The sequence below is a fragment of the Mobula birostris genome, chromosome 11 (assembly GCF_030028105.1).
Source record: "Mobula birostris isolate sMobBir1 chromosome 11, sMobBir1.hap1, whole genome shotgun sequence".
Taxonomy (NCBI): Eukaryota; Metazoa; Chordata; class Chondrichthyes; order Myliobatiformes; family Myliobatidae; genus Mobula; species Mobula birostris.
The window spans coordinates 16,678,714-16,933,048 of NC_092380.1; the positions used below are offsets into that span (position 1 = coordinate 16,678,714).

Genomic DNA, 254,335 nt, shown 5'->3' on the forward strand with positions numbered 1-254,335 from the left:
CCAGTTCATTGGCTATATTTAAAAGGGAGTTAGATATGGCCCTTGTGGCTGAAGGGATCGGGGGTATGGAGAGAAGGCAGGTACAGGGTTCTGAGTTGGATGATCAGCCATGATCATACTGAATGGCAGTGCAGGCTCGAAGGGCCGAATGGCCTACTCCTGCACCTATTTTCTATGTTTCTATGTTTCACATTTATCGTTAGCCAACATCATTACAGGAGAAAATCTCCATTGTTATACTGTTAGAATATTTAGAAGTGCAGATTATTCAGAAACAATTACTACTTTATCCAATGCGGCATTTGTGATGTAAAATGTATTTTCACTCTTTTCTGATACTGAGCAAAGCCCATTACAGTGACACAGCGGGAGCAGAACAGGGACATGAGGCCCTGACACAAGACTTGCTACAGCAGCTGATGATGGGGAGAGGCAGGATTAAAGTGAAGCAAGAGCTGAGATTTAACAAAGAGGAGAATGGTGTTACAACAGCTATGATATAAGGGGCTTGGTTATATTAGTGAACTAGTAAGGGACAGAGATAACTTTGCCTCCAACTTTCACCCTGCCCTCAAGTTTACCTGGTCCATTTCCGACACCTCCCTCCCCTTTCTAGATCTTTCTGTCTCTGTCTCTGGAGACAGTTTATCCACTGATCTCTACTATAAGCCTACTGACTCTCACAGCTATCTGGACTATTCCTCTTCTCACCCTGTCTCTTGCAAAAACGCCATTCCCTTCTCGCAATTCCTCCGTCTCCGCCGCATCTGCTCTCAGGATGAGGCTTTTCATTCTAGGACGAGGGAGATGTCTTCCTTTTTTTAAAGAAAGGGGCTTCCTTCCTCCACTATCAACTCTGCTCTTAAATGCATCTCCCCCATTTCACATACATCTGCTCTCACTCCATCCTCCCGCCACCCCACTAGGAATAGGGTTCCCCTGGTCCTCACCTACCAACCCACCAGCCTCCGGGTCCAACATATTATTCTCCGTAACTTCCGCCACCTCCAACGGGATCCCACCACTAAGCACATCTTTTCCTCCCCCACCTCTCTGCATTCCGCAGGGATCGCTCCCTACGCAACTCCCTTGTCCATTCGTCCCCCCCATCCCTCCCCACTGATCTCCCTCCTGGCACTTATCTGTGTAAGCGGAACAAGTGCTACACATGCCCTTACACTTCCTTCCTTACCACCATTCAGGGCCCCAAACAGTCCTTCCAGGTGAGGCAACACTTCACCAGTGAGTCGACTGGGGTGATATACTGCGTCCGGTGCTCCCGATGTGGCCTTTTATATATTGGCGAGACCTGACGCAGACTGGGAGACCGCTTTGCTGAACATCTACGCTCTGTCCGCCAGAGAAAGCAGGATCTCCCAGTGGCCACACATTTTAATTCCACATCCCATTCTGACATGTCTATCCACGGCCTCCTCTACTGTAAAGATGAAGCCACACTCAGGTTGGAGGAACAACACCTTATATTCCATCTGGGTAGCCTCCAACCTGATGGCATGAACATCGACTTCTCTAACTTCTGCTAATGCCCCACCTCCCCCTCTTACCCCATCTGTTACTTATTTTTATACACACATTCTTTCTCTCACTCTCCTTTTTCTCCCTCTGTCCCTTTGAATATACCCCTTGCCCAACCTCTGGGTCCCCCCCACCTTGTCTTTCTTCCCGGACCTCCTGTCCCGTGATCCTCTCGTATCCCTTTTGCCTATCACCTGTCCAGCTCTTGGCTCCATCCCTCCCCCTCCCCCTCCAACTTTCAAATCCCTTACTCACTCTTCCTTCAGTTAGTCCTGACGAAGGGTCTCGGCCTGAAACGTCGACTGCACCTCTTCCTAGAGATGCTGCCTGGCCTGCTGCGTTCACCAGCAACTTTTATGTGTTGCTTGAAGGGACAGAGATAGTTATTTTACTGAAATTAGATTATCCAGACAAATTCATTCATGCCACATTAACTTACCTCGTGCCCATTAGGTCGTTAAACCAACCTGCACAACCTAATTACTACCTTAGCACAGCAACATACCTCTAAATAGACCTGTATTGTTCTAATCCTGTTCTTTTGTGTAATTTATGTTTCCAGTGAATTTTGTGTCTCTAATGCTGTGTGTTTCTGCAGGTAAGTTTTTCGTTGCAGCTGTGCATACATACACTTGTGCATATGACAAGAAATTTGACTTTTGATACTTTGGCTTTGAAAGCAATCAGGATTCTAATCTGTTCCTGTGATACTGCTCCTTAGCCCAGTAAAGGAACTGCAAGAGAGTAGAGAAAAAGTCACTTTCATCCCGATGATAGGGGATCACTGGGTTAGGGCAGCATTAGGTTCTCAGTGAAGTCACAGGATTAAAGCAGGTCGTTTGCTTTCTCACATCCAATTGAAGAACTTCAGCATGTATATTGTATACATTTCTCTGACATTAAATTGAACCTTCTTTGTAAGATTAACTCTCGGATTTCACGTAGACAGCTCCCTAAAATCCCCCACTCATCTACACCCAATACCGTTTACAAGAAGTTACTTTTTCAGGTGTCCTCAACCTGGCTTTTGAGTGTTGCAATTGAGGAGTCAGCATAAAAGGCTGATTGCTGCCCAGTCCAAGGCTATACTTTCTAGTAATAGATTATCTGAACATTCTTTAATGGGCCTGTGACCTACTTCTGTCAACTGAACCTTGGGCTCTTGGCAATATGGTGCTATTGCACAACGATGCAGAGGGTGAAGAGTTGCATTAAACTGCTTGCACCAGGGTGGATAGCACATGATTACTTCAATTCATCTACACATCAGTCAAATCCGTTCATACACCAAATTTAAATTGGGATTATTCAGCACTGCCAACATCTTCGTATTGTTGTAGAGGGAAAGAAAGTCAGATATGGTTACATTTATCTTCTTCCCCCAGGACATTTTTTAGAGCCCTATCTAATTAAGGTTTGTTGCAAGTAAGTTTCACCAGTAGAGTGCTTGAGACAAGGGTAGCAGGGGCAATCCCTAATATTGAAATTGCAGCAAGATCATATAAAAATGGCTGACTTGTCCTTCAGCTTCATTCTATTGACATTAAGCAACTCATTTCACTCACTGATATAAACATTTAAGTTGCTGAAAATATTCACGGGTCAGGTAGTATTAAGAAACAGTGAACATTTCTGATCAAAGATTACTCACTTGGAACAATAATTCTCCAAAAATGTATCCGATATTTTCAGCATTTTATAGTTTTATTTCTGATTTTCAACAGCTGCAGTGCTTTGCTTTTGTCACATTTATTATCCCAAAGACAATTATTGCACATTTTGTTTTCATTCAACATTACGACGAGACATGTTGAACATTAGAATCAACAATCTTTAAAACAACATGAGTTACAGATGTGTTTGTTGAGTGACAGTACTGATCAGGATTAGTTTGGGTGCATTGATGTCCTCAGCAGCCTCACGGAGGTCCAGAAAGCTCAGTCATACAGCTTCCATGGCATCAGGCTCACTTCACTGATAGTTGACCAGGTGAGCTTGGGAAGGCTGGGGTTGGTGATTGGAATCAAGTTCAACAACCATCCAAGAATAAACCAAATATTCACAGTGCAGGATAACAAAATACCTAGGGTTGGTTTAATGGAACTCACTACATTAGTATTACTTAACAAGGATCTAAGAGGTGTTAAAACCATTACATCATCCCATTGTGAAGCTTTTGACTTGCAGGACCATTTTGGAGCCCAGAGGCAGCATTGAAATAAAAGTTTAGTACAATTTTCCCAGTAACATTCAGAGATCACAAGTTTTGGTGTTCCTAACCTGCAACAGTACCAAAAGCAGCCCACTCCCATCTACCAGACTCATCGCTTTACCCTGAGTATAAGGAACACGAGGCATGCATCAGCTGGGGGCTGCTTGGATGTTCGTGGATTGGAGTAGACAGGTTCATGAGATATGGCACACGGCAGAAAGGTCACACCTCTAAAAGGTCAAAACTGGACTACGTTGAAGAGCAACTCAATCTCCTCAATGATGCCATATTATTGTCAATTATGCTACTCCTACGCTCACCTATAGAATACCTCACAGGCAATATCTTTTTTGCCACCCCACCCCAGTTCACCCCTCCCCTCACTAGTACTGCTCTCCCCCTCACTGTTGGCATTCCATCTCTGTGTCGGCTACCACTCCAGCACTGGCACCAAACCAGATGAAGCAGATTCCAATCAAAAGAACCTTTCATTCTGCATCACACTGGAACACTATAATACTCCAAAGTCTATTAACTACAGTTAAAATGTCTCACACAGCAACAATTATAATTCCACTTCCCTCTTCCCAGTCAGCACAACAGTAGTGGAATTCATAATTCAGCAACCATGCCATTCAGATTAATTATTATGAAATAAGAACACACCATTTGCAAAGATAAAAACTGAATCTTCTCCATCTGAACTCTGCTGTCTGTGGTCTCTGCTTGGTGTTTTCCACCGCTCGTCACTCTCAGCCCAAGTTTGACTGAAGCAACATGATTCTCTGTGTTGTCCCGGCCCAGGGACAAGAAACCTGCGTGGGAATCTTCTGGGCAAGTGTTAGGTGAAGGACTGTTAGCAAAGAAAATGAAATTGTAGGTTCAGAAAGCAGGCTATTCATTGAAGACCAAGCTTTGGGGCAGGAGTGGAGTGAATTACAAGAATCTAAAGTTAGAACTCTTCAAAAAAACCTTTGGGGTGGGGAGAGCTGCTGACCTCTGGTTAAGTACTTTGGAAGTGGGGAGGAGGAAGGATAGAGAGTAACTGCCCGTGAATCAGAGGGATGAACCTCTGTGCATCAGACCGTCTGCCACAATAAAAATGATGAATGTGGCCTCCTGTGCTCACCATGCTAAAATAGCGGTACAATGTACGAGAGACTAACCCATCCAACCTCTACCACAACTACATCTTCCATACCCCTCAGCAGTCATTGATGATACAGCCTCATCCTTGAGTGACCAAGTATCTTCTCATCCCAAACATCTGCTCTTCATTAGAGAGCCTGATATCCGTACAGACAATCCTACAACCAACACACTTGTATAAGTAGAGGACAGGATCAGAAAATGTTAACTAGCAGGAAACAGGTGCATTTTTCTCCATGTCTCCATTCAGGGATCAGCAGGCAATAGCAGCCTAACACTAGTTAATTCACCTAACACTGTGGATTCCTGATGTGAATGACTGGGCATGTCAGAGGACGCTGCATTCATACACATGTACTCTTTAATAAAGCATGATTCTTTAATGCGGGAAAAGTGAAAATTTAAATAGATCAATTGGCACAGTGATCTCTGCGTTCTTATTTCACACAAGGACAAATACTCCTCTGTTCTGTCCGTTAACTGGGCTTGGTCACAATCAATAGGAGTGACGCACGGTTTCCGTCAAACGGTATTGACTGCAGTATTTTAATAACCTTCTTTTGCTGCTTAATCTCCACTGTCCCAAGGTCAATTGAGAAAAGGTCAGGCAGGTTCCAGAGTTACAAACGGGTGACTTCTGGCTGTTACATAACCTCAGTGGAACAGCACAGGGCTCGAGGTTACTGTGGATGTCTGCATGACTACTAGGAATTCTCTGGCTTGGTTGAAACGGTGTAAACTTCACTCTGCTATGAAGCCAGTTTTTTTTTAAAACCAAAGAAAAAGTATCACTGTTCACACTCAAAGGCTTCAAGCCTATTGAAGTCTCAGCACACAAAACTCCAGTGACATTGTCTCTTCTCTCCGTTATCCAAAGGTTCTTCCTTTAACTGTCCGGCTTTTCATGACTTGAGGCCCAACTTGGTCATCATCTGTTCATACACTGTCCAAGCCATGGCAGCCATGAGTGAGCGCCGCAATGAACGAGGGACGGCTCCTCGGAAAAATCCCACAACACCATGGTTCTGCGGGCGGAAGAGAGGAGTGTTAACATTTTGGCGCTGCGACCAAATCAAACCAACAATCCACCAAGAAGAAGCTCAAGCCTTAAATGTTCCCCATTCAGTATTGAGGGACTATTTTAATGTTCCACTAAAATGTCTCCCTCAACACACACATTTAATTCACCAAGTACTTTACTGCCTGTGTTCGTTCACAAGTACCCCTCTATCTGCTGATCTACAGTGGCATTCACTCTCCAGGTATCTACTTGTTGAAATTCTCGATATAGTTATCAAGTTCCTTCATAGCCTTACCCCAAACTAATCTCTGTAATATCCTCCAGCTCTATAACCTATCTATGATGCCTGCATTCCACCATGCAGCAATTCCATTACCTCACTGCCTGTATACAATACCTATAAAACGTATTCACCCCCCCCCTGTAAGTTTTCATGTTTTATTGCTCTACACCACTGAATTACAGTGGATTTAATTCGGCTTTTTGACACTGATCAACAGAAAAAGGCTCTTCGGTGTCAAAGTGAAAACAGATCTCTACAAAGTGATCTAAATTAATTACAAATACAAAACACAAAATAATTGATTGCATAAGTATTCACTCCCTTTAATATGACACATCAATTCTTCACTGACACAGCCAATTGGTTTTAGAAGTCATGTAATTAGTTAAATGGAGATCACCTGTGTGCAGTCAAGGTGTTTCAATTAATTGTAGTAAAAATACACCTGTATCTGGAAGGTCCAACTGCTGGAGAGTCAGTATCCTGGCAAAAACTACACCATGAAGGCAAAAGAACACTCCAAGCAACTCCGTGAAAAAGTTATTGAAAAACACAAGTTAGGAGATGGATACAAGAAAATGTCCAAGTCACTGTATATCCCTTGGAGCACATTTAAGTCAATCATCAATAAAAGAATATGGCACAGCTGTAAATTTGCCTAGAGCAGACAGTCCTCAAACACTGAGTGACTGTGCAAGAAGGGGACAAGTGAGGGAGGCCACCAAGACACCTGTGACAACTCTGGAGGAGTTACAAGCTTTAGTAGCTAAGATGGGAGACACTGCCCATACAACAATTGTTGCCTGGGTGCTTCTCCAGTTGCCACTGTTGAAAAAAACTCACATGAAATCTCGTCTAGAGTTTGCCAAAAGGCATGTGTGAGACTCTGAAGTCAGCTGGAAGAAGGTTCTATGGTTTGATGAAACCAAAATCGAGCTTTTCAGCCACCAGACAACATAAAAAAAACACACCATCCCTCCTGTGAAGCCTGGTGGTGGCTACATCATGCTATGGGGATGCTTCACTGCAGCAGGCCCTGGAAGGCTTGTGAAGGTAAAGGGTAAAATGAATGCAGCAAAATACAGGGAAACCCTGGAGGAAAACCTGGTGCAGTCTGCTTAACAACTATGACTTGAGAGAAGATCTGTTTTCCAGCAAGACAATAATCCCAAGCATAAAGCCAAAGCTACACTGGAATGGCTTAAAACGACAAAGGAAATGCCCTGGAGTGGCCAATCCAGGGTCAGGCCTCAATCTAATTGAGAATTTGTGTCTGGATTTGAAAGGGGCTGTTCACTCACGATCACCATGCAATCTGACAGAGCTTGAGCAGTTTTGTAAAGAAGAATGGGGAAAAATTACAGTGTCCAGATGTGCAAAGCTGATAGAGACCTATCCACACAGACTCAAGGCTGTAACTGCCGCCAAAGCTGCATTTACTAAATACTGACTTGAAGGGAATATATACTTATGCAATCAATTATTTTGTGTTTTCACTTTGACATGAAAGAGTCTTTTTCTGTTGATCAGTGTCAAAAAAAGTCAAATTAAATCCACTGCGTTTCAATGTTGTAAAACAATAAAACGTGAAAACTTCTGGGGGGGGGGTGAATAGTTTTTTTATAGGCACTGTACATAGTGGGCATTACGGTAACATTGTGGACAGCATAGTAGCATAGCAGTTACTGTAGCACTATTACAGCGCTAATGACCCAGTTTTAATTCTGCTGCTGTCTGTAAGGAGTTTGTACGTTCTCCCCGTGACTGCGTTAGAGTATCCGCCGGGTGCTCTGGTTTCCTCCCACATTCCAAAGACATACAGGTTAGTAGGTAAATTGATCACGTGGGAGTAATTGGGCTGTACGCGCTGGTTATGCTCGAAGGGCATGTTACCACTCTGTATCTCTCAATAAATATAATTTAAAATAAAATATACCTGTCCCAGCATCCCACTACTGACACACCCTGAAGCTTTAAGTTCTAAAATTCACTCATACTGTACAAAATCTTTCCACTATTTACAAAGTCAGTAGTGTGGTGGGATACTCACCACCTGCCTGGCTCAGTGCAACTTCAAAAATACTCATGAAAATCAGGGCAAAGCAACTGGGAAGCAATTCCTACATTTCCATGTCTCACCTCCAAGCTCTTCTCAAAATCACACTCTGTCCTCACTTGGAAATGTATGTCATTTTCTCTTCATTACAGCCAAGTCAAACTCGTAACTCCCAACTCCCAACTCATTAGCATCATGGGAGCGGAGATTGCAGTTGTTCAAGAAGGCAGCTATACCACCAAGGCGATCACAGACAATCTGCCTTCTCCAGTGAATCCACAATCCATGAAGGAATTAAGAATAAAACCACTGCACTTCTCAAACCACTGCCAGCTCCCATGTCATTTTCTCCTTTGGCTCCAGTACAGATGTTAGGGTGTTGAAAGGCATGTGTGACACTGGACAGAAGAGCATGCATTGGGATCTAATGGTATCACCTCAGAACCAGGTCTGCATACAGAATAGCTGAAGATGGGAAATGAAAATCTTTTTTTTAAAGCATTTTGAAGGTAAAGTGTTTGAAAATTCATCAGGAGCAGAGGAAGAAATGTTTGTGGCCAGGTGGCTGTACCTCAAAGATGAAAACGATGGTGTGTTTAACTCGCCGATACTTCTCGGGAGACAGCTGCATGTGTGTCTTTATGACGTCTGCTGGCTGTGTCACCAAAGAAGCCAAAATGCCTGCGAAGATGCCACAGCTGAAGTTGATCAGAGGGACAATCGGCGTCTCGTACCGGTCTGAATAATAAAAGGAAAATTAGATTTGACCATCCAAAGCACTTCAATCAATGACACTTAGCCCAGCCAAGTAACACATTCATAATCTCACTATCTCAATGAAACCAACATGTGTACAGTGCACAGTTACTGTCTACAGACCTTAATTCATTGTAGCTCGTTTCCCATTCTAATTACTTCTCTCTATTGTCATGGTCATAAACTAGGATGGTGCTCCTGCAGACCAACACATACATCTTACATCTCATGGCTTTATTGTGCAAGTACCAGCTCTTTGAGACTGCTAGTCAATTAAACCTTCTGGGCTTTCTCCATATCTCAGTTTGAAAGTTGGTACTGAATCAGTCTTCCATTGCATTCTAAGAGCACATGGCAAAAAGCTCAGCCTCTTCCAGCTCCCTCATGAGTGGCGGGATAAACTGTTCTGGTCTGGTTGTGTCGGACAGGAGGAGGCAATTGTGTAAGATCCTCTTGGGGTGTGCTTGCCCTAGGTTATGCCCCTTTGGAAGGCAGGATGTAGATAATATTATCTGAGTTAAAACTGGGGATTCATAAACCACAGAAGAGACTTCAGCATAGTACTGATACTCTAGTCCAAAACTGGGGGCACTATTGCAGTGTTGAAGGTGTAGTCTTTTAGACAGAGCCTGCCCAGTCCCCCAGATGAATTGCTGGTGCTGTGTGTTCAGAGACAAACAGTGATCAGAGCACCAGGGATGACTTGTCTAGAAGGTTCAATGGGGTCCTTTGGATTAACTCACCCAGCATTAGTTTAACATCTGTCAAAAGGTGACATTTGACAGGCTGGGAGCTATCTTCACCTGGGTAATGAGGAAAAGCCTCAACACACAGGAGAAGTCAACTTCTATATTTGTCCAAGATCCAATACCAAAAATGAGGAAGAAAACCTCTTGTTCTTTCAGATTACCAGGTTACTCTGGGGTGGGGGTGTGGGTGACAAGAGAAGGAAGTGGCCTGGAGGTGGATGGGATTGAATGGACAATGGAGTAGGTGTGAATGGAGTAGATGTGTGACAATGATGATGGTGATAACGTTAGCTTGTCTGTTCGATTCACGTAACCCTCCAGCTTCAAATTACTCTGCTCTCAGCTGGAATTAAATAGTTCTGACTCTACTGGTTCCTTGACAGATGTTCCTGAGAGTACAAAAGATCACCTCCTTGCAGATATTCAAATCTGATCAGTAATTTGTATAACAAGTGGAGCTGTTTGAGCTCCTCAATGTTTATCAGCCTGGCCTCAAGAACCATTAAAACAGGAAACTTCTCTCTACTCCAGGCAATTCTCACATTCTTCAAGAGGACTAGAAATCATTCACTCTTGAGATGTCTAAAGGAGGAAATAAATAGATAGACCTGATTTAACAGGGCCAGTTGCTTTGTTCCTTTTTAACATTTCCACCCGTACAATAGACATTGCCAATTACAATTACAGCATGCATTTAAGGTGAGTGGCATTAATTTCAAAGGAGATGCGAGGGGCAGGTTTTCGCTTTACTCAGAGAGTGGTGGGTGCCTGGATTGTGCTGCCTAGAGTGGGGGAAACATTAGAGACTTTTACGAGACGTAGGCACGTGAATGTGAGGAAAATAGAAGAAAATGAACATCGGGTAGCAGAAGAGATCAGTTCAGTTAGCCATTTGATTACTAATTTAAGCAAGACACACAAAATGCTGGAGGAACTCATTAAGTCAGGCAGTATCCAGGGAAAAGAGTAAACAGTTGATGTTTCGGGCCAAGACCCTTCATCAGGACCGGAAAAAAAGATGAGAAGTGAGAGCCGAATAATAACTATTTTAATTGGGTTGGCACAACATTGTGGGCCAAAGGGCCAATTCCTGTGTTGCACTATTCTATGTAGCTGTAATGGTCTTGGCTGTCTGGGCTTTCCTTGGCAAGAGGATATATAAAGTTGTGTTCCTATAATGTGGTGCTGAGGCTGTGATTAGGACTTATCCATGATTTTATTGAACAATAGAGCAGATTTGACGGGATAACTGGCCTCCTTCTGTTCCTGTAATTAAAATGTGACAAGTTGAGAAAGAAAATGCTTATGGACAAGCACTAACTCCATTTACTAGATCCCCATTTTGGAATGTTTGGGGTATAATGGAGAGCGTGGTCTTTGCCTTACCTTTGGTGCCAGGATATTGCAATGCAAAGCAGGCACAATGTAATCAATGTCTGTTATCAAACAACAGTCCCCCTCCCTCCCACCCTGGTATCTTGTATCAAACACCCACACGTACTTTCAGGCACTGCTTTCTTGGTCTGCGTGTAGAACATGAGGTAAATCCCGGAGAAGGGGGCATCACGGAGGAGTGTGGCTGTCAGTCCGCTAAACAGCGCCCGTGCACCCTCAGTCTTGTAGATATTTCTCAAAGCACTGAACACGCTTTCGTATCGAAACTTCCCGCTCTGCAGACACAGACACAAATTGTGAGGAATTGTCTTTTCCCATTTCCTGAGCTCCCATCTTCCTTCGTGTTCCAGATGCAGTTACACATCTTTGCGTGATTCCACCGCTGCCCTTTGGAACAACTGGCAAGATCTTTCACAAGTTATCACAATCTTACAGAGTCCCTCAAATCCTGATCAATTGGAAACATTTAGTAAGAGCCTCACTACAGAGACTTGGACACGTAATACACGCTCGGTGACAGTATTTTGATGGGAAAGGCAGTGTTCTTATTCAGGATGGTTTTAACGGCTCCACAGATCCTATCCAAAGAGCAGAAAGCTTCCTCGGCACCTTGATTCACACAAAATCCCCAATTGAGCTTTCGGCTCCTGCTGTGTACAATTTGGCTGCCAGCTTTATCTGTAAAACTACACATTACATTTCATTGGCTATAGGCTGTCTTGGGACATTCAGAAGCCACGAGACTCAGAATGTAAAGTTTTTGTTTTAAGCCGATTCCAGCAAAAGTAGCAGCCATATTGTCACTCAGGCAGCAAAAGACAACGTCAATCTCACCTTATTGAAGGAAGGAAGGTTAACCTGGAAAACCAGAAAGATGTCCTGCATTTCTTCAAAATGTGCTGGGGACTTCGAACGCTCCCAGTGACCAGGTCATGCAAGTGATGTGACGACCACAGCACACCACCCCCTGGAAAGGGACCCTACACAGACCCACACAAATGCCTCGTACTCCATTTGCTGTTGGTCTAGAAGTGGTAGGAGTGTGGGGTTTGGAAAAGAGACTGTCATTTGATTGCTGCCTTTTCTCTGTCCTACTGGTGCTGGAATCACAGGTGGAATCCCTACTCTCAATCTCCCAACTCTACACAACTTGCACTGAACCAGAACACAACTCGGGATGTGTGGGAGCAGGGAGCAAAGGACCTTGAAGAAGGCAGCAAGTGATACCGAAGACCTGAGTGTGCAGAGATTAGGAGATTGGGCTGAGGTAGAAGTTATTTGGAATAAATTTTCAGAGGGACTGGGAGACTGAAGGCAGTGTTTAAAAAAGGGCAGGAACTGATAAACTGATATATGAATGGAATAGTGTCTGGTATAGCCTTGGAAAGCAGTGTGAAACTTCACAGTTACTGCAATGGCCTAGAGCACCCAATCTGAGTAGAACTCAGTTACCAAACTCACTTCACATTGCAGTCCAACGACCACAAAGACAGAATTCCATTCCCTGCCTGAGCTGGAGTCAGTTTTTACCATATTCCAGATGAACACCAGTTCCTGCCTTTAATTACCCTGCTCCCAGTTTCCAGTTATCCTGTCATCCAGCATCAGCAGTGTAGTATTAAAACACTTGAGAAAACAGGAGCAGGAAGAGGTGACTCGGCCCATCAAGCCTGTCCCCTTCAATGTGATCATGGTTGATCTGCCCCAGACCTTATCTCCTCTTCTGTATCAGCTCCCTCCAGCCATCATGTCCCTGAGCCTTCAAAAATATACAAGCTTCCTCTTCAAATATTCCCAAAGATCCATCATCCGCAACATTCAGGGATAAAGAATTCCAGAGATCCACCACCCTCTGTGAGAATTTCCTTCATTCCTCGGTTATAAATGACTGCCCTAATTCTGTAACTAGGTCCCCTCATTCAAGATTCTGCCACAAGTGGAAACAACTTGACATCTACCCTGTCATGCCCCCCGAAGGATCTTGGTGTCTCAATAAGGTCACCCCTCGTTCTTCTCAACTCTGAAGACCCGAGGTAAAGGTCTGTTGGATACATATGGCCCTGGCCCACCCATCTGTGCCTGCCACATATCTACCAAACAGCCCTGAGACCCAACCAGCCACAAAACTCACCTCGTATCGAGTCTTCACCACGGTTACGGGCAACATGCAGATGCCCGCTACAGTGCGAGCGCTGGCACCTAAAGCCACCGACTCCAGCGCCGTTGGGCTCCTCTCGCTGGAGACGAAAAACAGTTTATAAGACACATGGGAGGAGCGTCACCCCCTCGCAGGATGGACAGCGGGGACCTAGTGCTCAGGGGCACAGCACTCTGGGAGCATGGGCACCCTATGCGCCCCTCCTTTCTGTGGTCTCACCACCCTGGCACCGTGATTCCATAAAATGACGAGGGCTATGGTGCCAATGAGCAAGAGGCAATTTCAATGCCCATTGCAGGCTGTGTATAGATTTTGCCCACGTTGTTCCCACCTCCTGTAACGTTCCAGGGAGTGACGCAGCTTCCTTCAATAAAATATTTCACTGATACATTCTGAATATAGTAGATGCAAGTCCAACATGTTAGAGGCACCATCAGAAGCTATACCTATCACTCTTCTGCACTTTCCCTCTTTCTCCCTGGCGCAGAAGTCCCATAAGACCATCGTCCCTCCCTGCTGGAGACATCACTTGATCAACTTTGAAAATCTCTGCCATCATCACTCTGCCCCAATCCCATCACAAGCACTGCAGACCCTTCCACCCCTTAAAGCTTTGCCGCACCATCAAACTCTCCCTGGGTCGATGCATCAGGGGTGAGCTTCTGTCAAACACATCCAGATAAAACACGGAATGAAAAGCAAAAAGAAAAATGCTGGAAATCTGAATTAAAAACAGAAAATCTTGGGAAACACTCAGCAGGTCAGCCAGCGTCTGGGGGGAGAGAAATTGTCAATGTTTCAGGCCTGATGAGAAGAATCAACTCAAAACATTAACTGTTTCTCTCCCCACAAATGTCACCGGACCTGCTGATTATTTCCAATATTTAATGTCTTTATTTCAGAAAAAGTATGGCTTGGATATAAGTAAAGTTCTCCTACACCATCCCTTAAAAGGCTCCCAGGCTTCTAAACCACATCACTTCCTGCACTGTCTTATCAAATACTCCCATGGCAGATACAACACCGGGTCACATATTTTCACATTCTCTCTCAGCACACACCCTACATGGATTATACTCTGAGAAAAGCTCCCATCAATGTGAATTAAGCATGAACTGACATGCAGAATAAAGCTCCCCTCCAGATTGCCCATTTTAAGTATTTGGCAGTCCCAGGGCAGACAAAGCACTGCTTTAAATGAAGAGTGACACTTTACACTATCCCATCAAACAATCTTTATGGTAGAAAGAGCACGGGTTGGACTATGGAGCGAAGCTCCCTCTGAACTGTCTCAGCCACCGAAGTGTTGACTGAAGCAGAACTTCACATTGCGCTCTTAAAGTCTGAAGAGACACTGGCTTCATCCTGGGTTAGATTTGAACTTCAGGCTCCAGAGGCAGAAGGTTAAGGTGGTAAAATCTGCTCAGCTCTCTGGCTCACCTGAAGAAGTGCTGCTTCGTGGAGTAGAGTGTGCTGAAGTAAATCCCCACACCGGGAATGCATCGGACAAATGACTGCAATGAGGAAGAGAAGGGAAAATCAATTCAGAGACTCACAGAAAACATGTAGAATAAAACACACAGCTTGTAAAACACAGCCACTACCTCCCCGGTCACTCTCCTTTACCCACACGTAGAGCTCTGGGTCAAATGTGGTGCTGGCACTACTTGGTGGTCACTGGGCAGAGATGGAGCTGCTTCCTCCTCAAGTGAAAGGTGATCATACTCATGTTTAACCCTGAACCTGTGTTGTTGCAAAGGACATTGTTAAAGGCAGGTTGGTTGTTCTTAGTGGCCCGAAGTGGAGAGACGAAGGTTAGATGCATGACGAAGAGAAATTCATAACTTTCCGCAGAGAGTCTTCTTCTTGCTCCTGTTTAGGGCAGCAATGAAGGTCCTCCATCTCTGGAGGTGTTCAGGGCTTCCTTCATCATGTCAGTAGCCTCCTCTCGGTTTTCACTGATGTCAGTCACGCAAGTCCTGAATGGGTGTAGGAATACCGTCATACTCAGATATAGAAGGAATCTCCATTGCTGTTTCCTGAACAATTTGGTTTTACCAGTCAGGGTTGTTAGCCCTGAGCTGAACCCCCAAACCTGGACGACCGGTAACCACTCTTAGTCTGTCCTCTACCCTTTGACCTGTTTGGCATGGGTGACCTTACCACTTTACCAAGAGCCAAAGCATAAAGCCCTGACTCCGGCCAGCACAGCTCTCCGGGTCACTGAGGCTCGTGAGCCTCCAAACCTTGTCAAGATCGTGGTCCTCTTGGAGGGCACAGAGTGCAAGGCATTAATTAGTGTCCAGTTGGAGAGCTCGCATGAGGGTCAGGGGGTCACATGGCCATCTTGCCTGATGCCACGTCTGCTTCAACTCCAGTACACAATCACCCCAACAGATCTTGAATACTTAGGAACAAGAGCCAACTATGGAACCCTTGGGCCTGCTCCGCCAAACAAGGAGATCATCACTGACCTGTATCTCAATTCTACCTGCTACAACTTTACAGATCCTCTGATACCCTTATTTAATCCCATTTCTGCTGGATGCTCACACTCAGTATCTTACCAAAGATGACCACTGTAGGCAGACAGGCCTCCTAAAAGTATTTAAAAGTATTGCTGGCTGCTCAACTGTAAACAGCCTCATCGGGAGTATCAACCTCTGCCCAGCCCAGAGGAAGGGCCAACAGGATCAGAATCAGAATCACGTTATTGCCAATAAGTGAAACCTACCAGAATTAATTGTGGTTCTGTGCCATGCATAAGACACAGGACAATGCCATAACATACAACACAACAGCAACCAATAATTTACCATAGTGCAAACAGCCATGAGCATTCAACAATTAGCACAAATATTTAAATGCAATTATTGACTATTACTAATCAATAATCAAATTTAAATAAGTGTGAATATATGAACAGACTAAATAATCATCAACAGAACAAGAAGAGCAGGGAAGACCGTTTAATGGCTGTTGTGTTGGGTATTATACCTGAGAGAGTTTTGTTGAGAAGCTGGATAGCTACAGGAAAGGAGCTTCAGAGGTGACGTGTAGTGCTGGTGGTGGTGGTAGACTTTAGAGTCTCTCTGATGCCAGTTTGATGAATAGGTGACTGATAAAGTGGGTCCTGTTCCTGGTCACTGTCATCTACCAGCCCTCAGCTTGGAGGTACTGAAGCCAGCTGATCCACTCCACATCCACCCATAGTGGGTGAGCACCAGGCACTGCACTTAAACCATGCGGTAAAACGCAAAGATCTAATCCGTCAATCACTTACCGGAGACACTCCTTTCCACAATCCAATAATTCGCTCAGTACGAATAACATTCAGTAAAATGGTGATCATTCCAACACGCCCAGACCTGATGATAAGATACAGAAAATGCTCTTAGCAAAATGTCACCAAGAATTAGTAACACAGGAAACACTGAAGGAACTCAGCAGCTCAGGCAGTATCTATGGAAGGGAGTGGACTGTAGAGCTATTCCAGAAATCTCAACTATCCATTTCCGTCCATAACTACTGAGTTTCTCAGCACTTTGTGTATTACTCCAGCTTTCCAGCATCTGCTGTCTCTTGTGTCTGTCACCAAAGATTAACCTGCAGTGATCTGCAACAGATATTAGCAGAGACTCACTCTTCTGTCCAGTGGAGAGGTTTATGGTTTTAAATTCCATTCCAAATCGAGCATCTACAAACTGCTGACATGACCATTCCTGGCATCAACACACCTTTAACAGTAAGGGCACTACAACCAAGCACTCAACGTTCACACACTGGCATTTCCCAATAAGGTTTACTGGCCTATCCTACTTTTGTTTCTTCACCATGACCAGCAAAGAAATGGCAATCAACCATGGGGTTTCTCATCTGAAGGAGAGTGGGGATTGGCTTTGTGTGAGGATATAAATAGTGAGCCGGACAGATCATATCCACTGAGCTTCAAATCAAAATTGAAAGTCCAGTCTCCAGTTAGTGACGAATCAAGCTCAAATTGATGTGGGACATCATCAGTCTTACTGCCCGCAACTTTTGTTACTGGCCTGCATCAAAATATCTGCATTCTAAGGCCATTCACACTTAGTACTATGCCCCCAGGCCCACTAAATGTGTTCCTCTCCTTGGTTAACTCTCTCACCCTTCCATGATGAACCCATGCCAAGACTGCCCACCACGGCTGTGAACTCCCGGTGCACACGTACCCACTCACTGAGCCTTGCACAGTTTGCAGGCGAGTCTTCACAAGGTCCAGGGGCTGGAAGAGCAGCGTCGAACAGGTCCCACTCAGAGATCCGCACATGAAGGCCTTCAGCACGGGGTGACACTGGCAAAGCAAGGCAAAACCAGAACATGAACAGAAAATACAGACAGTGAAAAATGTTATTAACTATAAAAAAAACTGGTTAGGCTACACTCGAGAGTATTGTGTGCAATTCTGGTCACGCCATTAGAGGAAAGATGTGGAAGCTTTGGAAAAGCTGCAGATGAGGTTCATCTGAATTAGAAGGTATGAACTAAACACAATGTTGGGATGTTTTCTCTGGGGCCTGGGAGGCCTGATAGATCTTTATAAGATCATTATAAACACAGATATGGTAGAGTGTCCCAGGGTTGACAGTTCAAATACTAGAAGACATGTATTTAAAGTGCGGGGGGAAATTTAAGGGAAATATGAGAGGCAAGTGTTTTTTTTTACATAGAGAGTGGTGGGTGCCAGGGAAAGCGGATACAATAATGGTGTTTAGGAGGCTGTTGCGTTTCGGACACATGAATAAGCAGGGAAGGGAGGGAGCACGTGCAAGCAGAAGAGAATTAGGTTAATCTGGAACTGTATTTTGCACAGACTTTTGAGACAAAGGGGCTTTATCTGTGCTCTACCACTTTATGTTCTGAGATGAACGGCACAACATACAGGTCCTTGTCGCTGATTCATCACTCTTTTTAAACACAAAAGAAGTACAACCGTTCAGAGTTCAGGAGCAGTGCATACGGAATTATGCAACGAACTGGCAATTTGGTCCACGTCCATGTTCACACTTCCTTCAATTTTCCTCACACTCTTTGCTTGGATCCACCAGCAGTGACTCTGGGGGCTCCATTAAGCCCTGGGTGAAGCACAAGTCACCAAAAATAAACACGTACTGGCCATACTGTAACAATGTTCCCAGGGCAGGGCTGCTGTTGACACTGTGAACAGTTCCCCTGCTGTGAGGGGGAGCTGGAGTCACATTCTGTATTCTGCTTGCACTGTCTGAAACTGCTGCACTCCCTCCCCGGGAGATGGGACAACCAGTGGGATTCTATAATAAAATCCATGAACTTCAGTTTCCTGTGAGTGGGGGGGGGGGGGGGGGGAAGCTGGAGGCATTTAAATACAGACTTCAGTTTGACGCCATTTCCAGTGCAGACACACCCAGCAATTATTTTTCACAACTCAAAAAAACAGCAGTGACTCAGCTGGTAGAGCTGCTGCCTGACAGAGGCTTGATGCTGACAGCGTGGAGTTTGTACGTTCTCCCTGTGTGGTTTGCATCAGGCGCTCTAGTTTTCTTCCACATCCCAGGTAAATATGATCATCGGCCCCTGTTTGCAGCCCGAGGCATACATCAGGAAACTTCAAATCTTAGTTTTTAAAATGTTCATTTTCATTTCCTCTTCAAAGCCTCCACATCCTTCCTATAGTACAACAAAGTGGTTCGCCTTGCAAGGTCGAACTCAAAGGTAGAGTACAGAGTTCTTAGCAGAGCGGAGAAGCAGAGGGACCTTGGGGGTCCCTCAAAGTTGCCACACAAATTGGTAGGGTATTTAAGAAGGCATTTGGTGCGTTGGTCTTTATTAGTCAAGGGACTGAGCTCAAGAACTGTGAGGTAATGTTGCAGCTCTATGAAACTCCGGTTAGACGACACTTAAAAACTGACACTATTTGGAATTCTGAGCAATCCTCTGCAAAGTTGTGTCCTCTACAATTCTTACTTCTCCCACCCACATTCCCCCTCACCTGGTATCACCTATCACTCGCACTCCTTCCACTCCCCCTACCTTCTTACTCCGGTTTCTGCCCCTTCCTTTCTAGTCCTCATTAAGGGCCTTGGCACAAAATGTGAACTGTTTACTCCCCCTTTGTAGGTGCTGCCTGAGCTCGCTGAATTGCTTCAGCATTCTGTGTGTTGCTGAAGATTTCCAACATCTGCAGAATCTCGTGTTTATAGTTAAGCAAACCCACAGGATTCTAAGATGACAGGGTGTTTTACAGCAAACAGAAAGTGAGTTCAGCCTCCTTGACACAGTTCACGACAATTAAACAAATCATCTGCACTGCAGCATGTGAACCAGAATGATCAGCCTGAGCAACACTTCGACACTTTAACATTACAGGTTGAGTCCGCCTTATCCGAAATTCCAAAATCCGAAGCTTTTTCTCAGTGCTGACATGATGGAAAATTCCACAAGGCACTGGGAAGGTTCCCAGGTGATACGTAGTTCTCTGTGCACCACAGGCCTTTCCAAGAAGTGACCTCACCCTGCATAAAGCAGAAAAACTAAGATCTCAATCGTGTAGTGAAAGAGTGGATTTGTCAGTGTCAGAGTGAACGTGCCGCTTAATGGTATGCTGATCATGAAACAAGCAAAGATCCATCACGACAAATTGAAAATTGAAGGTAATTGTGAACGTTCGGCAGGCTGGTTGCAGAAATTTAAGAAAAGGCACGGCATTAAATTTTTAAAGATTTGCGCTGATAAGGCATCTCCTGATAAGCTGCAGAGAAATTCAATGACGAGTTTGCTAAGATCGTCACTGATAAAAATCTAACACACTGAATGGATGCATCAGTACCTATGTGTGGTGACGAGGACTGCTTCCTGTTTAGCACATAAATTCGGTGCCGGAAATGATGGCAATCCCAAACTATCTCATTGTATTTCTCAAAATCCAAAACACTTCCAGCCCCAAGCATTTCGGACAAGGGGTACTCAACCTGTATTCACAATTCCACCCCTACCTTCCCCACCAGTATAAGCAATCTCACCCCACAGCTCAGTTTGGGACTTGTCAATGTTACAAGTTAAAATGGTGTGAAAAAAAAAACTTTCATGCATGAATTTTGATGGACGTGTGAACAAATAACAACACCCACAGTTACACACTAAGATAACACCCTTGAGTAGGTTGTTTTTTTATCACGTAGATGAGCCTCAGTTTATATCCCATGTGACAGAGAAATAGATTCGACAAGAAAATATTAACGAGGGCATAAGAAATAGAAGCTGAGTAGGCCATTCAGCCCCTCGAGCCTGCCCTGCCCTACTGCTAAACATCATCACTTAGCTAAGGGCAGCGCAGTAGTGTAGCAGCTTGCATAATTGCTTTCCCGACCCAGCGATCACTGGACTTCAATCCACGCCACGTTCCCCGTGACTGATGGGTTTCCACTGAGTGTCCCATGTTCCTCGCACTTTCCAAAGACGTATAGTTAGGGTCAGTGAGTTGTAGGCATGCTATGTTGGTGACAGAAACACAACCCTTGGACTGTGGCACATTGGCACAAACAGAACATCTCGCCTTTAACAGCCATTAAATGGAATCAGTATGAAGTCTCCACACCCCCCAGGGTAGAGGGGGCCTCAAAAGATTCACCACCCTCTGTGCTGAAACTGCTCCTGATTTCAGTCCTGAACAACCTACCGTTTCGAGACTGTGGCTCCTGGTCTTATCCCACAGGCTGGGGACACACTGTCCCTGCACCTGCCCCTGAGAGCCCACTGAAAGTTTTGTAAGTTTTAATGAAGTCTTCTCACATTCTCCTGAACTCCAGACAATACCAGGCCTCACCAACTCAATCCCTCATTCCACGACAGCCTGGCCAGGCATCAGCTGAATTTCTGCTTGGAAACATGATTTTGATACTTTATACCCCTAGATTTTATTTTTGAGACACATTCTGTATTTCTCAAGAATCGTCTGTTTTCAAGTTGGGAACAAAAACAGTTGATAGGTGGTTTATTAAGACATATCGGTACAAACTGATGATCAGCAAAATGTTTCCACTGTTACAGACACCGTTGTGCTGTGTCAGACTTCAAAGCTGCCCTGTCTCGACACAAACTGCTATGACTGTCTGAAACAAGACACTCAGCTTAATGTTGCCGATGGCCAATCACATAGCAAGGAATGGAGGGTGTGAAGGAGGCCTGTCTCGTCTGCGTGCGTGTGATAATGTAGTGCAGGGGAGAGGGAGAGAGGGGGAGGGAGAGAGGGGGAGGGAGAGAGGGGGAGGGAGAGAGGGGGAGGGAGAGAGGGGGAGGGAGAGAGGGGGAGGGAGAGAGGGGGAGGGAGAGAGAAGGAGAAGAAGAAGAAAGGGAGGGAGAGGGAGGCACCTGTCCTGAGTTGCTGATTCCCTCTCCTCCCTGCCTGGGCACTCAGGAGCCCTAGAGATAGTGCAACAGTGCACAATCTTCACTTATAGCCCAGACCAACACTCTCTGCTGCATTTGTCTGTAGAATCCCGGAATCAAAAGAACGGTCACAAGAAGCTCCCTCCTGTCTGTGTCCTTTCACAAACATCACCAGTAACATACAGTTCGAGAGAGGGGCAGGTGCAGGATACACAATCGGGGGTGTCAGGTCCAACCCTCAATCAACAAGGTGCATGCCAGCTGCCCTCAACCGGACCCAGAAGACATTCAGTCCATAGTCTTCCCATGCTCCAGGGATGAGAAGGGAAGGAGACCCCCTGCTCTTACCCTGATTGCTGTGGCCACTCTCCTTGACTGCTATTTGACTCCAGGGGCTACATTGGACCCAAAATGGCTCTCAGACTTGCTTCTTGCAACCGAGGACCATGGATCTCTGGGTAATACCCATAACTGTTCTGACCATTCAGGGTAAATGGATCCCATCTCTGCAGTCTGACCTTTGCTCATCTAACACAGACTGAGCCTTTAGTTTCCGTGCCGACTCCCAGAGCCTTATTGATGGAGCGTTACACAGCTCTGAGAGCCATCTTTCAGACAGGTCCTTGACTCAAAATTCTGCACGTTGTCTCAGGTTACTGTGCTCCTTGGAAAAACGGCTGGGGAGTAAATGTTTATTGCTAAAGATCTCTAAAGTAGATTAATTTGGCCATGATCAGACTGTTGTTTGGTCAAGAGCTGTTGCATTTCCTACACTATAATGAAGATGCCCAATTGTACTAATCCATTTTCCTGCAGTGAGCCCACGTCGCTGTTCCTTTTCTCCCCATGTACCTGTTCAGGTGGATTTTAAATGCTGTGATCATATCTGCCTCTGTCACCTTTTCAGCAGCTTGTTCCATACCTTGACCACCCTTTGTGCAGAACAATTTCCCATCAGACCTCCTTCAGAAGTTTATTTACTTGGGAGATACGACACAGAATAGGCCCTTCCAGTTTTTCGAGCTGCGCCACCCAGCAACCCGATTTAACCCCAACCTAATCACACGACAACTTACAACGACCTAAAACGGGAGCACCCGTTTCCTCTGCTCGCCTTAATCCCATGCCCTCTGGTTTTAGATTCCCCCACCCTTGAAAAAAGGCTGACTTTCCCCAATGGGGAATCTTGGCCCGAGATGAGGACTGTTTATTTCCCTCTATAGATGCTGCCTAACTTAACGAGTTCCTCCAGCATTTCACATGTGAAACTTGTATAATCATCATAATTTTGTAAATCGCTGTAACATCTTTGCTCAGCCCCCCATGCTCCAGTGAGAACAATCCCAGCCTATCTTTCCTGGTAACTACAGCCCTCCATTCCAGCCAACATTCTGGTGAGTCTCTTCTGCGCTCTATTTAACACTACCTTACCCCTCTGTACTGTGGTGGTCAGAACTGCACACAATACTCCATGTGGCCTAAGCAATGTCTTGTACAGCTGCAGCATGACGTGCGAAATCTTATCGTCAAGATCCCTGCATGCCCTTTTCCTTCCCTATCTGTCTGTCTTGCCACTTTCAGGGAGCTATGAACGTGCACCCGTGTACATTAACAGTTCTAAAGGCCCCTGCCACCCACTCGACACGCCCAGCCAGTATTAAGTTACCCAAAATTGGCTTACTTAGATTGGCTTCCATCTGCCATTTCTCCACCCTACTTTCCAGCCATGTCCCTCCGTATCGTTAGACAACCGTCCTCGCTATCTACAGCTCCACCAATCTTCCTGTTGTCAACAAACTTACTTATCAGACCATGGACACTCTCAAGTTAATGTAGCAAAGGTCACAGCACTGATCGGGGTGGTATACCCTAGAGCAGTACAATACTGTGAAAGGCCATTCGGCCCACTGTCTCTCACTAACCCCACCTGATTTCATTGTTCTTTAGGAGAATGGATTAGAAATCTCACTGGACAGGGTCAAAACCTTCTTAGAGCAAGGCTCAAAACAACTCAGAAAGTTGAAGTGTCTTTGTTTTTACCATATATTACTTTAAAAGAGGCATCTCAAAATATTCTAAGTAAACAACAAGAGGCTGCAAGGAAACTTACTTGGCCTTACAAGTTGTGAAAAGCATTATGAAACCACAAGTTGTGTTTTGTTTTCAGTAAACAAACATGACTTATCTTTCCCGTAAGTACCAAGGCAATGGTTGGGAAATGTATCAGCAGCTTTACCGCCCATAACCAGTTCCACTTTAGTACTGAGAAGCTAAGCTCTGCTTTGGAAACCTGACTCGCACAGACTCCACCCCCAGCCAGTTTCATCAGCCACGGCTGCTGGTTTTTTCTGTGTGAGTCAGCTCCGACAGAGTCCGCTCACCTAATGTGGTAGGTACCAGCAATCACAGAGACCATACCAGTAGGCTGCCTGGTCACCGCGCAAGGTTCCCAAAATTAATGGTCGGGATCCCTGGCATAAAAAAAAAGGTTGGGAACGCTGACATGGCCCCACGTTAAGGAAGTCTTCTTTACCAAACGCACTTAGCAAGAATCTCCCTTCTCCAGTGATTTTATGCTGGGAGGCTGAGGGATACAAAACCTGCCCAAAATAAAATTGCACTCAACAGATTTGTATTCCTTGAATTTACTCAGGTGTATGAATCCAGAACGAGGGGAAGGAGTGAGAAACTAATTTTGCTCCAAGGGATCTCTCTCCCTCGGTAAACTGCTGGTCAATTGGCGGAATCGTTGAGTCTTTGGTGGGTTTTAAGGACTGCAGTTAGTGTTGGGGAACAGACCAGGTGTAAGTTCTCCAAACTCCTGATAGCCTGATCTCCTCTGGCTATCAATATTCCCTTATCTCCTTGTTATAGAAAGTGCATTCACTTACCAGAAAAACCTCCATTTTTTCTTTCTTCCTCAGGATTCGATCCTGGATTAACGTCTTCAGCTCTTGAATCATTTAAACAGATAAGCAAAAAATTATAAAATCCTTCAAGTTAAATGTAGATTAACAGCAAAACTCCCTTTGCCAGCAGCTCAAGATAATCCCTGTTAGAATTTTCTATAAACTGGCAGAGGGCAATAGGTCCTGGCTATTATATTGTCACATGAGTCAGGAAGATAAAATTTAATTGAAGAGTAGTACAGGCGCAGAACTATTGGACCCATTTAAAAAATAAATCTCATTTCCCTCCTTCTGGGGGCTCCTGGGAGTTTGATCCAAACTGTGCATATTTTTAAATGCTTAAACATTAAAGCTGGGGCCACCGGGTGGTTTCAGTTACCTGATTATTTGGGCTTCCCGGTCCTGAGCTGGATTCGGTTGTTAAGTCAGCATCAGATCCCTGGATCTCAGATGGAATCAGGTCCCTGGTCCTGGATGGATCCCTGGATGACCCCGGGATGAATTGCTGCCTCCCTGATCCTTGGCTGGGGTCTGGTTCTCGGGCTCGGCGTGGCACCTTGAGTCTGGACACGCTCTTCGTCTGGGTTTCCCGGCTCCGGCTCTGCCGCCGCTGTTTCCCTGCGCCTCTCGCCCGATCCAAACCGGTTTCAGCTGCTTCTCCGCAGCTCGGCGCGCTTGTTGGACCGCGATGGGGGCGCCGCTCCGCCCCCTGCCGGCCACAGGCCGTCGCAGCCCCCCTGCCCGACGACATCCCAGCTCCCCCTGCCGGCCGCGAGTTGTAACAGCACGCTGCCCCACGAACCACCGTTTTCCCCCCACCGGCCATAAGCCTTCACAACACCCCGCCCTCGGACCAGATGCTCCCCCTACCAGCCGTGGGCTGTAATAGCAGTCTGCCCCCGACTACCTTCTCCCCATTTCTGCGGCCTGGGGGAGGTTGCAGTGTTTCACAGATTTACCAAATGTGAAAGGTCGCAGCCCCTGTCCTGATGAATAGTCACAGTCATAGTCATAGTCATAGTCATACTTTATTGATCCCGGGGGAAATTGGTTTTCATTACAGTTGCACCATAAATAATAAATAGTAATAGAACCATAAATAGTTAAATAGTAATATGTAAATTATGCCAGTAAATTATGAAATAAATCCAGGACCAGCCTATTGGCTCAGGGTGTCTGACCCTCCAAGGGAGGAGTTGTAAAGTTTGATGGCCACAGGCAGGAATGACTTCCTACGACATCCTGTGCTGCATCTCAGTGGGATGAGTCTCTGGCTGAATGTACTCCTGTGCCCACCCAGTACATTATGTAGTGGATGGGACACATTGACCAAGATGGCATGCAACTTAGACAGCATCCTCTTTTCAGACACCATCGTGAGAGAGTTCAGTTCCATCCCCACAACATCACTGGCCTTACGAATGAGTTTGTTTTTTGGGCTAATCTCCTTACGAAGGTATTTAGCCCAAAACGTCGACTGTTTGTTCCTCTTCATTGATGCTGCCTGACCTGCTGAGTTCTTCCTGCATTTTGTGTGTGTTGCTCAAGATTTCCTGCAACTGTAGAATCTCTTGTGTTTATGAATAGTTCGAAAACTTCCCATGCTCAGCTTTTCCCTTGGAATCTGGTGAACAATCTCAGTTGTTAACTGTTTCACTTTCTACAGATACTGAGTGCTTTCAGCATTTGTTTGTAATCACAGATTTCCAGCATTTGCAGTTTTATAATTCCCTGCTTTTTAGAAGCAAACTTGTCTCATTCTTCTAACCGCCGACATTTACGGGTCCAACCTGGTCAACTGCTTCTCATAAGATAACCCCCTGATCCAAGGAACCAACCTGGTGAGCCACCCCAAACTGCCACCAATGCAAGTTTATCTCCTGAAACAAAGATGAAGCAGTTTATCTTATTTTGTTGAGACTACATGCATCTGAAGTGCGTGACCCGTGTCCTCACATTTTTGTGCCTCTGGAGAGTTATGAGCCACAGAATACCCATCCTTTGATTTCCTCATCTGTGATCCTCAGGATGTTGACAATGGGGGAGTTGCGTGGCATTGGTGGTAGTGAGGACCGTGCTTCAAGCTGCGATGTTACCTGTTTACTCTGATGTCCAGGAGAGAGGTGCCAGAGTCGATGAGCTCCCCCAGAGGCAGTGTGGCATGGCATCCAAACTGCAGTCAGTGCTGCCCCCTAGAGTTCGCTCAGCAGAAGGCAAGCTGTATTACATTCAGCTGCAGATTTCTGCAACAGGGACTTTATTTTCTTGTGTGACTGGACTTTACAGATATCTTACATGTGCTCGGTGATGTGTGTTGGCCCCGGAGTAACACCGCTTCTTCTGACTGTACTCATGAGTATTCATAAACGCAAGAAAGTCTGCAGATGCTGGAAATCTGAGCAACACACACAAAATGCTGGAGGAACTCAGCAGGTCAGGCAGCACCCATGGAAATGGATAAACAGTCGACATTTTGGGCAAGAGACCCACTGAGAAGGAAGGGGGAAGATGCCAGAATAAAAAGGTGGGGGGGAGGAGGAGAAAGAGGCTTGCTAGAGGGTGATAGGTGAAGCCAGGTGGGTGAGAAAGGGGAAGGGCTGAGGAAGAAAGAATCTGATAGGAGAGGAAGGTACACTGTAGGAGAAGAGCAAGAGGGAGGGGACCCAGAGGAGAAGAGGCGAAAGGTCAGAGTCGGAACTTGCAGAAACTGGGGGTGGGGGTGGGGATGATTTGTTTACCAGAGCAGAATCGATGTGATCACGTTGGAGGGAACCCAAATGGAATATAAGGTGTTGCTCCTCCACCCTGAGGGTGGCCTCAGTGTGTATTCATGTATGTTTGGATGACAATTAAACTTGAACTGTGAATGATGGCGGTGCCACTGAGAGTCCAGGAAGGTAGCTGGACTCTTCCCTTGTGAAGATCCTCATCGCCTTACACTTAACGTGGCACGAACATTGCTCATCGTTCCTCAGCTCCTGTCTGAACAAATCTGAATTGGGGCCTCCATTTCATTACTTCGGGACTTGTAATCAAAGAATGAACCCTGCTACCTCTTGCGACCTTACAAAGGAACGAAGGCAGCTGAGGAACTATCTGAGGATCCTTTGGCTTTGGCCGTTTAGCAGAAAAGTGCACTATTCTGCAGCAATGCCTCAGGGCTGGGATGTTGGGCTCCAGCAACCACAGTCCTGTCCTTTGTGTGAGGGGTGACTGCATCCACGGAGATTCCTCTTCTGGAACAACCTAGTGATTCCGACTTAGTAAGAGTTCCCTGGTATCACACCCTGGCAACTGCTGCTCTGCCCATTCGAGCTCATTTAGCAGATAGCTTCGGCCACCTGTCTTCAGATCTGGATTGTGGATTTGATTTTAATGCAGCAATCGATTCACAGACCAGGCAAACCAGGAAACAGGTACCCAGCTGATTGTCTGCATAGTCCAATCAACGTTCCATTGCATGGATGTGACACTTGCTTTGGGAGTGATGGTGGGACGATTGTTAATATGGCTTTGTCTGAATCCTCCTGAATGTTCTTTGACCTTTAAAACATAAAATGTATGTAGCGCTGGGCAAAGCCAGACCTTTCCACCAAAAGCGTCTCCATACGATGCCTGCTGTATCTTATTTTGTTGAATAAAGAGGCTGCCTCAGATCTAGCAGTACTTTTCTCCAGTGACTTCATTCAGGAATCCTCCCTCATTTTTGAGTCCAGATGAAGGGTCTCGGCCTGAAGCGTTGACTATTTACCATTTTCCATAGATGCTGTCTGGTCTGCTGTGCATTTTGTGCTTGTTGGTCACTTCTAGAATTCTGGTTGTACAGTCACTTGACTGTAATGACTGTGGTGCTGAGAATTCTGAAGGAACACAAATTTATTATTGAGAACATACTTCTCACGGCATTTTGCTGCTGCTGCAAAGGAGACTCGTGGGTCATGGGACATGGGACTTTTGTGGATTGCAGAATGCATATCAATGCTAACCAGGGGTTCCCAACCCTTGTTATGCCATGGACCAATACCATTAGGCTCCAGGTTGGGAAACCCTGAGAATGAATTTAAAACACTGAGCATGACAGTTCATTCAGACTTCAGATTTAATATTAGATGGCTTGTTCAGACCCTGATTAAGCAAATCAAGTGTTTGAATTGACTGCAGGGTGAATAACAGATTGATTCTATTACAGACAAAACATCAACGGGAATCTTCACAATACTTTGCAAGTCAACTGCAAAAGTACATTCAGTGGCCATTTTACTCGGGATCTCCTGTACCCAGTCAAGTGGCCACTGAGTGTATGTTCATGGTCTTCTGGTTCTGTACCCATCCACTTCAAGGTTCGACGTGTTGTGCATTCTGAGATGCTCTTGTTATTTGAGTTACTGTCTCCTTCCTGTCAGCTTGAACCAGTCTGGCCATTCCCCCTGACCTCTCTCATTAGCAAAGTGTTTTCACCCACAGAACTGCCACTCACTCAACGTTTTTTGTTCCTCGCACCATTCTCTGTAAACTCTAGAGTTGACGCTCTTCTTTTGTTTCAAGGAGTTCTATCGGGTTTCTTAGTTTTGTGGCTGCCTGTAAGGAGACGAATCTCAAGGTTGTATAAAGTATACATACTTTGATAATAATTGTTCTTTGATTTTGACGGTTGTACATGAAAATCCCAGCAGATCAGCAGTTTCTGAGATACTCAAACCACCCAGTCTGGCATCAACAATCATTCCACTATCAAAATGATTTCTTCCCCCATTCTGATGTTTGGTCTGAACAACAACTGAGCCTCTTGACCATGCCTGCATGCTTTTGTGCATTGAATTGCCGGCATGTGATTGGCTGATTAGATATTTGCATTAACAAGCAGGTGCACCTAATAATGTGGCCAATGAATGCATTCATGCACACACACACACACACACACACACACACACACACATTCAACATGACGGCAGCTGCTCTTCCAGTTTGTTGATGCTCATTATCAGTTTACTCTGTAAACAGTAAACCTTTGATCAGTGTGATTCAGGAGATTCACAGAACAATAGCTGCTTTCTGCATTAACACACCCAAGATACTGTGCATGCTCAGGACCATACAGTTTCAAAGATTTTTCTTTAACAGGAAATATAGTAACACAACAAGAACACAACAACATCCATTGACAATCCCTTAATTAAATATCATTATCTCAGAAAATCCAACTACATTGAGTATTACAACACAAGTATTTCAGTCTATGATGTTGTGCTGACCTTTTAACCTGCTCTAAAATCAATCCAACCCTTTCCTTCTACATATTCATTTTTCTATCATCCATGTGTCTAGTTAAGAGCTTCTCACTTGCCTCTAATCTGGAGCAGTTGAGAAACTAGACTGAAAAATGGCAGATGGAAGTTAATGCTGAGAAGTGTGAGGTGTTACACTTTGGAAGGACAAATCAGGGTAGGGTCTGTACGGTGAGTGGTAGGGCACTAAGGAGTGTGGTAGAACAGAGGAACACAGATCCATAATTCCTTGAAAGTGGCATCACACATAGTAGGCAGCCATCAATCCCGGGGATCGTGGGTTTGCGCCTCTGGTGGACTGTGTCCTCTCCAGGGCAGGAAGATTTGAAGAACCGGCTGTTGTCCATGCTGCAGGCTCCCCCTCTCCACGTCACCGATGTAGTCCAAGGGAAGGGCAAGCGCTGATACAGCTTGGCACCAGTGTCGTCGCAGAGGTTTCCAGAGTGAAGCTGTAAACAACATCAAACTGCCTTAGGGACCCCGGCTCCGGATTTCTTCCTCGGGGTTTACTCCCAAAACATTTCCCATGGGCAGGTAAGGCCGCAAGGCAGCGGAGGTTTAAAATCAGAGTTTTCCTTCTCCCAGGCGGGCTGACGAGCCCCACCTGCCCGAAGCAACCGGTGTTGAGGCACCAGTGGTTCACCTTTGCCTCTTCTCTTGTCAGTAGAAACAGTTCCACTGGGCTTAGTAACCAAGCCACACTTGAATGCCAAGATTTGGACTTTGTTGTCAGAGACTGTTAGTGACGCACGCCATTTGGAGCACTTTATAGGTAGTGGGAGCTTATCCGCACTACCACCCCGGCTATGACAACTTTAGGAACCCATCACAAGTAGATGGGGTTGCAAAGAGATCTTTTGGCAGATGGGCCATAAATCAAAATATTGAGTGAAGGAGTTGGGATGTTGAAGCTGTATGAGATGTTGGTGAGGTCTAATTTGGGCTACTGTGTGCCGTTGTGCTCACCTACCTACAACACTTTACAGTACAGGCAACCGGGGTTCAATTCCCGCCGCTGCCTGTAAGGAGTTTGTACGTTCTCCACTTGACTGCGTGGGTTTCCTCCGGGTGCTCCAGTTTCCTCCCACGGTCCAAAGCGTACTGAGAAAACTGGACTCTCTGACGGTGGTGTCTGAAAAGAGGATGCTGTCCAAGTTGCATGCCATCTTGGACAATGTCTCCCATCCACTACATAATGGACTGGTTGGGCACAGGAGTACATTCAGCCAGAGACTCATTCCACCAAGATGCAACACAGAGCGTCATAGGAAGTCATTCCTGCCTGTGGCCATCAAACTTTACAACTCCTCCCTTGGAGGGTCAGACGCCCTGAGCCAATAGGCTGGTCCTGGACTTATTTCCTGGCATAATTTACATATTACTATTTAATTATTTATGGTTTTATTACTATTTGATTATTTATGGTGCAACTGTAACAAAAATCAATTTCTCCCGGGATCAATAAAGTATGACTATGACTATGACTACTATCACAAGTCCTAGTTACACGACTAGTGACAGGCAATCTCTGAAGAGCATTGATAATGGCTGGTGGTCACCCGACTTGCACACACCACCCGGAAGAAGGCAATGGCATGCCACTTCTGTAGAATTTGCCTAGAGAAATCATGCTCATAGACCATGATCACCCACGTCGTACAACACAGAACATAATGATGGTGATCACAGTACAGTGAACTATGTCATTTGTGCCAACAACTAGTACAGTCCGAGGGTGTGCTGGGGGCAGCCCACGCGTGTCGCCATACTTCTGGCTCCAACATAGCAAGTCCAAAACCTACTAAGTCTAACTCGCTCATCTTTGGAATGTGAGGTGGTGGGCGGGAGGAATCAGAGCACCCACAGGAAGCCCACACAGTCAGGGGGTGAACGTGAATGCTCCTTACAGACAGCAGAGAGAATTGAACCTCAAGCTTATCTCGGAGGATCTAACCTGGACCTAACATATCGATGCAGCCATAAAGAAGGCAAGACAGCGGCTGTATTTCATTAGGAGTTTGAGGAGATTTAGTATGTCACTGAAAACACTCTCAAATGTCTACGGATGTACCGGGGAGATCATTCTGATTGGCTGCATCACTGTCTGGTATGGGGAGGACGTGGGGTGATGGGGCTACTGCACGGGATCGAAGTAAGCTGCAGAGAGCTGTAAAGTTAGTCAGCTCCATTATGGGCACTGGCCTCCGTTAAATCTAGGACATCTTCAAGGAGCAGTGCCTCAGGAAGGCAGCGTCCATCACCAAGGACCCCCACCACCCCAGGACAAACCCTCTTCTCTCTGCTGCCATCAGGGAGGAGGTACAGGAGCCTGAAGGCACACACTCAGAGATTCAGGAACAGCTTCTTCCCCTCTGCCATCCCATTTCTGAATGGACATTGAACCCATGAACACTCCCTCATTTACCTTCACTGTATATATATTAAATATATACTTACTGTAATTCAGTTTCTCTCTCTCCAGTACTATATATTGCATTGTACTGCTGCCGCATGACAACAAATTTCAAGGCACATGCTGGTGATATTAAAGCTAATTCTGATTCCGTCACTGGCACTGTAAAACTTTATGCTGACCATTATCGCTTAAACAAACCTTAAGAATTTTTTATGCTTCAATGGGATCTCTAAATGTACTTAACAATGGACCATGCTTGATGGCGTGGCTGTTTGAATATGTGTAGTCATATGACAGACAGGAAGGTAAATTATTTCTCCAGTCAGAAAGATTGGAGCTGACACACACAGCTCTCAGAAACATCTGACCTCAGCTGTTTGGATCCTGCAGCTGGGAGACTAAAGTTCAAGGTGAATGCAAGTGTTTGACATTCATGCTTCTACTGTAAATGAACACTGAGCCAAAATTAACCTCCAGTACCATATCATCCTGACACAAAAAAAAATTATTGGAGGCCCTAAACGTCGACCATACTCCTTTCCATAGACGCTGCCTAGCCTGCTGAGTTCCTCCAGCATTTTGGGTGTGGGTGTGTTGCTTGGATTTCCAGCATCTGCAGATTTTCTCTTGTTTGTGATTAGAGGACATGCTTTCTTCTCATTGTTGCCATCAGGAAGGAGGTACAGAAACCGGAAGGCACACTCTCAACAATTCAGGAACAGCTTCTTTCCTTCTGCCATCCGATTTCTGAATAGACACTGAAACCAGGAACACGACCTCACTATTTTTTAATTTCTGTTTTTGCACTACTTATTTAATTTAACCTTTTTATATATATATATATATATATATAAATATACACACACACTTACTGTAATTCCGCTTTTTCTTCTATATTATCATGTACTGCATTGTACTGCTGTCGCAAAGTTAACAGAATTTCATGACATATGCTGGTGATATTAAAACTGATTGTGAACTCACATCTTAACCGAGGAACAGAAGTGAGTTTGTGCCTCACTTTGTGTTACAGTAAACACTCGGGTTTTAGACCACACACAACTGTTGGCTTGCCTGTTGCCTGGCAGCTGTCCAGTAGCTCTTAACTCCAGCTGATTGCTGCATGAACTGAGCTCAGGTTTTATTATTAATTCCTGCAGGTGGTTCTATCATTGTCAGGAGGGGGAGAAAGAGAAATTGCTCCTCTGTATATCCTACACACGTCCTTGACCAGTATCTGATTGCTGAAAGCAAACCTTTGGAAGATGTAAATTATCTGCTGTGCAGTTGTGTGGAGCAAAAAAAAAGGACGCTGATCTTGTGAGGCAATTGCATTTAGATTTAGTCAGATGTTACACCCAGCACTTTATGCAAACCACTGATGCTATAGAAAAGCCAAAAATGAATACATATTGAATCCCTTCCCAGTGAAACAGAGAAACCTTTGGTAATTCTCCACTGTAATTAAGGAGGTCTAATACAGCCATGGTTGTTCACCAGTGGTTGAACATGTACCTTCTTAAAACTCTGATTTCTTTGTACATGTCAGTCATTACCAAGGCTAACTGCAATGTTTTCCTTCCACTTCTCCCCCTACACAGGGCAGATCATGCAGCATCTGTGCAGGAAGAAGCAGAGTCAAATTTCGGATTCACAACCTCTCACGGGAAGGTCCGAGTTCTCATGAAAGGTAACGGAAATCAAACATCAGTTCTCTCTCCTGCTGCCCGAGCTGACGAGCATTTTCCTCGATTCCCATTTTCTTTCAGTGGTCCAGCATTTGTAGCTCTTTGCTTTTTGATTACAGGATGGTTCATTGCCATTGCTAACTTTAATCCCACAACGCTGCAAAGATGCACGTCAGTGTGTAAAACAACACACTGAAATCCATGAACCTTGCCCCAGTGCCAGGGTATGGCTACCTTTTACTGCAGAGGATAATGCAAGTTTGGGGGCAGAAATGCTCCAGAACTGTGAGCTGTTGGTCTCCCCTCTCACTGAGGCAGGAGCAACACCTTGTTCTCCCTCATTAGTGAGAGAGAGAGCCTGTGAGACGTCGAAGTGTTGGGGTGGACTGTAGTTTTTGATGGACTCCAGATCATGGTCTCATTGGGGGCTTTGCCTTAGCTTGCAGGGTGGGTGTAGATGTTTATGCTGGAGAAATGGAGGGGGGAATAATGCTTTTACTGCTGCTTGTGGGGTGCTAAAAAGCATTCTAGCTTTTTCTATCATTCTTTGGGGTTTAACTTGTTTCGTGGATGTCTGTGAAGAGTAAGAACTTCAGGTTGTATACTCTATACATTCTCTGATATTAAATTGAACCATTGATTCAGTGTCTACATTTGGCCGTGACTGTGGCAAAAAAGTCCCAAACACTAAATATGATGTAACGCCAATTCACCCCAATCAGATTTGATTATGGTTGGTTGCATCCTTATTTATTTGCAGTAAAAGAAATATATATTCTATGCAGTCCAGTTTCATGTCAGGCTAGTCACAAGTTTCTTTCATCTCAGTGAATCCAAGTTTTCTTAGATAATGTCACCTTCAATGACTAGCTGAAAAAGAATCAGTTCTACTGTGAACCACCCTACCATGGGTAAGGGACATGATGTACAACCAGATATTTGCTGAGAGATACGTAAATTTCTAACTTGTTTCTTAGCAACCACTTGCCCTATACCCATTTTCATCTGCTCCCTTATTTTACTCCCCAAAGTAAAGTTTCTAGTCCTGGAAATAAGATAGGTGATATCTGCATTTCATTAATCACTGTCAGCTTTCTTTAACAGTCCAATTTATAACGTGGGGGGAAAATGTGTCAAACGCTTGATCTCCAAAGCAAAAAGGAACTGCTGGAGGAGCAGCATCTGTCAGGGAAAGGGAATTGTCAGATCTTCATGTCAAGGCCCAGAACAGAAAGTGGAGCAGGCAGATGGGGGAGGGTGGAACAGGATTCAGTGGGTGATAGATGAACTTTCACCCCTCTGCAGTTCATCTAACACCTACTGTGCTATTGGCTCTTACACGGATGCTGCCGGACTCTCCAGCAACAAGTGAAAATCTGCAGATGCTAGAAATCCAAACAACGCACTCAAAATGCTGGAGCAACTCAGCAGGCCAGGCAGCATCTATGGAAAAGATTAAGCAGTCGACGCTTCAGGCCAAGACCCTTCATCAGGCTACTCCAGCAGTTTGTTTTTGTTCCACATTCTAGTCTCATGCACACACAGCGCTTGAAACCCAAATACCCTTCAAGGAAACTGTGCAATAATTGGGGAGGTGTCAAATTATTTCTAAACAAGAGGGCTGAAGAACATCTGTCTCCAAAGATAAATAACTGGCAAAAAAAAAGGGCCACATGATAGGCATTTCTGTTATGCAAAAGGTTCATTGCATATATGATAGCCTGGGGCATAATCCTACACAAAGAGACAGATAGAAATGAAAACCACCATGGCTTATTTCATCACCTCGTTAATCAGTCTGAGCTCAGTTGAAAAGCATCCTCACTGTAGTCAAATTTGTGTATAATTAACTAGGCTAATTCTCCAAAGTCAAAATAAATTATCAAAGTACATGTACTGTATGTTAACATATATACTACCCTGAGATTCATTTGCTTGCAGGAAAATAAACTACAATAGAATTGATGAAGAACTATACAAAGTCAAAGACTGATAAATAACCAATGTGCAAAAGAAAACAAACTGTGTAGATAATGAAAAATAATACTGAGAACATGAGTTGTAGAGTTCTTGAAAGTAAGCCTGCAGGTTGTGGAATCAGTTCAGATTTGAGATGAGTGAATTTATTCACACTGGTTCAGAAGCCTGATGGTTGTCGTTTCACAATCAGGTTTCAATATCACTGACATGTGTGTGAACTTTGTTGTTTTCTGGCAGCTGCAGTGTATAAAGATACCATAAATCACAAATTATAAATTAAATACATAGTACTAAAAGAGAGCTAAAATAGTGCCGGTAAGTAAACTGGGGTAGATCCAAGTTGCTTCTCAGACAGGAGTTGGTGTTTCATCGCCGACCTCTCAAAACACTTGATCAAAATGGACGTAAATCAAGGGTTCCCAACCTTTTTCTGCCATGGACCCCAGGTTGAGGTAAGTGCTAGTGGACATTAATTGAGGCAGGTTACCACATTCTTCCGAGGCACCAGTATAACTGAAGCCTGCTTGAAGCGGGTGGGTACCTCATACTGCTGAAGTGAGAAATTTAAGATATCGGTAAACTCTCCAGATCCGAATCAGCACCAAAAAAACACCCACATAAAATAAAGAACAATAATAATAAACTAAAAACATAAGATAGCTTATGTCCAAAAAAGTGACGCTAGGCAGAGGAGTGTTTGTACTTAAGGTGACTGGCAGACAGGAAATAATGTAGTGGTGTTTGGGGGTTTGGTTGGGTGGGTTAGTGACTGGAGGTGTTAATCAGCTTTACTGTTTGGAGAAAGTCACTGTTTTTGAGTCTGGTGGTCCTGATGTGGATGCTACGTAGCCTTCTCCCTGATGGGAGTGGGACAAACAGTCCATGAGGTGGGTGGAAATCCTCCATTATGTTACTGGACCTTTCTTTATATATGTCCTTGAGTTTAATGCTGATAAATGTGAGGTGCTACATTTTGGTAGGACTAATCAAAATAGGACATACATGGTAAATGGTAGGGCATTGAAGAATGCAGTAGAACAGAATGAGGAATCTAGGAATAATGGTGCATAGTTCCCTGAAGGTAGAATCTCATGTGGATAGGGTGGTGAAGAAAGCTTTTGGTATGCTGGCCTTTATAAATCAGAGCATTGAGTATAGGAGTTAGGATGTAATGTTGAAATTGTACAAGGCATTGGTGAGGCCAAATTTGGAGTATTGTGCACAGTTTTGGTCACCGAATTATAGGAAAGATGTCAACAAAATAGAGAGAGTACAGAGAAGATTTACTAGAATGTTACCTGGGTTACATCACCTAAGTTACAGAGAAAGGTTGAACAAGTTGGGTCTTTATTCTTTGGAACGTAGAAGGTTGAGGAGGGATTTGAGAGAGGTATTTAAAATTATGAGGGGGATAGATAGAGTTGATGTGGATAGGCTTTTTCCATTGAGAGTGGGGGAGATTCAAACAAAAGGACGTGAGTTGAGAGTTAAAGGGCAAAAGTTTAGGGGTAACATGAGGGGGAACTTCTTTAGTCAATGTGGTAGCTGTGTGGAATGAGCTTCCAGAAGTGGTTGAGGCAGGTTCGATGTTGTCATTTAAAGTTAAATTGGACAGCTATACGGACAGGAAAGGAATGGAGGGTTATGGGCTGAGTGCGGGTTGGTGGGACTAGGTGAGAGTAAGAGTTCGGCACGGACTAGAAGGGTCAAGATGGCCTGTTTCTATGCTGTAATTGTTATATGGTGGGTAGGTTGGTTCTGGTAAAGCACTAGGCAAGTGTGTCTACCTGTTGTAGTGCCAGTCCAGAAGAAGGGTCTTGGCCTGAAACATGATCTATGATCATGTTTGATGTGTTAAATGCCAATTTTAGTTTAATTTGGCAGGCCTCCTTGATCTCTGCAAGATGAGTGAAAAATACTGTACTTAGCTGTAGGTGCCTTGTTTGATACAGGCCAATTAATATACTGTGTATTGCTTATTTTTGGTGGATGCAGACAAGCTCACTTCATGGTCACATCAGTTTAAAACTATATCTTGAGCAGCTAGTTCCTCCATTGTAAACAACTTTCGGCCCACATTAACACACAAAATGCTGGAGGAACTCAGCAGTCCAGGCAGAATATATGGAAATGAATAAACAGTTGACATTTTGGGCTGAAACCCTTCTTTGGGACTGGAGGGTGGGGGAGATGTCAAAATGGGAGAAAGCCCACAATGTTGTGCGAACTTTTAACCTACTGTAAGATCAATCTAACTCTTCCCTCCTACATAACCCTCCATTTTTCTATCATCCATATGCCTAACAGTTTCTTAAATGTCCCTAAAATACCTCCACCACCACCCCTGGCAGGGCATTCCACGCTCACACCACTGTGTAAAGAACTTACCTTTGACACCCATCTACACTTTCCTCCAATCACCTTAAAAATTAAGCCCCTTGAATTAGTCATTTTCACCCTGCGATAAAGTCTCTGGCTTTATCCATCTATGTCTCTTATCATCTTATATACCTCTAAGTCACCTCTCATCCTCCTTCACTCCAAAGAGAAAATCTCCAGCTCACTCAATCCACCTTCATAAGATTTGCACTTGAATCCAGGCAGCATCCTGGTAAATCTGCTCTGCACCCTTGCTAAAGCTTCCACATCCTTACTATTATGAAGTGACCAGAACCTTCGTATACATCTTTTAATTTCAAGACTGTTAACAGCTTTTATTTTACATTTAAATATTTTTTTTAAGACTGGTTGGTTCTTGTCTGTATCAAACCCTGCTGCCGCTCCTCTGTAGTCTTTAAATGAAATCCCATGTCTGACAATTTCCAAACATGGACCACTTCACTTATCTTAGGAAGCATCTCTGAAAGGCAAACTTGTCATTAAGCAACCAGCAGAGTGCATGATGAATTAAAAGGGCACTTGTAACCCAGACCTGACATAAAATTATTGGGCTACAGTGATGGCTGCTTTATGCAATTCTTGACTCCTAACAACAGACATCTTAGGGCACCAGAAAGATCAGCAAGATCCTCCAAGTGTACTGTTGGTATAAACAACTAACACTGGTGTCTTCTCCCAAGCGAACATCTCCAACATTGATGTCCTGGATAATTTTGGTTGTTGAGCAGGCCTAACAATAGGACTCCTAGAAGAGTCACTCAATTCTGAGCTCTGTCACAGGAGGAGATTAGAAAGTGAAAGGTGGCAAATATACAAGAATATGTAAAGCCTCACCGAAAAACTGTATCATGCCCAGCAACCCCTGGCTTATGATTGTTTTAAGTGAAGGAGCAGCATTTGAGATAGCATTGAGAAGCCCAAACCCATGCACCAGGAGTATACAGATTTGTTTAAGGGCCAGCACCACCTTATAAATCATTCAACTGCCCATCTGCCCTGTTAAGGGCTTCCTGATTCCAGGTTAACTTCAGTCTCCCCAAACTGGAGTGGAAGCAAGTTATTCACAAGGTTGAGAGTACCGGCTAAGAAGGGTGTAGTGTTTAAATGTAACTTTAGGAACTGAGTAGAGCATGTGTTAGGACTTTGGATACAGCAGCATCTGGAAGAATGATGCAAGTTGAGAGTTTAACACCTTGAACAAAGAGTGTCTTATTGGTACTTCTACCTTTGCACCAGCTTGAAACAGCCACTGTACCGGCTTTTAAGCTTGTATTGTGGTGGCTTGAGGGAGTAGAAGGAAGGGGATTCAATGCAAGATAAAATAAGAACTCTTTTGATAAGGTAGTCATGATGGTAGAAGGTGGCTGAGGGGAATTTGTTGGTGAGCTTGTACGAAAAGGGGAAAAAAAGGTTCCTGGAAGCAGATGTTGATGGTTAAGGGAAATGTTGGGGGGAGGCATGATACTAATAAATACGGTCAATGTGTCTCTGATGGTAGAGCCCAAGGCATACAAGACATTGCGCCTACTAGTGTACAAGCTACAGACATGGTTGCATGCAAATACATTGAAAGGATATGTAATCCAGAGACCAGAAGAAACATATGCCAAATCTGTGGTCATATGGCTGACACTAGAAAGTAGGTGGAACTTGCAGGCATTTTAAAGTCAAGCATTGGAGAGATTGGAAGTGAGAGTTTGGACAGAAAGCTTTGATCCAGTCATGTATGTTTGAGTGAATGGTTTTATAGTTCAATAGCCATCAGGATGAAGTTACACTTGAAATGTGAGGCATGAAGAAGAGATGAATGGCCATAGAAATAATGATGACTGCAGTACAGATGATTTCTCTGTAGTTGAGTCACTTGAATACTACAGGTGAAGTCAGTGGGAAACCAGGTTACCCGAGTGCAAAAGGCAAGATGAGTGGGCACTAAAACTGTGAGGCCTGGCCGTGGATGTTATTGAGCCACTAAGCCCCAAAACGCCCATGATTACCCAATGCTACAAGTCTCAAAGGGTAGGGCATATTGTGTTAGGGCTGCAGAGCTTTGAGCCGACGAGGACTAGTTTCCATTTACCTTGAACATGAGGGAGCAAAGGCGTGGAATAGTCCCATTTCCAAGTCAGACGAGGACATACATTTAAGGATACTTTGGAGGAACTAGATGTAAACAAGCATTCTAACAGCACAGTCAATCTGTTGCTTGCCTTTAAAATTTAAGATACTTCAAGCTTTTTGACAAGTTTGGAGTTGGACACATCCACAGGAGAGACACTCCAAGTTTTGGGTATACAGCAGCAATAATGGCATGAATTGGATTATGTCACTCAGGTTGAGGAAGCACATTGCTGAAAGAGAATTGAGTAGTAAAGAGATCCAGGAGTCAGTTATGCTCCAGGATGCCTTTGTCCCATCTGAAGCCTTCAATTCCATTTGGAACCAGGAGGTTCACTGCACAATAAAGCATGGCACTTTATGTGCACAACTGGTAACCCAAGGCTAATAAGTAAAAAACACAAGAAATATGACTATTTCAAGCTACACAAAGCTGTAATCAAACCTGTAGAACAGCACAAGGTACACAAAAATGGAATTATTCTCGTAAACGTCCCCATGAAATAGCAATGCTAATAAACAAGATGAGCAAAAAACTTCCAATAAACTTTATTTGTAACATGTCTGTGGTAACATCTGCAAATGACTGTTACAATTCCATTTAGCGGCACTGGTGCGACACATGCTTAAGGCACTTTTATAAAAATATACGTGTTGTAAATTCAAATAGTTTCTATAGCAAGAAAAACAGAGCAACTGCTCATGTGAAACAAATGTTGCAGCATTTAGAATGGAGAGACATTTTTCACTCTTTCAGCCCAGTGTGTTAGGAATGTACAACATTAAAAACAAATCTCAAACTAAGGTCCCAACCTGAATAAAGGAGAATTTGTAGGATCTCCTGACACACCCAGTGTACATTGCACCCCTCACCAGATAGTGAATTTAAAACTGTGCAGTTTAAAAGGTTAGCACATTTTCCAGTTTTTTTTTTGAAATGTTTTTTTTAAATTGGAGCCCAAAGCTCAATAAAAGATCATGATTGGTCAGAGCAATTGGTTACATTACATATATAAAATGAGAATCTATTAGTGATTTTTTTTCTTGATTATATTTTCACGTTTAAATATATATTTGGTCCTTAACTGAATCACAGAAATGAAGTCATTTTACAAATCCAGTACAACTTTCAAAACAGTTCCCAATATTGTTATGAAGCAATACTCATAAGATTAAAAAATGAATATATATATCCATGCGTTTCCTTTCAACAGTCTTCTTAGATGTCAATGCACAAAATAACATCTTCAGAAGAGTTTCAGAACTAGCCAGGCTTGGCTGGTATCATCTGCAGTGTTAAGTGCTGCTTCTCTCAGTACCAGTACTGTACCCCATTTGTCCAGGGATCTGAAAAGAAATAGCTGTTCCAAGCAAAGCACTGCGCAAATAACTGACTTGGGTGGGAGTTGTAATGTTTTTATTCTGCTACGCAGGAAAGTGTGCCATGAGAACTGGCAGTACCAGTCAGAAGCTTACTTGTACAAAACCGGGAATTCCCATGAATGAAATTAACAGATTTCCAAATTAGATCACAGCCTAAAAACAATTATTGACAACAAAGAAAAAGGTGCACTGTCTTATTCTCTTCAATAAAAAAAATGGAATGCTTTCCTAAGGTATTAAAATAAAACAGGATTGTCACATTTACTGGAAATGGATGCTGGGAATGCACACTGGATTAGCTTCAGAGTAGCACAAAGAAACTGAACAGACAGGCTTCCAGTTAGGAGTGATTATTTTCTGTTGCTTCCTGAGGCAATTTACATAATTCAGAAAGAGAAACACATGAACTGAAATAAAATCCACTGAAATCTCTCAGGCAGTGATCAGCTAGCCTGCGGCAACTAGGGTAACTCCAGATTCCAGGCAGAAATGAATAATTTCTATTCTATTGTATAAAGAACTGCCACTGACACATCTGCAAGTGGATTTTCAATTCATCAATGGGATCATGAATACAATATTGATTGATGTCTCTGAGTTACTGAATTGTATAATATCTCTGTGAGCCCAGCCACACGGTTTAATAGGATTGTCAAAGGAAGAGTTGCTTCTATGCCTAGACACTAGTTTCAATAGCCATTGTCTAACAAAATGCTACATTCCTGAATCTGAATACTAAAAAGGCAACCCAAAGTTAGCCAAATTAAACAAAACACACTTAAAGCTAATGGAAAAAAAATTCCTCCACAAGTTCAACTCCAGGCCAAGCCAGAACACTAGCTGAGAAATGCAGAACCGCAATTTAAAAAACTGATCTACAAGAGGATTAAATCATAACTTTTCTTCAATGGGTTGTGCTGCTGAAGACATGAGCCTGTTCTTCCAGTTAACAGGTTTATGCACATCACAAAATTATTCAGAAAGAATTTACATAAAGCTGAGGGGAAAGGAGCAAGTGTGCCCTGATGTTATCAGCTGCAGCATAAAATACACAGTTATGCATTTTATAAAACCTTAATAATAATTGGCCCAATTATGGCTCTTATACTGCATATAGGTTCGTGTTTTGGCAAAGTTACTCTGCAGGTTTGGAATCTCCTGGATCAGTGCGACCTTCACCGTCATCATCTGAGATTTCATCCAGCTTCCTGCCCGTGCGGCGCACACCAAATGGTAATTCCCCGCGTCTACAAGGAAACAGATCAAACAAAATTTCAGAGTTTATACCAATTGATTTCAGAGATGGGGAATGGAAAATGGATTTTTAACAATCAGTTCTTTCACCTCCATGACAGTTAAGAGCACTCAACAAGAAACATTAAAGTATCCTTAGAACCAGCAAAATATTTTTACCTATAACATGGACTGAAGTCAAAAGCAGATTCTAAAAATACAATTGATTTGACTAACCTGTCTTCAATTATTTTCAAAATTCAAAGTTCAAAGTAAATTTATGATCAAAGTACAAATACGTCACCATATACAACCCTGAGATACATTTTTTGCAGGCATTCTCAGTAAATCCAAGAAACAGTAGAATCAGTGAAAGACCGCAGCTATCAGGTTGAACAAACATCTAATGTGCTTTTGTGACAAACGGTGCAAACAAAATAAAAATAAACAAACAAATATGGAGAACATGAGATGAAGAGTCCTTGAAAGTGAGTCCATAGGTGGTGGGTTCAGGATAAGATCTCAGAATTTTTAACACTGAGGAGTTAAAGTTGCTGACCCCCTCCGCCTCCGATTCCCCCAATGTGGACTGGCTTATAGACCTCATTTCCTCCTCTTGAAGTCAATAATCAGCTGCTTGGTCTTGCTGACATTGAGTGAGGGGCTGTTGCTGTTGTGGCAATACTCAGCCAGATTTTCAATCTTCCTCCAATATGGTCATTCATTACCACATTTGATTCAGCCAATGACAGTGGTGTTGTCAGCAAACTTGAATATGGTATTAGAGCTGTGTTTAGCATCACAGTCATAAATATAAATAAAGCAGAGCAGGGGTCTAAACACAGAGCCTTGTGGTGCACCTGTGCTGATGGAGATTATGGAGGAGATGCTGTTGTCAATCCAAAATGACTGCAGTCTGCAGGTGAGGAAATCGAAGATCTAATTGAACAAGGGGGTATTGAGGCCAAGGTCTTGAAGCTTTCTGATAAGCTTTGAGGGGATGATAGTTTCCATGTTTTCTTGCAGTTTATTAATTGTGGGATTTAGTGGGCTAAAAGCCTTATGATTTAGTTAATGTCAATTTAGCTTTAAATCTTGACTGTTCAATTAGATGACAATCATTTGGTACTTGAGCCCCACATATTCACTTCAATTTATCACCTTTTGATATGCAAATCTGACCATCTCCACCACTCACAGCCTTTGAACTGCCTGCCTACATTCTGAAAGTCAGCTGTCTTGCTGAAGGATCGCGGCCTGAAACATTGACTGTACTTTCCCAGATGTCGTCTGGTTTGCTGAACTCCCCCAGCATTTGTGTGTGTTGCTGCATTTCCAGCATCTCATGATTGCTTCAAAATTTTACTTAGGCATGGTCCAACTCTAAGACAGCACTTCATTATGGATCCCATCACTGGGATATAATCCCCTAATCCCTTAATTATTTTAATCATCTTTATTGGATCAGAGCCAACCAAGGCCATACAAGCCATATAAGCCATATTTATATAAATTGCACCCAAACTGGAGAGAGAATTCAATCCTGACCAAAACCAGTAAACCTTGTGGGTTTTATGAGAGAGGTTTGCTAACCCAATTCTCTCCATTTGGGAGTGCTTCAGTTTATCAAATACATAGACAGCCAATGAAATCCAGAAAGTCTTTATTCTGCAAACCACGACTTAATTCTCCTTTTTTTGAAATTATGTTGCATGGAGACTTAAAAGATGGTTTAAGAAACATAGTAAACAATGTCACTATAATGATGACTTGATTTCATGTATTCTTAAGAGTACCTTCTCAGTCTGGAGTTCCCCATCAGATTTATGTTACATTTCATAAATGTAATAATTACATTTATTAAACTTTGCGAGTTTTAAAATCTTCGCCCATTCCCAGTAATGTTTTATGATCTCCACAGTGAATTCTTTCTGGATAAAGCACCCTCTTACCTCAGCTTGCTCTTCAGCGTGCTGACCTCACGGGTCATTGCATCTGCAGTTTCAGTAGTATCCTCTAGCTCTCGCTGTAGTTTTCTGCGGGAAGCATTGGCACGCTGGGCTTCCTCTTCCGCCTCCTCCAGTTGCCGTTTCAGCTGCTTCACACGGGAATTGGCTTTCTCAACCTAGAAGATAAAGGTAACAAAATAATTGTTATTCCTGTACCCAACAATAGTTTTCCATAGTCTGGTTTACTTTCAAAAGAGACAATTAAACCTAGTTTAACAGGATGCAAATGAATGTATTATCCACTGCTTTTATTTTTTCGCCCAAGACATCATCACCAACATCTCAATCTTCAGCCTGCACCCACTAAATTTCTCAAAATCTTTCATAGCCCCTTTCTTTAAAATGCTCCTAAAAAGTCACTGCTTTGATAAAATTCCGGTCTTTACCTCAGCTTTGTGCATCAATTCGAGATTGCTTCATAAATGCCATTTACTTTTGGGTGGAGGTTAATGAGATTAGAGAAATAGAAAAATTTACATAGAAGCTTCCACAATCCAGAAGACTTCACAGCTCAGCATTTCTTTAACAGAAAATTATTGCAATGGAGGAGAAATGGTAGCAGAGTTTGCAGATAGTTGAGTGCTGATTTCACAAATGACACTAAGATAACGACCAAGTAAATTATTTCAGCAATAATGTTTGAAGGATAAACAGAAGTCATGTGAGTTTATTCACTTCAGTGACTAGACAGTGTCAGTTTAAAGTATCAGGTCTGTTTTCATTGAACTACCTTCCTGTGCCTGCTCTATCCTCACCAAAGTGAGACTGCTAAATGGTTGGCCCAAACATACAGGGTGCCTTTACTATTTACTACCCCCCCCCCACCCCACTAGGCCAATGGGTGAAATTTCCTTGAATTTTGTTGCCTTATTTGCCAACACTCATTTTATCAGGCTCACTCCATCTAATTTGTTCTGAGCTCATATTAAGGCAAGCCTTACTCCATTATAACTAAATTGCTGAATCATGTTAGCAAGTACAGTGGAGCTATGTGAATTTAGCAAACACGAGGAAATCTGCAGCTGCTGGAAATTCAAGCAACACACACAAAATGCTGGTGGAACGCAGCAGGCCAGGCAGCATCTATAGGAAAAAGTACAGATGACATTTTGGGCCAAGACCCTTCGTCAGAACTAACTGAAAGAAGAGATAGCAAGAGATTTGAAAGTGGGAGGGGGAGGGATAGAGCTAAGAGCCAGAAAGTTGATTGGCAAAAGGGATAGAAGGCTGGAGAAGGGAGAAGATCATGGGACAGGAGGCCTAGGGAGAAAGAAAGTGGGAGAGAGCACCAGAGGAAGATGGAGAGCAGGCAAGCAGTTATTGTGAGAGGGACACAGAGAAAAAAGAATAATAAATAATGGATGGGGTAAAAAGGGGAGGAGGGGCATTAACAGAAGTTAGAGAAATCAATGTTCATGCCATCAGGCTGGAGGCTACCCAGACAGAATACCTCCAAACTGATGGCACGAACACTGATTTCTCTAACTTCTGTTAATGCTCTCCCCCCTTCTTACCCCATCCTTTATTTATTTATTCCCCCCCCCTTTTTTCCCTCTTTTTCTCTCTGTGTCCCTCTCACAATAACTCCTTGCCTGCACTCCATCTTCCTCTGGTGCTCCCCTCCCCCTTTCCTTCTCCCTAGGCCTCCTGTCCCATGATCCTCTCATATCCCTTTTGCCAATCACCTGTCCAGCTCTTGGCTCCATCCCTCCCCCTCCTGTCTTCTCCTACCATTTCAGATCTCCCCCTCCCACTTTCAAATCTCTTACTATCTCTTCTTTCAGTTAGTCCTGACGAAGGGTCTCAGCCCGAAACGTCAACTCTACTTCTTCCTATAGATGCTGCCTGGCCTGCTCGTTCCACCAGCATTTTGTGTGTGTGTTGCTTGAATTTAGCAAAGATTAATTCAAACAAGAACTTGGCTTCAGTTCTTAATGTAATGTAAATAAGTTCAGGAAGCTTGCAATTAGCCTTCAGTTTTCCTTGTACACTGAAATAAAAGCAGAAGCTGCTCTGAAGACATATTGCATACGAAAGAGCCAAACATTAAAACAATGGGATTGTGTTAATGGACTTGCATCAAAGCAGGCAACATGGACATAGTTATTTGCACTATTGGGACTGAGTTCAAGCTAGCAGACCAGATGGATGTTGTCACTTAGCATATTAAACAATGTCGCAAATATATGAAATCAATAGCAAACAAGAGAAAATCTGCAGAAGGTGGAAATACAAACAATATGCACAAAATGTTGGAGGAACTCGGTAGGCCAGGCAGTATCTACGGAAAGAAGTACAAGCTGCTGGACCGAAGGGTCTCGGCCCAAAACATCAACTGTACTTTTTCCCCCCATAGATGCTGCCTAGCCTCCTGAGTTCCTCCAACATTTTGTGTATGTTGCTATGAAATCAATAGTTTTTCTGTACTCAGAAACAGCCCTGACATTAATTTTGGGCATCTGGAATTTCTGCCCTTGAAGTTTTAATAGACTTTGTGTGAATTACTTTGTGACAAAGGTATTTGATCATTCTGAGGTGTTTGTCAGTGTAGATATGTAATTCAAAGGAAGCATCATCAACCCAAAACACTGAAGGAAATGATATTGCATCTATTGAAACTGTACTGTATCAACTGTTACCTCTGATGTTAAGGGTATAAAAAATGTGATGTACTTTGGGCTTGTGAGCCTCTACCGAATGCCTGCTTGCTGTGCTGATAAAAACCTCTACAACAGACCATATAACCCTCTCCCGACTATATCATTAACACTTGCTTCTCCTTCGTTCCTGGCCCATATCCAAGTCACTTTTCATTCACACCCTTGGCCCTGGACACTAACACCTCATATGCAGCCTACTTTCCCTTTTTCCTCTCCAGAATATCTGAATGTGAAAAATGCATGAGATTCAGACCCTATGGCAATAAAATGGAAAACAATGCCATGAAAGTGATAATAGAAACTATCACACCTCATCCAATTCAACCCAATGGTTGCCTTTGACATCACTGGCTGCACACATCACCCAGCCAAGTACAATTACCTTTGCCCAGAGCCATCCTTGGTTAACAAATCAGTGTCAGTGTCTCACCTAAAACAGCTGTATCATCTTAAACTTTCACCTCAGAAGTTTGAAAACATTCTTCAAAGTCCAACAGAATTGGTTAAGCAGAAATGCCTTGCAAGTCCAAAGGCAGCATTAAACCAGAATGTTTTGCTGTCCCTGACCTGTACCTTAACTCCCACCCCTCTCCTCATTGCCAACTGTCTCAATGGAATAACCTTTAGTGACCAGGTGGCTTCTTGCATCTTTGCTGTGGCACTCCTGCTAATGACAATTAAGTTCCATGTGACAGAAACCAATACCCCACCCACAGGCAGCCACAATGGCTTTTCAATAATTCAGACCATCACTATCCTGGAGAGAGGAGACAAGGCAGAGTTATGCAATAGCCATCTTTGGAGGTTAACAACACATCTCTGCCATGAAGAGACTGAGGTGAACAAGTTCACTTGTACTCTGCTTAATAGGGACACTAAAATTTACAACTGACCTGGTCTTTGTATTGATCAGAATTGCGTCTTTCATCTTCGATCTGCAGCAAAGCTTCTTTCAGTTTCTTTTCTGAGCGACGCAGCAGTTTACTGGCAGCTTGTCTATCCCTGTTTGGACAAAATTACAATTGTTAATTTACAATTCGTGTTCATCCCAAACCCCACTCCCCAAACAAGGTGATTGCCCTACAAGATCAATAGATACCAACAACCCTTGCACTTCAAACAAGGATAATGCTTGCAAGTCCTGGCAACAAAAAAAGGCTACAGATTTTTGGAATGTAATAAGTAAACCCAGCTGATTTCTACCTAAGTGTGGAGTCACTGAAAATTCCCCAGAGTTACCGAAAAAAAATTACACTGGGGGCTGTACAGTCCCTTAAACCTGTTGCACATCCGATACGATAATCTGTGCTGCAATGCGTCAGATCCCATGGCTTATCTGACAGTTCCCTCAACTTCACTTCCTCAACTATCAACTCTCCTAAAATCAATCTCAACCCTCTTGAGCCACTGCTTTGAGTTCATTGACTCAGAACAATCAAAGGTGCACTGCCTGTTAATAATGTCTTTCTCACTCTTAGTAATGGCCAAATTCTAACCCAGCTATGTTAACTAATAGATATTAAACCAAGGACCTTTCTACACTACATGGATCTGCTCCCCAGTGACAGCACACAATTTTAGAATGCAATGGTGATTTCTGTCTATAACACCTTTAACAGAGAGAGCTCCAAACCCTGACTATTTTCTGGATGAAAAACTTCATCTCCAGTTTAATCTTTCTGGCTATTACTCTAAGTCATTGCCCTCTGATGTGGTTGCTTTTATATGTTATCTAGACTCCCTCAAATTTTATACACCTTAGTCAAATCTCACCTGAACCTCAATTTCAAATTAGAAGAGCCTATATTCCATTCTTTCCTTAGAGTCAGAGTACTACAGCACAGAAACTGGTCCTGCGGCCCACCTAGATTGTGCCCAACTGTTATTCATCCCATCTACTTGTGCCAAATTGTTTTTCTGCCTAGTCCCATCGACCCACACTTGGACCATAGCCCACCAATCCATGTATTTATCAAAACTTTAGTGTTACAACCACTTCCGCCGGCAGTTCACTTCACACGCGCACCACCCTCTGAATGAAGTAGTTCCCATTCAGTATTTCACCTTTCAACATTAACCTATGACCTCTAGTTCTAGTCTCACCCAAACTCAATGGAAAAAGCCCGCTTGTGATTACCCTGCTCATAATTTTGTACACTTCTATCAAAGCTTCATTCATTGTCCTATGCTCCAGGGAACAAAGTCCTAACCTATTCAACCTTTCTTACAGCAACTATTTTCCAATCCTGACACTGCTGAAAACCTCCTCTGCACACTCCAGACAATCACATCCTCTCTGTGAGATTGGTGATGAGAATTGTACACAGTGCTCAAGATGTGGTCTAACAAACATTGTATACAGCTCCAGCATAACCTCTCTGCTGTTACATTTTATGCTTTGAATAATGAAGGAAATAATCCCATAAAGTTTTTTTCAACCTACTGTACATGTTGACCAGTATTATGCTTATGAATTCGTGAGCATTTAGGCCAAGTTTATTTTACCATTGAATATCCTGTCTATCATATACTCCTTTACCTTGTTTCACTTGCCCAATTCACCATTTCAAACCTCTCTGGATTCAATTTCACCTTCCTTTTTTTGCTCAACATACCACACACCTAACATGAATGCAACTCGTGGTACTACCTCATTGCACTATTGTAATGAAATTGATTTAGATGGAAAGCATGCAAAACAATTTTTCACTGTACCTTGATACATGACAATAATAAATTCTCATCTTTCTGCATCTAAAGCTTTTCATTTTACTGCCAACTATCTGGCTAGTTCTTGTACCATCTGCAAGCTTTCATAATGCTTCCAATTTAAATCTTAACATTACAAAAAAGAGCAATGGACTAAGTATTAGTTCCCACCAACCACTACCATTAACTTCAGATCCAACCCACTTATTTATTCCCTTTGATCTTACAGGCATTTTTTCCTGACCAGTTTCCTATGTAGGACCTTGTCAAATGGCTTGCTGAAATTCACGTAGACTACATTTAACACACTACCCGCATAGACCCTTCTCGTTGGCTCTTAAAAAAATGCAATCATTAGTTAGATACAACATTCCCATAACAAATCTCTGCTAAATGTCCTCAATTAATTTATGTCAAGCACAATATTAGCAGTTGTGTTGATCACTGTTTCTTAATCCTTCTGAACTTCAAGAATGATGGTCAGAATCTCCACAATTCCCTTCTGTTTCCATTGACAGCCCATTTAATTGGGTCTGACGATTTATCCACCTTTACAAATGTTACAGCATCCAACAGTCCACTGGTCCTCCTTAACTACAATATTGCCATCATCCCCCTCTTACTGTTAAGATGGCTATACAATTTTCATTTATAACTCTATCTTCAATTTCCATATAGGTTATCTTAAAAGACCCTATAGGCCCAACTCATTCCCAAGTTATTCTCTTTGCAATTTTTCATATTGTCTCTGTATTTTCCCAATTTCTCTTTTAATTTCACTACATTTTCTATTTGCTAGGCTTTCTGGCATTTCAAGCAATTTTCTTTTATCCCATCCTACCCTCCTGCAACCTCTTTATTCAGAGGTTCGCGGTCTGACAGGACTCTTGCCCCTTTGTTACCTTGAAACTGCCGAATCTTGTTTTTTAGATGCTTCTTGCTGTAAGAATTCTGAAGTACAGAAATCGCTGTTTCTAGTCTACTTCTGCTAAATCAATTCTTGCCTTTAAAACCTTCACCCATTTCCACAACTATGTTAAACTTGCTCTACTACAATAAGATCAACATTTTCTCAACACCATCTTGTAGACTGAGGCTATCTGTAGTTGGACTAGATTATGGGCTTTACTTACCTTCAAATATTTCACTTACTTAAAAAAAAAGACATAATTTTTTGTACCTTGTTTCTGCATCAAGTTGTTCCTCTAACTGAGCGACCTTCGCCTCCAGTGCTGTAAGGTTTGCCTTGTACTTGGATCTGACAGCATTTTCCATCTCCTGCAACTTGGCTTTCAGCTCCTTGTTCTGACGATCAACTTGCTGGCGAGCATTTTCTGCCTTCTGGGCATTGCTGCGTTCAGCAGACAGATCTGCATTTAATTGATCAACCTGTTCAACAAATTAATAGGAGAATAAAATAATTTTAGCTTTAAGTACAGCTTCTTTGACTAACCTTCACAACAGAATTTGTGAACTATTTCCACAAATATATATCCATAGTATAGGGAAACTTCAACTACATTGTTTCAGTGCACCAGAATTTACAGGACACCACATCATCTAATTCTCAACAGAAGTCTTTATTATTTTAAAAAAATACAATGTTGCAAATTTTTTTAGCACTGAGTTTTACCGTGCCTGCTTGACTGTGCAATCCATACACAACTATAAGTGAAGTGCTACTCAGCATAAATAAATTTTTTACATTATTGAATTAAACTGAAGTTCAGACATTCTGGGAACTCATTGCAAGTTATGAGATAGAGTAAAATCAAGCACAATTCACAACTTTTGAAGAGAATGAATTTGCGATGGCACAGTGGCATATGGAAAGGTGCCTAACAGCTCCAGGGACCTGGCACTGTCTTGTGGAGATGACACCCCTTCCCTCCCCCACCCCTCGTGACTGCAGGGGTTTCCATCCAGACGTTCCAACTTCTTCCTTCGTCTCAGAAATAAGCTGCATTAAATTCCACACCCCACCCCCTGTGTGTAGGATCGGGTGGGGGGGGGGGTGGATGATGTGGGTGGGAATAGATGCTGGGAATGGGCAAAGAATAGAATTTATACAGCACTGGTTTAAAAAAAAAGTGCCTGATGTTCAGTATGGACTAGGTGGGCTGATAAGCCCGCTTCCAGACTATAACCAGAAGTCTATTATTATAGCAAATTTAATGTGGCGATACTTACTGATTATGTACATAACTACCTATGTATTAAAACCATGCCAAACATTCCTTGACTTATTCCCATATTATAATTAATCAAATTAAATAAATTTCTTATGGATTAAGCAAATGAGAGGTAATCTTCCATCACGTCTGATGAAAGAAATTTACGATTTTCAGCACTGAAAGCTTGACATGCACATTGGAATTCACATGCACATTGGAATTCACATCTAAGTGGCGAGGAGCTCACCTGCAGGTTGGCTTTCTTGAGTCTATCATTAGCCATTTCAACATTATTTTGCTCTTCTTCTACCTCCTCTTCCAGCTGAGCAATCCTGGCCTCAAGACGTCTTTTCTCATCCAGAGCAAAAGATCTAAATATTAAAAAAAAAACCCACGACTGGTTTAAAACAAGTCCTTCAAAAGTAAGTTTCCATGCTCAGTGAACAAACAGAAAATGTCCACCAGGTAAACCAAACTCATCATTTTCCTCACAAACTAACTCATGCTTAGTCCAGGACATCAATTTTCAATCCTGATCCTAGCTACCTGCATGGAACTTCTAATTTTTTGTGTTATGCAAGGATAAGTTGCAGTACTTAAGTGAATGCAATTACCTGTGCTTTTCTGCTCATGTGCTACATTTGCCTCACTGGCTTTCCATGACAGCCAAACAGCTAAAGACGAGAGTCTGCTGCCATTCAATGCTAAATTCCTTGATCAATGACACATAGATTAGCAAGGGTTCATTGCGAAATACAAGATGTTCAAACCACATACGAAATACACTAGCATCTGTATAATCAAGATTGCTAATAGAGGAAAACTTCAACAACCTGAAATAAAGTCTACATCTCCAGGTTCTACTTAGATCAAGACAGTATCTTGAAAGACTGCAGATTTACTAGTCCCAGAGGACACCATTATCCTATCTTTTAGAGTAATCATAGTTCTAACCCATCACTCAAAGCCACTCCTCTCTTTTCATCCTAATGAGAAAGTTACCAAGGAAATACCTAGTAAATACCACATGTATATTAAAAGGCATGGAGAAAATTCAAATTTGGTCTGAAAAGCAGAGAGTGATGGTTATGTCACACCAATAACTGGTAATGACCACTCTAAGAGAATTAAATTACCCTCTCCTTTTGAAGACGTCCTGATTACTGGAAATCTCACATTCAACACTCCAGTTGTTGAGGGAAGCTATTATAAGAAAATTAACTGGGGCAGTTAATTAACCACAGTAGTTGCAACAGAGTGTCAGTGAGGTAAGATCACTACCTAATTCTCCATTTGTTTAGCATCCAGTAAGCCAACTCAAGATTGTGATAATCTCCATTTGCTTAGTGGAATGCAGCTTTAACAAATTTAAGAAACCAGGTGAATGTGACTCCTATACCCTCCACTAGTGATGTTACTGCTCTGTATTTGAAAGCACCTACTAAATCCACACCCCAACCATCAAGAGCAAAAAAAAAGTATGTGGAAATGTTACCACCTGTTCCCCCAAGTAACAAACCATCTTGATGTGTAAGTATGAAGATTCCGGAACTCCCTACCATAAAAGGACTGAGTGAGTATCTTGCTAATATTTTCAAGAGCAATTAGAGAAAGAGGAATGAAAGTTGGCCGAGTCAGCGACACTAATTCTACAGAAAGAATAAAAGTAAAAGAGTAAAGCTTCATTTTAAAAAAGTGCATACCTTCCAGAACTGTTGCTTGCAATCTCTTCAGCTAGTTCATCTCTTTCCTGTTGTATCTGACGTTTGGCACGCTCAGCTGCAGCAAGCTCCTATTTAATTAAATCAAAAAATATTCTTCCTGTTAGCTAACATACAACTATTCATGTGACTTGCATAAATTTACATTTAAAATTAAGCTGAAATGCACATCATAAAGGTATCCTTCACAAGCAAGATTCATGTTTCCTTGTGGTGTACAGATTTTCTCAGTCTGTCAGCTCCAGCCACCACTATGGGCTTGCAATTAAGCTGAGGTATTCTTACACTGCATTTCACTGTACTATTTAATACACACACCAGGCATGATTTTATAAAGGCAAGGCACAATCTATTTGCACGAATAGTGCACCATGTAGAATATAAAGTGGGACAAACTAGTTTAGTAATCAAGTTAGAGTTCAGTTGAATGAAGTCTTTGATTTTTTTTCCTCATTAAAGATCTACTTAGTGATTTATGTTATATAAAAAATAGTATTTTTTATTATTATATGGTAGGAAACTGTCACAAGGTGTGAGCAGAATTATCTGCAGCTTAATGTGAAAAAGACTAAGGAGCTGGTGGTAGACCTGAGAAGAGCTAAGGTACCGGTGACCCCTATTTCCATCCAGGGGGTCAGTGTGGACATGGTGGAGGATTACAAATACCTGGGGATACGAATTGACAATAAACTGGACTGGTCAAAGAACACTGATGCTATCTACAAGAAGGGTCAGAGCTGTCTCTATTTCCTGAGGAGACTGAGGTCCTTTAACATCTGCCGGACAATGCTGAGGATGTTCTACGAGTCTGTGGTGGCCAGTGCTATCATGTTTGCTGTTGTGTGCTGGGACAGCAGGCTGAAGGTAGCAGACACCAACAGAATCAACAAACTCATTCGTAAGGCCAGTGATGTTGTGGGGATGGAACTGGACTCTCTCACGGTGGTGTCTGAAAAGAGGATGCTGTCTAAGTTGCATGCCATCTTGGTCAATGTCTCCCATCCACTACATTATGTACTGGGTGGGCACAGGAGTACATTCAGCCAGAGACTCATTCCACCGAGATGCAGCACAGAGCGTCATTGGAAGTCATTCCTGCCTGTGGCCATCAAACTTTACAACTCCTCCCCTGGAGGGTCAGACACCCTGAGCCAATAGGCTGGTCCTGGACTTATTTCATAATTTACTGGCATAACTTACATATTACTATTTAACTATTTATGGTTCTTTTATTATTTATGGTGCAACTGTAATGAAAACCAATTTCCCCCGGGATCAATAAAGTATGACTATGACTATGAAAAAAGACCTTCACAACATCTCAGATACAGGGGTGGCATAGTAGCATAGTGGTTAGCACAATACTATACAGTACCAGTAACCCAGATTTAACTTAAATAAAATTTAAATATGAAGTGAAATTTAAAAAATAAACAGAAAATGGGACTGCAGCATGGTAGTGTAGTGGTGAGCACAACACTTTACAGTACAGGCGACCCGGGTTCAGTTCCCCCTGGTGTAAGGAGTTTGTACGTTCTCCCTGTGACCACCTGGGTTTCTTCCCACAGTGGAAAGACGTAGTAGTTGATAGGTTAATTGGTTATTGTAAACTGTCCCATGATTAAGCTCGGGTTAAATTGGGGATTGCTGGGTGGCACGGCTTGAAGGGCTGGAAGGATCAATTCTGCACTGTATCTTAGTAAATAAAATAAATATTGCTTTGGTGACATAGTTGATTTTGCATCTTTGGACAGTATACCTGCATTATCACTTACATCACCAATTTTAATCTATTATGTCTGACTTGACCAGGCTCAACTTATCAAATTTCACAACCATCACCCATACTTTCATACTTCTAGATCCAAAGCACACCTGGCCTGCCTTGGTTATCCAAAGCCTAGCCCTAACACCACAGATGACTCAACCCATCGCCCCATACTTACTACCTAAGCTTAAGCCCTAATTACTGCAATTTAAAATCCTCACCATTTTCAGATTCCTCACTGCCTTGTCCATCTATCAGTGCCACGTACATCGGATTTAAACCCTCTCATATTGGCCCTCTCCCAAATCTAGCTTCCTTTGCATATCTAAATTTAATCTTGTCACTGGTAGCAATATGTTAAGCTGATGAAGACCTATAGCTCATGAATATTTCCTAAATCCCTCCAACATTCTTACAATAATGTTTGACCAAGCTTTTCTAATTGCTGTATTAAATTCACTTAAAATCCACAATACCCTCGTGAAACCGCATGGGGCTTTTTGCTACATAAATTCCTGCTACTTATAATTAGAAAATACATTTTCATATCATTTAACCCAATGACAGTGAAAATATTTACATTTTCAAAATTACAGATTAAACTTTGTTTAGATCATTCACTATTAAGCAGATTATCATTGTGTAGGCGTTTGGATATAAATCTATCTAGCTGCTAAGCAAATGTTGGCATTTCATGTATAAACAAAATACTGTCCTCACAGTAACTTTATGGTACATATACAAATGAATTCAATGCATTTCTGCACTAAATGTCAAGTAGACAGTTTTTGCATTTAGGGTGGGAAGGACAGTAAGTGAAGTTTACAGGTTTATTTGATGGAAAATAGCTGAGCACCTAGGCTCTGCCCGCCAGAAAAAGCAGGATCTCCCTGTAGCCACCCATTTCAATTCTACTTCCCATTCCAATATGTCAGTCCAGGGCCTCCTCTATTGCCACAATGAGGCCACATTCAGGTCGGAGGAGCAACACCTTACAGTATATTCTGCCTGGGTAGCCTCTAACCTAATGGCATGAATATCAATTTCTCAAACTTCCAGTAATTGCCACCCTTCACTATTCCCCATTCCTGTTTCCCCCTCTCACCATATCTCCTTACCTACCCATTACCTCCCTCTGGTGCTCCTCCCCCTTCCCTTTCTTCCATGGTCTTCTACCCTCTCCCATCAGATTCCCCCTCCTCCAGTCCTTTATCTCTTTCACCAGTCAACTTCCCAGCTCTTTATTTCAGCCCTTCCCTCATGCTGACTTCACTTACCACCTGCCATCTTGTACTTCTTCCTCCCCTCCCCCCACCTTCTTACTCTGACCTTTCCCCTTCCTTTCCAGTCCTGAAGAAGGGTCTTGGCCCAAAATGTAAACTATTTACTCTTTTCCATGGCACCTGGCCTGCTGAGTTTCTCCAGCATTTTGTGTGTGTTGTTTTGAATTATTTATTAGAATTCACAACGGGCCCAATCCAGGTAGTAAAGAGGAATACTGTGGCTTTCACGTTTCGATCAACATTAGTAAGGAACAATTGCTTAAGAACCAAACTATTGGATTCAATATCTGCCCATAGTATTTCATAAAATACCTTCTGTATTAATTTCAAGACTTATTTTTTGTCATACCTCCTGCAACTGAATCATTTCTGCCTCCAGTTGCTTCAGTTTCTTCTCAGTTTCTTTAGACTGGGTCAGAATGTCCTCTCGAGAGCTGCGAGCATCATCCAGTTCACGAAGGTAGTCTTTCAGCTGAGCCTGTATGTGGCAAAGGCAATACAAATAAATGTTCCAATGTTCAAGTGTGTGGGATATGTATAATACAACACTGGATCTGACAGATTAGAGTGAGTGTCTAAGCACTGCATTTAATCTTAACGTGCATGGAGCTCAATGTTCTTTTGAATTTAGCTGGTGGCTAAGCAACATCTTGGTTCCTAGTGTGCATAATGTTGAGTAGCATGAGAGATTCTAGCACCAATCATATGGGTGCCAGTACAGGGAGTGTGTAAAAATTAATGTAAGATACCTAAATGATACCCCATCAATGAATGAGAGGCTGATGAGAGCAATGTAACTTTTGCTGCAGCAGGGGTTTCTTAAAGCAAAAATAAATAGAACAGTATTACCATTTAGGAGTGGTTATGTTTTTCAGCTGGCACAACAGGAATGTGCTCTTTCTGTACCAATATTTAGTAGGAAATGAGAGGTTAAATATGTACCTTAAGCAAAGTTATTATTGTCACCTTTGGAGCTTACTAATACTAATAGATGGCATGTTGTCCAAGAGCAATGATAATTTGCCAATTAAAGAGTTTCAGGCAAGATCTTCCCAAGTCTCATTCTCTCTAATTATAGACCCTACATTTTAATTAGCAAGTTAATTAACAGGCATAACTGAGGCACTGATTCCTTCCCATCAAACAGAAAGCAGCTGGATTTTGTTTGATTGAAGAATTTGATAAATGACACAAAATACAATCTCTGCAGGTTATGCCTAAGTCTTCAAATATCAGTGCTAAATTAAGATACAATAATTTTTAGCTTGAGCATTCTTAACTAAATTAGTTTTTAAAACTGAAGCTGATTCAAATATCACCATCTGATCCAAACCATTGACTGAATCAGTCTCTAATTGAATTCTGTTGTGTACAAATTATCAGTGAAATATTAATTCAAACCTATGCTGCATTCTAAATACAGTGCGATTCTAGTTAATTGGGATAGTAGATTTTGGCCCAATTATGTAGTTGCCCCAATTAGCTGAATTTCATGGAAATATTAAAACTTTTAAATAAGACAAACTACCATTGAACTGAGTAACAAATTACACATTTAAATGGAAATACAGAACAAATTAGATCACCAGCAATACTACAGCCTGTACTACAGTACTATAAAACTGTAGCTCCTAACAGTTATTGACAGAGGAACTCATCCAGATAATGGACTACTTTCAATGATTACATCATACAATCTTCATTTTCATTGTAATATTCAAGATGATTGTCAATACCTTCAAATTTTTCATAGTTCCTAACTTGAAGCAGTGCAATCACTTAATTTCACTCCCAGCCGATTCTGGCATCTCTAACCCTGAATGCTTGAAACTATAGTGAGCAGAACAACTCCAAATTGTCTTTTGCATATTTCTCACCAATTATCAGTGGAAAAAAATCACTGCTTTTTGAAAATAAACACATGCAACTAATGCTATTTAAAATCTGTTCGATCTAAGCATGGTGTAGTCTCCAATGGTCACACAAGTGCACACGACTGACGCTAGACAGAAACTTCAGCAACAGTCTCCTGTCCCAATTAAGGGGTGTAGTGTCCCAAATAAAGAGAACCCTGGCTACTTTTATCGATTAGTTTTTGCTCTTTAAGAGTTGTCCCAAATAAGAGACTGTACATCTAAATGATAGCTGTCAGACATTGCTACATTATATCAAATTTGAATCAGCACTTGATTTTTACATCTAGCAAAGCACAAGGTTCCAGCTGTAGGAAATGGAATAAAGTTTGTATTTCCTTCAAATGCTCCATAAACGTCAGTAATCGGGCCTCAGGGACTTGCCTGAGTACTTTAGCCCATAATTCTTGTTATTGCTCACCTGCAGTTTGCGAAGTTGCTTTATGGCTTCATCACGGCTCTTGTTTGAAGCCTCAATTTGTCCCTCCAAATCCTTAAAATCCATCTCCAACTTTTTCTTGACAGTAACAGCCGAGGACCGTTGCTTTCGCTCATCTTCCAGTTCTGCCTCCATTTCACGAACCTGGAACATGGGAACAGCAATTAAAAATATTATTATTAAAACAGCATTAAAAGGTGTGTTGCAATCAAACCTAAATGGCTTTCTTTAAACTGACAGAAAGTTTCTCAAAATAACCAGAGTTGGCCCAAAAAACATGATACTTAAGAACTAGTTAGCACAATCACTTTCAATGCAGAAGATCTAATTGTCTGGCTGTTTCATTTGCCTTCCCTCACTGCTTACTCAAACACAAGTGTTGGCTAACCTTTCATCAACCATCATGGTATATGATGGGAGTTCTAGGTTTGAACTATTCATTACAGGATAGCCTGGGGCAGTTTTATAAATGTTCATAATTTTGTAAACTTGGTGTTGCTTTGTCCATTCCTCCCAGCAAAGCAAACCAGTTAACATGTTAATCCTTTACCGATAATTAGGATTCATGATGTTCAGTCCAATATATCGGTAAAATCATACTTGCCTGCTTAATCAGTTGTCTCCTCTTTTCTTCACTTTGTTCATCCTTGCCCAACAGGTCCCTATCAAACTGAGCCTTCGCGGCTTGCAGATTTACTTCCAGACGTAGCTTAGCATCTTCAGTGGCCTGGAGCTCATCCTCCAGCTCTTCCAACTGAGTCTTCATCTCTTCCACCTGCTGCTCCAGAGCACGTTTTGACTTTTCCAACTCATGTACCTGCAAACAAACCACAGTGCCGGTCAGCAATACTCACATCCTTTGAACACACCACTATGGCCAATTATCACTGAAATTGTCTCCACTACAGAGAACTAACGACTGAATTTATGGATCAGTATTCCAGCAAAGCATGGAGAAAAACATACTGCCCCCACCCCAAAAGAGAGTAAATTATCCAGTAGTTTTATACAGAGCATTAATTGATATATATTCAAATTGTTGATAAAGAACTTTGAGTAGGTTGGTAACTAAAAGCAGAATAAATTTTAGATTTGCACTAAACAAATGGATCTTGGTAGCAGCCATTGAACCACTGAAGTGCCACTGCTTAGCAAGCAATAGGCTGCAGGAATGCTGACCTTCATCCTTGTCAAGCAATTGCTGACAGAAATCGTGCATAAATACATAGTACAGGATGATCAGGCTTGCTTGTGAAGTCTTTAATAAACTGCCTGACATAAGGTATTGGAGGTCAGCTGAGCCACATCCACCAAAGAATGAGGAAAAGTAAAGGACAGTTGCAATTTACTACATGGGCCCACTACTTACATTCTTTCCTGCATCATCCTTGGAGCTGACAAGGTCTTCCATCTCTGCACGCAGCAGCTTATTCATTTTCTCCATCTCTTCCTTATGTTCCATTGCCTCCTCTAGGGCACGGGTCAGTGACAGAGCCTTAGTCTCCTTCTCGCGTGCTTCAGCCTGTGCACGATCCCGCTCCTCTGCGTTCTTTAAGGAAATGTTCTTTTCCTCAGCCAGCAACTAAAACAGTGTAAAAAAAAAAAAAAAATGACCTATTTAACAGTGATTTCACTAAAGCTCTGTTAAAGGATAATTGCAGTGCTCATGTAGTACCCGAGTATTTTTGGGTTAACCCAAATGTGAACAAATTTCAAGGTTTGGCAAACATGTTAAATGTAACTCACCAATTCTCAGCCCACCCACCCAACCCATTAAGCCTCTATGATGCAATAAATTTTTATTTTCTAGTAATTTAATTTACTGGTTTTGCTCTTAAAATTTGAACTAATTATTTTTGAATCCTCCATTTTCTCCTTAACCATTTAATGTTTTAGAATAAGTAGCAAGCTCTGAATGGTTTAAAATCAATTCATGTGCTTCGGATCTCTCACTCACCTGATCAAATTTCTTCTGTTTCTTTTCAAGATTGGAAACAATCTGCCGTTGGTGGTCCAGGCCCACAACTATATCATCCAACTCCTGCTGCAGACGGTTCTTAGTCTTTTCCAATTTATCATAGGCTGATGCTTTCTCTTCAAAGTGCTGAGTTAAGAGCTCAATGTCTTTCTGTAGCTTCTTCTTAGCTTCCTCTGCATATTCCAACGATGCCAAGCCGTCATCCTGGCGCTTCTTTGAGTCAGTCAACTAGAATTGTATTATACAAAAGACAATGAAAAGTCACATTCAACCCACTTATTTATGCATAAACAGGTAATTGTAGCACTTGACAGCAATGGTGTAGTGTGGCAACTTAAAATACACTGGGTGACATACATAGCCAAATTAGGTGACAAAAGCTGTGTATGTGAAAGGGAGCCAATCCTAATGCAGACCTAGATATAGTTCTTACTACCAAAAACCGTAACTTGTTAGCAAATGCAAAACTGAGAGTGCAGGGATTTTGTTAACTTTGTTAGTGGTGATTTTTGACCTCCCTGTATCCATGGAACTTTTAAAATTCACAGTAGGAGAAAATACAGTAGGAGAAATAATGAAAAACTATGCTAAGATTGACAAATATCTAATGTGCAAAAGACAAACTGGCAAATACAAAAATAAATAATTAAATAAAACATACTGAGGACAAGGTGTATAGTCCTTGAAAGTGAGTTCATAGTTGTGAAATCAATTCAGTGTTGAGATGAGTGAATTTATCTCAGGAACATATGGTAATAACTGTCTCTGAACCAGGGTGGTGTGGGACCCAAGGCTCATGTATCTCCTTCCAGATGGCAGCAGCGAGAAGAGAGCACAGCCTGGACAGCAGGGATCCTTGATGGTGGATGCTGCTTTCTTGTGGCATTCTAACTGGTTGCATCTGGAGGGGCCACTGCACAGGATCAGAAAAAGCTGCAGAAACTTCCAAGCTCAGCCAGCTCCATCACGGGCAATAGTCTCCCAGCATCTTCAAAAGATGATGCCTCAGAAAGGTGGTATCCATCATTAAGGACCTCCATCACCCAGAACATGCCCTCTTCTCATTGCTACCATTAAGGAGGTGGTACAGGAACCTGAAGGCACACACTCAACGTTTTAGGAATAGCTTCTTCTCCACCGACAGATTTCTGAATGGACAATGAACCAATGTACACAATCTCACTTTTTTTTTCTTTTTTGTTTCCTTGTTGCACTACATATTGAATTTTAAAAATTTTAATGTATTTCTCATTGTAATTTGTATATATTTTTTATTATGTTCTGCATGTTGGTGCGTGGCTAAGTGGTTAAGGCATCGGTCTAGTGATCTGAAGGTCGCTAGTTCGAGCCTCAGCTGAGGCAGCGTGTTGTGTCCTTGAGCAAGGCACTTAACCACACATTGCTCTGCGATGACACCGGTGCCAAGCTGTATCGGCCCTAGTGCCCTTCCCTTGGACAACATCGGTGGCGTGGAGAGCGGAGACTTGCAGCACGGGCAACTGCCAGTCTTCCATACAACCTTGCCCAGGCCTGCGCCCTGGAAACCTTCCAAGGCGCAAATCCATGGTCTCACGAGACTAATGGATGCCTATTACTGTCAATTTTCTGCTGCTGCAAAACAACATTTCACAATATTATTCCAGTGGTATTAAATCTAATTTTGATTCAGAGGATGCAGGTTTGGTGTTGTCAGAGTAGCAGAGGCAAGCAGCTATAGTGCAATTGGCACACTGCAGTCTGTGGTCACGATGAAGCACTGATGGAGGAAATGGATCATCAAGTGGGAGATAATGTGCCAAAAGAGTGGAAAAAAAACTGCAGCAGCATAACAGATACACATACAGTGGCTTGAAAAAGTATTCGGCCCCAAAACTACTTTTAAGTCTTCTAAATTTAAAATATATTGAAATAGGATTTTTGAGCTAATCTATAAAACATTGTGCGTCAAATCAAAAGGAGAATTCCAAAACCTGTCAACGATTTATTAAAAATTAAAAACCTAAATTGTGAGGCTGAAAAGCATTCATCCCCTTCGTAACTTTTCTACCTTACCAATTCATCCAATTTGTTGATGTAGAAAATTGGAGGGTCACCTGTTTCCAATGAATTCATAAGAATAAATACCCCCTTCTCTCTGGAAGGTCGAACAGTACGGTAGATTTTCAATAGACCAAATCAAAATGAAGACAAATGAGCATTCAAGGCATATCAGGGAAATGATAATAAAGCAGCACAGATCTGGGGAAGGGTACAAGACTATCTCAAAGGCACTGAACTTATCTCTGAGTTCAGTGCAGTCCATCATGAAAAAGTGGAAAAAATATTAAACTACCTCCACACTACCTAGATCAGGCCGCCTCTGTAAATTAGTTGCCGGAGAAGAATTGCATTTGTAAAATTGATTACTGTGATGCCAACAGTCACTTTGAGTGAGCTGCAGAAGTCAGTGGCTGCAACTGGAGATGAAGTTCATGGCTCCACAAACTAAGGCCTTGCACAAAAAACGGTATTTGTGGAAGAGTGGCAAGGAAGAAGCCCTGGCTTTAAAAAAAAGCCTATCCATGTCTGCAAAGACTTGCAAAGCGTCACTTAGAAGATACTGTAAAGACGTGGAGAAAGGTCTTGGGGTCAGATGAGACTAAAATTGAACTTTTTGGTCTCAACACTAAGCTGTACATGTGGCATAAATCTAATACTGCTCACCAGCCAAGTAACATCATCGCTACATAAAGTATGATGGAGGTAGCATCATGCTATCTGGATGCTTTTCAGCAGCAGGGACTGGAAATCTGGTCAGGGTTGATGGGAAGATGAATGCTGCTAAATACAGGAAGATCCTGGATAAAAACCAGGATCTTAGCCAGAAATCTTAAAACCGGGGAGGAAGTTCATCTTTCAGTAGGACAACAACCCAAAACGCACTGCCAGAGCAATATGAATTGGCTTGAAATGAAGAAATCTGATGTCCTCGAGTGATTCAGAGTCCTGACTTTAACCTGACTGAACATCTCTGACAAGACCTCAAAATTGCTGTCTCCTGTCAATCCCCAACTAACCTGACTCAGCTTGATCAATTTTGCTCCATCACATTGGGCAAAGCTAACGGAGTTTTATCCACAAAGACTACTGGCCGCAATAGCTGTGAGAGGTGACTCAACTAAGTACTGAGCAAAGGTGGGGTGAATACCTTTGAATGGCTGACATTTCAGGTTTTGAATTTTTAGTTTTTCATGCTTCAAAATTTTCCCTATTTTTTGAGAGTCTACTGTGAAAAAAGTGGGCATTTGATTCATAAATAAAAAATATCAGTTAAAATCAATCAACATCCCTGGTTGTAATATTCATTTTTGAACAAAGGATTGTGGGCGGAATACTTTGACAAGGCACTGTATAAGCAGCATTCACAAGAAAAGCAAATTAAACACAAACTGTAGTAATTAGGGTTGTGCCAGTTGTTTCAAAAACCAAATGGTTGAAAGGAAGTAGCTGTTTTTGAACCTTGTGGCGTGGGACTTCAGGCTTCTTTGTCTCCTGCCCAATGGAAGCTGCGAGAAGCTGGCATGGCCCAGATGGTGGTGATCTTTGATGATGGATGTGTCTCAAGGTAGCACCTCCTGTAGATACTACTGATGGTGGGTAGGGATGTACATGTAATGTATTGTGCTGAATCCATTACTCCCTGCAGCTTTTTACATTCCTAAGCATTTGAATAGTGTCAGATTTCTCCATGCTGTTGCAACTGTACTCCAGACAAATGGGTAGTAATCCTTCACAATCCTGTTATGTGCCTTCCAGACAGTGAAAAGTTTAAGATGCATGAAAGTTAATCAGTTGCTGTATGATACCAAGTTTTGGAAGTGACCTTGCAGCCATAGTATCTGTGGCTAGTCCAGCTGTTTTTTGTCCAAACTGACCCCAGGATGCTGATGTGGAGACCCTTGAAACCTCTACCATCAAGCATATCCGTGGGATAAGTGATCAAGTCCTAGTTTCAGACCTATTCAGGCCTCCTTAACCCTTTTTAGTACAAAGACAATTGTTTGGGTGCTACTTCATGCACATGCAGAAATTCAGAACTGCATTGCTATGGCTGTAGATTTTCATGTGGCAATAGATCAGCAGTCAAAATCCATTACAAGCCCAGGGACTCTCTCAGCCATCTCACCTATACTTCAACTCATTCTATCTCCTGGAGGGACTCAATTCCATTGTTTCAGTTACTTTGTTTTTGCTATATTGGTCTATATAGGTGTATTTGAAATGCCCACTGTTCTAAACTGTAGATTCCCCTCTAACCAAAGTTTAACAGTCCTTGACTGCATCTCGTTTCCTCTACCTTGGCTCAGGACAACAGACAACCTTTCCAAGTCAACACTAATTTTACTTGGTCAGCGTGGATGAGTTGGGTCGGGAGCCTGCTTCCATATTGTGCAACTGTTCATTTATTTATAGACACAGGATGGTATCAGGCCTTCCAACCCAACGAGCCCATACCACCCAATGACACCCATGTGACCTATTTAACAGTATGTCTTTGGAATATGGGAGGAAATTGGAGCACCCAGAGGAAACTCACATGGTCATGGAGTGAATGTACAAACTTCTTACAGAAAGTGATAGAACTGCACCTGGGTCTGTAACAGTGTTTCACTAACCACTATACTACCATGCGGTCCTTAGGGCTCAATCTACCGCAGATCACAATGGGGCTTCTATCTTACACACAAATACATTCCCTTTGTCCTTTCCATTCTCTTCCCATCCTCTCTGCAAATTTAAAACTAACCTGTTTCTTCCAGTTTTAACTAATGGTCTTTTGTTTTGCTTTCAGCTGATGCTACCTGACCTGCTGAGTGTTTCCAGCAAACTGTTTTATTTCACATTTCTAGCATCTACAGCTTTGATTTTTCATGCCTGAATATTGTCCAGATCCTGCTGGTTGCTGGCACAAACCGCATTTTCTGTTGAGGAATTGCAAACAGAATTGAATAGTGTGTATTCAGTAAATTATCCCTGCATTATAAAAGGTAGGTGCCATAAATGAGGTAATTGAAGATGAATGGATTTTGCACACTTGAGAAATTCTTTCAGTGAATTCCTGAATCTGATGACCATGTTCCAACTGAATAAAAATAACCCAGGTCCAGTTTACCACTTATAGTTTGGTCAATAAGGGGCAGAAGTACCATTTGAGGATACTGAAAGAATTTGAAATTACCACGCAGAGGCTGGAAAAGATTAATTACGGGAAAAATTGGATGGGCTTTTGATTACCTTTTTTTTTAACAACTAGAGGTTGAGGGAGAGATATAATTGAGCCCTACGGAACAAATATTGTATTTGCACAGTATTACATCTTGCCTGCAGAAAAGTTAGTAACAATGGGGCATAGACTTATTCTACCAATTATCTAAAAAGTTGAAAATAGTCTTCACTGAAGATGACAGGCACGTGAAGCACTTGCCGAAAATGGATAGAAAAGCCATCGCTCTCAATAAATTTAAAAAGTAGCTTGATGTACAAGAATGCAATGAACAGATTAAGACCCAAAATCTTGCACTAAATTTGAATCACATTTCCTTGAGTAAAAGTCTGTAAACCTTAAGTATGTCCATATGTCTGCTCACCTATCAAGGCTGCCATTGAGAGGCTTTACATAGTAAAAGAGCAACAGGAAACATACAAAGACAATTTTACCTGAGTCTGGAGGACAGAAATTTGTTTCTCCAAGTTTTTCTTTGCTTCTTCCTCCTCTTCCAACTGCTCATGAAGCCGACTATTCTCATCTTCCATGTGTCGCAGTTTGGTGCCAAATGCCAACTTCTGGCGAGTCTCTTCTTGAAGGAGCTCCTGCACAAGGGATGAGAAAATAGAAGGTATAACATTTGTGAAGTGGGACAAAAATATTTCCTGTTACTGGATACGCTAGAACCTGAAACACTCCTATTTCTCTGTGAGGGAAGCACCAGAGTCAAACAATGAAAATCTGATTATCAATGGGGTTTGTGATGCGCCACCAACTTGTAGAGTAGGCCATCTCCAAACACACATTACATTTTCAGTAAGGTTTCTACTTGCTGGCCCCCATTACTGTCTCCCTCTCTCTTCAACTAACCTTATTTCTAAAAATAACAACCTAACCCCCCCCCCCATTTAGCACCTTTGTATTTGTTAACTCCAGCTAAATACCCTCTCATGTAATTTCTCTCAAATGCGGAGTAATAGAAAACAGGAGGAATTAACATTTTTGCTTAGCTTGGTAGGCTTTTATTCAAAAGGTGCTATACAGATCAGAACTGGGATTTCAGCTTTGTACAAAGCTAATGACATGGATGATAAGGAGTGCAATGTACCAAGCTTACTAATGTATTAGCTGTTGTGAACTGAGAGGGTAGAACAGAGGGACCAAAACAGGTTATAGGCAAGAATGTCAAGTTATTCTCCTTAACACAAAGAATTACAAAAAGAGATTCTTGTTCCCCCACCTCAATGGAGAACAGTTAATGTGGACAAAATCAAACACTTAAGAAAATGATATCCTGGTCCTTACTGTTAATATATCTATGAACTTTAGTGAAAGACCAATTGAAAGTAAATCTGTTTCCTTTCCCCGACTTGTCTTACAAACTGTACCAATTTAAGTATATTCCTTAATTCCCTTAATATGTTTTGTTATATTCCTTAATTCCCTTAATATGTTTTGGATATTAAAGGATATGGAATTAGTATAGTAAAGTGGCACTGAGTAACAGATCAGCCATAACCTTACTGAGTGACACACCAGCCGCAGGGATCTAAATGACCAGCTACTGGTTCTATTTATCATGTGGTTACAAGCTTTTTAAAAACATAGCAGTAGTACCTTCTGATAATTAGAAAGCAGTTTATTTTAAAACGTGTAAATATCATTGAACTTTTTAAAAAATCATTAGCATCTCACCACTTAGAAATTAAAAGTAAAAGTAACTTCAAGCTTCAGGTTATTGAAGCAATTGTCAAAGTACGCCTGTGATGTAGACATTAACGAGAAAGGCATTTAACAATCTATTTCTACCTGCAATTTGAAATTACAGCTTGCTAGGTCACCTTAGAGCAGAAGCTCCCAACCTGGGGTCTACAACCCCTTCAGTTAATGGCATAAAAAATGTTGGGAACTCCTGCCTTAGAGGGTGGTTAAGTGTGGTTAGCGTCTTGAGATATTGGAGGATCTTAAGGCACATGCAAGTCAGACTAGGAAATAAAGACAATGGTGAACCATGAGTGTTTTTGTAATCATTATAGAGTGCCTGACAACTGAGCTGGGATTTGAACATTACTGGCCCAGATCTTTCGATATTAGTCCAGTAACAAATCACTATGCCGATAACCCCTATAGTTCTCAAACAGGAATAAAATAAAGAAATTCTCAGTAAACAATGTGCAATCCAATTTATCATGGATTAAAGTAGCTAAAGTATAGAGGTGAGGAGGAATTTCTTCAGCTAGAATGTGATAAATCTGTGGAATTCATTGCCACAACTGCCTGTGGAGGCCAAGTCATTGAGTATATTTTAAACAGTGGTTCATAGGTTCTTGATTATTAAGGATGTTAAAGGTTATGGGGAGAAGGCAGGAGAATGGGGTTACGAGGGAAAATAAATCACTGATTGAATGGCAGAGCAGATTTAAAGGACCAAATAGCCTAATTCTATGGAGCTCTTATTTTAAGATTCAATACCTTAGATTTATTTAGAAAAATAAAGAAACTTAAAAAAAAAAAGCACAAATCCGTTATAAATGTTACATACCTGGGCATCCTGCAGGTGGGATTCCACTGTGCTGTGGTCCTTAGTCAGTTTAATGACCTTACTTTCTGCTTGATTCATGAGGGTAGAAACGTTGTCTAATTCATTCTGCACAAAAAAGAATAAACTTTTCAATTACCAGGACTAAGGTCAAGTTATGTCAGCAAACCCCGGTCATGAATTAAGACACTGCTCCCCTCTCTGGTCACTTCCAGACTGGCAGTATCGATGAAACCTAAATGCCTTTATTACCCCCAAAACAAGAGCCTTGTTGATAACTTACTGCAACTGAGGCCGAAAGCAGCACCAGTTTTAAATAAAATTCAACTGTGACCACCTTTAAAATTTTGATAGCCCTTTAAAGCCTGTAAAATTATGGTTCTATTGATGAGTTCAAAAATACATTTTTTAAAAACAAGGAATAACCACAAAACACAAATAATAAACTAACAATTACTCTTTACTATAGCTTCCTGACCACTCAATTGGTTGGTGCTTGCACACATGGTTATATGGCTTTGAATTACAAACAACATCTCAAAGACTGAGAGCAACATCTAGCTTGTGCTTTTACCTGAAGCTTGCAGACTTTCTCACTGAGCTCTGCCCGAGTTCGATCAACATCTGTGTTTTTAACCTGCAGCTCCTGCAACACTGACTCCAGTTTCTTGCGTTTGTGCTCAGAATCTGCCTTGGCCTGCATCAGATTCTTCACCTCAATGCTCAATTCATTGCGTTCATTCTCCAAGCCTTGCTTAGCCTTTTCCACTCCAGATCTGAACTACAGGGAGAACAGATTCAGTCAGTTCAAGTTGTTAGAATCCAGTCTAAAGCAATTCAAAGTCACATCTATTACTTCTAGGCATATGTTAAATGATGCAGTACTTATGTTTTCAGTAATGAGATTACCTACAAATCTGGCAAATAGCACAAGAAATTCAATGCTTTGTAGCTCTGCTCGTCAAATCCTTTATCACCTAACTTCTGGGAGTATTGTGCATTTTCCATCACCATATGACATGTGGGTGATATTATAACAGACTTGCAGTCACAAGGTTTAATAAGATGGAACTTAGAAGATAAAATTAACCATGAGATATATTTTATTAATTATAAATAGGTTGAAATGTAGATATGGAGATGCAATGAAAATTCAAAAGCAGTGGTCATAAAAATTAATAAAGTCTATTGATAGAATTTCCTATAGCCAGTAACTAAACTGTAGATCCACCTGAGGAAGTGCCCGAAATATTTTAAGAAACAGGATGAGTACAGGGGGGGGGGGGGGAAGAAAAGCTACGGTGTTAAAACAGATTACATGGAATACAAGAAAACCCAAGGGGTGAACATCCATTTTAAGATTTTTTTTAAAAATCACTAGCATATTCAAGTCCCAAATAGGTTTCTGTATTTTTAGTGGACAATTTATGTACAACTAATGAGTGATTGTTTTAACTGCTTGGTAAATGGGAAAGGGGCAGGAGGGGTTTTAAATTCATTGCTCAAACAGAAGAAAACATCATTTTCAAAAAGGATGACAAATTCAAAATAAACATTGTCTGTCAAAAAACACAATCATTTTTTATTTTATAATTCACTATTCTCTGCTTTGACCTCCTGACAAAGTGTTTCGCCCCATGAACTGTTAGCAATTTCTTCCCCTCACACCCCACTAATGCTGCTTGACCTGCTGGGCTCGTTTGTTGCTCCATATTTTAGCATTTGCAATCTCTGGTGTTGTCAATTTTTGAAGACTGATTTCAGATGGACGTGAAGGTAGCACTTTCTCTCAGTAAATTAATTTCCCCCATCTTTTATTACAGGTTCATCAGCTTTACTCTTGATGCCAGCAGAGAAACTGACATACCCGTTTTGTCTGCTCCAGTTGCTCAGACAGATCTTCCACAATCTGGGAATGTTTCTGCCTCATTTCTTGAATCTGCATTTCATGAGTTTTAGCTTCATCTTCCAGAGCTCTCTTCATCTGGCTCACCTCTTGCTCACGCTTTGCTCTTTAAAGATTTTAAAAAGGGAGAAAAAAGGTCAACACTCAAGTGTAGAAAAGTAGTTACAAAAAATTATCAAGTTCATAGTACTGAGGGAGACACAAAATTTAATTAGTACCCCAATTACCAAGATCATCAAGCCCTTCTGCTGAAGCTTGGCAAACATGGCATAATCTGATAGTTTAATGCCATACAAAGTAATCACACATTTTTGGAGGTGCCATCTTTCAGATGACAAACTCAGTCCACTTGATGAACAAGATCTCCAAGCACCTTTCAAAAGGTAGGTGTTCTGGTCAGTGTTTTGCTCCCAAATGACAGGGAAATAAATATCAATGATGGAAAAATACATCACCATAGGCAAAGCAGTTGCTGGGTTTACCTGAACACTGATTTCACTTAATATGGTCAGCTCTGAAATATAACTAGCCTTAGGATTTAACAAAGCACTTCAAAATGCAAGTTTTTAAAAAAAATTTTAATGAGTTTCACTACAAGATGGCATTATTAACAAGTTTAAAGAATTTGTAGTGCATATTCACAATAACTAAAAAGAAATCTAATATTACTGAAACCTGACATTAGAAAGTGCTTGCTAAGTGTGACAACAAATAGACTTTGTCAGTTTACTTTTTCTTCAAAACATGTGGAAAACAGCCAATAGGAAAATAGGCACCTGTCCCTTAAATGAATTTCCAAAAGGAACTTTGTATCAATTATCAATACCAGCAGAGGCTGCAACTTGAAATTCTAAGCACATTGATCCTTGCAAATATACTCAGTCCCTTTGTGTGATTACCTGAGTTCCTGCTGGGCAGCTGTTGAATCAAGAGTATCTTCCAGCTCTGTTTTCAAAGCTTCTAGCTCCTCACCAAGATCTCTCTTCTGTTTGTCAGCCTTACTTCTGGCTGCCCTCTCAGACTCGAGATCCTCTTGCAGCTCACTAATATGAGATTCCAGCTCACGGATTTTCTTGAGGGCCGCATTCTTGTATGAAGATTCTTCTTCCATTCTTTAGAACACAATGAATCAAGGGGGGAAAGAAAATTCACACATTGATGTTTGCAGGAGAGATCAGCATTTATGCTAAGTTATTTTGCATTAGCTATAATGTAAATTGAAAAAATCAAATTGAAATACTGAAGTAAATATCAAACATTAAATCTATAACAGGAAAGGCCTCTAGAGGACCAAATGACCAATGCAAAGGCAAGGAACATAACTATTAAGGAGTATGTTTATCTTCTCCACTACACTCTTAGTACAATTTTACCTGGCCAGTGCAGCCTGAAGTTCGTCCTCCTTCTTGGCCAGCTGTGCTTTAAGCTCTGCAATCTGTTGTTGTAGCTCAGCAATCTGGTCGTGCAAATCTGATGAATCTCCCTCCAACTTTCGACGATTCTTCTCCAGTTCCTGTCGCTGTTTCTCCTCCCTCCTCAGACGATCTGTCAGGAAACAAGCAATGTAGGACTGTAGTTAATATACTGTTAAGACTGTTGGAAGCTCCAACCCTGTTCAGGATGGAAATGGCTATTGAATACAGGGAATTTGAAAGTCCACCATCCCCCATAATGGACCAATTATGCTCAAGTGAACTACCTAAATAAAATCTAATACATCAAGTTAGTGCACAGTACTGTCTTTTTACCTGAAAACCTATCCTTTCAAAAATAGAGTAATACTTTTGTTTAGCTGTATTCATGGGTATTCCTATATTGCTGAATGGCAATTAAACTTAAGCATAGAGGAAAAAGCATTTCTATAGACCATTCTCTCCCAGGATGCAAATATGATTCTCATAGGGGGAACAGCTGTAACCATAAACTCAGTCTCAATTTTTATACTTATAGCTTGAAATTGGTTCCAAATTTGTCCAGTTACCGCTAGCTTAAGGATAAATTGCTAATAGCCTCCTGCCTTACTCTGGTTCTACAAGTGATACTGCGAGCATAGAATCAGATTTGTCAGTACATTGGCTTTTACAACCAAGTGCATGTTCTTTAAGATGTACCTCAGGAGCAAAAAACTACCAAAGAATCCATGTTTAATCACTGAAATCCACTCATGGGCACTTTAGTACCTAGCATGGTTTAACTGTGATTTTGATTGAACACTCGATTCCTTAAGGTTGCTTTAGCTGGGAGTAATAGTGGAGATAAGCTCCCACTACCTATTAAATGCTCCCAACGGCGTGCATATCAAATAGCCTCTGACAACCGAGTCTATCTCCTGGCCTTCGCGTGCGGTTTAGCTACTAAGCCTGGTGGAACTGTTTCTACTGACAGGAGAAAGGGCAAATGCAGGTTACTGGCACCTTAAAACCATTCGCCTCGGACAAATGAAACTAGTCAAACGTGGTTATCAGCTTATCTAACAGAAGGAAAACTCTGACCTCAAACCTTTGCTGTCTTGCAGCTATACCCATGCACGGGGAAGGCTTCGGGAGTAAACCTTAAGGAAAATTCCAGAGCTGGAATCTCTAAGGCAATCCTATGTTGAGTTCAACACTGACCGCTAGTGCCGAACTGCATTGGTCTCTGCTGTTCCTTTGGGTTCATCAGCTGCCTGGAGAGGGGAAGCCCGCCTGCTACATGGGCAACAGCTTGCTTTTCATATTGTACTGACCTGCCTTGCGTATCATGTAGACAGTTGGGACAGAACATTCATGATTGACTCCGACCAACAGAGAGCCTCAGATTAAACACTCAGGTGATTAACCCTCCAAAATAGTCAAGAAAATCATTCAAGTTGAATAAACATTTAAATCAACCTCACCTTCAAGGTCTGAAATCATTGTTTCATGTTTAGCCTTGAGTTTTGCCAGGCTTTTCGACTTTTCTTCTTCTTCAGCAAGGTTGGTGGTAAACTCAGCTATTCTCTCTTCCATAAGTTTCTTTTCCTGCGTTTGCACACATCGCAAATAAACACATTGAGATGAAGAAACATTACTCCAGTATTTAAAAGGTTTTAATTTTAAATCAAACTATTCTGTACATCAAAAACTTATTGAACAGGATGTTAACCTTTAACAGTTTATTGTTTTGATCATCCAGAACCAGGATTTCATCGTCCATTTTCTTCAGCTTAGCTTCAGCAGTCACTTTCTCGAGCTGCAGTTTTTGCCTAGCTGCTTCTTCCTCTTCCAGTTGTTCCTCCAACTCCTAGAAATGGACGGGAATCAACATGAATTATCGCTAGTTGCCATTCTTTTAACATACAAAGTAACTGTCCTTAACACCGAACACGGGGATATTTAAATATTTTTAACTCACAAAATAAAATATGGAATAGGTGTTGAATGCAATTATAACACATTTTAAAATTTATCCTTCCAAAAGCATCAACTCTAAAATCTGACAAGAGCTTTCATGTCCAAGAAATCAAGGCACACATTTTCTACTCTCTACGTGCTTTGTGGGAATATGCAACCCTTTAACTTCAATGTTTAAAATGTGAAAAGGTTCTTCAATTTTTAAGCAGAGTACCAAACAACAAGTTCACCAGAATAGTCAGAACAGAGCTAGTTATAGTAGCCCCTAAATGCCATACTATGACTTGCACCCTCATGTTTGCAACTTCAGATTCAACTACTTTCTCTACACCTAATGTTATGCGATTTCTCTCCAATAATCACAATCAAATTGGATTTCCTGAAATAGCTTTTGTCTATAGGGATTGAAGGGGATTTTCTAGGTTCAATTCTTTTCTCTCTAATTTAGCCAAGTCTTGCACCTCTCCCAAGGCAGCATAGAATGAAGTCTGGCCCTATTAACTGATACCTGTGACTGAATTGTCAGCATATGTAATTCATCCATAGTTTGGTGATGAACTTCCTATTAGAACTAACACATGAAGTGTTTGCATTAATGAAATCATGTAGTTAATTTTCCACTGATAACAAAAAACAAGTTATCTCTGACCCTAGTTGACGTAGATGGTGCAAGATATATTGTACAAAGATTAAATTCATTATATATTACTGACATTTACAATACTACACAAGTTTCCTTTAACAACTGTCATTTTAAGGTCAAAAAAGATCTTAATTTCATCCTGAAAGTTTTCTTGGGTTACAAGGAGCTTGCGGTTTATTCTACTATTATTGCAGACCTTATCACTCAGCTTCTCCTACTATTGCAACAGAGAGAGATGTGCACTTTACCTGGATGTTTTGATGCATTTTTTTCTTTTCTGTGAGTAGCTGCTGGCAGCGCTCTTCCTCCTCTTCTACCCGCGCCTCTAGATCATGTAGGATCTCCTCTAGCTCCTGTTTCTTAGAAGCAAGTCGTGCCCGCATCTCCTCTGCCTCAGCACAGAGTTCAGTCTCAGCCTGCAGCTGCTCCTGCAGAGCAGACTTCTCAGCCAGTAACTGTGAGGCAATTAGCAAGTTTGTTAGCATCAACGGGCAAATTAAAATAACAAACTCCAACCGTTAGTCTATAGTTTGGTGATGAACCCGTCATTACAACTAATGCACAAAGTATTTGGATGAATGAAGTCATGCAATTCAGTTTCCACTGAAAATGAAAGTTATCTGATTCCAGTAGACATAAACGGTGCAAGATAACTTGTCTTGCACAAAGATTAAATTGATTATATATTGCTGAGGAAATTTGGGAAATATTGGGGATTGTAGGGTAGCTGGAAGGGGAATTTATTTCAAAATATTATACAATTCTTGTCATGGAGATGATTAATTCAAGTGGGTGCCCACTGGTCAGCAAAGACTTGAGCTGAATGGTTTGTTCCTATGCTGTATGACTATGATCATCTAATCTGCTCCAGTTAGCTCAACTGCAAGGACTGCTCCTAGTGTATACTATATGAGCATTTTGTTTTCTTGAATCAGCCCAAATGTGCCAATGAAATTGTTAATAAACTTATAGTATTGCTACTCCATGGTCATCAGATTCTGGGCATTTATCAGCTTGGTCTGAAGTCTGTCCGCTTTAATCCTCTTCACAGCCTGTGCCCAGTAGCTAATCTAGGGGTACTAAAGCTGCAGAGATCACCAGGGCTTTCCATCTAGAAGGGCATTTTATTTTCAATATGCACTTTTCAAAAACTTTCTAGTTTTATATTAAAACTTCTGTTATCAATAACTCATCACCAAAGTTGGGATATTTCAAGTCAATTTATCTTCAATGAATAAACCGTGCAGGTATACTTAAATTGCAATTGGTTTTGTAGAAACATGGAAATAGATAAACTGGTACAGACTATACAGACTAACTGGTACAATACTAAACCTGGGACTCATAATAAAAGCTGGACAAGGGAAAAAAGAATCATATAAACAATTCATTCCTAAATGATGAAAATAAACGATAACATTTCAGGTTCTATTTATAAACAGCCTTTTGTAATTATGAGTAGTTCCGATTATTCACACCATTTTAAAAATCAAAGCTACTAGATGCATTTAACTTCAGTCTGTATTTTAAGTACATCATAATCAACTAGCTATTAGAAACAGAATTTTGTTTTTAATCAAAGATATTTCACTAAGAAATTATTTCCTTCAGTGAACAGAACCGGATCCTTCTCAGTGGTGACACAAATACTATTATGTGATCCAATCAAATTTCATTGTGTTACTCCATGGATTATCATAGGTGATACATTCTCACCTGGGCTTGTTGCTCCTGTAGTTCAGTTAGCTTATTCTCTGCTTGCAGTTGCTTCTCCTTGGTTTTCTGCAACTCATCCTCCTTGGCAAACATTTCCTCTTCCTGTCGACTCACTTGTAGTAATGGTTTCACCTGTGTGCATTTGTAGTGCAAGTTAGATGAAAATTTACCAGGCAACTCTTAGCAATATGCAAAAGATGCTTGTATCTTTGTGTATGAAAGCATCAAAAATTTGATTTGAGGTTTTTGTGTGTTTTTTGGGGGCTAAGGTTCGGGGGGGGGGGGCGGAATTAAGAAAAAGAATTCTCATATTCTGCCCTTTCACATGGCAGCATAAAGCCATTAGTTCAATGATGGCAATACAGAGGTTTCACAAAAAGTCCCCCCTTTATGTTACAACATATTAATTTAAATGCCATTTTCTGAACAGAACTTGATATTTTAGTTCTTTCTATTATTTATCTGATAATTCTGTGCATTCCTCATCCTCAAGCACTTTTGCAATGTTTCTCATCTTTTCAGATAGAATAAGCCCAACTCTGAACATTTTTCATCAACTTGAACTATTTGCCATTTTTAATATATAAAGACCTCTAGCAATACACCACTTCATAGAATAGCTTGCTCACTACTTGCTCACTTTCAAATCAACTGAATCACCTCTTTATATTTTTGATTCCAAAGACACTAGTTCTAAATTTTCCAATAATTTCTGAAATGAAGTCCATCATCCCTAATGACATAGTAGTAAACCCTTTCCAAAGTACCTAAAGCTTTCGAAAATTATTTATAATGCTCCAGCTGAGATACAATCAACAGTTTAGCACAAATTCTAATTTGATTTATGTACATACCCATTAATATACATTTCATTAATAAACTTGGCATGCCTGTTTAGTATATGTGAACACCAATATCTTATCGCTTAACCACATACAAAAATCATACTATTCTTATATGGTCTTTTCATTATCAGGTCTTCTAAAAAACATAATTTCACATTGCTCTGCAATAAACTCAATTTACTCATTGTGTGCTACTGGGAACATTGGTAAAAGTTCTCCAGAGCTTGCTCCTGCAGTGTCCACATGTTAGGGGGATTGCTGCTTGAGGCTTTGTGGGAAACAAGCCTCTCCCTAATTAGGGTAGCATTTAATTACATGGAATAGGGGGGCAGCTGAGTGACACGTGCAACACTTGGAAATCCTTGAAATTTGCCAGCTTCAGACAACACAAGACCATAGCCCAAAAAAGAAATGACAATTGGTCAGTGGCACAAGTTGGAGCTTCTGGTGCTTCTGATTTAGAGATCATTAGCATAAAAGCTGCTGTGGTTACAAGGGAGAATCTTGCCTCCTTGTGATTGTGGAAAAGGACAAAGTTTATGTTAATACTTTTACGTAATGGAGGGCCTGAGTATTAACTATGTTTATTTTTTTTTATCTATGAGAAATCCATGCCACAGTGAATTTCATCTAGAAATTAAGTACCCTCGCAGAAATTTACAAAAAAGCTCACAAGTTTCAATTTGTTGTACAAGACATCATACTTGCCTTTGTAAACAGCCTCCACCACTGCCAGTTGCGTAGCTTCAGGTAAGCAGCACAATTCCTCTGAATTACCTTCATGGCATTCAGTTGCTGTTGACGTCTAGCAAAGGCCCTATAATAAGTGGCAACAGGAACAATGCCATTAAAAATAGCTTAGCACCAACTTGACCTTTTTAAATTGGCTGCATGAATCAAACACTAAAATACAGAATGAATTTTAAGCCTGTAAGCAAAATCTCAGATCGATTACTTGGGACAGAATCTCCAAGGAATGTGGGCTTTGATCAAATGACAAACCTTATGAGTTGGAATACACAATGGAAATCAGTTGACTAAAGCTTTGGAGTGCTGTTCTGGTAACATTCATGTAAACAGCATGCTCTACTTTCTTCAGAGCACAAATCGTCATTTACCAATTCAAGTGTCTAACTGCATCAAGCCATTTATTGACAACCCATGTAAACAGGAAAGGACATGATCAATAATACATCAAGTAAAATTATAAACCTAGATTGATAGCCACTTGGCAAATGATTGCCTGATTAACTTTTGGTTTGTAAAATGGAATCCAAGTCAAAAGAGAACCATATTTTTTAACATGACAGTATGGGGCTTGATGGATATAGACAGTACTAAGGCATGTACACATGAATGTACAACAAATTTCTATTTGTTCACTCGCAATTCAAAATAACATTCCAATAAACCAACTGGAACAGTGGGAAAAAATATATCACCACAGATCAGCGTGGGATGAACAGAGCTGATGATCACTTGGATAATCTGTACCAGCAAACACGTCCACTGAGTAGACTGGAAATTACTGAAGCTACAAGAGAACTTCACTCTCATTGTGGCAGATAATAATAAGTGGTTAATTTCATTAGATTACTATAAATCAGATTTACTTTTGTCAAACAAAGGGGCTAAGTTTCAAATTAAAAGAAAATGAACATCCTTTTAAAATGAAGGTTGTGGAGAAGTACAAAGCTTTCTTGTCTCTCAGTTACAAAATATTGGAAGAATTTAAAAATAAGGATCTTACTTTCTTGCCAAATAACCTCTACACAAAGCTTGGAATTCAATGATGACATCTGTGATCTTCAAGTCCCTTTCTTCCTCAAGGTGAGCTAACACACCAGCACGGAAGAACACCTTACTCTGTCCAATACGGTACAAGTTAGGATCCAATTCTAGAGCTTTGATCTGTAGGATAAAGTGTTTCCAGGAACAATTATTGAAGTAAATTGGTCTTTTCCAATGGATGAAGAGACAGAGCTGACAGATGCAGACACACATTAAGGGTATTAGCTAACACTCAAGACAGTTCTACTTTGAGTGGTTTACTACTACTTGTTTCTGACAGCTAACCACTAATGCCTAGCGTAAATGCTACATGAGAAAAAGACAAAAGCGAGTTGTGAAAGAAGGAAGGTATCATGCAAACTGAAAGGGGGCTAAGGAACACAAAAGAAATAAACTGTAGTTTTAAAGCAGGAGCTCCCATCCCAACCTGGGTCTACAGACCCCCTAGTTAATGATAGGGGTCTATGGTATAAAAAAGGTTGGGAAGCCCTGCTTTAGATTGTCACATTCATCAAAACAGATCTAGTTAGTTCTAGGCATTCTTCTAGGTTCACTTACCCACAAATTACTTTAAGTCAAACACACAAATCAACAAACTAATGATTGAAAAGCTAGTTAGGCTCTCCAATTAATGCATATTCTTCAGATAGTTAACTAGACATTGAAGGGTCATTTTTGTCAAGAAATCCAGCAGCTAGTTACACCCCCAAGTATTTGGAGGGGTGGAGCAAAGTTATGATGGCACTAAACGGCCAGGGCTTTGTTTGCATCTTCGGAAACAGCTCTACTCTATCTTTGATATCTATTTTTTTTCCTTTTTCAAGGTTCTTTTGAAGACCCTGACCTGGAGTTACACTCTGACTTCGGTTCTTCACGGGAATGGGACCCACTCTCAGGGCCTCACAACTGGCTGCTTTTTGATATCCCGAGGATGCAGCAAGGAAGACCAGTGCCCCTGACTGAAGCGTCACGGGAGCAGCTGGTTGGCTGCTGTGGGTTGTGTGTCCAGACAGCTGCACCTTTCTGGAGCCAACCCTCTGGGCACAGAACTCAGAAGAGGCGACGCAATAGACTTTAACATCATAAATCAGCGAGATATTTGTTACGTCTCCCCTCTTGCGTGAAACGGGGACACCCCTTATTAGGGAGAGAGCCTCTAGTATGTTGAATTACCAGTAGTTTTTGGGGTACTGCAAGTCTGTGGCTTTATTGATGCTTGCTGCACGCTTGAGTGCTCGGTGGAGGGCACTGATGCTTTCTTGCCGGTGCGGGTGGGGAGCTGGGAGGGGGGCTTTGGGGTTCTAATGTTTAACTGTCATTCATTCTTTGGGGCACTCCTTTATTTCGTGGTTGTTTGTGAAGAAAAAGAATTTCAGGATATTATATCGTATACATTTCTCTGACATTAAATGTACCTTTTGAAACCTATTGAAACAATATTAAGGCCACAATGTATAGCCATAAAATGTAAGTCGCAAGACTATTATAGAATAGAGCTATTTTCAACAACAGGACAGGCTTATCATTTATATGATTGATCCTGTAATCTATATAATTCTGATTCCACTGCTACCAACTCCCACCAGAAAAGGGAAGTGCATTGAAATAGCCCTTCAATTTTCAGTCACATTATATTATTTAAGGCAGTTTTGGAGATAGCCTAAAAGAACAACTACAAAACTTTCAGTTACAATGACATAATTCATGCACATCTATATCATACTAAGTAAATTTCAGGTATGAATAACAATTTGATCAAATATTTAAAAATTACGCTAGAATGGTTTCTAGATATAGCAACAACCTTAAAACTGCATACCATGAGTACACAAGCCTGTTTTCCATCCATGAAACCTTTGGGAATGGAATTAGGAGTAAGGATCTCATATCTGCAACAGAATTAAAAGTTAAAACAAAATTGACTAATTAATAGACAGCAGACATTACGAAATAACTTGAAGGTAATTTTACTGTATATTGGTTGCCTTAGTCAATAATGGCAACCAATAATGATTGATTGATGAGAATAATTTCTGAACTATTGGTGGAGGTCATCACTAGATTTGCCCATGTAATTAACACGGATTTACTTCTCTAAAACCCATGAACTCATCGGCAAATCTTAACCACGAATAAATCCATTTGCTCTGTAGTTTCACAGGCTAAACCAAACACAGACCAGCTCAAGAATCATACATCAGACAGTGAAGCATAAAAATAATTTGCAAGAATAGAATGATTTAATATAGCTAGTACAATGTGGGTAACAGTTAGCAGGCAGCAATTGTGCCTACCACTAGTTACGTGGCACAGGTGAAATATGATAATGAAGGATGTCATTCTAACTAGTTGTGATTTACAGTAAATGAGAAACCACAATTTTCAAAGCCATTTTTACATTGTCTTATAAATTCACATCAATCTTTACCTCTTTGAAAATGTTTTGCTTTACAAGTGCCTCAGGGAATTGAGCATGAATACATGCACATTCCTGTACACTGGTTAACAGAAATTCAGCACTGAAAAGGTCAATAAAATTACCTTTGACGGAACTCCTGGAAAACAATTCTGTTGGGAAATCCTTGTCTGCAAATACGAATACCCTCAAGGACACCATTACACCGGAGTTGCTCCAAAACAAGATGAGCTTCTAGTTTTCCAGACTATAAAATTATGGAATGACATTTTTTAAACTACACTCTTGACAAAGCCATAAAGTACAAGCTTTCTAAGAGCACATTAATTAACACTGATTTCTCAACTCTAAAAGCACTTTTCTCATTTTTTTCTTTGTCAATTCTTCACGTGCAAAATAGTCATCAATATCATAATAAAAAAATCTTAAAGCTGTGCCAAGTTCTCTTCAGTAAATGTTGGGAAGATAAAGACTAATTACATCCAGGGGTTCAGTGTGGACATGGTGGAGGATTACAAATACCTGGGGATATGAATTGACAATAAACTGGACTGGTCAAAGAAAACTGAGGCTGTCTACAAGAAGAGTCAGAGCCGTCTCTATTTCCTGAGGAGACTGAGGTCCTTAAACATCTGCCAGACGATGCTGAGGATGTTCTACGAGTCTGTGGTGGCCAGTGCTATCATGTTTGCTGTTGTGTGCTGGGGCAGCAGGCTGAGGGTAGCAGACACCCACAGAATCAACAAACTCATTCGTAAGGCCAGTGATGTTGTGGGGATGGAACTGGACTCTCTGGCAGTGGTGTCTGAAAAGAGGATGCTGTCCAAGTTGCATGCCATCTTGGACAATGTCTCCCATCCACTACATAATGTACTGGTTGGGCACAGGATACATTCAGCCGGAGACATTCCACCAAGATGCAACACAGAGTGTTATAGGAAGTCATTCCTGCCTGTGGCCATCAAACTTTACAACTCCTCCCTTGGAGGGTCAGACACCCTGAGCCAATAGGCTGGTCCTGGACTTATTTCCTGGCATAATTTACATATTACTATTTAATTATTTATGGTTTCATCACTATTTAATTAAGGTGCAACTGTAACAAAAACCAATTTCCCTCGGGATCAATAAAGTATAACTATGGCTATAATTAGGTTACAAGCATCGAGTGGTTTCTTACACTATGGTTGATTATTCTAAATTGTAGAAATTGATGGCAGTACTGCAGATATTCAGTTCACCTCACTTATCTTGAAAACCTATAATCATTTTTCAGAGCAACCAACTGCTTAAAAGTTTGTTACTACTACTTTACTTACAGGTTACACAAGGGCACAGTAATTAGTGCTGGGGCCTCAAGTACTGCTATATGCAACACACTAATTCACCTTATGGATTCCCCCTAGATGTTTTGGTTTCCTTGTAAATCCTAAATGTGTATACAATATAGATTACAGAGAGGTAAGTGGGGAAGTGGGCTTGATGGAATAGTTCTGAGAGGCAGCATAGAATCAATGGGCCAAATGGTATACTCCTATGAAATGAGAAATGAGATGAAAAATATTATTCCAGCTATTAATTTGAGGTGCATCTCGACATTAGGCCATATTAAGACTCAAAAATAGGACCAATATCCCACAGTCAATACTTTTGTAGATGCCATAATCAGAATCAATTCCTTCCATTTAACTCATCACATTAACTAAGATTTCTTTTCAAGGAGGGATATTTATAAGCTTGCCTCTGTTACATGTAAACTTTTTTTTTATTAACCGTAAGTGTCATTTAGGCGAGCGGATGATGTCATTATAACAAATGTGTGGAGGTTCTTTCTATTCGATTTGAGAGGTTTCTGGAAAAATTTGTCAGTTAAACGGATTCACTGGACCGTGACCTACCAGTGTGGGAGTGAATTGAGTTGAATGAGTTGAAGAGTTCACTACAGCAATGGGCAGTCCCAATATTTCTCCGTGTCGGAAGATTGTGATAATTTGCGGCACACAGTGCATATTGGATACATGACTATCACTTTGTATGATCCACACTTGAATTTTTGGAGTATTCCATGGTAACCACTTTTTGTTAACCTATATATGGATTCGGGTGTGTTACGTGGCGACCACTCCTTTTTAAGGAATATTCCATGACTGTCACCTTGTGATATCCCTACGTGAATTTTGGAACTAGGCGTCACCTTGTTATCCCTGCATGGACTCTAGTGATGACCACTCGACTTCTGGAATCTTCTGTGACTGTCACCTTGTGTCATCGTAATGCGAATTTATGAATCCTACCTCACAGACAACTGTACCTGTTTTTGTGGATTTCAGAACCTTCTGGATTGCCATCCTAGGACTCTGTTTAAATTGTCTATATTTTGGGTTGATTAAGACTTGGGAAGACCTGTTTCCAGACCTCCACAGTTTGAGAGCTGAGATGCAATGCACTGTTAATTTTTGGTTAGGGGCATAATTGTTTTAATTGACTATTAAATTGAAAATAGAGTTGCTTAAACATTAAAAATCTGTGCCTGTGGTCTATTGCTGCTGGCACGTAACACCTCATAAGTGATCAACTTAAATCATATTTCTTTGCACTGCTTCTAGTCATGATTGTTTCCTGTATCTTAGACAAATATAAATGTGTTTCTAAAACTGATCTCTCTAGAGCTCTGCTAATATCTATTAAAAATTGATACATTGGGTTGTCAGTTCATTACTGAACATATCCAACAGTCACTGAACTTTCACCAAAGCGGTACAGCACTCACCTTCTTCTCATGGTTAGGAATAATGCAGCGAACAAAATTTGGATTAGTATTCCTTAGAGTGGCCATTAGTTTTGAAAGCTGCTCTTTATAAAGTTGGCTGACAGTGCGGAACATGCCCCTTTTGGTCTTGAACACACCAGGTAATGCTGTATGGGACATCTCTACAACTTGGTCCAAACCAACAATGCGGTCCACTGAGAAAAGAATTGATACAAGCTGGTTAACTATGATAAAGCTACAAAAACTGAAGGGCAATAATCTGGAAGGAGCTAAGACTACATGATAAATTTCAGCAAGCAATACTAAAACAAAAAAAAAGGAAGAATTTTGATTAACCTACACGGGTGATATTCAAAGCCTTGGGAATAGATTTGAGTGAAGACAGAAAACCTCAAAAGTACATCAAGGCACTTTGCAGCCAATTTATTTTCTTAAACTGCAATTACTGTGGCAATGTAGGAAATGCAGCAGCCATTTTGCACCACACAAGCTCCAAAGACCCATAAAGACCAGATTATTTATTTAATCGTGAAATTGATAACAGGAATGAAAAGCCTGGAATAATGCCCTCTCTTTAAAATAATACCAAGGCCACACATCTAAGATGGCAGATAGGGCTAGATTTAGGATACAAGACATAAATTTTGAGTACATATTATTAAACCGGAAGTATTTAAATTCTTTCTGTTTTATAAAGACTTTCTCCCAACTTCAAAAAAAAGCAATAATTTTCCATCAAAAGCAACAGAAACTCATAAACTGTTGGATACTTTGGTAAGAGAACTTTATCCAGTTACAGATCAAGGAAAACTTTTGAAACTTAATTGGTGCCAAGAGTTGTTCAGGGGCAGCAAATAAACTTATCCTGCTACAACGGCATAAGAATACAGTGCAACATTACCAAAGCTGAAGATTAAAGTATATTACTTTATTTCAGAATCAAAAGCAGCCGGAAATGTTTAAAATATTTAATTCCAAAATTATTTAAGAAGCTCAAATTGCACTGTGAATGCCAAAAGGAATTACAAATTTAAAAGGTTAATTAAATGTTAGTTATGGAGAACAGGGACAAAAATCAACGTCGAGTAAAGAATTGCTTCGAACAAGATGTTCTCTACTGGACAGAGGTAATAAAGTACCTTCAATTAAAGCCAAATGAATACTCAAAAATAAGAAAATATTCAATATTGTGGTTTATTGATTAAATCAGCCTTTAACCTAAGCTATATTTGCTTTTGAGTTTTGAGAATCTCAACTTTAATCCCAATTATCATATTCAAAAGCACAAATCCACTTATGACATTTCCCCCATTGTCACTCTTCCTCAAATTACACCAATTCCATTTGAGGAAATGGAAACATTACATGTTTAATGGATATTTATGATGCAGTTATGTTTGGATCGAAATTATATTCTGCAGCCAGTTAAGCAGCAGACTATGGATGTTTGGTGCAGACAGAAATGCAAAAATATTCATTCACAATACCAATGTCTATCCAAAACATGCCTAAACAGACAATATTTTGGTCCAACATTGATCATGCAAAGTGTTCTTCATACACAAGGTTGAAATCCCATTCATGCATTTTGTTACAATCACAAATTTGTGTGGCAGATCAAATGCAGAACTTGTATTAAGCTTTTTTGCAAGCTGGTCCAAGTTACGTGAGAGAGTTTTGGTTCAGATACATCATGCAAATTTAGAGCACCAACAGCCAGAAGTGGTCAGAACAGTGCAAAACATTTTAATAAGATAGTTAAAATTTGAAACCAGTTTCAAATGGTGAATATTAAATCATCAAATGGCTAAGCAAAAGAAATTTATATGCAATAGATGTCAACTCTACTGGCATAGCTGTCATAGTATACATAATAAAAATTGAAGAGCAATTAAAAACAGTTTAAACACCCATGTAGGATAAACAATTAAACCACAGCTTTAATCTTCAGCTGTAATTTCTATGCAGTACTGGATACCCTATGCAACTTTAGACTGAACAATCAACAACATACATCTTAATTAACCTTAGAATCATCGAAGTTTATTTGATAAATATTACAACTATTGCCCACCAAAGGAACAATCAACAACATACATCCTAATTAACCTTAGAATCATTGAGGTTTGTTCGATAAATGTTATGACTATTGTCCACCAAAGGAAACTTTTTGAATGCAACTGCCATTGATGTTAAACGTGCAGGGAACTACAATGACTTAAAGATGATATGCAACTGTTTCTCTTCTCCCAACAGCTTTTTTTTCCCTTTAATTGGCTATTTCGTACAATCAGAGATTATGATAAATTCAAATATCCTTCAGATACAATGTTCCAGAGTCCAACAAGTCTCAGTAAAAATAATCCACACTCCCTTGAACAGTCTCCTGGTACAAATTGGAAATTTAGAATTCCGCTTAATTCAAATTCCCTATAATTTACAGAATATTAGTTTAATCTTTTGTGGTCAGGTGGGGACGCTGAGCTTTAAAAAGTCTTTGTCAGTTGATAGCATGAATGAGATGGAAAAAATTCCTCACTGGAAACATAAAAATTACAGCTGAAGTATTTTGCCATTAGGTTAAACTGACTAGATTTGGCAGCTATAAAGCAGACAAATGCTATGTGTGGAAAATTGAAAGTATATTTGAAAACTGATGAAATAGAGATTAAAAGTAATAATAATGTACAAATTGAAATGTATATATTTTAATAGGAATCTTCAACTGGTCTACAATATTAAGAAAATATTAAGAAAAAATATTAAGTTCACAGGGAGCTATTTTCTATTTTCATCTACAGTACCTTTCTTAAGATCCCACATACTCAGCGAATCCACAAGAAATACTAATTCAGTATATTATCTCCAATTTTCACTTCTGGCCCCATTAGCATTTTACTTGCACACAAGTTTAAAACTTTAAACTCTAAGAGGGCATTGTCCAAGCTGCAAGCTCTTTCTGGTAATTGCTGCATCAACTGCAAGCACAGGCATAGAGCAAAAGTGTTTAAACTTCAAAAATGCACCCTTCACAGTAGAACTTATGGTGGCTTCACGGGCAGGAACAAGTGAACTGCAATATTTACAACAGTCTTAAAATTAGAACAAGTTAAAAAGTTTTAAAATGTTAGTATTAACTATGTGAGTAACATAACATGCAATTGGAAACACATTTCATGCAACTATCTTAAATCAGAGGAAATAGGGTCATGCATTTGATTTCTACATTCTTAATGATAAGTTGAAACCTCAATTTCATTAAAAAAATACTGTTTGAAATGCTAAAGTGGGTTACCGAAGTGATCAGTCAATAAGGGAAAATGGGTTAATGCAGTGACTGTGTACTGAAGTAAAAGATCAGCCGCAATCTTTATTGAATGGCAAAGGAGAGAGACGGAAATGCCTGCTTCTACTTTTAAGTTCCCAGGTAAAGGCGCGAATATGGAAGACAGAAATGTCCAATATTGATTAGACATATTCTAAAGACTACATAAGCCAAGGATAATTAGCAAGAAAATTGCCTGGCAGTTTAAGGCCATCCCTCTTCCCTTCTTAGCAAAGAAACAGTAAATAGCATGGGAATGTGGAAAAAAAGGGTAAACATGCAGACAGGCATTTTTAAAATAAGTGGAAATCAGAATACAAATAATAATAGCCCTTAATTGTCTTGGAGAAAACTGCCAGGACGAGGGACACCAGATCTTTGGAGCAAGATTTGCACATTATAATTTACATCCAGAGAAACCCAATAGTTATATTTATGAGATCATTACATTATTGAATGCAGAATTCCTCACACTGAATGATATAAATATCAAGATTAATTTCAACTATTTTTCCACACAAGTGCATTTTGCTTACGTTGGTGGAACAATTTCACCACTGCAACACAAGATGAGGCACTGTTGAAATGGTTGAGTTGCATTAACCTAAAGCAGAAGGGAAAATAGAGAAAAAGCAAATGGAGGAAAAAATGAACAGACAAAAGCAGGTGATTCTCAGAAGCAACAAGATCACAGCCTTCTCTCACGTCACCTGGTTCTAGATGTAGAATAGGAAAGCGTGTATAGAAATAGGCTCTCTGAAAGCTTTTTATCTCTGCAATAGACACAGAGACATCAACAAGACAAATACAAGAATTGAGCCCTTAAAGAAATTACATTACCAATAAGAAACGCAAAGTACATAAGATTTAGTTTTTTTTTAAAACTACTTTGATACTTGTGAATAGTTTACTAATCACAACAATAGCTGCATCTTCAGGAATAGGAGCAGAGTATACTAGGGTTTCTTGAGGGTCATGAGCTATCAAGAGGTATTTCTTTTATTTAGAAAAGTTATGAAACAGTATTATCAAAGGCCTGTGAACAGATCACTGTCTATCTTCTGAGAAACAAAAGACTATCAGGGGGCTAGAAATGGAAGCAAAGATCTAATTGGCCCGAATAAATAGGGTAAATCTTATAGAAAATGGACAAAATCTATCATCTTGCAAGAAATTTAACATGACATTTTTCTACCATTGTAATTGATAAGAATTAAAATATAGGATAAAGTTCCAAATATGCCATAACAACCAGCAAACCTGAGAAATAAAGTCAGAGTATATAAATTCTGCAATATATGTTAGGACATGGACCTATCCTACTAAACTTAAAATTAACAAATGGTTATTTGTCATGTTCAGCCAAAAGGTGTTTATCAACCACTCCTTTAGGAATAGATTGCCCAAGGTAATATTCAGTTTCCTCATATATGCACATAAAACATTTGCTAGAGCTGGTTTGCTCATGAAAATTTGAAAAGCTCTACTAAGATGCTTTTGTATTCAGAGCCCTGTCCCCATGCTAGACCTCTGCAACTCTCATTATCAGACATACAAGAGAAATTTTAAGATCTTATGACTAGAAAAACTTGATTTTATTTCAGGAATGTTTCACTGTCAACCTGAGGATAGGAAACACGAGAAAAGGCCGTGTCCCTTGGAAAGAAAATTTATTGAAGGCAAGTTACAATGAAAAGAATAGAAATCTTTATTTCAGATTTAAACATACCATCCCTCCAAAGATCAGCAATAAACTTATCAGAAGACTGGTGCAGCAACGTGGCGATGTTATCATTTAGGGGGTCCATGTTCTTCATTAGCCATTCGTTTGCTTTGTAATCTACCTACATTGCAAAAAGATACCTTATATAAATACACATACGTAATACTGAAGTAAACCAACTATTGAACTACTTAAAAGTGCATATTGTAGCCTCATGCATTTATACAGCACAATAAGCATAGCGAAAGTTAAAATAATTCTCCAAAATGACAACTGAATGACAGGATTTTCTAATGTAAATAGTGTCACTGGTATCTTAAACCAATTAAAACAATCACGAGAAACAATGGCTCAGTTTACCTTCCCAGCATAATGCATAATGCAGAAATCAGCCTTGTCTTTTAGCTGTTTAGGTTTTTGGAACTTCGGGTGGGTCCCCTGCTCCTGTACTACCTTCTCAACAAATGTTTTGTCAGTTGCTTTGGGGAACCAGCACTCTTCATCAAGCAGAGCCAGGATGCCAGGAGGACTAGCCTGAAAAACAATACGATTGTAGAAAAAAATAAAACCAATATACTTCAATCAATATCTAGCAGGAAGTCAATTAACAAGAAAACAAATGACTCACAGATTTTTCAATTAGATCAATGCAAGGCTGTAAATCAAGGCCAAAATCAATGAAATTCCATTCAATTCCTTCTCGCTGGTATTCTTCTTGTTCCAGGATGAACATGGTGTGATTGAAGAGTTGTTGCAGCTTTTCATTTGTGTAATTGATGCACAATTGTTCAAAGGAGTTCAACTGCAAAAGTACAAAAATCATTAGCCAGAAGGGAGCAAGAGGAAGTTGTCAATGCAATACAACCTAAAGATAGTGTTGCACGTTCCTTTGGTAAATGATCACATAACATAGCAAGATCAGTTAAGTATTAAATTATTAACACACCATATAGTTTCTGAGTATATTTTGTTGTCTGGAGTTGGTTAATTCCAACCAGAACTATTGCATTCAGCCATTGACACTTGAAATCTCATATCATCATATACTTTATCCTAAACACAAATTTGCACTAACTGACAAATATCATTACAATCTGCCTCTAAGCACCGTCAGTGGTGCTTTACTTTTGCTGGGAATCCCCATTGGAAGAGACTATAGCATAAGCAGTGAATACATAAGGCCTTAAGTCATGGAGCAGAATTAAGCCATTCAGCCCATCGTATCTGTTCCGATATTTGATCCTGGCTGGTTTATTACATCACTGGCACGTGTCTGCCACTGGATTACCTCAAGATCTCCATCTGGATCATGCCATCTCCTTGCAGTTACCATTGGGCAGAAGATACACAAGCTTAAAGCCCCACAAAAATAGCTACTTCCCTTCAGCCTTTTGGTTTTTGAACTAACTGGCACAACCCTAATCAATATAGTTTAGTAACACCATGATTACTGATTTTTTTCGGCGCTAATTGTATTCTTTCATGTAAAAATTGTCTATAACCTGCATTTTAATTTATGTTTTTCCTGAGAATGCTGCCTTTATGATGCAATGTGCTTGTGACGCTGCTGCAGGGTTTCATTACACCCGTACAAACATGTACCTGCGCAAATTACAATAAACTCGACTATGGAACTGAAAGCACTGCAAATAAATTTTGGTTTACATGCAGCATTTTTTGCCTTCGTTGTAACATATCTAATAAAAATGAGAGAGACTTCACTTTGTAGGTGGGACTGTGCAAGGATGAGTTCCCAATGGAGGATCTTACTGGATCACGAAGTTACACTATGTTGTAGAAAGCAGTCCTCACAGATGCCCATTTTTGAACAGCTAGATCCAATATGATTAGCAGGGTGGCAATACCATAATGGAAGTACTCTTAGTATAAAGGTGGGATCTGCAGGAGAACTATTTGGTGATCACTTCTACCAACACCTACCAGCAGGAGATAAATTAATATCCTCAGGGCTCACCAAGATTGGTGAAACTACCAGCTAGTTTAGGCAAAAGTGACTGATGACTAGCCTAGAGTAAACACTATTTGGCAAAAATAATAAAATTTATTCATGGAATTCGTTTGGGGAGGGAAGTGACTTTTTCCTCAACTCTCGTTTCTCGATGCACATGCAGGTGACAGGGTTTTGCATTACAGAAAATTGTGAAAAGGACTGTTTTCACATTAAGGTAAAAAGCACTTTGTTCCATATCATGTCATAGCTGGAAATGGTTGAGTTTTGGAAGCTAATGCAAAATACAATCAAAAACATTACAAGTTCTACAAAAAAAAACAATTCTCTTAACTGCAAATAGCCCACCATTTCAGAGTTTTAAAGGACTTCGAAGAATACTTAAAAATCCATGTTACCAAAATCAGGTGGGTTGTCTGGGCACAAGAAGCTGTTTGTTGCCTGCAATGATCTTTACACCTATGCAACTAGCTTATGAACATTAATCCCTACCACCACCTACCTACTCCACTTTGCCATCCGAGATGTGGAACAACTGAGATATGCAATTACAGCAAGTCCTATGATTTATACCTAAGGGAAACTGCTGTATTTAGGTTGCTGGGACCAAACACCACAAGCACCCAAGCAACATAGTTGAGATGTAGATTTAAGACTGCCACATTGGATTTTTACTGCAATTGGCCTTATACGAGTTATCTACTCCCAACCTTGACAATTCTTGTATTTACCGAGCTTTACATATGCAGTGCCAAAATACCTCAAAGATCTCAAAGCCAGCAATATCCAGAATGCCCACAAAGGAAGCACCCTGTCTCTTGGTCCTGTCCAGAGCTTTATTAATGCGCATAACCAGCCAACGGAAGAGTCGCTCATAAGTGGCTTTAGCCAAAGCCTCAACAGCAAAATCAGCCTGCACACAAAAAAAAAGTCAGTTACTTATGTTTAAATACATGAGAATTGAGGAATATAGGGTAAGTAAAAGTAAAAGAAAGAAAATCAGCCACAATTTACGTTTTAACCAAAACACCCCAGGCAGGAGTGGAATGTGAAATTCCAAGACTGCTGAATCAGGATCATTCTTAAAAGTGAGGTGTCGATACCCAGCATAGGTAGCAACATTATTTGATCACGGATTATAAGCATAAGTCTACTCATTGAACAAAACCCAAGCTATCACATCAATATCTATTTCCATCAACACCAGATTTCTGATTTCAGCTGGTTTCTTTTCCATGTTAAATCAGTTTCAATTCTCCTGCCTTCCTCAGTATTGGTTGATAGATTGAAACCAATTGAGGAAATATGCTTCAAAAAGTGGAAGCCACCAAGAACACTTCAACATAATTCATCATGATGGACCTACTTAACAGTCTTTGAGATCTGTGGAGAATTTTAATGAATACAATTCTCTATTTAGTCACTTATGACAGAGTATATACAGTGAGGCAGGGGAATTATTTGGCCCCATAATTAAGTGAGCTAAATGCTTCCTCCCTCCCCCATGTTGCAACCATTCTGCAAGCAAACTCATGACCTAAGAAAGGTGATATGAAATTTCAGTCATCCAAAAGCTAATCAGCCAGAAACAGATTTCTTCCCCATCTTTTTTGTTCACAGAATAACTATTGTTTTCAGCACTGTTCAAACATAAAATTTGCACAAGCCAAGATAATCATTTTCTAAAAAATAAAATGCATCAAAAAAATAACTGGGGAATCCTTGTCTGTTCATTTACGTGGGAGGAAAATGCCTTTTTGGTTGTCTGCCAGCAGTCTCTAATAAAACACAGGATAGTTCAGATGGGTCCATAATTACTTATGAAGTACAACTGTAGCACTCATTTTAAGTGCTCTTTACTAAAAACAAACTGGCCATATCTAAAGCACCTTAAACTCGTGTTGCTCCTACTAGTAATTATCTCATGTCAGATATTCCCTCCCAAAATTCTGTCAAAGATATGCGAGTGTACATATTATTCTTACACTGATCAATTTTTTGCATACCTTGTTTCAACTTGTGTTAATGCAATGTTTCTGCTAATCAAGAGCCCAGATAAGAGCTATATTTATTCTGTTATAGAAGCATACAGGTAATGGTCCAACTGCATTCATTCTATTCATGTAAAATGAAAGACAACAATGAAACTCATGGTAGAATAACCTACCTGAATGTGTAATCTGAAAAGAGTGAACAATATTATTTAAGCGGCTTTGAAATTAACTACAAGTTGAATACCCCTACCTGTAATGCTTGGGGCTGGAAATGATCTGAATTTTTTTGGATTTTGGATTATATAATGAGATAGATTGGGATTGCCATCATTTCCAATTCTGAAATTGCAAGTGCTACTAGAAAGTAGTCTTTGTCTTACACTTGTTCATCAAACATATGTACTGATACAGCCATTCAGCATGTTAAATTTTCATCAATGACAAACTTGGCAAACTCAATGAATTTCCCTGCAGCTTCGTTATCAGCAGACAAATCTTTAAAAATGTAATGCCATGTCTTTTCTTAAATTTCAGCAACCAGCCTGCAATTTTCTGTTCTTTATGGTAGATTTTTACCTGTTTCACGATCAGCATACCATTAAGCGGCATATGTTCACTCTGAGGCCAAGAAATCCATTCTTTCAATACATAATCAAGATCTTCATTTTTCACTTTATGCGGTTTTTCAACATTGCATTGGCTACTGTTCATTACATGTGAGGACACTTTTCAGAATTGTCTGTGATGTGCAGAGAACATTCCCAGCACCACATGGAACTTTCCATTTGTCTTGTCAGTGCTCAAAAATAATTCAGATTTTGAAATTTCAAATAAGGGGTACTCAACCTGTATTTTTAAGCACTTTACTATTATGCTGACCTAACTTCAAAATAAAAAATCCATAGAAAACAAGAAAATACTCACTTGCTCTTTGGTCTGAGCTTTCTGGACAAAATCCCTACCAACTTTAATGCGGGGTGTGAGGATTGCCCTGCTGAAGTCAGTCACGTTGATTCCCAGCAGATGGCAGACTTTCTGGGCAGCTGTGAAGGAAACATTCCCAATTTAAACACCACTTTACTATGGTATTTTACTTTACTAGGAATCAAAGTAGAGCTAGAAGTACAAGTTGCTAATCTCAGAAGTATGGTATTATCAAGATTACCCATTTATACCCTTGTAACACTACTCAACTCCATCTCAAACAAGATCACTTCCTGATATGACTGCCAAAACTTCCTTGGATAACAATTTTCCAAGTCTCCAGAAACAAGGTAATTTAAATTGTTACTGTCCACAGCTTAAGATGCCATTTCACCCAACACTCATTGTTTGCCAATCTATACAGGCTCCTGTTTAAGTAATTGGCTACTTCCCTACTTACCATCTGATTTAGCCTCAAAACATCAGTTCTGCGATTCTGCAATCTTGGCCTCTAGCCCATCCCAAATTTTCCCGCTTTAACATTGGTAGATGTACTTCAGTTAGCAAAGCCACCAAAAACATTTTTACCCACAACTTCCCCATTCCTCCTTTAAGACACAGGTTCCTTTTCCAAACTACGTTTATCTACTCTAATACAGGTCGACCTTCACTAATCCGACCACCTATAATCTGGTTCCTTTGATAATCCGCACTGATTTCTTTTTTTTTTTGCGTGTGCCTGCGTGCGTGCGAGTCCGTGATGATGTCTTTTTCATGGCATTTTTACAAGGCGCGGAGCAAGAGAGAGACTGTGTGGCACACCACTCCTCACACAGACATTTTCGCAGTATTTTTCCCTTTTTAATTTACGAGGTCGAGTTGTGATCTTGACACTCAATCTGGCACGGATGGAAAGTGTACTCGGCAGCGGACGCGACTGGTTTCGAACACAGGAACCTTCGCTCCCGGGTCCGGCGCCAATGTCATTGCGCCACCAGCCGGCCCTTCTGCACTGATTTCAAATTTTCCACGCAACTGTAATTTCAAATTTTCCAGGCCACCGTACCAATCTGCTGCATATTGTTTTGGTTGTGCTAGATCTGTTCATGTGTTGGCGCACTCTTGTAAGCACAGACAGGCGATTCCTGCTTGTTTTCCTGCATTTATTAATATCATACGCTGGGTCGATCCGCCTTCTCGCCCGCCTGCCGGCAGTCGCACACTGCCCTCCGGCGTCACCCAGCCAGCGCTCCGTTCTCTTCTGCCTTTGACCTCAGATCAGACGTGGTCACCCGCTGAATTTAAGCATATTACTAAGCGGAGGAAAAGAAACTAACGAGGATCCCTCAGTAACTGCGAGTGAAGAGAGAAGAGCCCAGCGCCGAATCCCCGGCTACCTGGCCTCCTTTCTCAGACTTCTGCTTCTGACGACCCCACACTTGCAGACATGTAACTTTGCCTGAAGGTATATTAAACGTCTCACTTTAGAAGCGGAAGTGCTCAACTGTTCTGTGTAAGTTAATTCCTGTACATTTACCTGTACCCTTTATTTTATCTGTGCCTGTACAGTATATTAAAATTTCACTTACTACTCATTTAATATTTCTGTTTCATTATTATCTAACTTGTACTAGTTTACATGAATCACCTCTTTCTCTCTTATTAGGAGAGAGAGAGAGCCTGCAGCATGTCGAACTATCGGGTGAACAATGTAGTCTTTGGTGTAACCGCAAGTCTGTATCTTTGCTATCGCTTAGCTCACGCTTGAGTGCTGGTAGTGGGTGCGCTTTATTTCTTGCCGGCGGGGAGGGGGGCTTGTTGCTTGCTGCCGCTTATACGCAAGAGGGAGGGGAGCTGTGGGGGGGGAGCTTAGGGGTTCTAACATTTATCGTTCATACTTTGGGGCACTCTGATTTCGCAGATGGTTGCGAAGAAAAAGCATTTCAGGATGTATATTGTATACATTTCTCTGACATTAAATGAACTTTTGAATCCTTTGATATTTTAATAGTATGATGAGGTGGTTAGCTATTGCTTAATGTGATCCTTCTGTAATTTGGCATTTTCACTAATCCGGCACTCCTCAGGTCCCAATGGTGCCGGATTATAGAAGGTCGACCTGTTTTCTTGTGCTTTAGCAACCCTTTGATGCTGAGCATCTCGGTCAGTAAGCACAGGATTGTCAAATAAATGAAAGTTGGTATTAGTCAGAATAAGGGAAGCTTTAAATGAGCTAAACTTATGGAAAGTGAAAGTGGAGGTGAGTCAAAACCAGAAATTTCTCATCATGAATCTTCATTACCTCAGCCAAAAATTTAAAATTGCCTGAAGCAAATTTCCCCATGCTGATTGCTTTTGATTAATTGTTGCCTTTCTAAATGCTGTATTTTTCCTCGCTAAACAATGTCTAGAATAACAAGGTGTTCAGTACGTGCAATATTAAGGAAGCCAAATTAAGTCAGCTTTAGCTATAAACTGAACAATTACAGCAGTTTTAGAAGTACAACTGATCTTTGATAAGTTGGAAACTAGTGAGCCAACATCAATAAAAAAGCAAGCAAAGGCAAACATTATAAATAGCAATATAGTGATATGCACAGATAATGGCTTTGGTTTTCTGGACAGTTTAAAATGCAAGTGCTTTAAGTAGTGGAGACTACATCATTTAAGAGCGCACACTTCAGTCCAGAAAAAAACTTTCAGAATTGAAATACAGTCCTTGCAAACAGAATACTATGAACATACAAGTGAAGATGAGTTCAAAATCTACAAGTTTGTCTGTTAAGTGATCTACTTATTTATAGCATTAGCACAAGTTTCACTAGATCGCTGATCTATTCACCTGTATTATCAGGCATGGAAGCTTGGTCTGTATTGCGTTCTTTCTTGAAAACGATGTTCCCAAATTGAAGTACTGCAGAAACAACCTTTAGCATGGCTAGGAAGCGAAAGAGAAAGGAAAACCATTAAATATTTGAGGCATTTAAGATAGGAAAAGAGCTATCATCTAATGATCATTTGATTTATTCATTAATATGAGGGGGCATAGTTTTAAGGTGTTTGGAAGGAGGCACAAGGGGGATGTCAGCGGTTTTTCACACAGAGAGTGGTGGGTGCATGGAATGATGCACTGCCAGTGATGGTGGTAGAGGCAGATACCGTAGGGTCTTTCAAGAGACTCTCAGATAGGTACACGGAGCTTAAGAAAATAGAGGGCTAAGTGGTAGGGAAATTCTAGGCAGTTTCTAGAGTAGGTTACATGGTCGGCACAACATTGAGGGCCGAAGGGCCTGTAATGTGCTGTAGATTTCTATGTTCTATACATTAAAATATATGGCCTTGTGTTACATTCTCAAAAAAAGTTTACAAACTAGCAGGGATTAGAGAATGCACATTGCACCTATGCTGTCTGAAGAATAGCACTGACAGTCATGTTTTGAGTCACAATGGGCAAAATAAGTTGATCTTGCCAGACAACAGGAATTCTGCAGATGCTGGAAATTCAAGCAACACACATCAAAGTTGCTGGTGAACGCAGCAGGCCAAGCAGCATCTGTAGGAAGAGTCTCGGCCTGAAACGTCGACTGCACCTCTTCCTACAGATGCTGCTTGGCCTGCTGCGTTCACCAGCAACTTTGATGTGTGATCTTGCCAGAGTTGCCCACATCACCAGAATTTTAAAAAAATCTTTTTCACACATACTACAAATCCATTGGAAATTAGTTTGGCTACTCACTGCAAGAAGGGACTGCATTAAAGTGTTGCCGCCGTGAATCAAATCAATACACTTAATAGTATGGTTTTTTTACTACTTAATGCATACCAATCAGTTCATCATCAGATATTCCCATAATTCGGAAAGCCTCCATTGTCTCCTGAAACAATTCTTTGTCTTGTTGTCCAGGAATGGTAACGTGACCATTAGACATAAATCTGTAGTTATTGTAGCCCTCTAATAGCAGATCATCTGTAATCAAAAATATTTCACACATTAGTATTAAAAATGAAAAATTATATAACACTTGTCATGATCAAGAATTCCCTTGACACTTAACTAGCTTTGAAATCTCAGTCTCAGGATGGGGATAAGGCACTAAAGATTGAGAGAAGAACTACTTCACCAACAGTGTGGAGAACATGCAGAATTTTCTATCACAGAGGCAGGAAGGCAAGGTCATGATAGATTAGAGGTGATAGAAAACTTGTAAATGCAAAAGGCATCAAGGCATTTGAGTGCAAGCAGGAATATGATATTGATATAGAGGATCATATTGAATGCTAGAATAGTCTCAAAGGGCCCAATGGCTTAATTTTGCTCTGTTTTCTATGTTTCCACATATTTGCGACGCTGTGAAGACAATCTACTATATGCTTAGATTGATCTCTCAAATGCAAGCTGATCAAATTCATAACTAATGCCAAGGATTGAGGAAGCAGTTCAGCCATCTTAAAATGTTCTGGACAACCATTAGGTCCTTGAAAACTGACAAAACAAATGACTATGCCTACATATCTAGTTACAAAAGGAAAGCAACAAAGCAAATTGAGTATTACACTACAATTAATTTGGTACCACACTTGAGAAAATGTCATTCTCAAATTATATATTGCTCTGGTGATGGTACAGCATCAGAAATCTAACAGGTTACTTTGAAAAGGAAGTGAGAGAAGATCCTGAAATATACTGTACAAAGCGAGTTACAAATAAAATCAGGAATACTACTTCACATCTATAACCATCAGTAGACTAAAGTCACATATTTGAAATAGAAGCACACGATAAATACCAGGGTAACAACCTTTTCACACAATGATCAATGCATGGAATCAATTGGTGCTTAAGGGAGTGGAGGCAAAAACCAAGAGATCATGCAAGACTTGCTTAATGCCATGATGCTAGTTCTACTGATTGGATTAAGCAGGACTACACAACTTCTCATGAAAACAAATGCTACATACTTACTCTTCAAGTGTTCTCCAGCCCCGGAAAGAAGATAGTAAAAAATATGGAAAGTACGTTCATCTTTGGCTTGACGTATGGCACGAGACTTTTCCAACAAATCTGAAAGTTGCTAGTTAAAGGGACTCCACCATAAGTGTATTTTAAAATTTGAATAAGAACATCACCACTCGGTTGCTCACAGCTAATAGCTGTTAGGTAAAATAGACAACCATAGCAGGAGAGTTTCACTTGGAATAATCATTCAGACTTAGTTTACACAAATAGTACTGACCCCAAGAGTAATGCAGTTTCAAAATACTTGATAGTGTAACAAATGGTGCAAATAATAGATTTCAAGTGGATGGATGGATTTGTACATAACTTCTTGAAGCTGACGGGACGGCAAATAAATCAGTTAATAGGGCACGTGGGATGATAACAACATGGTAGCGTAGTGGTTAGCGCAACACTTTACAGGACAGGTGACCTGAGTTCAATTCTTGCTGATGCCTGTAACAAGTTTGTACACTCTCCCAGTTTCCTCCGGGTGCTCCAGTTTCTTCTCACAATCCAAAGACATGCCTGTTGGTAGGTTAACTGTACACTATAAATTGTTCCATGATTAGGCTAGGATTAAAAATTGGGGAATTCCTGGACAGCGTGTCTTAAAGGACCTATTCTGCACTGTATCTTAATAAGTTAAAAAAACTTTTTAAATATAAATAGAGGCATCCAGAACTAACCAAACAGAACAAATGTTCAGCCCTACTAACTTGCTGTTTCAAATCTCAACACCACACTTTGAGAAAAGGTGTTAAGTGAATAGAGGGCGCAGAAGAGATTGAATGAAACCAGAATGTTTCAGGATTACAATTACAAAAGGCAGAGAAACTTGGGGCATTCTCTTGTACTAAAGTAATGGGTAAATACTCAGAAGAGCCAACACACTCCTGACTTGAATCTACTACAAATCTCAAGTAAGGTGTGTGATGAAATACTGTCCATCTGCCTGGATGTGTGCAGCTTCAAGAACACTCAAGAAGCTTGACACCATACAGGACACAGCAGACCGCTTCATTGCCACCTCATTCACAGCCACTCACTCCACCAACAACACACAGATGGCATACTAGTTTGTACCATTGCAGACTAGGTCAAAACACTGAAACAATCTCTCTAAAAGCACAAGGAGTATAACTACACATCAATGATGACAGCAGTGCAAGACAACAGCTCTCCACTTTCTCAAAAACAATTAGGAACAAGCAATTAAATGCCTACACTGCCCACAAATGGAAAAAAAAATTGCAGTGATATGGGAAAAAATCCTTATAATTGGGGTCAACTACTTCAAAAGAGTTGCAAAACAAAGACATTCCTCAAATTTTCTAGCTTGGTTCACTCTACATTTGGTGTTCATTAGCACTGTGAAATTAAAAACTCACTGATCAAGACCATAAAACACAGGAGCAGAATTAGACCACTTGGCCTACTGAATCCACTTCGCCATTTCATCATGGCTGATGTTATCCCTCTCAACCCCATTTTTCTCCCTGCCTTCTCCCCATAATCTTTGATTCTCTGACCAATCAAGAACCTATCAACCTCTGCATTAAATATACTCAATGATTTGGCCAACATAGCCATCCACGGCAATGAATTCCACAGATTTACCACCATCTGAAATTCCTTCTCAACTCTATTCTAAGTGCACTTCCTTTTGTTAAGGCTGGTCCTCTGATCCTAGATGCACCCACTGTCTAGGCCTTTCAATAGGTTTCAAAGATATCTCCCTCATACATCTAAATACCAGCACAGCCCAGAGCCATCAAGCGCTCTTCGTACATTAATGCTTTTGTTCCCAGAATCATTCCCATGAACATCCTCTGGACCCTCTCTAATGCCAGCACAAATTTCATAGATAAAGGGTCCAAAACTGCTCACAATACTCAAGCCTCCTTACTCTTATCTTGTTAAGCAGCCTCAAATGCAGCACCTTGTTAAAGGCCTTCTGAACAACATCTACTGACTGTCTATCCTGTCTGTATTTCCTGAAAGAATTCCAACAGATTTGTCAGGCAAGATTTCCCCTTAAGAAACCCATGCTTACTTTATCATATCAACCCTCCCCCCGCCCCAAACAAATAAAATTTTTCTAGTAAAATAACTGCTTTAAATTTCAAAGAAAAACGTCTTCCCCTTTTGTTCTGGGAAACCAAATGTATAACTGGAGCCCTTAAAAGCTCAGACCCCATAATCAATATTTCAAAATTCTAGGGGCCGAAATCAAACATTGAAACCCCATACAAGCAAAGATATCCCAAATTTCAAAACACTAAATCTTGCTGCAGCTACGACGATTAATATATTAAATGGCCTATATTCGAGTTCGAGATAATTCTGCATTTCCATGACCTTTTTGTTTTTTTTACAGCCTTTCATTGTTGCAAAGGATACAAGTTTCAATATTGGCTCCAACAATGTAGCCATTTACATCAAAGTTGATTCGAATAAATTTTCCCTGAAAAAAAGGACATACAAAGTTAAACACCGAAAGAAAACACTTAAGAATACAGACTTTCAAGATTTAATGTTGTTTTCTTTGGCTCCATTTTCATTACAATATTTTTATAAGCAGATTTATAATAAAAGATTCTTAGGAAATAAAGCTACAAAACTAAGTAAAAATGCAAATTCAAACCTTTTTTGAAACTATGAGTGTGCCGATTTATTAACCTTAGACATTGTAATAATTGCTACTCACAAATCGAGAAGAGTTGTCATTTTTCACAGTTTTTGCATTACCAAAAGCTTCAAGGATAGGGTTCGCTTGGAGTAGTTGCTTCTCAAGCTCTCCCTGCAATCACAACACGACTCAGATTAGTTTTGGAGTATCTCTTTTACAAGCACAACTTCAGAGAAACACAGACTTTGAAGTATTGTTTACAGATGAACAACTCTGATGCAACAAGAAAGACCTTAGAAGTAATAGCTGACTGCTAAACAAGTATGTGCTTTTGGTCATTTTGAAAGGGCATGCAAACATTTAATTGGAACAATGAGCAGAAAGAATCTAGGACAGTTTGGAATTTTGGTTTATTAATAGATCAAAGACTTTACAAGCTAGATTTCAAAAAAGGGCTGAAGAACTGTTACAACAGTGTCATTACTGGACTTATTTTGCAGAGGGTGGAAAGGGAAGGGTTAGAGAGAAAGACAAAAGAGATGCAACTCAATGAAACTGGACAACATCTTGACTAACAGCTTTAAAAAGAAAGGTCCCCCCCTTTAAGCAGATGGCATTGAAACACAAGATAGAAGCAGGCACGATATACAAATATATAAATATCTACATGGAATTAGAAATGGTTGGAAGGTACTTCCTTGAAGCACTTGATGGGCATACACCAAAATTTATTCTATACCAGCAATGGAATTTCTACTTCCATTATTTATGTAGCGACTGGTTTAGAACCTCATGGCCATTATTTGTTATCACAAAGATAACAAATGTCTTTTTGTTTCTCTATAACTCCAAAGTCAGCACTTTAAACCATTCACTACAGACACAATTTACTGGTTGCTCATATCAGTTGCTTACTTAAAGCAAGAAAACATATGATTGACAAATACCACATTAACTCTGGGAATTTTCCAACTAATGTCCACATAAATTTCAGCTGACTCAGAATGCTGACCTAAAGCAATCCAGGAAATACAACTGGGAGCATCCAAGTTTGAGACTGATACACCAGCTACATAGATGTTCTTATATACCCAAAATTTAAGATTGGAAAAACAGTTGTGGTCATTTAATCCTCAGCCACAGAAAATGTACATAAACTTGATTCTGATTTAAGGCAGGAATCTTAGTGTGAGCCTTTACAAGAACACAAAATGGACCTGCATTCAGATAATTCACTCAAATTCTTTGAATAAAGGACCAAGAAAGAAATTCAGTTCCTAATTTGAGGTATGCCATACTTATTGTTAAAACACGTAATGAATTACACACTGATACACCAATTATTAATCAATTCCACCATTTATAACATTGTTAGAATAGGTCAGTAGCTTTCTTTAGCATTAGTGCTAAGTTAGGCAAGTAAGAAGCAAGACATGGAAACTTCAATCTAGTAGAGCTGTAAAGCAATCAAAAAGACATTAAGTCGTTTTAAAATGAACCGAATTTGGACAGTTGAAAATTTGACATTTCAAAATCACAATGCCGTTCTGTCAATTGAAAGTGTTGCTGCTGCAGTGACCTCTAGGATTTAGATATGAGGCAATTATTCAACAAACAGATTTACTCCACCCACTTTGGTGGCAATCTCAATTAGTGGTCAGCACACTATTGCAGCTCTACAATGCAATGGTGAGACTTCAATTTTACATAGAAAATATGCACAAAATTAATACAACACAATTAACAGGGGCACAAGCTTGCATTTTGAACAGTCATTTCACATCTGTGATTCAAGATAGGCGTTCATTATACGAACGACCCATCTTGATACACAGCGACACACAAAATTATATAATCTGCACAATTTATCACAAAAATAAAATTCTATGAGGAATTTCTAAAGCTTTATTTCCTATGAAATGTGTGGGGGGGGGGGTTTGTGGAATCCAGTGAAACAACAAAAACTTGCAAATGCAGGCATATTTGTTCTACTCCTGATTTGATGGTGATTAAATGGAACACTAACTGGAAGGTAACTGCTGAGGACATTTTTCATCAAGAAAACTGAAAAGGTAAGCTGGTCAAAATCAATTTGACTTTAAATTTGTTTTATTTAATGAAGTTTAAATTGGGAGATTTTAACTACTCATTTAATAATAAATTTATGAATGTGAAGAATTTATTTATATGTCAAAAAGGTGAGACAAAATACCCCCCTTTCCTGGCCAGAGAGACAAACCTAACTACAATTGCAAAAAGTAACAAATATTCTGGAGAGGAAATAACTTGGTCTTAAAAATATTCTCCAAAAAGTTCTATTTTCTATCAGCACAAATAAAACAAGTTATAAAATAAACTTGCATGGGGGGGGGGGAAGAGAAGAGAAGGAGACAATTTCCTAGTTGAATGCTTTGATTTTCTCCCTTTTCCAGGCTACAATAGTTTTGTTTATAAAAGTTTTGAAAACCTTAAATGTCAATGCACTTTGAACAGAAGAGCTCAGAATCATTTCTCAGACCGGAAAACGATTCTTTTAGGATAGGGAAACATCCCAAATTAGTTATTAAACATTCTGACATATGTAAACACCTCCAAATATAAACAGAACTTAAGAAACACTTACACCACCTTTACACCCAAAGCATGCAACATAAATAATATACAGATCTGAGCTGTAATTTGCTCCCAAACCCATCCAAGATAGACAATTGTCCAGAAAAATTTTAAATGATTTCCATTGCAGTGACAGGTAGAACAGAGACACCGAAGCTATTAAGCTAGACCAGGATTTACAATTAGACTATGCAAATCATAAATAGCAATTTTTAGCCCCAGTGCAATCAGCTTATTGCAAACCAATTTACATCACAATTTTGCTGCATTTGCTTAGACCCATTTCGTTAAAAGAAACTACTATTAAGCAAACACACAAAACTTTATCTCAGTTGTATCTTTGAATCCAAGAGTATGTTCAATCAAGGGGCAGTTGCACATCAAGAGTTAATTTCAATTGGCCAAAAGACAATTTCATAAACCAATTGAAGTAGCTTAGAAATTCCCCAAACAGCCAACAGATCTGTATATAAATGCATAAAGTGCAGAATATGCAAATCAAATTATAATAACCCACTCACGTATGCTAACACCGTAGACTGCTGCAAATGTTGAAGGGGGAAAGTATTATCAACTGCATGCAAAAAATATTTAAGAAATTTTCAAGAATTTATTTTGTTTAAGGGATTTAACAAACCAACAGGCATTTATGAAATGTTAAATGATAATTTAAATTCATAATTTCAATAAAATAAAACAGGAAGACTGATCACAATATTTAATGTACATTTTGAAATAAATGTCGTAAGGATTAAAATCATTACAACGACTAGATTTAACCAAATTATGAAAATTATTCAACTACATCCTAGATAAAAGACACTTACTTGTTCCTTTCTAGACTTATGTGAAGAAGCAACATGAGCCAAGTACTGAATCACTTTTTTGGTGTTTTCTGTCTTACCAGCACCAGATTCTCCTCTATAATAGAAAACATTTAATTTTAACAACTCCAGGGCTTCAATTTGTACATAAAAGCCAGACAGGAATTAAATAACTTTCAACAAAAACAAATACAATTGTGTTCAATGAAAAGCACATTTTTGAGCATTCCTATAATTTACCTGAGAAATATGAACAGTTTTTATACTATTTGCATAAGATTTTTAAAAAAGATTAACCACAAAATATTTGATTACCTGAAACATATTCACAGCCATGTACACTTGAAAATAAACTGATGCCGAACCATGCTTGGAGACTATCTGATCTAGATACCAATGGACAACAAAGTGGCACTGCAGGTCATGCAGCTATCTCAGCTCCAGCAATCCAGATTTCATCCCAGATTCAGGTGCACGTGGAGTTTGCTCATTCACCCTGCAAATGTACACGCTTCCCTCCATGCTCTAACATCCCAAGACCTGACGTCTGGTAGGGAAATTACCTCTCATGTAAGTGGATGATAGGAGAATCAGAGTGGAGTTGACTTGTATACGAGTGAGAATAGATTACTAGAAATAAGTGGGAGGAACGTAATATTCTGACACAGACAGAACAGAAAGTGGCCATTAAGCTCATTTCTAAATTGAAACAATTCACCATAGAAATTCAGCATCCTTCAGCTAGCTGGATTAATCACAATTGTTAAAAGCAAATATCAAGTCATCAGGAAAAAAAACATTCCCTCTGATTTCTTTGATGCAAGAAACTATGATGATCCACTCCTTTACTCACAAAATGGGCTTATAAGAATCATTATAAAGATGTCAGAACCAGCTGTGATCAGAATTACAATAGCTGCCGTAGTTTTAAAAGTTCCAAATCAAACAAGACCACCATCAACATTACTCTACTTGTGAAGTTACTAATGAACAACTAGTATCAATTGTAGTTTGATGAGATTTGACCCAGAGGTTCTACTATCAATGCCTGCTATTTCCTACAGTTTTAAATTTCTGGTCATCCTTACAAGATCATTTTCTCTTGTGGCTGACATAACCCCATCTTAAAATTTTCATTGAGTTTTTAGATAACAAGAACAGCCAGATGTGATGATGTGACAAAAGGTATCAATAATACAAATCATGAGCACCTTTTAAAAATTATCCACTGTTAGAGGAAAAAAAAAAGTACAAAAGTAACATAACTCTGAAATATGGCTTTTATACGAGGTGTCCTTAGAGATATAAAGGTTGTACATGTACATTTATTTATTTAACACACACACACAAAAGAGGGAAGAGAAACCCAATTTCATTTCCTGCAACGTGGAAAACTAGACAAAACAAACCATAACTGATGAACTCATTGTTGAAAAAATGTATCCAGCAAAGGAAACCAAACACTCACGTGCATAGGATTGACTGATCCTCACGATCTGAAATAAAGCAAATGAAATATTATAATGCATTGCTCAACTTTGTGACTGGTGCTTTCTCATTTTGTCACAGCTAGGTTGATATTGCTATTAAACATTTTCCCCAAGTCTTCCAAATGCAAAGAGGTGAATTATAATCAGCACGCAACACTTATCTCAACATGCTGTTACCAGAATCATATTTATTATTACCATTGTGTTGTGAAGTATGTTTTGCAGCAGCAGTACAGTGCAAAGACAAAAGTCTATAAATTTCAGAAAAAGTGCAATAAAGGAATAATGAGGTAGTGTTCATGGGGTTATTCAAAAATAGATTTTAACTTTCTCTTTCAGAGAAGAAAATCAACCCTATTACACACATACTATTTGCATAAATACAATTGTCTAACAAAAATGATATGAAAACTACCCAAAACCTAATGAGTGACAATGATTACATGGTATGTTACAGTAACTTCCAATGAACTTTTAAACAGTACATTTTATAAAAGCTGCATACCAACCTTTATTACCACAAATTGCCTAATACCTAATTCACTTCCTTAAAGAAACGCCATGGATACTGACACTGAGCCATTCGTTAAGTGCCATCCATTCTACTTACTGAGAGAGCTCCTTTATGATCCTGACTGCAGTTTACATACCACCAAGGCCAATGTTAATCATGACACTTTACGTTGTTTAGGGAAACAGCCAACCCCAAAGTATTTCAAATCATTGTCTGGAACTTCAATCAAGCTTGCCTGAAGAAATCTCTGCCTGATTATCATCAACAAATCACCTGCAGCACCAGGGGTCCCAACACATTCAACCACTGCTATACTGCTACACATTCCATCCCTAGATCGCATTTTGGGAAATCTGATCACCAGGCTATCCTTCTACCTGCATTCAGGCAGAGGTTAATGAGCAAGGCTCCAGAAATAAGGACATCACAGAGGTGATTGTGGGAGGCAGAGAAGCGGTTATGGAACTGCTTTGACTAAGTGGACTGGACTGGGTCATGTTCAAGAATCTGAATGAATATGTCACAGTTGTCACTGACTTTATAAAGTCAGGCATGGATGAATGAATCCCCAGAAAATTATTTACAGTCCTCCTCGACCAGAAGCCCCGGATGAAGTAAGATATCCGCAATCTGTTGAGGGCTAGATCAGTGGCGTTCAGGTCTGGTGAACAAGTAAAATACAAGAGGTCCAGGTATGACTTCCAGAAGGCCATTTCACATGCTAAGCAGCAATTCTCGATCAAACTGGCATCATAGAAGGATGTTCAACAGCTATAGCAGGGTTTGAATGCTTTCACCTCCTACAATGTAAAACCAAACGACATATGTGACAAGGTTTTGCTCTCAGATGAGCTCAATGCCTTTTATGCCTGCTTCCACTGAGAAAACACGAAGGCACTATCACAAACTCCCACAGCCTCCGATGACCCTGTGATTTCAGTCTCTGAGGGTGACGTGAGAGCATCTTTCAGGAGGGTGAACCCACAGAATGCATTTGTTGCAGAAAGGATACCTGGCTTAGTACTGAAGACCTGTGCTAATCAACTGGCTGGTGTGTTCACTGATATCCTTAACCTCTTGCTTCTGCAGTCTTTGGTATCCATCTGCTTCAAGCAGTCATCAATTATCCAGGTGCCTAAAAAAAAATCTGGTAACCTGCCTCAATGATAATTGTCCAGTAGCACTTTTATCCACTGTGATGAAGTTCTCTGAGAAGTTGGTGATGAAACATATCAACTCCTGCCTGAAAACTGACTTGGATCTGCTTCAATTTGCCTACCGTCACTACAGGGCCACAGCAGATGTATTTCATTGGCTCTTCACTCAACCCTGGAACATCTGGACAGCAAAGATGAATACATCAGGATGCTCTTCATTGACTACAGCTCTGTTTTCAATACTCACATCCCTTCATAATAAATCAATAAGCTCCAAGACCTCCTTATGCAACTGAATCCTCCATTTCCTCACTTGCAGACCCTAGTCAGTTCAGATTGGCAATAACATGTCCTTCACAATCACCATCAGCACAGATGCACCACAAGGCTGTGTGCTTAGCCTGCTTCCTGCTCATTGCCAGCAAGCCAAAGAGCTGATTTTTAACCTCAGGAGGAAGGGAAACCAAAGGACCACGATCCAGTTCTCATCAGGCAATCAGAGGTGGAGTGGGTCAGCAACCTTGAATTCCTTGGCTTGATCATTTCAGAAGGTCTGCCCTGGGTCCAACAAATGCAATTACAAAGAAGGCATGGCAGTTCTTCAATCAGGGGGGATAACTTCACTCATTCCAACACTGAACTGTCCCCACAACCTATGAACTCACTTTCAAGGACTCTTCATCCCAGGCTCTCGATGTTTATTGCTTATCTATTATTATTTTCTTTTTTTGTACTTGCACAGTTGGCTGTCTCTTGCAGATTGGTTGTTTGCCTGTCTTGTGCTGTGCACCTTTTCAATGATTCTATTGTGTTTCTTTGTATTTCTGCACATACTCACAAGGAAATGAATCTTAGGGCAGTCCATATGTACATTGATTTACTTTGAACTTTGATGGTTAGCAGGATGGATTGCATACTGATCATTCACAACATTTAAATGTCAAAGTATAAACAATGTGGCCAACAGAGTTTACTGGGGAGGGAGGGGGGATGCTGCAGAACAAATTGAGGTTATCTTTATTCCTTTCACTGCTGGATACAACCTACAGCCATTTGATGCATGGAACTGACAGGAGATCTAAAGATAAAAATGCTTCCTCAATTCAAAAGAAAATTTGATCAGCACAACATAAATATCTTGATGCCATATAGCTGAGTAAATATTCAATTTTAAGAATAAACATTTTATATGGGCTGCTAAATTTTGTAATTATATTCTGTTATTGATAAACATAATATTAACAGTTTTGTGAGTAATTCTACATCTCACGCATACCCATCAAAATTGAAAATTCACAGATGTCTCTTAGTGTATATTACCCTTTCCTACAGTGAAGTAAAAATAAACTAAACCAAAAACTGCTTTAATGCATTTATTAGAAATGAAAGAAATCTGGTCATTTTTAAGACACCAAATCTCTTCAAAACATTGAATAACACAAACATTTTACACTTATCCTGGCAAAGAACTCACTAAAGCTGCTTTTTGAAGCTCTCAGGAAAATCAAAATTCTCTTCACTTTTCCCAAACCTCCATATATTTGCGATATATCAAGTGCAAAACTAAAAAAAATACTGACCAGAAACCAGAAATTACACACAAAATCCAATATAAAATAATTAAATGGTAAATTATTAGAAATACTTATTTTGAATTATGATATTCAAAATTTAGCAAATTAAATAAACTCCAACAGACTGTGGACATGCAGTAAATGTACCAAACTTCAAAGTAAATTGCCATACCTTACAAAGCATATATGTCACCATAAACAACCCTGAGATTCTTGTTAAAACAAGAAATAATAGAATCAATGAAAGATCATATCCAACAGACAACACACATCAAAGTTGCTGGTGAACGCAGCAGGCCAGGCAGCATCTGTAGGAAGAGGTGCAGTCGACGTTTCAGGCCGAGACCCTTCGTCAGGACTCACAAAGGGTTCACCAGCAACTTTGATGTGTGTTGCTTGAATTTCCAGCATCTGCAGAATTCCTGTTGTTTACCATATCCAACAGGGTGGACAACAATTAAAAATAAAGAAATACAAGAGGAAAAAATAATAGCAGTGAGTGAGTAACGAGAATAATATGGAAGCCCTTGAAAGTGAGTCCAGTCCAGAGGGAACAGTTCAGTTAGGCAAGTGAAGTTACCCACTCTGGTTGAGGAGCTTGATTGTTAAGGGGTAGTAACTGTTTCTGAACCTGGTGGTGTGGGCCCTGGGGATGGATGCTGCTTTCCTGCAACAACACTCTGTGTGGATATGCTCAATGGTGGGGAGGCCTTTACCCATGATAGAATGGATTATATCCACTACTTTTGTAGGCTTTTCCCTACAAGGGCTTTGGCGTTTCCATACCAGGCTGCAATGCAATCAGTCAATATACAATATAATCTACACCACACATCTATAGAATTTTGTCAAAGTTTTAGATGACATGCTGAATCTGTGCATACTCCTAAGTGGAGGTGTAACTGTGCTTTCTTTGTAATGGCACTTATGTGGTGGACCCAGGACAAATCCTCTAAAATGATAACGCCAAGGAATTTAAAGCTGCTGACCCTCTTTACCACTACTCCCCTGATGAGGACTGGCTCATGGACTTCAGGTTTCCTCCTCCTGAAGTCAATAATCAGCCTTTTGGTTTGCTGACATTGAGTAAGAGATTATTGTGGCACTACTCAGCTAGATTTTCAAGCTCCCTCTTATGTGCCGATTTGTCATCACCTTTGATTCAGCCAATGACAGTGATATTGTCAGCAAATATAAATATGGCATTGAAGCTATTCTTAGCTTCACGGTCATAAGCATAAAGAAAGTAGAGCAGGGGGCTAAGCACACAGCATTCTGGTGCACCTGTGATTGTGGAGGAGATGTTGCCAATCTGAATTGACTGGGGTCTACAAGCGAGGAAATCGAGAATCCAGTTGCATAAGGAGGTATTGAGGCTGAGGGCCTGATTGAGTTAAGAGTCAATGAAGTGGCATCTGCTGTTGATCTGTTGTAATGGCAGGAAAATTAGAGCGAGATCCAAGTCAGTTTACAGGCAGGAGTTAATATGTTTCATCACCAACCTCTCAAAGTGCTTTGTCACAGTGGACCTAAGTGCTACTGAACAATAGCCAGTGAGGCAGGTTATGACTTCTTCTTGAGCACCAGTATAATTGAAGCCTGCTTGAAGCAGATGGGTACCTCAGATTGAGAGGTTAAAGATATCAGGGAACAGTCCAGCCAGTTGATCAGCACATATCTTCAGTGCTCTGCCAGGTATCCCATCTGGGTCAGATGCTTTCTGTGGGTTCATCCTCCTGAAAGATGCTCTCAAGTTGGCCTCAGAGACTAAAATCACAGGTTCATCAGGGACTGTGGGAGTTTTGTGAAAGCGCCTCCATGTTTGATGGTCAAAGCGAGCCATTTTGGTCACTCCCACACTCACTCACATAGCATTCTACTTCCAAAAGATGGAAGAACTACATAAGGGGCAAGTAACACAAGGTTAATTAAAACTTAATCTGAGACTGACAGATGATTAATGGTAGCATGATTATTGTTTAAAATTAGGAGGACTTAAGTTTAAGGAGCACGGGTGAGAGATTTGAGAGATTTGAGATATCAGAGGAGAAAATTTTTCCACATAGTAGTTTGTATCTGGAATGAGCTGCCAGAGCAGGTGATGCAGACAATGAAAGTTATAACATTCAAGAGACATCTTGACAGAGACTTAGATGAGAGGGACAGAGGGGGATATGCGTGAGATTAGTATTGACGGGCACAGCAGCTGCAGTCTCAGGAGACCCAACAAATTGCCTGCTACCTGATTGAATATTTTTTTGCTATTGACAATCATCATTTTGACTACTGGTCCTGAAGTTGGACACAAAGTCTCATAACAGAGTCAGTAATATAAACATTCTACTCAAATAGGCAAAATGTTGTGTAATTCCATCAAGGAGGAAGTTTCTATGAAACTATGGGGCTGTTACAACTAAATTCAGGAAGTTAATATTTAATTTTACTTTACTACAGATTCAAAGTCCACTTCTTTCTTTTAATTGAAATGGGAGAAGCAGCAATGATGTCACACTAAGGATGTGGTAAGAGTTAGTATCACGTGGAGAAACATCCAATCAGGGATATGGGATTCACAGTGAAGTTAATAATTGGCATTTTGAACTCCAAATAGCCATAATTAAAAATCTTTATAGTTAAAATTTTCAGGATAAATTCTTCTAGAGTAGAATCCATACACGATTTAGAAGTTCCCTTTTAGGCATCACCAAAATAAATAAACAGCAGCAAGCCTTGAGCTTATACTCCATTCAATTAACTCAGTGCTGCACAACTTTGTGTAAGGGCTTTGCTCACAAACAGAATCACTTCTGAGGGTGGCCCAAAAGAACTTTCAAGTGCAGACAGGAGACATTCTTACCCACTGTCATTAAAACCATAATCCCAACAGCTAACATCTCAATAAGCCTATCAACAGCAGTTGAGGGGTAAGGGATGCAGGATCATAGATCAACAGGGACCGATTGAAGCCACACACAGTGTGCTTGCCACCCATGAGAACGTTCAAACTCTCAAAAAGACAAAGCTTATCGTCAAACCCCGGGGCATATCCAAAAAGAAACAATATAGATTTAAGGATTTATATAGATTTAGGGATACAAGTAGCCATCTTTAAAAAAATCCTGTGTACGTGATATTGAAAGAAAAAATGAGAGGAAGAGGGTAAAATTAGGCACTGCAATCATACAAAGATTGAAATAGTGGAGCAGAACACTGACCTCAAAAATCTGTCCTGCCCTTCAATAATGGCTGATTTGACTGCAACATCCGCCTGCATTCTTAAACATAAAACATTACAGCACAGGAACAAGCTCTTTGGCCCACAATGTTGTGCTGAACCAATTAAATTAGCAATCAAATATCCAACTAAACTCTTTGCCTACACAACACCCACAGCCTTTTATCTTCTTCACATTCATGTGCTTATCTAAACGTCTCTCAGAAGTCCCTAATATAGCTGCCTCTACCAACATCTCGGGCAGCACATTTCAGGCACCCACAGCTTGGGATAAAAAAAACTTGTCCCTTACATCTCCTTTGAACCTCTCTTCCCCCCCCCCCCACCTTTCAACCTTGGGGGAGAAAGAAAGATACTGTCTACTCTATGCCTCTCACGATCTTATCTTATAAACCTCTATCAGGTCTCCCCACAGCCTCTGCCACTGCAGAGAAAACCACCCAAGTTTGTTCATCTTTCTTAAAATGGGGTGATCAGAACTATATGCAATACTTCAAATTTGGCCCAACTAGAGTTTTATAAAACTGCATTAAACTTCCATCTTCTCAACTAACCAGAATCTGTAGCTTCTAAAAATATAAAATGTTCAAATATTTTACTGCCGCTGCCTTTTGAGAAAGAAGTCCCAAAAAAAACCCCACCTCATATATATCTGAAAAGAGCAACACCTTCAGTTTTTAAAAAAATATTTCTTATTCTAGATTCTCCCATAAGGAAACTTCCTCTCTCCATATTCACCCTGTTAATATATCTGATACACATCATTCAAGATCCTTCCATATTGTTACAACAGCACATACAGTAACAAAAATATTAGCACAAGTCCCTGAAGCCTAGCCTGTCCAATTGTCTCTTGTAAGTCAGCAATTCCTGCATGTTTAATTTCTTTTAAGGTCCAACACTGCTCCAGATGTAACTGAAGTGTAACATCTGTATTGCATTCACCTCCCTTCCCAATGAATAGCCATGCTCAATTAGCTTTCCTAACAACTTGTACCTGCGTACTATCCTTTTACAAATCATGCACCCAGATCCCTCTGCAATCTCTCACCATTTAATACTTTGCTTTCATGTTTCTTGCAAAGAGTGATTTTTAAACATATTTAATTTGATAGTCCTTTGGCCACTCACTTAACCTATCAATTCTCCTTTGTAGCTTTCAGCTTCTTCACAACTTGCTGTCATACCCATTATCGTGTTCCAGCAAGTTTAGCAACCATACCTTAGATCCCTTCCCACAAGTCAATTCTATAATTTGTAAGAAACTTAAGTCATAGCACCACTCACAACAAGCTGGAGGAACTCAGCAGGTCAGGCAGCATCAGTGGAAATGATCAGTCAACGTTTCAGGCCGGAACCCTGATGAAGTTCTGGCCCGAAACATTGACTGATCACTTCCACGGATGCTGTCCAACCTGCTGAGTTCCTCCAGCTTGTTGTGAGTGTTGCTTTGACCCCAGCATCTGCAGAATATTTTGTATTTATAAATCATAGCACCAATTCCTATGGCACACCACTTATTTAATCCTAATTGAAAAAAGATCCACTTCTGGCTCCTACTTCCCATTGAGCCAGCCAACCTTTTAGCTAAATCTTACCTGTTGTTACCAACTATACCATGAATTTTGATTTTCCACAATGACTTTTAATGCAACACCATATCAAACAGTTAGGAAACCAAGCACAGGGCATTCACCAGTTCTTTATCCATAGCATTTTTTAAGGGACTACAATAGTTCAAGTTCAATTGTTATTCGACCTTTAAAATGTATACAGGTAAATGAAACAGCATCCCTCCAGTGTCAAAGTGCAAAACACAATACATAGCACAGTTACGAAAGCACATACAGTCATAAAAAATATTAGCACAAGTCCCTAACTGGCATGGCCTGAAGACTGATGGTGCATGAGATGTTGTTCTGGAGCGACGTTTCTGCAAGAGCAAGTACACAACAGTTCCTCATCTCGTGCCGGTTCAGCCACAGACAACGGTAAATCAGTTTGTCTTGCACTGGGTGAGCCAAGGAGAGGACACTGGTGAGCAACACTGATGGGAGGTCTTACTTTGTCCAAATGCAAGTAATTTTAGAAAATTATAGCTGTGGTACAAGAACTGCTGCTTCAGAACTCTGTCCTGATATATGATGCTGTCTTTGTGGAGCTTGCACATTCTTCCTGTGACCACATGTTCCAATTGTATCTCACACCCCAAATATGTGCATGTATTGCCCTTAAGGCATTTATTTGACTTTGTTGGGTCTACGTTTTAAATGATTTGTTTGTAACTATTTTCTAGTTAAAGTTAAAGGTTGATAATTATGTTACAGTATAACAAAGGTAAATCCATTGTCTATGGTATATCGCGGCATGTGATGACATCACCTCCGGTTTCGCTGCCTCTTGGTTCGGAGAAGGTGTGAAGGTGGATGCCATGTGTGCAGCATGATCGTGAAGAGCTCCGTTTCTACCCACAAAGAAACATTATAGAAGCAACGCCATAAGTTCACAAGAATGTATTTGGAGTAAAAATATTGACGCGGTTTCTGTTAAGGAAGCGGCGGTTGGGGCAGCGCGCGAGCCGGCTTTTCAATTTCAAACGCGGGGTCCGCTAGAGCCCAATAGCAGTTTGACGGGACCCCTCACCCGCTACTTGGGGCGGCTGGAGACACTCGCTAAAAGAGAGCGTGAGTGGTCTCCAGAATGAAACAGACGCTGTATATGTTTGTATTTTTTTTATCAACAGTTTTCACCATACCAAGTTAATGTGGAAGAGTGAACAGTAAATGGTTAACCTTAATACGACTCTGTCTTCTTTGGTTCCGGTTTAACTTGGTGTTTAGTCAGAGTTTCAACACACTGCACGAGAACACTACAGTGCAAATTGGTGGATTATTTAACCACTTTAGGTGAAACGAGAGGAATTAACGTAAACAGATTACAGGGAAAATTAGTGGTGATAATACAATTGCTCTAAGCACCAGCCTGGACTTCAGTGGAATGGCTTCCTTCTGTCCCCTATGGAAATAGGAAAATTAATGATCAGCTATCTCACTAATCACACCCAAAACCCCAGCATGAGGATACATCAGGATCTGGAGACTTATCTCAATCAAATAAATCCAGCCTATCCAATCTTTCCTCATAACTTCTGCTCATAACTTCTAGGCAACATCCTGGTGAATTGCTCTACATTCTTATTGCTAGCAGATCCTTTCTGTCGTATGGCAAACAAAAATGTATACAATACTCCAAGTAGAGTCCAACCAATGTTTGGTACAATTGTAAATTGAAAGAGTAGGGAGGCACGGTAGCTTACTGATTAGCGCAACTGCTTTACTATGCCAGCAATCACTGATCACAGTTTAAGCCCACTGTTGGCTGTAAGGAGTCTGCATATTCTCCCTGTGACCATGTGAATTTCCTCTGGGTACTCCAGTTTCTTCCCACGTGCGAAGACATACGGTTAGGGTTAGCAAGTAGTGGGCTGCTATGTTGGCACAGGAAGTGTGGCAACACTTGGCGGATTGCTCCAGCACAATCCTCGGATCATGTTGGTTGATGAAGCAGAATGACAAATTTCACTGCACGTTTCAATGTACATGCAACAAATAGAGCTGATCGTAATATGGTGTACCTCCTAAATAATGAAAGGCTAGCCCATGAATATAACAGAAAACTGACATCCCAAAATTAGGGCAACCTCACAAAGCTTGCAACTCTAAGCTAAAAATAACTGGAATATACTAAGTCATCAAAAACAGTTTAAAAACAAAACAAGAAGTGAAATTATTCTGCAATGAATTGTCTTAAAACATGGTGGAAAGACTTTCAACAGTAATTTTCCAAAGGCAATTAGATATGTTTGATACAGGAAAGCTGCAGAATTCTGGGGGAAAGGGTGGACTGACTAGTTGTTCTATCACAGTGCTAACACAGGTGGTATTAATTAATGACCTTGAGTATTTTAATCACTTTATGTGATTACTACTTTTTGTATTTTCTCCTTAAAAGGTCTGTTCAATTATCTAGCTGAGCAAAGGAATGCTAGTGTTTATTAAAATACTAAGTAAACGTCGAAACAACCTACCAGCCAATAAATTTCAGTTACCCTTGAGCTATAAGTAAAATAGGTTATGATAAACTGGGTCACATTGAATGCGACACGGTTTCCAATGAATGAAAGATCAGAAATGGAGTAAAAGAAAAATCTAGATCCAATGAAGTGTTAGTCATATTTCTGTGAGCCTGGATACTAAAAAAGGATGAAGGAATTTAGAGATACAAGAACACAAGCATAAACAAGAGCAGAAATGGGCTCTGCAGCACTCCAAATTTGCCCTTGATATTCAATTATCATTGCTGATTTGCTCCAGGTATGAAATCCACTTTTGTGCCAGCTCCAAAGCGTTCAATTGCTAAATCTTTCACAGATTCAACTACCAATTAAATACCTCCAATAATCTAGCCTTCAGAATCTCAAAGCTAGAGAATTCCAGAGATTCAACAGCTTCGAGAATTCCTATACACCTGAATTTTAAATGATTGTCCACTCTCTTGTAATTATGCCTTCTCATTCAAGACTCTCTCATTAGTAGAACATCTCAACATTTACTTTATCATGTCCTCTTTGATTATAATATAGTCTTCTAAATTTAAAAGAATACAGGTGCAATATTTTTTGTTCAGGGTCTCATCTTTGGAAATAGCCTAGTGAATTTCTTCTGGATGGCCTGCAATACCTGTAAGAAGCTTTAAATTATGAACTTTCCTATATTTCAATAGAACTTCACTTTTATGATTATGATGGCATACTGGATCACAGGCAATACTGATAAACTTGATCAAGTAACTCAATTATGGAAGGTCTGTTATCTATTTAGAATTAATATTTTAAATTCATATGAAGCCTCCCCCCTTTAAAATTTCACTATATTACACTAAACACCAGAGTGCAGTCTCTAATTTTCCAATGCTTATAACTTAACTTGATTATCCAAATCCAAGCACTTGCATACATTTTTTCACTAAAGGCTGCAATGTGGTCCACCATCTGTTGAATATAATAGATATCTGTTCTCACAAATTATAAAATATAACCCTGACCTAAAATTAACATCTGTACTAATCTGGGGATGGCAGGGTGAAGATGCACCTCTACCAAAGGAGGTGGAAGGCGTTCCTTCCCTCAGCTAGTCTGCAGGTCACCCTTGAGCAAGGTATAGCATCTACTTAGCCACCCCCCCCTCCCCAAAATCAGGGTCACGTGAAGCCATGGGAGCAGGTGGTGGATGATCATATGAGCAGCTGGTGCATATCACAACCACTGACACTAGGCAGACAATCTCTGAAGAGTATTGAAAATGGCTGGGGTCACCTGTCTTGTAAAGACACTACCCAGAAGACAATGGAAAACCACTTCTGCAGAAGAATTTGCCAAGAGCAATCATGGTCATGGAAAGACCACGATGTGATACAGCACCTAACGAACAAACTAATCTGTAGCTCATTACAGTAACTACCTGTACAACTTTGGGGATCTCACCCAAAAGCATTTCCAACTTACTGAAACTTTGGGTTACAGAAAGTTCATGGAACCCTCAAGCTTTCATTTCTCATAGTTCGAACTATATTTAAAACAATCCCCTTGCTCAGAGGAAAGTGACTGCAGGTAATTTCTGTGTTTCAGCATCAAATCAGGTCCCAAGGCTGCTAGACTAGAAAATTAAAACATGTAGTAGCTCTGCAATCTTTGAGATTTTCACAAATAACAAGATTGCCTGTTAGGAGTCTAACTAAACATAATCTTGAACACAGCTTGTCTGATTGACTTCCCTCCCCAAAACCTAGTTCAAAACAAAGTTTGGATCAATTATGCAACACATCCACCAAAATAAGCTTAGAACAGGCTCAGCACATGAACAGATCATTGGGCCCACAATACTATGCTGAATAAAAATAAACTTGCTAAATTGCCAAATGAAAATAAAACTGGCAAAGGATCTTAAATGTTAATGAAAACTGATTAAGTTTAAAGAGAGACTTGCCTAAATTTAGTCTAGTCTTGTTCTTTTACTTTAAAGAACACTCAAACAATATAAAATCAAGCAATTTTAATAAAATTTAAGTATACTTTTGGAATTGACTGCTTATAAATGTACAAATAATCAGTATTTGTGTTAAAGTTCAGTCAGTTTGTATTATAATTATACATTAATTATTTGTATTTTTTGCCAATGTTTAATTTCCACTGTGCAGCATTGGAAGTCAAAAATAATTCCCATAAAAACTGCCAATTTTGAAGAAGAGATCTGGAGGAAAAATTCCATTCTGAAAGCAACAAACGCGCATCAATGCTCAGGATTAAACATGGATAGGAAATGGATTTTATTACCCAAGAATACACCACTTATTAATGTTCCTACTAGCTTCTTCTGCCATTCATTGATGGGTTGTTAAGTTTTCTGCATGATTACTATTAAATTTTCATGACAGAGGCACAGAAGAAATAGGCAATATGTTCTGAATTTTGTTTTGTTGTTCCCACCAACACTATCCCTGGCACTCAGCTCTCACCTGCGGCTCCTCGTAGCTGTCTGCATGCAACGGCGGCCACACCCCGGGCAACGGATTCGACAAGCTGGCTAAACCAGGTGAGGGTAGCTGACAGGTCTCACACCCTTGGTGAGATAGGGAGATGTCTATTCCAGCATGCGAAGACAGACTCCGGCAGACTGAGCGGACAAGACCAATGGAAGATCCAACTGTCAAGAAGACGGTCTCTGAAAGTGTCATGGAACGCGTAGAGCAGGACAAGACACAGAAAACGTCCTGGTCATCCACTGTGCCTAGTCCCATCTCCAGCCGTCTCGACACTGTCTTGCCACTGGATCCAAATGGGAATTGGGAAGAGAGAGTGAGGCTGACACTGTGCAACTCTCCCTCAAACCCAAATCATGCGCTAGTTTCCTCTGGGTACTCCAGATTCATCCCGCAGTCCAAAGACCTATTAGTTAGTACATTGTTTGGTCATTGTAAGTTGACCTGTCCTTAAGCTAGAGTTAAAAATCAGTGGATTACTGGACAGAGCAGCTTGAAGGGCCTATTCCATACTGTATCTCTAAAAAAAAAACATCCCAAACATACGTCACATCAACCACCCAATTGCCAACATTATCCTTGACCAGTATTTGCACCTCAAGTAGGTGATTGTGCATTATGGATATAGGATGGCCAGCTACCACAATTGGGTAAGGTCTTGATCCACTTGTAAGGAGATCCAAGATATCTGGAGATTGTGTTCAACCACATTTGCAAACTTGATGCCTGTCAGTTTCATTCCCTTATATGGAAAAACTTGTCAGCGTGCTGGTACAAATCAAGATAATACCCTGTTAAAAACCCAGCTTGTCTGAACAAGTGCTATATTTCTTCCACTGCAACATGAAACTCCTGGAATGTTAAACATACAGCATACTATAATATTAACCCTCATGCCTCTAAGTCCCACACAAGCTGTAATATCCCATAAAATTCAATAATTCATCTAATAAGTTCTTTGGCTTTGCTTCCTTTTCTACTTTTTCTTCTCTATGTTCTACAAGATCTTATCACTCCCTCCCAAAGCCAACAGAAATGCCAATCAGAAATAGAACATGACTAATGAAATCAAGTACCAAATTTATGAATAAAGTAGAAATTCAAAAGAACATTTGAAATCAAAATAATGTTACATACTATATGAAAGAGGAGGAAAGTATCACTAACATGATGAAGTAGTAACGACTATATCTTCAAAATTTTCTCCCCCATTGGATTATAGAAATAATACTTCTGTATTAAATTTATTGGACCCTGACAATCCTTGACAAACTATTACTTTATTTTTTTCATCTATGAAATAAAGTTAATTCTGATTCTATTGTTAGGAGTACCTGCATTACTGTCCATCCCTGAAGCATTGAAAGATGGTTGTTGCAAGTCACTTTGAACAATGAAGACACCTCACAAAGTAGGGAGTTCCAGAATTATGCCCCAGCAACAAGGAAACAGTAACTTAGTTTCAAGGCAAATTAGTTTGCAACTTGGGAATAATTTAAGGTGGTGGATGAGGAATCAATTACGTAACCTCCTTTATCTAGGTTAGTTTCTTGAGGCAGCACCAGTTCAGGCACCTATTTTATTTATCACATTCTTAATGCAACTTACAAGTCTAGGAGGATAAGAGTCAGCTGCCCTGTTTCTAATAGCAATGCATCTGTGATTGATCTTGCTCCCAAATATGTCAGTAGTGCCCTTAAATATGTTAATGGTAATTATTTCAATTATAGTTTTGCCTATGGGTGCCAAAAGGAGAAAGTCAAACATACACTTGTTGGAGACAGCCACATCTATGGCAGATGTTCTGCGCCATTTACTAACCCAAACCTGGATACTGTTCAGTTCCTACAACATTACGTTATAGATTTTTTTAAAACTGATATACGAAACTAAATGCAGTGCATATTGCAAATATTGTTACTTCAATATTTCTCTAAACTCTCAATGATACCATCCAATCAAACTTCAAAAGTACAAAGTACATTATCAAAGTGTGTATACCATATACAACCTTGAGATTATTTTCCTTACAGGCAGACACAAAACAAAGAAACCCAATAGAACCCATTAAGAATAGAAGACTGTCAAACACCAAATGTGCACAGAATAACAAATCATACAAACAATAAAAGTAAACAACTAACATTCTGAACTGAAGTTCACAAAAGTGAGTGCGCAACCATGAAGTCAATCATTACTGCAGTTGATCCAGGAGCCCGTTAGTTGTAGGCCACGGCCTCAGTTCAGCACAGAGGCAAGTAACACTGGCTCATCCCACTCCCCTGGCCAGACCGCAATCTGACGTGGATTTAAATCGGCCAAACCTCAGATCGTTCCTCGCTCTCGGACCTGCGCCCTGCCACAATGATATGCTCTCGGGCCCGGGTTTGCACCTTGATTCGACACATACTCGGTCTTTCCAATCTGACTTGGCATTCCATTTTTATCTTTTCAGTTATACACAATGTAACGGTACTTTTTCCTACTATTGCATTGTTACTTCCTTGGGAAATATCAAAGTTAACCACATTTCTGATGTGTACGCTGACCCTCAGCAAATTCCCTCAAACAATGACCATGTGCTGAATTCCCAGCTCTACTTTAATTCTGGATCAATGAAAATTTCCTCCAACGCAAGGCAGATCAACTCTCAAACTCTATTCTTTTAATTCCCAACTCCACTTTCTAATCTCACTCCTTTTGCATGGTTAATAATCTTGGTATCACTTCTGATGTCAAGATAAGCTTCTGGCCAAACTACTGTAACATCACTAAATTCTTATTTTAAATTCATGAAAGGGGGAGGACAAAATCACTGTTACTTCCAACCAAGCAATTTCACATATCTCATTTATTTTCCAATTATCACCTACTGTGAGTCAAATCACTAACATATTGTATTGATTTTAACAAGTTAATTACAACCAATGGGGGTAGACCAAATGACTTACTCACTGCAAAAGCAAATCTTTTTCTTAAACCAAGTTTTATTTGTAATCAAATCATACTTCAGCCAAACCTATTCACCAATAGAATACACATTTAAGGTCATTATGCATATACTGCTTCCTGTTCCTGCTCACCATCTCTCATCTTGCTTCCAAACTGGTCCATATCAAAAGCAATAGACTACCACACCCAAAAACAGGATGAGATCATCCTAACCACCAGTGTTTCTAGTTGCACATATCTGAATGATAGAAATGAGAAACAGAATATGCAGAATAAGCCAAGGAGAACTATACTTAAAACAGAATTGAGGTTTCACATATAGAATTTGCAACTAAACATATCCAATAAAAAAGGCCACGCAGCTTTCTACGGAAATGCTACCTGGCCCACTAGCTCTAGCACTTTCCAGTTATTTTAAATATTCCATTCACTTTTGTTTTAAAGTCAAACAAAATGAGCAAGTTCGCCACAGAATACATAATTCTACACTATTGGGAATATCAACAATATTAAAAAGTTCTACAAACAGCAAGTTATTCTCAAATTAAATAGCTACACTACTCAGAATTTCAGCCTGGAAGGGAACTGAAACCAATATACCTTGGAAAATGTTATTAGTCACATGGCCCTGCTTACCTGACATAGTTTTGCAATCTTTCAAGTTGCTTATGCAATTGTCTTTTGAAAATTTCTACTGAATCTGCTTCCACTAGTTCAGATATTGCATTATATTCCAATAAGTAACCCTATTAAAATTAACTTTTATCCATCATGTTAAAAATGCAATGAGCCGACCTTTCGGAAAGAAAGTAGTTTTGCCATATGATCAATTCGTAACACGTGAAAGGTACATTAATAAACCAACTTGTTATACTGTACAATTCCTTTTCACTATCCAGAAACTTCCGCTGGAAGTTTAAATGCATGGAAACTGTCCGTCAAGATAACACAATTGTTGGAAGTTAAAGGACTGGAATACTTATTTCCTTGGGACAAGTAACCCGCAAACACCATTACTGTTGCTCATGTAAGGATTAGAAGTATTTGGAAAAGATACCTGATGACTTGCACTCAGGATCCATATAACCAAGCACTTAACAGCTTCAACAAGGGGAAAACATTAACCCAATAAGCAAGTGGTGTTAATAATGCAGAATGAGAAGTTAATCTTCATGGCCAACATAGTTTGCGGCATATTCAAAAAAATAATTAATTGTAGATGTAATAAGACTGTCAAACATTGGCTACTTAAATACCTCAAGGCAAAACCCTCACCTTGCAACATGCTTCTGTATGCAGTATCTGTAATGGCATAGATGTGGGGTGGCAACTCATGCCGCTTTTTTCCCTTGTACATCTCAACAATCTCCTCAGTGTAGATAGGTAGATTCTTGTAAGGATTAATGACCACACAGAAAAGACCTGAGTAAGTCTAAAAAAAGAAAACAAAATTATGTAAGTTTACAAAAGAAATGTAGCATTTTTATCTATATTACACCAACATGACAAAAAACATTCTTGGTCAAAAATGAATCAATGATTCCAAAAACATTAATTGACAGAAAGAATGGCGTGACGAAACCTGACAGAAAACATATGCTCAACATCATACAATAACCATTGATATGAACTTCATGAATGATTTACAAAGGCAGGATTGAAGGAAGCCATAGGTTACCACAGCTGCAAAGACAGAAAAGGATTCAAAGTTTCCAGGGTGAAAAAGGTAAAAATAAAACACATTTAAACTGATTAAATTTGGTTTTATTTTGCTATGTATGCTACAAACAATGCTGCCTGAAAAATGGAATTTCAAAAAAAATTCAAAAATAGGTCATTGATTCTTAACCATTTCTCCTTGTACAGATGTTGATTGCAACTTTTGTATTTTTTAAAATTAAAAATGCAGTATTTTGCGTTATTAATACGGCTCAGTTTATGTATAATTGTATAGTTAAAGTAAGAAACATGAACAGTGACTTGGCACCTACAGAACAGGCAGAATCAGCCTTAGAGAGGTAGAATTGGTCACCACTACTCACCGTCTTCCTACAAATCGGTTTGATACAATATCTTGGCCCATACAGATACAGATACAATGCCTTTGCTTAAAGATTAAATGGTCACAGGCCGAAAATGTTAACTTTGATTCTTCACCAATAATTGCTGAAAATTCCTACCGTTTTCTATTTTTAAATTCCAAAGTACTGTAAAACTCCAATAATCTGATATCTGATCATTCCAGAATCCTAATGGCCTGGTACCTGGCTTGAGCACCTGACACGAGACAGGGTTCCACAGTGCAAGTGGGGGTGTAGTCAGAGAGAGGGTCTAGATAAGCAGGAGTCAGGAACATGTATAGATCAGTGGCCAGATGGTATCCAAAGTGCTTGTGCATTTTCTGTTCCCTTCACATCACACTTCTTACATGATTGAACTTTTTTGCAACATGTAAAACAAGGGGATATGGGTAATAGCAGTAACACCCACTAGTCTGGAAAATCAGCTAGTCCAGGGCCAAACTCCCCAAAGCTGCCAGACTGTACAGGGATCTCAAATATTTAGCAACACACACACAAAATGCTTGAAGAACTCAGTAGGTCAGGTAGCATCTTTGGAAATGAATAAACAGTCATTGTTTCAGGTCAAGACCCTTCTTCAAGACTGGCAGGGAAGGAAGAAGACACAATAAAAAGGTGGAAAAATGTGATAGGTGGAGCCAAGTGGATAGGAAAGATAAAGGGTTAGAGAAGAAGGAATCTGATAGTCTGATAGGAGATACAAGTGGACCATAGGAGAAAGGAAAGGGGTGGGGGGGGTGGAAGAACCCAGGGGAAGAGGGGAAGTGTTAAGAAGGTAAGAAGAGGCAAAAAGGCCAGAGTGGGGAATAGAAGGGAGGGGGACGAAGGGAGAGAAAAATAAATTACCAGAGGGAGAAATCTATATTTATGCCATCAGGTTGGAGGCTACCCAGAAGGAATATAGGGTGTTGCTTCTCCACCCTGAGGGGGGCCCCACCTTGGCACGAGAGACATAGACCCACATGTTGGAACTGGAATTAAAATGTTTGGCCACTGGGAAGTTCCACTTTTGGTAGATGGAATGGAGGTACTCAACGAAACTGCCCTCCAATTTATGTCAGGTCTCACCAACGTAGATGTGGACACAATAGACGACACCAGCAGATTCGCAGGTGAAGTGTTGCCTCACCAGTAAAGACTGTTTGGGGCCCTGAATAGAGGTGAGTCAGTTGGTGAATGGGCAAGTGTAGCACTTAAGCCGCTTGCAAGGGCAAGTGCCAGGAGGGACAAATGGACAAGGGAATCACAGAAAGAGCAATCCTTGCAGAAATTGGTAGAATTCCTTTGGAAATGACGGAAGTTGGGATGCAGAGGCTTGTGGCGTGGTAGGCAAGGACTTTGTCACTGTTAATGCAGCAGGAAGAAGGAGTGAGCATGGATGTTCAGGAAATGGAGGAGATACAGGTGAGGGCAGCATCAATAATGGAGGAGGGGAAATCCCGTTAGCACCAATACTGCAGCTTTGTGCTCTTTGAATAGATTGGGATATAAATCATGCTGTGTTTAAGATTCTACTGCAAAGCTAGGGGAATCAGATTTGTTCCTCTGCCATACAAACATACTTCAAAAGGGTATTTAATTACATTGAGCTATCCGGAAGGCGGGGGGGGGGGGGGTTAAAGAATTATACAAATTCACGTTTCTTCCTGCTTGTTAGTGCAAATTCTTATAGCTAGTTCACTTACAACAGCTCTACCTCGTTTGACAATTAAGCTTAGAATTCTAAGTATCAAAACAGGGTTAAATGCCTCCATTACAATGTTAACCACGAGCATCACAGTGTAGCCCTGAAATCCAAACAAACTCAAACTCAGGTAGCTTTCTACCCCAATATATTCCAAAGTGACAGTTTTATCACCAAAACAATTACCCCAAATTCCAAATCAGCTGTTTTCAATGAGACTTCTGGACCGCAAGAAACAGAAAAGGTAGGCGTTTGGGCCATTGTGCTTCTCCACTATTCAAAAAGATTAACTGACTTTTTACCTCAAACAGCACTTTCCTGCATTAAACCTGTATTCCCTATCCTATATCCAAAAGGAAATCGATCTTGTTTTGAATATATTCAGAGGCTGAGTCTTCATGGCCCTCCTGGGTTAGGAATTTCAATTTACCAATTAGGTAAAAAGTTCAAGTTTGTTGTCATTCAACTATATACATGTATACAACTAAACGAAACAACATTCCTCAGGGGCCAAGTGAAATATGCAGTACATAGATCACATATAGCATGTTAAATAATGTGCTCTATGTGATAAACAGAAAACCTTTTAAAATTACCTTTTCTGATATTATGTGCAAGTTGACATAAACTGCACATAGTTAATATACAACAGTATTACACGCTGCCACCACCCAGCGTGTCAGAATTCTCACAGCCAAAGGTGGGGTGGGGGGGGGGGTGAAGCTGTTACCCAACCTAACAAGTCCTTGTTCTGACAGATCAGGGTTTCCAACCTGGGGCCCATGGACCCTTTGGTTAATGGCAAGGCTCCATGCCATAAAAAACTTTGGTAAACCCTGTTATAGATACTTTGTCTCAATCTCAAACCCTCCACTTACAGCCTAGTTCTAGGAACACTAGTCAGGATTGTTGTGTTTGTAATATTTGTGTAATCTTGTAAATATGTTGTTGATTTAGGCATTGTTTGTTTAAATAATTCATTATGGGTTGTAAGTATAAAGTGAACTGCCTATGTCATGTCACTACCACTTGATACGTGCATGCCTCACTGAAAGTAAACATGTAGTTAGACTCACATTCCCAGTTTTGTGTTCTGCTGCTTTTAATTAATTTTATGTATTGGAGTTACAAAACATAACAAGGGAAAATGTTAATTCTGCATCTATTTACTGAGACTATAATCTCCCTGAAGACTCTCCGTCTTCTTCAACACCCAGTTAAAATGGTAAAATGTATTGCAATACATGCAATATTCCAAATACAACTAGCAGGTCAAGGTTAATACTGTAGTAGAAGACAAAATGAATAAAGCCCAACCTTTACAATGGGACATGGGGGTAGTTAAGAATTAGGGCAATTACACTTTATCCTACCACTACCTTCCAAATTTATACACTTAATGCTCACCAAGCACACTGATACATAACTAAGTGTCTGAATTATCAGAAATATTTGGGAATATAATTATAGGGCTTCCCATCGCGAAGAAACTGGAGGAGATTTAATCTACCGGACTCACTAGATTATAATATACCAATAGGTCTAAAAGAATAATTAAGGATATATAGTCGCCAAATTTAATCCAAAAACACATCTTGAGCAATGTAAGCAGTATTTACAATCTCCTTGGTTTCCTGCTATTAGACATTATTCCACATTGCTAAATGAAGATTATAAATCAAAGTTCAAAGTAAATTTACTATTAAAGTACATATATGTCACCATATACAACCTTGAGATTAATTTTCTTGCAAGCATACTCAATAAATCCATAATAGAACAACAATAGAATCAATGAAAGACTATCATCTTGGGCAATCATCCAGTGTGCAAAAGACAAGCTGTACAAATACAAAAAATAATAATAAGCAATAAATATTGAGAACATGAGATGAAGAATCCTTGAACGCGAGTCCATAGGTTATGGGAACATTTCAGCGATGGGGCAAGTGAAGTTGAGTGAAGTTATCCCCTTTGGTTCAACAGCCTGATGATTGAGGGGTAATAACTGTTCCTGAACTTGGTGGTGAAAGTCCTGAGGCTCCTATACCTTCTTCCTGATGGCAGCAGTGAGAAGAGAGCATGACCTGGGTGGTGGGAGGTCCCTGATGATAGATGCTGTTTTCCTGCAGCAATGCTCCATGTAGATGTGCTCAATGATGGGAGGGTTTTACCCGTGATGGACTTGGCTGTATCCACTGCTTTTCATAGGACTTTCCATTCAAAGGCTTTGGCATTTCTATATCAGGTTATGATGCAGCCAGTCAACATACTCTCCACATCTACAGAAGTTCGCCAAAGTTTTAGATATCATGCTGAATTTTCACGAATACCCAAGGAAACAGAAGCTCTGCCATGCTTTCTTCATAACTGTACTTACATGCTGGGTCAGGACAGGTTCTCTGAAATGATAATACCGCGGAATTTAAAGTTGCTGACCCCTCGCCCCACCTCAAATGAGGACTGGCTCCTGGACCTCATGAACTGAGTAATCAGCTCCTTGATCTTGTGGACATCAAGTGAGAGATTGTTGTTGTGGTACCACTCAGCCAGATTTTCAATCTCCCTCCTATATGCCGATTCATCACCACCTCTGATTCTGCCAACAAGTGATGTCATCAGCAACCTTGAATATGGCATTGGAGCTGTGCATAGCCTCACAGACACAAGTACAAACTGAGTAGAGCAGGGGGCTAAGCACACAAGCTTGTGGTGCATCTATGCTGATGGAATTTGGGTAGATGTTGTTGCCAATCTGAACTGACTGGGGTCTGCAAGTGAGGAAATCGAGGATCCCATTGCACAGGGGGGTATCAAAGACAAGGTTTTGAAGCTCATTTATTAGTTTGAGTGGATGATGGTATTAAATGGCAAGTTATAATCAATAAAAAACATCCTTTTGTTTGTATCTTTGCTGTCCAGATGTTCCAAGGTTAAGTGAAGAGCCAATGAGATGGCATCTGCTGTGGATCTGTTACACCGGTGTGCAAATTGGCACGGATCCAAGTTGCTTCTCAGATAGGAGTTGATATGTTTCATCACCAACCTCTCAAAACACTTCATCACTGTGGATGCAAGTGCTACTGGATGATAGTTATTGAGGCAGGTTACCACATTCTTCTTAGGCACTAGTATAATTGAAGCCTGATTGAAGCAGGTGGGTACTCAGACTGTCAAAATGAGATGCTAAAGATATCAGTGAACACTACAGCCAGTTGATCATAGGTCTTCAGTACTCAACCAGGTACCCTATCTAGATCAGATGTTTGTCGTGGGTTCAGCCTCCTGAAGGCTACTCACGTCAGCTCCAGAGACTGAAATCACGGGACCAGTGGAGGCTGTAGGAGTTTGTGATGATTCCTCCATGTTTTGACAGTCAAAGTGAGCGTAGGAGGCATTGAGCTCATCTGGAAGTGAAGCCCTGTTATTTGCTAAAAAGATGCTGAGTAGAGGGGTCTCATTCCTCTGGCTTGGAGTCTCCCTCTCCTGCCTCACTTCTGGCCATGGTGGTGAACCTTCACCCACTTAAAGATGCCATACCTGTTTGCTTGAGAGTTAAGTCTGCCAAGCCCTTCACAATATCGTGAAATCTGTAGTTCATTAAGTCAATTTAAAAGTACATTACTTAAAAGAAAATTACATGCTGCAGTGAGAGTAACTCTAAAGAGGTATATCTGGGAGTATTGTACGCAGTCCCAGAGCGTCACTGTGGTTCCACTTAATACTAGCAGCCTCATGTTGTCTGCTGGATCTTGATGAAATAGTTTTACTTCTGCCCCCCCCCCCCCAACCACTTTTCCATTTGTTCCAGTTCCATTCTAAGCAGAGTGAAACTGTAATACATCATGGTCGACATCTTCAATGGGCAATACTGGATATAAAAATTTGGCACTTTCAGATGAGAATCTATGCTTGAATAAGTAAAATTCCTTAAGCAATTGGAATGAACCCAAATATCAATACAATGGAAACTCTTCTCCTCCTCAGATACTGAAGACTAAGAATGACTAACACTCTGGTCCTGTGGAAATGAGTTGCTGATGCATATTCTTCCAAAGATGGAGGTGACAGCACATAAGGCAGTTAAGTGAACAGTCTGTTCCTTCTACCACTCAAGCAGGGATATTGATCCATGCTTCAGGAGCTCATTTTCCCTCATGCTCCATTTCTATTTTTAGAATTTACCAGCTGATGTCTTGTGGGCATTGCATTTCTCAGAGAGCTTGGGTAGATCCTTGAATCTTTTCCTTCTAAGTTACCCAGTAATTGTATTCTGAGCTCTGGCACAAGAAAAGGAGTCCATTTCAGGAGAGAAATGTCAAGTATGGAAGTACCATGGACTTCCCCGCATAGCCAATGTTACAAGAGTCCAGAATTACTTGGGCTTCAATAGAGAAGAGTATTGAGAACAACATAGCTCTGCAACCACACGTGAAAATTGTTATTCCAACAAGAACTTGCTACCAACAGCAGTATAATAATGCCAAAACAGGAATCAATGTTTACAGAAACAGGAGGAGAAAATCTGGACAAAAAAGTGAGAACAGTTCAGGTGGATAAACAAAATTTTCTGCTCATGAAATCTACCAGAAAATATAATCTGCAAGAGAATGATTATCCAGTTGAGGAGTTACATAGAATCAAACAGTTCAGAAACAGGCCCTTAGCCCACCATCCATTCACATTAGAAACAAAACATAGAAAACCTACAGCACAATACAGGCCCTTTGGCCCACAAAGCTGTGCCCAACATGTCCTTACCTTAGAAATTACCTAGAGTTACCCATAGTCCTCTATTTTTCTGAGCTCCATGTACCTGTCCAGGAGTCTCTTAAAAGACCCCATCGTATCCACCTCCACCACTGTCACTCGCAGCCCATTCCACGCACTCACTACTCCCTATGTAAAAAAAAACAACTTACCCCTGACATCTCCTCTGTACCTACTCCCAAGCACCTTAAAACTATGCCTTCTTGTGCTAGCCATTTCAGCCCTACGAAAAAGCCTCCGACTATCCACATGATCAATGCCTCTCATCATCTTATATAACTCTATCAGATCACCTCTCATCCTCCGTCACTCCAAGGAGAAAAGGCCAAGTTCACTCAACCTATTCAAGCTCCCCAATCCAGGCAACATCCTTGTAAATCTCCTCTGCAGCTTTTCTATGCTTTCCACATCCTTCCTGTAGTGAGGCGACCAGAACTGAGCACAGTACTCCAAGTGAGGTCCGACCAGGATCCTATATAGCTGCAATATTACCACTCAGCTCCTAAACTCAATCCCACGATTGATGAAGGCCAATGCATCGTATGCTTTCTTAACCACAGAGTCAACCTGCGCAGCAGCTTTGAGTGTCCTATGGACTTGGACCCCAAGACCCCTCTGATCCCCCACACTGCCAAGAGTCTTACCATTAATACTATGTTCTGCCATCATACTTGACCTACCAAAATGAACCACCTCACAATTATCTGGGTTGAACTCCATCTGCCACTTCTCAGTCCAGTTTTGCATCCAATCGATGTCCCACTGTAACCTCTGATAGCCCTCCACACTATCCACAACACGTCCAATCTTTGTGTCATCAGCAAATTTACTAACCCATCCCTCCACTTCTTCATCCAGGTCATTTACAAAAATCACAAAGAGTAGGGGTCCCTGAGGCACACCACTGGTGACCGACCTCCATGCAGAATATGACCCATCTACAGCCACTCTTTACCTTCTGCGGGCAAGCCAGTTCTGGATCCACGAAGCAATGTCCGCTTAGACATTAATCCTACACAATCCCATTTTAATCTTTCCTCTCTGTTCTCATCAACTGCCCAGATTCAATCACTCACATATACACAATGTGCTATTTGGTGCCAAATTAACCCAACAACCTACAAGCCTTTGCAACATGCGAGGAAACCAGAGCACCTAGAGGAAACCCACAAGGCAATAAGAGCAACCTGCAAAGTCACAATCACAGACCAAAAGTCATGACTAAACCCAAGTCACTGAAGCTGTAAAGCAGTGGTTCTCCTAGCTGTGCTACTGGACAGCAAATCAATTTTTCCCACTACAGTGCCAAACATTTAGAGTTCACTACCATGCAATGATGATAGCTTAGTTGACAATTTTAAAAACAAAGACTTTTGTCAGTCAGGATTACTGAGGGATATAAAACTAAATTAGGTGGTTGGAGTAGGGATAATGATGAAGTACAATTTTACTCTATGTAAGAACAAATTTAAGTGCTGAAAGGTCTACTCCTTTGTAAACTGCAAGAACTTATATTTTTCAAACACGTTTTAAATTCTCAAGATTAAGTGGACAACTAAATGGCCAATGAAAACTGGTGAAAGAGACTACTGGCTACAGATACAAAGTTTTTAATTCATTCAGATGTAAAATACCTTCTATTATTACTGCCTTCTTGTGGCAGAAAACAAAGACACAGAAACTAACAGCTACATTATCCATCTGTGGTGTGAAAGTCACTGATACTAGCAGTTTTCTCATCAGAAAAACTAAGCAAGGAACATGACCAATTTCTTTAAAATTAATAAGATTAGATTCTACCCAAGTAGTTATCTTATTTTCATTAGATACATAGAGAAGGATTGTCTCAACAATTCGAGTTATAAAAATACAATGAGTTAACTGCTAGAAAAGGTTTTTAAGAATTAAATCTCAACTGGGTTCAACTGTCAGCACTTATGAAAAGTGTGGATGTGTTGCCTTACAAACAGCAACTTGAGAAGTTATGGACAGTGAATGACATCTTACATTCTATAAGAAAGATGCTTAGCTGAAACTAGTAATGTTGATCAGCATGAAGTTACTAATGTCTTCAGCAATTAGAATTTAAATTGTAGGGGAAAAGCGTATTTTAAATGCCAAGTGACCAGAATAGGTTTGATCATATGCATATACATCCCCTTATGTAAACACGACTTTGACAGTTGTTGGATCAGTAGATTTTCCCGCTTTTTTGATTATTCAAAGCAGATTTTTGGATTTTGGATTGAAAATATTCAGGCAATCACAACAAATAGCAAAACCAAAGTATTAATAATGACATAGAAAAGGCTTACATAGATTAGTCCTGAGTAGTAACGCTCTTTCAAATTATGGAGTACAGAAGCTTCATTCAGACAAGTCAGTTCTGCCATATCTTCAACTTTGGAGAATTTGGGTGGGTTCATCTTCTGTATGTCATCTTTGTTAAATTTAACTTTCTTGCCATTCTCCACCAATTCAACGAGTGCCTCTTCACCAATCTCCTCCTTGAGACTGGCAGCCTCAAAGCCATTGCGTTCTGAGGGCACCCACACTAATTTTTTTGCTGCCCAGTCAGCTTGTGCCAATGGATTATTGATAATATTTTTGTCCACATAGAGATACCGGTCTGCATCCCGTTGAGCCATTTTGTCCTCTTATTGGAAGCCTGCAATTAAAAAAAAGATATCCAGGTGACTCAGATGTTGAAACTACACTTTTAGAAATAACCAAAATTTTACAGAAAAGGAAAAGGTAAATTTTAACTGCTTATTCAAAAAATGAAATGCATCTTTGCAAAAGTGTGACACTGCACAGAGAATCACATAAACATGAAATATAATTGAAATTGATGTGTACGCTGTTCTTAGTTTGTAACTGATATACAGAAAAGTAATGCATCATATCCTTTGTTCATTATGATAGGCGGCACAGCATTTCAGATGCTGAGCTAGTGAGTTTAAACCACACTATTCCAACTTCCTCTCAGCCCTCCAACCCCAATATAAGCTTGCTGTGCACCAGTGTGTAACCCATAAATATAACCAAACATTGTCCAATGCACAGCAGTGCTATATATAGATAATTGCCTTAGGCTCAAACTTAACCTACATAAATTCAAGGGAAAAGGAAAATGAATGCAAATGAGTAGAAAGCAGAAAAATTCCTCTTAGCCGTGAATAAAATTTTAATATTCAGGACTAGAAACAAATTTAGAACTTCATAAAATATTTACGTATCAATTCTTCAATTTGCAATACAAATTGTTAAAATATGTAGTACAAATCTAGTGCTTTAAAACGTTAATTGAAAGGAAGATGAATTTTTGTGTCATTGTGAAATCCTTCTATTTAAGAATGCTTCAGGTAATTTCGCCTGCCAAAAATTCAGTCTTCGAAAACAATAATTGCATATACATTCTAATTTGCAACATTAGGTATCATGGACAATTCAAATGTTACTCAAGTGGTTTCTACTTTCCACATTCAGAACTATAATAGAAGCCTCATGAAAATGAAATAATATGAAATGGTTTTGTCCCAAATTCACATTTAGTCAGGCTTACTGTCAGTAAACTGCTGAACAATGTTAAGCTGTAGAACTTGAAGAAAACTTAACAGCATGTCCGAAATTTTGATACTAGTACAAAATCAGACCGAAACATTGTTCTCAGAAATAAACAGACTTATGGAAAGAAAAGACCACTTCCTTGTCAAACAACAATTATTACACTTTATAAGATATCTTTATAAGATAGATAGATAGATAAATAAAGCATATACCTACCTATCTTATAAAGCAGCTGCTCTAAAAATTACTTGTGACATTAATGCCCACCCCAACCTTTTCAACCCCAGTGAACTTCAGACAACTTGGAGATCAGCTTTTTTTCACGTCTCATTCAAAATCTAACATCCCTGACCAAGAAATGCTGAAGTTACAATCAACATTATATGCTAAAAATGGTATTAAACACCTAATGAGCATTAACAATTGAGCTGATTGTTAAAATCTGATATATTATTCTTAATCAGAATTATTCCATGTTCACTTCCCTTAGTAACAATTGATCAAGTGCATTATGAGAGCCATGAACAAAGTAAACTAGAACAAACAGCTTCCTTTAACAGGAGGGTCTATATTTGATACTAGGATGACAGAAGTTTTTTTATAGGAGAACTACAGTCCCTATAAGAAGTATTCACCCCCGCTTTGGAAGTTTTCATGTTTTATTGTTTTACAACACTGAAGCACAGTGGATTTAATTTGGCTTTTTTCGGGCATTGGTCAACAGAAAAAGACTCATGTCAAAGTGACAACAGATCTCTACAAAGTGATCTAATTAATTATAAATACAAAACACAAAATAATTGATTGCACAAATATTCACACCCTTTAATATGACACCAAATCATCACTGGTGCAGCCAATTAGTTTTAGAAGACAACTAGTTAAATGGAGTTCATTTGTGTGCAGTCAAGGTGTTTCAATTGATTGTAGTTTAAAAAACTGTATCTGGAAGGTCTAACTGCTGGTGAGTCAATATCCTGGCAAAAACTACACCATGAAGATAAAAGAACACTCCAAGCACCTCCACAAAAAAGATATTGAAAAGCATAAGTCAGGAGATGGATACAAGAACATTTCCAAGTCACTCAATATCCCTTGAAGTACAGTTAAGTCAACCATTGAGAAATGGGAAGAATATGGCACACTGTAAATCTGCCTAGAGCAGGCAGTCCCCAAAAACTGAGTGACCATGTAAGAAGGGGACTAGTGAGGGAGGCCACCAAGGGACCTACAACAACTCTGGAAGAGTTACAAGCTTCAATGCCTGAAACAGGAGAGACTACGCATACAACTGTTGCCTGGGTGCTTCACCAGTCACAGCTTTATGAGAGAGTGGCAAAAGAAAGCTACAGTTGAAAAAAAAACTCATGAAATCTTGGCTAAAGTTTGCCAGAAGGAATGTGGGAAACTTTGAAGTCAGATGGAAGAAGGTTCTATGATCTAATAAAACCAAAATTGAGCTTTTTGGTCATCAGACTAAACACAGTTTGGTATAAGCCAAACAACCACACATAATCAAAAACACCATCCATGTTGTGAAGCATTATGGTGGCTGCATTTCCTGTGGGGATGCTTCACTATAGCAGGTCCTGGAAGGCTTGTGAAGGTAGACAATAAAATGAATGCAGCAAAATACAAGGAAATTCTGGAGGAAAACCTGATGCAGTTTGCAGGACAACGGCAACTTGGGAGATGATTTGTTTTCCAGCAAGACAATGACCCCAAGCCTCATAGGAATGGCTTAAAAACAACAAATTTAATGTCCTGGAGTGGTTAAGTCAGAGTCCAGAATTCAATCCAATTGACAATTTGTGGCTGGACTTAAAAAAGGCTATCCACTCACAATCCCCATGCAATCTAACAAAGCTTGAACAGTTTTGTAAAGAAGAATAGGGAAAAGTTGCAGTGTCCTGATGTGCAAAGCTGATAGAGACCTATTCACAAAGACTCAAGGCTGTAATTGTTGCCAAAGGTGCATCTACTGAATACTGACTTAAAGCAGTGAGTAATTATGCAATCAATCATTTTGTGTTAATTATAATAAATTTAGACCGATTTGTAGAAATTTGTTTTCATTTTGACACGAAGGAGTCACTTCTGTCGATCACTGTCAAAAAAAAGCCAAATTAAATCCACTGATTCAATGTGGTAAAACAATAAAACATGAAAACTTTCAAGGGGTGAATACTTTTTATAGGCATTGTTTTACATCTAACAAGAATATAAAGCAGCACATCACTGACTAGAGGAGTGAGGAACATTCATCACATTTAAGGACCTGGATGATATGAGCATATCAAGAACTGTAGAATCAGAAGCAGGTTTATCATCACCAGCATGTGATGTGAAATTTGTTAACTTATTAGCTGCGGTTCAATGCAATACATAATATAGAAGAAAAAATATAATAAATCTTATTCGGTATACTATATACAGTATATGTATATTGAATCATGCAAAAACAGGAGACTGTTCATCAAGAGTATTTCTGATACTATTTTATCAAACAAACTGCCCAATTCTGATCTATTGAAATTACTGATTTGTGGTACTGCACTTACTGACTGAGAGGACTCCACAACCTACCGACTTTTGCCTTGAATCAGAATCAAGTTTATTATCAGTCTTATATGATGTGAAATCTGTTGTTTTGTGGTAGTACTTCAATGCAAAAACAAAATTGCTACACTTTACAAAATAATGCAAAAGGAATAATAAGATAGTGTTCATAGACTTCCATGATGAAGCTGACTAAATCTACAACTCTCTGCAGATTCATATGATCCTGTGCATTGGAATCTTCATACCAGCCCGTGAGGCTACCAGTCAGAATGCTCTCCACTGTACATCCACAGAAATTTGCAAGACTCTTTGGTGACATACCAAATCTTCTCAAACTCTTTAAATCTGCTGACATGCCCTTTTCATAATTGTATCAATGTGTTGGGCTTCCCCATAAGGAGACCATAGACAGTACAGATTGGTGATAACATTTTTTGTTGACAATCAACATAGATATCTCTCAGGACAGATACCCTGAAATGAAAAACATAAAATGCTTACATTTTTCACCACTCATTTCTCAACAAATTATAACTTCTCTTTCCTGAAGTCCACAATCAAACCCTTGGTCTTGCTGACACTGAGTAGAAAGTTGTTGTTTCACACCACTCATCTAGCTGATTTATCTCACTCCTTGTTGCCATCTGACATTATATGAACAATGGTTCATGGTCAACTCTGCAAATTTATAAATGGCTTCTTAAACTGTGCTTCATCACAGTCATGTGTAGAGACAGCAGACCAGTGGGCTAAGTGTACATCCTTGAGATATGCCTGTGTTGATTGTCAACAAAGAGATGTTATCAATCTGTACTGACATGGTCTCCATATGAGGAAGTACAGGATCCACTTGCAGAGAAAGCTACAGAGGTGAATTGCAGGAAGTCCAGGTTCTTGCTCAGGCAGGAGTTAACTCTAGACATACCAAACCTCCAAGCATTTTATAATGATAGATGTGAGTGCTACCAGTCAATAGTTGTTGAGACAGATCATTCTGCTCTGCTTGAACACCAGTATGATTGCAAACTTTAGTTCTGAAGTATATCCATTCTCCAACGCATGAAGCCACTACTCATTATCAACTTATAGCTGAGATAACCAAACCATTATTTACCCCAAGATTTTTTTATATAGTAGACAAGAGACTGACAGCCAAGAAGTTATGATAATCTGGCACCAGCTCTATAAGTGTTACCAACTACTTATCAAAGCCTGTATCTGGATATTATCCAGGTGCTAGTGAATCAGAGTTATAAATGGTATTAGAATAAACAGCAAATGGCCACACTCCTGATCTTTTTACAATGGAATGGCCGACTACGAACTAGCTAATATCAAACTAGCAGACTTAATCAAGTGATTACAAAAACTATCCTTTCTGATGACTGCAATCATGTTGTGTGTCAGTACAATTTAGTTCTTTGGTATGTTTCCTCCAATCCCCACCCATTGACCTCAATCATTATAAGGATGCCTCAATGTGATTATCCAATAAACATTTAAGCTTTTGGTATTTACAAATACCAGAGAATTTACCCAGTATTTTGCCATTGGACCACAATAAATCATAAGCTGCCTCTAGTTAATCAATTCCTGTCGTAAATACTTATCAATCGCTCCTTAAACTCTCTTTAGTAATCACTTCACATATCAAATTCCACAATCTCAGGATATAAACTCCCTCCTGTAATCTGACAGAAGAGAGACTGCAGATATTTGAAATTTGGATCAATATAGACAAAAATCTGTAGGTCAGGCAGCATCATTCTGGGCCGCAGCCCTTCAATCCATATTAGTTGTATTAGCATTCAACTTTGCACACTGTCTACTTGCAGGAATAACCACTGCTTGCCTCTTTTTCACTCTATCTTGCCTGTTTATTAATAGAAAATTGTCCTGTAATTATTTAGTCTTTATTTCATATTTTGAAGTAGTCTGTCTCTACCTTAAATGTTGCATTTTTAAACTCCCATTGTTATTTCTAGTTAATGCAGCCACCCATTCCTCTTCATTCTTGCTAATTGCAAAACTTAATTGCCAATCCTGATCTTTATACAGTCATTTCTAGGTACTCAGTAAATCTTGAACCTCTCCAATAATCACTGTGAAGAGTTCCTCCACTATGCTTCAGATGTGTATATTGCCGCAGATATATTATTGTTTTGACAATTTTTGGTATTTCAGTTCTATTATTTCTGCTTGTAATTCATTACATTTAATCCTTTCATTAAAAGGATCTTTGGTCAACCATACCTTTGAAAGTACCTTCACTTTCAGTGCCTCCACCAGACAAACTACATTAAAGTTTTATCAAGAGTTCCAGTTATCATTACCATTCGGACCTTGATACTGATACATGTGCAGCCTTTCCTATCCAAGAAATAGTCATGATCCATTTTAGTCAGAAAATGCGGATCCATCTAACATTACAAAATAACTTCAGCCAAATCTGAGACCACCAGCATTCTTCTTTATTAAAAGGTTTTTAAGCCCTGAAACCCCTTTTGCACATGATTCTCCCAATACGATGCATGAAATTGGATTCACACCACTTGGGAAAGCCACAAAAATGCTACTGAGAACCAATAAAAACCAGACCAACAATTCTTGCTTTCTATACATAGTGAAGAGAGGAATTAATTTGCTTCTTTTGTTTTTTTTAAAATAATTTTGACATTTCAAATATGACGATATTTTGTCATACTATGAAATAATACAATATTCATCAATAACATTAACACAAATCTAGAGGATCAAAAATTTCAGCCAGTCTTGCACTTTTCCACAATGAAACAACACAAACCAGTGCATATATCATATGGAATCAGTGGCAGCAACAAGTCAAAACACTGGTCTACATTCCTGAGCACCCTGCCACACCTTATTCCCCCAAGAACTTGTAAGTCACACAAAGCACTGAATAAGGAGTATGTACTAGATACATACAGTACATATTAATATTGTTGCTTGTCAATTTCATATGCTATTACAGATATTTCCTTCACACAAATCATAACTTTCGTTCTCAGTGTGTGATGGGAAAAATCAAAAGAAACATGGATCAGGTAGGAAAGTGAACTTGAGATACAGGAATAACACACAAAAATAATGCTGGAAGAACTCAGCAGGTCAGGCAGAGTCTTGGAGGAAAATGAACAATTGATGTTTCATCAGAACTGGAAAGGAAAGGGGCTGTAGCTAGAATAAAAAGGTGGGTGAGGAGCAAAAACTGGTAGGCAAGTCCAGGTGAGAGAAAAGGTAGGTGGTTCCCCACCTCTTTACCTTCACCCCCACCCCAGCCTACTGTCCTCTTTCAGATTCCTTCCTCAGCTCTCTGCCTGTTTCACCCATCACCTCCTGGCTCCTCACAACATTCCCCATTTCATCATCCCCTCCACCCCCTCCCTCCCCCTTTTTATTCTGGCTTTTGCTCCCTTCCTTTTCAGTCCATCAGCCCAAAACATTTGACTGTTCATTTCCCTCCAATGATGCTGCCTAACCTCCTAAGTTCCTCCAGTCTTCTGTGCATATTACTCCAGATTTCCAGCATCTGCAGAATCTCATGCCTGTGTCTGAGATACAGGATCAACCACAACCTTTCTGGATGGCGTAGCAAGCTCACCTACTCCAATTCTCCACAAAGGCATCATACTGATGACAAGCAACACACACAAAATGCTGGAGGGACTCTGCAAGCTAGGCAGCATCTATGGAAAAAGAGTACAGTCAACATTTTGAGCCAAGACCCTTCATCAGGACCTCTGCTGACATTGCCCTTGCGACACTTTACACTAACAATATCATACAGAGCATCACAGGATCAAAGTTTGGCATACAATTAGAACTTCAGACAAACCTTAAAACAAAGATGGTTGAGATATAGCAATGAAATTCCAGAGCCTGGAGTGACAAAAGGTGACAAAACATACAAACAAGGGGTTAGACATTGAGAACACCAAAGGCATCCAAGGGTTATATAGGTCAAAATAATGAGGAGGGATGAAGTCACAGTGGAATTTGAAAATAAGTGCCAATACAGTTCAGCAAGGACAAGAACAGTCGTGAGAATTATGCAAATTAGAATAGATACCCAAATTTTGGAATGCTTTCAATTCATTTTTTTAATATCTGAAAGGATGAGGCAACTGACTCTTAGTGTTTCTTTATTGTACTAACAGTGCCTGAATCATACTACCAGGCATGCTCTCCAGTATCCTTGGTTTTTGTAAAAAAAAATGCATGCTTCACCAGACAGATAAGTTGTTACCAGAGCTTCAAGTGGTAACGTTTAAAAATTCTAGAAAATATAACTAGCCAGCTAACAGAAAGCTTTGCAAGTTATCAGTACACTTCGCCATGAGTCACACACTTCGTCGTACTGCACTATCTTCTACTTAAAACTGGGTGGGGCTATATTGCATGCAGTAAAAAAAATCTTGAGGGTAAAGCACAGCAAACAGTTCACATGCCATTTTAACAAGTTAGAATAAAAAAAAATCTGCCTGTAGAACTCTAATGAAAAGATTTTACAATTTACACGCTCTTCGCCACCAAATCACCTATCAATTTGGAGGGCAAACTACAAATGAACTAGTATTGAAGAACAGACAAAGTTACCAACCGTATTCAATAAGCACGCTAGGATGCTTTCAGTATGATCTTTATAAGGCAACTCTGTCCTTTACCTAATTATATAAAATTACCAGTTGTACTTTCGTCGTCCATTCGCTTTTAGATGTTCTACTATAAACTGCAACAGAAAATACTTATTTCATGATTTTAACATTGCCCAAGGTTAAGAGACTCATATGCCATTCATAGAATTCTGAACACCTTTTTAAAAAAATATGATGGGAAGGGCACAGAGGAGTAGGGTGGGGGAGGGGCATAAGATAGCGACCGAATGGCAGAATAAGGATATTTCAATTCCTCCTTTTAAAAAAAATCTCTATTGAAACGATTGTACCAAATCAGAAAGACACCAAAACTATTTTAGTTCAGCTTTGTAAGTACGAAGGATATTAATTTTTTTTATTACATTAAGTAAACGCAGACTGCCATTTGAGCTGCTCTCCACATTCCGAGGATGCAATCAAACTTGAAGACTGCAGTCTTAGAAAACCATACCAAAAGAAAGGGAATTTGGACATGGATGAAATCATTTCAGCAAAAAAAAAGGACAGGAAGCTCGTGCAGCCGGGGAGACGGAAGCCAAGCCCATTATCTGCGAACTCTAACACTGAAGGTAGTTTCCATACTACCTGTCGTACCATCTGACTTTCACAAGTTAATAACCCAAAGATATTGGTACTGGGTACTTTAACACAGGAGTTCAAAATTTTAAAAAAATAAAATCGAATAGCTGGCAGATTTTAAAATGCAATTCTCAATATGGTGATGACTCAATAGAAGAAGCCTGTCGTTCAAACTTCCGCTTTTAGAAACGTTTAAATGAAATACAAGTCAGAAAGTTGCCTGTGGCGAGCGCGCCGGCCCAGCCGGTGTCTGATTCTTTTCCTGGTTTCACTCCCTTTTCCGACTCGCTCCTCAACTGACCGAAAACTTAAACATTAATTTTTACCTCTTACCTCCGCGATCCACGCGATTTTCCAGTGCCCTCTCTCCCTGTGGGATTAGGCGGTGTGAAAACAGCGAATTTTGCTTATGAATCGTGTATTTTTATTTTAAAAAAAGTAAAATTCAAGCCTTCCGCTGCTCGGCGTCCCTCGCACCGCCCGCCTCGCGCTAGCTCAGGCTCACACACTGGAGCTCGCGCATCAGCCGTCAGCTCAGCGGCCCAACCCCGCCCTGCCGACAACGTCCCGCACCAGCCCGGACGCTGCCCAGTAGGAAGACGGCCCACTTGAGCGACAGCGCTGCTGACGAATGGAATACGTCCGCCGCGCTCGCTGGCGTCCGTCAGATGCGGCCCCCGGATAGTGACCGGTGCCGCAGTGCTTTTGGCGCAGGATTTGAGCGACAGCTTGCCCAACCAATGCTGGCCGGCAGGAGAAGGATTGCGCGAAATGAAGCTATAGGCAGTTTCTGACTTGCTTTAGTCGAAATAAGGATCACCTTCATGCGGAAAAGAGATAAGCGTTGTCTTGACAAGATCAGCTACTTACCTTTTCTATTCGGTATGAAGGAATACATAAGCATAATAGAGATGGGTACTTGAATGCCGGCATGGACATGGTGGGCCGAAGGGCCTGTTCCTGTGCTGTATAACAATGACGTGGAAGCTTTCCGATGATGGCATGTTAGAAGCGCAGCTACTCAGATTTGAACAATTTCCATTCATAATGTATTTGTAATTTAAAAAAAATCCAAGATGCCAACTGTAGGCACCAAACTATATAACAGAAGGTACCAGGTCAATTAATAGAGGGCAGCATGCCACATTATTGGCAGATGATAGATAAAAAGATTTAAGTTATGTTTTGAAAGAAAGAAAAAGAGGTTAGGTAAAGCATTCTAGAGCTTTGCAATGCAACAGCCAAAAGGAGATGATAGCAGAATTAATAAATTGAGTAACACACACAAAATGGTGGAAGAACTCTACAAGTTAGGCAGCATCTATGGAGGGGAATAAAGAGTGGATGCTTCAGGCTAAGATCCTTCGTCAAGACCGGAAAAGAAGGGGGGGGGGCAGGAGTCAAAATAAGAAGGTGGGGGTGGGAGAAGTACAAGCTGGCAGGTGATAGGTGAGACCAGGTGAGGGGGAGGTGGGATGAAGTAAGAAAATAGCAGGGGATAGCTGAAAGGGGTAAAGGGATGAAGGAGGAGGATTCTATTAGGAGAGGACAGTGGACCAATGAAGACAGGGAAGGAGCAGGGGAACCTGAGTGAGGCGATGGGCGGTGAGGAGAAGAGGTGTGAGTCAACGGATTATTCCCCTCCATAGATTTTGCCTAGCTTACTGAGTTCCTCCAGCATTTTCCATATGTTGTTCAAGATTTCCACAGAATCTTTTGTACTTACAAATAAATTGGGTGATATTTTTAATATATAACACACATGCCTTCATATCAATGACAGCCAAAATCTGAACTAATTCATTTCACTGCACAACTCAATCCCAAAGCAAAACATTGTAGATGCTTAAATGTGAGAAAAAAAAATTAAAAATGACAAAACATTCACAGATAAAGAAAGAGTTAGTGTTTCAGGACAATAATCTTTAAGCATTAAGCATAACCTAAGCCTTTACGATCATTTTCCGTTTTATCCCAGATCTATTCAATCCTAGCAAGCTAAGTGCTGGTCCAGATATGCTTTGAATGAGCTGAGAGTTTCTGTCTCCTACCACTCATTTTCAATTTCCTAATAAGCCTTCCATTTGAAGCCAACTCTCCTAGGTATTCAATCCTTCCATTAAGAAAACAAATCTTCTGTTAGCTCTGCTTCGGCTTCTCATGATTTTGTACATCAATATTTAATCTTCACTCAGACATCTTTGTCCAAAATAAAACCACCACAATCTCAGTTGTTCCTCACAACGACAATTCTTCAACCCAATCAAAATTCTTGTAAACTCCTTCTGCACATTCTTTGATTCTATTCTTCCTGCAGTGCGCCAACCTGAACTGGACTTATTAGTAATACAAGAAGTTCTGCAGGTGCTGGAAATCCAAAGCAATATACACAACAGGTAGGAGGAACTCAGCAGGTTCAAGCAGCATTCACGGAAATGAACGAGCAGTCGACCTTGTAGCCAAGACCCTCCCCCAGGACTGGAAAGGAAGGGGGAAGACGCCAGAACAAAAAGGTGGAGGGGGGGGTGAGATGAAGGGAAGGAGGACATCTAGAAGGTGATAGGCGAAGCCAGGTGGGTGGGAAAGGTAAAGGGATAGAGAAGAAGGAATCTGTTAGGAGATTGGGCCATAGGAGAAAGGGAGGGAGGAGGAGCAACATAGGGGGGTGATAGGCAGGTGAGAAGAAGTAAGAGATCTGAGTGGAGAATAGAAGAAGAGAAAAGAAGAGAAGAGGGAGGGAAGGAGAAATCATACTCATGCCATCAGGTTGGAGACTACCCAGATGGAATATAAGGTGTTGCTCCCCCCTGCCACCCTGAGAGTGACCTCATCATGGCCCTAGAGGAGGCCAAGGACCGACATGTCAGAACAGGAATAGGAGTTGGAATTAAAATGTCTGGGCACCAGGAGGATCAGCTTTTGGTGGGTGGAGCAGAGGTGCTTGAAGAAGTGGCCAACAACAAACTTTCCTTCAATGTCAGCAAAACAGAAGAGTTGGCCACTGACTCAGAATTATTGATAAAGCACTACAGCACAGAAACAGACCCTTCAGTCCATCTAGTTATGCTGAACTGTTACTCTGCCTATGTCCATCAATTCACATCTAGACCATAGCCCTTCATAGCCAACCCATCCATATACTTACCCAAACTTCTCTTAAAGGTTGCAATTAAACACACATCCACCACTTCCACTGACTGCTCATTCCACACTTGCATCACCCTGAGTAAAGAGGTTTCCCTTAAATATTCCACCTTTCATCTTTAACCTATGACCTGTAATTCTATCTCACCCAACCTCAGTGAAAAAGCTTGCCTGCATTTACCCTATCTATATCCCTCTAATTTTGTAAACCTCTATCAAATCTGCTCCATTCTCTGATACTCCAGGGAATAAAGTCCTCACCTATTTCCCTATAACTAAGGTCCTCAACTCCCAGCAACATCCTTATAAATTTTCTCTATACTCTTTAAATCTTATTGATATTTTTCCTGTAGGTAAGTCTTATAAAACTGCAACATGACATCCCAACTCCTGTATTCAATACTTTCATTAATGAAGACCAGTGTGCCAAAAGTTCTCTTTTTGACCTGTCCACTTAAGGCCTATTTTGAAGAAATTATGATCTATTTCTCAGATTCCTTTGTTCTTCAGCATTCCTTTCTCAGTGCCTTACCATTCATCGTGTATGTCCTACCCTGGTTTGACCTCCCAAAGTGCAAAACCTCACACTTACCTGCATTAAATTCCATCGCAATTTTTCAGCCCATTTTTTTCAGGTGATCCAGAACCCACTGGAAGATTTGATAGCCTTCCTCGTTGCCCACTGTGCCACCAATTTTGGTGCCATCTGTAAATTTCCTGATCCCATTTACCATATTTTCATCCAAATCATTAATATAGATGACAAATAATAACGTACCAAACACCAACCCCTGTGGCATACCTCGAGTCACAGGTCTCCAGTCAGACAGGCAACCATCTACTACTACGCTCTGGCTTCCCTTGCTAAGCTAGTGTTGAATCCAATTTTCTCCTTCATCGTGAATGCCTACCAAACCTTCTGAACCAGCCTCCCTGAGGGACTTTGTCAAAGGTCTTGCTAAAATCCATGTTGACAACAGCCACTGCCTTTCCTCATCAACTCTCTTGGTAACTTCCTCAAAATAAGATTGGTTAAACATGACGTATCATGAACAAAGCCATGGTGATGATCTCTAATCAGGTCCTATCTATCCAAATTCGTATATATCCTGTCCCTGAGAATAACTTCCAACAATTTACCCACTAATGACTTCAGGCATACTGATCTATAATTTTCTGGCTAATTCTTAGTCTTTCTTGAACAACAAAACAACATTAGCTATCCTGCAGTGTTCCAGCACCTCACCTGTGGTTAATGATATTTTAAATACCTCTGTCAAGGCACCTGCAATTTCTATGCTACCCTCCCACAAGATCCAAGGGAAAACCTTATCAGGCCATAATTTACCCCAGGCCAGCAAACACCTCCTCTTCTGTAAACTGGATATGGATTACTTCAGGAAGTGGGGAAGAGCAAATGTTCCTGTCTTCATCAGTGGTTGAAAAGGATGAGAGCTTCAAATTCCTAAGAGTGAACATCATCAATAACATGGTCTAGCCCAACTACATTGGCACCATTGACAAGAAAGCTCACCAAAGCCTCTGAAGAAACTTGGCATGTCCCTGTTGACCCTTAATAATTTTTTATCACTCTACCATTGAAAGCGTCCAAGCTGGATGCATCGTGGCTTGGAATGGTAGCTGCTTTGCCCATGACCATTAGAAACTGCAGAGTGTTGCACAGCACATCATGGAAACCAACCCTTCCTCCATTGACTGTCTGTATTTCTTACTGCCTCAGTAAAGCAGCCAGCATAATGAAAGACCACACCCATCCCAAAATTCTCTCTTCTTCCCTCTCCTATTATACAGAAAATACAAAAACTTGAAAGCATATACCACCAGGCTCAAGGGCAGCTTCTACCTCAATGTTATAGGACTATTGAATGGTTCCCTGGTACGATAAAACATACTCTCAACTTCCGAATCTTCTTCATTGTGATCTTGTACTTTATTGCCTACATGCACTGCACTTATTCTGTAACTGCTACTCTTTATTCTGGGTTCTGTTATTGTTTTACCTTGTTCTTCCTCAGTGTACCATCTAATGATCTGATCCATATGAACAGTATGCAAAACATGATTTACATTGTACCAATTCCAATTCTATTTTAAACAATGGTACCATGTTAGAAGTTTTCTAATTCCCCAGCACACCACCAGCTTTTCTTGTTGACACCAACAAGATTTCTACAGCACATGTTCACATTTCAATCTCACAGCAGCGACATTATACAGGCATTGCATGCCCATGCAGAGGTTCATCATGTGGTGAAGCCAGGAATTTAATTTCATATTGTGCAACTCTGTTGAATTTAAGCTTAAAATCGTGTAGCTCATAAAAATTCACAGAACATTTAAACTCTAGTCTACTAACTCTTAGCTAAGCAGCTGTTATAGAGGTATACTGGCAACAACAGCATCAGTTTAAGATTGTGATTGACCAAACAGCCAATAGAACACAATGGCAGCATTTGTTGACGTGTTTACATTCTCTGGCATACATTTTGTGACATAATGAGTGTAAACCTATCAAACACAATGATGTAAAGTCCATTTCTTTCACTGCTTTTGAACAAGTAACTACTTACAAGCTGTTGATAAACAGTTCCTAATTAATGTTATCATCCTGGTAAAAATGATTGGAATGTCACTTAACCAGACAATAATCATAAAATGTGAAAGGACGTAGCTATTATTTATCCACAAGCACACCATTTCTAGTGCTACACAGTATTTGGGTAAGAGGGGGAAATAAATTAAGACCCTGATTCCTGATTGATGTTCAGTAATTTCCTTTTTGAAAAAATGCAGCATTTAAGTCAGATCAAGTTGTGTGTAGCTCCGCAGATTAATTCCAAAATGGCTACTCAAACATGGTGGAAACAGGTCTGCAGAGTCAGCTCAAAACGGAGCATTAATCAGCTGCTGGAGGTCATTAATAGCAGAATTATATTTTACCATGGCCAGAGGCATCCTTTGGTCTGTAGTTATTGCCAATCCATATTTAATGCAGAATATAGAAGAACATGCCAGAAACAACCTATGAATGAGGTATCAACTAAAAGAAGCTACCACTTTGGACTACAAATATGTTGAATAGTGAAAGCGGCCTGTAATAGACAGTTAAGTAAGATTACATTGGTTCAAATACAGCCTCTGCAGTCCTGCTTCAAGAATGATGTTGGACAATTAAGTAGATAATGTGAAAAGATTCCATGAACAGCTGTATAATTAATAACGAAAAAGACCAGCAAAAGAGCTCAAAACATTTGGACTTAAATAATGAGGAAACTAAAGAAGTTTGCTGGTGATTTTAAAAATGTTGGCAGTATGGTTAAGATAAAAGCTTTTGGCTGCAACAATGGATTAATTAAATAGGCATAAAGACATCTAATGGAATTTAAGATATAAACAATCTGAAGGAGGAACATCTGCAGGGGGTTGGGGAGGGAATTGTTTACATTTCAGGTCTAAATTGATTTGCTGAGCTTTTGCAGCAGATTATTTGTTACTCCACATTCCAGCATCTGCAGTCTCTTGTGCTTCAAAACAGAACTCATTCTGCATTAGTGTGAGTTTATTATTAGCAATAAAGCTTAAAGTACATTTATTATCAAAGTATGTATAAATTATACAACCTTGAGATTCGTCTCCTAACAGGCAGCCACAAAACAAGAAACCCAAAAGAACCCATTTAAAAAAATCCAACAAACACCCAATGTGCAGAGAGAGAAAAAAACAAATTGTGCAACAATAAAAACAAGCAAAGTTGCATTCAGAGCAAAAATGAGTCCATAGACACAAAGCCTGGAGCAGGCCCAATGCCACAGACTTAGCCTCAGTGCAGCAAAGGTAATTTATGATAAATAACCTTATGCAAAGAATTATATAGCCTCCTTGAAGAAATATAACAACCCTTTACCTTCTGGGAATCTCTGGTCCATTATTGCTCAAAGTGGAGAATGAGTATTCATAGTGGAACTGAGAACTTTCAGATCATGCTTCAGGTGGCAGAAAGAACAGGCCACGTCACAAATGACTATCCCCATATGTTGAAGCGTCTGGATTCGCACATTAACCTCAGTCTCGAGACAGGAGCAAGTCATCCCAGGGAGTAGCCTAAGAGATTCAGCGGGAATGCTGCATTCTTTAAGGAGGCTTTTAAATTGATGACCTTACTGGGAAAAGTTTGAAACTGAACATGTTTTAAGTTTCAGGGAGAGAGGGTTGGCAAGATCAAAGAGAGTGTCATTGATGAGACAGAAACCAAGTAAGATCCTAGTACTAATGCAATGTCATTAATCTGAAACATTAAGTATGTTTCTTTCTCCACAGCTTCAGCCTGGCTTGCTAAGAATTCCAGCATTTCTGTTTTTCTATCAGAATATTAGAATCATAGTAGAGCTTGTAGTAAAATTACACACTGTAGTACTGAGTATTGAAAGAAGCACCAGAGCTGGGATTTCCACCTTTTTCCAGCCAATTTTTCTCTCTCCTTCAATGAGTAGGTGGTTTGATGTGGTATTTTTCGTATTATGTGTTGTTTAGGGAAGTTGGCACCATACTATAAAAACAGAGCAGGCTGCAGAGAATTGCAGTTTGAAAACTGAAATCCCCTCTGGAAAACACGGATGACTGAAAACAACTAAATCATGACAACTAAAACACAATTAAATTTTGTGGAGTTACAATGCATCTTCTTCATCCAGAGAGAGAGCGATGAAGCATCTGTTTGTCAGTGGGGAGTATCAACAGATCATTTTCATCCACAGGGAATTTTGAACAATCAGTTTCATCCTGGAGATGCTTCTAAATATGCCAGTCTGAATGGTGATCTGCTGCCTGGTCCTAGGCTTCGGAAATTCCTCCATTAACATCTGTGGAACAAGGAAACCAAAGATAACACTTCAAATTGACCACCTTTTAATAAGAAGCCTACAGCAAGAGTTAAACGGCCAAAAAGCATTTTCATTTTCATTCTCTCTCTCTCTCTCTCCTGCTTTCCCCCCCCCCGCCCCGCTACCTTCTAGCTTGCTGAGAATTTTCAGCAATTTCTGTTTTATTTAATATTCCTTTCTTTTTAAATATTTTTATTAATTTTTCAAAATTACAAACTCAATAACAAAGTTGGTACAAAGAGATTAGAAAAATGTTCATCAACATATATAAAATTAATTTTAAGTAACATAGATATAAAAGACTTCCAAACTCATAATGAGATTAAACATTAAAAAAGAAATAAAAAGAAAAAAAATATATAAACAAAAAAAAACCCAAAAGAAAAAAAAGAAAAATAAACCCCAAGAAAAAAAACAAAACAGGGCTAGACCATCAGCTTATATCGGACATGTTCAATAATGTCGTTAACTCCGCTCCTCTCCTCATATAATTTAATATTCCTAGCAACTGCAATATTTTGATTTTACCGTAAAACCCATTTCCATGAGTAAGCTTTTGGTGACCTCTCCTAAAGCATTCTTTTTGTATGACAATGCTTCTGTGAAGTACCTTGGAATGCACATTGGAATGTTTTTGAATAATAAGGAAAAACATTTATTCCTGTCCTGATGAAGGGTCTCGGCCTGAAATGTCGACTGTTAATTCTTTTCCATAGATGCTGCCTGGCCTGCTGGGTTCCTCCAGCATTTTGCATGTGTTGCTTGGATTTCCAGCACTTACAGATTTCTCTTGTTTGAAATTATGGCTAATATTGTTTTCCCCTTACTTATTGTGAAATACTATGCCAATTTCTGTTTCTCCTGTTACACCCTAACCACTTCAGAACAGAAACACAAGAAAGTCTGTAGATGCTGGAAATCCAAAGCAACACCTGCAAAATGCTGGAGGAACTCAGCAGGCCCTTTTTCAGGTCTGAAAAGGAAGGGGGAAGATGCCACAATAAAAAGATCAAAACAAACTGGAGTTGTGGTCTGTATATTCAAAACTATAACAGAGCTTAACCCTGAGCTATTTGGAGAAATGATAGCCTGATTTGGGTGGCGGGGTGGAGATACATCTCTACCAAAGGAGGTATAAGGTGCTCCTTCCCTCCACTAGCCCACAGGTCAGCTTTGCGCAAGATGTAGCACCTGCTTAGCACCCCCTTCCCAATCAGAGTCATGTGAAGCCCTGGGAGCAGGTGGTAGATGGTTGTACGAGTGGCTGGTGCATATCACAAGTCCTGGTTGTGCGACCACTGATCCCAGACAATCTCTGAAGAGTATTAATAATGGTTGGGGTCATCAGTCACGTAAGGACACTGCCCACAAGAAGGCAATGGCAAACCACCTCTGTAGAAATAATTGCAATGAACAATCAAAGTCATGGAAAAACCATGATTACCTATGTCATGACATGAACACGAAGAAAGATTAGCCTGATGTCTCAGTCAAAGGTATTACAGACTTATACAGTATCCTAAGGATAGAACCTCATAACTATAAATGCATCTCACATCTTAATGCATTCTAGACCATTACCCAGTCAGACCTGAAGTTTGTAAATATTATTGTGCTTGTGATTAACCTGTTAAATGCTTCATGTATAATGCTTCACTTGTTCATATAAAATTTCTTTGTTTAAATCTTAGAGCATCATCATCATCAGGTGCCGTGCCCAGTTTGAGCTTTGACTGGTGTAGCCCACACACTCCTGTTTCGGGTCAACTGGATCAATTCACTGGTATTCATTTCCAATTCTCTGGCTGCTGTCTCCATCATCATTTGTCTTTGTCTTCCTCTTGCTTTCTTCCCTTCAATCTTTCCCATAATTACCATGCATTCTAACTCATCTTTCCTAATCACATGTCTAATGAAGTTACGTTGCCTTTTCATGATCTCACACATTAGTTCTCTTTTTGTGTTTGCTCTGTTCATGACATCTTCATTAGATATTTGTTTCGTCCATGATATTCTTTGCATCCTCCTCAAAAACCATATCTCTGCTGCTTCAATTCGTTTTCTCATGTTACTAGATATTGTCCAACATTCTGAGCCATATAACATAACTGGATAAACGTAACATTTCAGTACTCTGAGAGGGGTTGTCATGCCTAGTTTAGTATTGGTCAGTATACTCTTCATTCTCGTAAAGGTGTCTTTTGCCATCCCTATTCTTCTTTTGATGTCCATGTTGCACCTGCCATTGATGTCACCCAGCTTCCTAAGCAGCAAAAGTTCTGTACTTGTTTTATGTCTTCCCCGTTTATTCTCAGCCTGCAGATAGGATTCTCCTTTTTGGATGTCACCATACATTCTGTCTTTTTGCAATTGATAGATAGACCCATGTTTGCACTTTCTTCAACAATTATATCTCTTAAGTTTTGTAGTTCTTCCTCCGTACTTGCAATTAACACCGTGTCATCTGCATATCTTAAATTATTGATGTTTTCACCGCCAACTTTGATTCCCAAGATGTCTCTTATTTTTGTAATATTGTTTCACTGTACACATTAAACAAATCAGGGGAGAAAACACACCCTTGTCTAATGCCTCTCTTGATTTTCGTAAACTGACTCACTTCTCCATCTATTCTTACAGCAGCAGTTTGTTCCCAGTACAGATTTCTGATTAGGTGGAGGTCTTTCGAATCTAGATCTAGAGTTTTCTGTAATATTTCAAATAACTTATTGTGCTTCACTTTATCAAATGCTTTTGTGTAGTCGATAAAACAAACAAATCTTTTTGTATTTGAATAGTTCGTTCTGATAGTATCCTTAACATCAATATTGCGTTTCTTGTGCCTTTGTCTTTGACAAAACCACATTGTTCTTTACCTGTTTCAGCTTGTATCTTACTTTTAGCTCTTGTCATCAAAATTCTTAGAAGTATCTTGGTGATATGACTCATTAAACTTATGGTCCTATGTAATTCACACTCTATTGCTCCAGGTTTCTTAAGAAGAATAATAAATACTGATTTTTTTCATCTCTTCTGGTAATATTCCAGTCTCATAAATGTCACTGATTAAATCAGTAAGTTTTTCAATTCCATAATCCTCAAGGGCGATAATTTGTTCTATTACAAATTCATCAGGACCTGCTGCCTTATCTTAGATAGGAGTGGTAATTCATTTATATTAAACACATTTATACTATGCCTTATTTCTTAGCAATATTTTTGAAAGATTATCTCTGAAAAGCATCCTGACATTTATGGTGTTCTCTTTCTCTCTGGGATCCCCATGATCAAACATCATTACTCCAGAATGCAATATGTCGTGAAATTTATTGACTTTGTGGCACCAGTATAATGCAATACATAATAATAGAGAAAAAAACTGTGAAATAAAGTGTGCGTGTGTGTGTGTGTTCAATAGTTACATTAAACAAGTAGTGCAAGAATAGAATTTTAAAAAGTTATAAAGTTGTGTTCATGGGTTCAATGTTCTTTCAGAAGTCAGATGGCAGAGGGGAAGAAGCTGTTCCTGAATTGTTGAGTGTGTGCCTTCAGGCTCCTGTACCTCCTTCCTGATGGCAGCAATGAGAAAAGGGAATGACCTGTGTCAGCATTTTACCAGAATAATGATTAGATAGGAAAAACTGGTGATGAGTTCATTATGTTTACTGTAAACTCGTTGAAATCTGAAGCTGGAATTTGACAGTCTTGCTTCACATGGAGGATGGAGAGATATTTGATACTTAGTCAGATAATAAATAATAAACATTCTTCAAATTGGCCAACAACTTACTGTTTATGTTGGTACTTTTGCAGAATTCTGATACGGAACAGAGAAAGCCCCAGACTGTTTTTATAATTGGTGTCACATTAACCAATCCCAGCTAGGCTAGTTGATGAATGGAGTGTTACATTTTTATGTAGTATCTATTGGCTGGGTGAACAAATGCCAGGGTTTTAGCTCCCAAAATATTGCACTGTCATTGCTGATGGAAAAATGTATGCAAGCTAAAATTAGGAATAGATGTAAACAGAATTGACTACGTCACCCGCTAGGAGCAAATTTCTGTGACTGAAACCCAGTGATTGCTGAGACAAATGGGCCTGCTGCCGAACCTGTTCTTGATCTTACTTAGCCAATCACAAAGTATTTACCAAATATTACAGCCCCGTCCAATTTTCTGTGATCCCCTAAGTGGTCATTCAAATTCTGCTTCTGTTTAGATTCAGATTGTTTATTGAGCATAGTGATTGACCAACTTGAGAAAATCTGCAGATGCCAGAAATCCAGAGCAACCCATACAAAATGCTAGAGCAACTCAGCAGACCAGGCAGCATCTATGGAATTGAATAAACCGTCCTGATGAAGGGCCTAGGCCCTAAACGGCAACTGTTTACTCTTTTCCATTGATGCTGCTTGGCTGCTGAGTTCCTCCAGCATTTCTGCTCTCTAGTATTGCAAGTTACTGCTCGATAGCACAGCGACTGGTCATGGCAAGAGACTCACATGGCAGGGTTATTAGGCTTGTCATGGCTCAGGAATGACAATCGCTGGGCAGCCTCAATTTTGTGGAGCAGTTGGAATCTGAAGAGGCTAGGGTGGGCCACAGATAGCAGGAGAATTGCAAGGGAATGAAAGAGGAAAGCTGGGAGGGAGGGAGACTAAGGTAGAAGGATTGAAGGAGGGAGGTGATCATGAATGTGCCAAGTGAGAGAGGGTGATTGAGGGGAAGTTCATGAATTTATGCAAACATGTATGTTTGAGTCAAGGGATATGGGGAGAAGGCAGGAACAGGGTACTGATCGTGGATGATCAGCCATGATCACAGTGAATGATGGTGCTGGCTCGAAGGGCCGAATAGCCTACTCCTGTCTATTGTGTTGGGGGACTGATGTCAGAGTGTATCCAATGTGGTTGAGAATGTACATCCATCCAAACAAGCAAAGTGTGGATGGATACATTCTCAATGCAGGCAAATGGAATCACTTTAGATAGACAAAATGGTCAGCATGAACTTGGTGGACCAATGGACCTGTTTATATGCTATACGACTCTATGACAATGACTTGGTTGTGTACACAGTCTGTGCAATGGAGAGCCTAGTTGCTTCCTGCTCTCTTGAAAGTCTTGGACATTCTTGCCATTGGACCAAGACCTCACTTTGTCAAGGCCACGTGGTTGCTGTTCCACAAAGGCCACCCCTCACTAAACAAATTTGCATACAGTTATCTTAACACTCCTTAAAAATAGAGTGAAAGCAAGTCTTCTTTGATCGTAAGAGACTTCGAAAGAAGGCATTTTAGTGAGAGTCTCCAGCTTCATTGGACACAGGCAAGAAAAGTACAAAAATAAACTGTAGCTATAGATAGACACAATGTCATAAAAATAAGAAGTTAATATTTAGAACACAATGATTTTCTGCTAATTCATATTTAATTTCTAGTCACTAGATCCCAATAGAATTTGCTATGACTGGGGGAAGGGATTTGAATGGTATGGTTTGTAAGGGCATTGCTGTTTCAGGCTTCGGGAAGGATTCCAGACTGTTTGAAGACTCAAGCTGCCTGCGTATTTCTGTACAGCGATACAATGTTTAAACATTTTCATTCCTGGTCCTGCCCCCACTCCCAGTGGATTCAAAACCACATCACAAAGCAATCCGCCCCCACAATTCCCAACACATACTTTGCTCTTAAACTGTTGAGGTGAAATGTAAAATAAAAACTGAAGCAATTTTTTTCTATTTAGTATTTAAAAAGAAGCCCATTGATGATAAAACACCCTTTCACAGGGAACCACTGAAAGTTCATTTATTGTCCGTGTTACTGAAACATACAGTGTGGAAGTTACGTGGTTGATTCACAGGCCTTTGGCGGATTTGAACATCTCAGCAGAGTATGGCAGCAAAAATCACTCAACTAACGTCGATTTCTTTAAAAAGAAATGAAGGTAAAGTTAGCTTGGTTTCCTCACCTTCTATGACTTAATCACTGTCTTATGATGTCTGCCAGAGAGTGGCAACATATGAAGTTTCATCAGCTGGTTAGATCTTGCCTGAGATGTTTGCTGTGGACCAATAGCTTGGCAACATTCCTATTCAAAATTTACAAGCTCGTACTTGAAGTATGTCTGCTTAGAAATGTCCTGTGGAACTATATCCAACATGAATCAGCACATTCAAAAGAGCAGGAAGAAAGGTTAAGAGATGTGCATGTTATATGCAATAGTTTATTCAGGTTTCATTGGACAGACTCAAGATTCTTGCCAATATTTAGTAAGATGAGCAGCTTCTTCAGAAAGCAATTACTGTACTTTCATGCAGTACCATAAATTATTAGTCTAAATGCCAACTCTACTTTCCTGTCAGCAAAACTCTCACTAATGCTAAGTGATCTTGATTGTAGTTAGCACAATTTTGCATTGAGCTGGTAAGTTTTAAATGCCACTGAGTGACTCAGATATGTACCTAATCATCTGCAAACTGTTTTATGGCTTGGTTTACAGACAGCAGACAGCGGCTGTCAGTTATTCAGATTATTACATTCTATTTCCATACCATTTTAAAATTATTTTTTTGTCTTCCAATTTTCTTTACGTAGTAACTTACAAGTCAAACATGTCCAATCTCTAGCTTTCCCATTTCAACTGCTCCTCAGTTAATAGAGCTTCCAATTCAGAGTCAGGTTATAGGTGCAAGCCTAATCCAGAAACTTGAACACAACAATCTACACCACAACTTCAATCCATTGTTGAAAGAGTGTTGCACTATCAGAGAAGCTGCCTTTCAAATTAGAAGGTAGGAGGTAGGCCTTCTTTCACAGGAGGTTCTAAAAAATCCCACACCAGAACCTGTATTGTTTGGCACCATGCTTTTGTGTGTTGGATGATCTAATTTCAAAAAAAAATTATGAAAACTGTATCATCCTGCACTCAAGCCAGCACAGCGGCTTCTAACATTTCCAATTTATGCCAGGGAAGAGTTTATTCATCATTTCCAATATATGTCTGGACGTTACTTCTATAACTTTTAAATGTGCGTGCATAGCTTGCACTATTCAAGGATGACTCATGTTAGATCAGGTTTATGAAGTATGCATCAGATGAACATAAAGAATGCATTTCTGATCAAGTCCCAAGATGATGTTGGGATTCCATCACAGACTGGTCCCCTTCATGGTAGGTACCCCCTTGAAACTTCTTTAAGTGCAACCTTCTGAACACCCAGGTTTACAATCCTCTCCCAAAGCAACTTCCCCTAAATCACCAAACACTCCAGTTCCAACCACTGTTTACACTAACCACTGACTAGTAATCCAACACCCTCATTCCCCTGATAACCAATACTATTCTCAATCCAGTGATATTATCCACCATTTTGTGATTCCATGCCGGACTACAATGTACATCTCCCACAAGTTATTCTATCTACACCAACTATAAAGGCTAATCCCTGACTACAAAGCTTAACCTAGAAATCAAATTCAAATCACACCCCTCTCACCACCCCCACCGTAACTACCCTTGCCAACCATGGCACTTTGTTGAAGTCATCACCAAAAGTCAACAACGTGCACCAAGACCTCACTGGCCTGTTAGTGAGAAGGGCTCTCCCCATAGGATCTTTCCTACACAGATGGAGTTTCACTCTTAGCACAAGCTGTCCTTGAGACAGCTGTGATGCAGACAAGACAACTGTCCACCTTCCTGTGGATTATGCCAAGGAGGTTTAGAAAAGGGTGCAAGGACTCTCGTTGAGTTTATCCCAAGAAACTGTGTAACTGAGGATTTCCAAGGTCTCAAAGACAAACACGAAATGCTGATAGAAAAACCAACAATCTGTAGGAAGATACACCTTAGTTTTCCAGTGCAAATAGATATCTATGAAGGAATACAGCTTATAGGCACATTCTAGGGTGCAGAATTATGTGCTGAAGGAAACAGTGAAGCTCGGTGCAGCCACTGCAAAGTCTGTGAGGAAGGTCTACGTCCTAAGGTCCTATCACCATTAGACACTGAAGTGCTGGGTCCAATGCAACGTGACTGGCATTGGTGCTTTGTAAAAAGAATGTACTGATTTAGCGGCACTATAGATGTATTTCCTGTGGTATATTTTTTGAAATAAACAAAATCATGGTAATTGTATCCACGCTACTCACAATCCTCCGCCATTGACCACCTAACTCCTCTTTGCTGAACCAATATTAATCCAGCTGACCTGTGGCTGATAACTGATCAGCTCCAAATCCCACCTTTCCACAACCCCAGGACTACACTGCCTTTTTGCTTCTTTAACCCTGGCTCAGCTTCTCCAGCCTAGAATTCACTAGAACATTTGGTACATGCAGTTGCACTCAACATCAGTAAAACCAAGGAACTGATTGTGGACTTCAGGAAGGGGAAGTCAGGAGAATACACACCAGTTCTCATCAAGGAGTCAGCAGTGGAAAGGATGAACAGCTTCGAGTTCAAGGGTGTCAGTATCTCTGAAGATCTATCTTGGGACCTCAATACAATTATGAAGGAGGCATGCCAGTGGCTATCTTTCATTAGAAATTTGAAGGGTTTGGTATGTCACAAAAGACTGTAGCAAACTGTAATATGAAGAGCATTCTGACTGGTTACATCACTGTCTGGTATGAGGGTTCCAAGGTAAAGGATTGGAAAAGCTGCTGAGGGTTGTACACTTAGCCAACTACATCATGGGCACTATTGCCACACCCTTGGAGATGTTTTCAAAAGGCAATATTCAAGAAGGCAGCAGCATCATGCAGGACCCTCACCAAAAAGGACATGCCAACTTATCATTACCATCAGAGAGGAGGTACAGGAGCCTAAGAATGCACACTCACTGTTTTAGGAACAACTTCTTCCCCTCCAGAGATTTCTGAACAGCCATGAGCCCATGAATACTACTTCACTATATTCCTCTCTCTTTGCACTTTTTTTAATATAGTTTCGTAATTTATAGTATTTTTTTTATATTTTACACTGTACTTCTGTCACAAAAGAGCAAATTTCATGACATGTCGGTGATAATGAAGCTGATTCTGAGCAAAAGCCCATGAGCATGTAAAGCTAATTCTGAATCTTCTAGAGACATGCCACTCAAACAGAGCAATCTTTATCCCTTCACATACAAACAGAGTGATTGCCTTTAGAAAAGCAGAACAACTTCTAGACACCCGGGCGCTATTTGAAGAAGACTTGAGAACTCTGTGTCCAGGCCAATATCATGGGAATTAGAAGAAAGCAAGTCGCTTTCCGCATTCCCCACATTACAGCAGTGACCACACTTCAAAAGTAAAGTTATTCCTCAATTTATGAAAAAAAGATGTATTCCTGGGAAATGTTTCATGAACCAAAAATTTGCAGATTATAAAGGCTGGACAAAATGTATCACAGAATTCCTGTCCCTGGAGTGTGGCATGCTATCGGTGAAAAATGGCTTCACAAATGAAAGACACATAATCCAAAGAATCCATGCCTTTAGAATGTTAATTCATAAAATTAAACATTCATAAATAGAGAAATTTCCTGAAAACAATTTGGGACCTTCGGAAAAAGGTGAAAAGGTACCACATAATTGAAAGAACTTGCCTCTTCTTCAGAAGATACTGAATCTCTACATGGGTAATACATCTTTAAATTTGGAAGCAAGGGAACAACTATCTGAACCCCATTGTTAACTCAAATGACACTAAAACACTTCGGCTGTCAGAATCACACATCGGCAAATTCACACTTCTCTGCTTAGTGCATCCACTAGACAATTGACACAGGATTTCTAATTGAGGCTTGAATCATTTGTATTAGTGCCCGGCAGCTGAGTTACATGAGAAACACAACTGGCTGCTTCTTCTTCTTCTTCTAGCTAAGGTTTTATTGTCTGTTTAGTAACCGACTGGAAATATCATGATCTGGGTAAACTTTGGGGACCTGGTTCAGTATCACCAAAGCAGAGATCTTATTTCATTTATTACAGCTTGCAGCACAAGTCATTTGTCCCAATAGCTGTTGACCCCAAACTTACTTTATGAAAGCCAGTATCATAATGTTCAATTTCTCTCTTATAGTTATCAATGTAACATCTGCTTAAGTCAAATAGTTACCTTCACCTCAGTAGCCAGGATTAATGAAGGACAAAATTATCTTGTGGTGTGAAGCCAAAAACAAAAGGAATTAACACCACCTAAATTAGGGAGGCAAAGAAAGCCGCCATTTGGCCCACCAGAAACTGACAGAGTGACTTCCCTGTAGAAAAGCTTATCAAATTCCTAGATACCTTTGGCACTATTTTGAAGAGCTGAGGATTTAGTCCAGACTAATAATGTGGAAGCTAGTAGTGTGAAAATTGCTTTCCACACTTCCCATATTTCAAATGTCCATAATGACTGTCACACATGCTCTTACACTTATCCTACGCTAATCCCATTTCATTCTTCACACATTCCCTTCGACCTCAGCTCCAAATCTACCACCTACCTATATGCAGTGGACAATTTACCACAGCCAATTATCCTACCAGCAGTGAGAGGAAACCAGAAAACCATGAAGAAACTCATACTGTCACAAGAAGAATGTGTAAGCTCTGTATTGAGAGCATCTATGGTCAGGATGGAACCTAGGGCGCCGGAGCTTTGAGGCAGCAGCTCTTCTAGATATACCATCCAAGTCATTGCTAGGGGGCCTGCAAATTTAAATCGTCAGTCCTGATTTGCATGTTGGCTGTTCAGCCATTTCAGATAGCATGTAGCATCTTGCTGGTGGGGCAAAGTATCCAATCATCAGTCACTAGCACCAAGACAAGACAAGACAAGGCAGCAAAATAGAACAGGGTATATGTTACAAGTGTCTTTGAGTCATAGAAAAGTACAGCCCAGGACCAGGCCCTTCAGCCCATCTAGTCCATGCCAAAAGCATTTAAACCGCCTATTCTTATCTACCTCCATAGCCCTCCATACCCCTATCCATGTACCTATCCAAACTTCTCTTAAGCATTGAAATCAAGCTTGCATGTACCACTTGTGAATTGAATTGACTTTATTACTTACATCCTTCATATACATGAGTAAAAATCTTTACATTACATCTCTGTCTAAATGTACAATTATGGTAATTTATAATACATATTATGTACAACAGGTTAGTCAACATAACATAGAAATATGGTTGTGTCAGCATGAATTAAGCAGTCTGATGGCCTGGTGGAAGAAGCTGTCCCGGAGCCTGCTGGTCCTGGCTTTTATGCTACAGTACCATTTCCTGGATGGTAGCAGCTGGAACAGCTTGTAGTTGAGGTGACTTGGGCCCCCAATGATCTTTCGGGACTTTCTTATACACCTATCTTTGTAAATGTCCTGAATAGTGGTAAGTTCACATCTACAGATGTGCTGGGCTGTCCGCACCACTCTCTGCAGAGTCCTGCGATTGAGGGAAGTACAGTTTCCATACCAGGCAGTGATGCAGCCAGTCAAGATGCTCTCAATCGTGCCCCTATAGAAAGTTTTTAGAATTTGGGGGGGCCATACCAAACTTCTTCAACCATCTGAGGTGAAAGAGATCCACGTGAGATCCTCGGTGATGTGTATGCCAAGGAACTTGAAGCTGTTCACCCTCTCAACCCCAGATCCATTGATGTCTATAGGGATTAGTCTGTCTCCATTCCTCCTGTAGTCCACAACCAGCTCCTTTGAGCTGGCAGTTCATTCCACACTCTTATGACCTTCTGAGTGAAGAAATTTCCCCTCATGCTCTCCTTAAACTTCTCAACTTCCACTCTTAACCCATGACCTCTGGTTGTAGTCTCACCCAACTGCAGAGGAAGAAAGTCCTGTTGCATTTACCCTACCTATGCCCCTCATAATTTTGTATACCTCTCAAATCTCCTCTCTACTACTTCTAGAGAATTCAGTCCTAACCTATTCAATCTTTCCTTATAATTCAGGTACTCCAGACATGGCAACATCCTTGTAAATTTTCTCTGTACTCTTTCAACCTTGTTTATATCTTTCCTGTAGATGGGTGACCAAAACTGCACATAATACTCCAAATCAGGCCTCATCATAACATCCTAACATAAAATCCCATCTCCTGTACTCCATACATTGATTTATGAAGGCCATGTGCCAAAAGATTTCTTTATGACCCTATATACCTGTGACACCACTTTCAATGAATTATGGACCTGTTTTTGTAAAAATCACCTACTACAACAACCTTAAAAAAGTCTGTGATCTCTTTACAAATTTGTTCCTCTAAATCCCTAGGATTGCTGGGTGGTCTGTAATATAGGCCCATTACTGTGGTCATACCTTTCTTAGTTCTCAGTTCCACCCGTAATGCCTCATTAGTCTTTCTCCAGTCTTTCCTGATGGAGCACTGCTGTGACATTTTCCCTGACTAGGAATGCATCCATCCTCATTTAATCCCTCCCACTCTGTCATGTCTAAAATGATGAAACCCTGGAATACTGAGCTGCTAGTCCTGCCCCTCCTGCAACCAAGTCTCACTGATGGCTACAATGTCAAAATTCCAGATGTTGATCCATGCCCTGAGCTCATCCGCCTTTCCTATGATACTTCTTGCATTGAAATATATCCAGCTCAGGACACCGGTCGCACCACGCTCAACCATTTGATTCCTGACTTTGTCTGAGGTCTTACAAACAGCTCTCTCCACAACTGCTCCAATAACTCTTCTGGCACCCTGGTTCCCATCCCCCTGCAACTCTAGTTTAAACCCCACCGTGCAGCATTAACAAGCCTTCCCGCTAGGATACTAGTCCCACTCCAGTCTTGTAGCTGTAGGGTTGGAGGTTGAGTTGGAGATCTCCCTTGAAGTGGCCCTTACATTCAATTAGATGTCATTTCTTGTTTCTCCTCTCCCACTAAGGTTAGGTCTCACTTACACTCAAGACAGTTTTCATTGTTGCTGAATTGTCATCTACACAGTGGCCATAGAATTTAATTCCAGATGCTAGAAGAGCATTAGATTGAGTGTGGCATGAAGAAAACCTATTAAAATTACTCAATGAATAGTAAGGAGGAAAAATGCAATTGTTGGAATCAGGTACTCTATAATATAAAGAAAGATAGATATATAGATATTTTATTGATCCCAAAGAAAATTACAGTGTCACAGTAGCATTACAAGTGCACAGATATAAATATTAGAAGAGAAGTAGAAAGAATAAAAAATGAGTTACCACAAACAATCTAACAGGAAAAGGTCATCACTTCCCCGGCTATAGGGGTGACTTTCAATCAGAAATTCAACTGACCAGCCCCATAAAGACCATAACTGCAAAAGCACAAGTAGCTCCACCATCAAGGATGTCTTCAAAAGGCAGGGTCTCAAAAAGTGGCATCCATCATGAAGGACCCTCACCTTCTAGGACATGCCATCTCCTCGTCGTTATCTTCAGAGAGGGAAGATACAGGAGCTTGAAGTTGCACACTCAAAGTTTTAGGAACAGCTTCTTCCCCTCTGGCATGAGATTTCTGAACCCATGAACACTATATCACTATTTTGGTCTTTTTTTGCACTATTCGTTTTTATATTTCTTATTGTAACATGCACCTTGACCGCGACCCCCCCCAAGCAAGGAAATTAAAGGGAACATCTCCCCACATAAAGTACAATAGTCAGTGAGTTAATTAGGCCAGGAATGTCACAAGTCTAATTTGAAATTAGCACTGAGCCAGATGAACAAAAGTGTTGTACAGGAGGGTTAATTGGTCCTGCAATAAATGGGGAAAGCCACTCTGGGTTCACAGTCCTGACTGTTGTCTGACGCTGCGTACTAGGAATGGTATGTGAATGCTTGCCTGCATGTGAACACTGGATGGGGGCAAGATAAGGTCTTGCTGGTCACTCGAATTAAATTAGCCGAAGCTCTCATTTCTGGTTGCCATCCATGTGGTAGAGGAGGTAGTTAGCAATTCTTAACTATCCAAGAGCAGATTGGTAGCTTCAGTAGTAGTTTGGTACAAGCCGGAGATGTCACAGGGCAGCACAATAATCTCTACCTTGCGACTGATGTCTGCAGTCATGCCTTTGCTTTCCTGTCTAAATACCATCCAGGAGATGCAGCTTGTTTATTGGTAACCCATCACCACTGTAAACATTTATTGCCTCCAATGTGTCTGCAGTGTGCACCACCTACTAAATTCACAGCTTTTTCCATCCCCAGATTTCCTCGAAATCACCTACCAAACACCAAGCCCCATCATCAAGGACAGCTGGTGCACGGGAACACCTCCACTTGAACACCATCATGTCTTGGAAGTACAGTTTCTTTATCGGCATTGGGTGTCACTGCTCGAACTTTTGTCCCACTTGCACAAAGGGAGCACATTCACCAGAAACACTGTAGCAGTTTACAAAAGAGGCTCAGTATCACCTTCTCAAGGGGAGTTAGGATGGGCAGTAAATGCTGGCTTTTTCAGTAACGCTTAAATCCTGAAAAGCGAAAAAAAATATACATTTTCAGGCAGGTGAAGAATGTTAAAAATCTGCCTTATTCCTGAATTATGCCAGTATTCACACACATATCTAGCTAGTATCATTGGAACTTCACTGGAGGTCCATCTGATTTAATTACCCTTTTGTCTATGGACATTAAGTGAGCTGTCCTCATCCTAATGCCAAACCAGCTAAGATCTGATAGGTAATTAAATCTGAGGCCTTCTCATCTGTAATGCTCAGTAACATGGTAGCATTACCAAATGATACGTAGTTAAGTACATTTGGGTCAACAGAATGATATTCTGTGGTTGATGCTCCCTTTTAGAACTGCTATTGACAAGGTGTCAGAGGCTTGAAGGTCAGTGAAAGAGGGAGGCTTCCTTCTTTTCACTGTTGTGTAGTACACAGTAATGACAGCATATTGCTCCACCAGTTCGTTGCAGACTGCTAAATCTGATGAATTTGAAACTCAAATAATGATAAGGGAAATTACTCCATTCCACCCCCACTAACTTCCACATGAACAAATAATCTATAATTTCTGTGCCAATGTCTTAGCACATATATACATATTATACACACACACACACACACACACATATAATTTTATGTTTTGCACTGCACTGCTGCAAAAACAAAATCATGGCACATATGTGAGTGATGATAAAACTGATTCCGTTATGGGTCTGTACTGTGGACTCAGAGTGGAAAGGGGGCGGGGAGAGGGAAGTCATGGATGGGGAAAGGGGAGGGAGTGGGAAGCACCGGAGAGGTGTTCTGTAATGATCAATAAACCAATTGTTTGAAATCAAATGACCATGACCAGTGTCTCAGGGCTGGGTGCGTCTGCACCCCCCCACCCCCACCCCGCTCCTGGCACTCCTTCCCTGCCACCTGTCCCACAGCCCTCCGGCGGTGCTCCACCCTCACCCTCTTGGCTCCTGCCAGTCACAAACTTGCTCTCTGTTCCACATTGACAAATACAGTACTGTCCAAAGGCCTGAGGCACCTTAGCTATATACAGTACTTGATATCATCTTTTGAACAGGGAGGGATGTGGAAAATAAGTCTGGTACTTTTCCTATTAAGTACACATTTCTAATCAGTTGGTATTTCTTACTAAGATGCTTGTGCATTCAATAGGAATGAAGAACTGTTTTTGCCCTTACAGTTCTATGCAATGCATGTTCTAATCTAACTTTGATGCTGGATCAGACCACAGGATCTGTTTAGAGGATGTGGTTAACATAAAGCAATACTCTGCAGAAACTACTAGCAGACAATTGTGTCACTGACCTTATTCTCTCTAAAGTACAGCCTATATTCATCATTGCAAAGCACCATCTATACTTCCCTTTTTTAAGTTACTTGATTCCCCCAAAGGATTGGACGTTAAAAAAAAACTTTTCTTGTGTGTCTCTCACATTCCTACATCTGAAGTTTACTTTCTTGCTGGGGTACAGACAGCATAGGAACCACAGGCTGCCCTAATAGTGATGTTGACTTGTCACCAAACCCAAGCATTCCCAGACATAAAAGGAAAGGTTCAGTGCTTCCTTGAAGAATTTATTGTTCAGGTGAAAGGCTGATTTGGAGGTGTGCTGCCACTCACTTCATACCAATAGAAAAGGTTATATTTGTGTTCGTGAGATCCTTAATTTCTGTGGCAATAGTGATGTCACCACCATAAAAGAACCTGCACCAAGTTGTGCTGGGTGTGCTGTTAATGTAGATTTTGAAAAATAATGAAAATGCTGAGATATATAAATAACCTAACAAAGAGCTCGAAAGTACAATGTCATTCAGAGAATGCCCTCAAGATTCAAAACTATATGAACAATATTTGGTGCACATTGTTAGAGCTTCAAATGGGAATTGGGGTAAATTTGTAATCAATGACATTACATAACATGCCTCTGGACATCAGTCAGAAAATAGAGACCATCGTGACATCTCAGACTTGTACCAAACCACTACTGACGCTATTAATCTGGACTTGGATAGTTAAGCATTACTAATCATCTCCTCCGTCACACGGATAGCAACCAGAAATGAGAGAGCTTTGGCTAATTTAATACAATGGACATCTAGTCCCGCTTTTGCCTTCATCCTGTGTTCACGTGCATATAAGCATTCACAACCCATTCCTAGATCAGACAATAATCAAGACTGTGAACCCAGAGTGGCTTTCTCTACTTCTTGAGGGGAGCAATGAAACCTTTTGTTGATCTGCCTTAGTGCTAATTGGAAATTAGATTCATGACATTCTTGCCTGGTTTGCTCACTGACCATTCAAGTTACTACTTTAAATTCGCAGACACGAGGCAATCTGCAAATGCTGGAAATTCAAGCAACACACACAAAAAATGCTGGTGAAAGCAGCAGGCCAGGCAGCATCTACAGTAAGAGGTACAGTCGATGTTTCAGGCCAGGACCCTTTGGCAGGATGAAGGGTCCCGGCCCGAAACATCGACTGTACCTCTTCATGGAGATGCTGCCTGGCCTGCTGTGTTCACCAGCATTTTTTGAGTGTGTTACTACTTCAAATTTGGGGCTTTGCCTTCTATCTTATTTTGCTTCTTTGTCTGAAAGTACTGACTATAACTCCATGATTCTACAACAGTCAGCGGCCAACCACATCATCTAGCCTGACTATTTCATCTTCCATATTTTTGTTGGCACATTCACCTCTCCATTTCTGGAGGACGTGACTCATAATAGAGAACACATTACAATAAAACCTCAATAATCTGGCACCCTTGGAACTTCGGTTATGATGGACTAGCAGAATTCCGGGGCCACTGGATGATAGTTTTGTTAATACACTACATTTTAATATGTTACATCATGGTACAATAAATTTTCCAGTGAGCAGGAAATATACAAGCACTGGATTCACTGCAAACCTAGCCATGATCCTGACAATCTGGTGTTGTCCTTCCGACTATATCCATACACTTGGTCTCCAGTCCAGATCCTAGCCCCGACTTCACTCCAACCCTCTAGCTCTGTCTGCACAGCCCATTTGTACACTGGATCCCCGCTCACATCTTGCACGAATATATATGAGCCATATACCAGAGCATTTGAATTGCAGACAATTGGATGCCAGATTATGTTTTATTAAAAGCAGTGTAAATAAATCAAGGACACATCTACACAAACGCCTATGTCCAGGTGAGGAAAGGTAAAGGACCAGGTCTCACTGATCTGAGCATCAATGCTGGGAATGAAAGAAATGATTTGTGACAGTAATTATACAGGCTGTTCATATGTTGTTTATGTAACTATGTGGGTGGGATTGCCATAACTCAGATGAATGCAATATTGAGTTTTTATGTGATCGTTTGCATTAAAAAGCTAATAAAGATTGTATGTTCCCACATAGTTTAGTGAATTCCAAAGTGCATCCAAAATGCTTCTGGCCAGAGTAATGTGTCCTTTCACCTCTTGCATTCCTTCCCTCTCAACTGCACAAATTCCTGGTTGAATAAGCTGATGTAGAAAAGAAAACTCAAGTGATTTACTGCAGCTAAGTTTTTTTTAATGTGCTTTGAAAATCGCAATGGAAGTGATGTACAGTATAAAGGGATATTGAAAGAAAATGTCAAATTGCTTCTTCTCTGTGATTTGCATGTTTAAACTTAAAAGAGCAATGGGAAGTCCAGAAGTAATGAGGAATGGACTGCATTAAGTTATGGGCATGTTAGAAAGGCAATGGACCGTTCTGTAAGCTCCACTATGGTGAAGTGGAGTGGTGGTGACATTGTTGGGAAAAGAACACTTGAAAAATCTGTTTTTAAATTACAGTATAAGAGTGACATCAGCGCATTAAATGTGAACCTTGACAGCAACATTAATATTCCATGAATAAATTTGAAACAAGGTAGCAAGCATTTGAAATTGATAGGAATAGCAACCAACCCTAATCCAAATTTAATCCAGTAGATTTTACTGAATAGGAACGATAATTACACAAAATGCACATTTTAATTTTTCAGAAGAATCAAAAGGCCATCAGGGCAATGAGATTATAAATTGGGTAGAAAAGCAAAGGAAAACAGGAGCACAAAATCATAAATTGTTAAAAGTACCAATGGTTCTTAGGGCCAGAAAATCAGACAATGTCTTTAGAAGTTATGATTAAACCACATTTGTATACCCAGCACAGCATCCTTGTCTCTGTAGTATTAGGAAAAAGTTGGGTGGCAACTTTGCCGTTTCTTTTGTGTTTGTCTGTTTTACAAGGTCAAGTTGCTAGCTCAACACTCAACCCAGCACGAATGGAACTCATGCCAGATTTGAACCTGGGACCTCTTGCTCTAAAGTCTAGCTGCGGATACTGCTGCACCACCAGCATAGACAATGTTAGTGAAGTTATAGAGGTATTGGAGAAGGTAAAACAAAGAATCACAAGGAAGATACTAGAACCTAAAGGTAATAACTATCAGGAATGGTTGAACAGACTGAGGCTTTCTTTTTTGAATAATAGAAGATATTAAGGTAACAAAAGGAGTTTGAAAGATAAATACACAGCACTGATACACAACATCCATCTCTGCAGCTGTTTCTTTTTAAGCCCATCATGATGATAGAAGCAAGGTAGTTAGATGGTCCTCCTAGTCCACTGGTGGCAGGTTTACTTTTCTTCACTTGTGGTAAACTGTAATTCTTTAGTTAGCCTCCAGTACAACCCTATACATACTCAATCATCTCTACTTTCTTTGTTAACCTTTTGCTGGACAAGATTAAGAAAAAACAGAAGACATAAAACAGTTAATGAGTCAGGCGGTATCCTTAAAAAGGGAAATAGTTCATGTTTCAATCAGTTCACGTTACATGTCTTTTCAAACCAACCTCCCATTCCCACACTGACCACCACAGTGAGGTCAAGAGCAAATTAGAAGAATAGCATTTAATATTCTGCCTAGGTAGCCTACGGCTCATAGAATGAAGAGTGAATTTTCCAATTTCAGGAAAACCACGTCCCATAGTTTAACTTCCCACTTTTACCAGTCCATCCAGAGTTTCTTGCCCTTTGTTCACCTTTTCCATCCCTTCCACACACTTTTTCATCCCCCCCTCCCATTACCTAGACATCACCTACCTCCAACCAGTTTCATCTGCTCTTAGCTGCCCTCATTCATCACCTACCAGCCTCTGTCTCAACACTCCCCAATCCCTCTCTCCTACCTTGCTTCATCTACCTACTGGCTATCTACCATCTACTATCAGTCCTGATGCAAACCAAAATGCCAGCTATCCTTTTGCCTTCATGGATGCTGCCTGACTTGCTGATTGCTTCCAGAAGTTTATACTTTCCTCCAGATTCCAACATTTGCATTCTCTTGTGTCACTTAGCAATAACATTATAGGAACAGGGCATATCAAGAAATCACATGTACTATGTATCAGGTAAGCAGAAAGACCATACTTCAGCAGCTTGATCTGGAAAATTTTAAAGGTGGGCTTCCCGGAGATCAGATAGTTAAGTGGTTAAAATTAGTGTTGAGTGCCATGGCTATTTTATATTTGAATGCACACAGTATACGGAATACGGTAGATATTGTAGTACAGTTAGAGATTGGCAAGTATAAAGTTGTGGGCATCACTGAGTCATGGCTGAAAGAAGATCATAGCTGGGAACTTAACATCCAAGTATACACATTGTATTGAAAGGAGAGGTAGGCAGAGAGGGCAGGGTGGTGCTGTTGGTAAAAAGTGAAATCAAATCCTTAGGAAGAGGAAGATGTAGAAACCTTTTGGGTAGAGTTACGAAACCGCAAGGCTAAAAAGACCCTGATGAGAGTTATACAGACCTCTAAACAGTAGCTAGCATATGGGCTACAAATTATAACAGGAGTTAGAAAAGGCATGTAAAAAGGGCAATGTTACAATGGGGGTTTCAATATATAGGCATATTGGGAAAATAAGACTGGTGTTAGATTCCAAGAGAGGCCATTTGTAGTATCCCTACAAGATGGAATTTTACAGAAGCTTGTGTTTGAGCTCACTAGGGAAAAGGTAATTCTGGATTGGGTGGTGTGTAATGAAACAGATTTGATTAGGGAGCTTAAGGTGAAGGAATCCTTAAGTGCCAGTGATCATAACATGATAGATGTCCTTACCTTAGAAATTACCTAGGGTTACCCATAGCCCTCCATTTTCCTAAGCTCCATGTACCTATCCAGGAGTCTCTTAAAAGACCCTATCGTATCCGCCTCTACCACCGTCGCCGGCAGCCCATTCCACACACTCACCACTCTACGTAAAAAAAACTTACCCCTGACATCTCCTCTGTACCTACTTCCAAGCACCTTAAAACTGTGCCCTCTCGTGCTAGCCATTTCAGCCCTGGGAAAAAACCTCTGACTAGCCATATGATCAATGAGTAGAATAATTTCTTCAGAACTATCACTCTTGATAACCATAAACATTACTATTCTACCTCTATGTAAAAGAAGGATGGCTAGGTGAGGCATAGAAGATCTGAAGTACTTGAGCACCAAGTGATACAGAGAGGAACATGTTTGGCACAGGTTTGTGGGCCAAAGCGCCTGTATCATGCCATAGGTTTTCTTCTATGTTTCTAATTCACCCTGCAGTTTGAGAGGGAGAAGCTGAAATCGGTATTACAGTGGAGTAAAGGGAATTACAGAGGCACAAGAGAGGAGCTGACCAAATTTGGTTGGAAAGGGACACTAGAAGGGACAATGGCAGGTAGAATATAGTGTAGGGAAGTGTATGGCCATACACTTTGGTAGAAGGAATAAACGTGTAGACTACTTTCTAGGTGGGGAGAAAATTCAAAAATCAGAAGAATGGGACTTGGGAGCTTTCGTGCGGGATTCCCTAAAGGTTAACTTGCAGGTTGAGTCAGTGATAAGGAAGGCAAATGCAATGTTAGCATTCTTTTCAAGAGGACTAGAACATAAAAACAAAAATGTAATGCTAAGATTTTATAAGGCATTGGTCAGACTGCACCTGTGAGTGCCGTGAGCAGTTCTGGGCTGCTTATCTAAAAGGATGTGCTGACATTGCAGAGGTTAAGTGGAGGTTCACAAGTATGATTCCAGAAGTGAAAAGGTTATGTTTGACGTGCATTTGATAACTCTGGGCTTGTATTCACTGGAGTTCAGAAAAATGAGGGGAAATGTCATCGGAAACTATTGAATATTGAGAGACCTAGATAGAGTAGACATGGAGAGAATGTTTCCTGGAGTGAGGGAGTCTAGGACCAGAGGGCATAGCCTCAGAATAGAAGGACATCCCTCTAGAACAGAGAAGAGAAGGAATTTCTTTAGCCAGAGGGTGGTAAATCTGAGGAATTCATTACCACGGATGACTGTGGAGGCCAAGTCATTGGGTATATTTAAAGCGGAGCTTGAAATGTTCTTAGATAGGGCATCAAAGCTTATGGAGAGAAGGCAGGAGAATGGGTTGGAGAGGGATAATAAATCAGCCATGATGGACTGGCAGAGCAGACTCGAAGGTCCAAATGGCCTAATTCTGCTCCTGTGTCTAATGGCTGTATGGCTAAAGAACTTACTCTTCCAGAATCTTAAAAGACCTTTTCCTTTAATAATTTTGTAAAACAAAATCAGAAATCATTCATATTAATTTATAGACTCTTCTTTGGTTTATAACAAGCCCTGTAAGTGCATTCCATTGCATAATGATAATATTCTAACAGTGAGAAATAAAACAGAAGTAACATTCTTGCTCTCTGCTCCACGTTGACAAACACAGTATTGTGCAAAGGTCTTAGGCACCCTAGCTATGTACATGAGCCTGCCTTTTACCATAACCTTTAAATACCCTACAATGCAAAAATCTATCTAACTATGTCTTAAATATATTTAATGAGGTGGCCTCAAAGGCTTCCCTGGGCAAAGAATTCCACAGATTCACAACTCTCTGGGAAAAGCAGCTCCTCCTCATCTCTGTGCTAAATATATTTCCCCAAATGTTGAGGTTAAATCCCTTAGTTCTAGTCTCACCGACTAATGGAAACAAATTTCTTGCCTCTGTCTTACCTATATCCCTTTCATAATGTTATATTCTTCTATAAGATTCCTTTTCATTCTTCTGAATTGCAGCAAGTATAGTCCCAGGCAACTCATTCTCTCCTCTTAGGCTGACCACCATCTCCAGTATCAATGTAAACCTCTTCTGTACTACCTCCAAACCCAGTAGATCATTCTTCAAGTGAGGAAACCAGAACTAGTGCGGCTTCAACACCACTCTCTAGAGTTGCAGCATTACCTCCCTGCTCTTAATTAATTCCCTCTAGCAATGAAGGGGAACATAAGACTATAAGTCTTTGGAGCAAAATTAAGCTATTCGGCCCATTGAATCTGCCTAGTCATTCCATCATGACTGATTTATTTTTTCTCTCAATCCCATTCTCCTGCCTTTTCCCCATAACCTTTGACACTCTGACTAATCAAGAACCTATCAACATCCGCTTTAAATATACTCAGTGATTTGGGCCTCCTCAACTGCCTGTGGCAATAAATTCTACAGAGTCACTACCCTCTGGCTAAAGAAATTTCTTCTCATCTACGTTCTAAATGGAGGTCCCTCTATTCTGAGACTGCTGGTCCTAGAATCACCTACTATAGGAAACATCCTTCCCATATCCACACTATCTAGGCTGTTCAATATTCGATGTTTCTATGAGATTGCCCCCACCCCACCCCCACATCCTTTTAAGCTCCAGTGAGTACAGGCCCAGAGCCATAAAGCACTCCTCGTATGTTAACCCTTTCATTCTCAGAATAATTCTTGTGAAACTGCTTTGGACCTTCTCCAATGCCAGCACATCTTTTATTCTGCATTTTATCAAACATCTTCTGGACATACAAGTTATCAACATCCACCTACTACCCTGGATCCACTGTGCTTGATATATTCTCAGATAATTTGATCTGGTTTGTCAACAGGACCTACCCTACCTAAATTTGTGCTGTGTCTGCCTTATGGAATCATTTCTTTCCAGATGTCTTCCTTAATGATAGCTTCAAGCATTTATCTGACTACAGACGTTAAACTAACCGGCTTATAGTTACCTGCCTTTTGGCTACATTTTTTAAACAGTGGTGTGACATGTTTCTGTCTCCTAATCTGCCAGAACCTGCCCAGAATCCAGAGAATTTTGGTAAATTATCACAAACGCCATGACTATAACATCCGCCATTTCTTTCAGTGCCCTGGAATTTGTTCCATCAGGACCAGGAGACTCATGTACCTTCAGGCCCACTAGTTTGCTCAACACTACCACACTTCTGTGGTGATAGTGACTCTGTGGTGATAGGTTCACTAATATGCTCTTCAAAAAACTAACGTCGGTGCATTCTATGAAGTCCTCTTCAAGACTGCCACAACCAACTTGATTCACCCAATCTACATGCAAGTTAAAACCCCCATAACAACAGCTGTTCCAATCTTACATGCATCAGATATTTTTTGGTTTGTTGACTGTGCTACTATAATATTAATATTCTGTGGCTACAGTCAACTCCCACCGGTGTCTTTATTGCCCTTTGCTGTTCCTAATCTCTGTCCAGATGTCTTAGGTCTTATGTTGTCTCCCTCTATTACCCTGATCAATCCTTAATTTTGAGTTTTACCCCATCGCTTACGCGCGGGAGGGAGGGGAGCTGGGGTGGGGGGAGGACTTTGGGGTTCTCATGTTTAACTGTCGTTCATTCTTTGGGGCACTTCTCTGTTTTTGTGGATGTTTGCGAAGTAGAAGCATATCAGGATGCATATTGTATACATTTCCCTGACATTAAATTGGACCTTTGAACCTCCCGTTATCTATTACCTGATACTCTATGCTACTTAATTCCCAATCATCTCCACCCTGCAACCATGTTTCTGTAATGGTCACTAAATTATACCTTTTGTACTGGTTTTTGCCACAAGTTCACTGACCGTGTTTGTATACTACAGGCATACAGAGCAAGGTGTTCTTATGCTCATTGTCTTTTAGAATCTAGTAATCCTGCATTTAGTCTTCTGCATTTGGCTTTTTTGTTATCCACTCTTACTCTTTTCTAACTTTAGCTTTAGTCTCTGCATTGCTTCCCTGTCTTAGAAAGGTATGAAGGTAGACAAATCTCCAGGGCCTGACTATATATATCCAAGAACACTGTGCGAGGCTAGAAAAGAAATTGCAGGGGCCTTGGCTGAGATCTTTGCATCATTGTTAGCCATGAGTGAGGTGCCAGTAAACTGGAGGGTTTAGAATGGTGTGTCTTCATTTAAGGACGACAAAGAAAAGCCTAGGAATTATAGACCAGGAAGTCTAACATCTGAGGTAAGCTATTGGAGAGGATTTTGAGGGATAAGATAAACATACAATATATTTGAGTGTCAAAATGGTTGTTGTGGTGTGTCTAGTGTGGTAGTGTAATGGGTAGTACTTGTTGCTCTTACTTTCAGCCTCCACCATTGGCTAATGGTCTTGCGAAAAGGAGAGCTGAATGAATATGTCTCTCTCTGCCAGTAAATAGCCCTTCCAACAGCAAGCCTCATTTAGTGCCTCCTCACCGGCAACACATGGAAACTGAACTCCTTTCAGACTCAGGCGGAACTACAGAGGACGGGGAGGAGGTCTGGCCCCTGCACACATAGCACGCAGGCCCACTGGTGCATGGACACGCCCTGGTGCTCATGAACCAGATCCCCAGCGATGGGTAAATAGCCTCACTGCCTTATGGGCAGCGTCGGGAGGGATGAAGGCTACAGAAGTAAACCCAGACAGCAAATCCGGAGTGGAGCCCCTAAGGTGGCTGGACATCATTGAACATCCTTCCAGCAGCTCCTGCAGCCAAGCTGGTGCCAAATGTATTGACTCATAAGCTTTCCTTTGGACTTCACTGGTAAGGCCGAGAGGGGAATCTTAATGACTGGGCATCTCAGGATCTCCATACCTTCTGCCCAGGCTTATAATGATGATCATCATCAGCCATTGCCCTTCGAGATGGATGGATGCCAACAACAACAAATGTACATCTGGAAAGAAAGGGGCTGATCAGGGGTAGTCAGCATGGTTTTATGGATGGGAGAACATGTCTTAACGGACTTTATTGAGTTTCTTTAATGATATGACCAAGAACATTGAATAAGGCAGGGTGACATACATGGTTTATATGGACTTCAGTGAGGCCTTTGATAAGGTTCTACATGATAGACTATTCTTGAATGTTAGATTGCATGGAATCCAGGGAGAGCTGGTTAACTGGATACACAATGGGCTTAATGGTTAAAAGCAGATGGCGATAGTGGAAGGCTATTTCTTGGACTGGAGGCCCGTGACTGGTGGGATGCCTCAGGGTTCAGTCCTGGGCCCATTGCTGTTTGTCATCTACATCTACAAGACATGGTTAGTAAGCTTGCAGATGACATGAAAATAGGTGGTATAGTGGACAATGAAGAAGGTTATCAAAAATTACAGGGGGATCTTTATCAGCTGAGTAAGTGAACCAAGGAATGGCAATTGTAGTTTAATAACTGACGTCAGCAAGACCAAAGAGCTGATTGCGGCCTTCAGGAAGAGTAAGATGTGGGAACACAAACCAATCCTCATAGAGGGATCAGAAGTGGAGAGGGTGAGCAATTTCAAGTTCCTGGGTGTTCCTGGATTCTTGATTACCTGACTGGCAGACCACAGTACATGTGCTTGCAACACTGTGTGTCCGACAGAGTGATCAGCAGCACTGGGGCTCCACAGGGGACTGTCTTGTTTCCCTTTCTCTTCACTATTTACACCTCGGACTTCAACTACTGCACAGAGTCTTGAAATCTTCAGAGGTTTTCTGATGACTCTGCCATAGTTGGATGCGTCAGCAAGGGAGATGAGGCTGAGTACAGGGCTATGGTAGGAAACTTTGTCACATGGTGTGAGCAGAATTATCTGCAGCTTAATGTGAAAAAGACTAAGGAGCTGGTGGTAGACCTGAGGAGAGCTAAGGTACCGGTGACCCCTGTTTCCATCCAAGGGGTCAGTGTGGACAAATACCTGGGGATACAAATTGACAATAAACTGGACTGGTCAAAGAACACTAAGGCTGACTACAAGAAGGGTCAGAGCTGTCTCTATTTCCTGAGGAGACTGAGGTCCTTTAACATCTGCCAGACGATGCTGAGGATGTTCTACGAGTCTGTAGTGGCCAGTGCTATCATGTTTGCTGTTGTGTGCTGGGGCAGCGGGCTGAGGGTAGCAGACACCAACAGAATCAACAAACTCATTCGTAAGGCCAGTGATGTTGTGGGGATGGAACTGGACTCTCTGACAGTGGTGTCTGAAACGAGGATGCTGTCTAAGTTGCATGCCATCTTGGTCAATGTCTCCCATCCACTACATAATGTACTGGTTGGGCACAGGAGTACATTCAGCCAGAGACTCATTCCACCGAGATGCAGCACAGAGCGTCATAGGAAGTCATTCCTGCCTGTGGCCATCAAACTTTACAACTCCTCCCTTGGAGGGTCAGACACCCTGAGCCAATAGGCTGGTCCTGGACTTATTTCATAATTTACTGGCATAATTTACGTTTTACTATTTAACTATTTATGGTTCTATTACTATTTATTATTTATGGTGCAACTGTAACGAAAACCAATTTCCCCCGGGATCAATAAAGTATGACTATCACTATGACTATGACTAGTATCTCTGGGGACCTAACTTGCTCACAGCACATCGATGCAGCTATGAAGAAGGCAAGACAGTGGCTATATTGCATTCAAAGTTTGAGGAGATTTGGTTTGTCAACTAAAACACTCGAAAATATCTACAAATTTACTGTGAAGGGCATTCTGACTGACTGCATCGTTGTCTGGTATGGGGGCGGGGGGGGGAGGGTACTGCACGAGATCTAAATAGGTTGCGGAAACTTGTAAAATTAGTCAGCTTTATCATAGTACCAGCCTCAGCAGTATCCAAGACATCTTCAAGGAGCGGTGCCTTAGGAAGGAGGCATCCACCACCACCCAGGACATGCCCTCTTCACACTGTTACCATCAGGAAGGAAGTACAGAAGCCCGAAGGCACACACTCAGCGATTGAAGAACAGCTTCTTCCCCTCTGCCATCTGATTTCTAAATGAAGATTGAACCCATGAACACTACCTCACTACATTTTTATTTCTGTTATTTTGCGCTGCTTATTTTAACTTAACTAATTAATAGACGTATATATACTTAATGTAACCTAGTTTTTTTTAATACTTATTTATCCTGTATTTCATTGTACTGCTGCCGTAAAGTTAGCAAATGTTACGACATATGCCAGTTATATTAAACCTGATTCTGATGTGGATAAAAACAAGGTGTTGCATCTTGTAAAGTCATATTGAGGCACAACCTCCACAGTGAATGGCACAGCCCTGGGCAATTGAAGAACAGAGGCACTTTGGAGTACAAGTACATAGTTCACTGAAAGTGAAGTCACAGGAAGACAGAACAGTGAAGGCAGCCTCTGGCTTTCTTCAATGCCCTGTGCAGTTATACAGTACACTGCTAATGCTGCATCTGGAGTACCGTGCAAGGTTTTGGTCACCCTGCTCTGCAAAAGATGTTATTAGACTGGAAAGAGCGCAGAAGAGATTTACAAGGATATTACCAGAACTTGAAGGACTGAATTATAGAGACAGATTGGCCAGGAAAGGATCCTAAGAAATTGAGAGGAGATATCATAGAGATGTATAAAATCATAAGAGGCATCGATAGGGTGAATGCACTTAGTCTTTCTCTAGGGTTGGGGAATCAAGAAATAGAGGGCACAGGTTTAAGATGAAAGGAGAAAGATTTAATAGGAGCTTGAGGGGCATCTTTTTTTTTTAAACACCAAGGATGGTATCTTTGTGGAATGTGCTCCCAAGGAAGTGGTTGGGGCAGCTACAATAACAACTTTTAAGACAGTTGGACAGGTATATAGATAGGAAAGGTTCAGAAAGTTATGGGTCAGATGCTGACAAATGGCTCTCGCTTGAATAGGGCATCTTGTTCAGCATGGACCAGTTGGGCCAAAGGGCCTGTTTCAGAATCAGAATCAGGTTTATTATCACCGGTATGTGTCGTGAAATTTGTTAACTTATCAGCAGCAGCGGTTCAATGCAATACATAATACAGAAGGAGGAAAAATAATAATAAATAAATAAATCTATTACGGTATAGGTATATTGAATAGATTAAAAATCATACAAAACACAGAAATAATATATCTTAAAAAGTGAGGTAGTGTTCATGCATTCAATGTCCATGTAAGAATCGGATGGCAGAGGGGAAGAAGCTATTCCTGAATCGCTGAGTGTGTGCCTTCAGGCTTCTGTACCTCCTTCCTGATGGTAACCCCTGCTGTATAACTCTGACTCTATAAAAAGAAGATGTGGATGAATAGAAGGCTAGTCACTGACCAGCTGGGCTGAATGACTTACTTCCCTGCTGTAAACTTCGTGCTGAACAGCTAGCTCCTATTAAATCTCACTGTGTCCATACAGATGTAACAGCAAACTCTTTCATACCAGTCAGCGTTATTTTGGTTTGATTCCACTAATGTATTAAGGTAACTAAATCTAGGGAGGATGTAAGTAAAAGTGTTGCAGCCACCGAGTTTAGGAAGAAAAATCATCCCAGGTCCTTCTTTCAAGTGCTGCTAGAAAGAAGGGGCAAGTAGAAATCAGGAGAAGCACCATCGGTTTAGCTGTGATGGTGCCTGGAGTCAACATACCTCTTAATATTCACCATCAGAATCAGAACCAGGTTTATTATCACCGGTAGGTGTCGTGAAATTTGTTAACTTAGCAGCAGCAGTTCAATGCAATACACGATAATATAGAAAGAAAAGATAAAAATATAAAAATCCATTACAGTAAATATATATAAATTTAAAATAGTGCAAAAACAGAAATAATATATTTTTTAAAAAGTGAAGTAGTGTTCATGAATTCAATGTCCATTTAGGAATCGGTTGGCAGAGGGGAATAAGCTGTTCCTGAATCACTGAGTGTGTGCCTTCAGGCTTCTGTACCTCCTTCCCGATGGTAACAGTAAGAAGAGGGCATGCCCTGGGTGATGGGGATCCTTAATAATGGATGTTGCCTTCCTGAGGCACTGCTTCTTGAAGATGTCTTGGATACTACAGAGGCGAGTACCCATGATGGAGCTGATTAATTTTACGACTTTCTGCGGCTTCTTTCAGTCCTGTGCAGTAGCACCCCTCCCCCACCTCCCATACCAGATGGTGATGCTCGCCACGGTACACTTATAGAAGATTTCCATAAGACATAGGGGCAGAATAAGGCTATTTGGCCCAGCGAGTCTGCTCCATCATTACATAGAAACATAGAAATCTACAGCACAGTACAGGGCCTTTGGCCCACAATGTTGTGCCAACCATGTAACCTACTCTAAAAACTGCCTAGAATTTCCCGACTGCACAGCCCTCTATTTTTCTAAGCTCCATGTACCTGAACACCCTATCGTAATCGCCTCTACCACCACCACCACTGGCAGTGCACTCCACACACCCACCATTCTCTGTGTGAAAAACCTACCTCTGACATCCCCTTTTACCTATTTCCAAGCACCCTAAAACTATGCACCCTTGTGTTAGCCATTTCAGCCCTGGGAAAATGCCTCTGACTATCCACACGATCACTGCCTCTCATCATCTTCTACACCTCTATCAGGTCATGTCTCATCCTCCGTCGCTCCAAGGAGAAAAGGCCCAGTTCACTCAACCTTTTCTCATAAGGCATGCTCCCCAATCCAGACAACATCCTTGTAAATCTCCTCTGCACTGTCTCTATAGTATCCACATCCTTCCTGTAGTGAGGTGACCAGAACTGAACACAGTCATTCAATAATGGCTGATCCTTTTGTCCCCTCCTGATTGAATGTGGAGCAGAATCGATGGGAAAAATGGCCTCATTCTGCTCCTGTCTTATGGAAAACTTCTCTAGATGTACCGTGGAGAGCATCCTGACAGGCTGCATCACTGTTTGGTATGGGGGAGGTGGGGGGGGGGCGCTACTGCACAGGACGAAAAGAAGCCACGGAAAGTCATAAAATTAACCAGCTCTATCATGGGTACTAGCCTCCATAGTATCCAAGACATCTTCAAGGAACTTTGAGTTTTTAGTTAATAAACCAAATTTCTTTAAACGCCTAATGAAATATAGCCACTGTCTTGCCTTCTTTATAGCTGCATTGATATGTTGAAACCAGCTGAGATCCTCGGTGATCTGGACACTCAGGAACTTGGAATGCTCACTTTCTCCATTTCTGATCCCTCTATGAGGATTGGTTCATGTTCTCTCACCTTGCCCTATCACTATGAAAGACATTACTACAAAGGTGGGTCCCAGACCTGAACCATCAACTGTTCCTTTTTCCACAGATGCTGCCTTGTCTGCAGCGTGCTTTCTTTTGTTCTGTTTTTATTCAGATTTTTGAATTTTCTGATTTTCATTCACTGTCAAAATTCATCTAGAAAAGGATGACTGGCAATCGTGGAGTTGAAATAACCTCTTCAGAAGAGATTAGAGAAAAAAATGAACAGAAATGGGGGAGGAAAGGAAAACAGGATAAGAGAAAGTACAAACCAAATAAAACAGTGAAAAGAAAACAAATTCCAAACTTTTCCCATCTAATGCATGAAATTCTAGGAAGTGCTTGTGAAAACACTCACCAGATTCTAGGAGTTCAGGGGCCAAATCTTAGCCTTCAGTTTCAATAACACCAAAATTATGTGTGTTTTTTTCTCAACCTCCTGACACTTAACAAGACCCAGAAACATTGTGTAAAAAGCTGATTTTACCCATGTATGCAGTTGTTCCATGAATTCTGATGACCTAGTGCTATAGTGACCCTATGGAGTTCCAAGCGACATCTCTTGTACAGTATAACGTTTAAGTTTGGTCTAATCTGCCTTCACAACATTGTTGCTCAGTAGTGAGCAGAAGTGGACGTCCAAGTTCATGGACATGGGAACTACTCAATAGATAGTCAGAGCTCCCAGGCTGAGCCTGTGTAATGTAACATAGACCCAGGGGTTGACTATGAGATAGTTCAGCTTGCAACAACACAATCATTGGAACCTGAAGTATGCTGTACAGAAAACTGAAGTTCGTGCTGAATTGGCATAGTTCAAGTTTCACCAGGATAGAGTAATAATCAGAAGCAATATTCTGTAGGTGCTGAAAACATGAGCTAAAAATAGAAAATGCTGGAGGGGAAAAACAGAGTTAATGTTTCAGTTAAATTGAGTTTGCACGATTCATTACAGCAAATTGCATTTACACATTATCTTTAACATAGAGAAAATGCCAGGGATTTCCAGGGAGAATTGATTTGATTTGATTGAAGAGATATTTTTTGAGAATGTTTTTAAAAGGTTAACTCAGCATGTTGGGAATTTAACAAAGGATTTCCAGCACACAGAACCAAGTGGGAAGAAAACTTTGCCAGTGGAGCTGGAGTAGAGGAAGGATGCTAATGAGCTCAAATTTAGAGGATTAGAGGAAACTGAAGAGGATATGTATTCTAAAGGTAGAATGAGGCAAGACCATGAAAGAACTGGTAGGCGAGGATAATAATTTAAATCAATTTAGATTGGGAATGGGTAGATCATCATATGTTTTATTGAAGAAATGAGGGAATTATTGTATGATACTTGACAGACTGTTTGGAAATTGAGTTAGTTCAAGTGCTGATGGGTAAGGTTCATGAATCCAACAGACAGTAGATGGGAAAAACTGGGCCTACTGATTATGCAGGAAATGAATTAAGGTTGAGTTGTGGGTGGAAAATGCTGGTTTAGCCTGTGTGAGCTTCCATGGAGGGGACAGGGTTGATAGCAAACTTAATATGTTCAGCCTTCTGGTGCTTCAGTTGCAGAAGGTAACATCTCATAGACGACCTTATTTGAGACAGGCAGTCTGATGATCATGAGACCAAGTGAAGAGATAGCTGAGTGAAGATTAGCTTTATTTGCCACATGTACATTGAAACTTCGAAACATGCAGTGAAAAGTGTCATTTGCGTCAACAACCAACACAGTCCGAGGATGTACTGGGGCAGCCCACAAGTGACCCCACGCTTCCCACACCAACATAGGATGCTCACAACTCACTACCCCTAACCATAACTGTAAGTCTGTGAAATATGGGAGCAAACTGGAGCACCCGGAGGAAACCCACACAGTCACGGGGAAAATGTATAAACTATTTACAGACAGTGGTGGGAATTGAATCCCAATCATGTTAAGGAGAACATGAGGAGAAGCTTCTTCTCTCAGAGGGTTTTGAGAGTGCGGAAAGAGCTGCCAGCACAAGTGGTGCATGCGAGCACAAGTGGGTCTGCTTCTGTGCTGTACTTTTCTATGACTCTCTGTAGAAAAGAGGGGGAAGGGAGCAAGAATTAAATCTTGAAATGCCCTGCATATCCTAGGCTGTGTGCTAGCAGGTTAACAACACTTGGATCACTGCTGTAAGTTGTAGATGACTAGGCTGAAGACAGCATTACGGTCAGGTGTGGTCTTTCTTTGCAGTTGAACAATACTGACAACATAAATTTTCATATAAATTCTTGAAGAATAGCCAGAAGCTTTGTAATCAGATCCCCAGGATCTAAACAGAATTGGAAAGAGAATCAGAGGGAAAACTATTCCCAACTCTGGAGGATAGCTGGGAAGTATTCCATAAACGTCTTTATTTTGTTCTCATTTTGCTGAATTCATCAAATATATTGAACCAAGAACTTACTATTTCCCAAGTTGTTCTCTGTACACAATGAGCATTTAAGATATTCTGTGTGAAGTGAGCATTGTTTGCATCACAAGCTGATGCACATTAGTTATGTACTATTGATTAAAGTTGTGCCAGAGTACACAGTGACAAGCACCAATTCTTTTACCTCAGAATTTCAACTGAGTTTACATTTAAGGTGCAGTTGATGGTTTCACACCCTTGAATACATGGCAATATTAGCTGAGAGGGAAGAAAACAGGCTTTAGATAAAATAAAACTCCTTTCCACAAAACAATAAATCTCTAACCGTGTTGATACCAGTTCATAGGTGAGAGCAGAGTTCACATTAGTCAGTCTGCCATGGTGTGCATTACCTGGAGATTGTATTTACTTATGCATCGTTCAAGAGTGAGTGTGCTTACTTTGGTGAGCTGTCATTAAATCGTAGCTAAACTCTTCCCTATTAATCCAAGAACAAGGTTTGCTTTTACATCATTTACTAAATGGGATTTATCGTTACCTCCCTCCACACTTCTTTCACAGCAAGGAGAGAAAGGTATAATTCTGATTGGGAAGTGGGGAGGGAGAAACCTACCGACCTACATCATGACACAAGGAAATCTGCAGATGCTGGAATTTCAAGCAACACACATCAAAGTTGCTGCCCAGGCAGCATCTCTAGGAAGAGGTACAGTCGACATTTTGGGCCGAGGCCCTTCGTCAGGACTAACTGAAAGAAGAGCTAGTAAGAGATTTGAAAGTGGGAGGGGGAGGGGGAAATCCGAAATGATAGGAGAAGACAGGAGGGGGAGGGATGGAGCCAAGAGCTGGACAGGTGATTGACAAAAGGGATATGAGAGGATCATGGGACAGGAGGCCTAGGGAGAAAGAAAAGGGGGAGGGGGGGAAACCCAGAGGATGGGCAAGGGGTATAGTGAGAGGGACAGAAGGAGAAAAAGGAGAGAGAGAAAAAAAGAATGTGTGTATATAAATAAATAACAGATGGGGTACGAGGGGGAAGTGGGGCATTAGCGGAAGTTTGAGAAGTCAATGTTTATGCCATCAGGTTGGAGGCTACCCAGACGGAATATAAGGTGTTGTTCCTCCAACATGAGTGTGGCTGAGTGATGACCTACATCATGATATCATGCTGTTACATGGGAGTAATAACTTTGATTGCCATCATTAAGTGGGTGTCAGATTATCAACTATCCTTTGTACTTCCCTCTGGATATTTCATTTCATAGAACTTAACATACATTTGGTGATCAATGATGAAGTTAGTTCTCTTGTATCCAAGACATGCTCAAGGAACGGTGCCTCAGAAAAGCGGCTTCCATCATCAGGGACTCCCACCACTCATGACGTGTTCTCTTCTTGTTGTTACCATCAGGGAGGAGGTACAGAAGCCTGAAGGCACACACTCAATGATTCAGGAACAGCTTCTTCCCCTCTGCCATCCGATCTCTAAATGGACATTAAACCTATGAACACCGCCTCACTACTTCTTAAAAATTTCAGTTTTTGCACTACTTATCTTAATTTAACTATTTAATGTACATATATACTGAGTGTAATTCAGTTTTTTTCATTATTTATCACATATTGTATTGCCCTACTGCTGCAAAGTTAACAAACTTCACAACATATGCCGGTGATATTAAACCTGATTCTGATTCTGCGACACAGGAACAAAAACTTTAGCAAACAGTCCAAAGATACTCTGGGCAGGTCGTCATTTAAGTCCGATTTGACTATTGCAGATCCCATAGGAATGATAGCAAAACCTCTCAGGATGCCTGTATCACAAAACATTTGCTATAGATGATAGGGTAATCGGCTATACGTGTTAACAGCAAAAGAGGAATAACATTCACAGAGCAAACACGTTCACCTCTCATCACCTCCCTTTGGTTCCCCACCCCCTTCCCTTTATTCCATGATCCACAGTCCTCTCCTATCAGATTTCATCTTCTTTACCCTTTTATCTTTTCCACTTATCCCTCCCCTGCCCACCTTTCCCCTCACTTGGCTCACTGCTTATATTCCTCCTACAACTCCCACCTTCTTAGTGTGTCTCTGTGCCCTTCTTTTCCAATCCTGATGAAGGGTCTTGGCCCTTAACACCAACTGCTTCCTTCCTTCCACAGATGCTGAGTTTCTCCAGCATTTTGTGTGCGTTGCTCAAGATTCCCAGCATCTGCAGAATCTCTTGCACCTCTGAAAGACATGCAATGTTACCTCACTGAACACGGAGAGGATGACTTAGATTTCGATTTACTGTTGCATTAGTTCAGTTTCACTGGGCAAAATTTATCTGTTCTTTGAAGTTCAATGTATTCAATTAAATGGCAGTATCTTTCTTCACAATCTGATTTTTTTTTGAGGTTCAGACAATGGTCATAAAGTTAATTTTGCTTATGTACAGTAGAAGGCAACAGTCTTAGGCACCTAGCTTTTTATGTGGTTTCCTCCACAGAGCCCGGATCGCAACATCATCGAGGCTGTCTGCGACTATCTGGCGAGACAGAAGCAAGCGAGACAGTCAAAGTCTGCAGAAGAACCGCGACAAGTTCTCCAAGATGCTTGGAACAACTTACCAGCTGATTGTCTTATAAAACTGCACAATAGTGTAGCTAAGAGATTTGATGCCGTTTTAAAGGCAAATGGTGGTCACACCAAATATTGATTTGATTTAGTTTTTTTTAAAAACTGTTTACTGCTCTTCATAGTTTTATTTGATATTTAGAAACTTTTCATTTCATTATCTTTGAAAGCATCTTTGCTCCACAGAATATTTTAAATGTGCCTAAGACTTTTGCACAATATTGTACATTCTTTGAAAGTATTTATTAATGTGCTCCATGCCCTCAGTAGATCTTATGCCCTTTCACCAAAGACCCTTTGTGGTGGCAGCACCAAACATCAGTGCACCTCTAAAGATGTGGTCCCATATTTTGGAATGTGGCAATCTGCAACATTCAGTCATGGACGGTTCTTGCAATGGAAGAGAGAAAAAAAAGTTGCAGGCAAACAAGAAAATACCTCTTGCACGTTACTGGTTCTCCAGCAAGTTAATATTTGTCAAAGTCCACATCCCTGGGAACAGCACCGTGTTGTGTCACAGTGCAAGGGCAGCATGAAGTGGGTTTCTGACTCTTGCTTAACTTGACAGACCTGATGGGGTGAATCCTTCTCAGGCTTGGTGCTTATTTTAAAGTTCTGCTGATGAGCCATTCTGCCAAGTGACCTTGATACTCTACTTGAGGGACCATCTAATAGAATTTACCAGCATTCAGGTGCACAGTTTTTTTTATATAATGGACAGATATTAAAGCACGATCCAGTTGAAAGGGTTCTGAGCCACTTGTCACAACACCAGGGACAAATAGAGCTGTAGCACCTGGTAACACTTGATATCATTATGCCTAGATTCTTTGCACAGCTTAATGGAGTCATACTCAAAGGTGACAATCAGCAGACCCATTTCTCCTTGCCTCTAGAGATTTAAACATTTTCAGTGTCGAGAACTGGAAAAGGGCTTTGGTAACTGCTGAAGTGGATCTTCTCTCAGTCTGATGAAGTCTTCAATATCCCAGACTGATTAAAACATTGGCTTTATCTTTTGTATTGCTTTCAACCAATTTCAGTGCCTCTTTCAGCATATGGCCTTCAACCTTTGTGAGGGTCCTGGGATCAGTCTGTAGCATATAGTCTTGTGTTATAGAGCTACTCCACATGAGTTTTGGTGCTTATCTGAAAGTTGAATAACACAAGCCCTAAGTAAGTTACAAATATTCTAGAACGTTTAGAAGATGGTTCTCTTTGAACGACTTCCATGGTTTTCTTTGTTTCGTGGTTATTTGGAGAAGACAAATCTCAGAGTTGTATATTGCATACATACTTTGATCATAAAAGAACCTTTGAACCTTTAAATAATTAATACTGAAGAAATTAAACTTTGGTCATCAAAGCTATACTCAATTCTATAAAATCACATATCAAGAATGAACTACAAAGGAGAGTTGGTATACTTGCACCCATTTAATAACAACAAAGTTAAATTATAGACTACACCTTTTGCAATTACTAGAGCACCGCACAACTAATGACTAGGTTCCCTCCCACAAACAAGACAGTACTGTTGACATAACCACATTTTTTTTCTTTCACTTCAGCTATACTGTTAGATTATTTCTTACAGCATGTCACGTCTCTTATGAGCCATATTCAAGCATCCTCAGATAATCATAAAATTGGTTGGACATGTTGACATATAAAATGGTTTTGTTTTTGCAGTGATTGGCTCTGGCTCTGGAGTCTGGCACAAACTGGTCGCAGAGGCTCATTAATCTGCAGAGAACAGTGATTCTGAACAGAAGATGTTATCTATGTATAGGGTAGCTTAGTGCCCATTGCCTCAGTTGTATGGAATTGTTACACTTCGTCCTGCTAGGCTCCTTAAACCCAATTTTGGAGATCCTGTCTTTCATATGCAATATGATATCATAAGCTTTCCTAGCTAACTAGGGACTTCCAGGAGTTCTACTTGCTTTGGGGGAAAGGAAAGATTTTATCATCTCATCTAGAGTTAATGGTAGTTCAGACTGTCTCATCTGCTGTCTCTGCAGTAGAGAACAGGAAGCTCTGGGCAGCTGTGTTGTCTGAGCCATTCAAATTGTTTCGCCCAGAACTAAAGGATTTATAGATCCTTCACGCGCTAGACTGAGCTATCCTCTTCTTCAAAATGGCTGACCACAGAGCTTGCTTCACAGTACTTTTGGAGGAAGGAGATCAAGTACACTTTACTCTGTCCCATGGTGTGTGCTCCGGATTAAAGAACTCCAAGATAAAGGCAGAAATTTGATGGAATTTTACCTTTTAGAGTTCTTCCTCAACATTCATCCCATTGACCTCAGGAAGAGCAAATTCTGCATCCTTTCTTAGATTTGGTACATTGCATTCTAGCTCTCTTGTTGCTTTCCCAACAAGAAAGGATGAAGAGCTTCTGAAGTTGTCTGTTGGTTGCTTCCCTTCAGTCCACAGGAGAGTCAAAGATGTCCACTTGTCCCTGCAGCCATGCCAAATGCTACACTACTCCTTTCCCTTCTCCCTCACCACCGTTCAGGACACTAAACAGACCTTCCAGGTGAGGCTGCACTTCACCTCAAGGCTGACGAGGTAATTTATTGTATCAAGTGCTCCCTTGTGGCCTCCTCTAAATTGGTGAGACCCAACACAGATTAGAGGAACTGCCTCACTGAGCACCTTTGTTCTGTCTGCTGCAACAGCCAAGATCTCCAGGTGGCTGCCCACCTCAATTCAACTTCCTATTCCCACACTGACATATTTGTCATGGTTTCCTCTACTGCTATGATGAGGCCAAATGCAAGTTGCAGGAGCAATACCTCATATTCTGTATGGATAGACTCCAACCTGATGGCATGAACATCGATTTCTTTAACTTCTGGTAATCACTCTCCTCTGTTCCTCCCGCTCCCTTTTTTTATTTTTCCCCTATTGCAGAGGCCCTCTCACCTCTTCTATTCTTTTCCCTCTGGTGCCCTCTTCCCTCTCTCCCATCAGATTCCTTCTTCTTCAGCCCATTATCTCTTCTACCTATCACCTCCCAGCTTCTTACATTGTTCCCCTCCCCTGACTACCCACCTGGTCACACCTATCACTGGCACAAGAGATTATGCAGATGCTGAAAATCTAGGACAACACACACAATAACTGGAGGAACTCAGCAGGGTAGCTGGCATCGACGGTGAGAGAAAAAACAACTTATGTCTTAGGCTATGTTCATCAGGACTCATGGCAATCTTGGCCCAAAATGTCAACAGCTTATTCCTCTCCATTGGATGTTGCCGGACTTGCTTAGTTCCTCCAGCATTTTGTGTGTGTTGCTCACCGATCACCTGCCAGCTTGTACTCCTCCCATTCCCCCGACCTTCTTATCCTGGCATCCATCCCTTCCTTTCCAGTCCTGATGAAGGATCTCAGCCCTGACCAGCATCCGTTTATTTTCCCCCATAGAAGCTGCCTGACCTGCTGGGTTCCTCTAGCATTTTGTATGCATTGCCAAATAAAAGCTTCATGATTCTCCAAAGTGTGCTTTTTCACATTTAGCTCCCCTTTCTTCTACAAAGTATCTTGCATCTAATCACCTGCTATTTATGGCGAGGGAGTATCCCATCCACCTTTGCCTCATTGGCCATGATATAGTTTGGAACATTTTTACCAGGACATTGATTGTGTTATAAAATATAAAATAATGTTTATTCCAATTTTGTACAGCTGCAGCCTTTTGCTTTTTGATTACCGTAGAAATCCTAGTCTTTTTTAAAGTGGCTAATTGAAAGATTAATCATCAATGACACACCCATACTGCCATACTACTCCTAATGACTAACAGCATAAGACCAACCCTTTCGAGCCTCCTGTCCTAAAAAGGAAAAAATGAACTTAAATGAAAGAACTGTGAAGGTGATACTTGAGCCAATGACAGGGCAGAATTGAGGCCTCAGAACCTATGGTTCCAGCTGCAGGGGAACAAGAATGCGAAGAATGCAGTCAGTGTGTCACAGTGTGTCTTTAGCAGTCTGGGAGAGTCCTGCTAATAACTTGTGTCAGAGGTTAGTTACGTTCATCTCTGAAACGGTTGTTGTCAAAAGGAACAACATTAGCGCAATAGGAAACCACAGTCCCTCCCACCACAGCACCTAATACTCAGTCTTTCGACCATAAATGGAAGAAAATAGATTCAGGGCCCATTGATGAGAAAAGACAAGGGAATTGAACAAGATTAAACAGAGAATTTTATAAAGAAAACTTGCAACTTTTTTTTAATATGTAAGGGCACCCAGGTAAAAAAAACGCTAATAAAAAACACATTGGGGAGAAAAGGAATTCTCTCTTTTAATAAAAAAAGTTTTTAATCGCCATTTTTCACTCCAGCCCAGGTTTCACTCCCAACCCTGTTAAAGTACCTTTACTGAGAAGATATTATTTACATATCCAAAGACAGGGGTTGGCGATGGGACTGTGGGGGGGCATTTCATCTGTGTCAACCAACTGTGTGTGCTTCAGCCACAAAGTGAGAGATTTCTTGTGCTAATATTTTTATTACTGCTACATCTTAAATAAGGTAATACTGACAGATGATACTGGCGACACTCGGTAGACCAGGCAGTATCTGTGGGAAGAGAAACAGTCACTTTTTTGCTTCATCGGATCTGATTTCATGATTTTCATCCCCTTCCATTGTTCCTTTTTTATATGCTGATTCTTTCTCACAGTTCTGATCACAGAGAAGTTGCATTTTCTTGGCTTTCTGTGTTTTTTTTGACACCTTAGCGGAGGTTGCTGGACCAACTGTGTGAAAAGCTTCGGTTCCTTTTCTTTGTCCCATCTTAAGTGCTGCAGCAACTCATTAAGCACAGCATGGGGATCAGATCTTGAGTGCTTCCTAATCGCAGCCATTTTGTATATTGCAGCGGCAGTGAGATGAAGCATCGGTGCTTTGTTTTGGTGAAAATATTGGCCAAGTCAACTGCCAGGATTTCAACTGATGCCATAGAACCTACTGAACTCTAGTAGCTGACAATGGAGCACATTTTCAGTATTGCTTTAGAGGGTTAATTCAGAATGGACTTTATTTAATTTCAAGGTCTGTAGGTTATTAAGACCATAAGACAGGGGGTCCCAACCTGGGTTTCTTGGACCCCTTGCTTAGTGGTATTGGTTCATGACATAAAAAAAGGTTGGGAACCCTTGCCGTACAACATAGGAGGAGAATGAGGCCATTCAGCCCATCGAGTCTGATCATAGCTGATTTATTTTACCTCTCAACTCCATTCTCCTGCCTCCTCCCCATAACATTTGACACCCTTACTAATCAGAAACCCATCAACCTCTGCTTTAAATATACCCAAGTCATCTGAGCTTAACAGCCATCTTGGTTTTAAAGTACAATATTTTCAGACCAGGAGGCACACTGCTTCAATTAATTTTCTGTGTAGAGTTAAGTGAGCAACAATTTTATTAAATATTGCCACATATTTTAACAATTAATGGTTCCTTAAGGTTGTTATAGCCGGGGGTGGTAATGGAGACAGGCTCCCACTACCTATTAAATGCTCCTAATGGTGCACTGCTCAAATAGCCTCTGATAACCAAGTCCAGCTCCTGCCCTTCATGTGTGGTTTAGCTACTAAGCCCGGTGAAACCATTTCTACTGACAGGAGAAGGGACAAAAGCAGGTTACTGGCACCTTAAAATCAGTCACTATGGGCAAATGGGACTCATAAGCAATGGTTGGCAGCTCGCCTAGGGGAAGGAAAAGTCTAAGTTCAAACTTCTGCTGCCTTGCAGCTATACCCATGAGTGGGGAAAGCTTCAGGAGTAAACCCCGAGGGAAAAATCTGGAGTTGGAGTCCCTAAGGCAGTCCTAAGGCGTGCTCAATGCAGACTGGCAATTCCTGAGATGCTGCCGGTGCCAAGCTGTACCAGTCTCTGCTCTTCCTTCGGGTTTGTCAGATGCGTGGAGAGGGGGAGCTTGCTACATGGGCATCAGCCTGCTCTCCATATCATACTGCCCTGGCTCGCGTATCTAGACAGTTAGGACCTAACGTCCATGGTCAACCCTGACTAATGGAGGCCTCATCTTTGGGGCTAAATTCTAGGTGGCCAGCCATGATGCTGTATTCAACTGCAAACTGCACTTTATACCTCTTCAAAACTTCAAGTTATCCATACATATTTCTCAATAGACTTTGAAATTCCACTCACAAGGAATATACTTCTTTACTGGAGTTCACTCACTAATCACTACCTGTCTTTATTCCTTATATCCAATGCATTGTTTTCAATATCTCTGCCTTACATTACAGATCCTCATGACTTCAACCCTCCCTAACTTTGTACTTTCTTCCAAAATTGTGTTTCTTTCCCCCTTCAAATGTGATGCCTAGAATTCTCCAAATAGTTATTGTACCCTTCTATATTTACTCATCATTGCCACAAAATAATCGTTGTTGATAACAACAGGAATTCTGTGGATCTTCGGGTCTGTCATAGAATAACCATTGTTGATGTTACCTGCAATCGGGTTTCCCCCTAACTTATGGATGGTGCGTAAATAATACAATTTGGGACATCTTAATGAAATTTCACTGAAGATGTTTTTGCCATGTAAACCGCAGATCTCGATTGGAATTACAATAAGGAATCAACGATTATGCTTGGTGCTTTTAGTTCAAAGTTCAAAAGTACATTTATTATCTAAGCAACACACATCAAAGTTGCTGGTGAACGCAGCAGGCCAGGCAGCATCTCTAGGAAGAGGTGCAGTCGACGTTTCAGGCCGAGACCCTTCGTCAGGACATTTGACGAAGGGTCTCGGCCTGAAACGTCGACTGCACCTCTTCCTAGATATGCTGCCTGGCCTGCTGCATTCACCAGCAACTTTGATGTGTGTTGCTTGTATTTCCAGCATCTGCAGAATTCCTGTTGTTTGCATTTATTACCTAAGTATACTTCATACAACCTTGAGGTTTGTCTCCTTACAGGCAGTAACAAAACCAAGAGACTCAATAGAACCCATTAAGACAAAAGAAGACTGTCAAACATTCATTGTGCTGAGAAAAAAAACACATCAAGCAAACAATAAAAATAAGCAAGTAGCATCCAGAACTGTTCACGAATGTGATCTAGTTGCAGGCCACAGCCTCAGTTCAGTGCAGGAATGACTAAACCTCGTGGAGCAGCAAGCTGAACATCGGCCCAACGCTTGCCTCCGGCCCCGACACCCTGACCTTTTCAATCTGGCCTGGCACTTAAATTGTCCAAATTGCGGGTCGTTCTTTGCTCTCGATCCTAGGTCCTGCCACATTGATACGCTCTCAGGCCCGAGCCCTGCTGCTTTGATTTGGCCTGTATCTGACCTTTCCAATTCAGCTCAGTGCTTAAACTGATCAAACCGTGGGTCTTTCCTCACTCTCACGCCCAGGCTCTGCCTTGACTTCGCTTGCCTTGCCTCAGTTTTGCCGCATTGAATTGCCTCCCCACTCCAGCAATGGCCAACCATTGGCTCACTCCCCGCTCTCTGACTCGGACCTCGCCACCTCAATTCCGCCTAAACACGCTTCACCTTCGAGATTTCAGTTCCCACCGCAAAAATGCCAGGCTGTACAGGTAATTCAAAGCTCAACTTTGACAGGGAAGTTACAGGCTACTGTTTGCGGTGATCGTTTACCAGAAGAAGTGTAAATGGTGTGGATAAAATCAAATTGCCAACTTTATTCATTGGAAGAATGCATGACTGGATGTCAGGAGATGGCAAATTAAATCATTTCTGATGGTTCCCTGATGAACAGGCAGATAATACGTTCCAAAAAAATAGACAGTATTGATTAGAACTCTAATACCTAATACCTGCTCAGAACAGGAGATCATTAGGGAACATAGATAATTAGTTCCTAAGGCATTAAAACTGTTCGTGAGAGCAAACTATATATTTAGTTTGTTCCCAAAGTCTGGTTTAACCTCTTAATTATTATTTCCAACAGTTTTGATAACCTGCATCTGCAAATCCATCAAATTGTTTATACAAACCAACATGATGACTTAATTCTTGTTAGGCAGAAATATGATCCGCAAAACGCACCTATTATGGAAGTTCGCATGTCTAACCACACCTTGGATTCACAACAGCAGTGTTCCAATACAGCCACTTTTATACGAGAGTGTGAGGTAAGAACAAGCACTGACTGCATTTCCTGTATGAGCTCACCTTCTGCAGTGAATGTGGTGAATGTTATTGTCAAATTCCCATACAATATAGCTCTCCACACCCACGCCACTGTGCCTTCTTTCTCACCAAAGGTCACTGTGATTACTTGCAGCATTCCAGGTATTTGATGCAGTGCAGAAATTTTAGCTGCGCAAAGGTCCAATGCCTTGGTCTCTCTGTAAATAAGTTACCAGATGATGGCAATTACCGGGCGGATGAAGTCAGGTACAATTTTAGAGATACAGCATGAAACAGACTCTTCCAGCCCAATGAGCCGCACCACTCAGAACCCATGTATTTAACACTAGCTTTATCATACGTCAATTCACAATGACCAATTAACCTACTAACCAGTCCGGCTTTGGACCCTGGGAGGATATCCATGCGGTCACAAGGAGAGTGTACAAACTCCTTACAGACATGCCACAACTGAACTTTGAACTCTGACGCTCCAAGTGGTAATAGAGTTGCGCCAACTGCTATTATAGTTACCTGCCATTACAGTTTTAATATTTAATTTGATTGTTGTTAGAAATCAGGGGAGTTTTTCTTCAGTTTGTTGTCACAGTAAATATGCAAACACAAAAATAAACTTTTCAAAGCATTAACTAACACACGAAAATATACAGGTGCTGGAAATCCAAACAACACACAGAAAACGCCGCAGGAACTCAGCAGGCCAGGCAGTGTCTATGGAAAAGAGTTAACAGTCAATGTTTTGGACCGAGACCTTCATCAGGACTGGAAAAAAAAAGATGAGAAGTCAGATTAAGAAGGTGAGGGGAGGGGAGGAAGAAGTACAAGGTGGTAGGTGATAGGTGAAACTGCAAGGGGGGTGGAGGGGTGAAGTAAAGAGCTGGGAAGTTGATTCATGAAAAAGATAAAGGGCCGGAGAAGGGGGAATCTAATAGGAGAGCATAGAAGACTCTCTGGTCAAGACGATGCCTGCATTCAACGCTCCCTCAGTCGACATCTTCTGGATGCATCATGAAACCATACATTTCACTACTTTTATGTTTTTTTGTCTTGGATATGATTATGGAACTGTTGGAACCTGTGATTTGCAGTTTGCAGATCATTTGGGTTCCGCAGTCTCTGAGAGGATTCTGGGAGGCAGAGGTGGCAAGCATAGGCAAGCTGCGGGAGAGGGTGCCAGCCAACATTCAACTCCATTTCGCAAATTAAAGCTTCATTGTTTGCTGATTAAAGCAGCAAGGGAGATTGAAACATCAAGGTGAATGCGGAAGCTTGGAGATTGTTTCAGCATTCTGAAGTCTCTGAGAGAGATTCCAGGAGACAGAGGCAGCATGCATGAACCTTATGGTGGGCAGGCTGCGGAATGGAGTGCAAGCCAATGTTTGACACCATTTTGCTGATTAAAGCTTCCATTGTTCATCAATTAAAGTGATAAGGGAGATTGAAGTGTTGAGGTGAGTGCCAGCGGCCTGTCTTTTGATCGCTCTGCTTTGGAGAGGGAAAGGCCTTCTGTGTTTTGGATGTGGACTTGGACTATGGACTGTTTTTCAATCTTGTCTTTTTTATATAATGTGATTTTTGCCAGATCTTCTTGTTTTTTTTCTCTGAGAGGGGGATTTGGGGATCAACGTGCCTGTTTTGTTTTTTTTTGTTTTTTGTGCACGGTGTATTTGGGGGATTGATGATCAAGATGCCTTTCTTTTCTTTCTTAGTTTCATGGCTACCTGGAGAAGAAGAATTTCAAATTGCGTACTTTGATAATAAATGAACCTTTGAAGCTTTGAAGGCCATGGAAGACAGGGAAGGGGAAGGAGCACCGGAGGGAAGTGATGGGCAGGTAAGGAGATGAGGTGAGAGAAGTCAATAGGAATGGGAAATGGTGAAGGGGGGGGTGCAAAGTTCGAGAAACATTACCTGATTAGCTTTCTGTTATAATTACAATGCATATTAAACACGTGTAATTTTGAATAATGAGATCTCTGCATATATTCTTCTGACACCTAGCAGCTCACAGGATAACCAATAGCCAACACCATTACTAAAAAACAACACTTTTGTTCAGTTCACCCAACATACACCACAAACAACATCAATGCAGCCACTCTAAGCAGAAACGGAAGGTCAAGTTTATTGCCATTTAACTACATTCATGTATATAACATATATAACCATATAATGTATATAGAAACAAGACAAGATTTCTCCAAACCAGGCTGTAAAGCACAGTGGTATACATAACACACATAACACGCGATAACTTGTGAAGGTGAGGATAAAATCTACAGATGAATCACTCATAAGTAACAAACTAAAGTGTATTAATATTAAATACCATAAGGTAAAAGGCATCCATTAGTCTTGCGAGACCATGGATCTGTGCCTGGAAAATCTTCACTCTCCAGGGTGCAGGCCTAGGCAAGGTTGTATGGAAAACCAGCAGTTGCCCATGCTGCAAGTCTCCCCTCTCCACGACACCAATGTTGTCCAAGGGAAGGGCATTAGGACCCATACAGCTTGGCACCAGTGTCGTCACAGAGCAATGGGTGATTAAGTGCCTTGCTCAAGGACACAACACGTTCCCTCGGCTGGGGCTCGAACTCATGACCTTCAGGTAGCTAGTCCAATGCCTTAACCACTTGGCCACTTGTAAGGTACAGAACAGATTAACCAGTGACACTTGAATACGACGTGTCAGGGAGTTCAGAAGCCTAATGGCCTGACGGAAGAAACTGTTTCCCATCCTGACTGTTCCTGTTTTATGCATCGGAGTCTCCTGCCTGATGGTAGAAAGTCAGAGAGGATGATGGTTGAATGGGTGGGATCCTTAATAATACTCAGGGCCCTGCATATGCAGCGCTTCCAATAAATGTCCCCTATGATCCTCTCAGCTGTTCTCATATTGACTTTTCCTTCCCTCATCCAGAGATGCTGAACTTGTCAAAATAAGCTTTCCTTGCAAATTGCAACTTCCCAGCAGCTTGTTTGTATACTTCCTCATCTCAGTGAGTCACTGTGGAGCCCCACTGAAACCTCTAAACATTCCAAATGGCATTCCAGCAACAAATAATCTCCAGTTTTTAATATTTCACCACATAGCAGCATTCCCATCTGGCTTCCAGTAGGATTTCCAAGTACAAGGAATGAATGGTCTATAAAAATTACTATACATAAAATCCAAAGGACCAATCACCATTTGCCAAAATACTTCTTTTTAAAACAGCTCCTCATAATCGAAAACTGCATGGGATTAATCCAAAAGATTGAGTTGTCCTAAACCTATTATCTCTGAGGCAGTGTTACTAATGCTGTCTGCAGACAATTATGCCATGCAACAGATCTTGAGTCACGACAATGTTTTCTTCAGCTGTTTTTCAGGCACTTTCCCTTGAGGCAGGGGAGAAAAATGTACTAAAGGACAGCCACAATCAGTCAATAAACTTGGAATGGTTCATTAAGGGATTAAGCTCACAGACAGCACATGCCATCTTGCAGTGGAAGCGGGGGGAGAATGAAGAGATAAAGGACTCCATTTTTGATAGGAAACTGAACAAAAGACTTTGAACTATTGGATTGAGTTATGAATAACTTAGATAATGTATAAATGCAAGGGAATAAGGAGCTAACAGTAATCATAATACGATAATATTCCAGACAATGATTAAAAAACCTATCTGGAGAAGACGGATCTCAGAGTTGTATATGGATATATAGTTTGATAATAAATGAACCTTTGAATAAGATACAAGACCAAACAGATACTTTGTAAAAAAAAATACCTAATTGTGACATGATAAGATGAGGTGGAAAAATACTGTATTCATTAAGAGCTAAAACATTGGTAAGGCAGGTGAGCAAGAGTTGGAAGATAGACCCCGGCCCCTTTACTCTGTACCTCCTGTAAGTTCATGGTCTTCTGCTGCTGCAGCCTATCCACTTCAGGGTTTGGTGCATTCAGATATGCACACTACTGTTGAATTGTGTGGTTATTTCAGTTATCTGTGTTTGCCTTCCTGTTAGCTTGAACTAGTCTGACTATTCTCCTATGACTTCTCTCAATAACAAGGCATTTTTGCCCACAGAAGTGCTACTCACTGGACATCTTTGTTCTTTTGCACCATCTTCTGTAAACTCTAGAGACTGTCGTGCGTCAAAATCCCAGGAGATAGCAGTTTCTCAGAAACTTAACCCACCCTGTCTGGTACCAACAATTGTTCCACGGTCAAAGTCGTTTAGATCACATTCTTCTTCATTCTGATGTTTGGTCTAAGGCTCTTGACCGTGTCTGCATGTTTTTATGCATTGTGTTGCTGCCACATAATAGACTGATTAGATATTTGCATTAATGAGCAGGTGTACAGGTCTACAGAATAAAGTGGCCACAGGGTGTACATTCCATTAAAACCAAGATCAACCTAAATAATTAACAGGATAGATATAAAGAGAAAAAATACAAAGCTAACATTAAATAGTAAGAGGTCAAAGGGACAAAAGTGATATAGAAGTACAGTGGATTTGATTAATTGGGAAACTGAGTATATTTTGGCTCAATTAAATGGCTGCTCCAATTAGCCGAAGTTTCATGAAAATAGTTTAAAAAAGACGAACTACCATTTACCTGAGTAACAAATTATATATTTAAATGAAATACAGAACAAGTTAGAATTCTACCATTTTTACTACAGAACCATAAAACTGTGCAGGTGAAAGTTGCCGTTTTATAGTACTGTAGTGAAAAAGGTAGTATTCTAATTTGTTCTGTACTTCAGTTAAAATAATTTGTTACTCAGTTAAATAGTAGTTTGTTCACCTGCACAGCTGGGGACTGCAATTTGAGCTTTGAAGACAAGACAGGAGTTAGGGAAGGTTTAACCTGGTGATTGACTGAGTTATGAGGCAAAAAGAAGACAAGCAGAGAGGCATTAGGTGGACTCTATTTTCTACTTTAGAAGACCTTGACCTTGGAGGTGACCTCGCATTACTATCACATACACGCCAGCACATGCAAGAGAAAACTCATTGTCTGTGTATTTTTGGGGGACAGGTTGGACTCAAGAGTCAGCCGAAGAAAGTCTGAGACCATGACCCTCAATGTAGAGTCTCCTCCTCCCACTGACTTATCTAGCACCAGCAGATTCACCTACCTGGGCAGCATCATTTGGCAGGATGATGGGGCCAAGGACGACGTCCACTACAGACTCAGCAAAGCTAGAAATATCTTCAGATCAATGAGTACCATCTGGGGATTAACCAAGTACAGTGTCCACACCAAAGTGAAGTGTACCAGAGCTGTGATCTGTCCAGACTCTTGTATGGGTCAGAATGTTGGCGTGTGACAGGGAGCGACCTTGCAGAGCTGTCGTCATTCCACCCCATGAGCCTCCGGAAGACCCTCCATATTTTCTGGCCAAGAAAGATCTCCAACCGTGCCCTGCACCTTCAGTGTCATCAAGAGGGCAGGGCCACAATCATCATGAGGAAATGCTGGAGATGGATTGTGCAGATGTTGAGAAGAGAGGCCAACTCCATCATCAAGACATTGGACCGTTGAAGGGCGGAGGTACAGGAGACCAAAGACAACTTGGCACTGTATTGTACAAGCAGAAATGAGGACCCTGACCAAAACCTAGGGCACAACAGAGAAGATGGCTAAGGGACCTTCAGTGTTGCCCTAAACTATAAAACTGTGTATTAATTCCTAATAGTTATTGATGGAGAAATTAATAGTGTATACCTCCATGTTCTCCTGATTGAATGAACAAAATCACTGGAGACACCTAGTACAGAAAATGGACTGCCTTCATTGCCTTTCTGCATGAGGCAGTGTCAAAAACACTGCTTTTTAACTTCCCCTCAGTTGGCCCAAATGATTGACATATCACAAGCATAAGCTATTCGCTCTAAGCAAGGTGTAATGTCCGACAGCCCGCATGTGCACGTGACTGATGTTAGTTAAAAACTGTTGCATCCCCCAAATCTTCATTTTTATTGTAACATTCAAGATGATTGTTGATACCTTCAAATTCTTTGCAGTTCCTAATTTGCTGAAGTAGTGAAATTGTTTCATTTTTGTTCCCAGCTGATCCTCACATCTCCAAGTTTGAATGCTTGAAACCACAGTGAACAAAACAGACAGGAATTGTCTTACTGTTGATTTCTTGCCAACTATCAGTGTCAGAAATCACTGCTCATTGCTTTTTCAACACAAACACACACAGCTGACACTATTGAAAAACCGTTCGGTGTAGTGTCTAACGGACACGCAAGTGCACGCAACTGACACCAGTTGGAGACTGTCCGGCAGCAATCTCCTGTCCCAATAAAGCAGCATGGTGTTCCAAATAAATGAAGAAAATTCTGGCCATTTTGTTGATTAGTTTTTGTCTTTAAGGGTTGTCCCAAATAAGCTGCTGCCCCAATGAACCGATGGCCCAATTATCTGGAATTCACTGGATTAGAATAATGATTTATAGAGGCAAAAAGAACTATAAAAATATGACCAAATAGTAAAATAAATATTGAAAAATGAAAATTCAAACAAGGGATGCATAAAGTCAACTCCCTGGCTATGACATTGAAATATCTGCCAAAGATCACTTCAAAACACACTGGAGAGGTGCCACAATGCTGTTTCCATTAAATCCTCCACATCCATTGTCAAAATAAACAATGTTATCATTTTTCTTTCATGCCAAGTTCCTAAAGTTGAGGTTCCACGCAATTCAACCAGCAATAACAAGAGGTTTCCTGAAAAAAGTATTATTCTCACTAACTTATGTAGAGTATAAAAGCAAGGGGGTAATTTTGAGGCTTTATAAGGCACTGGTGAGGCCTCACTTGGAGTATTGTGAGCATTAATCTAAGAAAGAATGTGGTGACGTTAGAGATAGTTCAAAGGGAGGTTCACGAAAGTGATTCCAGGAATGAAAGGCTTTATCATGTGAGGAGTATTTGATGACTCTGGGCCTGCACTCACAGGAATTCAGAAGAATGAGGAGGAATTTCATTGAAACCTATCGAATAAACTGGACATGGAGAGGATGTTTCCTGTGGTGCGGGAGCCTAGGACCAGTGGACACAGCCTCAGAATAGAGGGGCGCCCATTGGAACAGAGATGAGGAGGAATTTCTTTAGCCGAAGAGTGCTGAATCTGTGGAATCCATTCCCATAGGCAGGTGTGGATGCCAAGGCATTAGATATATTTAAGGCAGAGGTTGATAAGATTCTTGATTAGTCAGGGCATGAAGGGATACAGGGAGAAGGCAGGAGATTGGGACTGAGAGGAAAATGGATCAGCCATGATGAAATGGCGGAACAGACTTGATGGGCTGAATAGCCTAATTCTGCTCCTATATCTTATGGTCTTAACTTAGTCTGTGACCACCAAAAATGGAAAAAGAACATCCAGGAAGACCCAGAGTACCTCATGTCTCATTGCAAGAGCACACGGAGAATATAGATGAAGCTTACAGATCAAGCAATGTATCCTCTGCTCTGTCAAACACTATCTGCTCTACATGTAGGAGAGACTATAGACCCTAACCAGGACTCATCACCGAATGTACAGATTTCAAGTGGAAGGCAGTCAGTTTTTATTGCAAAGAAGAAGAGGAAGAAAGGGATAGACCAAAAGTAGAGGTACAGTATGAAATGGGGAAGGGAGTGGGGGGAAGGTGAGGCTAGTTTCGCTAAAATAAGACAGGATTTGTCAAAAGTAGACCAGGAGCATCTATTTGAAGTAAGTATACATTTGTACAGTGGGAAGCATTCAAAGGAAAAACAGTAAGATTTCAGGGCCAATGTACTACTGTAAGGCTGAAAGCCAGGGCTAACAAGTACAGGAAATCCTGTATGTTTTTTGAAGGTTGGTTAAGGGGAAAAAAGAAGCATATAGCATTTACAGAGAAGTAAAGACAAGGGTGGTCCCTCTAAGGCATAAGCATGGGATGATGCTTAAAAAGGGAAAAAAACAGACAAAGAGAAGGTCATAAGATATTAGTAGTAGGTAGGATGAAGATAAATATGAAGGCATTTTATATGTACATTAAAGAATAACAAAGGAAAGAGTAAGGGACAACCAGGACAATTGCAGTGGAGCTAGAAGATACAGGTGAGGTCCTAAATATATACTTTTAATCAGTAGTCACAAAGGAAACAGACTTTGCAGTTGAAGAGCTCAGTAAAAGGGAAGGGGGAAATTTTCCATAAATCAAGAGAAGGTACTTGATGCTTTTATGGGCCTGAAGGTGGACTAATCACCACAGCCAGATGAAATTTATCTCAAGCACCTATGGATTGTAAGGAAAGGAATTGCTGTGGTGCTGGCTGAGATTTTTAAACCTTTGTTTCCACAAATGAGGTACCACATGGCTGGAGGACAGCAAATGTGGTACCAGTCTTCAAGAAGGGCAGCAGTGAAAAGCCTGGGAGAAATTACAAACCTCTGAGCCTACTGTCAATAGTAGGAAAGTTATTGGTATAAATTGAGGGACAAGATTAATGATCACATGGGGAGGCAGAGACTGATCAGAGACACCCAGCATGGCTATGTCAAGGGCAGAACTTGTTTGACCAATTCAACTCAGTTTTTCAAGGAGGTAACAAAGTGTATTGATGAAGTCAGTGCAGTACATGTGGTTTAGATGGAGTTCAGGAAGACCCTTGACAAGTTCCCAGATGGGAAACAAAAGATTATGGACCATGGGATCCAGAACAAGTTAGCAAACTGGATCCAAAATTGTCTTTGCAATAGGAGGCACCCTCCAAAAGGACCACAACCTTGTTGTCTTTTGGAGGCTTGCATGTCTCAATGATCCAGAAAGCAATTTTGGCTGGAGTCAGGGCTTTATGCTTTGGCTCTTGGTAGAATCACCCATGGGGAGTCAAAGGATAGAGGTCTAAGTGTAGTCCACCGGTCCTCTATGTTTGGAGGTTCAGCTCCAGGCTAACAAACATGACTGGTAAAACAACGCTGTTACAAAAACGGTTATTAAGAATCCTTCTACGCCTGAGTGTGACAGTCATAGTCATACTTTATTGATCCCGGGGGGAAATTGGTTTTTGTTACGGTTGCACCATAAATAATTAAATAGTAATAAAACCATAAATAGTTAAATAGTAATATGTAAATTATGCCAGGAAAAAGTCCAGGACCAGTCTATTGGCTCAGGGTGTCTGACCCTCCAAAGGAGGAGTTGGTAAAGTTTGATGGCCACAGGCAGGAATGACTTCCTATGATGCTCTGTGTTGCATCTCGGTGGAATGAGTCTCTGGCAGAATGTACTCTGTGCCCTCAGTCTCCATCCAGGACTTGTATGGCTGACAGGAGTGAAAACTGAGGAGCTACTGACACGATAAAGAAGCCCCTGAACACCACCAGAGATGGAGGAACACACATGAAAGTTGCTGGTGAACGCAGCAGGCCAGGCAGCATCTCTTGGAAGAGGTACAGTCGATGTTTCGGGTCCGAAGGGTCTTGGCCCAAAACGTCGACTGTACCTCTTCCTAGAGGTGCTGCCTGGCCTGCTGCGTTCACCAGCAACTTTGATGTGTGTTGCTTGAAATTCCAGCATCTGCAGATTTCCTCGTGTTTACCAGAGATGGAGGACCTTCATTGCTGAAATAAGCACCAGTGGTGTAACAGGCAGTAAGTAATAGGAGAACAGGGTGATAGTAGAGGTCTATTTTTGTGCTTGAATGATTGTGACTATTGGTGTTCCACAAGGATCAGTAATGGGACCCTCACTGTCAGCAATATATGTGAATGATTTTAATATGAATAGAGGAAGCATAGTTAGTAACAATGTCCCCTCTAATTTTTTTTTACAGCTGCGCAGACAAAACATTGGTCTGAGCAGGAATTTTTAACACGGCCTTAAAACTGTGCAGCTTTTTATATTAACATTATATCAAATAAATTTTCAGCTGTTTTCCTGCAGAAAGAAATTTGTGGAACTATTTAGTGCAATGCACGAATTGGGAGAAATTAGATCTTTTCCCACATTAAGCTTTTATGCTTATCCACGAGACTGTTTTGTGGTTCCCACAATTTACTAAATCCGTATACTTCACAAGCAAGAACAAGGCCTAAACACCACAATGTCAACGCGGTCGTACCTGCAAGCAACGTCTCACATGACAACCAACGGCTCCCGCCCACTTCCGACGGTGGTCTCCTTTACAAAGATGGCGACCAGAGAGAAAGCTTTTTTTAAAATCTAATTTCAGAGGAGTCTGTGATCTTCCACTGCCCCCATGAGACGAAACAAGTTTAAAAAAACTGCTCTGTATTCCGCAGAAAGAAAGGCAAAAGAGAGTGTGGCGATGCCTGTTCCACACCGCGAAGACGACTGGGAATCCGTTTCCAGGAAGTGACGGAGGGACTAGACCAGCAGCGCCTGTGGCAGCGTGTACGAGGTGAGATGGGGATTGGGGCGAAGGGATAAGAGCGGGGATCAAAGGGAGAGCGGCTGCTAGCTCATTTGGTGTCGAAAAGAATGGGGTAGTTATCAGGGAATCATTATGACACTTATTATATTCACATTTTTCAGGGGGCTCTCGACAAGGTCCCACACAGGACGATGGTCAACAAGGTTAGCCAAGTGAGTTGGGGGGGTTATACACAGACATAAGGTTGAGAGTTGGTTATTGATTAGGAACGCATGGGAATAAAGGGTTGGCAGTTTATGTACTAATAGGGTTTTACAGACCAGTTATCCTTTTAGAAAGTTGATCATTCAGCCTATTTGTCTATATCAGTTCTCGGCAGAGTGATCTTAATCCGTCCCATTCTCCCATACATGAGGATGACCACCAGCAACTTTTATGTGCGTTGCCATTCTCCCATAACTTATTTTGCCTATCAACACTCGTCTGATTTTTTTGCCTCTTAATAAGGGATAATTTGCAGTACTGGGTTAATTGATTAAAGGCATCCATTAGTCTTGCGAGACCATGGATCTGCACCTGGAAAGTCTTCACTCTCCAGGGTGCAGGCCTGGGCAAGGTTGTATGGAAGCCCATGCTGCACGTCTCCCCTCTTCACGACACCAATGTTGTCCAAGGGAAGGGCATTAGGACCCATACAGCTTGGCAGCAGTGTCATCGCAGAGCAATGTGTGATTAAGTGCCTTGCTCAAGGACACAACACATTGCCTCGGCTGGGGCTCGAACTCACGACCTTCAGGTCGCTAGTCCAATGCCTTAACCACTTGGCCACATGCCCACACATCTTTGAGATGGCAGAAGGAGACCAGAGTACATTCAGGGATTGATTCTTGGGTCCCAGATATTTGCAGTCCATATCAATGATTAGGCTAAATTGGAATTGGTTTATTTTTATTTTTCCTTTTTAAGTTTGTTGTGGAATTGTTAGGAAAGCAGGCTTTAGGAAATGGGACAAGCTGAATAAAACTAGGATATACTTGCTAAAGTAGGACCACAGTGAAGATTCAGTAGACTGGTTTTGTGTTTAGCAGTTATGTGTTGTGAGGAGACATTAGACTGGACGGAAATCACTCAGATTTTGTAGAACGAGAGGATATCTCACTGAAACTTACAAAATTTCCAGGTCCAACAGATTAGATGCAGTAAAGATGTTTCTCCCAGTAGAGGAGAATGAAACTAGCAGTTGCAATTTCAGAATATGGTGTAGACTATTCAGGATGGGAATGAAGGGATATTTCTTCATTCAGAGCATGGTGGATCTTTGGAATTCTCTACTGTGCAGGGCTTTGAAGGCTCCATCATTTAATTTTTTTAAAAATTGGACTGAAAACAGTCTGTATTTCTTAAGAATAAAAACTTCTTTTATGGCTTTTATTCCCCCTTTTCTTTTCCAGTCCTAATGAAAGGTCTTGGCCCAAAATATCAACTGTTTACATCTCTCTATAGATGCTGCCTGACCTGCTGAGTTCCTCCAGCTTTTTGTTAGTGTTGCTCAAAATAAAAGGATACTTTTTCAATTCATCAAGCCTGTGTACTCAGTGGATGACTGGCTTTCTCCAATGTTACTAGGAATAATTCATTCCTTTATTTTGTTCATACCCATAGCACTTCACGGTGATCACTGGAGATTGGTATCAAATCTGGGTTGCTGCATTTATGAGACAGCAGTATTATCTGCAGTGCCACTGTGATGGGCAGTGCAATTATCTACAGATCAAGAATATTAATTACCAAATAATTAAGCTTAATTACTGAATTTACAGTCAACTGGCACTGCTCTATATTTAACCCAGATGGACAAGTGAATATGAAAATCAAGGTTCTTCCTTAATGAGTTTGGTGATCTTAAATGAATTTTTCCTGAAGATATAATTTAGATTGACTGAATTACGTTGCTCCATTTATTTAGTCTTTTCCATCCAGCAAAAGAGAGAGCTGCAAATGCAGCTTCTTCCATTTGTGCTCACTTACTGCACATTACACCTCTGGCATTTCGAGCAGCCTTGACGGCCCTTCATCTCTTATGTACAGAGCTTCCTTCGTTGTCAGTAATTTCCTCTCGATTTTCACTACCAGCAGTCACGCAAGTCCCAGGTGGAGACCGAGGAATACTGTCACACTCAGATGTAGAAGGATTCTTCATTGCTGTTTCTGTAACAAATTTGTTTGGCCAGTCAGGGTTATTAGCCCTGAGCTGAACCCCCGAACCTGGAGGACATGTGGACTACTCTTAGTCCGGCCTTTATCCTTTGACCTGTTTGGCATGGGTGACCCTACCAAGAGGCAAAGCTTGAAGCCTTGATTCCAGCCAGCATCGCCCTCCAGGTCATTGAGAGATGTGAGTCTCCAGACCCTATGACAATGTTGTGGTCCTTCCATTTGTATATTTCCTTTAATCTAGTAAGAAGCACCTGAGGCTTTCCACAGGAACACCAGACAAAAATTTGGATAATATATTGTTGAAAGTGATCAAAAGATTGATAAAAATAGAAAATTTGAAGAATGTTGGTGGTGGGAGGTTAAAGCAAATACAAGCTTGGAGCTTTGGTAGCTGAAGGAGCAGCACAACTGGTGGAGACATTACACGTGCAGATGATCAAGGGAGCACAGATAATTTCAAAACTATGAAGACTGGAGGGTATTAGACAGGATGCAGCAAAACCCTGAATGGATTTCAAAACGTGAGAATTTTAAAAATAGAAGTATTTTGAAGCTGAAGCTATTCTAGTTCACATAAACACAGGATTGATAGGTTAATATACCTTAATGTGAATTATAACATGGGAAGCAGCAGTTTGGATGACCTTGGTGAATGGGATGAAGTTAGTCATGAGTGTTGGAATGAATGTGAAAGAGATAACAAAGGTGAGGGCTTTACGAGGAGAAGGTTCTGGAGTTGAATGGTGTGAGTCCGGTAGAAATAGCTGGCATGGATATGGTGTTCAAAACTCTTCAATAAAGTATGGGACTGCGGATGCAGAGTCCTGACTCAAAGTCCGATTTGTCAAGGATAAGGATGGAGTTGGTTGCCAGGGAATGAAACTTGTGATGGTGTCTGAAGGTTTGTGCTGGAACTTTATGATTATTTCATTGTGTATATTTGATAAGCATTTTGGTAATTCGGAGGCACTGGTGGGGCTGAGAAATGAGGTAAGCTGGATGAGGTGGGTATACATGTGGAAGTTCACCGCACGCTGTCGGAGCAGTGCTGCCAGGATAATCAAGGACACGACCCACCCAGCCAACACACTTTTCGTCCCTCTTCCCTCCGGGAGAAGGCTCAGGAGCTTGAAGATTCGTACGGCCAGATTTGGGAACAGCTTCTTTCCAACTGTGATAAGACTGCTGAATGGATCCTGACCCGGATCTGGGCCGTACCCTCCAAATATCCGGACCTGCCTCTCGGTTTTTTTGCACTACCTTACTTTCCAGTTTTCTATTTTCTATTTATGATTTATAATTTAAATTTTTAATATTTACTAGTTTTAACTATTTTTAATGTCTTTAATATTTGTAATCCAGGGAATGTGAAGTTCAGAATCAAATATCGCTCTGATGGTTATACGTTCTAGTGCCAATTGTTTGGTGACTATATAAAGTATAATTGATGGCATATTATCAAAGGGGATGTCAGTATGTGAGAAATGGCTGGAAGTGGGGACGTGAAGATAAATCCCTGGGTGGTACATGGGTGCAGGAGAAGAAACCATTGCTTGTGAGTGTATTTTTGCAGGATTAAAAGTATTCAGTAAATCAAACTGTAGAGAGTTGATGTTTCAGACCCAAATCCCAAGGACTAGATGTTTCAGTCCTAATAGATATTCCCTAAATGGGGCTCTCTCGACTTTTACTTTTTATTTCTGATTTCCATTTTTTTGCAGAGGGGGGAGAAAATTGGATGATAAATTTCTACTGAGAGGTGTACTGAGTGTTGATCTAATTGTATTTCAGTCATTGTATATTCAAATGCTATTGTCTTGATCTGTGTCAGTGTACTTTATTGACCAGATTAAATGGGCCTCATCTTCCCACAGATTTGTTTTCACTCTTCACTTCCTCCTATCAAGACAGACATTGGTGGTGGAAGTGATCTGAATGACTCTTGTCATATATTTCCTTCCTAAACCTTTTAGAAGGCACTTGTTTTTGGATGTTATATTCTGTTGTATATACTTGACATTTTATTTGAAGAAGTTATTTTTTTTGTCAGGGAGCAGCTTCACAAATGACCAGAGAAATAAGCTGTTGGATATTTCAATTGTTTGCCCTCTTTGTTTACAGTTATGTCTGGTGGTTTCCTAGTCATCATCTGGTCATGGGATGCTAATGTGAGCTACTACTGACTGTTTTTCCAACAGGGAGTATAGCTCATTTCCACTATTATTCAGTTCTGCTAAGTGAGCACAGAACTGATCTGTGGATCTTCCTTATTTTTATGAACTTAAGTGCTTTCTGCTTAAGGGCTTAATAAATTTATTTTTATCTGTATGCTGCAAACCTAGCATATAATAATCTTGATCAATTGTGCTATTTCAATGGTGGATAAAGTCCAAGCAGCTGAATGACTCCCTGTTCCTATTACAGATGAGTTGAGTTGCATTTTGTTTACTGAAGGATGATAATTTAATGTATTCCCATTTGCACATCGTAACACTAACGGTCTTCATTTGCAGATGGCACATAGAATTTTGTTGAGAAGGCTCGCATCAATGACCCTTAGGGAGGCTCCTCGGTCACTGCAGTCTCAATCCTCAGCACATCTTCCAGCCTTGAATTCCCTTTGCTGGTGTGGCATCAAGCCTTCCTTTCATCACCTAGCCAGTGTAACTGTTGCCAGAAGATTTTGTGCATCTCCTACCAATGAAATTTCCTTCAATGTACAGAACCAAGCAGATTTCACTGAACGGGTCATCAATAGTACAAAACCAGTCTTGGTGGATTTCCATGCAAGGTGAGTTTATATTTTTGGTTTCAGTCATTGTTGGGTTTTCCACTGACCTATTCCAGCTCACCTCGGATATGCATGTGCATCAGGTTGTAGTGCTTGCTATATTCAAGAATGATTACATCATTTCCAATACAAAAGTGTAAAGGAGAACGAAATATTCCGGATCCAGTGCAGCACAAAAAAAATCACAAAAGATAAAGAACACAATAATTATAATAAAAAAACACAAATGTATATATATATATATATATAGTTTATAGGCATAAACTGAATGTATGATGATTAATTCTATATCGTTGAAAGACTGTTTATTTCAGTACAGAGCATGTATCAATCCTTGGGCTTCTTGGGTATTTACTGGAAAGACTTGCTGAAATAAAAGCCACTGAAACGTCAGAGTAAACAACTAATTAATGCCTTGTGTATTGACTTCTGCCAGAAATGTTCTTTTCCCTTTTTGTATTGTTTTGTTTAGTTTTCCAGCGGTTTTGAGCTACAACACATGTTACAATTACTCAGGGATACCAGGAATAGATCTTTATTCTCTCTTTAAAATAACTGATACCAGATGAACTGTTTGCAGGGGTGAATGCTGTGGCTGCTTGGCCCTTTGTTAAATATTTGGGAGGAATAGCACATGGGCCAAGTTTTCCATTTCCATTGTATGCGTAAGAAAAAAAATGGATAAGCAGAATTCCGGAGTTGGCCAAAGTTGGAATCGTTCCTTGGTGTCATTTTCATAGATCTTTCTAAACCCTGTTAGAGATCTTGACATTGTTTCTCAAGTGCAGTGCCCTGAACTGGATATGTTATTTGTGCTGAGGCCCAACAAATGACCCAGAAATCACATCCAAGCATTACTCCTAATGTTGTAGGAGGTTACAACTCATCCAGGTCTGTACATGCATCTATTTCAGTACAGGAAAAAAAAGCCTTTTGGGCCAATTCATGTTTGGATTTGGGCATCAAACAATCCCATTTTCCACTCCTCACTACATTTTCTATTCACTTATCCCTTTGTGAGCTCAGCCCTTGAATGCATTCTTGTGGTTGAGATAGATGAGTAGGATATTTTGAACTCACTTTTGATCCCAGAAATATAGCTGAGAACTTGAAACTGCATCTCCCCCTCAGGTGCACAGAGCAGATCCAGTAGTACTTATTGAAGAGTGGGAAAGTTTTTCTGACCAATAAGTATCCCTTATCTAATGACACTAAGGCAGATAATCTGAACATTATATTGCTTTCTGCCCCGTTTTGGCTGCCATATTTTCTGCATTGCAACTAAGCTACACAAAGTATCCTGGTTAAGAATTCCAGCCTTTCAATTTCCCATGCAGTCACATTGTTAGGCAAGTACACTCTTATGAGTTGTATGCATTTTTTTCCTGTGGTCAGATGGTTATGCAACTCACTAGAACATGTCTGAACTCATTTGGGCTCTTGTGGTGTGCAGAAAAATAAAGCTGGCTGCCTAAGCTAGAATAAGATCCCTGATCTTTGATTAAAGGGATATCACATCCCCTTGCAGTATTGTTACCACATTGAAGGTGAAATTAGGGAGTACAGAATAATGTCTGGGGGGCAGAGCAGGTTTAATAGGGAAGAAACACAGGGCTAGGAGAAGGGCTGTTTTACAAAGCTAATTATTTCTCTGATTTGCCATTAACTATAATTAACCTCATCAGAATAACTTCCTGCACAGTGCCATAACCTTTTTTTAATCTTGCCCTCCATCCAAGCACAATATTTTGATCTGATGGAGCATGTTTTGGCTCTTCTGTTAACAGATTAACTCCACATGCATGTCCAGTTGAAGTCAAATTAACTGTTGACAATGGATGAAGCCGGATCTAGCTTTTGTACACACAGATACCACACTCTGGGCTTTTGCTTTCATTTGCCCGAATCATAACATCAAACAAGGGTGCCTACAAATCATATAGATATTTAAAGCTTGAGCCTGGACTTTACTGACTGCAGAAACCTGTTCTGATTCAACTCCACATCGGCATCCTTCCTTAGTCCTGTTACTGACCTTCATTATATCTAAGAAAGAATAATTAGACTGTAGTTTTCCTGGAGAATCTTTTCCTCAATGTATCGACCAGAGCAAGTCCAAACAAATTAGGATAATTTGGTGTGCTGCGCCTTTTGGATTAGATACTGGGGCAAACGAGTGTGTTTGTAACTGAGCCCTGCTTCTTGCTGCTAACCATCATGAAGAAAAGTGAATGCAACTATGACACAGCATCTTGGTCTCATGATGAACGTGTAATGATATGAAAGGGACACAATTGCTTTGAGTGTACTGGTATTCAAACTGAGCTATGAAAGGAGAATTTGCATTTGTAAAGCACCTACCAAACTTTTAGGATACTCAAAATGACATGACGAGTGAAATGTTCTTTGAAACATACTCACTTGTAATATTAGAAAGGTGTTGGTGTAGACGTGGGAATTTCCAAGCAGCGGTAACGATTGTGGATCAGGGTTCCCAACCTTTTGGACCTATACCATTAACCGAGGGATCCATGGACCCCAGATTGGGAACCCCTGTTGTAAAGGAATGATGATGGCCCTTGTGCTAAGGATAAAAGTTATGTTCTTTTATAGTAGAACATAGGGTTGTTTATATACACTCGCAAGTGTAGGCAGTATATCTGTTTAATAATCCCCCCAAAAGAAGGCATAGCCAACTCTGCCAGGCTCTGTCATTTCTTAACCAATCCAATTATAATTTTACCAGTCTAGTTTGAGTTCAGATCTCTGGAGAGAACATACCCACAGCTTTCCAAAATTGGAAAGGGGAGTGCAGCCACTCAAGTCAAGCCTGACAGCACATAGCACAATCAATTCAAAGAACACCAAGATCTTTATAATAGGTCTGCTGGCAGGAATATGCAAAACAGTGTCCTGGAAATGACGCTTAGCATGTTTTTACAGGAAGAGTGAATGTTCTGCAACTATATGCTATTCAAATTGAATAGCCAACTGCACTGGGGAAATCAGCAATTTTTTGTGTTGTATTATAAATTGTTTTACTTGAATGAATAAGTAGAGGAGGGTTTGTTTCTTTGACAAGGAGTTTCATTTGTGAAAATTCAGTATTTTGTACAGTTAGATCAGATTTCAATGGTTCCTATCAGTTTTTGTTTTTCCTTAACCAATGCTGTTCCATATCTTTTTATATATAAAGAGGCAGTTTTAAATACACTGTGAGGAAAAAGCAACAAAGGAGGAAGTGTTTCTGTGCTGTTTGCCCATGCTATTTGTTGAGTACATCTGTGAAGTAAATTAAAGCTCTACCAGTGGTAACCATCCTGGGAGCAGGCTATTTTACATCTAGTATCGTTAATGGGATGGGATTCATTAATAATCTCATACTAAAGGATCCCCTAGGAAAGAGCATGGTAGAATTTCAAATTCAGTTAAATGTGGAAAAACACACTGAAACAAATGTCTAAAACTTACAATTCCATTGGTATGAGGACAGAATTGGCTAAGGTTAACTGCGGAAATAGATAGAGATCCCCATCCAAAACATTTCTGAAGGTATTTCCCAAAATTCAACATAAGTATATTCCTTTGAGAGGAACTACTCAATAAGAAGGAATTGACTTCCATGACTAATTAATGAAGTTGGGATTATTGGTGTCAAATTGAAAAGTGTATAATGTTGCAAAGATTAGTAGCAGAGTAAATGATTAGGACAGTTTTAGAAATTGTTAAAGTAACTAAAAATAAACAGGAAGAAGGTAAAATATTGAGAGTAGGCCAAATAATATGTCTTCACAGGTATATGAACATCCAATTTATGTATAATCTGTAAATATAAATGTTTGGGACACCAGCAGGATGGATTTATTACCTGCTTTGGGGCTGCAGGCTTCTTCTGTTGTGTGGAAACTCAATTCATGGCCACATTTCTGATTTATGAACTGTTCGGATTTACAAACGGTTTACAGGAACTGAACCCTGTCATAACCTGGAGAGGACTGTAGAAGGGTTTCTGCAGATATATGAAAAGGTAGAGAGTAGCCAAAGAAAATGTTGGTCCCTTAAAGGACAAGACTGAGGAATTGTAATGGGAATTGAGAAATGGCAGAGATTCTAAATAACTTATTTTGGATTATTGTTCATAGAAGCAGATATTCATCATCATTATGTGCCATGTCGTATAACCTGGGCAATCATGGTCTATCCATGACCATGATTGTTCTTGGCAAATTCTTCCACAGAAATGGTTTGCCATTGCCTTCTGGGCAGAGTCTTTATAAGATGGATGACACCAGCTATTATCAATACTCTTCAGAGATTGTCCACCTGGCATCAGTAGCCACGTAACTAGGACTTGTAATGTTCATCAGCTGCTCATACGACCATCCACCACCTGCTGCCATGGCTTCATGTGACCCTGATCGGGGGGGGGGGGGGCGGGGGAGCAGATATTAAAGGATGCAATGAATAGATAATCAAGGGGTTATGATGGAAGGAACTTAAGTAACTAACTATTAGGGGGAGAAAAAGTGCCAGGCGAAATGGGCCTGGCAAGTTACCTTGGACCTGATGACCTGCATATTAGGGTTGCCAATGAGCTGAATTTGAAGGTTGTAATCTACCAAAGTTGTCTGAGTTCTAGTGAGATCCCAGAAGATTTAAATGTTGCAAACATAATGCTCTCCTTTCAAGAAAGTGGAAAGTGATATGCCAGATTGTTTAAAATGTCACAGAAGTATTCAGATATTGCAAGCTCTCTGATAATTTTGACAGCTGGTAAACCAAGAAGTGTGATTTACCCAGGCGAGAATTGGGCTTGCCATTTTACTGTGGATAAGTTCACTGCGCAAAGAGCTGGCTTCATGAAATTGGTTTGGATGGGGATAAAATGAGCAAGGGTGCCACTCGGAGCAAGCCAAGCAGAAACATTAGGGTGATAAGTTAGCCAAGCATTTGCTGTTTGTAAATTGATTGAATCAGTATTAAGAAATGAACATCTGAGCACCTTGAACATTTGCAGCTCATCAGAGAGCATGGGAACATTTGTAAAGTGTGGGACAGATTTATAATTGTGGTATTAATGGGCAGTTACTTTAATTAGATGGATATGATTAAGGCATCCCACAGCAATTTGCATTGGGCCTCAACCACAGTTCAAAGTAAATTTTATTATATATATCACAACTTACAACTCTGGCATTCATTTTCCTGTGGGCATACTCAGCAAATCTATAGAATAGTAACAGGATCAATGAAAGTTCAACTAGAGTGGGGAAAGTAGAAAACTAGGCAAATATAAATACCAATAAATAACAAGAACATGAAATAACAAGATAGAGTCCGTAAAGTGAGATCATTGGTTGTGGAAACACCTCAATGGATGAGCAGGTGAGTGTAGTTATCCCCTTTTGTTCAGGAGCCTGATGGTTGAGGGGTAGTAATTGTCCCTGAACCTGGTGGTGCGAGTCCTGAGGCTTTCGTATCTTCTCCTGATGACAGCAGCGAGAAAGGAGCATGGCCTGGGTGGTGAAGGTCTCTGATGATGGATGCTGCTTTCTTATGACAGTGTTTTATGTAGATATAACCATATTGATTACTTACAAATAACTATATAGCAGGACAAAGGCACACCTAATTTTGCTACCTCAAGGATGGGTGACATTTCAGTGTGGACGGAAGCATAAAATTATAAACATTAAGGAATAAAATGATGTTAAATGGCTTTTAACATTGACAATGATGATAAGAATATTGTCTACTGGGAGCACTAGTCTAAGGAAGCTAAATGCTCAATATATATCCTTAAAATGCCTTAAGCAGTTTCAAAGCAATAATCAAAGTGGGTAGTCTAGAAATACAGGGACAAGGTAGGTACAAGGGAATTGAACTAGGGTCAGCTGTGACCACATTGAATGGTGGAAAAGGTTTAAATGCCTCTGCCCCCTGTTGATTTCTGTGATCTTTCCATTTGTACTTTTTTAAAATTTAGAGATACATCACAGTTACAAGCTCTTCTGGCTCTACAGGCCCATGACTCCCAATTACACCCATGTGACCAATTAACCGACTAACTCATCTGTACATCCTTGGACTGTGGGAAGAAACCAGAGCACCCAGAAGAAATTTATGTAGTCACAGGGAGAACGCACAAACTCCTTATGGTCAGCGGTGGCAATTGAACCCATGTTGTTGGCACTGTAGTAGCATTGTGCTAACCACTACGCTACTATGCTGTCCCTATTTATTTACCACTAGGTATTGCATATACCTTTTAGATCTAATATTTTCTGCTAAATATTTTTATTTCATACAAGTTGATCATATACTCATTGTGGTAAGAAGATTTGAGGTCTACAGTGTCAAACACTGCTTAGTGGTTGCAATCTTAGCTGTGGGCTTTGACCCAAGTACTTTTCCAGAGGCTTGAGCAGAAAGTCCAGGATGAGATGTTAAATAACTGTCCCATTAATGTCTTGGTGGGCACGTGGCCAAGTGGTTAAGGCATTGGACTAGCGACCTGAAGGTCGTGAGTTCGAGCCCCAGCCGAGGGAACGTATTGTGTCCTTGAGCAAGGCACTTAACCACACATTGCTCTGCGACGACACTGGTGCCAAGCTGTATGGGTCCTAATGCCCTTCCCTTGGACAACATTGGTGTCGTGGAGAGGGGAGACTTGCAGCATGGTCAACTGCTGGTCTTCCATACAACCTTGTCTAGGCCTGTGCCCTGGGGAGTGAAGACTTTCCAGGTGCAGATCCATGGTCTCGCAAGACTAACGGATGCCTTTTATTTTTTAATGTCTTGGTTGAAAGTGATGGGTCTCATAACATTATTTGAAAGGTTGGTTATATCCCTCAATCCCTCAGTCAACCCCATGTGTAGCAATAATCAGGAAATTTAAAGTTCAATCTGATAAGTGTTTAGTATGAACATACCTGAAGAGTAAACAATGCCAGGATACCCCTGATGTTTGACAGGACAAGTTTTTTAATGCCCAGCAATTATTATATAATTTTTCAAGCTTGTTTCAGATTTCTTGCAAGCGGAACTAAAAGGTTTGTGCTTACCTGCTTCTCCATACGTAGCTCAGCAGTTAGACTCATTCATCCATTGAACACAGCAATGCTGCACTAACTTCACTTGAACTGTGACCGCTGCAAAGCCGAAGGTCCAGTTCTTAAGAGGAGGCTCCGGCATTCTCATCTTAAAAGATATGTGGTTTATTTTGAAGAATAGCAGGGAGCTCTCTCTAGTGTCCAGACCAAAATTTATTCCTTAATGAATATTACAAAACATGATTATTGTGATTCAGTTGTTTAAGCAAAGTTGAGGTACATTAATTATTTGCTGGATTTCCTACAGTTCTGATGGAATCTGGAACAAAAAGAAACTACTGGAAGAAGTCAGCAGGCTGTGCAACATCCATGAGGGTGAAAGGAAATGTGGACTTTTCAGGTTGAGACCCTGTATCAATCCTAAATTGGGGTCTCAACCTGAAGCATTGACAATTTTTTCCCTCTACAGTTTCTGCTTGACCTACTGAGTTCCTCCAACAATATGTTTCTCCCCCGCCCCCAACGTAATGCAGGATTGTCTGTGCTTCAAAACTAAATTAACTCAGTTTCACTGTGTGGGATGTTTGATATCATGAAGAATACAATATAAAAATATAATTTTCTTTTTTAACTTTCATGGTTTACTATTATGTTGAATATATTTGTCATTAATGGCAGCATCACAGTGCATGGGCTTATCCAGTGTACTGTGGTGACAACATTAATGACACACATGTTCATAAATTTTGTGCAGATAAGTATAAGTTCAAAGCAATACCCAAAAAGCAGAAAAATACACAGCACCATTGTAATTTTTGAATTGTCACGAACTAGTTTTGTTCTGAAGATGCATGTGTTTTGAGGTGATATTTCTAATTATAAAAGCGTGCTTTGTGGTATGATCTTATGAATAGTGCCGTCCAAGAAGTTGCAGGTTTCATCTTTGGTTTGCTGATCTGAGCTGATATTGCAACAACCCTGTTGAAATTACTTTTAAAATGGGAAGTAGACCATCAACGCCAGGCATTGTTTAATACAATTTAAAATCCTACATAGACTACATTACTCAAAAGTAAGAATTCATAAAAAATTCCCAGAGGTGTCCCCGATGTGTGAGAAATGCAAGTCCTCAGAGGCAAATTTGTTACATAGTTTCTACTTTATGTCCCAGGATACAAGAGTATTGGAAGCAAATATTTGAGGCCCTATCAAAGGTACTAAAGGTTCAGATAATACCAGACCCCATTTTAATAATTTTTGGAACTTCTGCGAGGTCAAATAAATTCCAGGCTACCCAGCAACAACTCCTGACCTATGGCATACCTAATGGAAAGAAACTCATACTGATGTTCTGGAAAAAGGAGGAAACTCCATCACTCAGACAATGGCTGGCTGCATTAATGGATACTCTGCATCTAGAGAGAATAAGATACGTTATCAAGGACAGACTCAAGGAATCTGAAAAAATCTGGCAACCATTACTGTTGTATTTAGAAGAGACCGACAGCTGAACTAAGTGTGGGGGGCAGTAGGACCTAAACAGCTCATACGGGAGGGGTGAGGGGAGAGTAGGGCTGGGAAGGGGAGAGGAGACAGGCTGGTAGGGTTTCCTTTGCTTTTTGCTTGTTTACATACATTCATTTGACTCTCATTATGTTGTTATAAGAAAGAAAAGAAAAAAGAAGCATTGTACTTTAGGACATTGTCGGTTGTGGTTAGGCTGATGTTGCTTCACAATAAAAACATTTGAAAACAAATAAAATGGGAAGTAGAAAAAAGGTGGCCCATGAGCACTGCTGAATAATTTGTTGCTGGAAGTATGTGAGTATTTTAGGGTGTGAGAGATTTTGTAATGTTTTGGTTTGAGTTGAAATAGATAAATAGCGTTTCAAAACCATTTCTTCAGCTTTACATCCTTTACAAAATTTAAACGTTTGTGGTTAGAGACCATTCAGCAGCTTGAACCTGTTCTGCCGTTTTCATTAGATCAAGGTTCATTGGATCGTAGGTAGTTAAAGGGATGAAGTCCTGAAGAGAGAATATAGGGAGCTAGGTAGAAAGCTGAAAAACAGGACCTCAAGAGTAGTAATCTCTGGATTGCTGCTTGTGCCGCACATCAGTGAGGGTAAGAATAGGATGATTTGGCAGATGAGTGCATGGCTGAGGAATTGGTGCAAGGGGCTGGTATTCTGATTTCTGGATCATTGGAATCTCTTCTGACGAAGAGATGACCTGTAGAAAAAAAGGATGAATTACACTTGAACTTGACGAGGACCGATATCCTTGTGGAGAGATTTGCTAGAGCTGTTGGGGAGGGCTTAAACTAGTTTGGCAGGGGGGTGGGAATCTGAGTGATAGGTCAGAAGATGGGGCATTTGGTGTACAGGTAGATGCAGTGTGTGGAGAGTCTGTGAGGAAGGATAACCAGTTGATAGGATAAAATTGCAGCCAGTGGTAGCCAGCGAGGAGCTGAAGAATGGACTTGGGAGAGCTGGAAGGGGACATGAGAAGGTCTTGGTGACTAAAAGAGGGTGGTATGCTTGAACATGTTGATGAGAAGAAAGAGGATGTGCTAGAGCTTTTGAAAAACATTTGGATAGATAAGTCCAGGAGGCCAGACAGGATATGCCCCAGGACAGGAAGCAAAGGAGCAATAAAAACAAGCATTCCATCAACTATGATAGACTCTTTCAGAAAGTCAGGGGGCATGGCATCCAGGAAAAATTGGCTGTTTGATATAATTGGCTTGCCCATAGAAGGCAGAGGGTGGTAGTAGATGGAGAGTATTCTGCCTGGAAGTCTGTGACCAGTGGTATTCTGCAGGAATCTCTTGGTGATTTTTTTTTAATAAATGACTTAGATAAGGAAGTGGAAGGGTGGGTTAGTAAGTTCACAGATGACACAAAGGTTGGTGGAGTTGTAGATAACTGGAGGATTATTGTAAGTTGCAACAACAGGGTGTAGAGCTGGGTTGAGAAGTGGCAGATGGAGTTCAACTGGGAAAACTGAGATGATTAACTTTGGAAGGTCACATTTGAAGGCAGGATACAGGGTTAATGGTAGAAATTTTAGCTGGGTGGAGGAACAGATGGATCTTGGTCCATGTCCCCAAGATCCCTCAGAGTTGCTGTGCAAGTTAAGAAGGCTTGTGATGTTTTGGTCTTAATTAATCAGTGGATTGAGTTCGAGAGCCGCAAGGTAATGTTGCAACTCTATAAAACCCTGATTAAACCACACTTGGAATTTTGTGTTCAGTTGTGGTCGTCTCATTATAGGAAGGATGTGGAAGCTTTAGAGAGGGTGCAGAGGAAATTACCAGGATGCTGCCTAGACTGGAGGACAAGTTCTATGAAGTTGAGTGAGCTGGGGTTTTTCTGTTTGGAGTGAAAGAGAATAAGAGGTAACTTGATAGAAGTGTACAAGATGATAAGAGGCATAGATTGAGTGGATAGCCAGAGATGTTTTCTCGGGTGGAAATGGCTAATACAAGAGGGCATAATTTTAAAAGTGATTGGAGGAAAGTATAGGAGGGATGTCAAGAGTTAAGTTCTGCCAGGGTGGTGGTAGAGGCATTTAAGAAACTCTTAGATATGCACAGATGACAGAAGAATGGAGGTTTATGCAGGAGGAAAGGTTTAGATTGATCTTGGAGTAGGTTAAAAGTATAACACTGTGGGCCGAAGGTCTTGTACTGTGTGCTGTTTTGTGCTATTTTCTAAGGTTGATCTGAATCTCATTGCTTTGGTTCTGTAACACTGATACCCTTGGCGAACAGGCTTTTAGTGCTACGTTTGAAAATTGCAATTGCTAGTGAACTTGGGCCACTGCATTTTGAAGGAATTCCAGATTTCAGTTACTGCCAGGAAGTACTTATGGCCAAGCTCTAATATTATAATGCCTCCTTGTTCTACAATCCCTGGCAAGATAAAATAGTTTCTCTGCATCTACCTTATAAAAAAAATAGTAATTACGTCAAGTGGATCATATAATTTTTTTGCAAGTAAGTGAATACGGGTCTATAGAAGAAAAATGAATTGGCTCAAAAGATCCTCATGGCAGGAAAAAGAGGGGAGATGCGATCTCTGACACAGCTGCTGAGAATGTTTGAAAGGAAGGCAGAGGAAGTCTGTGAGTTAACACCGACATCAATGACATCAGCATTTTGGAATTAGTCACTACTGAACTGCTCAACCCCCAGTCTTAAATCATTATTGACATTGGGATTATCATCCATGATGCATTTTGTCAGCTGAAAATTTACAGTGTTTACATCCAAAAAATCTGTTGAAGAATAGTGAACTAAAATGATTATTTTAACTTTTCTGGAAAATTTTAACTCCAGTTTCTTCCTGTACTTGTAAATAAATTAACTTTATTTGTTACACAGTGTTTGGCCATCTGGTGCCTAACCATAGTGGTTCCTGACACGTAGGGGATGTTCCTGTATCATTCAGTGAGGTTCTGATTGCCTGAACAGTCATGACGAGGACATTTTTGGGTCTGGAAGTCTAAAAGTTAACTGAGTTAGTTGATTTAGTTTTTAAGACCCCTTTTCCTCTGTTGTTTGCTGGATTGGGATCAGGAATAAAACAGTAATTGCGCACCACGGTAGCATGGTGGTTAGCAAAATGCTTTACAGTCGAGGCAACCTGAGTTCAATGCCTGCCGCTGCCTGTAATGAATTTGTACGTTCCCCTGTGACTATGTGGATTTCCTCCGGGTGCTCCAGTTTCCTCCCACAGTCCAAAGACGTACCGGTTTGTAGGTTAATTGGTCATTGTAAATTGTCCTGCGATCAGGCTAGGATTAAATTGGCGGTTGCTGGGTGGTGCAGCTCGAAGGTCCAGGAGGGTCTATTCCATGCTGCATGTCAGTAAGTAAATATGGTTTAAGCTCTTTGGATGGCATTTTGTTAAAGTGCCAAGCCCTAAGTTTGTATGGTGTTCAGTTTCACTGTTGGGTAAACTGTAGCTAATCAAGGGCATTATGATTGTCCAGAGGGTACAGGCTCAGCTCATTGCAGGGTTAGTGCAGCCTCTGCTGAGTTAACAAAATCGCATTTGAGGGATTAGAGTTTGCTTGTCTTATGGTCTTATTATAACCTGCTTCCGGCATCTGAATGGCTGATGGGATAAAGGAGACGAATGGTCCAGAGGACACCAACTGCAGGATTTCTTTCTATTGGGTAAGGGTATCATTGGGAACTATAATGTCTCCCATGATCAGTTAGCTCTTAGCTGCTTATTTGATTGGATACTTACAGTAAACATATAACATAGACATTTACAGCACAGTACAGGGCCTTTGGGCCCACAATGTTGTGCCAGCCATGTAACCTACTCTAGAAACTGCCTAGAATTTCCCTACCGCATAGCCCTCTATTTGTCTCAGCTCCATGTACCTATCTAAGAGACTCTTAAAAGACCCTATTGTATCCGCTTACACTGCCACCGCCATGCACCACCACTCTCTGTGTGGAAAACTTACCCTGACATCCCCTCGTTACCCATTTCCAAGCACCTTTACACTATGCCCCCTCATATCAGCCATTTCAGCCCTGGGAAAAAGCCTCTGGCTATCCACACAATCAATGCCTCTCATCACGTTATACACCTCTCATTCCCCAAGGAGAAAAGGCCAAGTTCACTCAGCCTATTCTCTTAAGGTACACTCTCCAATCCAAGCAACATCCTTGTAGATCTCCTCTGCAATCTCTCTATAGTATCCACATCCTTCCTGTGCTCTATGGGGTCTGACCAAGGTCTTATATAGCTGTAACATTACCTTATGGCTCTTGAACTCAATCCCATGGTTGACGAATGCCAACGCACCTTACACCATCTTAACAACAGTGTCAACCTGTGCAGCGGTTTTCAGTGTCCTGTGGACACGGACCCCAAGATCTCTCAGATCCTCCCCACTGCCAAGAGTCTTACCATTAATGTCATATTCTGTCTTCAAATTTGACCTGCCAAAATGAACCACTTCACACTTATCTGGGTTGAAGTCCATCTGCCACTTCTTAGCCCAGTTCCGCAATCTATCGATGCCCCATTGTAATCTCTGACAACTGTCCAGATAATCCACAACACCCTCAACCTTTGTATGATAGAAACATAGAAAATAGGTGCAGGAGTAGGCCATTCGGCCCTTTGAGTCTGCACTGCCATTCAGTATGATCATGGCTGATCATCCAACTCAGAACCCTGTTCCTGCCTTCCCTCCATACCCCCGATCCCTTTAGCCACAAGGGCCATATCTAACTCCCTTTTAAATATAGCCAATGAACTGGCCTCAACTGTTTCCTGTGGCAGAGAATTCCACAGATTCACCACTCTCTGTGTGAAGAAGTTTTTCCTAATCTTGGTCCTAAAAGGCTTCCCCTTTATCCTCAAACTGTGACCCCTCGTTCTGGACTTCCCCAACATCGGGAACAATCTTCTTGCATCTAGCCTGTCCAATCCCTTTAGGATTTTATACGTTTCAATAAGATCCCCCCTCAATCTTCTAAATTCCAACAAGTATAAGCCTAGTCGATCCAGTCTTTCATCATATGAAAATCCTGCCATCCCAGGAATCAATCTGGTGAACCTTCTTTGTACTCCCTCTATGGCAAGAATGTCTTTCCTCAGATTAGGGGACCAAAACTGCACACAATACTCCAGGTGGGGTCTCACCAAGGCCTTGTACAACTGCGGTAGTATCTCCCTGCTCCTGTACTCGAATCCTCTTGCTATGAATGCCAGTATACCATTCGCCTTTTTCACCGCCTGCTGTACCTGCATGCCCACTTTCAATGACTGGTGTATGACACCCAGGTCTTGTTGCACCTCCCCTTTTCCTAATCGGCCACCATTCAGATAATAACCTGTTTTCGTGTTTTTGCCACCAAAGTGGATAACCTCACATTTATCCACATTAAATTGCATCTGCCATGAATTTGCCCACTCACCTAACCTATCCAAGTCACCCTGCATCCTCTTAGCATCCTCCTCACAGCTAACACTGCCGCCCAGCTTCGTGTCATCCGCAAACTTGGAGATGCTGCATTTAATTCCCTCATCTAAGTCATTAATATATATTGTAAACAACTGGGGTCCCAGCACTGAGCCTTGCGGTCACTGCCTGCCATTCTGAAAAGGTCCCGTTTATTCCCACTCTTTGCTTCCTGTCTGCCAACCAATTCTCTATCCACATCAATACTGTACCCCCAATACCGTGTGCTTTAAGTTTGCACTCTAATCCCCTGTGTGGGACCTTGTCAAAAGCCTTTTGAAAATCCAAATATATCACATCCACTGGTTCTCCCCCATCCACTCTACTAGTTACATCCTCAAAAAATTCTATGAGATTCTATCATCAGCAAACATACTAACCCACCCTTCTACTTCTTCATCCCGGTCATTTATAAAAATCACAAAGAGGAGGGGTCTGAGAACAGATCCCTGTGGAACACGACAGGTCACTGACCACCTTGCAGAATACGACCCATCTGCAACCACCCTTGTCCTCTGTGGGCAAGCTAGTTCTGGATCCACAAAGCAAGGTCTCCTTGGATCCCATGCCTCCTTATTTTCTGAAGGAGCCTAGCATGGGGAACCTTATCAAATACCTTACTGAAATCCAAATACTCTACATCCACTGTTCTACCTTCATCAGTGTATTTTGTTACTTCCTCAAAGAATTCAGTCAGGCTTGTAAGGCGCGTCCTGTCCTTGACAAAGCCATGTTGACTATCCCTAATCAGATTATGTCTCTCCAAATGCTCATAAATCCTGCTTCTCAGGATCTTCTCCAACAACTTGTCCACCACTGAAGTCAGATTCACTGGTCTATAATTTCCTGGGTTATCTCTACTCCCTTTCTCGAACAAGGGAACAACATTTGCAACCCTCCAATTCACCGGTACATCCCCATTGATGACGCAAAGATCATCGCAAGAGGCTCAGCAATCTCCTCCCTCACTTCCCACAGTAGCCTGGAGTATATTTCATCCAGTCCCAGTGACTTATCTAACTTAATGCTTTCCAAAAGCTCCAACACATCCTCTTTCTTAATGTCTATATGCTCAGTCCACTGTAAGTCATCCCCACAATGGCCAAGGTCTTCTCCCCTGGTGAATACTGAAGCAAATTATTCATTAGGTACCTCTGCTACCTCCTCCGACTCCATGCACACGTTTCCACTATCATACCTGATTGGTCCTATTCTCACATGGCTCATCCTCTTGCTCTTCACATACCTGTAGAATGCCTTGGTGTTTTCCTTAATCCTGCTCACCAAGGCCTTCCTTCTATAGTATGGCTTTTTGGATTCAGTACTTTGGAACAATTACCATAAAGGCATCAATATTGGCACACAAAAAGAAATGGATTGCACATAATGCTAGATGTTATGGAAGGAATGGAGGGAGGAGAAAATAACTTTTGTAACTTGTAGTTCTGGTCAGTTCCTCTGGAAATGTGATGTTACTTCTACACTTTATGAATTTGTACAAAACAGAAGTGGGTCATTCAGCTGCTCATATCTGTATTTGCTTTTTGTCCCACTTGTGCTTTTTTTTCTCACAGCACTACATAATTTTTTTCTGTATTTATCCATTTCACTCTTGAAAGGTTTGATTGAATTTGCTTCCACTATCTTTTTACTGCAGTTGTCGTATTTCTTGGTATCAGCTTTGCTGCACAACATGCTAATCTCGGTGTATGCATGATGGTGCTGGAAATGAAATACAAAAGATGCTGGAATTAGAGAAGTGATACCTGGAACTCCACTCTCCAGTTCTGATGCAGAAGTGTTAATTGTTCAATCCCACAAGCTGACTGTTCTACCTGTTACAAAATTACCCCAGAAATCAGTGCTTCCTTCAGCTCAGCAGAAATACTGAATGTGCAGAATGTGGTTATTCTGTGATTAAGCTATTTGCTGTAGTTCAATGAAAGGTGGGGCACCGGTACTAAAAATAGAAAATCAAGTCGTTCTTAAGGAGTAACTAGGTGTAACAGTGAAGATCAGGCATAGACTAAAGTTCACTGACATCAATTCATTATAGCTTGGCAGTTGCCAAGTGAAACACAACCTAGGGTTATCGGTAAAACATAAAGTATAAATATGATCTAAAACCGATAAGCCAAAGGTAAGGCCACAATGTTTGGAATGTCATAGAATCATAGAGCCTTGCAGCACTGAGAAAGGCCCATTGGCCCATCTAATCCATGCCAGACTATTATTCTGCCTAGTCCCATTGACCTGCACCTGGACCATAGCCCTCCATTTCTGTCTTGTCCAAACTTCTCTTAAATGTTCAAATTGAACGGATGTCCACCACTTCCACTGGTAACTCATTGCACACTCTCACCACCCTTTGAGTGAATAAATTTTCTCTCATGTTCCCCTTGATCATGATTGGCTCCATTTCTCGCCCATTAAAGCGTCGATGAAGATTGAGCGAGCACGGAAGACAGGTGAGTGTCCAGTGCCACCTCCCACCCTCGAGCTCGCTGTTGCCGGAGGGAGATGTCTGCTTGTGGAGTTCCCTCACTCACTGCTTCTGAGGGAAGATCCCTGCGTTTGATTGGTCTCTTCTCCCCCACAGATGCTGTCGGAGGAGAATGCCAAAGTCCTGGGTCTGTGGTTTGTGGATTGGATTGTAGTTCAATTGGAGTCTTTAAATTTTGTATGAATTTTATATTCCTTGTTCTTTCTTGTGTGTGCAATTTTACTCATGGGGGGGGGTTGATGTTCTTGTTCTTGTTTGCACAATTTGTGTTTTTTTTGTGTGGGGGGGGGTTGGTCGATGTTTTTTCTTTGAATGGGTTCCATGTTTTTCTTGGTTCCGTGGTTGTGGAGAAGATGAATCATCTCAGGGTTGTGGACTACATACGTACTTTGAATAGGAAGAATGACCTTTTGCTTGAGATACTCTGCAGTTCTTTGAAATCCTGTTAGTGGCCTCGTGAGAGAAACGCTGCTGACATATATCACCATTGTTCTTGTTAACACATTCACCTTCATCTGATCTCTTTCTGCTCTGCAGTTGGTGCAACCCTTGTCGTATGCTGGGTCCAAGGCTTGAGAAACTGGTGGCACAACAGGAAGGGAAAGTTGTAATGGCCAAAGTAGACATAGATGATCACACAGACCTCGCCCTTGAGTACAAGGTATGGGCTTACAATTTAATTACTGCTGGGTGGAGGGGCTTGTTTATAAAATGTATCTTTTTCTACACCGTGATTTAACATTTGGATGCTCTCCTGAACTTTTAAACAGAAGAACCAACATATTTATTGGACTTGATCTTCCTGTTGGTACCCAGCAATTTTTTGATTGTTAGGATAATTTCTGTGAAGTGTTTGTCTCACGTAAGAGTAAATACTACACATTCTTGTTCCCTCTTCTTTGCAAAACATTAATCAAACTCCTGATGCTTGCTACTCCACCTCCATTAAGATGGCCTCTGTATCTGGCTCTGATCAATATCTCTGGTATGATTACCGATTAGCAAGCTGAATTTGGAGGAGCTAAGATATGGGAGCATCCAAGATTACAGAAGTGTGAGTCTTACATGAAATCGGGTTCATACAGCTCACTAGAACAACTTTTAGTGCTATTAAAACGTCTGTCGGTCTGGTATGATTGGAAAACAAGATGGTCACTTTTAGTCATCTATGTGATCAGAAATTGGAAAGTTCTGTTCTTTTGGTTATGTTGAAGGCAGGTAATATTTAAGAGTGGTGACAGATGAAAGGGTTAAATTTTGAGCTAGTCAAAGTTCAGTTGATCTCAGGGGCTGGGCCTCCTATTGGCCCAGTTTTTACTATGATATATCTAATGTACTTTGATTATGGAAGCACCTAGTTGCTGGCCTCTGTACATATCTGAATTCCATTCTGCATTCATGTTTTGTACTTTATTGAACCAGAGATGGAAACTAGTCATGCATATTGCATCTAGGTATGTTGATAGACCAGGAGTCCCTGTGCATTCTTGTGCAAGTTGGACTTGGCTAACTTAAATCTACATCTGCCTGTATGCAGTTTGATGCCCCTAATCAAAGCTTACTGATTCTTTCACAAGCAGCTAAACAGACCTTTTTAATATAGCCTGTTCACCTTTATCTCTGACATTCCTGAATGGAATGCTTGGTAAACTTGGAAGGGCAGAGAACTGGCTTTTGACCCGAGCTGAATTCCTAAGTGTTGAGGTAAACAGCAGACTCGATCAAATGGTTCTGATTTGCTTTTCCCCATTCTGCTGACTTCAGTGACCTCGAGTGGACCTCCTAAAGCAGAGGGAAGGTTTAAAAACCTTCCATAATCCAAACGAAGGTTCTCAACCCCTAATATCAACTGTCCATTTTCCTCTGGGGATCCTGCCTGACTTGTTTTGTTCTTCCAGCTGTTTGTTTTTATTACTCCAGATTCCAGCATTTTCTCCATTTTCTATAATCCTGCTTTTCTTTGACCTGCAGTATATCCCTGAAAGTGTTTTCATTCCCAGTCGTATTTTGAATTCCTTTTGAAAAGTTAATGTTTAATCTGTTTTAGGCTGTGTAATTCAAATCAAGCTAATTTTTCTGAATATATAAAATAATAATAAAAATACCAAATTTGCAGTGAATTGAGGGGATTAACAGAAACCCTTGAGATTTGTGTGGTGCTGCATTTCCTGAGTCGAGTTAGAGCTGCCAGTGGCTGGTAACTTATTCTTCCCTTTCCAATCTGTAAGCCAACCTCAAAATCTACTATGAGGATAAATGTAATGTTTAAACCACGGACAATTAAAGGTTACCAAAAAACAAGCTGCTAGAGGAACTCAGTGGTTCAGGCGGTTTCTGTATAGGGAAATGGAAAGTCACTGTTTCAGGTCAAGGCCCTTCAACTGGACTGAAAGATAGAGTGGAGATGATCGGTATAAAGAAGTGAGGGGAAGGTGTGTGTGCAAGACCTGGCAAGTGATAGGTTGATCATTGTAATGAGGGTGGGGGAGGGAATGGTGAAAAAGGAATCTGGTAGGAAAGGAAAGTGATTGGACCATCATCTGATTCCTTTTTATCTCCCACCACTGTACCTCTGGAGGAGTCTGGCCACGCAAGTGTAGGCTGCTTCTGAGGACTCCAATGCTCGTAACTTCTGCTACATGGGCATATAGCAATGTGTCAGACTGGATGTTGTAAAACTAAAAATGGAAAATATATAACTCTTTAGTTATACAGCTGCACCACGGTTGTAATTTTAATGTAATGAAAGTAAAGTCGTGGAAGCTGAAAATCTGAAAACTCTCAGCAAATCAGCCAGCATCTGTGAAATGAGGAAAATAATTAACATTTCAGATCAAACGATGCTGCCTGGCCCCACGAGTGTTGCTAGCATTTTCTGTTCTAATTTTAGTGCAGGTTTGACACAAGTCGGTGACATTTTTCATATAAACTCAAAGGTGTTTGATTGCTGCCTGCTTTGAAGGCTTTGGTAAACAAGCTTCTGCAGATGAATGAGATGTAAAGACTGATCTTTGAGATGTTAAGAGCAGGGGACTGACTATCAGTCTGGTTTAGTAGGTGTATACAATCCCATGGGGTTCTTGGTTTGAACAGGGAGTGATTTATACATTGCTCAAAACATAGCTCCTCTATGCAACATCATCAACACCAATTAAATCATTTATTAAATCTGACTCTGTACATAATTTCTATCATATTTGGTTGAACAGATAAATAGAAATAAAAGTAATTCAGTGCTGAAAATAAGAACCAGAGTAGGCCGTTCAGCTCCTAAGATTTACATTTAATAAGATCAGAACTGATCTATAACTCAGCTCTGTATTCTCACTTTTAGCTTCAATAGCATTGGATCTCACTCACACATTTAAAATTAGCAACTGAACTGACGTCAGTGTCTTTTGGTGCAAGAGAGTTTTCAGTTTACTTGATCAATACTGAAAATGTAATGGTAGACAATAAAATTCTGGATCTGTTTTTATCAGAAGCAAATGCAGGAAAAACTCGGCATTGATGGGAAAGAATAAACAGTCGATGTTTTGGGCTGAGAGCTTTCTTCAGGGCTGCTTTTAATCATCTTGAGCACCGAGCTAGTGAAATCCCTGTTAGTACAAAAGGGGAAACTAGAAGAAGCCAGCTTTCCCCTCAGGGGAGAGAAGAAATCTTAAGATATGTTTAGAATCGTGAAGGGTTTTGATATGAAGATGAAGATCTGACGTTTTTGGCAGAAAAGGATTAGTGGTTTTATGCTGAAAGGAAGATAGATTCTGCTTTAGAAGAAATTTTCAAAGAGGAATGTGATAAATTAGGAAGGGGACAAACCTGCAGGTGTCAAGGGAGTGGGCACAATAATTATTTGTTGTTCCCAAGAGGTAAACCGTATGGATGCATACTGCTCAAACATCATTTCCTACTGAGTGTTACAAAGAACAGAGTCTGATCAAGGAGTTACACCAAAAAGGATTTTGGAGTTGTTTTCACTTCCAGAGTTTTGGTTGCGCAAATAAAAATGTAATATTATTTCTTTTCCCCAATATTTTGCAGGTGTCTGCAGTCCCGACTGTACTCGCTATTAAGGATGGCAACGTTGTGGACCAATTCATAGGTGTTAAAAGTGAAGATGACCTGGAAGTGTTTATCAAAAAGCTGATTTGACTGAGCTGTAAAGGTCTGAGTTGGCCATGTGATCCTCCACTTCTCAACTAAGTGTTTATTTTTAGTGAAGTCCTAAATGCTGCTGATGGCCGGGAGGAATTCCTGTAGCTGTCTCTCCTGTCACATTCTAAAACATTTATTCGGTGTCACACATGATACACAGTCTGACTCCAGTTACCTGGTAGCCTGAAGAGCTTTAACTTAGCAGTGTTGTTGGTTCCTTCTCCTGCTCTGTCCACCATGCTCCACTTGCTGGAACTATGAGTTCTTTCCACTTCATTTTCCCATCGTGACTTGTGTAGGATCACTGGCAGCAACTGAAACCAAGTCAGCAATACAAAATGCAAAGTTGTTTAGAAAGATTGGAATCAGACTTAAAAAAAAAATCATGAAATAGATTCAGGTTCTTCACCTTAATGAAGGGTTTGTATCATAAGAATCAGTAATCAGGGTTCTTCAGAAACCGTGCTGTTAGCTCTATCTCTTTTGCTTTTGAAGTGGGTTTCTGCCACAACCATTTCTTTGCTTAATAATCCATTTTAATATAAACTCTGTTGTGATTACTCTGAGAGTAGTGAGCAGTCACTGGGTACTGCTGGGGAAAGAAAGACTTTCCCTGGTATTGAACACATAAGCAAGAAGAAATGAAATACGACAAATATACAAATAAAGGCAGTATATCATAAATTTGACACCCCAGAGAATTTGTTCTACTTGGCTAGAGCCTTGGTGTAATACATTAACTCTGTTCCGTTTTATCTCTTAACCACCAAAAGGAATATGCCCTCACACAAATGCAGTACTGTTGTCTGAGAGGGGAAGTGAAACCTGGCAGGGGAAGGAGGTTTGCTGCACCCTTTAAATTTCTGGCAAGTTACCCGAGATGTGACATTCTACATAATTCACAGCTGAGAAAACTGCATGACTACAGCTGTGTTCAGTCCGACTCAGTGTGTCAGTGGAGAGAGCCACCTGGCTGCAGTTTGTATTGTAAATCTTGGAACCCATAAACATGAAGCACAGCTGGGTCTAATACTGGCCTCCAGAAATAAACTCTCTTGATTTCAGTCACTGCATAAGAGCTCATTGATCTTGGCTTGGGCAGCAGCTGGAGCTGCCTTCAAAAACCAGGACTAGGGAGAAGATACAAGAGGTATTCTGTAGTGCAAAGTATCAGTGCCCACATTCTGTGTTGTCTGTAATGACTGTTGGATGAACTGAGGGCATCTCTTGTCAGTGTGAGGTGGGAAAGGAAGAAAACTAATCGATAGAGAGAGTGAAGGGAAGGTGCAGCATGGATGACAAGGCTACATAAAGCTCTGTTACTGTGTCCTCTGGGCATTTGAGCTTCCTGTGGCGTGCCCCGTCATTTCTCTGTTCAGCAGGCACAAAGGTAGTGTGAGAAAGGGCTTTGCATTAGAGATGGCCTTTGAGGTCCCTGGATTGCTAAAATCAAACTATGACTGGACTTGAGATAAAGTAAAAATAATCCTGGATTGTTCGGTACAAAGAACTGACCAATGTTGCTGGTGGAATCTACTGATTTATTAACTGCGGTAGAAGTGTAGGTTAAACAAAGTGGGTAAAACAAAAGCATGGTACTGAACTCAAACACATTGTCTCCCAAAACTCATCTATCTTAAAACAAAATGTCACCCTCATGATTTGCATATCTTGTCCTTGCTTTGAATTGTACATCAGCACTGAGTGAGTGCATTTAGTAAGAACCTGTTAATTTTGGGAAACAGCTGAGTGACTTAATTTGCTTTGCCTACTTGCTTTGGGATGTAACCTTCTGTCTTGGATGTAATGGAACAGTTAGTAAAATTCTCTTGCCTTGCTGTACTCCTCGTAATGAAACACAGTGACTCTTTGCAAATAGAATTTTGCCTTTATTGAGGATTTAGAAATCCTGTCCCAGCCTGGATGTTTTGGAAGGCTGATGGCTGCCCAAGTCCAAAGTCAAAGAGAGACGAAGGCAGTACAGTGGTGCAGCAATTAATCCTGTTGTCTCACTGCTCCAGGGACTCGGGATTGATTAGATCCTGTGGGACAAACGGACAATCTGTTGAAATCTTGCTGCTGATATTTGTAGAACAATGTTAAATGTACTGTAGATGAAAGTCAGGCTTTCATTTTGAAAGTATTTGGAGCTTATTACGGACTGTCCAAAATGAAAGCCTGATTTTCATCTACAGATTAGTTCCATTTAAACATTAAAACTGTCCTAAAGATAGTTTTGTCCATAAGTCAGAAAATTACTTGATTATGTTAACCACACTTCCACAGGGTAGTAATGAATAATATCAAAAGTGTAAGACTCTGTCCAGATCAACGGAGAAGAAAGAAAGAACAATGTGGTGTGAGAATAGAAACTTGTTCTGCCATTCATAGAAATGAACATATGTACATACATTGGACTTCTTAATATATCATGTGAGCTTGTTCATATTTAGGGTTGTCCATAATTCAACCGTTGGTCACCTGGGGATGGCCTGTAATGGTGCTATGGTTATGCATTAGTATAATTTGGTTCCTTTGTCAAAAGGAACTGTCCAGCTTATCTTTCATCGGAGTGAAAAGATCCTTGGATTTAATCACCAGCAGAAACTAAATTATGTTCATGTCCAACAAAGCAGTGATACTTCCAGTAAAACTTGCCTCTGCTCCTTGTCCAGATCAATGGAGACGAATAAGGGGGAGGTGGAAATCATCCATATCTGCAGCCCTGTTGTTGGATCACCACATAGCCCAAAGGATTTCTGGCAGTCACTGAATTAGGAGCAGCAGTTGAACTGCAGAAGAAAGTGAGCAGCTTTGTGTGGCAAGTGACAATATTTTTAACCCGACAGACACTTAGAACTATAAGAACAGATTCCCAAAACTCTATGCTTGATGTGAGTGGGATGAATATCGCTGGACTCTAAGCAACTGCAGGTATTAAGGAATTTAACAAAAAGTAAATTACTGTGAGTACTCAGAAGGTCATGCAGTATCTGTAGAAAGTAAACTTAACATTCTGAAGAATTACTTACCTCAAAGGGTACCACTGTTTCTCTCTCCACGGATGCTGTCTGACCAACTGCGTATCCCCTGCCTTTTTTTAAAATTAAATATTGGGTCCTTACCAATATCACCACTAGTGCTTCCTTCCTGCTTCTGGCATACACTTGCCTACTGCAGAAACAAAGTTCAAAGTTCAGCTCACAGAACATCGCCATGGTTCACCGGCACCATCTTGAAACTCGACCTTTTATCACCAACTGGAAAATTTCCTTCGGGGCGTCACTTGGATGAAGCAGAACTGAAGCTGAGGGCTAAATAATTAGTAATGTTTAACTTATCATTTACAAACTGATCATTTTGTAACTGAATTCTGGCATTCTTTTGCAGTCTTAAATTTTGCCACCAATGTAACAAATTTATATCAAATAAATCCAGCAAATTACAACTTTTAATGATTTTTCCCCTACTTTTTGGCTTTGCACACCCACACTCACCATCTCTATCTCTTTGAGTATGGGGTCTTCGCAGAACTGGAACTTTGCTCATTTGAGCCTGGGTCATGCAAGGTCATTGGCAAGGATCCGAACTCCCAATCTCTTTATGGAAATATGCAGATGTTGCATGAAACTAGATCAAAACTTGCATTTCTGAAACAGTAACTGAACATTGAGGCTGATGAGATATTGGGACCTAAAGATCCAAGAAGGAGGATGTGAGAAGCATCTCAGTGGAATTGAAATTCTGGTAATTTTATTGTATTAGCTTCAACAATCCTGATGACTTAGCCCTTGAGAATGAAGTTGTAACAAGGTACTGTAGGCAGTCTATCCTTGGCAAGACCAATCAGGATAATAATCAGTTTATCTCTGGCTCTTATTAGCCTACAATAAATAGGTACATTTAATTTATTATGGAAGTATACAACTCTGAAATTCTTCTTCTCCAGATAGACACAAAACCAAGAAAGAAAAGAAGCCCTAAATCCCTCCTCCCTGCACAAAAAGAAATGAACAAAAATGGAACAGGCACATTGAGAATGTAAGACTGGGAAAAAAAAAGTCTATAGGCCAAGTCCATATTGAGAAAACAGAAAACCTGGGTAATACCTCTGGGTACAGTGGCAGGCCTTTTCCTCTCCGTAGCAGAGCGATCCCACCAGTGATAAAAGGCAGTCTCCCCTCTCAGTAGCAGAGTGATCTCACCAGTGATAAATAGTTACCAAACACTATCAGAAGTGCTCTGCTCTTCAAATGGAATCATAGAATGATACACCATGGGAAAAGGCTGTTTAGCCCATGGTGACTGCTGTTTACCCTTCCATATTATTCCCATCTCCTAGCACTTAGTCCATAGCCTTTTATACCCAAGTGATTCAAGAGCTCATTTAGACACTAAAATGCTGTCAGTGATGCAGCTTTAGCCACTCTGTCCAGCAGTATATCCCTTTTTGAGCCAAGAAGATCCTCTTTTGTATCTCATTTGAATTTCATCCTCTGTCTAAATCTACAGTATGGCCTCTAATTTTATCTACATCTGAAATGAGATGATTTTCTACAGAATCCCTATCTAGAAGCTTCAATTTTACATACCTCAGTCACGCTGTCTCTCAGTAGTGTAAGAGCCTCTTGTATTTCACCTGAGATGGTAGTTGGTGCAAATAACAACAAACTGCAAATACAGAAAAAGAGAAAAAAGGTAAGAGATAATAATAAGTATATAAGCTATAAATATTGAGAACATGAGATGAAGAATCCTTGAAAGTGAGTCCATAGGTTGTGGGAACAGTTCAGTGAAGTTATACCCTCTGTTTCAAGAGCCTGATGGTTGAGGGGTAATAACTGTTCCTGAACCTGGTGCGTGTGTCCTGAAGCTCCTGTACCTCCTTCCTGATGGCAGCTGTGAGAAGAGAGCATAGACTGGATGGTGGGGGTCGTTGATGGATGCTGCTTTTCTGCGACAGCCCTCCGTGCAGATGTGCTCAGTGGAGGGGGGGGGGTGCTTTACCTGTGATGGACTGGGCCATATCCACTACTTTTTGTAGGCTTTTCCATTTAAGGGCATTGGTGTCTCCATACCAGGCAATTATGCAACCTGTCAATATACTCTCCATCATATATCTATAGAAGTTCGTCAAAGTTTTAGATGACATGTTGAATCTTTGCAAACTTCTAAGTAGAAGCACTGTCATGTTTTCTTCATAATGGCACTTATAATGACCCAGGATAGATCCTCTAAATTGATAACACTGAGGACTGAGGAATTTAAATTTGCTGGAGCCTTCCACTTCTGATCCCTCGATGAGGACTGGCTCCTGGGCCTCCGGTTTCTTCCTCCTGAAGTCATAATCAGCTTCTTGGTCTTGCTGACGTTGAGTGAGAAGTTATTGTGGGACCACTCAGCCAGATTTTCAATCTCCTTTCTGTACGTTGATTCATCACCACCTTTGTTATGGCCAATGACAGTGGTGTCGTCAGCAAATTTAAATATGGCATTTGGAGCTGTGCTTAGCCACACAGTCATAAATGTCAAGTGAGTAGAGCCAGGGGACTAAGCATACAACTTTGTGGTGCACCTCTGCTGAGGGATGTTGTCAATCTGAACTGACTGGGGTTTGCAATGAGGAAATAGGATCCAGCTGCACAAGGAGGTATTGAGGCCAAGGTCTTAAAGCTTATGGTATAGTTTTGAAGGGATGATAGTATTGAGTGTCGAGCTGTAGTCAGTGAAGAGCATCCTGATGTATACATCTTTGTCCAGATGTTCCATGGTTGAGTGAAAAGCCCTTGCATCTTGTATCTGCTGTTGACCTGTTGTGCCGGTAGGCAAACTGGAGTGGATCCAAATTACTTCTCAGGCATGAGTTGATATGTTTCAACACGAACCACTCCCTGAAGCACTTTGTTACAGTGGATGTAAGTGCTACTGGATGGTAGTCATTGAGGCAGGTTACCACGTTCTTCTTAGGTACCAATATAATTTAAGCCTGCTTGAAATACCAATATAATTTAAGCCTGCAGAATGCTGAAGTGAAAGGTTAAAGATAACAATGGACAATCCAACCAGTTAATGAGCACAGGTCTTAGGTACTCAGCCAAGTACACCCTCTGGGCTGGATGTTTCCCGTGACTTCGCTCTCCCAAAGGTTGCTCTTATTCCAGCTCAGAGACTGAAATCACAGGGTCACGAGGGGCTGTGGCAGTTCATGAAGATTCCCCAATGTTTTGATGGTCAAAATGAGCGTAAAAAGCATTGAGCTCATCTGGGAGCAAAGACTTGTCACTTATGTTGTTTGGTTTCACTTTGTAGGAGGTGAAAGCATTCAAGTCTTGCTGCAGCTGTCAATCATCCTCAGTGCTTCAAGTTTGGTGCTGAAATTCCACTTTGCACTTGGACCTCTTGTATTTTACTTGGTCGCCAGACCTAAATGCCACTGATCTGGCCCTCAGCGGATTGCTGAGGTTGGGGAAGACTGAATGATTTTGTGGGGACACACTCGTCTATGACTTTTTTATAAAGTCATGGTGTGTTCATTCAGATAACCTGACGAGTCCTTGAACACGGCCCGGTCCACTGACTCTAAGCAATACCATAGCTACTCCTCTCCCTTGGTGAACACAAACACAAAATACTTATTTCCTTATTTGGGAGACCTATCGTATAGTGTCATCAGAGTGACTGCACCTTTCATATTTTTGAGCTCTGCTCAGTGGATGAGCACTCCAGTGTGTGATTTCTGAGTGCAGCTGTGAAGTTTTCCTGATTAGTAATGCAACTCTCCACCTCTTTTACCCCCATCACATCGAAATCATCGAAGCCCGAGAACATTAAGCTGCCAGTCCTATCTCCCCCGCAACCGAGTATTCGTAATGGCCAGAACATCATGGTTCCATGTGTTGATACAGAATCTTAAGTTCACCGGCTTCACCCAAAATACTTGAATAGAAATAAACATTCTTCAACCCATCAGTCCCACCATGTCATTAACGTGTCCCTGCCTGTCTTTCCTTTCAAGCTTAATGGTCATAACATTAACCTTTAATACTTGCTGACGTACTGCTCAGATTCCCACCCCCTCCGGCAGCCTCTCTAGGTAGTGTGTGTTCCCCTTGAAACCTAATCACCTCAGTTTTATCAGGGGTCATTGATGTCACATTCAGGTAGCGTAGTGGTTAACACAACGCTTTACAGTACAGGCGATCCAGGTTCAATTCCCACCACTGACCTGTAGGAGTCCGTACGTTCACCCTCTGACTGCACGAGTTTCCCCCCACATACCAAATGGTAGGTCATTGTAAATTGTCCCGTGATAAGGCTAGGTTTAAATTGGGGGATTGCTGGGCTCAAAGGGTCACAAGGGCCTATTCCGTGCAGTATCTCAATAAAATAAATAAATGCATCACGTTTTACCTTAATGGCAAGAACAGGAATTCAGCTGTTTGGTTCATACCTGGAGAAAGGTTGCAATAAAGACTGAATCTAAATGGTCTTGGTGTAATCTTAACCGGGCATCAAGGAGCCGATGAGTAATTGCCGTTTGATGGTAGACGATGACACCTCCCATCACCTGCTGATGAGTGAGAGTGAATGGATTAGGTCGTAAACAGCCGAGTTAAATTCATTGTGAACAGGATGCACCTGGGCAATTTTCCACTTTGGTGAGTGGCTGCCTCTGTTGCTGGAACTGCGTGTCTGGAGATGCAGCTCAATTTGGGAGCGCAGTACAACAGCTTGGATGATAACTGCACCCATTGCCCTCTGCTACTCCTTGATGTCTTGTGGGGTTAACAGAATGGACTGAAGATGTGTGTGTGTGAGAGGGTGGCAATTGCAGGAAGAAACCAAAATGGATCATTTATTTATCACTTCTGGTTGAACATATCTGAAAAACCTTCAGCTGTGCCCTTTGTGTACAAAAGCCGGGCTCCTCCATTGCTGCAGCTGGAAAAGTCCTTTAGCAGTTTACAGCGGCCAAGTAATCTACCAGCCTGGATCTGGGAGTGTAGGAGGCAACCAGAGCACCCGAAAGAAACCACCGTGGCCACAGGGAGAACGTGCAAACTTCCACAAAGGTCGAACCCAAGGCCACTGGACTCTACCAGTGCAGCACTGTGCTGCCAGCTACTTTAGGTGCTGCTCTGATCACTTGAATTTAGATGGAGGGATTTTGACACCCTATTTGGAAGAGTAGAATAATGGGGTTTCCCTTCCTCCACCACTGACGCAGCCCTCACCCGCATCTCCTCCTTTTCCCAAACATCCGTGTCACCCAATTTCTCGCTGCCTCAATGGTGATAGAGTTGCTCTTGTCCTTACCTTTCACCCCATGAACCACCGCATCCAACACACCATCCTCTGCAACTTCCGCCATCTCCAAAGGGCTCCTACCGCTAAGCATATCTTTACCTCCGCACCCCATTTTCTGCAGGGGTCGCTCCCTCCATGATTCCTGTTTCCATTCGTCCCTCCCGGCACTTGTCCCTGCAAGTGGCCAAAGTGCTACGTCTGCCCATTCACCTCCATTCAGAGGCCCCAAACAGTCCTTCCAGGTGAGGCAACACTTCAGCCGTGACTCTGCTGAGATCGTCTACTGTGTCTGGTGCTCCCAACATGGCCTCCTCTACACCGGTGAGACCCCTCGTAAATTGGAGGACTGCTTCATCAATCACCTCTGCTGCATTCGCCAAAAGCAGAACTTTCCGCTACTACTACCATGTCGACTCAGGCCTAGGGGGCCGGCGTCGGGCAAGGCAAGGCAACTTTCTGCCGGTTCAGCATTTTAATTTCGATTCCTATTCTCCTTCCTCTTGTGCCACAATGAGGTCACCCTCGGGATGGAGGAGCAACACCTTATATTCCGTGTGGGTAGCCTCCCACCTGATGGCATGAATATTGATTTCTCCTCTCCCCCTTCTAATATTCCCCTCTCAGGCCCCTTACCTCTTCACACCTGCCTATCGCCTCCCTTAGCACCCCTCCTCCTTCCCTTTCTCCTATGGTCCACTCTCCTATCCGGTTCCTTCCTCTCCAGCCCTTTACCTTTCCCAACCACCGAACCATCATCCTCTCGCTATCCTCCTTCCCCTCCCCCTCTAACCTTCTTATCCTGGTGTCTACCCCCGGTAGAAGAATCTCAGCCTGAAACATCAACAATTTGTTCATTTCCATAGATGCTGCCTGACCTGCTGAGTTCTTTCAGCATTGTGTGTGTCTTGTCTTGGAGTAGAATGAAGAATTATTTCCTCTCGGGGTGAAGTGACAACCCTGTGCTTTTTAGGATTACAAAACTAAGGTAGGAACATGAAAAATCAGCCATGATCCAAATAAATTTTGGAACAAACCCAAGCAGATTTTTCTTTACTAATGCAGCATTGCCACTGAGCAAGATGGCAGTGTGAGCTGGATTTATGTGGGAAAATTCCCCCAAGTCACTGCCTAATTATCGAGTCAGACTGTGTCCGGGAGTACTGACTGCGTCTGAAATCATTCCTCACATCTGCCGCAGCTGAATAATCTGCCATCAGGTTTGCTCGCACTTCAAGCAGGGCTGAGCAGTCCCACTTGATTAAACGCACTGACGCGTTTTAATATATGTTGGCATCTGGCCAGTGCAATGACCTTCCAACCTTTGACCTCCATAAACGAGGAAGAAGTGACTCCTCTGCCAACCGGAATGTCAAAATAACATCTTCACGTTCACAATTAACACACACTTATCACGCTTTCCCCGCTGAATCCCATCACCAAATCGATACAGGAAGTCATCTCTGCAGTAGGATAAACCTCTGCTTCCAGACAAAGGAGGCTTTAAAACTGCTTCAGGCTGACGAGATTGAAAGTTCAAACATGTAAGGCTGCTGAAGAAGTTGGATGCGGGACAGCTTCCCTCCTGCTCAAGAGAGCAAATGCTCATGGGTTTGCACGGAGCAACTCAGGCAGGGGCGTCTGAACACCTAAATCAGACGCGCAGCTCAGGGCTGAAGAGACTTGGCCGGAATCTGATCTCAGAGACCACAAACAGCTGGGTGATTTTCCAATGTTGTGTAGGCAGCCTCAGCTATTCAACTGCAGTCCCTGTTTCTGCCCCTGATTATAGACCGTGTAGTGCAAACCCTACATGTTATGTCTACTCAGAATCACGTTTATCATCACTGACATAAGTTATGGAATTTGTTGCTTCACAGCGGCAGTACCAAGCAAGACAAAAAAAAACTATGTTACAAGAATAAATGGTGCAAAAGAGGAATAATGAGCTTGTGTTTATTGGTTCATGGACTGTTCAGAAATTTGAGAAAACTCTTCCTAAATTGGAGGAGAAGATGGCGGCACAACGCAGCGCGCGCAGCCACTTCGGTGGTGATGTCTGTTATTTGTCAAGTAGGGGACCGTGCACAATTCTGATTTGATGGAGACAGACGTGAGAATACGGAGGAACATCTGGAGAAACTTCTGAAATGCCCGCTTCGCTGCCACCGTTACTGTGTGGTCCGGAATCTCTGGAGGAGAAGGCCCCGAATCCTTGGCTTTGTGTGTTTCGGTGGCCGGGGAGAGGTCACAGGTGCTCAGGAGGCTGTATTGGAGGGGCTGGTCAGATGTTTGAAGTTTTCGGATGGATGGACTCAGTGTCGGCTGTGGTCGGCTGCTTCCAATGCATCGGCAGTTGACAGTGCCTGGAGGTTTATGGCGGGGAGTTTTTCCCTTTTGCCGCCTGCTATCGGGGACTCGGGAGTCGATTGACTCGGGGACTTTGAGACTTTTTTTTACTGTGCCCATGGTCTGTTCTTTATCAAATTATGGGTTTGTTTTGCACTGCTGTAACTGTATGTTATAATTATGTGGTTCTGTCAGTGTTAGTCTTTGGTTTGTCCTGTTTTTCTGTGATATCACTCTGGAGGAACATTGTATCATTTCTTAATGCATGCATGCATTTCTAAATGACAATAAACGAGGACTGAGTGTTCTCATAATCTAAATTGTTGAGCCTGGGTCTTCAGGCTCCTGTACTCCTCACCGACGGTGGTAACGCAGAGGGACCATGTTCTGAATGGTCCAGATCCTTAATGATAGCTTTCGCCTTCTTGAGGCACTGACTTTTGAACAAGGGTTCCCAGCCTTTTTTATGCCATGGACCCCCACCTGTAACCAAGGGGTTTGTGGACCCCAGGTTTGGAACCCCTGCTTTTGAATGTCCTGATGGTAGGGAGGGTTATGCCTCTGATGGAGCTATCTGAGCCTTCAACCTTCTGCAGTGTCTTACAATCCTGTGCATTGGAGCCTCCATACCAGAATATGATGCAACCAGTCGGAATGCTCTCTGTAGAGATTTGCAAGTTTTTGGTGATGTACCAAATCACCTCAAGCTTCTTGTGAAGTAGAACCACTGGTGTGCTTTGTTCATGATTGCATCGTTATGTTGAGCCCAAGATAGATACTCTGAGGTATGAGGTTAACAACAGATGGTGCAATCTGGGTCATATTACGATCGAGGAACATGTTTGTGGACCGGATATTGAACTTTTTGCTGTTGGACTTCGGCCATATTCCACCGAGATTCAACACTGGGCGGCACGGGAGGTCGTTCCTGCCTGTGGCCATCGAACTTGCAGCCCCTCCTGTGGAGGGTCAGACACCCTGAGCCAATAGACTGGTCCTGGACTTATTGTCCATCTGGCATAGTTTGCATTTTGTTGTTTGATTGTTTGTGGTTTTTGTATTGCTATATTTACGCTCTATTCTTGGTTGGTGCGGCTGTAACGAAACCCAATTTCCCTTGGGATCAATAAAGTATATCTATCTATCTATATTGATGCCCAGAGCTGCTCACCCTTTCCACCACTGACCTGTCACTGAGGATTGGTGTGTTCTCCCAACTTCCCCTTCCTGACCTCCACAATCTTTTCCTTGGTCTTGCTGATGATGAGTGGAAGGTTGTTACTGCAACACCATTCAACCAGCTGATCTCTCTTGCTCCTGTACACCTTCTCATTGCCATCTGAGATTCTGCCATCAGCAGAGGTGTCATCAGCAACTTTATAGATGCCAAGTCACTGAAGCTGTGCTGAGTCACAGTCATGAGTGTAGACAGATTAGAGCAGTGGGCTAAGCAGACGTCCTTGAGCTGTCAGCTGTAATGAGCAACATAGCAGTCCGTTTTTTTAAAATATCCCAGTTCAGTGTACAGACCTCAGCTTCCAAGAGTAGTTGATGTTTTTTCAGCTTCTTAGCTTAAGAGTGACATCAGTCAGAAGCCCAGACATGGGCTGAACCAAGCCCCTTCCTACATAGTGGGGGTTTGGGCCAACACACTCAATGTCTTTAACTAATTCGTAGGTGTGGTATTGAGACTGACTATATATATACATACACACACACATACTGATAAAGTGATGTCTGTAGTGTGAGCTGCGGAGCAAGTACCATTCAGACCATGTGGCGTGACCTTACAATGGCAGATCGAATTGATTGAATGAATGCGAAGGGGCTTCATGTCGACCAGTAACACATTCCCTGTGTGTTTGTACACCGTACCCTTCTGCATTCTTCTCCCCAACACCTCCTTTCATCCAGTCCACCATTCGCTCCTCATCTCCATCGACCAGTCTACAGCAAAACCTCTGCTCGGAGCCCGCAGGATCAAGTCTCAGGACCTTCAGGCTGGATGTCCTACAGAGCAGGCACCATAATATGTCAGTGCTGAATGGGATACTCGTCCTTATCACCTGCGTTCCCAGTGACATCTATGGCATTTGACATCGATTCTTGCAGTGATGAGTTTATAACCGACAGCTGAGGATGGGCATACAAAGACAAAGACAGGGAATTTCCGTTTTATGTCCTCCTGCCCCTTGACATCGATTCATAACTGAATAAGACCACTGGGCTCTGACACACCCCCACAGGAGCTGAGACTGGCTGGGATCCTCTTCCACCACCAGCATTCCAACATTTTATTTCCACCTTGTGCAATTAGGTTAGTTCTTTAATTATGGAGACATCACGTTCAAGCCCAATATCTCCTTACTTGCCACATCCACTTGTTAGTAAGAGACCAGTAGTGGGAAACTCATAAAATAGTCGCTTCGTCGAGCACCTCCGCATCATCTGCCACAAGCGGGACTTCCTGGGGGGCCAAAAATTTAAATTCCCATTCCCATCCCCATCCCGATGTGCCGATCCGTGGCCTCCTCTTGTGCCAAGATGAGGCCACCCTCAGGGTGGAGGAGCAACACCTTGAATTCAGCCTGGGTAGCCTCCAACCCGATGGCATGAATGTCAATTTCTCCTTCCGGTAAACAATTCCACCCCTCCCTCCTCTATTCTCCACTCTGACCTTTTACTTCTTCTCACCTGCCTATTACTTCCCCCTGGGTCCCCTTCTCCTTCCCTTTCTCCTATGGTCCACCCTCCTCTATCAGATTCTTTCTTCTCCAGCCCTTTACCTTTCCTACCCACCTGGCTTCACTTATCACCTTCCAGCTAGCCTCCTTCCCCTCTCCCCCACCTTTTTATTCTGGCATCTTCCCTCCTTCCTTCTCAGTCCTGAAGAAGGGTCTCAGCCTGAAACGTCGACTGTTTACTCTTTTCCATAGATGCTGCCAGACCTGCTGAGTTCCTCCAGCATTTTGTGCACGTGTTGCTTTGGATTCCCCGCATCTGCAGACTCTCTTGTGCTTAAGGAAGTCTCTCCTTGAATTCTGAAACACTTTTGCTGTGGCTGACAGCAGTATGCTTCACATGAGTCATTGACTGGCAGGCAAAGTCCAAAGTGTATTGTACGTATGTCACCATGTACTACCCGAGATTCACTCTCTTGCTATTGCAGTAAATACAAATTTGCAATAGAATAAATGAAAATCTGCTCGTAACAAAGATGAAAAAACAACCAATGTGCAAGAGACAAGATGTGCAGATACACAAAGAAAAATAAATAAATAATAGATATTGAGAACGAGTTGTGGAGTCTACAGGTTGTTGAAGTTCAGTGTCAGGGTGAATGAAGTTTGGTTCATGAGCCTGATAGTTGAGGGGTAATAACTATTCCTGAACTTGGTGGTGTGAGCCCTGAGGCTCCTGTATCTCCCTCCTGTTGGCAACAGGGAAAAGGGAGCATGGGCTAGATGGTGAGGGTTCTTTTATGATGGATTTCCTGCGACAACGCTCCTAAAAGATGCGCTCAGTGGTGGAGAGGGCTTTACCTGTGATGGACTGGGCCGTATCCACCACTTTTTGTAGCATCTTCCATTCCAGGACATTGGTGTTTCCATACCAGGCTGTGATGCAGCCAGTCATTATACTCTCCACCACACATCTACAGAAGTTCGTCAAAGTTTTAGATGACAAGCTCAAATTTACAGAAACTTCTAAGAAAGTCTAGAGACAGGAAGTGGTCACCCAGACTGCGGCTAGCAGTTTTGCCTAATTTTCAGAGAATCATTTGACTAACTTCCAGAGAATCATAGACGGATGCAAGACAGAAACAGGCCCTTCAGCCTGTTGTATCTCTGGCACTTATTTCCATTAAAATGGTGTTAATCCCACTTCTTAATTCTCACCACATGTTTATCAACTTCCCCCTCTGTCCCAGATCAGAGGTTCCCAATCTTTAATGCCAGGGACCAATACCATTAAGCAAGGGGTCTGTGGACCCCAAGATGGGAACCCCTGCCCCAAATTTACCACATACCTCCCCTCTAAGGACAATTTAGGGTTGCCAAGTTACACAACTTTGGGATGCGGGAGGAAATAAGCATGCAGGGGAAACATACACAGTCACAGAAAGAGCAACAAACTCCACGCAGACAGTGCCCCAGCAGTCGAGATTGAACCTGGGTCTCTGGTGCTGAGAGGCAGGAGTTCTGCCACTGTGTTACCTCATTATCCTGGAGAATAGGTCCTGCAGACAGCCATGGAGACCCCTATATCACTGACTACGTTGAAACGGGCAAGGTTTGTGGTTTGTTGGCCCAACTTTTGTCACTGCTGTGCAAGATACAGGTGGATGAATGCTGACGACCAGAACTGTAACCACATTAAGTAATGGGTTTGCTGTATGGGCTTACTCCTGTTCCAACTTTCTCCACTCCTTGTGACAGCGAGACCTGTTGACGCAGATCTAAACTTTTTCAGGCAATCCTCCACCTGGTTGGGCCCAGCAGCTCGGACTGACCAACCCTCCCCACTCAACTACCTAACTCAATCCACTCCCCTCACCGCAAAAAAAAAACAAAAAACACACCACGCCAGACTCAAGCAGCTTCAAACATAGAGTAGCAGCCATCAGCGTGGTGTTGTAATGACATGGTGAGCAGCAAACGTTGATCTGAATCCAATTTAATTGTAGTTGTGTTAGGGTGTGTCAATATTAGCCTGGCTGGCTAACAGCCCATCCCTGCTTGCTTTATCACACAGTGTGTGCCACAGGAGTCACACCTAAATACACTAGAGAGGTTTCTTGTCCCGAAGAACATGAGTGACCCAATTATGTTTCCATAGTACCTGCAGCTTCCTCTGGGTTTGCCCTGAAAAGATCAGATTTCTTAAATTTGCTTTTGTTTTGTGGTGGGATTCGACCACCCGACCCTGAGGTTTTGACAGCAGAATCCAGAACAGGCCGGGTGAAGGATCTCAGCCTGAAATGTCAACTGTTTATTCATTTCAATAGGTGCTGCCTGACCTGCTGAACTTTGCCAGCATTGTGTGTGTGTGTGTGCGCGCGCGCGCGCGCTGCTCTGGATTTCCTGCATCTGCAGAATCCCCTGTGTTTTGTTTTTTTGTCTGTTTTTTTTGTGCTTCATCAGATCAGGAGTAACTATTATCTTGTTCTCCTTTACACTTGTGTACAGGAAATTATACTAAACAATCTTGAATCTTTCCATTCCCGACCTTCACTGCTGCAGCACCAGTAACTTAAGCTGCCTTGGTGCTAGGCTCTGGAATGCGTTTTCCAAATCCTCTTATCTCATTTTTTTCCCTCTGAACCCCCATTAAAAGCCATCTGACCTAATATTTGATCTCTCAGTAGGGCTTGGTATCACATCATGCTTCTTTTTAATTTCAAAAACATGCTTTAGATTGTATGCAGTAAACACAATCAATCTTTCTCTACATTCACCGTACTAACAGTGCTGTTAATGCATGATGCTTCCTCATTAAACTCTGCATCCATGTCTGAGAGACAGGATACCCAAGGCCCAGCCCCTTAGTGCCAATGACAACAGGACCCTAGACTGCGATCCTTCCCCCCCCACCCCGGCCCCCGGAGCCTTTTGTGGTGATTACACCAAGCTTCAGTGCACCCCACAGCACCTAGTCCTACATCTTTGATCATGCTCCCGTGAAGAACTTTGGAATACGTATTATTTTTAACTTGCATTCCTGTGGCGGCTTTTACAACCCTTGGCTAAATCCAAAACCATTTACAGCCCATTAGGAATGTGACAGAGAGGAGTGGGAAAAATGCAAACTATTGTGAATCACAAATCCATTCCTGTTTAAGATCATAATGACCAACGCCTTTTAAAAATAATTCTCATCTGCCCTGGTTCTGTTGTCAGATAAAACTTCTCTAATCATCAGTCAGAATCAGTTGCCCCTTATTTACTCTGCCCAAGCCCCTAGTCCAAAACTTACAACCACTGAGAACAAGGAGATGGTGTACAGCTTCAATCAGTTAACGGGCCAATTGTTTTGAGATATCTGCAGTTCACAGTTCAACTTCCCTGATCTACACCCACCTTGAAGCCTTGGTTCAAATTTCATTGGAAAGAGCGTAATAAAACCAGCTGCTGTTCTCTGACCCTGCAAAACAGCTGGGCCAGACCCTGGGTGACTTTTGTCCTGAATTAACTGACCATTTAAAAAAGCCTTCAGGAATGCAACAAAAGTTTGTAATTTACAGCTGCCTTTGTCTGCACTTCGACCTCTCGTTGCTAAGCAGCAAGAGCACGATTGCCACAATTTAAAATGAGAGTCATTAGTCTGTGGCCTTGAAATTAACCCCTTAAAGCAGACATCCCACCCTGCAAAAACTCAGTTCAGGGAGGTGGCACCATCAATTTGCAGGAGACTCCCGGAACTTCCGGGAGAGGTGGGATGTCTGCAATAGAGTAGCTCCTTAGCAGCTGGCCAGCTAGTTTAAATAACATTGGCTATGCTAATGAACGAATGACACCTGTTAAACTCACCTCAACATGTCCTTTACAGTCTTAACCCACCATGGGCAATAGAAAAGTCACTGTTGCAAACAGTGCAGCGAGCACAGTCATTATTTTTGACCCCTATTAGGCAGGGGTACACTTTAGGGTAGTCTGGGGTGACGTACGTTTTATATTTTCTTTTTTTTTTGGAACACTCTGCCATGGCGCGCTCTCGTGTTCACTCGCTCTCTCTTGCTCGCGCGCCCTCTTGTGCTCTTGCTTGCTTTCTCTCGCATGCTCTCTCTCTCGTGGTCACTCTCGCTTGCTCGCTCTCAAAAAAATTGATTTCCCTGATATTGTATATAATTTGTGGGCACATGGGAGCCACTATACATATGCGGGAGACTCCCGGAACTTCCGGGAGAGGTGGGATGTCTGTTAAAGTATTGAATATTAAACATTTAAGCTGGTGTTTTTAAGAACGAAGTTTGCTGCAAGTGTTGCTTGACAAGGAAAGCTGAGCTGAGAGTGAGGGGCAGCCTTGTGATTTCCACACACCTCGAGTATCCACAGACCCCTCAGGTAACTGTCCCGCTCAGGGGAGGATCACAGAGGAAGATTTTTGAAGTTTAGGGTCTCCATTCCTTTCCATTAATCCACAATTTAAATCATTTCCTTTGAAATTTCAAATGACCTGCTCTCACATACTTACCCCGCTACCCTTCTCCCGCATTCGGGACTCAGTCAGCTGGCAGTCAGATCACTGACTCTCAGTAGCAATAACAGACCAACACTTGGCTGGATCACACGGAAGGTTTGAAGAGGTGGATCGTTGCAGATCTCAGAACTGGCAGCCATGTATTTTAGGATCAATGTATCGTGTAGACACAATTTTTTTCCCAATCAATATTGTTCATCTTCTGCTTTTCAATAGAAGCCTGTGCCTAAGGGACATCAATCACCCCTGGGCTTATCACGCTGCCTGCCCATGAGGAGGCACCTTTGTGGTTGTTGACTTACCATGACGACTCACCACTGTCCCTCTGCAATGATCAGCGGATTCCAGTTAACTGGGACACATCGGGACCAGCAGGTTTTGGCCCAATTAAGCAGCTGCTCCAATTAGCCAAAGTTTTATGGAAATAGTTTTTTAAAAAAAGTATATAAAGACTAACTACCCTTTAACTGAGTAACAAGTGTATTTAAATGAAATACAGAGCAAATTAGAACATTACCAATACAACTACAGTATCATGAAACTGCATTGGTTCCTAATAGTTATCGGCAGAGAAATTCATCCAGTGTATGCTACTGTGTTCTTTTGATTGACTGTGAACGTACCAGTGCAGATAATGAATTGCCTTCTTACAATGCTATCGACAATTGCATCTTCCAAATCTTCATTTTTTTTTTAGATTTTTAGATTATGAGAACACTCAGTCCTCTTTTATTGTCATTTAGAAATGCATACATGCATTAAGAAATGATACAATGTTTCTCCAGAGTGATATCACAGAAAACAGGACAAACCAAAGACTAACACTGACAGAACCACATAATTATAACATATAGTTACAGCAGTGCAAAGCAATAACATAATTTAATGAAGAACAGACCATGGGCATGGTAGATAAAGTCTCAAAGTCCCCGAGTCGATCAACTCCCGAGTCCCCGATAGCAGGCGGCAAAAGGGAGAAACTCCCTGCCATAAACCTCCAGGCACCATCAACTTGCCGATGCCTTGGAAGTAGCCGACCGAGTCCATCCATCCGAAAACTTCGAGTTTCCGAGCAGCCTCTCCGATTCAGCCTCCCGAGCGCCTTCGACCTCTCCCCAGCCGCTGAAACACGCAAAGCCAAGGATTTGGGGCCTTCTGCTCCGGAGATTCCGGACCACACAGTAGCAGCGGCAGCGAAGCGGGCATTTCAGAAGTTTTCCAGATGTTCCTCCGTACTCTCACATCCGTCTCCATCAAATCAGAATTGTTGTGCACGGTCCCCTACTTGACAGATGACAGATATTCACCACCGGAGAGGCCGCGCGCGCTGCCATCGCATCGCCATCTTCTCCTTCATTTTCATTGTAACATTCAAGATGATTGTCGATACCTTCAAATTCTTTGTAGTTCCTAATTTGTTGAATTAGTGAAATTGCTTCATCTTCGCTACCCTCTGTTTCTGGCATCTCCAAGCCTGAATGCTTGAAACCGCAGTGATCAAAACAGTTCCGAAATGTCTAACTGCTTATTTCTTACCAACTATCTGTGACAAAAATCACTGTTTTTTTAAAATACAAACATATACAACTGATACTATTTAAAAACTGTTTGCTGTCAGCACAGTGTAGTGTCTAACTGTCACAGGCTAGTTAGAAACAGTTTGGCAACATCTCCTGTCCCAATTAAGTGGCATAGTGTCCTAAATAAACCAAGGGGATCCCAGCTGTTTCATCAATTAGTTTTTGTTCTTTAAGAGTTGTCCCAATGGCCCAATTAACTGGATTCCACTGGTTCAGCACTATACCCTGCCCTCTGTTTGTGACTCTCTTTCTGAATCCTGTCATTATTGAAATAGATAAAGGCCTGAAAGGTATTAAGGCATATAAACGGCACAGGGGGCATGACAAGTTGTTTGCAGCATTGAGAGATTCTCAAATGAGTGGGCAGAATAACAAGACAGCAGTCATTTAAAACTGAGGAGTGAAGAATTTTGCAGAGGATAATGAACCCCTGATATTCACTAACCCAGAGAGTTGTAGAGGTTGTGTCACTGGAGGAATTTAATGAGAGTGTATACATTTTTGAAAGACTGGGGAACTGTCCATTATTTAGAAGTGGGATAGAAGTTGAGACCTGGGGCTGATCAGCCATGATCACATTGAATGACAGGACAGGTTCGAGGGGCCAAGTGGCCTACTTCTGATCCTTTTGTCTGTGCGACCTCCATTCTTACTCATTGTTTGACACCTGGCGTGGGAACAGAGCTTTCGGTCCACTGGGTCCACACCAATCATCAACAACCCATTTCCACTATTCCCATCAACTTTAAGATTCAAGTTTCTTTATCAAACGCACATTGAAACATGAGTGAAGTGTGTCATTTGTATTAATAACCAACACACCTGAGGGTGTACTGGGTGGGGTGCAGCCCGCAAGTGTTGCCACACATTCTGCCAACTTCCCCTATATTCCACCACCCACCGACACACTGAAGGCAACTTACAGCAGCCAGTTAACTGAGCAATTCACGCAGCTCTGGGAAGTGAGGGGGAAACCGGCCACTCTGAGGAAATCCACATGGTCACCGGGAGAGCGTTGAAACTCCACGCAGGCAGCACCACACAGACCTGAGGTCAGGATTGGCGTCTCTGGAGCTGTGACGCAGCAGCTTCATTAACTGTAACACTTGGCCGTTCGAGAGCATTCAGAACTACTTCCGTCAGAAATTTGACTGAAAATGCACTTGAAGCAAAAGCAACTGTTGAAATAATCCTGCAGGAGAAGATGGTGACGGGCTGTGAACACAGGCAATTCACAAAGATAGATGGATAGATAGATAGATAGATATACTTTATTGATCCCGAGGGAAATTGGGTTTCGTTACAGCCGCACCAACCAAGAACAGAGCATAAATATAGCAATACAAATACCACAAACAATCAAACAACAAAATGCAAGCTATGCCAGATGGAAAGAAGTCCAGGACCAGTCTATTGGCTCAGGGTGTCTGACCCTCCACGGGAGGAGCTGCACATTCTATGGCCACAGGCAGGAACGACCTCCCGTGCCGCCAAGTGTTGTATCTCGGTGGAATGTGGCCAAAGTCCAACAGTAAAAAGTTCAATATCCGGTCTAAAAACACGTTCCTCGATTGTAATATGACCCGGATTGCACCATCTGTTGTTAACCAGAACAGTAAGCACCCAACTCCTTTACGCTTACCGCTCTCAGTGCATTTCCGGTCAGCCAGAACGGTCTGGAAGCCGTCCATGGAAAAGTTTTGACCGGGTATGTCCTTGTGCAGCCCCGTTCCAGTGAAACACATAACACTGCACTCCCGAAATGTTCTCTGTCGCCTGGCTAGCGCCGTGAACTCATCCATTTTATTACCCACAGTCACATAATCATGAAAATCAGTGCTTTATTCATATCAAATCAAGGCAAGGTTGAAAGGAGGGCAAGGCAGACAACTCAACACTACAAACACAGAAAGTTCAGGTGTGACAGGGAGGAAAGGATGGGGGAGGGGGAGGGTGTGTGAAAGACTAAGAGGTGCTTATGAGGGAGGATTTCCTGGAAGGCTCAGAGGGCCATTGTCGTGCTAATGAGGGAAGACATCCTGGATAAATGGAGCTGAGGAACAAAGAGTGAGATTCACTTCAGGCCAAGACCCTTCACCAGTCCTGATGAAGGGTCTCGGCCCAAAATGTTGACTATTTATTCCTTTCCATAAACGCTGACTGACATACTGAGCTCCTCCAGCATTTTGTATGTGTTACTCTGGATTTCTAGCATCTGCAGAATCTCTTGGGTTTAGTGATATAAATTTGCTGGGATTTTACTACAGGCTTCTTAACAATGATTGAGAGATGGAGGACTAGATACGTAGACAAAGTACAGAGAGGTGCAAGAATAATAGCATTTTATTAGGGATTTAACCTTCCCCGATATTAAGGGGATTGGTATGGTGTGGAAGGTTTAAAGGAAGAGGCTTTGAGGCATTTGAAGGGGCTGTTATGAATATAATTATCGGATAAGCTACTTATAAGTAGGTCTGTGTCTGGTATAGGGGTGAGCGGTAGGGATAACATCCAAGGAATCTTGGATTTCAAAGAATATCAAGCACTGGGTTAAAAAGGGTGGGGGGGAAGCAGGTAACAAACGTGGAGAACTGAAAACAGGAGACTTTTTGTAAGTGTAGAAAGTGTAGGGGGTATTATTGAAAGAAACTGGGGAGGGAACAGAAGAGGCACAAGTTACCATTAGCTGGCTAGATCAAGGAAAAACAAAAGCATTTTATTTTGAGGGTAGTGGGTAATGGAAATCAGTGCACAGAGCCAGGTTATGAAAGTGAGCTCTTAAACAAATACATTTCACTGTGGAAAAGGCCTCAATGACCCAGAGGGCCTGTAGTCAGCTAGAGGTGCTGAACTGAACTAAGTCGACTACCCCTGGACTCCTGGTTTGACGTTGATATTCTAAGTGTTCTTCGCTCGCTTTTTGCCGTTTGCACGATTTGTTTTTTCTCGTGCATTGGGTGTTTGGTGATTTTTCTGAATGGGTTCCATGGTGTTCCTCTGTTTCGTGGCTGCCTGCGGGAAGACGAGTCTCAGAACTGTATTCCGAATCGCGAGGAGAAAAATCTGCAGGTGCTGGAAGTCCAAGCCATACACACATGTTGAAGGAACCCAACGGGCAAGGCAGCATCTATGGAAAAGAGTACAGTCCATGTTCCAGGCCAAGATTCTTCAACAGGACTATGTTCTGTATACATACTTCGATAATAAATGTACTTTGAATGTCCATGTTGGATTTGGGTGAGTTTCCAACCCTCTACAGTATCTTGTGATCCTGTGTCTTGGAGGCTTCACACCAGG

The 254,335-nt window shown here is 41.0% G+C and overlaps 3 protein-coding genes across 7 annotated transcripts; 1 reads left to right on the forward strand and 2 right to left on the reverse strand.

The window, feature by feature from the left end:
- Positions 1 to 3,221: 3,221 nt before the first annotated feature.
- slc25a38b (solute carrier family 25 member 38b) lies at positions 3,222 to 25,305 on the reverse strand. The gene is made up of 9 exons (XM_072271758.1): positions 25,004 to 25,305; positions 24,607 to 24,668; positions 17,524 to 17,645; positions 16,599 to 16,683; positions 14,756 to 14,829; positions 13,289 to 13,394; positions 11,264 to 11,432; positions 8,829 to 8,995; positions 3,222 to 5,922 (listed from the first exon to the last, which is right to left on the reverse strand). Exons 2-9 carry the CDS (start codon positions 24,619 to 24,621, stop codon positions 5,800 to 5,802), a joined length of 861 nt encoding a protein of 286 aa, XP_072127859.1. The 5' UTR covers positions 24,622 to 24,668; positions 25,004 to 25,305; the 3' UTR covers positions 3,222 to 5,799.
- A 15,739-nt stretch (positions 25,306 to 41,044) lies between these two features.
- On the reverse strand, positions 41,045 to 143,993 carry LOC140204872 (myosin-9-like). 3 transcript variants are annotated; one of them, XM_072271760.1, is made up of 42 exons: positions 143,798 to 143,993; positions 134,393 to 134,745; positions 124,818 to 124,974; positions 107,492 to 107,519; positions 106,027 to 106,120; positions 105,721 to 105,741; positions 102,665 to 102,757; positions 102,358 to 102,421; positions 99,922 to 100,020; positions 98,782 to 98,925; positions 97,801 to 97,896; positions 94,959 to 95,077; positions 92,801 to 92,953; positions 90,700 to 90,873; positions 90,432 to 90,605; positions 90,078 to 90,192; positions 85,024 to 85,217; positions 82,379 to 82,500; positions 81,657 to 81,726; positions 79,797 to 79,957; positions 78,755 to 78,863; positions 77,202 to 77,333; positions 75,734 to 75,940; positions 74,595 to 74,732; positions 74,347 to 74,470; positions 72,845 to 73,016; positions 72,371 to 72,583; positions 71,433 to 71,577; positions 70,140 to 70,346; positions 69,569 to 69,673; positions 67,479 to 67,631; positions 61,761 to 62,009; positions 61,173 to 61,385; positions 60,408 to 60,620; positions 59,786 to 59,947; positions 57,801 to 57,929; positions 54,383 to 54,471; positions 52,927 to 53,050; positions 51,686 to 51,894; positions 48,690 to 48,798; positions 45,080 to 45,252; positions 41,045 to 43,141 (listed from the first exon to the last, which is right to left on the reverse strand). In XM_072271760.1, the coding sequence occupies exons 2-42, from the start codon at positions 134,723 to 134,725 to the stop codon at positions 43,030 to 43,032; spliced, it is 5,898 nt and encodes a 1,965-aa protein (XP_072127861.1). In that variant the 5' UTR covers positions 134,726 to 134,745; positions 143,798 to 143,993; the 3' UTR covers positions 41,045 to 43,029. The 3 variants fall into 3 exon arrangements, with proteins under 3 accessions (XP_072127861.1, XP_072127862.1, XP_072127863.1); XM_072271761.1 differs by having other exon boundaries at positions 143,791 to 143,993; XM_072271762.1 differs by lacking the exon at positions 105,721 to 105,741.
- Positions 143,994 to 205,819: 61,826 nt separating this feature from the next.
- txn2 (thioredoxin 2) lies at positions 205,820 to 235,060 on the forward strand. Of its 3 annotated transcripts, XM_072271764.1 has the most exons (5): positions 205,820 to 205,918; positions 210,622 to 210,899; positions 227,988 to 228,111; positions 231,492 to 231,615; positions 234,281 to 235,060. In XM_072271764.1, exons 2-4 carry the CDS (start codon positions 210,622 to 210,624, stop codon positions 231,600 to 231,602), a joined length of 513 nt encoding a protein of 170 aa, XP_072127865.1. In that variant the 5' UTR covers positions 205,820 to 205,918; the 3' UTR covers positions 231,603 to 231,615; positions 234,281 to 235,060. The 3 variants fall into 3 exon arrangements, with proteins under 3 accessions (XP_072127865.1, XP_072127864.1, XP_072127866.1); XM_072271763.1 differs by having other exon boundaries at positions 231,492 to 235,060; XM_072271765.1 differs by lacking the exon at positions 231,492 to 231,615.
- The last annotated feature ends 19,275 nt before the right edge of the window (positions 235,061 to 254,335 follow it).

What these genes read in the sequence shown, in the direction of transcription:
- slc25a38b (XM_072271758.1), bottom strand. An exon ending in CAAGAAAGCAGTGCCTGAAA is followed by an intron (nt 8,996 to 11,263) that starts GTACGTGTGGGT and finishes TTTATTATTCAG; the next exon opens with ACCGGTACGAGACGCCGATT. An exon ending in CCATCGTTTTCATCTTTGAG is followed by an intron (nt 5,923 to 8,828) that starts GTACAGCCACCT and finishes TTCCGCCCGCAG; the next exon opens with AACCATGGTGTTGTGGGATT.
- txn2 (XM_072271763.1), top strand. Translation starts at nt 210,622, where the DNA reads ATGGCACATAGAATTTTGTTGAGAAGGCTCGCATCAATGACCCTTAGG. An exon ending in TTGGTGGATTTCCATGCAAG is followed by an intron (nt 210,900 to 227,987) that starts GTGAGTTTATAT and finishes TCTGCTCTGCAG; the next exon opens with TTGGTGCAACCCTTGTCGTA. An exon ending in ACCTCGCCCTTGAGTACAAG is followed by an intron (nt 228,112 to 231,491) that starts GTATGGGCTTAC and finishes AATATTTTGCAG; the next exon opens with GTGTCTGCAGTCCCGACTGT.
- LOC140204872 (XM_072271760.1), bottom strand. Translation starts at nt 134,725, where the DNA reads ATGGCTCAACGGGATGCAGACCGGTATCTCTATGTGGACAAAAATATT. An exon ending in ATACAGAAGCATGTTGCAAG is followed by an intron (nt 107,520 to 124,817) that starts GTGAGGGTTTTG and finishes GCTTTATTTCAG; the next exon opens with ATCGTGAGGATCAGTCAATC. An exon ending in TCAAGAAAGCCAACCTGCAG is followed by an intron (nt 51,895 to 52,926) that starts GTGAGCTCCTCG and finishes TTTGTTGAACAG; the next exon opens with GTTGATCAATTAAATGCAGA.